General features: G+C 38.1%; 12 protein-coding genes, 3 long non-coding RNA genes and 1 pseudogene across 35 annotated transcripts in view; 7 read left to right on the plus strand and 9 right to left on the minus strand.

Annotated features, from left to right (window-relative positions):
- The window catches only part of LOC127946841 (plexin-B2), a 153,923-nt gene extending 144,282 nt beyond the window's left edge, over positions 1 to 9,641 (plus strand). For all 6 annotated transcript variants that reach the window (XM_052543657.1, XM_052543654.1, XM_052543655.1 and 3 more), the window contains 7 exons: positions 3 to 154; positions 2,847 to 3,007; positions 4,016 to 4,163; positions 4,258 to 4,322; positions 4,769 to 4,844; positions 5,268 to 5,342; positions 5,640 to 9,641. In XM_052543657.1, coding sequence (XP_052399617.1) covers positions 3 to 154; positions 2,847 to 3,007; positions 4,016 to 4,163; positions 4,258 to 4,322; positions 4,769 to 4,844; positions 5,268 to 5,342; positions 5,640 to 5,744 — 782 coding nt within the window. In that variant the 3' untranslated portion in view covers positions 5,745 to 9,641. The remainder of the gene's footprint in view (positions 1 to 2; positions 155 to 2,846; positions 3,008 to 4,015; positions 4,164 to 4,257; positions 4,323 to 4,768; positions 4,845 to 5,267; positions 5,343 to 5,639) is intronic.
- Positions 9,642 to 12,188: 2,547 nt separating this feature from the next.
- tubgcp6 (tubulin, gamma complex associated protein 6) lies at positions 12,189 to 32,850 on the plus strand. 9 transcript variants are annotated; one of them, XM_052543649.1, is made up of 28 exons: positions 12,211 to 12,356; positions 13,605 to 14,396; positions 14,482 to 14,645; positions 15,824 to 16,040; positions 16,160 to 16,321; positions 16,448 to 16,569; positions 17,735 to 17,798; positions 17,930 to 18,039; positions 18,616 to 18,707; positions 18,868 to 19,007; positions 20,695 to 20,844; positions 21,085 to 21,166; positions 22,354 to 22,442; positions 22,515 to 22,630; positions 23,206 to 23,344; positions 23,556 to 23,642; positions 23,734 to 25,197; positions 25,441 to 25,521; positions 25,603 to 25,683; positions 25,765 to 26,218; positions 27,254 to 27,412; positions 27,506 to 27,674; positions 28,738 to 28,879; positions 29,043 to 29,237; positions 29,317 to 29,449; positions 30,466 to 30,679; positions 30,771 to 30,964; positions 32,550 to 32,850. In XM_052543649.1, exons 2-28 carry the CDS (start codon positions 13,635 to 13,637, stop codon positions 32,639 to 32,641), a joined length of 5,874 nt encoding a protein of 1,957 aa, XP_052399609.1. In that variant the 5' UTR covers positions 12,211 to 12,356; positions 13,605 to 13,634; the 3' UTR covers positions 32,642 to 32,850. The 9 variants fall into 9 exon arrangements, with proteins under 9 accessions (XP_052399602.1, XP_052399609.1, XP_052399606.1 ...); XM_052543646.1 differs by having other exon boundaries at positions 23,734 to 25,521; XM_052543644.1 differs by having other exon boundaries at positions 23,734 to 25,683.
- On the minus strand, positions 31,837 to 41,448 carry LOC127946861 (uncharacterized). The gene is made up of 9 exons (XR_008151184.1): positions 41,367 to 41,448; positions 40,464 to 40,540; positions 39,596 to 39,637; positions 39,431 to 39,489; positions 37,528 to 37,699; positions 36,968 to 37,024; positions 36,356 to 36,436; positions 35,904 to 36,070; positions 31,837 to 33,926 (listed from the first exon to the last, which is right to left on the minus strand). It is a non-coding gene; the product is annotated as an uncharacterized LOC127946861 (long non-coding RNA).
- Positions 41,449 to 44,038: 2,590 nt separating this feature from the next.
- LOC127946860 (overexpressed in colon carcinoma 1 protein homolog) lies at positions 44,039 to 52,944 on the plus strand. Its single transcript, XM_052543683.1, has 5 exons — positions 44,039 to 44,186; positions 48,376 to 48,400; positions 49,842 to 49,877; positions 49,984 to 50,063; positions 52,243 to 52,944. The coding sequence occupies exons 1-5, from the start codon at positions 44,144 to 44,146 to the stop codon at positions 52,245 to 52,247; spliced, it is 189 nt and encodes a 62-aa protein (XP_052399643.1). The 5' UTR covers positions 44,039 to 44,143; the 3' UTR covers positions 52,248 to 52,944.
- A 2,515-nt stretch (positions 52,945 to 55,459) lies between these two features.
- On the minus strand, positions 55,460 to 75,908 carry LOC127946862 (uncharacterized). Its single transcript, XR_008151185.1, has 4 exons — positions 75,826 to 75,908; positions 74,742 to 74,874; positions 59,393 to 59,628; positions 55,460 to 55,650 (listed from the first exon to the last, which is right to left on the minus strand). It is a non-coding gene; the product is annotated as an uncharacterized LOC127946862 (long non-coding RNA).
- Positions 75,909 to 89,063: 13,155 nt separating this feature from the next.
- LOC127947423 (uncharacterized) lies at positions 89,064 to 92,165 on the plus strand. The gene is made up of 3 exons (XR_008151290.1): positions 89,064 to 89,177; positions 89,271 to 89,369; positions 89,887 to 92,165. It is a non-coding gene; the product is annotated as an uncharacterized LOC127947423 (long non-coding RNA).
- A 21,256-nt stretch (positions 92,166 to 113,421) lies between these two features.
- On the minus strand, positions 113,422 to 130,628 carry LOC127947304 (NUAK family SNF1-like kinase 1). The gene is made up of 7 exons (XM_052544314.1): positions 129,606 to 130,628; positions 123,145 to 123,265; positions 121,222 to 121,373; positions 119,989 to 120,054; positions 119,538 to 119,657; positions 117,628 to 117,760; positions 113,422 to 117,509 (listed from the first exon to the last, which is right to left on the minus strand). The coding sequence occupies exons 1-7, from the start codon at positions 129,813 to 129,815 to the stop codon at positions 116,470 to 116,472; spliced, it is 1,842 nt and encodes a 613-aa protein (XP_052400274.1). The 5' UTR covers positions 129,816 to 130,628; the 3' UTR covers positions 113,422 to 116,469.
- Positions 130,629 to 133,508: 2,880 nt separating this feature from the next.
- On the minus strand, positions 133,509 to 136,686 carry LOC127947339 (serine/threonine-protein kinase pim-2). The gene is made up of 7 exons (XM_052544409.1): positions 136,300 to 136,686; positions 135,764 to 136,024; positions 135,269 to 135,652; positions 134,967 to 135,115; positions 134,487 to 134,868; positions 134,226 to 134,402; positions 133,509 to 134,133 (listed from the first exon to the last, which is right to left on the minus strand). The coding sequence occupies exons 1-7, from the start codon at positions 136,424 to 136,426 to the stop codon at positions 134,039 to 134,041; spliced, it is 1,575 nt and encodes a 524-aa protein (XP_052400369.1). The 5' UTR covers positions 136,427 to 136,686; the 3' UTR covers positions 133,509 to 134,038.
- Positions 136,687 to 140,093: 3,407 nt separating this feature from the next.
- Positions 140,094 to 142,492, plus strand: LOC127947246 (peptidyl-prolyl cis-trans isomerase B). The gene is made up of 5 exons (XM_052544234.1): positions 140,094 to 140,460; positions 141,399 to 141,512; positions 141,592 to 141,685; positions 141,836 to 142,020; positions 142,111 to 142,492. The coding sequence occupies exons 1-5, from the start codon at positions 140,326 to 140,328 to the stop codon at positions 142,231 to 142,233; spliced, it is 651 nt and encodes a 216-aa protein (XP_052400194.1). The 5' UTR covers positions 140,094 to 140,325; the 3' UTR covers positions 142,234 to 142,492.
- A 385-nt stretch (positions 142,493 to 142,877) lies between these two features.
- Positions 142,878 to 151,294, minus strand: LOC127947245 (sorting nexin-24). The gene is made up of 6 exons (XM_052544233.1): positions 151,127 to 151,294; positions 147,576 to 147,764; positions 145,597 to 145,691; positions 145,386 to 145,424; positions 143,402 to 143,469; positions 142,878 to 143,305 (listed from the first exon to the last, which is right to left on the minus strand). Exons 1-6 carry the CDS (start codon positions 151,217 to 151,219, stop codon positions 143,112 to 143,114), a joined length of 678 nt encoding a protein of 225 aa, XP_052400193.1. The 5' UTR covers positions 151,220 to 151,294; the 3' UTR covers positions 142,878 to 143,111.
- A 5,900-nt stretch (positions 151,295 to 157,194) lies between these two features.
- On the minus strand, positions 157,195 to 171,023 carry LOC127946930 (sorting nexin-1). The gene is made up of 15 exons (XM_052543752.1): positions 170,827 to 171,023; positions 168,698 to 169,211; positions 167,485 to 167,618; positions 167,207 to 167,273; positions 165,802 to 165,845; positions 165,578 to 165,719; positions 165,410 to 165,488; positions 163,836 to 163,911; positions 163,536 to 163,649; positions 163,324 to 163,417; positions 162,308 to 162,513; positions 159,620 to 159,763; positions 159,452 to 159,532; positions 158,508 to 158,579; positions 157,195 to 158,431 (listed from the first exon to the last, which is right to left on the minus strand). The coding sequence occupies exons 1-15, from the start codon at positions 170,926 to 170,928 to the stop codon at positions 158,381 to 158,383; spliced, it is 1,920 nt and encodes a 639-aa protein (XP_052399712.1). The 5' UTR covers positions 170,929 to 171,023; the 3' UTR covers positions 157,195 to 158,380.
- A 266-nt stretch (positions 171,024 to 171,289) lies between these two features.
- LOC127946931 (synaptic vesicle glycoprotein 2B) lies at positions 171,290 to 176,023 on the plus strand. The gene is made up of 13 exons (XM_052543753.1): positions 171,290 to 171,458; positions 171,823 to 171,879; positions 171,991 to 172,152; positions 172,478 to 172,640; positions 172,735 to 172,856; positions 173,343 to 173,506; positions 173,683 to 173,763; positions 173,880 to 173,975; positions 174,073 to 174,161; positions 174,328 to 174,455; positions 174,623 to 174,718; positions 174,867 to 175,026; positions 175,502 to 176,023. Exons 1-13 carry the CDS (start codon positions 171,395 to 171,397, stop codon positions 175,683 to 175,685), a joined length of 1,566 nt encoding a protein of 521 aa, XP_052399713.1. The 5' UTR covers positions 171,290 to 171,394; the 3' UTR covers positions 175,686 to 176,023.
- LOC127946932 (cytoplasmic polyadenylation element-binding protein 1-like) lies at positions 176,018 to 185,572 on the minus strand. The gene is made up of 11 exons (XM_052543754.1): positions 185,400 to 185,572; positions 185,131 to 185,328; positions 183,294 to 183,496; positions 182,939 to 183,194; positions 181,713 to 181,826; positions 181,537 to 181,626; positions 180,368 to 180,504; positions 180,089 to 180,287; positions 179,094 to 179,188; positions 178,939 to 179,019; positions 176,018 to 177,072 (listed from the first exon to the last, which is right to left on the minus strand). The coding sequence occupies exons 1-11, from the start codon at positions 185,425 to 185,427 to the stop codon at positions 176,962 to 176,964; spliced, it is 1,512 nt and encodes a 503-aa protein (XP_052399714.1). The 5' UTR covers positions 185,428 to 185,572; the 3' UTR covers positions 176,018 to 176,961.
- A 3,292-nt stretch (positions 185,573 to 188,864) lies between these two features.
- On the minus strand, positions 188,865 to 230,524 carry LOC127947345 (AP-3 complex subunit beta-2). 7 transcript variants are annotated; one of them, XM_052544424.1, is made up of 28 exons: positions 230,358 to 230,524; positions 219,713 to 219,788; positions 217,476 to 217,550; positions 216,537 to 216,632; positions 215,097 to 215,257; positions 214,211 to 214,277; positions 213,946 to 214,128; positions 213,694 to 213,870; positions 212,572 to 212,669; positions 212,140 to 212,194; positions 211,623 to 211,694; positions 211,419 to 211,481; positions 208,756 to 208,888; positions 208,358 to 208,467; positions 208,105 to 208,281; positions 206,875 to 207,061; positions 206,600 to 206,718; positions 203,111 to 203,149; positions 202,458 to 202,572; positions 194,545 to 194,734; positions 194,275 to 194,446; positions 194,096 to 194,183; positions 193,907 to 194,016; positions 193,108 to 193,336; positions 192,930 to 193,014; positions 192,372 to 192,469; positions 190,829 to 190,967; positions 188,865 to 190,035 (listed from the first exon to the last, which is right to left on the minus strand). In XM_052544424.1, exons 1-28 carry the CDS (start codon positions 230,462 to 230,464, stop codon positions 189,885 to 189,887), a joined length of 3,372 nt encoding a protein of 1,123 aa, XP_052400384.1. In that variant the 5' UTR covers positions 230,465 to 230,524; the 3' UTR covers positions 188,865 to 189,884. The 7 variants fall into 7 exon arrangements, with proteins under 7 accessions (XP_052400384.1, XP_052400381.1, XP_052400379.1 ...); XM_052544421.1 differs by having other exon boundaries at positions 188,865 to 190,071; XM_052544419.1 differs by lacking the exon at positions 230,358 to 230,524 and adding an exon at positions 225,194 to 225,780.
- On the plus strand, positions 196,199 to 202,260 carry LOC127947347 (titin-like). 2 transcript variants are annotated; one of them, XM_052544426.1, is made up of 3 exons: positions 196,199 to 196,946; positions 197,385 to 197,852; positions 200,421 to 202,260. In XM_052544426.1, the coding sequence occupies exons 1-3, from the start codon at positions 196,239 to 196,241 to the stop codon at positions 201,513 to 201,515; spliced, it is 2,271 nt and encodes a 756-aa protein (XP_052400386.1). In that variant the 5' UTR covers positions 196,199 to 196,238; the 3' UTR covers positions 201,516 to 202,260. The 2 variants fall into 2 exon arrangements, with proteins under 2 accessions (XP_052400386.1, XP_052400387.1); XM_052544427.1 differs by lacking the exon at positions 197,385 to 197,852 and having other exon boundaries at positions 200,421 to 202,257.
- A 2,894-nt stretch (positions 230,525 to 233,418) lies between the features above and the next one.
- Positions 233,419 to 243,492, minus strand: LOC127947108 (RNA-binding protein, mRNA-processing factor 2a-like; annotated as a pseudogene).
- Between the last annotated feature and the right edge of the window lie 301 nt (positions 243,493 to 243,793).

Consider the following 243,793-nt stretch of genomic DNA (forward strand, 5'->3'; position numbering starts at 1 on the left):
AGGAAACGCCCTGCTGGAGGACGATAAAGTTTTTCACCTGGTGCGACCGGCCGATGAGCTGGACGAGATGAAGTCCAAGAGAGGCAGTATAAAGGACAAATCCATGACCAAAGCCATCACAGAGATCTATCTGACACGACTGCTCTCCGTCAAGGTACTGAGCTCCTCTTCTCACTAAAAGAGCTGCTCCTTTAGAAGAACATCATTTTTGAATTGCATCATTTGTTGGTAAATCATAAAGGGTGGGGCGTGATGTGTTACCTGAAACTAAATATGTCAATTGAAATAATAACTTAATATGAATTTATTATACTCATGGTATCGATTCTAATTTTGTTTAGTTTCATTTGTATTAAAATAACTCCATCTAAAGCAATAAATACAGATTAAATTAACTAAATAAACAAATTAAAACTAAAATTAAAAAATTAAGAAAAATACATAATAAAATGTCATTCGTAGTATTAGGAAAAATTAGTTTTAGCATATCAGTTATGCTAAAATAACGCTGGATTTGATCCAGATTTGTTTGGATCAAGGAGAAAATATGTTTTAGGGACAGTTATTATATAAATGAAATCTTTCAATTTGAAATATTAACACTGGGAAAGTATTTTAAAACAATAATAAAATGAATAGAAAATGCATGTCAAAAGCAACATTGCATAGACAACTGAGAGTGCCACTTTAAAAAATGAAGGAATAAATTATCAGTTTATTAATGATAATGAATTGCTCTTCAAATTGATAACTAAACAGACAACTTCTTTTTAAAATTGTTTATTGTTTATATTTTGGAATTAATATATTGTTACATTTATTATTTTTTAAGAACATATCATTTATATAAATATATTATTGTTACATTATTGAACAAACTTTCTTCACAAGTTTGTAAAAAGTTGGTAAAATTAATTTTCATTCTCTAAAAACATACATTTATCTTGTGTTATACATCATTTCAATAGATGACCTTTTTTTTTAAAGGTCAGTCCACTGATTAAGAAATTAATTTAGCTATGTACATGTTGATGGAAGATGAAAACGGTGCATAATCAGTTATGTTTTATGATTTTAATGTTACTGATGAACAGTCCCATTCTACAGCAGTGTTTAATGTGGGAAGCGTGTGGTATAATTAGTGTAACCACTGTAAACCTCTAGAACTCTTCTGAGTGCTGGCATGTTCTCTAACTCACAAGGTGTAAATCTGATTGTGTTTGATTGGTTCGTCACATGTCCTTGTGTTAGAGGCCGTTCGCTGTAAATTGGCCGATTAGAGAGGCTAATTACCTCACAAGTCTTTCACAGGTCTTGTACTGAAATGATTGTGTCAGTGCTGACAGAAACACAGCGTGGAGGAGATGAGGAGTGCTCAAGTGAGCGTGTAACTTCACCTGTCAGCGTGAAAACAGCCGCGTGTGACTGTCAGTGTCCCAGCAGGCTGACGTGTGAACAATCAGATGTTTCCTGCTGCTTCTTAAGATCTGTGTTATGTTTCAGGACACACACACTTTTTTGTAGTTGTAAGTAGTTTAATGTAAAATAATATCTTAATTGCTCTTCAATTTTTAACTTTTTATACTGAAAGTTAAGTCATATTAAGATATATTGGTTATATGAATTCCTTTCATTTTGCATTTATTTGATAAATATGCTATATTTCTCATTTATATTCTCTTTACAGGGTACAGGGTAAAAAGACATAAATAAAAATGTGCAAAAGTGTGTGTGTGTGTGTGTGTGTGTGTCTGAGTATGTGTGTCTGAGTATGTGTGTGTGTGTGTGTCTGTGTGTCTGAGTATGTATGTCTGAGTGTGTGTGTGTGTGTGTCTGAGTGTGTGTGTGTGTGTGTGTCTGAGTATGTGTGTGTGTGTCTGAGTGTGTGTGTGTGTGTGTGTCTGAGTATGTGTGTGTGTGTCTGAGTGTGTGTGTGTCTGAGTGTGTGTGTGTGTGTGTGTGTGTCTGAGTATGTGTGTGTGTGTGTCTGAGTATGTGTGTCTGAGTGTGTGTGTGTGTGTGTGTGTGTGTGTGTGTGTGTGTCTGAGTATGTATGTCTGAGTATGTGTGTGTGTCTGTGTCTGAGTATGTGTGTGTGTGTGTGTGTGTGTTTCTGAGTATGTGTGTGTGTGTGTCTGAGTATGTGTGTGTCTGTGTGTGTGTGTGTCTGTGAGAGTATGTGTGTGTGTGTGTGTGTGTGTGTGTGTGTGTGTGTGTCTGAGTACAGTATGTATATGTGTATGTGTGTGTCTGAGTACTGTATGTGTATGTGTGTGTCTGAGTACAGTATGTGTGTGTGTGTGTGTGTGTGTGTGTGTGTGCTCTTGTTTTTGTGATATATCAGGACACAACTCTGTATAATGACATGGGTATGACACAGGTATTAGAGGGTGACTTATGAGGACATAACCCATGTCCCCATTTTTCAAAACGCTTATAAATCATACAGAATGAGTTTTTTTTTTGTTGAGAAAGTAAAAATGCAAGTTTCCTGTGAGGGTTAGGGTTAGGTGTAGGGTTGGTGTAGGGCGATAGAATATACAGTTTGTACAGTATAAAAACATTACACCTATTACTTTTCACAAAAACAAACCTGTGTGTGTGTGTTTGTATATTAAACTGTCTGAAATTATTATAAAATATTACCAAAAAAAAAGAAGAAAATAATTAGAAATAAATACATTTTAAATAAAAAGAAATAAAATATTCAATAACCTAGGTTCATGGCATCAATTCTGATTAAATTTTTTCTCCCTCAAAAGCCCGGGGCAGTTAGAGTGAATTTTAGTGATAACTGTGAGTTAAACAACACTTTTAAAATTGTCTTTGTGTGTGTGTGTTTTCAGGGGACGCTGCAGCAGTTCGTGGATGATTTCTTTCGCAGTGTGCTCTGTTCTGGCATCAGCGTCCCACCGGCGGTGAAATACTTTTTCGACTTCCTAGATGAGCAAGCCCTTAGACACGAGAACGTAGATGAGGAAACCATACACATCTGGAAGACCAACAGGTGAGAGAGCGCGTGTGTGTATGTGTGTGTGTGTGTGTGTGTGTGTGTGTGTGTGTTGTGCTAGTCACAGCGGCGTCTCTGCTCTTCTCTCTCGAGACCGTTCTGCAAATGCTAATGCAGCGCCGCATTCATTTATTCCAGCTGATGTGCTGCCGCGGGTGCCGCGTGATTGACAGCTGCCGCTGAGATGTGAATAAATGTGTCGAGCAATATCATCACTCCAGCAACCCGCTCACAGCCAAACAAACACCTTAATTACATCCCTGCTTCATTTAACTCTTCTGTTATTATACACCTTTTGTTTTTTTCTCCCTCTCTACTGTTTCTCTGCAGAGATGCAACTAGCAATATATATTCCAGAATCAGAATCTCAATGAGGGTTTTTTTTTTAAACTGGCTCACAAGAAACAAAAGCCAGAGCTGTTTAATAACCTGTTTGAAATTCCAGATCCGTCTGTCCGTGTTCATGCTCCGATGGAGTGAGTATCGAGGGGCGGATTGAGTGAATTATTTGCTCTGTAAATTTGTAAATGTGAGTTTATGCGCCAACCGCAGGAAAGACTGAATGGACTAAATACATAATTAGCGGTGTTTGCTAAAGAGAGCGTCGCTGTTGCTCACCCCGAGGGTTAGAGATTTAAACAAACCTGTGATTATTATACATTTATACGTTTCACATAAACCGTTCCTTAAATCATACAGTTTTTTCAAGAGTGGTGTGCAGCAAAGGTGTGTCATGGGACTTCTGGTTTTTGACTAAAGGATGATAAAACACTGAAATAAACCGATAGGTTATTTTGATTTTTGACTTCATTGCAAAATATATTGTGTGTAAGCAGATATATTATGTACTTGACTTCAATTGAACATGAAAATTACTTTCTGAACCAAGGCTGTGGGAGTGTGAAACTAAAATGACTAAATGTTTTGTTGCTAGAAACCTTGACTATAAGAGTGAAGTATGTCATATTCACAGCTGCTTTAATACTCATCCGCCTCTCTCCGCAGTTTGCCGCTGCGTTTCTGGGTAAACATACTGAAGAACCCTCACTTCATTTTTGACGTGCATGTGAGCGAGGTCGTGGACGCCTCTTTGTCTGTCATCGCTCAGACCTTCATGGACGCGTGCACAAAAACAGAGCACAAACTCAGCCGGGTAAGTGTTTGAGAATCAGCCACAGACAAACAAACCCAGAAACACATCATTTATCGACTTGCTCTCTCTCTCTTTCGCTCTCTGTCGCCTGCAGGATTCTCCCAGCAACAAATTACTCTATGCAAAGGAGATCTCCACCTACAAAAGGATGGTAGACGAGTAAGTGCTCCAGTATTGCGCAGTCTCAGCCTCCAGCTGAACGCCCACAGATGGTTTACAGACTGTCTGATGCATGTTGCGCACAAAAATGTCGAGAAGTTTCTCAGCATGATCTGATTGACTGGGTTTATGCAATATCTGGGAGTCAGAGCGACAGGTTGTTATCAGTCCTCTGGGAAACTAAGTTGTGTTTATGTTCCCAGGCGGATACCTTGAGCATTTCTGAGGTAGAACTGGTCTGCTAAAGTTTAAAGGCATCTTTTAAAGTGATTCTTTAGTAAGGAAATAAGATATGCTTAGATACACAACAGTATATTCTGCTGGTTTTTATGTTTGTTTGTTTTGTTTTTTTATTTAAATGCAATTTATGAGACCTTCTGACTGATATGTGAAGCAGTTCAAAGTCTGTGTTTTTTAGCTGCAGTTTGGATTGTGTTTATGCACAGATACTATAAAGGAGTCCGGCAGATGGTGTCAGTCAGTGACCAGGAGATGAACACACATCTGGCTGAAGTGTCTCGGGTGAGTGAGTGTGTGATGGGCTTTCTGGGATTTTTAGGGAAATGAACAGATTGAGTCATGTTTTTTTTTTTTTTTGAAATAGTAATATAAAACAAAAAGCAGCTGTGCAAATTTAGAACCCAACCCTGGTAGACTTAAAAAATAATAATAATAATAATTAAAATAATAATTAAAAATTAAATGAAAAACATATATGTGTATACAAATTTAAAATAAATAAAATAAATAGTCAAAAATAAATATAAATGAATTAATAATAATAGATAAATAGCATTAACATATTTTTTGAACGATTTTACAAAAGCTGACACAACATTAAAGGCTGAATGCCAAGTTTTGACATTATATCCATGTAAACGAGAAGTTCATTGACATAATGTCCATGAAATACACAGTCCAGGTTTATTTATGTTTGTTTTCCAGGCACACACAGACAAACTGAACACACAAGTGGCTCTTCATCAGCTCTACCGGTACGCCAGCAAATACTACGATGGGGTGAGTGCACACACACACACACACACACACGGGGTTACTGACATGAAGAACTGACAGCAGTGACATATACAAGTATACAAGAACTTAAGCATTTTTTTATATATAATTAATATGCAAGTCATTTTACATTAATTGAGAGACTATATGGGGGGGGGATAATTTGTCACACAGCAGGACCATTAAAATAAACAGCTAAAAGATGATTGAAAATTGAGTGGGGGAGACATCAAATAGACAGCAGGATGGATGTATAACGTGTGTGTGGTGAAGGCTCATGGTGGTTGTCTGTCTCTGTAGATCATCATGTCTCTGGATGAAGATCCCGCTGCTCAGAGTAAACAGTTAACACTGAGACTGCAGCAGATCGCCGCAACGCTGGAGAACAAAGTGACCGACCTCTAACCCTGTCCCAACCAACGCTCTCAGTGTGTATTTAGCTCATCACTATAATCAGACGTTCAATTCCTTCCTGTGTAGAAACAAAAGGTTTTAAGAAACGTATTCTATATTTTTTTTAATGTGCAGTCTTTATGCAGAAAGCTTTATAAGAGGAAAATAACTTTTTAAATAGACGGCCTTGTTTCAGTTGTTTTTAAAGCTTCTGTGTGTGTGTGTGTGCGTGTGTGTGTGTAAAAGGATGCCTTTATTTTGACCAAAAGGGAGCTGACTTTGACCCTGCAGTGTGTGTGAGCAGGGGGCGTGTCTACGGTGAGGTCACATCTGGTCTCGTCCAATCAAAAGCAGCTGAAGGTGACAGCAGGATATGCATGGGATGTGTTCAGAGCAGCATACTAGCATGTTCCCCATACTATTTCTGCAGTATGTACTGTTATGTGCAGGGTCTGCGAATTTTCTGTATCTGTAACATTTGCCAAAACATGCAGCATAAAGCTGCAGTCACAGTTCCCACTGTTCAGTATGTTTTCACAGACAAACCTTAACACACACTGCACAAAGTACTATTATCCCACAATGCAACGCACTCATCTTGACCTCCCATTTCCAGCGTGATCTAATATCAGCTATCATTATTAACATGAACCAACAGTTGAGACACAAATTAGTGTGTGCTGCACTGCAGTATGCTAGTATGTTATTCCAAACATGTCTGTTTAGACGATCAAACGGCCGTCCATTTCATAACCACCTGTTTCCGTTCAGCCGTACGGACTGTCGATCCACAAATAATCAACACAGGCAATACGAGGTTGTCATGAGGCATTTCTCTTTTACCTGTGCAAAGCCTTTATTTCAGAAAACCGTTTTATTGTGAAAACTTTACTACTGACTGAAATTTATTACATAAAGCACAAACAGTCGATGTACAGGACAGATTTTTGGCCATTTCTGAAAAGAAAAAGAAATGCCCGAAACAGGCTATATGCAAGAGTATAGATGTTTTAGCTACGCAAACTCAGTTTCAGCTTGCAGAGACCGTGTTTCTGGCCTGAGATGGTTGAGCGAAGCTGAAAACTGTTTGCGGCTCTGTTGGAAAGGGTTTAGATGTGTGATCTGGATCATTAATGGCTTTATTTTGGCAGGGAGGATAATGACACACTCATTTGTTTGTTATTCGCCACTAAACAAGATGGCACTATAGCACTCAGCCAAAATCCTGTTTCCACAGAGGACAAAACCATTTACAGCTATGTGAGGTTTGCATTTGATTGAGTGTCTTAAAGACATCAAGAAGAGGCTCGAAGCTTTTCGTTTTGCATTTATATAATTGATAGTATTAGTTGGAGCAGATGAGAAACGGACTCATTTTAGAGAGCATTGTGGACAAAAGGACAATTTGTGCATATACACGACCATTCAGAAGTTTGCGGCTGGTAGGTTTCTTAAGCTCACTAAGACTGCATAATAACTGAAATATTGTGATATAATATTACGATTTAAAATAACTTTTTTCTATTTGAATATATTTAAAAAATGTAATGTATTCCTGTGATTTTCAGCATCATTACTTCAGATTTCAGTGTCACGTGATCCTTCAGAAATCGTTCTTATATGATTTGGTGCTCGAGAAACATTTCTTATTATTATTAATATTCAAAACGGTTGTGCTGCTTCTTGTTTTTTGTGGAAAGTGTGATACTCTTTTCTTTCTTTTTTGTGCTAAACTTAAAGTTCACTAGAACAGCATTGATTTGAACCATATTTTCTAACATTCTAAAGGTCTTTACTGTCACTTTTGATAAACTGAATGCATCCTTGCTGAATAAAAGTATTAAATTCTTTGAAGATAAAAATTGTAGCCTGCTCACCCCAAACCTTTGAACGGTTGTGTATATGATAAAACCGAGCAATAAGGCACTAGAATATAGTCAAGGCTAGAGGGTTTTGTTTGGCGTTGCAAAGCATGGCCACAATTGATTTCATTAAACTGTTTCTACAAAATAAAAAATGTTATATACTTTTTACCTTCTGGCAGAAAAAATATAACCACTGACATTTATAAAAAATGTATTTTTTTCAGCATTTAAAGGTACATCAGCATATAAATGGCATATGATTTCAAATCTACCCTTGCCCATTCATCTTTGATTTTAGAGGGATTGTTCACTCGTCATCATTTACTCACCCTTGTGTCGTTCCAAATGTCGAACACAAAAGAATAGGGCTGGGTTGAAAAAAATCCTAAATTTTCCTCAATCTTGATGCTTGAACAAAACTTCCCTGAACATTATTTGATCATTTGTAGCGTGCATTCTTTCCAGTAAGTCGCAGTTAGCTTACTGATTTGTTAAAGCTGCAGTAGGTAACTTTTGTAAAAATATATTTTCTACATATTTGTTAAACCTGTCATTATGTCCTGACAGTAGAATATGAGACAGATGATCTGTGTAAAAATCAAGCTCCTCTGGCTCCTCCCAGTGCTCCTATTGCCATTTGCAGAAATTCATCCGCTCCCAGTAAAAAATAACCAATCAGAGCTGCGGTCCGTAACTTTGTTTGTTTTCAAAATGTAGAAAAATGTATATAATAAGCGAGTACACCATGAATCCATTTTCCAAACCGTGTTTTTAGCTTGTCCTGAATCACTAGGGTACACCTATAATAAGTGTTTATATTGGGACTATTTTAGATTGCTTCGGGGGTACCGCGGCGGAGTAACCCAGTACCTTTGTGATTCTTCATAGACATAAACAGAGAGAAGTAGTTCCGGCTACGATGTTCTTCCGCAAGACGCAAGCAGTTCTGTTTATTAACCGCTAGAGCGTCAAAAGTTACCTACCGCAGCTTTAAATTTGATAAGAAATCAAGTATTAGCGGTCAGTTCTATTACGAAATAAAACATATCAAAATACAATAAGTCCTAAAAAATAATTTTCTGAAGAATCTTCGCTCGTTTCCTGCCATTAAAAAGACAAAAACAACACTTTTGAGGGTGTTCCACCCTCGTGTGGTTTTGTAACAACGTGATGGTGAGTAACCAGTTTTCATTTTTAGACTGAACTGTCCCTTTAAAGCAGCACAAGCACAGATGCAAGTCTTCGTAGTCGAGTGTAAAGCGCTTCTTTTAACGCCTTTCTGTAGCCAAATCGTGCCTTAAAATGTGTTTAAACGTGATGGTACGGTGTTGAGGACGTCAGGGTGGGTGGGGCTTGTAGAGGTCAGAGGTCGTGGTGTATGTGAAGTGTGGTGTTAGACATCAGTAAGTGCAGTATTCAGAGGCGTGCTGTAGCCAGAATATGCCAATATATTTGAACATGCTGTATGTATAGAGCTAAAGCGCCGTTTTTAATATCTTCTGGGTGTTTGTGGTGAGTGTGTGTGTTTTTTAGTTTACCGCATCGGGAAAAATGCTCGAGCTGAATAAATGTGTGGAGGTCAATGTCGAAACGTTTCTTCTGGACAGCTGCCATTACGTTTGGTTTTTATGCAAAACGAATTATCGATTAGCACAATTGTTTTTATTATCGCACCGACCCAAAATTGTGTTTCAATGGTGCGTATGAACAAACAATCTGTACACGACCTTTTCTTACTGCTGTGCAGTTAATATTTTATGTCCTAGAGAAAATATATGCCTTTGTATTAAAATGCTAATCTGTCTACACTGTTCTCCTGTGCGTTATGCTCTGAGAAAACTTTTTTGGTGTTGTCTGCATTTTTGTTTTTTCTTTTACTTGTGAGTGTGGCGAGACGAGAGCAAGGTGTTCTGGGATTGCAGAGGACTACGACTGCTCTTTCTGGACTCTCGGAGGACTGATGTCGTATGTGTGAACTGTGCCACCTTTGGTCCATCATGCCGTCTGATCCTTATATGAATAAATATACACATCCCTTTCTCAAGTGTTGGGCTTCGCCTCTTTTTCTGGCCCCTGATCTGGAGGGTCTCTAATGAATCAGGTGCTGCAAAGACCACATCTGACCTTTCATGATGAGATTTACAAGGTTTCAGTCATTTATCAGCAAAGTTAATGTCTTTAAAGGAGAACGAAGCACCACAAAGATGCTTCGAGAACCAGATTTTGTCTTTTATATTAAGAGAGGACATAATACACTTATAACTGAATTGTTATTCTTAACTAAAACTATAAAAAAATATATTTTCAGTAAATAAAATAAAATAAAATAGAAAACTTAAAAAAAAAAAAAGTACATTACATGAAAATAGAAATGTTGCCTTTGGCCATAACTGAAATAAGTTTAATTAGAAGTACTAAAATTAAACTGAAATAAAAAGATATGTAGTAATATTGGGATCCAAATGCAGACTTGTGTGACAAATATTTAAAAAATTATAATAATAAACATGACAGAAGCACATAACAAAATTATTAAAACACAAACACATAAATATAGGAAAATATAAAAATAGAAGCTAATTCAAAATATGTGTAAATACTATATAAAGAACACAAAAAATCACACATTAATGTATTCAAATGAATATAGGCCCAACAATATGCAGAACCAGTGGTTGTTAAGTTTCTAAATGTCTCTTAAATTGATTTTATGCTCACAAATTTAGCACACAAACCATCTTTATCCAGAATAAAAAATACAAAAACATTTTTACTTTTATCCGTTTTTATCTCACAATTAAGACTTTTTTTCTCAGAATTACACATTTCTGAATTGTGATAGGAAAAAAAAAATATTTATGAGAAGATTTCTTTTTTTTTATTATCTGTGGTGGAAATAAGATTTAATTTGACGTTAATATTAAAAGTACAGGTTTTAACCAGGATCCTATATAAATTTAGGCCATCAAAAATGATATTTTTCTTTTCTTGCTGTATATTTATAAGCAGATAACTATAAAACATAGTTATATAGTTGATGGTAGCCATTGTCTTCCATATTTCCATTTTTCACCATACTATGGAAGTCAATGCAAACTGTTTGGTCACCGAAATTCTTCAGAATATCTTCTTTGGTGCTCAACAGAAGAAAAAACAGCTCTGGAACAACTTGGGGGTGAGTAAATGATAATTTTCGGATGAACTTTCCATTAAAATATTACATATGCAAAAAATAAGAACATCATTCAACAAAGCATTTTTTGACAGAGCAGTGGAGGAAGATAGGGACAGTATCAAAACCAACTCACCTGACGTCCTGAGTCCACCTCAAATGGATCTGAAGTGTTGGTGTTGGTGTAAGATTTACATCACAAACCAAATCTAATTATACCTCTCTTTTATTAGATTTTAGATAAGATGAAGACAGTTTAAATACAAACCCTTCACCTTTTATGTCTCTTGAGTTATGTAAATGTATAAAGTCCAATTATATGAGTCTCTGTCTTTAGTTAAACACGCAAAAGAGCCGGTCTGGATGTGTGAGACTCTCTTTTTCATATAGCTTCTGCTCCTCATGATTCTACTGATTTAATCCGATCAGACTGTGCGGCCCCCCTGCATGGGCGCTGAATTAACTTAGTCACGATTCCATGTAACCAGGCTTCAGCCTCCAAAAAAAAAAAAAAAAAAAACGGCTCAGATTTTCCACATGCTGGGAAAATAAGAAGATCGGGCCCTTTCATTCTCGCTGTGAGGGCCATCACTCAAGGAAAGCCCGCTCTGGCAGGTGTTTGTGTTTGAATTCACCTGCAGTGGTGTCTCACCCTCAGATATTAATGAGATTTCTTCTGCTTTGCCTTAAGAGGGAGACACAGGCCCTCAAACCCGCACACACCTAAGGATACTCTCTCAGCTGCGGTCCAAGATAGCTCAGATACCGCAAAAAGGAGTGCTCATAATTAATAATGTAGTGCTTGACCAAAAACAGATGTAGCTTGTGGACATTTTGAAAGCATCTGTATCTCACAGGAGAGTTTGAACCTGAATGGGGCTGTTCTTCTCTAGCATGTTAGAAAGTACACTCTTTGCTGTTTTTCCATTTGGGGGTAAAAGAACCAGCCAATACATCTGCATGTAATATGAATATAAAAAAAATTATTACTGATGCATTCAGAGTCATTATCCAAAACAGTATTACAAGAATCTTAACTAATGACTTGGCTTGTAGCCTGTTTGGGGTGAATCAACAATTTAGTGTACTAGATCTGGTAAACATAAAGTCAAGTATGCACTGTCAGTAATATCTGGAGTGAATAAGTCTAATAAGAAATAAAATATGAATAGTTAAAGGATGTGTATCACGTACAGAAAAGAAAACGTATGAATGTAAACATATGGAGATCTTGTGCCCTCATATGAGAAAAAATGCATTAATCTCCGCGATGCCGCTAGTGGACGATTTTAGAATCCGGGGATGTGTACGTCATAATACAGCCTGGTGCATGTCAAGTTTGATCCAATGAAATGACTGAAAACGCGGACACGTGTCTCAGGTTGAACCAATGAATGTGAACTCTCTTACGTTTTATCCAATGATAGAACAGAGAGGGCGGGACTTCAGTGTGTAGCGCGGCGGTCAAGGAAGCTTAGCTTGTGTGTTTATGCGAAACAAATTCTTATGTTTTTATTACAAATAATATTATTTCACTGATGTGGAATAAACATTTGCAGCCCGGACAGCTTAAGCTCGAATACTAACGTGAGTAAAATATCTTAGACACGAATATGTGACCGTGATGGCGGGTGTACCGTGCAGTTGTGCTTGTTTACTGCCTTCAGTTTTAAATATAGCTAACGTTAATAATAATAATAATAAAAATCTGCTAAATAAACAAGTTATGAGTGCAATAAACTTTAAATATTCATATATAAGCATGTATTTCATCTGTTTGCTGTTGCTTTTGGGATTGGATCATGTATGTTACATTTTTTCAAACAGAAAGATATAGCAACATAATCGTAAATGCAAGATGTTAACATAATATTGAATATTTTAGACGTAAATATTTATTTGTAGAACTAGAAGATAAACCAAATATCATTCATACCTTTCCTAAGCTCAATTAGACTTTATTTATTTAACTGTCTGTTAATAAACGGTTAAACATTTTGTATGCTTTGGTCCACAGACTTAAGGTTGGTCTCTTATTAAAGCAGACACTTGGCAGATTATTGTAGAAGTGAAAAAAGTTATTAAGATTCTATAACAAAAAAGTAATGGAAGTTTATGAAAATATAAAATGTAATCATTTAAATATTTATATTTTATATAAAATATATATTTTACAAAACATGTTTTACTCTAAAACTGCTAGAAAATCAAATCCAAAATTCAGAACAAGTTATGTTCCAAATTTGAGGTTGATATATAAAAAAAAAAAGATCTTTCATTGAGATTTTGTTTGGGCGTTTTGGGACCATCAAATCCCAGTAGTAACAATTTTGTATGCAGTAGACGTCACAATCAGAAGAATTAAGGGTCAGTATGGCAGTATTTGATCTCAATTCAACCTAAAAAACACATAAAACTCATGCTACAAGATCCCTGGACTTGCGTTATAGTTCACAGTGCATCAAAAAAGGACAATCTATAGTTTTGTCTATATATTCAAAACACTTTCAGACCTTTTTTCCCCCAAAAATACAATGCATTTTATCTTTTGAACACTCTCCATGAATATGAATAAAGATTTTTCATGATTTCATATATGCATCACTATTTCAAATGCACTCTCTGACTCTGACGAGTGCTCTTCTTGCATATTAATAAATTACAGTTGCTCTGTAAAATATAAAAAAAAATCAGTCACCAAATATCAAAACTACAGTCTTTAAACTTTCCAATGATATATAGTTTGTCAGGATTACTTTAGGTTCAGGCTAAGATATTACTGTCGATACTGTGCATATCATGAGTTCATGACGTAGAAGTTTTTGTTTTGCACAGGTCTCTTATTGATCTCACGCTCTTGCTGAGATGTCTGGTTGCCAAGGCAACAGCGGCAGCATCACTGGGATGCTGAGTGCGCTCTGCGACTGCAGCCTTTCGGGGTTGTCATGGAAACGGCGCGCTCTGGGCGCAGCATCACGGGAGTCTGCGCGTCGTTCCCTGCGCAGGCGTGCGTACGGGGCGCTTCTCGCCGGACTCTTCCAGGACGGCTCACCCAAACCGCCGCCGAGCGCCCTGGCAAACACACCCGCCCATAATAAAATTCTGATGATCTCGTTCGACCTGCGCGTGTCTGGACACAATGAGGAGGCGGAGAGGCTGGAGGAGCTCCTGGGTCAGCTACGGGACGGGGCGGACTCTTCGGGACTCTCCGAACTTGACTCGGTCTTGGAGCTCCTTGTGCAGCTGGCCGGATCCGTGGCTCCGCCCCCTCAGTCTTTCAGTCACGACTATATGCGCCGGGAGCGTCCCGTGGAGCGCAGAGCACCATTGGGCGGGTACCTGAGTCGGGACATGCAGCGGCTGGAGGAGAGGGCGTGGTCTTTGATCTGTGGTGAGGAATGGGGTGTTTTTGGGGGCATCTGTAGGACCCTGAGCATCATGGATGCTCCACCGGGCACTGGGCTGCTCGGATTGGGACGCAGACAGGATAGCGAGGAGAGGTTTGAAAGAGAGACCCGCCTGTCGCTGTTTGGTGCCCTACAGCACTCCAGAACTGCAGATATGGACGTCCGACTGGACCTGCCGCCCGTTCCAAGCAACGCAGACCTCACTGGACTCAGTATACGGGTCAAGATACTCAATTAGTATCAATACTAGCATTTTCTCCTAAAAACGGTCCGCACTGGTAGCTTATATGCTCTTATATCTGCAGGTTCCTGTGTGTCTGGATCAGTCTGATGATGAAGGCTTCCAGTCCTCCTCTAATCTGACTCCAGATTCCCAATCCGAGACGAGTCCCAGCCCTGAGATCGACGTGTGGGAGGCCCTGCGGACATTCGTGCCCGGAAGACGACGCTGTTGGGAGAACATCGGCTGGTAAGAGAGATTCGAGGAGGCTAGAATATAAATATCTGCTGTGACTGACAGTGGTTTGATTTGATAATGATTTCTTTGCATTAAAGCACTTACACTGAATTGACCAAAGTTTGATTCAGAATTATTTTCAAAAATACATTATCGATCAAAATTTCATAAACACTTTGAATCAATGTATGCATGTCAAAAACCTGGTCTAAATGCTCATTCTTACATGTTTGAGATTAGTTTTGTACATAATATAGTTTCCTAAAACTGAAACTATTATAAAAATTTCACTTGCAGTGAAATAAATATTACAATAAAATAAAAATATAAATGAAAATGTAAAATCCAGTTAGATGCCAAGGTAATATTTCTTAATTTAATTTAATTTAACTTAATGTTAAAATGATTAAAACTGAAAGAGAAATTAATAAAAACTATATATATATATAACAATTTAAAACAAATGCACAACAAAATTAGTAAAATTCTAACTTAAGCTAAAATAGAAATGTCAAATCTAAAAATAAAAACAGTTTCAATATATTAATAACTATAATAGTATCTCAGTGATACGAAATAACACAGGTGCCCAAATTGCTTCACAAAACAAATATTTACATTTTCAGTTTATTTAATGTTATTTTTTATAAAATTGTCAAAAGGTTTGTTTTGGATAATAATTCAATTAAGAATAATAATAAATTATATAAAAAAATATTTTGTAATAATGAATACCTTGTATTCTAATTATCATAATCTATTAAAGGGATAGTTCACCCAGAAAGGTCAGTTCTGTCATCATTTCCTCATCCTAACGTTGTTAGACGTGACTGACTCTCTGCTGTGCGACACACAAGAAAAGTTACATTTTGTAGAATGCTGGTAATCACAATTTCCAGTTGGTTCCCATTGACTTCCATTATATTTTTTGATCATACAATTGGAAGCAACACTGTTTTGCTTACCAACATTCTTCATAATATACATATTTTTTTGCGTTTCTCAAGAGAAAAGAAAGTCATGCAGGATTAGAACCAAATGAGAGTGAGTAAATTATGACAGAAATTTCAGTTTTGGGTATATTATCCCTTTAAAAAATGCCAAATCAATGCATTAAATACCCTTTGCCAACTGGTTTCAGAGAGCTAGTTTGAAGACGGTCCACATTTGTCATCCTCTCTCTCCTTCAGCCCGCCGGGTCAGAAGGAGCCTCCGTACCTGACGGAGGCTGGCAGAGAGGCGTTTGATCAGCTGTACCGACTGTGGGAGGGAGAAATGAGGAACATCCTGTCCACACAGACACCATCACCGCTCCTGCCGCTGCCGCTGGACTGTCAGAGTCAGCTGGTCAAAGACGTGCTCAACGTGCTGATCGGGGTCTCCTCTGTCACCTTCCCACTCAACGAGGTAGCAGAATCAAATATACAACAACAAAAAAACACATTTGTGATGCATAACGGTATTTTATTATTAGGAAATCAAACAAGAAGGCCTTATTTAGTGACTTGCTTTATTCTTCTCTCAAGGCTAGTGTGCAGTTTGATGTGCGTCCGGATATATGTGTGTCCGGGACGTCCCCTGAGAGTGTGTCTCGTCTGCTGGGTGAGCTGGCGCAGTACGGCACACACTACCTGCGTCTGAGCCGCTTCTCCCTGAGCAGCACGAGTCAGAAGGGACTCGTCTTCCAGGTGATGCATGCTTTACTTTAGGACTGATCTAGGAACAGTATTTCCCATCCTGTATATTTTTGTCTTATAACAACATGTTACACAGATGCCTGTGTGTGTGTGTGTGTGTGTGTGTGTGTGTGTTAGGCCTTCACAGGTGGGCTGCGCCGTTACCTGCACTACTACAGAGCGTGTGTGCTGAGCACGCCAGCCTCTCTCAGTCTCCTGACTATCGCTTGTCATTTCCGCAAGCTGGGCCGTCAGCTCAGGTAAAACACAGTTACATGTAGTCCTGACAGCTGTGGTTTTGGATTGGCCATATGATGGAAGACAGGCACTTTGCTTTGTGTTTTTTAATAAAAGGGTCTAAACATTCAAATATTAACAATGCAAAACTCCTGCCCTATTCCACTGAGGACATTTTTGAAAAGTTTCAAAGATGTCAAAGTCATGATTTTCACACTAGCTTCAGACCAGTGTGTGTGGTGTGTGTGTGTGTGTGTGTGTGTGAAATGTATCATTTCATATATATATATATATATATATATATATATATATATATATATATATATATATATATATATATATATATATAGAATATATTATACATTTCTATAATTTAAATTATGTAACTCAAGTCATGTATTAAACTTTTAAAATCTAAATATTTTATACTTAAATTATAAATGTAAATATGAAATGCATATTTGATGTTTTTTATTTGATAAATTTTTGTATATATATATATATATATATATATATATATATGTATATATATATAATATAAACACAATATATATATATATAATATATAAACACAAAATATGAATATACACAAAATTAAATATATAAAAAAATGCAAAATTGAAATAAATTATATATGTGTATATATATATATATATATATATTTACATATGATATATAACACATGATATATAAATAAAATTGTATATTTAAATTAGGTACTATATTTTTAAAATGGAATGTTTCAAATTATCATTGTAATAATGATATAATAGAAATAATAATTTCTTAAAATATAAAAAAATGTATAATTTATGTTTGTAGATACGTTTATATATTTAATAATGTGTGTGTGTGTGTGTGTGTGTGTGTGTGTATATAGAGAGAGAGAGAGAGAGAGAGAGAGAGAGTCACACACAATATATAACTATATAAATACAAAAGTATAGATTTAAAATAAATATTATTTTATATAAATATTATTTAAAAAATGTAATTGTATAATTTTTTTTGTTGGGGCAAGTTGAAAAAAAAATCTTGTTGATGTTGTTGATGAGCCCTGGATGTTATTATTGTCAGATTCAAGAGAACTAACATAAATAGATGATGTAGTCTTTTCAGCAGCTCTTAATCATGGTCTTGTGTGTGTGTGTGTGTGTGTGTGTGTGTGTGTGTGTGTGTGTTGATCAGGTATCTGTCAGAGCTGTGTTGTGTGGATGGAATCGGAGGCGTGGGACGAGCAACGTTCCCCGTGGTAAGAAACACACACACACTCTTGTCACACACTTCTGTCGGAGACATCAGCTTTGAAGAGATTGGAGACATTGTTTCCAGCTCAGACGTGCTGCAGGTGTGTGTTATCGTCAGTGTGTTGTGTGTGTTCAGGGTGTAAAGCTGCTGTCGTGTCTGTATAATGAAGCTCAGAGTAACTGCAGTAATGAGAATCATCCGGTGCTGCTGTCGCTGCTGAAGAGCAGCTGTGAGCCCTACACACGGTGAGAAACTCATCTCCTACCTTCGCTTTTTATTTCTCCATCTATTATTCAACTCAGGAAGGTCACTTCAGAGCAGAGTGGGTTTTGACACCCTATATTTTCTGAGTGATTGAGACCATGAAATAAATGTTAGTGAGATACTGTAGTGTCTGAGTGGCATTTAAATGCACAACACAGATTGTCTGCTATTATTTACTCGCCTTCATGTTGTCAGCAAACCCGTGTGCTGTTATCTGTCTTGTGTGACGTGAATGGATGGAGAATCGTGATGTATAGAAGACATATCTGTCATGTACCAAGAACAAAATTGATAATCTCGCCTCTCGTTTAGAGAAATTACTTTTATTATTTTAATAATTAATTCATTTTAGCCTTCCTGTAGCTCAAAAAGTAGAGCATGTCGCTAACAATGCCGAGCTCATGGGTTTGATTCTAGAATAACGTAGCTTTCTATAATAACAGTGTTTGTCTGATAGCTAACTGTGTGTGTGTGTGTGTGTGTGTGTGTGTGTGTGTGTGTGTGTGTGTGTGTGTGTGTGTTTGTGTGTGTGTGTTTGTGTTTGTGTGTGTGTGTAGGTTTGTTTCAGACTGGGTGTACAGTGGCGTCTTTCGTGACGTATATAAAGAGTTTATGATCGAGGTCAATGAGGATTATTTGACCTACAGAGGTGAGCTTCTCAGTCTCATGCTTTAATTCTGTTAAATGATAACTCCATCTGATTTCTGCTGCATTATTATGGATGTCTTGTATTATCTTGATCGTGTGCTGTTAATCAATATGACATTCATGCTAAAGCCCTTTAAAAATGAATGCATCTGTTTCCTCAGATAAGAACTTCTGGACGCAGGGCTATACTCTGATTTCGTGTGATGCAGAGGACTGTGTGCCGGTGTTCCTCAAACACATCGCCAATGACGTCTACGTCTGCGGGAAAACTATCAACCTGCTGAAAATCTGCTGCCCACAGGTGCTCCTCCAACAATTTATATTTAGTCATTTAGCAGATGCTTTTATCCAAAGCAACTTAAAAATGAGGACAATGGAAGCGAACAAAAACAACAGAAGAGCAATGATATATAAGTGCTATAACAAGTCTCAGGTTAAACGCAAAACTTGTAGCAAGGGCTTTTAAATAATATAATAAAAAGAAAACATAATAGAAAAAAAATAGCACAAGCTGGTGTTAGAGGTCTTTTTTTATAATTGTATAATAAATGAAAAGAAAATATAATACAAAAAGATTTTATATATATATATATATATATATATATATATATATATATATATATATATATATATATATATATATATATATATATATATATATAATATATTTATTTTTAATAGTATAGAATAGGGCTGCAAGATGCGTTGTTTAAGCATTGATATCGCAATGTACGAATCCATGATAGTCACATCGCAGGAAGTGCATTCATTAACAGTATGGGCCAGAGAGAGCACGCGAGAGAGAGAGAGCGCAAGAGAGAGAGAGCGAGTGCAAGAGAGAGAGAGAGCAAGAGAGAGAGAGAGCGAGCGCGAGAGAGAGAGAGCGCGAGCACAGGAGAGAGAGCGCAAGAGAGAGAGAGCGAGTGCAAGAGAGAGAGAGAGCAAGAGAGAGAGAGAGCGAGCGCGAGAGAGAGAGAGCGCGAGCACAGGAGAGAGAGCGCAAGAGAGAGAGCGCAAGAGAGAGAGAGAGAGAGAGCGCAAGAGAGAGAGCGCAATAGAGAGAGAGAGCGCGAGAGCGAGCGCGTGAGAGAGAGAGAGCGCGAGAGCGAGAGAGAGAGAGCGCGAGAGAAAGAGAGAGCGAGCGAGCGTGCACCGGCAGCACGCTTAACGTCTTCAAACAACACGAGCGCTGTCTTGCTCTCTCTCTCCCTTGCGCATATTAATCAATTGAGACGATGGTTTCGATGTTTAAATCATTTAAAATGAGAATGTAAATGTGTTCACCCTATTTTTGTTTGTAAGAAAAAATTTGATTAGATTTCACATCGCAATATATATCGCAGAAAAATAAAAGATCGCAATGTAATTTTTTCCCAATATCGTGCAGCTCTAGTGTAGAATAGTGAGTGCTAAAGTGAGAGGGTCAAATAAAGATGGAAGAATGCTTTAGAATGCTTCATATACACTGCTGCTCAAAAGCTTTAGGTCTGTAAGATTTCTTTATATTTAAAGCAGCTTTCGTCTCATATGCTCATCAAGGCTGCATTTATCTAAAGAAAAATTCAATAAAAACTGTAATATAGTGCATCATTATTATTACATTTTAAAAGACCTGTTTTCTATTTTTATATATTTTAAAATGCAATTTATTCTTGTGATCGAAACTGAATTTTCAGCATCGTTACTCCAGTCTTCAGAGTCACATGATCTAATATAATCTAATATACTGATCAGATGTTAAAGAAACTTTTATCTTCATCAGTGTTGAAAACAGTTGGATATTTTAGTGGAAACTGTAATACACTATCCAGGATTCTTTGATTAATTGAAAAGCAGTACAGCTTTATAACATTATAAATGTCTTTACTGTCACTTCTGATCAATTTAATGTGTCCTTGCTGAAAGTAAATTTTTAAAATAAAGATACATTTTGCTGGGTATAATTACAACAATTGATTCCCGTCCGTCTCCATCTGTTCATTAAACAGCACTACATCTTCTGGTCGGATGTGCCAGTGCCCAGGATCGCTGTGACGTTTTCCCTGCAGGAAGTAGAGGAGATTGAGAGAGACTGTGCGGTGTATCGCGGACGGATGCAGACCATCGCTAGGCACAGCGCCATCAGCAGGGAGGAGAAGGTACTGCACCGGTCATCATGCTGATTGAATCATTTGTAGAGATGTTTTTGGAAATGTTGTAAACTATTGATGTTTTTTTTTTTTAGAATAGCTCATCCAGTATGAATTCAGAGCCACTAATGGTGGAGAGTCGAGCGATAGCTGGTTCATTTACCCAGTTTGATCAGGGCACTCTGACCTGGGATGAAATCTGCTTTATTGTTTTGTGTCTTCTTTCTTCTACAACTTGTGTTTTGTCAGGCTATGCGGACTGAACAGGCCCGACAGGAGCTCATTAACCAGGTCAGAGTGACAGCGGCCAAGACCCTGGAGAGAATCAGAGGTCAGAAATCTGTGCCTTCAAAACCCACACACACACACACACACGCGCGCCTGATGCTGTTAGCAGCTTCTGTTCGGCTACAATTAGTCTTGATAGTTCTCTGTCCCAAATAGCACCCTTCTAAATTATAAAATGAGAAATGTGACATTCTGTGGGCCTGCAGGTTCACGTTGAGTGAGCCATTTGGGAGTGAAACACATTGATTAGCCGTTCATATAGACAGGAACATCTGAAATATCTAACAGGGTTTTTATTGTTCTCTGTTGAAATATTAAATGAAATAAAACATTAACGCCCGGTTTCACAGACGAGGCTTAAGCCTAGTCCCAAACTAAAATGTAAGTCTGCACTTACTGATCTTAAAATATATCAGTGCCTTTGTCTTGTCTCAAGGTGCACACCAGAAATGTTTTCTAAGGCATGTTTATGAAAAATAACGTAAATGTCCTAGTTCAACTATGGCCTTATCCTGGCTTAGTTTAAGCCCTGTCTGTGTAACCAGGCCTAAATGTATTTTATTTCATGTAGTTGCCAAGGGATTTTTTACATTTGTAACTAAAACTAAATATACTGAAACCTAATAACAACTATATAGAAACGCTAGACAAAAAATAAAAATGATTACAAAAACACAATAAAATGACTACATTTATTAAAAATGACTAAAATACAAGTACTAAAATAAATAAAACTAATATGTAATAAAAAAAACTATACATAGTTTTGAAAAACAAATATAAATTTCAGAATGATCAAATTGCTTGAATTTCTTATGCACATTTAGATTAAGTACTAACTTAAATAATCTTAAAGTAAAACTCTATAGACATACTGAAAACAAATGACAAAAAATACATTAAAATTGCTTAAAGTACTGAAAAAAACTGAAACGTAATAAACTATATAGAGATTTTTTTTTAGGAAAAAAGGAAATGAAAAATATATTAAATGGCTTAGGTAATTTTTCGTTCTTGTTTAATTTAGTTGAAATACTAAAATAACACAAACTAACACTGAAATGTGTAGTAAACAGTGTTTTTATGTACGGAGGACACGCAGCTGTTCTCCTCGCAGAGGTCAAGTATTAATTATCAGGACGAATAAACGAGAGAGAATTCCTCCCCACTGAGACAGATGAATGGGGCTTCCAGCTGACACCCCACTGTTCTCGCTCTCGCCCCCTGCAGGTCACCAGGTGTCGCAGCGTCTGGCAGAGGAGGCCCAGAAGAGAGAGCGGTTTGAAGAGCTGAAGCAGCAGCTGGAGCTCGACCAGGAGGTGAGGAGCATATTAATAACCCTTCAGGAAAACCATCTTCAGCGGCTCTAACTTGTGTGGATGTGGTTTCAGTGGCGTAGTACTGTGAGACGGAAGCAGCAGGAAGACGATTTCAGCTACGCTCGAGAGCTCAGAGACCGAGAGCAGAGGCTGCAGGCCCTCGAGGAGCAGCTGGAGCGCCGGGCACGGTGGGCGGCATACACTAACCATCAGAAAAAAGAGTGATTGAAGCTGAGGCTGTAGGGCAGTGCAGCAGTGAACGCCCACAGGAAGTTTATTTCCCGTTCATGCATTTGAGCAATTTATTCAGTAAAGCATTCTGAGCCGTGAACCAAAACAAGCAGTTCTAAGATGAATCTTAACATTAAAATATTGTATTTAAACCAATGAAGTATTTAAAAAAAGACAAAGGTACAAGATTGTAGTAAGTAAGTAAATGAACTGCTCATCCTAGAGCACATTGCAAATAAACAACTTGATTGCATATCTCACTTTAAAATTGTTGGTATTACACCTAAAATTAGGCAAATAAAGACTTTTTTTTTATGTCGTGGAAATTGCACTGAGTTTTAGCTTCATATTCTGTTGTATCGCCCTCAGATCTCATGGTAGGTCTGTCTTGAAAAGTTCATATTATAAATAAAAATCTGTTTCACTGTGAAGAGAATGAATAGGATTTTTTGCACTGTTACACTTTATAAAAGGACTCAAATATCCAGAGAGATCAAAGCCATTTATTAAATGCTGTATTTTCTGTGTTCAGGATGGATCTGATCACTCAGTACAGTCAGTTATCAGAAGCTGCTGCGAGACGAGAGCTCAAAGCCATGTGGAAGGTGCAGAGGATGAAACTCGACGAGCGCAGAGTGAACTTCCTGCAGCAAGAACAACAGAATGTACAGGTCTGATATCATGCTTCAGAGATTTTTTTGTTTTGTTATATTTATATTTATAGATGTTATTTTTTTATTTATATTTTTTGCTTTTTATAGATTTTTAGTGCCCATTTAGTATCTTTCTTTGCTATTGTATTAGTGATTTTTAATTTTTACTATTTTGAAGTGATGGATAAGGGGAAGTCTTTAGCTCTGAGGTGCTATGATTTATGTTCAGGCTCTTCTGGAGAAGTTTCCTGTAGGTCAGGAGGGCCCCCCTCCAGAAATATCCCAAATGCTACAATCCGCACAACTACACTCTGAGGTCTGTGTGCTGTTCTTTAAATATACTCATCTATAACATAATAAATTCAACCTACTCCAATTCTGTTTTAATTGTTTTCATTTCACCTCAGCTCTCTGAGCAGCAGAATCCTCTCACAGAATCATTTGCTCCTCCCTGCTCTCCTGCCATTGGTGATAATCAAGCTCATAATTCAGAGGAAATTGACGTAGCTGACTTCCTCCCGAAGCCTCCATACGTCACTGATATTGGTGCCATGACCCAGGCCCTCCACAACATTGGATCCAACCTCCTGCAATCCCCTCAGAAACCCCACCCAGAGCAGCCACACCCATTGACCTCCCACATATGCATTGGTGAAAACGTTTCAGAATCCCTGGAGTCTGTCCCTGTTCCTAATATATATGCACAGGCATCCAAATCCAGCTTCCTATGGGGTCAGTTCACTCCAGAGGTGCCAGCAGGTCAGCCGAAGGCTAGTGTTCATGGACACCCTTCACAGAGCTCTGTGCAGCTGGGAGGCTCGTCTGCCTCAGGGCAGATCAAGGGCCCAATCCGCTCTGAGTCAAACACCCCTGCACAAACCACTCAGGAGCGAACATGTGAGGCAGAGAGCGATAGCCAGTGTACAGAAAAACAACCGACTGGAGATGAGACAGGAACAGAGCCTTCGGCGGCCAGCACAGGTTCAGAGCCAAAGCAAGCCACCCAAGAGCCAACAGAGGAAGCCAAGTCCTGTGAGAGTGTCAGCCAGCCCTCTCACTGTTCTCAGCCAGAGCAAGAACAATCTGTGTATCTTCTCAGAGGCTTCCATGAGTCAGAGTCCGATTCTGAAATGAGAAATAACAGCCGTGATCCTGATCCAACACTGATCTCATCTTTACCCTCGTCTGATGTCTCTGGTCACGCCTCTGATGCCCATATTAGAGTTGGCGAGCATGTTTCAGTGGTAACCCCTCCTCTTCCCACACCTAACATCCATGGCCACGCATCTGATGCCCATATAAGGGTTGGGGAGTATGTTTCAGAGGTAACCCCTCCTCTTTTCACACCTAACATCCATGGCCACGCCTCTGATGCCCATATAAGGGTTGGCGAGTATATTTCAGAGGTAACCACTCCTCTTCCCACACCTAACATCCATGGCCACGCCTCTGATGCCCATATAAGGGCTGGGGAGTATGTTTCAGAGGTAACCAGTCCTCTTCCCACACCTAACATCCATGGCCAGGCCTCTGATGCCCTTATAAGGATTGGCGAACATGTTTCTAAGGTTATCACTCCTATTCCCACACCTAACATCCATGGTCACGCATCTGATGCCCATATAGGTGTTGGTGAACATGTTTCTGAGGTGACCAATCCTCTTTCGACACCTAACATCCATGGCCACGCCTCTGACGCCCATATAAGGGTTGGTAAACATGTTTCCGAAGTGACCAATCCCGTTCACATCGCTAATATTCATGGCCACACCTCTGATGCCCATATAAGGGTTGGTGAACATGTTTCCGAAATGACTAATCCCATCCACACTGCTAATATTCATGGCCACGCCTCTGACGCCCATATAAGGGTTGGTGAACATGTTTCCGAAATGACTAATCCCATCCACACTGCTAATATTCATGGCCACGCCTCTGACGCCCATATAAGGGTTGGTGAAAATGTTTCCGAAGTGACTAATCCTGTTCACACCGCTAATATTCATGGCCACGCCTCTGATGCCCATATAAGGGTTGGTGAACATGTTTCCGAAGTGACCAATCCCGTTCACACCGCTAATATTCATGGCCACGCCTCTGACGCCCATATAAAGGTGGGTGAACATGTTTCAGAAGTGACCAATCCCGTCCACACTGCTAATATTCATGGCCATGCCTCTGACGCCCATATAAGGGTTGGTGAACATGTTTCAGAAGTGACCAATCCCATCCACACCGCTAATATTCATGGCCACGCCTCTGACGCCCATATAAAGGTGGGTGAACATGTTTCAGAAGTGACCAATCCCATCCACACTGCTAATATTCATGGCCATGCCTCTGACGCCCATATAAGGGTTGGTGAACATGTTTCAGAAGTGACTAATCCACTCCACACTGCTAATATTCATGGCCATGCCTCTGACGCCCATATAAAGGTGGGTGGATTTATGTCAGATGTTGCCTCCTCTCAGCCACGTTGGAGCAAATATGGTCATTCCTCTGACAGCACCCTTAAAGTGGGTTGTGCGATGCCCGATGCTGCCCCATTATACACTCCTCAATCTGGCAGCTCTTTCGGTCATGCATCTGACTCCACATTGACAGTCGGGTGTGTTGTCTCAGGCGTACATCCTCAACCGTCTCCATTACCTGGCAGTGCGTATGGACATTCCTCACAGTCCACCTTGGGTATCGGGTGTGTGGTTCGTGGGACCACTCGACCCAGTTCTCTTTACAGCGGTGGCTACGGGCATTCGTCAGACTCTGCTCTAGGTATGGGCTGCATGGTTGGCGGGGTGGTGCCAGGGAGTTTGTACGGTGGCAGACCACCATTCAATGCTGACCGAACATCAGAAGATGCAGAGAATCCAGCCAACCCAGACATCCAGGGTGAGACTGCTGCTGCAAATAAAAAAAAATACTTAACAGCAGGTGCTACGGAATAAATATTTAGCATCTTCAACTGCTTTTAAAAACCTTTAGAATTTAAGAATAACTTTGCAAACAAAAAAAAAACTATAGAAAGTGTTAAAAATTATAAGTTATTGACAAAAAAAACATGAAGGTATATTTTTAGCCTATTAACCTGTAGTACCTCTCTTTAAAAAAATTGTTTGTGTGTGTTTATTTATTTATATATATATATATATATATATATATATATATATATATATATATATTAGGTCACTTGATTAGGGATGTTAATTTCTGTTATTTTTCCTAACCGATGCTCGTTAACCGATTATTAACCCGTGAACCGACAAGATTATTTTGAATTAGAATTGAAATATATATTAAATCAAATAAATATTAAATTAAACAGAACATAAGGACTTACATGGTCTTCATATCACATATATATATATATATATGTGTGTGTGTGTGTGTGTGTGTGTAACAAATTAATAAAACTAATAAATAGGCCTATACTAGAAATATATTTTTACAAAATAAATTAAAAAAATTGTTTTAGCCTAAATGTATTCATTTTGGCTTGTCGTTTATATTGCTATAACTTCTTAAAGGCTTATTTTTTTTATTATTCTTTTTTTAAATAGTGTTTAATGAAAGGTAATGTGATGCGACCTTAAATAGCCTGTGTTTAAAGTTTATTATAATGTTTGTAAACATTTCAAGTCGGCATTAGGCATATTTCTGAATGAAATAATAAAATGCAATTTATTATACGCGACTTATATAATACGATTTTTTTAAAATATGTGTAGCAAATATATTAATATTTTTTTATTTTTTTGATAAATTAATGAAAATAAAAAAATGAATGACTTTTTAAACTGTTTAACTGATTCTATTAATTAAATGAATAAAATGAACATCCCTACTTTTGATGTCTGTTGGTCAAACACAAAGTGAATCCACTGTGGTTAATGGTTTCCTATCGTTTGTGTTTGTAATGTTGTAAAGCAGCGCCCCCTAGAGAGCTGTTCTCCCTGGATCAGGGACTGTCTGCCTGGGCTCTGGGACTGGGATTGTCCCCTAAAGAGAGTCCAGAGGATCGTTATCTTCTCAGCCTAGCCTCACAGTACCAAGTGGAGCAGTACCAGGACTCGTACGGCCTGATGAGTGAGTACTGGACCGTCTGCCTCCATCATGAACCACTAGAGCTTTCTTTCTTAGTCAGAAACTGAGAGGTTAGTGTTGTCGTTCCTGCTCTAGCTTCGGCTCCGGACTCCGAGCTGCTGCTGCAGGTGACACGGGGTCCGAACGGTCTTCCTATAGATCCGTCTCTGCACAGGGCCACTGACATCTCTGCTGTTCAGCTCAATGAGATGATGCCACTTCCTGTTCTCATGAAACACTCAGTTACAACACCACTGATTACACAGTATGTACATTTATTTTCTGATTTACCACATTCTGTATTTGAACTATGCAAATTTGCTTTTCAAATCTCAGCATTTCATATAAAGCATCCAACTAAATTTAATAAACACTTTATTTTATATATTTTAATTTATACCTTTGGGATGAAGGAGTCCTAGTTTGTTCAGTGCAAAACAAACAGAATGAATTTGTACAGTAAGATTCAAGGACAAATGATTTTTATGAGCCAGTTCTTTGAATTTGTGAGGCAAGTTATTGGTCTGAATCAGGGTTATTGTATTTAACTTAAAGTGAAACTAAGATTAAAACCATTTTTGTTACTTAAAATAAATGTGAACTTATAATATTGAAACAGCTTATTTCAGGTAGTTTCAAAGAGAGTATTTCTCTTTTTCATTTAGTTTAACAATGTACTAAAGTTGAAATACAAATGTAAAGAAAATATTATATAGACATTTAAAATAGTAAAAAAATAAAAAAACTATAAAATTTACTAAAACTTTTACTAAAAGTTTTATATACTATTTATATCTATCTTTATATCTATATTTCTATGTTCAAATCTGTACTTAAATATATAGTATTAATTTAATATATTTTTTAAGCTCTGTTATTAATGTATTCATTAAAAGGGGGGAAAAATCATATATTTTTTTTTTATTATTATTATTATTATTAAAAAAAAAAATCAAATAAAAAAAATTTAAATGAAAAAAAAATAGATATAATTGACCAATAAATAAAAAAATAAATGTAATGTTTAAAAAAAAATAGTTACATTGATAATTTGGGTCATAATGTACTCAGGGCTGTTTACATTGCAGCTGAAATGTGTTTTTTTTTTTTTATTCAAATCGAAATCCAAATTGAATTGTGAAATCAGTTCCTAATGCCTCAGACCTAATGTAAACTGTAAACAAAAGAGAAATCCCTTAATAAAAATAAAAAAACAAGAACAAATACATTTGAATCTCTTTCTCTCTCTCTCTCTCTCTCTCTCTCTCTCTCTCTCTCTCTGTCTCTCTCTCTCTCTCTCTCTCTCTCTCTCTCTCTCTCTCTCTCAGTGTGTCTATGGTAAACAAGGCCGTGGTGGATTATTTCTTCGTGGAGTTGGGTGTGGAGAAGCACTTTGAGACACTCAGGCATTTTCTGTTAATGGAGGATGGAGAGTTTGCCCTCTCTCTCAGCGATCAGCTCTTTGAGAAGGTCTGAACAGTTTTTCTACAAAACCTGATTAAAAATGACACATTAAACATTAGAAAGATAACCTGATGCCTCTTTCTGAACTAACTTTGCAGCATAATGAGGTCATGTGATGTATGTATAAAGATACTACTGCAATGCTTATGGTCGTGTGTTGTGTGTTCAGCTGGGCAGTGGTCAGACGCCCGGTGAGCTGCTGACCCCGCTGGTGTTGAACTCCATTCTCAACAAGGCCTTACAGTACAGCGTTCACGGCGACAGCGAGCTGGCGGCTCACTTCACATTCGCTCTGCGATACCTCCCGGAGATCTTCCATCCTCACGCACCAGACTCGCTGAACTGTCTGGAGCTCCGCTACAAGGTCAAGAGATGCCCACTGTGTTCATTTCTTCAGATCCTGATGTGATATTCTCGTCATCTCTCTCTCGTTCTGTCTGTAGGTGGACTGGCCGGTGAATATCGTCATCACAGACAGCTGTCTGAACAAATACAACAGACTCTTCTCCTTCCTGCTGCAGCTCAAACACATGGTGTGGTCCCTCCGAGACGTCTGGTTTCACCTCAAGAGGACGGGTGAGATGTCGCTCTTTTTTTCTGCCTCGCATTACACACTCAGTAAAACTATGAAAATCTCCGCACAAAGAAATGTTCGTTTTGTGTCCAATTCAGTCTTTAGTCTCATTTGCTGGTCATGAAAATACAGGTTCTGGTCGTATAATTAGAATATCATCATCGATTTATTTCACTAATTCCATTCAAAAAGTGAAACTTGTATTATATTCATTCATTACACACAGACTCTTTTAATTTTGATGATTATAACTGACAACTAAGGATAATCCTAAATTCAGTATCTCAGAAAATTAGAATATTGTGAAAAGGTTCAATATTGAAGACACCTGGTGTCACACTCTAATCAGTTAATTAACTCAAAACACCTGCAAAGGTCTTTAAATGGTCTCTCAGTCTGGTTCTGTGGGCTACACAATCATGGGGAAGACTGCTGACTTGACAGTTGTCCGAAAGACGACCATTGACACCTTGCACAAGGAGGGAAAGACACATAAAAAAGGGTTTTAAATCTGTCATAATGGTTTCATACAGATCAACATAGGCTTTAAGGCTTGTTCCAAACAGGAGGCAGCAGAGTTATAAATATTAAATATATATATATAATTTGTTTAGGAAAGTTGAAAGAAAATTTAAGGTTCCCTTCATGGGTAACACAATACCAGAATGCATTGCGATGAGCAAGTGGGAAGACTGCATTTGAAACCAAGTTGGTGGGAAGATTTTAATGAATTGTGGAGTTTAAGTATGTTTTCACTAACATTTTTATTAACATTACATTTATATATTTGGGGGGAAAATAAAATAAATAATAAAAAGCTTTAAAATAATATAGAAAAATAGTACTATATATAAAATAACTTGTACATCCAAAATAAATCACAAAAAAAAGAAAATACCTTAATTCAAAAATGACAATTAAAATTTTTGTATTTGTGCCTGGTTCAAATTAATTGTAAATGACACTGCCCTGGTTCTTGAACCGTTTTATATGGACGTGTCCTCCTCGTGTGTCTCAGCGCTGGTGAAAGGTGCCGGTCGCTCCGCTCAGTTTCATCAGCTGCAGCTCTACAGACACGAGATGCAGCACTTTGTGAAGGTGATCCAGGGCTACATCGCTAACCAGATCCTTCAGGTGTCCTGGAGCGAGTTCACACACAAACTGAGCAGCGCCAACGACCTGGACGCCATCCACCGCACACACGCCGAATACCTCAACAGAGCCATCTTCAGGTGAGGACACACTCATGACACATTCACTGTTCGTTTACAGATATCTGCAGCAGGAGATGAAGCTGGGATGGTTTTTTTTTTACTCTCTCAGAGGTTTGCTGACGGAGAAAGCTGCCCCGGTCATGAACATCATCCACAGCATCTTTAGTCTGATCCTGAAGTTTCGCGGCCAGCTGATCGCGCAGCCGTGGGAGCTCCAGCAGGGGGAGCCGGTGCATCCCAGTTTCATTGCCATGCAGCAGTCCTACAACACCTTCAAATACTACTCCCGCTTCCTGTTCAAAGGTGAGCTGCTCCTGACCCCAATGATCAGATTTCTGTGACTGAACGATAAGATAAGAGCGTCACACACCTGCCCGTCCAGATACTGACAGATGTGTGCCTATATAGTCACCACAACCTGATATCAACTATATACAGCAATATTTATACATATAATACATATAAATATAATAATACATATAATAATATTATACATTTTTCCTTTTTTTGTTGTTGTTGTACCAAGTAGATTTAAAAAGCAAAGGAAAATCTTTGAAAGCTCTATAGAAAAGAAAAAGTATTAAAATATATATTTTTATTTCTATTAAAATATTTATAGAAACATTTTCGTAACATTAAAAAATATATTTATATTTTATATATATATTTATATTACACACACACACACACACACACACATATTAGAGCTGTCAAATGATTAATCGCATCCAAAATAAAAGTTTTTTGTTTACATAATACATCATGTAATTAATATACACACATAAATTATGTATTACATATAATGCATATATAATTACAAACACAGGCATGTATATATTTAAGAAAATATGTTTTTTATATATTTAATATATAATATAAAATATAAGAATATAAATGTATATACATGTAAATAATTTCTAAATATATACTGTATGTGTATATTTATATACACATAATAAATAGGCAGTTAACATACATATTATGTAAACAACAACTTTTATTTTAAATGCAATTAATAGCGTTAATATATGCTTTATATATCGTTTATACATAGATAAACACATACACACTAAACATTTTTTTAACAGAACTTTTCTTAACATCAAAAATATGTTTTATATTTACTGATCGGTTTCTTTTACGGTTCCGTGAAAAAAAAAAGAAACTGTCAAAACTAATTTATTAGCATTTATTTTATTTATTAGCATGATCTGCAATTAATTCCTGGAAAATATACATGTCTATAACTGTAAATTCATACCCTTTTTCTTGAAAAGCCTGGCAATCTGTGCAGAACATTACAACAGATTTATCATGTTCAGCCCATCCACACTATTGAGCATCTCCTTTATAATTCAGACTTGTAAAATCAATTGGCATCTTTTTTTGTGGAGAATTAAACCACCAACCACATGACACTCTCTCTTTATTACTGCTGTCATATGCTCAATAAAAGGAGCCGCTGTGAAACTAACCAGATGGTGCGGTCTTTGAAAACCTGGCTAAATAAATACTGCATGGTTGCCAACAAAGTCATCACAAATGCAGCTTGTTCAGAGATTCATGCACGCCAAATGTAGCATCAGGATGCTCAGACCTGTAATGAAACGGCTCTAAAGGATCTATATCCTACTCCTCTGTAGTATTTGATCTGTTCTTGAACTCTTTTATTAATGTCAGTCAAGAGTTCTTGTATACAGCAACTTAATTTAACATCATCACTATGCAACAAGTCTGTAAATTTGATCAGTCATATTTTAAGAGTAGTTCAAATTAATGTTTATAAAGAGGCTGTTTTACAGTTTGAAAATCATTAAAATATATATATATATATTAGCATTAAAAAATAAATGTTGAATGACTGTATTTATGCTTGTATTTTCTGCAGTGGTGACCAAACTGGTGGATAAAGGTTATCAGCCCCATCTGGAGGACTTCCTGTTGCGGATCAACCTCAATAACTACTACAAAGACTCTTGAGTGACCTCTGACCTGCTGCTTTAGTGTCGTGTCAGTGTGTCTATAACCAAAGCCATCGACCACGATTGCTCGTAGCTGTTTTTCAGTGACAAACTCAAATCTGTTTTGCTCTGTAGTGATGCAGTGCAGTGTTTCCTGTCGTGATGTGTGCACAGACGCTTTTCTCCACGCAGGCTAGGAGATGTGTAAAATAAACTATTTAATTTTCAGATTTTGTTCTCAGGACTCATAAAGGAAGTTAGAAATGGTCACAAAGTAAACAAGATTTGTAAACAACTTTCAGGCACTTGGATTTCAACAGTTAAAACAACTGCAGATCCGTTCTGATAAAGAAACAAACTCATCTACATTTTGGATGTCCTGAAGGTGAACACATTTTCAGCAAATGTTCATTTCTTGGAAAACTATCCCTTAACATTTGTTTATACATTTGAAATTTTACCAAAAACGCCACAAAAGTATTTTCTGAAGCAGTATTAGCATTCATGAATGCATATTTTAAAACTGCATCCTAAATCATTGCTAGTATGCAAATTGGTTTTCACACAGGCTTTGCAAGATGTTATTATAAACAGCATCACAATGAAAGTGTCATGGCAGCTTGATGCTTATGAAAATCAGCATTTAACATTTCAGAGGCAACAGGAAGAAAGAAAGTGCAAATGTTCAGGTTTCATGGAGGTGATAACGAAGTGTGAGTTTTCTAAACCTTTCCTGTATCATAATCAACAGCATAAATTATCCTTTAAAAAGCTAAAACATCTGACATTAGGAAACAATTTTAAACTCTAATGAAGTGTAAATGACAATCACATTGCTAACTGAATCAATAAGACTTGCCTTAAAGTGACAGTACACCCAAAAAATGAACAACTTTTCCACACAATGAAACTGAAACAGTAATTTACTCTGTTGAACTGTGGACAGCACTCAAGCTCTATATTCAGAGTCATGCAGTACTCTTGACTGAGCATCTGTCATTCGCTGAGGAAACGGTAGAAAGGTTAATTTTTGGGTGAATTATTCCTTGAACTTGTAAAACCATGTCTAATGTGTTCAAACTGAAAGGTTACAAAAAAGACTTGATCCTTCATCAGAAGCATCTAAAATTAGGTAAGTGGTAAACGAATGAGCTTGTTCACTCGATCACCTGTTGTTTTTCCTTCAGTAGTCTGTCTGGAGCTGCGAGGAGTGAGTGTGTGTGTGTTGTTTTCAGATCAGGCCTCTGAGTCCAGCTCGTCTGGTCCGGCATCGACTTCAGGAGCTGAGCCAGAGCTTCAGGGTCCTGACCAAGAGTTGACGTTCAAGTCATGAAAATCACAAGGGGAAAATAAAATAATATTACATATTATTATACTAATTTATTCTTAATTTTTAATATAAATATATTAAAAATGTATTCTAAACATTTAAAACTTAAAAATTGTACATGTATAATATTTGTATTATTTAGTATAGTATGGCTAGTTATATGTTTGAATATTAATACATGTAATAAGATTACACTAATTTAATATTTTTGTTGATTTAAAGACTTTTATTACCTATTATAAAATGCACATTAAAACATTTAATATCCTCGTATCAATGTTTTTTTTTCCAAATCAATGGTATTTTAAAAGAATACCATGGTAAATGTCCTGTTAATGTTTGTTCAGTATTTGTTTTAACCGTGATATTTTATGTAAATATATAAGGACCTATCAAATGAATTAATGTTATCCAAAAGATATGTTTGTGTGTGATGAGCAGTCCCAGAGGAATTAACGTTGGCGTGGAAACCAATGTAGAACATCTGTAGGTCCTCATTATGGGCTGATCGGTCACACCTGCTCCCCATCAGCGTACACAGATTTAAGCTGCACTGAAACGAGCCACTTGTACGGAATGCGACGCTGAGGTAAGCGTATGTATGTATGTATGTATGTATGTATGTATGTATGTATGTATGTATGTATGTATGTATGTATGTATGTATGTATGTATGTATGTATGTATGTATGTATGTATGTATGTATGATACCCCAGACTCAAGACCATATCTGATTGGTCAAGGCAACATTTGAGGGGTGGCCGACAAGGAAGTTTAAATACATTGGACCCCATGAACTTCTGCTTTTAGTCTAGCATTGCTTGTGCTATCAGTCATGCTATTAGTCATGCCTGCTCTTAGCTTGTAGCATCTAGCCATGCGGTTAGTCATTGTTCTTTGAGCGCGGTTCCAGCGTGCCTGCCTGCTGCTACTATGCCACAATGCGAAGGAACACAACCTAGTCTCGTCAAACTTTATTTCTTTTCTTTTCCGTTTGAGAGTTTCGTGTTCTGAGTTAAGTTTTGTAACGTCGAGTCTCCGACGCCTGACCTCAGGTGCCCGTTCAACTTCAACCAGTGCACATGACTCTGCACCTTCAGCCAATGCCCAAGCACGGGCTTCCCAAGACGTCACTTCAGCCACTACTGAACTTCCAGCCAATCAGCGACACCGGGATACCCCTTTCAACGGGAGTCCCTTTCACAGCAAACGAAGGCAACGTATTCCCAGATATTTGTTGTGCTGGTGTATCTCATATAATTTTAACCCCATTGAGGAACTCAATGCGAGTGCTAATTACGTGATTGATGGTTGTTCATGTCTATGCAATTTAAGTTTTGCTGTAAACTTGGGATTCCATATTTCCATTCTCTTAAACTCACCTTTCCCTAACTTTCGACCTTCCTGCAACTTGTGGGAATGTGTGTGTGCGTGTGTTTATGTGTTAGATTAGTTTATATGTCTTAGATTTATCTAATAAAGCCTTATTCATATTGAAAAGAGAAGTATCTTGTGTTTTGTGCTTACAAGTTAATGTCTTAAACTGCCGATCTTGTTACTGCGCTAATTGATAGTGTTTTCACTATAGTTTGGATATTAGTATCCAGCGCAGATTTGATGTTAAACGGCTCGTTCACTGAACCGCAGGCGCGTCTCCGTGAACCGCCGTGAAACAGTGATTCTGTTCAAATTCCCTTTAAAATCTTAAATGATTCCCTTTGAGCTAAATTGACCTGTTTCCGTTACATATATATATAGATATATATAGATAGATATATATATACGAATGTATAGTACATAAAATAATTCAATCATTAAACATCATCTAATAATATATATATATATATATACTGTGTGTGTGTACTTATGTAAAATAAAAAAGCAGTACTTTTCTTTGCTAGTGATTTATTTACTTCCCCATTGTGTGGAGTTGAAACAGGCTCGTCTCACCATGTGTGTCTGAATCATCATCATCTTCCTCCATCTTCCTCACCAAAGGGGTTTGTGCGTCTGACAGAAAACAAATGTCAAACTGGATTGGTGTTCCCGGGACGATCAGATCCTCAGGCTCGAGGGGTTTCTGAGGCTCTCTGGAGGACACACCGCCTGGTGTCACTCTATGGAGGAGAAAAACAGTGGATTTTAAACAGTGGCTCAGAAAGATCTATTAAAACTTTTGAATAAACTATAGTGTTCCTGTGGCTCAGTGGTAGAGCATTGCATTGGCAGCACAAAAGGTCATGGGTTCAATTCCCTGGGAACACATATACTGATAATATCAAAAATATATATATGTATAGCCTGAATGCACTGTAAGTTGCTTTGGATAAAAGCGTCAGCTAAATGCATATCATATCAAATCAGAAATGCATGAATGTTTAATCATCATGAAATATTAGTACCAGTCGGTTTTAGGAGAACCCTCTGCTCGCTTCTCAAAGCTGGTGATGGGCGTCACAGCCTGCAGAGCCGTCTGATGCAACCTGAAGACACACACACACACACTTCAACTGACAGATACATGGATTCACTCAGTGCTCACATTAGGTGTCTGATACATGCAAAAATAAATAAATAATACATAAAAAAGTAAACTATAATTTTTTAAAGTTACATTTGTTTTTGCCTCTAATTAAATAAATAAATATATATATATATATATATATATATATATATGTGTGTGTGTGTGTGTGACAAAATAAATAGAGAATACCGTAATAATATTTATTGCATTAATTATTTTTTACATACATTTAGCCTTAATTTATTTAAAAAGTTATTAATAATTCATTCTAAATTATTATTTGCATATTCATTTACCTTCCAGTTGTTAGGATGTTGCCAAGTTATTCCCTCAGAGCTCACATTATGTACTGGATTATTATATATTTATAACAAATATATATTTATATATATATTTGTCACATATATATAAATATATAAGTTACCATGGTGTAATTGCTATAATCTGGGTAGATAATTGACAGACAAATAAAACAGACAGACAGACATACCTCAGGCTTGTCGGTTAGATAATTCTGTCTGGAAATGTTGTTGAGGGTGCAAATCCACTGTGGAGAAAAATTAAAGAAGTGCGCTGAAAGAATGTACAGCATAATGTAGTATAAATCAGTGTATAATCAAGAGTGTATTCTGCAAAGCATCCTTATATAAGAGTGTGAATACCTCTTCATATTCCTTCTTACTGAAGAATCAGAGAGCAATTCCTTTAATTCACAAAATGCAGCTTATTTAGGTAATTCTCACCATTATATATATATATATATATATATATATATATATATATATATATATATATATATATATATATATATGCCTTCTGTCACATATATATATACTATTAAATCATATAGAATTTTATATATAGGTTATTACATAAAAATAAATCTAATATTTAATAATATTTATTATTTAGTTTGTTTTTTAAAAGTTGCACTTAATATCTCTTGTTTGTTGCTCCCAATTGATCTCCAAGAACAGCCTGGGAGCGTCCTGAGCTGACAGATAAAGCCTGTTGAGACCACAAACACTCGTTTGACAGATTCAGACATACGTTCTGCCGTTGGGTGAAGTGATCTGGAAGCAGTAGCGGCGCTCCTCACACTCGATGGTCATGACAGAACAGTTGTCCATATCCAGGACCATCCCGCAGCTGACACATCAGGTTCCCCCCGAGCGTGAAGAAGAACAAGCGGTCCCACACCGTCATCACCAGACCCGTCTTACTGCAGGACACAGAGAGTTCAATGTTAAACTTGAGTAATGATTCATCAGATATAAAGGGAGCCGTACTTCCTGATGTTGAGGTAACCGGCTTTCTGGATGAGAGTGCCACACACACACACACACACACACACACACACACACACACACACACACACACGAGTCACTCACATCCAGTCCATATGCACACAAATAACACTAACATTGAAGCATAAAGTCATGAGAGGTCATGCATTAGTGATGTCGTGAGACAAGCTGCAAAGAAACACACTTGAACGTCTTATTGCTTTATTGCTTTTAAAAAGCAGCTGTAACAATGTGATATTAAGAATCCATATATATATATAACTATTATTCTAAAAGATACAAAGCAAATAAAATAGCATTTTAAAAAATAATAAAATTATATGAAATATAAATATGATGATTATTTTATTTCTAAAAATTTTATCTTTTTTTATTTGTCTGCTTACAATTTAATGACAAAAAACACACCAATGTTTAATAAATAACAATTAATATTAATATAAATAGCAGTATTAATATAAACAAAACAAGCACAAAATATTGTAATTGAAAATGTTTTGAGAGTAATATAAATAATATAATAATGTTATTGTTCGAAATAAAATAATTTATTTTTAAATTTGTCTACTTGAAATATAATATGCTTTTCAAAAAAATATCTGATTTTTTTTACTTTTATGTGTAAAGATTTGTATAAAGCAAATGAAATACATATTTTTAAGTGAAATTTTAATAAGCAATATAAATAATATACTAATTGTTGTCATAAAAAATACGATCTTTTTTACATTTGTCTACTGAGAAGGTAATATGATGAATAACTAACTGAACTTTAAATATAAATATTAATCTTAAAAAACAATCAAGCAACAAACTGAAAGTTTTTCCTGAAAGTGTAGTGTAAAATAAATAATAAATAATATTGGTTTAAGATAAATAGTATAATATCATTATTATTAAAACAAAATTATTTCAACTTTTTTAAGTATAATATGGTGTTTCAAAAATATCTGAATATTAAAATAAATACAAAAAACAATAATAATCATCATAAGTCAAATTAATAAAAATCCAAAAACACAACAAATAAAATTATAGTTTTTGCTTTATTATTTTAAAAATAAAATCATTTTATCATTAGAAATACAATAATTTATTTTTACATTTGTTTACTTTAAACAAGATTGAAACATACTAATATTCAATAAATAACTGGATTAATATCCAGTTTATATTAATAATATTCATATTAAAATGTATATAAATAATACTATTAACAATATTACTAAATGCCAAGCAAATAGTATTTTTGAAATGATTATTTCAATAATATTAAATATTTTTTAAATTAAATTAAATTAAATTAAATTAAATTATGAAGTATTTTGTCACTGACCAGTATTTTGGAGAATATGAACTACTTCTTCATATACAGCCCACCGCTAGACCACATGCATAAGCTGAAGTGTGTTCCCGAGTGTGCATCCAGTATATTATTTGATATTCACAAAAGCGTTCAAATGTAGCTGCTCTGTGAAAGAGTGAAGCAGTGATTGCGTCTCTCACCACCTCAGCTTTTATCTGTCCACACACACACACACACACACACACACACACACACACACACACATTTAACAGCTCACTGCTGGATTCTGATTGATGGGTTTCACAGAACATGCCAGCAGACAAATCTGATCAATATTTACCTTTTCATTTTCTCTCTTCTTAGGTAAACGACTATATTTCACCATGGCAGCTTCACGCTCTGGAGAGACACAGAGACACAGAAAGAGGTGAAAGTGGTTTTCATTTAGCACAGAACTGTTTTTCTTTCATCCATTATTAATAAAGAGATATTCTTAACCTCATACCATCTCTGGCGATGCCGAATATCTCCTTCAGTGTGCTGATCTCTGAAAACAAACGTCACAGCACTTTAAAATATCTGATTACCTGACACTCAGGGATCTTACCTTTGACAATCATAAAAAATGCATACATTCACTGTATAAAAAGCCTTAAAAGAATTTTTAAAAGAGCCTTAAAGGTACACAAGCATTTAAACAGAGATTGTGATTAAGAGTGATTTGAGGAATATAAAAATAACAATTCATTTTTCTATAAATATGAATATTAATCGAAAGGATAACAAAAAAAATGATTATTTTAATAAGTGATATAAATGTTAAAACTTTTTATTATTAAAAAAAGCAATTTGATCTGTCTACTTAGAATGTAATCAATGTTCAAGAAATTTAATTATGTAAATTAATTATATAATAGACAAAATATATTTATTATAATATAAATAAATATTATATATTTTATTATTATTAAAAAGTAATTTTTAACTGTCTGCTTGAAATGTAATATGATGTTAATTTTAACAAAGATAAATATAAAGCTATATACACAAGTTAATTAAATAGTTTATTATTATTATTATTTACACTTTTAAAAATCCATTAAAAAAAATTAACTAAATATTTATGTAAACATTCTAAAAAAGAATAAAACTAAAATTGAATGTAAGAATCTTGAAGGAACAGTAACAAACATTTAATCATCAGAGAGAATTACAAAAAAACTAACATTCTATAAATTCTATAAATTAATGAATAATAAAACAAAATGAAAGCAGATGACTGATAATTTGTGCACAACAAACTGAACATTTATTTAAAAATACAGACAACTTTACTGATGAAGTCAATGTGGAAATGTGTGTTGTGTGTGTACCTGTGCTGGAGCAGCTGGTCTGTGTAGTTAGTGAGTGTGCCTGCATCCTCTTCAGACACACTGAGTAAGGACCGCGTCTGCAAACACAAACGCCAATGAGCACAAGACGCACACAATTCTCCATACACACAGTGTCAGATGTGCTAAATGAACCCAACAAGCATTCGTGCAGAGTGAAGCATGCTGGGTGTGTTCTGTCAGCGATCAGGACAGACTTCTGGGTGTGTTTCCAATGCAAACAAAGTCAACGGCCAGGTGTGCATTGCATTATAGGGTATAACTGCATATAAAGTAAATCATTAAGCTATTAAATAACATGCAAATTACTAGGCCTAATTATGACTTATGCATGCAATCATGCAATGCATGAAACAATGTTTTTTTGTGTTTCACTTGATGCCTCAGACCTGTCAGTTGCAGAGTGGAAACTGAACAGCATTTGTTGTTGTTTCTGACCTGACGTTGATGTGATATTAATATCTGATTCATCTGGTCTAATGTATCAGTATCAGACGGATTGGACCACCTAAACAACACCTCATGAAGGCCCCTTCATTCACAACTCCACTACTAGCAACACATTTACAACCTTAAAGCGTAGTAGCATCAGATACACGTATGTTTGACGCGCGTCTCTCATATTTATAAACATATGATCAACAAATGTGCAGGATGCATCTCGTCTATGGCGCTTATCTGAGATTTAAAAAAAAATCTATTAAAATGAATCATACATGTAACATAAAACGATGTTTTATTTAGATAAGCTGGCACATAACGTTACGTGCTGTGACGCGTGTCGCGACGACCGCGTCATCAGTTTTGCAACGCTAAGCGCACAAAACCAAACATTTATTAGTACTAAAGCATTGAAACAAAAGTCCGGTAAAATTATTTTTTTACCTGCGGACTGTCTTGCAAAGCCTCCTCGAGTAATAATTTGTGGTGTACGGCCGGCATCTTTCGCGTCGGGGACGGCAGGAACGGAATACAAGGATGAGGACTACATTTCCCAGCATGCAGCTGCTCAGAGACAATCCGGAACTGCTTTTGTTGCATGCTGGGAAATGAAGTCCTATTTAGTTAGAATGTAACCTGCTGCAAAATACACATAAATAAAGCACCATAATTGATCCTTTAAAAAGCAGTTTGTCGTCAAAAAGGATGCGGAACTCAAATCATATATAATACCTCATAAGGAAAGATAAAGTGTTGTTTTGTCTTTGGTGTTGGAAAGCTTGCTAACTTCTATCCAACAATACCCTCTGCTGGACTACAATGGCAAATTGTTACCATTCAAAGTTTGCATGTTCATTCGTTGGCTAGTCTTATATAATAATTTGTATGTGTATATATAAGTATATATATATATATATATATATATATGTGTGTGTGTGTGTGTGTGTGTGTGTGTGTGTGTGTGTGTGTGTGTGTGTGTGGATCCATCTCTGCATCATGTGACACAGGGCATAAGGAAGTTCTGGAGACTCAAGTGGCCCCTGAGCAGCTCCTGAGAGTCTCCTGCTGCTGTCATAACAAATATCTCTTTGTTAACGCCTCAAGGTTGATCACTCGTGATCCCAGACAGTCAATGAAACTAAGAAACCAACATCTGTGCATCCTTCATTTGTCATCAGCCCGAACAATATCTAACTTGATCTATTAAAATCAGAAACAGACAGAGAGACAGGCAGATATACAGACAGACTTGAACTGGCCTTACTTTGTTCAGAGTCCTTGTGTTGATGTTGGTGAGTGTCTGTATTAAGTTTCTCTCCAGGGCTGAGCGGTTTTATGGATAAAACAGAGATATATTTTAGCAGAGACTGACTGATGTTTATTACCCAGAAAATAAAGTGCACTTGTGTGTAGGGACGCCTGTTTTTGCCATGACACTTGATTACTGAACTGCTTTTGGCATGTCATATTTTCAGGATTTCTGTGGTATTCAGGTCAGATTTTATGAGCCGGGCACATAGTATAAATATTGATGTATTTATTTATTTATTGTACTTGCTTTATTATAAAATAAAGAAATCATTTGAGAACATAGTTAGAATTGTCACCTTATGAAACTTCCTATCACAAAAACATCAAGTGATTTTGTACATCATATATTGTTTCGATGACAATATAACATGGCATATGTGTCATAGACTTATGTAAAGGAAAAATACTTAGGCATCTTAGATAAACCTTATTATTTTTTCAAATCCATTTTTATTGTTTTAGAATCCATTTTATTAACAAATAATTCATTATTTCTTGCTTGCTTTTCACTGTTTTTATATGTCCTATTTTACTTATTTGGTTAAATATTTTCATATTCTGACCTGTTAATATTTATTTATTAAATTATGAATTTAAATTATATTAAATACGTCTCTTGATTCACTGTATGTCATTTCTTTTTGTTTATATTAATCTAAATGTATTGCTTGGTTACTGTTTTTTTTTTTTTTTTTTTTTTTTATATATAAATTCAGATTCTGACCTGAAAAGATATTTATTTAATTGTTAATAATTACTTTAATTAAAAAAATATACATATAATTCTAAATATTATTAGGCTTTTTTGTTCATTGCAATACATTTTTATTAAGTGTGTTTTTATTTATTATGTTGTATCCATCTTAATCATATATATATCTTTTTTAAAGTAAATATTTCGTGTTTTATTTGCTGGTTTTATTTGTCCAATTTTTTATGTTTTTAAAATTCTGACGTGAACATATTTATTCATTTGTTTATAATGTTTTAATGAATTACAAATGTCAATTATTTCTATTAACTATAATTACACATCTGTCATTGTAAATTGTTATTCATTTTATTGTACATGAATTAGTATTTTATTATTATTTAACTGCTTGCTTTTTACTATTTTTATTAGTACTATTTTATATCGCTAGTTAACATATTATAATATATTATTCTGATCTGTGAAGACTTTTAATTTTTAATATTAATGTAAATTATAAATGTAAATTATTTGTTTAAAATATATTACATTTCTGACCTATGAATATATTTATTGAATTGTTTATCTTTTAAATAAATTATTAATTTCAATTGTACATTTATTTGCAATTTGTACATTATACATGTAAATTATTTATATTATTTACTTACTGATTATTTTTTATGTATTTATTAGTCCTGTTTTATTTAGTTAAAATATTCTAATACTCTGATTTTATAATTCTTTGTATGTTGATTATACCTGTAAATTCTATAAATATGTATTAAAAATATATTTGTTTTAAAAAAAAATTATAATGAATAAATTGTAAATGTAGCTATATTAATTTGTAAACTAAACATTAGAGATGAAAATGATTTGCATTAAATATATTGTTAATGTCTTGCTTTGACTGTTTTTATTTACCATGTAAAGTTTCCTGTAAAGTTAATTCCCATGTAAACCGGAGGCTGGCCCCACCCCCCCTTCTCCCCCCTCTGTTTCCACGGCAACCCTGTCTGGGTGGAGGAGAGGAGCGAATCATGCGAGGCTCGAGCATCTCTTTCTCTCTCTCTCTCTCTCTCTCTCTCTCTCTCTCTCTCTCTCTCTGCAGACTGACCGAGGCTGTGTTGGAAGGAGCTCGTGCATCACATCAGTCCTGTCCTTTACTCATTCGTCCTTCTCCAAAGCAGGCACGGAGAGCTGCGTTCATGCCAAAATGGGATGTGGAAATTCCTCCGCCACCAGCACGACAGCAGGAGGTGAGTGTTTCACCCACTAACTGCTTTTGATCAAAGGACGTGTCCTGCTCTCCGAGGTTTGACGGAGCGCTCTGTTTGTCCTCAAACACTTGATTAAGTGTGTGTAGGAGCTTGACAGAGTCTCGTTTCCTCGGTTTATCAGCAGAAGCTCCTCTCCGGACGAATGTAGAGGTATGTGGTGTTACTCAGACAGAGGTGAAGGATCTGATGCTTAATAAACCAGTCATGGGGATTTCGTCCCTCACGTATAATGTATTCAGGTCAAATCTGTTCTTATGGCTTAGTGAAGCGCACTGGAAAGAAAAAGGAGACAAACCATAATAAATGAGATCGCTTGAACATCAATGTTTCTCCCAGGCGACTGAGAGCCACTTCTGCTTCTTAAGAGAAGAAGAAAATCATACATTATGTTCACTAAAGGTTAAGGAAAGGGTGCTGGGATGCAACCAAGACACCAAAGTCTGAATCAGAAGTCAGAGATCTCAAATGTGAACTCAAATATTTCTCTGAGCTTCATGTTACAGCTTTGTAGTACTTAAAAATAATAATAATAAAGGTTCTTTTTTTTGGCATCAATTGTTCCATAAAGAACGTTTAACATCCTCGGAATGTTTCCATTTGATAAAAGGTACTTTACAGTGGAAAATGGATCTTTAGATTATTAAAATGTTGTTAAAAATTAATAAAATAACATTGTTCTTTTAAGAACTGTTCGCTGATTGTGGTTCTTTGCTGTGAAAACCCCTCCTTTGGAATATGTCACTTGATTCATTTTTGAACGTTTTTATTCCTCCATTTCAGGAGAAACAAAGTTCATGCTTAACTGAAACATATACCTGAGAACACTATTGTGTGTGCCGACTGCTGAGCTATAATAAATGTTTCCTTCACAAGCCTGGACATTGAAAATGGGATGTGAGAACAGCTGGAGATGACTCAACCATCACCTCCGAAGAAGCCAGCGGATGAATTTTAAAAGTGCATTTGATGATATAATGCTTCACGGGTAATCTCATTGAAATGCAGACTGGATACAAGAAAAGAGGCAAACAAAATCAACTTTGGTTAAAAACAGAATTAGCCTTGAGGGTCCTGAGAGAGAACGGTGAATGATTGGCAAGCGAGGCATCAAAGTGACGACATCCATCACTAAACTCCTAAACAGAGAGAGCGGAGCCTCAAAACTGAATTTATTGCTCAGACGATGTTCTTTTAGAGCTCAGGAGATTTGCTGAAATAGAAAGAGAAATAGAAATAGTCTTAACAGAGCACTTAGATGAATTCCTGGGTCTCGCCCACTAGACCACCTTCCAAGACCTCATTCCTGCGCACCAGCCTGGAAAACACGAGCACAGTTGTTCGGGAAGGGTCCTCGAGGGAGCTTCACTGCTTCTGTGGAATGGGTGATGAGCTCCTGCAGATCTGCCTTCACGTATGAAGACTCCAGCCCCACTCACAACCCAGACAGACCACCCCACTGTGAGGAGAGACGGAGCCTGAGCCCACCGCAGACGGAGAGAGCACCTCAGACATCGCTGGGAAGAGCGAACCTGACGCCATCAGCGAGCCAGAGAAGACACCGTCCCAACTGGTGCGCGTGCCGACTGTCCCATCCATCACAGAGGGAATGCCCATGGAATTCGATGGTGCAAGGATGCCACTGAGAGTGAGAGCATGCGTGTTGGACTTGGAGATTATTTTTCAGTTTGGAGAATTAGAGACTTTGCTTTCCTCTAAGCCTGCCTGAATCTGTCTGGTCTGACTAAAACTGACTTTTTGTTTTTGATCGAATTTTGTGCATTATTTTTGTGAATATCTTTAGTCTCCTCGGGCCTCATCCACTCCATCCAGTCTTCTTAATCCGCAGTCAGTTCCTCTGTTTCACCTCCTCTCAGTGGTGGGGCTCCATCTTGGGCCACCTCGTCCCCCCACCCAGACTCCTGCACCTGGACTCCTCCCACCATCGATTACAGTGGACCATTGGCCATTCAGCCTCGCCGGGTTCCCTCCGTCAGTCGGCTCCACCTGGATCGGACTTTGCCACACCCCCACTACTAACCCCCACTACCACCCCTTTGGCTATGGTCTGCTCCACCCTTCTTTAGGCTCCGCCTCCTTCCTTGGTCGCTCCTGCTCACCCTCTGGCCTCAGGATCACCAGCTACATCTCAAGACCATAATCGGCATACAGCTTCATCGTGGCCGCCTGGATCCTCAGCATCACTCCACCTCCTCAGCTCTCTGTCTGTGTATAGGGTTCCACCTCCATCGCTGTCGTCGCCTTCAGTCATCCCCATGGTGACGTCTTGGCTCCTCCCTCCTTTTGATGCTGCCATGGAGAGCCATTCAGGTTGTGGCCCGGGCACCTGCCATCAAGCCCCTGCTCAAAGCCTCTCCCTGGCTTACACCCCACCATCATCACCACACTGGACTTTGTTGTTCGTCGTCCTCCTCCATCCCAGACAGCAAAATAGTGTTTGCCCAGATCTGCCCCCCTTCTGACCCATGCTGGGCCAGATGTGGGCCGGATCTGGGCCGAAACTGCTTGCTGTCTGGGATCCCTCTTCCTGTGTGTGCCATCCCCTGTGCCACCTCCTCATCCTTTACGTTCCTCTTAACATAAAACATAGAAACAGTCCCAAATGAGTGTTGCTCTCGGATGAATGTGATGAGAAATGTTTGAGTTCATATTGAGATCATCTGAATCCAGACTTTGGTTTCTTGGAATCTTTTTCTAAGGAGAAACATCTGAGAAACAGGAGAGTTAATCAAAAGATTAATAGCATCTCATTATTATCCAAAAGGTTCTTTCTACTTGCTTCCTTTTCCTTTCTATGGTTCCATGAATCTTTCCATTCCACAAAAGGTTCTTTCGATTGTTAAAATGTTTTTCAAACTAATAAAAACCGGGTAAAAAGAGCAGTTCTTAAAACTCTAAAACGGTTCTTCTTTGGCATCACTGCAAAAAAACACTTTTGGGATGATCTTTTTTTTTAAGAGTGTGTACCTTCCAAGACGAAAGATTGCCTGGAAATGTTTCTTGACCCGGTAAAACTGACCTCTGTATCTTGAGGACAAGAAAACCCTCTTCAGTGAAAAGGTTTTGAGCATTAGTCTAACACAGATGGACGTTCTGTGTATTGACTGAATCCTTCAAAACAAAAGAGTCTAAACTCACTTAGGTCAAACTCATCCGTCGATTCTGTCAAGCAACGGCTCTATTCAAGTTTCACTTCAGGTTTATTTGTATAGTGCTTTTCGCGATACAAATCGTTGCAAAGCAGCTTTACATGAAATTACGTTTCTACAATATATTTAGTAGTAGCTTTTCAGTGGTGACTAAGTCAAATTAATTGCATATAGCAGAAACGTACGGTAAAACTCAGTTAATGAATAGGGACTGAAACTTGAATAAAGACTGTGTTTGAGAGAAAAGAGAGATCTCATTGAGAATAACCGCTGTGGTTTCTGTCTTTAAGGGTGAATTAAGAGTCACTGCACAAATGAATGTTTGTAATCAAAGAATTGAACCACAGACTGAATACTACTGAAATCAACACAGGCATAGAAAGAATCGAATTTGATTCACTAAACACGTCTGTGTCACTCTGAAGAGACAACCTTTTTGCACTCCTTAACACAAGGTTTCTTGTAAATTTGTTATTTTTAATTCTTAATTATTATAGTTTTATTAAACTAAAAAGAAGACTAGATGTTACATTTTTAAATATATAAAAATTGTTTATATATATGTATCGATATGGATACATGTTTCTATCTAATAAATATTGTGTTATTAAAATATTTTTCTATTTATTGTGTGTGTATACAAATGGGCTCCTGGGATATATATATATATATATATATATATATATATATATATATATATATATATATACAATTTATATAAAAATATATTAAAAATTATATAAATTTTATGTAATAAATGGCTGATAATCAATGTAGCACTATGGGTTTTTTTTTTTTTGTTTTTTTTATTTATTAAAACATATTACCAAGTAAAATGGGTGGCAAATGAATAGTATTAAAAGTTGATTTTACACTTAAATCCTTTAAAATATATATATATATATATATATATATATATATATATATATATATATATATATATATATATATATATATATATATATATATATTTAATTCTATTTTCTTTACGCTTTTTACAGGTCCAGCAGAAGCTGCCAAGGATGTGTGAGTAATTTAATTTATGACATATCCAAACATACCATATTCATGAACAGACAGAATGAATGTGATGACTGTAACGTCCCCCACTGACCCGAGAGAAGTTAATAACAGCATTGAGCACCAAATTGGTACATAACTGCTCACCACAGTGTAAATCCACCAAAATACACACACAGACTGAATCCTGGGGGGGTTCAATCAGCCTGTTCCAGCTAACCATTCAGCAGCTTTTGTGGCGCACATGGGCCCCTGAGGGTCCAAACACATGCTAACCAATCAGCAATCATTACCCATCCCCCCGCAATGCCTGACACCTCACAGTTTACTGTCAAAGACACCAGACGGCATCCGTCCCATCGGTGGAAAAACGCCCGAGTGTGTTTAGACAGCAGATTTCTGTTATGACATCAGCATGTGACTCCTGTTTGACACGGTTTTAACATTTAACATCTATAAAAAGATACAGAGGAGTTGAATAAATGCTCGCCGTCTGAAATATTTAACAGTTTTCCACTCTCGGATCAAGTTGTGATAAACATTTAGCTCAAGAGTGCATTCCGAAAATTAATATCCCATTCCAAATCTCCACTGCAAAATTGGAAATGGAATGAAAATGAAAAACAGCTCGATCAACTGAACTGTTGTTTTAATTGTTCAGCCAACAAAACATTGGCAATTTTAAGATGTGTTTTCAGTTGACAAAAATATGAATATGAAAATTAAATATGAAATGTATTCGTATATTTTAGCTTTTAATATATAAAATAAATAATTATATAATTTGCTATAAAAAAATAATATTATATAATTTTTTATTTTAATAGACAATAATAATACTATTAATATATATATTGCTCCAGATTCGTGCGACCTCTGACATATATAGCAATTATAAGTCGCTTTGGATAAAAAGCATCAGCTAAATGAATAATGTAATAAACACACATTTTTATATGAATTTCAAAATAATTTTAGCTTTTAGAGTGAATTCCTAGTTAAAATCCCATCCAAAATCTATACTGCAAAATCAGAAATGGCATTTTTTCTTTATGCAAATGAAAAATGAATTAGTGATGGATATAAATAATGCATGATCAGTTAGTTATACTGTTGTTTTCATTTTTAAGCTAACAAAATATTAGTCATTTTAAGGAAATATGCATTGTGGACATTAATGTAAACATTAAATATGAACTGAAACAGACTGTACTTCTATCCCATGAAATAAAATATAGACTCGGGTTCATCAACACAACACGCTCTTTCTGAAATTAAAATGTAGTATGAAGTGTTTCGATGCCAGTCAGTCTTGTGTAACAGATTATTTTAGCAAAGAGGACACTGATGGAGTACAGAACAAAAAAGTAGAGGAGCGAGCTTGAATTGCTGTAAGACAGAAGTGTCAGCCACAGAGACTGTCTTCATCTTTATTCTCTTGATGCAGGACAGAAGAACCATCACCAGATGATGAGAAGCGAAGGTTAGACGTTCTACTGCAATCATGCCAATCTATGCAAGGCCTCTGCTAAACATCATGAGACTGAATCGGGACAATAATAATGAATGTGTAACTGTGTGTTCTGCAGGAACTATGGAGGAGTGTATGTGGGTCTTCCTGCTGATCTGACCACAGTAGCTGCCAGCCAATCAAAGTCCACACGTAAAGGTGAGGAGCGCATTCACAGAACAACACAGGTTTGAAACAGTTAAAAGCAAACGAACAGTAACAACAGTATATTTTGCTCTTTTTTTTTTATAGATCAAATAACAGCCACAAGTTTCTTATAAAAAAAAAGCAAAGAAGTTGCTTGTTTTCCAGCTGTTTTATATTCACAGAAATCAATAGATTGAAATTACCCACAATTCATTTTGTGATTCCAGAAGTTTATTCGTTCTTCAATTAATACACATTTCTATATACACATTTAAAAAAAAGATATTATATATTATATATATTTCAGTTTACAAATTGTACATTCTTATGTGTAACTTAATTTGTGTTCTATTATATATATATATATATATATATATATATAAATCAGTCAATATGTTAAATATATTAATATATTTTTTGAAATGTAACCTACACAGCGTGTGTTCTTTGATAGATGTATATATAACATTTTAATATAACTTAAGCTTGTTCTTCAACAAAAGATTTTTATTACAAGTGTACATAATATATACACACAGTATATATATATATATATATATATATATATATGTATTTTTTTTTTTTTTTATACAATTTTATGTTATTATATGTGTTGTACATTCTAATTATACATATTTTATATAATTTTTTTATTGAAATAATTTCTCTAATAATAAATAGTCCCCTCACTAATTGACTACTTGAGTTGGATTAACCAGCTACACAACCATCGTGACCCATAATAAAAAAAATGCAGTACCACATGAAAAGAGTCCATGCTTTATATTTCCAGACTTCTAAAGCCTTTGTTTGATGAAGAGAGAGCAATTCAAATAGTAATTTCACACAACAGACATTTGTTTCTCTATAATGTGTCTGGCATTGTGCAGCCGTATACATTAACAGACAACATGATATACATACGAATGTATCTAAATTACCTTTAAGGTTATAATGAATGTTTTGTTTTTTTTAAAGCATGATGAAAGACCTCATGACAACACGGTCATGATGAAAGGCTATAATGGCTGGACTGATTACCCATAATAACCCTGTGTATGAGGAAGCAGTGTGTGAGAGGAACAGACTGCGGTATTACATTTAGATTACACAGCACAACATTACCGCACGGCTCCAGAGAGACTATGAACTGGATCACACGTCTTATTACATTACTGCTAAAAACCAAGCTTAATTTGTATCTGGAGAACAGACTCGCGACGTGTCTGTAAACTCAAGTCAGAGCGATTCAGTATTATTATCTTAACAACAGCAAATATGGCATACTGTCCATTACCACAGACTAACATGCAACCCATCTCTCAGTATGCAAACAACATGTGCACATTACTTAAAGAATGTCTTCAAATGCACAATTTTGGGCATAGTTTGAATGTAATGATAAACACTATAAGAATTAGTTCACCCAAACATGCAAATTTGCTGAAAATTTGCTCACCCTCGGGCATCCAAGATGTAGATGAGTTTGTTTCTTCATCAGAACAGATTTGGAAAAATTTATAATTGCATCACTTGTTCACCAGTGGATCCTCTGCAGTGAATGGGTGCCATCAGAATGAGTCCAAACAGCTGATAAAAACATCACAATAACCCACATCACTCCAGTCCATCAGTTAATGTCTTGTGAAGTGTAAAGCTGCTTGTTTGTAAGAAACAAATCCATCAAGATGTTTAAACTGTGGATTATTGTGATGTTATTATGCAATGCTATATTTCTCCAAATCTGTTCCAATATACTGGGTGGACTATTCCTTTATCACTCAGTGCTCCGATCACTTCCAGATCATTTAACATATCTGTAACTGAATCGGTTATTTTCTGTTGCAGTCAACAGATGCTATAGATGTTGTCTGTAGATATTAAGACAAAATAACCCAGAATATTTCTGAACGTCAGTTTGTTTTCAATGCTTTTGTGAACAGCAGGTGCCTGTCATGCTGATTCTCTGATCAGAGCTTGATAAGAGTCCCGACCGCTAAAAGTGTGTGGGTGTGTATTCATGACCCATCACCTTCTCTTTAATAACTTGGTTAAAGCTTTCCAGAGAAGACAGATTGGACACTTTAATGCATGAGTTTTCCAATTAGTGGCATCTGTTGAAGCTCAAATGAAATGTAATTGTCAGATCACTCGTCTTGTGATGTGAACTTGTTTTTTCCTTCTTCGTCAGACTGAAAGCAGATCACATGAACCGACAACGAACCCGAGCTCTGCAGTGGCTGATTTTACAATGGATATTGAGACGATATATTCGAGGATCAAGCTGTTTTCGGAACTGATTCCAGAAACGGTCGGCACTTCGGAATGACATCACTGTGACATCATACCGGCTGGCGTACAGAAGGGTTCTATTTGGAACACTGAGCGTTGTTGTGACTACGAATGTAGACTCTGTTGCCATGGTGACCGGCGACCCCCCCTCCCCTCTCCCTCCACCAGGAGGACATCCTGGTATTTCGGAGTCACCATGGAAGGGCATTTCCTGAGTCTGGAGACCCATCAGACCCAATCAACTGAAGGTCTCTGCAATAACAGACTTTACTGAATCTATTCTTTCACTCTTTATGAAATCTGAGATCCGAACAGGATGATGTAAATATTTTACACACAGTAAGCACGAAATATGTTTAGCACTAACATGACTAGAGCTGTTGACATGACTACTAATTCATATATAGACTGTAGTTTCTTTTACACTTTGATAGTCACCTCACTATTCAAATTAAGGCATATATTAACAGCATTTACTAATCGAAGAGTTCTATTTATTCTATTTCAGGCTATTTGACCTGTGATTGTACCATTAACATTTTTTCTGACTAATGTGAATTCTGTATATGATATTAAAACTATGAGATTTTAAGAAATGGAATCTGTGTCTGCATATGGAAAATGATCTATATCTGCATCTACTTTTGAAAAATAAAGATGTCAGGATGAACCCAGAAGCAGTTTTTGCCATGGAAGAACCTTTTCCTGCATGACTGTCAACAAAGAACCTTTATTTTAAAGAGTGTAAATGCTTCTTTACACTTTTCCAATCAAAGGTTTGGGATCAGTAAGTTTCTTTATTGCTTTCATTATTTATTAATTTTTTTAATGTATTATATTTCAGTAAGGATGCACTAAATTAATAAAAAAATGACAGTCAGGACATTTATTATTGCTAGAAATTTTTTCTACTTTAGATAAAAGTTCTTTTGAACTTTCTTGTTTTATAAAGGAATCCTGAAAACCAAAAATATATCAAGGTTTCCACAAAAAATATTAAGCAGTACAACTGTTTTAAACATTGATAATAAGAAGAAATGTTTCTTGAGCACTAAATCAGCATGAATTCTGAAGGATCGTGTGATACTGAAGACTGAAATAATGATGCTGAAAATTCAGCTTTGCCATCACAAAAATAAATTACATTTTAAAATATAATCAAAGAGAAAACAGCTGTTTTAAATGTTAAAAATATTTCACAATATTACGGCTCCTATACTGTATTTTAATTAAATAAATGCAGCCAAAGAGATGGCATTCAAAAACAATACAAAATCTTACCGACCCTAAATGTTTGAACAGTAGTACCAATGGTTTTTTGAAGATGAAAGGTTTTTGATGTTTCAGTATTGTTTCTCGATATCAATATTTAGATTTCTAGGATCTTCAAAACACCAGCATATGACGGTTTACCAAAAGACTAGACTAAAATGGCATCAGGGTGATGGCAGACAGAGATACTAATTATTGGACCAAAAAACACTACACAGAATCTTGTAGATTACAATCTGCAACTAGACGGATGTACTGTTACTTCCTCTACAGTCAGAAATCTGGGTGTTATATTAGACAGCAACTTGTCTTTTGAAAATCATAATTCCAATGTTACAAAAACTGCATTCTTCCATCTTAGAAACATTGCCAAGCTACAAAACATGTTATCTGTTTCTGATGCAGAAAAGCTAGTTCATGCATTCATGACCTCTAGACTGGACTATTGTAATGCACTTCTAGGTGGTTGTCCTGCTTCGTCAATAAACAAGCTACAGGTCGTCCAAAATGCAGCAGCTAGAGTCCTTACGAGGTCAAGAAGATATGATCATATTACCCCAATTTTACAGTCTCTGCACTGGCTACCTATTAAATTCTATATCAGTTACAAATTATCATTACTTACCTATAAGGCCCTAAATGGTTTAGCTCCTGTGTAACTAACTAGCCTTCTACCACGTTACAATCCATCAAGCTCCCTAAGGTCACAAAACGCTGGACTTTTGGTAGTTCCTAGGATAGCAAAGTCCACTAAAGGAGGTAGCGCTTTCTCACATTTGGCTCCCAAACTCTGGAATAGCCTTCCTGATAATGTTCGGGGTTCAGACACACTCTCTCTGTTTAAATCTAGATTAAAAACACATCTCTTTCGCCAAGCATTCGAATAATGTATCTTTTTAATTGTGAGTGTAGTTGCATCTGTTCAAAGGTGCTTTTTTATTCATTAGCTTGGGTTAAACTAATTTTACTTTGTTGGATCAGCAGCTATGCTAATGATGTCTGTATTTTGTTTCTATGTTTCGCCACGGGATTCACATCCTGTGGTAACTAGGATTTAAACAAGCTCCAGTCTGGATCCAGAACACCTGAGAAGAGATGATGCTGACCCTCAGAGGACCCCAGATGATGATAACCCTGAATCAACAAACAGAACTAACAATTATTGCTAAATGTGTGACTGAATCATATAATAACTTAATTAATAATATTGATAGTTCATCGTCTAGCTGACTACGTCTTGAATTATTATTATTATTTTTTCTAAAATCCTGTCAAATGTGCACAAACTACTAGCTACTACTAAATATTGTAGAAACATAATTTTCTGTAAAGTTGCTTTGTAACGATTTATTTTGTAAAAAGCGCTATACAAATAAACTTGAATGTATTTTAGGAATAAAGCAAACTACAAATTACAAAAACAATGGCATGTTTCTGAAATACAAAATGAGAAAATAAACCAAATTTAAGAAAAGCCATTCAGACTGTATGCATTCTGTCCTGAACTCCATGTAACTTTGTCCACGTGTTATGAAAGTCCTTGCAGAGCATCACACAGTTGCAGGGATGTCATTTATCATCTGACTGCTGCTCAAAAGAACCTTGGATACTCTCCCTGAACCACACGTCTTGACTAGTTTAACAATTCATGCTATTGTTTGATCTGTATGTCTTCAATTCAGTTCACCGTTTATGTAAAGCTCAATTAATTAATACGGTTTTGTTCTAAAGCTGCTTTACAGAGAATAACCCCATTTAAACTCCTCAGTGGTTAATCAAAGATGACAGTAACAACCTTGGGAGATTCAGCGGTTAAAGAAGGAAAAACTCTTCTCAAAAAGACACATGGTTAAAGGAATTGTGTTATTGTAAAGTTTGTTTAAAAGGAATTTGTCAAAAGCTTATTGCATTGAATCAGTGTTCGTACAGAGGAAGGTCTGCCTCCTCATCCTCACACTCCTCTCGCTGGATCACATCAGCACAGTGTCTGTGTGCTGTAACGAGATGTCCTGGGACAGAACCCAACATGCCCACACTGCCAGAGACAAACCAGGATGAGAACAGTGGAACTGTCAATGAAAATCTAGCACAATGACAAAAATATGCTTCCTATACCAGTGTTACTATAGGTAGCTTGAATTAATATCATAAAGATAAAATAATAATAAATAAACCTTACCTGCAATAACATTTATATATATGGCATGTAAACCTTCAACTATATATATATCAGTGGTGGACAATAACGGAGTAGCTTTACTTCGTTACTGTACTTAAGTACATTTTTCAAGTATCTGTACTTTACTGGAGTAGTTTTATTTTGAGTAACTTTTACTTTTACTTCACTACATTCCAAAGCATAAGATCGTACTTTTAACTTCACTACATTTCATAAAACATATAGTTACTCCCTATAATATATTACGTGCTCCGACACGCAGAAGCGGTGTCTGATTCATCATGAATGAACTGAGTCTTTTCAAAATAAACTTTACTCAGATCGCTTTTTTATCGGTTTACGAATTAGAATGATCCGATTGCAGCTGTTCTGGAGTCGACCACTCACTGATTCAAATGAACCGTTTAGTGTGAGTCTCCTGAAGTAAGAACAGGCAGATCTTGTGAGCGTGCGTGCGTCTGATGTTGCTAAAAGTAAGTTATTAATATCGAAATTTAGGATTAATTATTGTAACTGAAAATCATATTTAGGTCAAAATTGTCAGTTGTTTGGGAACTAAATCCGCTGTAAAGAGAGAACTATTTAAGCCCACTGAAATGCTCCAGTGCAAAGCAGACACATCTATCAGCGTCTCCGTGTATTAGGTTAAAAAATAAAATAAAATAACCTTAAACTAACACAGATTAAATAAAATAACTCATGCATGTCCAAATTCCCCGCAACCGTAATATTAAATGGAGTTATTTTTTACATTCTTTGGTCGAAGTTTTCAGATCGGCACTTCGGAGCCTGTTCGGTTGATTCAGATCGGCACTTCGGAGACTGTTCGCGACTCGGTTGATTCAGATCGGCGCTTCGGAGCCCGTTCGCGACTCGGTTGATTCAGATCGGCACTTCGGAGAATGTTCGCGACTCGGTTGATTCAGATCGGCACTTCGGAGAATGTTCGCGACTCGGTTGATTCAGATCGGCGCTTCGGAGCCTGTTCGCGACTCGGTTGATTCAGATCGGCACTTCGGAGACTGTTCGCGACTCGGTTGATTCAGATCGGCGCTTCGGAGCCTGTTCGCGACTCGGTTGATTCAGATCGGCGCTTCGGAGCCTGTTCGCGACTCGGTTGATTCAGATCGGCGCTTCGGAGCCTGTTCGCGACTCGGTTGATTCAGATCGGCTCTTCGGAGCCTGTTCGCGACTCGGTTGATTCAGAGCGCCACTTCGGAGCCTGTTCGCGACTCGGTTGATTCAGATCGGGAAATTGGAGCCTGTTCGCGACTCGGTTGATTCAGATCGGCACTTCGGAGCCTGTTCGCGACTCGGTTGATTCAGATCGGCACTTCGGAGCCTGTTCGCGACTCGGTTGATTCAGATCGGGAAATTGGAGCATGTTTGAGATTTTTTTAAATTCAGATCTGGACATCAAAGCAAGTTTGTCAAACAGTTAATTGGTGATAAATGAATATTGAGGCTTTTTTTTACCTGTCGATTCAGCATGTGCATGGACCCACACACAAAGGTGGACACACTCTAGACTTAATCATCAGTAAAGCTCTAAACTTTTCATCCATTGTTATTAAGGACGTTGTTCATAACCGCTCTGAAAATAAGTAGCCTAAATATTGTTAGCTGATGCTAACTGTCTAGCTAACAAGCTTGCTGGTGCTAACTTGAGGTAATTTTATAAATAATGTCCAAATATTTTTATTCAACCACCTATATATATATATATATATATATATATATATATATATATATATATATATATATATATATATATATATATAGATATAGATATAGATTACATCTAGGTACAAAAGAAAGGATGTGATGTTCAGAACATGGTTACTACAGTAATTATCAAAGAGGGGAAGAGATGCACCCAGTTTGGCCAGGGGTGTTTTTACACCCCAGACAAGGTTTGAGAAGGAAAAAATCATTATGAAAATTTAATTATGTAGGGGAATTTACAGTTAAAACCCAAGGACCAGATATGTCGCAATGAAGACCAGGACTCAGAGATGAGTTCAATTAATAATAATAATTTTACTTGAAGAAAATAGTTTGCAATTTCATCAGCAGAAGTCAGCTTCAACACTCTCAAAGGAGTTCGCAGGCCGCCCCCAGTACAATACAAAATCAACCACAGTTATACCCTGACAGAGGATACTAATTGCGTCAATACATGAGTCAACAAAATTCTGATTGGTTCCAAAACCTAGATAAAACTCTCCAAAGACGTATATCTGATATGCTGGACACTGGCAGTTGATCGTTTGTCCTGGGACTGTCTGAGCTTCTCCCTGTACAGACAGATACTAACACACATACACAGAGAACTTATCTAAAATTCAAGGCTTTCTAGCACTGGCGAGTGTCTTATCATTACGGTTGGATACACACACATAATATGTGGACATTAATCTTGAGGAAAAGAAATACAGCACACATAAGGTTACACATTTCACTCTTGCTATAACTTGATTAATAGTCAAACAAGAAATCATGTAATAAAATAATTAATATCAGTATGAAGGATATGGCAAATCGGCATCCACTCCTTCAATTATATTTTCCTTAAAATCTTCAGGCCTTATTATCATGTCATATATAACTGTGATGTTCTGTAAAACAACAAACTTTAAAATACTTTGTTCTTACTTGTGAAAATCAGATGGTCATCTCTGTTTTCTCTCAGGTACATCACAGTGTAAGCTTCACAGTGAACATTACTCTCGTAAGCGTAGTCCATATCAACAACAAAAATATATCTTCACTCCATATAGTGGTTATTTTGGAAAAAATCCCAGGTATTTTGAGCAGTAGGATTATTAAAAAAAAGTGCTAATATAAAATTAAATTAGCCTATATAAAATTGCAAACATCTATCTTTCAGTACTTTTTTACTTAAGTACATAAAAAATTGAGTACTTTTGTACTTTCACTTGAGTAAGATTGAAAAAGGAGTACTTTTACTTTTACTGGAGTAATATTTTATCATACGTATCTGTACTTTTACTCAAGTACTTGATTTGTGTACTTCGTCCACCACTGATATATATATATATATATAGTTAAACCATCAACTTATTTCATTTAGTTGCCAAGGCAATGATTTTTGTTTGGCACTAAAATAACAAACTAATAAACAAAAACTTAAATTGGATTTGATTCGATTCTATTATATTTATTTACAATTTAGCTGAAATTAAATTTTGTGTCAGATTTTTTTTTTTTATTTCAGCTAGTTTTTAAATAAAATAATTAAAACTAATAAATACATTTAAATTAGATTAGACCAAATATAAATTTAAGACATAAAAAATGACTAAAACGTTAAGTAAATTTAAAGTTAATATATATTTTACAAAATTATTCAAATGTAAAAATAGAAAATATATACTGAACTATAAAATTATACTAAAAAAGCACTGCTTCCTATGGAGGGTTTATATGGTCTAAAGTGAGTATTAGTACATTTTGGGCCAAAAACACATACATACATATATATATATATATAATAATAATAAAAAAAGAATACTATGAACAAATTTAACAACATTTTTGGTGAACACTACAGATATGTACTACAGATATTATTAACCTTCATGATTGCTGTAATTGCTTTTTTCATAGACTGCTGATATAAAGATGAAAATGGTGATGATCTTCAGTTTTGCAGTGAGCTCGGCGTTACGTGATCAGACTCATTACCCCTCTCTGCACCTGGCTGCCTGCTAGTCAACAGCTGTAATTGTCCCCTTCAGATCTCCATCCCAGATCAGAGTCTGCAGCACCAGTGGTGACAGATGAGCTGAATGTAGAAAACGCAGAAATAACCTGTGGAAACACATGTGGGGGGGAATAAGTTGCTTCATTTACGATGCCTAAAATAAATGCTTAAAAACATTAAAGAGTCTGCAACAATTCTCCTGATAGCAGCAAGTGAAGTAAGCATGTTGTTAGTTTTATAGCCACCAGATGTCACTGTTGCACAATAAATGCCTAACATGGACTTTACAATTACTAAATGCTTAAAAAAAAAATATATATATATATATATATATATAGCAAAAAATGGCATATGTCAGCATAAGAAGAATACATAAATGTTTAGCAACTTTAGCAGTTAATGTCGGGTGTAAACTACAAGGCTGCCTTCACTAATATTCTGCTGCTAATTGATAGACAGTTACATTATTTAATGTGCTGTGTGAGAAATGACTTTGGAATGATTTTAAGCCTAACTTTCAGTACAGGAAAACATAAGCAGCAGGTTAAAGGCTTGAAGTACTAGCTGGACTGACATGAGACACAATGCGTTTCCCGTAAGTCATTTCCAACAGCAAAAGACGGCTAAGTTTGTCACGTTTGAAAGGTTACAGATTTGTTCACAAGTTAACTATTTACATTCAACAAAATCACACAGGTTGACTCATCAATGTTGCTGAAGGAGGAACTATTTAAATCAACTTTTGTTTTTTCTGGTCTCATCTTGCTGGTCAGCCTGGGCTTTTCTGATAATCAACATACTGTATATTATTTTTTTTACTGTTTTAAAGCAGTTTTGGGCACCTGCTAGCTTGACATGTATCTAAAACACTTCTAAAACCTTCAGAGATGGACAGCCTGGTGAGTGAAAATCAGTTTGATGGCAGCAGGACCGGCCCTGACCAATTTGCTGCCCTAGGCAAGATTTTACCTGGTGCCCCATGCATCACAGCCCATTTCACCCTGTCATTGTGTTCATGATTTAGCATATATATACACACACACACACACACACACACACACACATTACAGAAGAACTGTTTCCAACACTCATAATAAATCATCATATTAGAATGATTTCTAAAGGATCATGTGATCGACTGATGTCACATGTGACACAGAAGACTGGAGTAATGATGCTGAAAATTCAGCTTTGCATCACAGAAATAAATGATAATTTAAAGTATAATAAATTGAAAACAAATTATTTTAAATTGTAATAATATATAACAATATTAAATTTTTTCTGTATTTTTGATCAAATAAATGCAGGCTTGATGAGCAGAAGAAACTTCTTTCAAAAACATTAAAAATAGTAATGTTTCCAAACTTTTGGCCTGTACTGTATCCCCCCAAAACTGCACAACTGTAGAGTAAAACATTAATAAAAAAGTGATAATAAAAAGTGCGTCTTAAAACTGACATGATTGTACAAAATCACAGTCTGGGAACTCAGAACAACTGCTAACATTAAGTTTAAGGTAAAAATAACTGCCATGAAATTATAGTATCTTACTCCTATGCAATAAATTGTTCTTTCACTACATCTCGTTACCTCTGTCTTTATCCTCTTCGGCACTGTATCTATCGCAGACTATGCTCATTTATAATGTGTCATGTAAATTCGGCCTTCCGTCACAATCAGGAAACTTTCACCGTGTCTGGAACTGGCGCGTACGGAAGTTCTAAGCGGCCATGCATTATAATTTTTTTTTCCTTTTTGTTTTCTCGTTATAACGACTTAATTTTCTCGTTATCTCGACAATGAAGTTCGTTTTCTCGTTATAACGACTTATTTTTCTCGTTATCTCGACATAACGAAAGTTTGTTTTCTCATTATAACGACATGACAGTTTTACTGTTGCTAGGCACTTTGACAGGCATCTGATGGACAACCATGCAGGGGCTATACTGTAGCCTATATTTCGCCTAGGTAATAACGTCTACAATACTGTATATAAATAAAGGCTGATCAATCACTGTTGATTTTTCCAGAGACAGTACAACGAACGTTTTGTTTTTGTAATTAACATGTTTAAATGGCAACACCGCGAAATTAGAGCTGCTTGGATTAAACTCACTTTTCATTTTCCCTTTATTTGAAATAAAATTATATATAATTAGTAATTTGTAGTAGTCATTATATGATGTGGCAGATATCATGTGTGTTACAAGCTTCTGTTTGAAAAGCGTCCATGTGTACATATAGTGTGTGTGTGTGTGTGTAGAAAAAAATGATTACAACATTATAGAACAAAACTGAATTAAATAAGCCTATGGATTTTACATATATATCACATTTCTCATTAATATGGTTAACAATAAAGATTAGTAATAAGGAAAAGAAGCACATCAGCCTACATCGTTAAATCCCGTCCTACTGTAGATAAACAGAATACAGTGACGTCAACCTTTGTTTTGATAAGCAGTTATTTTATGACACAAAACGCGTTGGTGAAACTCATGCATCTAGCAGGAACTTCATACACAAAATATTCATATTGATTCAAGCATATTTAACATTTATGAATTAATTAAATGTCAGTAATGAAGACTGCACAAATTATAGCGATCATGAGGAAGGTCCGCGTACAGTAAAGTGTATAGTGTACAACACCCCATCAGTTATATTCAGGTCTATAGTGCCACCTGCTGGCGCAGTTTTGTAACTTCTTAGAGAAAACTAGTTCGTTATAACGAGAAAACGAACTCCGTTATGTCGAGAAAACGAGAAAATGAAGTCGTTATAACGAGAAAACGAGAAGAAAAAATATTATAATGCATGGCCGCTTAGAACTTCCGTAGGCGCGAGCTGCCAGGCCCGTTTCTACGAGCTGTGTGTTAACAAAAGCAGTGCTGTCTATATTGGATGCGGCGTCGGGCACGCTACACAACAAATTAACAACAACTGATCGTGCGCGCGCTCTGTTTCTGATGCACTTCAAGCACTCGATGGGCGGGGGAAGACTGAAGAGCCGGGCTCTTTTTTTTTTTCTTGGTAGTATTTCGAATTAATGGTTTTTAAATAGTAGCCTATTATAAAAAAAAAAAAATGCATAAAAAAAAAAAAAAAAAAAAAAGAAATTCACTCGTTCACTCATTCTGGCGCCCCTATGGATGAGTGGCGCCCTTAGCATTTGCCTATACCGCCAATGGCGCGGGCCGGCCCTGGATGGCAGAAAAAATGGCAGAGAATCTGTTTTTGTTCACAAGTTGTTCACATAATCACAAAAGTTTCCTGGTCCAAGAAGAAAGTTCAACTTTTTGTGGTTTTCTGGTCTCAGCTTAATGACCAGCCTGGCCATTACTGATATTTAGCTAGTTTTTGCAAATTTTTGATGGTTTTAAAGTAGTTTTTGGCACTTTTTGCCTTCTAGTTAGTTAACAAGATGCCAAAATACTTACACCCTGATTAGTGAAATCAGTTTGATTGTCAGTGAAGACCAGAAAACTACACACAGCTAAGGTTAGTTTAATCAGTATTCTGTTCACCATTTCACATTGCTAGAAACAAACCATATTCATGTGGTTTTCTTGTCTCAGCTTATGTCTGATGGGCAGTTAAGACCAGCCAACTAGCTAAATGCCCCAATTTACTTGAAGCAAAATCAAAGAACTAACTGGTGTGACGCCAAGTTTGTTTTGGAAATTTAAAACAGCTTGACATAGCAACTTTCCAGAAAAGTTTGCTCCAGCTGGTAAACAGCTTTCATTGGTCCGTTGTGATGACATAATAGGTGGGTGTGGCTCTGTGGCTCCGCCTTCTTGACAATTAACTCTTCTTCAGTTAATTTCTTGTGGGTCAGACTATCACAAGTAAAAATATAAACACAATGGAAAGCTGCTTTAAAGTAGTAATTGAAGTAGTAGGGCGGCGTCTAGATGTTTGCTAATGGTAAACTGCTGCTCGGGTATTTAAAAAAGCTTTTTACCCCTAAGTGAAAAACAAAAATGAACATCACAATAAGTATATCAGAGCCTTATTGATGGTTTAATCTCCTTAAAAAAAACTCTTTACTGATAGGAAGTTACAAAAAATAAGCACTAGTCTGTAGTGTATTTTCTTTAGCAGTCAATTGTGGCTTCAAATCTTCTCATTTGGTTTGGTGCTTGTTTTCTGTCTTCAAGTCTGCAATCTGTTGGACTTAAAATTTAGCTTAATGGTGCCATTATCATGTCTGGCAAAAAAATCAAGTCATACTCCACATTCCATACCAGATGGGGGCAGTATGCCTTAATAAAGTGAATTGGTCTACTCTAGAGTGGTTATGTTGCCCGCATACCGCCTCCCATGGCTGAAACTAGTATTACGACACCTGTCGGGCTGTGGCTAGTAATGCTAATGCTAATTAAGGTTGATATCTCTGCAGCACTATAACTTGACATTTTTTAAATGACATCATCGCCCTTATTTCTTCTCATTCTTTTGATGCGTGTAGGTCATTTTTTGGATATTTTTACCTCAATTTTTACACATGGCACCTTTAAAGGGGTGGGATGACGTTGCTAAAAAGAACATTTTGTTGTGTATTTGGAGTAATGCAATGTGTTATTGCAGTCGAAGGTAAAAAATTAAATAAAAATCATTATTTTACACAATGTACATTATTGTTTCTGCTCTATGCCCCGCCTTTCTGAAACGTGTTAATTTTTACAAAGCTCATCGTTATGAAAAGCGAGGTGTGCTTTGATTGGACAGCTATCCAGTGCATTGTGATTGGCTGAATATCTCAAGCGTGTGACGGAAATCATACTCCCCTTACCATACTCTGATGCCGTCTCCCAGCACGACTACACAAAACCGATAAAACCCATTACAAACCAAGTATTTGTTGCATCCAGTGGGGACATGATTACTGATTATGAAATATACTGTGTTTTAACGAGTTGCGTTGCATATCATGCTGTGAACTCTTTATGTGTGCATTTGTGATCGGAGAAACAACAAACAAAAGGCGCTACTCTACGCTGCTTAAAACCCAAGTAATCATTTTACTGGCTGTGAGTCAGAAGCATCAGTCTGTCCTTGCAAAGTTGGAATTGCCCCACTTTATAGAAACAGCCTTTGTGCACAGACGGATTGTAGGCTACTTTTCCAGGTTTAAGAACCATAAAACGTGCTGCGCAGTGCGCACATATGAATATTTGGATGGAACTGTTCTGAAACAGTGTTGTAGAAAATCGTTCCACATCGTGACATAGACATGTGGAGGTGTGTTAGAATGAGTCATTTTAGGAGGGCGTGCACAAGTATTAACTTTTATAAAGAATCTCTCTTTGGGTTTGAGACTTTAGTCTTTGCAACTTTAGGGATCTTATCTATGCACAAACTGCTTGTAACACTCCAAAGAGAAAGGGATACTTGAAATTGCATCATATGACCCCTTTAAAAGGTCTCATCCCATTGAACTGTGCTAATCTCAAACCAGTGATAAAGAACAAGAAGGTCTTTTACACCAGGGAATCAACACCAGCATGCAGAAAATGTTCAGTTCTGAAACCAAGCGAAAAGTTCTTGAAAGCATCACTACAAAAAAAACATCAAACCAGCAAATCACCATAATCAGAGAACAAGCGATCAGATTCCTCTGTAACCCTACACGGACTTCACAGTAACTTGGGCTTGGTGATTGACTGGGTTTTGGATTTTGATGGGACTTCCTTTCATGGTACTGCCCCATAATTCACCTATGATTTGTGGTATTATCTCCATACACTGCCCTCGTCTTCATCCGAGTGTCACGTTTTGGTCTAATGGAAGCCCCTGCGGCTGTCTGTGGCTCCTTGTAACCCCCCAATATGCTTCCCATTAGGGTGAAAGAGCGTTGAGGCGGTCCCTCGCAACATGTGGTTCTATTTAGAGCAGGTGAAACAATGTAAGAAAATAGATCTGTCATACACTGCATTCCAGGGGTCAGGAGAGAGCAGCGTTAAATCATGGAAAGACTAATCCTGGAAAGATTGTGGTTGGACTTTACAGTGGAGCTCTGTAAAACTTTGCAGGGGTCTAAAAGTGCATCAGTGCCATTGCTCGCATGACTGTTATGGTGTTGGAGCTGTGCTATACGCTGTATGCCAAGGCCTTGAAACAAGCAGTCCACTCTCGTTTCATACACCGACCAGGTGTTTTCACTCAAACCTCTGAGGGACCGTCTTATTTCATTTGGAAAGTAAAGGGATGGGAGTGTTTTCTGGGCCTTTATGCAGAATTTAATCACTGCTAGTGATGTGTTTGACTGGCCCTTATTGAGGCCCCAAATTGGACTTTCATTGACTCTAGCTGAATGTAGCTAAAAAACTGAAATGTTATTTTTATTAATGTAATCCAAACTGTAAATCCAATATATATATACACACTGTAAATAACATTATTCAAATGATATATGTTTATATATATATATATATATATATATATATATATATATATATATATATATATATATATATTTATATATATATATATGTGTGTGTGAATGAAACACATTAAACATGTATACAGACACACACATACTGTACAGTTTATGAATTATATATTACATGAATTGTATAAATTATATATGAATATATATAAATTACTTTTTAATAAAGTAATGCAAACAATTTATATCATATATGTATTTATTAAACTATTAAATATATTATATATAATATACTAATGTACACACATTACATAATATTAGGGGTGTAATGGTTCACAAAATTCACGGTTCGGTTCGATACGATACACTGATGTCAGGGTTCGGTTCGGTTCGGTTCGATACGTTTTAGATACAGCAAAATGTAAAAACATCTCAACTTTTCAGAATGCCGCAAGCGCACCGCGGGTCATGTGACAAGAACCAACCAATCAGCTTCATCCTTTCCCGTAACAACGTTGAGAGCTCAGCCAAGATGAAGGAACAGCTGATCATAGTTGTATATGGATTGCAATTTTGAAATAAATTCAGTAGCAGAGCTACTGCAAGCGATTTTTAGAGCTGCAAATCCATTTATCCTTCGCTGAAATTTCCGCGTCTCATGGAGAGAGCACGTCATTGTTGCTTAGCAAAGACAGACGCCTCATGAGCGCTTCTGCCCGAGCGCTTTGGAAAGGAGGAGAAAGACGCGCTTAGCGTTTTCCATGCGTTTTTAGGCACGATATGTGAACGGCCCCTAAGGCGCTCGCTCACTCAGCACGCGCTGAAGGCTCGTTGCAAAATGTCTAATGCATTTAACAGACCAGAAATATAAGATCCTAAAATAACCAACAGGTCTGGTGTTTGGGTTGGATTCCCTGTAAGCTATAGTGTCTAAATGCTTCAGGGATAGTTTGCTGCGTGCATGTTTCTCCTTTTTTTCGTCTTTTCCCAGATAGTACTGACGCATATATCCCAGATATTCCCGCTGGTTTTTTTTTTTTTTTTTGTATTCCCGCTGGTGTACCCTGTCATGTTGCAGATGCGACATACCGTTGTTTATTTATCCACCACTCTCTTGCCATCACCATTATAGCTTAAAGGGAATCCAAAGTGCACCCAAACACCAGACCTGTTGGTTATTGGAGGATCTTCTCATTTCTAGTCTGTTAAACGCATTGGCTATTTTGCAACGAGCCTTCAGCGCGTACTGAGTGAGCGAGCGCCTGCTGAGTAGCCTAACATAAACATATAAGATGGTGTTTTTTTCTTCTTCGGGAGTGTCAGGGGCGTTGCCTGTTACGTTGTTTGGGTTATTGGGCTACCTTGTTGAACGCATATCATTATATTTCTTTCTCTCTCTTTTTTTTTTTTTTTCAAATATAATTAATTACTCCAACGAACCGTTCGGTATACATAATGCGTACCGCGTACCGAACCGAAAGCGTCGTACCGAACGGTTCAATACGAATACGCGTATCGTTACACCCCTACATAATATATTACATTTTTTAATAATTTAATGAATATATAAACTAGATAATATAAAATATACACTTTACAAAAAAAATACAAATTATATATATAATATTAAGAACATATCATTTGAAAAAAATTATTTACAGTAAATGTGTATATATATATATATATATATATATATATATATATATATATATATATATATATATATATATAAATATATATAAATATATATATATATATATATATAAATATATATATATATATATATATATATATATATATATATATATATATATATATATATATATATATATATATATATATAATCAATTGTATATATTTATTAATAAAACTATAAAAACTATGAAAATGTATCATATGTAATGTGCACATCTCTCTCTCTCTCTCTTTCTATATTTATAATAATTTTTATTTATTTTGTATGACATATTTGAATAGATTAAAATTATATAATTATTGACTAAAACTGACTAAATAAAAAGGCATAACAAACCCACCACAATACTGAAGCAGCAGAAGACTGAATGCTAATGCTGGATGAGGGTCCTTAACATTTGTAACTAGTGTTATATGAGGCTTCCAGAAGTAACTCCAATAAAGGTCATGTGTTCTGTGGCCTCACAGGTGTGTCGGCTATCACTCCACCAGAGACCCTGTAAACATTTTACGTGCACAGAGACCTGGAATAAAAGAGCTCAGCATTCCACCTCCAAGGTCTGCCTCCAGTTGGGTTTGCCGTTTACCTCTTGCTTGTGAATTCCACTCTAAAACCTGGACTGCATTCAGTTTTGGCTGTCAGAGTGATTAGCATTCTGCTAACAGGGTTTGAGCTGCTAACTTCTTCCATATGAGCAGCATAATGAGAAACACAAAGATCGTTTGGACGAGAGTGCTGCCAAAACCAACCCAAAGGTTTAAAATTGCGGCCGCTTGCTTTCCACCGAATTCTAAAAGCAGTCCTCCAAATTCCACGCTCCTTTTATAGAGAGTAGGAACTAATGCTAGCATTTGTTTTCTCTTTATGCTAACGGACAAGAAGAGTACCACGGTTTCCCTTCAAAAAACAGTGGTTCCACTTCTTTTTTTTTCATTAAGGAACACGGGCGAGGTACAAATGGAGAATGTGTTGAAGCTATTTTCAGAAAATGTGTTTTTCTAAGCTCATAAATGGCTGAGCACTTGACCGCTGATTGCAGTTGATATCAGGAAACAGACCATTAAAGGCCATTAAACTCGCATCCCGCGACTGATTACTCAAATGAGCGGCGCAGGCTATTTTACGGTTAAACATCTCTCTCTCGCTCGCTCTCCTCACTGTGTCGTCCTACATTATGTTTCACTGCATAGTGCACCAAGCCGCTCTTTAACCACATACACGCCTGGTCATCTCATCATCTAAATTCAACTGCTGCTGGCACAGCCGGCACCAAATGAGTTTTCGTTGGTACCAAAACTAAATTGTAGATGGCAGTGTTACTCAAAACAACTGACTAGCAACTAGCAAATATTTTACTCTTATAACCTATTGTTCTATCAACAGAATGCCACTGAAATTCCACAACTTCGATTTATTAACCAAGGTCACAGAGACGCCGGTCATCTTCAGATGATGGTTATTTAAAAAAATTGCACTGAAGAGGTGTTCACGTGATTCTTCGTTTCCTGCTGTTTAACGAGGCCTGCGGTTTGGATCGGAGCCAGTTCCGCTGATGGTTTACGCCTCTGCGGGGCAAGACCCATTAGAAAGCCAATGGTCTGCGTCCCTCAGGAAGGATAACTTGTATCTGCAATCAGGCCTGATTTTTATTCCCTGTGTTTAAAGAGTTAATTACATGTCCTGCATCAGCCGGGCTGCTGTGAGCCCTTCGGTTTGGCATTGATTAATGAGCGCCTTAAAATAAGGCTCCGGTTTCACCAGCAGCTAGTAATACAGTCCAGTTTAATTGGTTTGGTGAATTTACAGCAGGTTTCCTGCTAATTGCATTGCATTTAGTTCTGCTGCGGCTACAATATAAAAACAACACCAAGCATGCCATTTGTAAACTTCATCTCCTTTGGGAGCTCTTAAAGGTATGCCAAGGCCTGCTACAAATGCTAACAATATTTGACTAAAAATAGCGATGCTAGTAACTACAAGCTAATTTTTCCATCAAAATGCGGTGTAGTATTTCCTACTAAACAGGACGTTTGGTGAGGACATATCAAAGGCCTTGTCCACTTTTTTAAATAGCCAACAGCATACTTTTCCAGAATTTAGTTATACACATAATGAGTAGCTTTAAACTTGAAAAGCTTAAGTTTCAACGAAACTTCCCCTTTCTGTCGGAAGCTGTAAAGCTACTATGGTCAAACAACAACTTTTCTGGAATGTAACACTGATTTTCTACTCCATTACTCGGTTATACTATATGATTTTCCAGCAAATACTAGCCTTAGGGTTAGGATTAGTCAGGGTTATGGTTAGTTAGAGTTTTTGCTAGGTCAATTGAAATCAATTAAATCAATGAACTCACAATCAAAGGAATCTGAATTTAGGGCTAAAAATATGAGCGTAATCAACAAAAAAGTAATTCAGCATCTTGAATGCGTTTGACTCAGATTCAGATCAAACATTGATATCAGTAATCAGTGCATTAAACCATTAAGCATACAGATGTCAGTGAAATACGAGCATTCTGGGAACAATTAAATGCTACTGCAACAGAAGAGAATATCCCTTTTTTTTTGTTTTTTGGACCATCTTTGTTTCCGGACTTTGGCAGACGAGTTGGAAAACAGTCGATCTTTGTTTAATTAGTGCGTGTCACTTTCATGAGCAGTCACAAATCATCAAATGGAAATATTTTTACGAGCATCAAGCTAAGATCCTTTTTTGTGGCTTGTTGTAGGAAATGATTCCCAGAAGAAAAACGGACCCTCTAACATTGATTGATATATTGTGTTTTGCGATCGGTTTGTTGAAAAATCTGTGTATTCCTGTTTAAATTTTACACACATGCTTCAGGAAGTGAACTGTTCAAATGAGCACCATTCCACTACTATGATGCTTTCATCAAGACATCAAAAAAAAAGAAGAAAAAAAAGGGTTGGAGCTAAACTCTGCAACGCATTGGCCCTCCAGGGCAACATTTGAAGAACCCTGCCCAAGCATCTACCTAGAAATACCTAGTGACTGCTTAGTAAGAACTTAGCAACCTCTCATTATACTATAACAAATTCCTTGCTGATAACAACACCCTGGCAACAACCCACAAAACCCCAATGCGTCCAATATTTTGGATAATTTCCAACTCTGAAAAGGAAGATTTCACTCATTTAGCCTCAACATCTTCCAAACATAAAATCAGACATAGTAACAAACAGAAAACAGTGATTTATGGCCAGTACCAGAAGAGCAAGAGTAAATGGCTGTACTTGTGGCCAGCGCGGGCAGAGGAACAGTACTCATAGCTTCTCTAATTATTCTATTTTAAGTCCTGTAATGATTACGGTCTCTCACTCTCTCCCTCACACTGCCTTTTCACCATCCCTTTGACTGATATTGGGATATATCAAGACCTCAAAGCAATGATGCCCTAAAAACACCTGTGAATGTGTAAAATCCCATATTTACCAAAATCCAGTATCATTGTCTTCCACCCTTATAAACCGTTTTCATACTTGTCTTGACTTGCAGCCAATCAAAGGATGAGGGTGGAAAATTGAAAGCATGGAGAGGATCTGCCTTTTGTTCAGAGCTGATGCATGAAGAGATTGGAAGCCAAGATCAGAGGTGCCACATTGGCGCTCGTCTCGATGGATCAGTGCGACCGGCAGAAGGAGGGAGGGAGAGCAATATGTGTTTAAATGGATCACATAACAACAGCTTACACTGACAGGAGACAAGGTATACCACAGAACTGGATAGTTTAGTCCACAAGATTTACCTTAATGGATTTTTTGCTATGAACTAGGTGAGTAGAAACAAACTATGAATAAAGTTCTACAAAAATCTGGTAGTTGGTTTGAGTTCACAAGGTACAATTCATAAGTCATCCTGGGCAAGACATTTGACCCCGGGTCATTCCAGGAGGACTGTGCAAGTCGTTTTGGGTATAAAGCAAATGCTAAATGACTAGTTAAGCTGAATGAGAGGGTAGGTATTCCAGAGAACTGTTTGAAGTAGTATTTAAGACTTTCTGAATAGAAAGAATTGGTCCTTTCTTCACCTGGAGAACCTCCATGAGGATATGCCCCGACCACCAGACCCTTCAAAACGTGGACCCTAGAGTCTGCACTGTGGCAAATGCTGTTGATGGACACTCCTGATGCCATTGGCTCGCCACTTTGCAATTTCAGGGATACAAAGAGGACCAGCGCTGAGACACGGGCCCCAGGAGAATGACAGTATCTGGGCAGCAAGCAAGCATGATTGTGGCTGGCCCTAAAATAGCCTGCGGTGGGGCTGGTGTTTCAAAGCTATGGCTGGGACAGCACAGAAACCGCATGCCACTGCTTTCAACATGCATCTGACACCGCTGTACTGGAAATGGGGCAGACAAACCCAAATGCCCTCAGGAGATTGGCTCCAGTATAACTGTGGTGTGATTGTAGGGTGGCTTTGCATCCCATCAGGTTTTATAATGCACCTTGGTAAAGTTTAATTTTAAGTCTGAGGGTTGATTCAGTCACTCCAAATCATACAAAACAGGAAAATCACTTGTTAGTGTAAACAGTGATTTCAGGTGACACTCATGAAGTTGATGGTTTGATCACAGTTGTGTCTTGAGCAAGACACTTAACCCCAGACTGCTCGAGCGGAACTGTCGCTCATTATAATGCATTCAATGTCAGATACAGGATATTCCTACTCTGTTCCATTGCTTGGTGCCAGGAATACAAAAAAGCAGTGCTACCACTACCTTTGCAGCCAAGAAAGAACTCCAAATTGTGGAAAATAAAAAGCAATATGCAATGCAAGAAACTTACTTTGTTTCACACACAAGTCTCTGCAAACATTTGTTGAACAGATATTATGCTAGTATGAACTTTAACAGTGTGCATTTTAATGGAGGCTGCATTTGCATGTGATGTCATCCAGTCCATGAGCGGAATTGAAGGAGTTATAGATTTTTAAGTCAATGACATACACCTGCAGAACGGGGACTCCTGAAGAACACGGAATGATTCGGTGTTCTATTCTGCCAGTGATCACACAACTCATTTCCTATCATTATTTTGACTACTCACAGGCAGTGTTGGGCAGTAACACGTTTTAAGTAACGCACTACTGTAACTCAGTTGCTTTTGACAGTAACTAATACTGTAACACATTACTTTTTAAATAAATTAACTCTGTTAACGTTACCATATGGTGTATTGTCCGTTACTTTTTTAAAAATTAATAAATTTTGAATGAAGTGCAACCTAAACTGTTTGCAGCAGTGATGCATTGTAGGATTGGTGGATGCCAACCACTGTAAACACGAAGACGCACTGTGGGCGTGTTTCCGTTTATTCAAGTATTGTGCGGCAGTCATGGCGAGTCAAGGCAAGAGATAAATATGCTCATTATTTCACTTTACTTGAGCATAAAGACAAAAACCTTTTAGTCAAATGTAAGCTGTGTCTTTCTGGTTCGAATGTCCTTTCCTAGCACACGAATTTCCAATCCGTGCGCTCAGATTTTGTAAACCGTACCCTCGGTTTTTGAATCTGTACCCACGAATTCATAATCTGCGCGCACACTTTCGCAGTCCGTTCCCATGGATTTGTAAACTGTAGCCTACTCACGGATTCATGCAGCAAGCTCCTACGTGTTAACATACAGTTTTAATGAATATTATTATGTGGAATGGGTCTACAGCAAAGTGTCTTGAGTGATTCTCTGTATGTTTTTCTCATACAGGTGAAACATTGTTGAAAACATGCAGCCTGTCTCTACTGGCTTTCAGGCAGCTCCTTAGCATGATAATATAGATTTCATTTTTAAACAGCATTTATATATATAATATTGAATAATGACTGAATACATAAGTTTAAGCAACAAAATATTGTTTATTTTTGTTCAACCAAGTCTAGCCATAATATACTAAGTCCAATTCTCAATAACCTTGGCCAAAACAATAAAGAGTTCAACATAAAGTGCCAGTTGCACATACAAAATAATACATAGTTCAACATAAAGTGTAAAGTCTACGCTAGCTGCTATATGTTTTGCGTTGAGGTGATACTTGAGGCTCTGTGTGCTGCAGTGATATGCGAACGCTAGTTGGTGCTCCAGTATAATCGGTCCCGCCGAAACTCATCCAGTGAGAAACGTTCCGCAGTGCAAAAATAAGTTTTTCTGTAATTAATTAATCTTAATTAATGCATTATTTTTTGTGTAATTAATTAATCTCAATTAACGCGTTAAAGTCCCGGCCCTAGTATGTATATGTTTCTCAAAATTGATTCTGAGTAATTCAGATTGCTTTCATTTATTTATTTCAAAATGTTTTGTGTTGTCCATTGTTGATAGTTTTCATACTGAAGCTGTGAAAGGAACATTTTTAAGGGCTCAACACAACAGCTTTTATGATGCAGAAGCCACTTTAGTTTTTGATTCTGAATATATTATTCAGGTGTTTTGTTATTTATTTCAGAAATCCTTGTGATATACAATATTCAGTTTGTGCTGGTCTGACTTAATCAAAATAGTCTTTAAAAATTACTTTCTGTTTTACTTTGTGTTTGTATAGACCATAACGCATAAAAGCGCTTTAATGGGAACATTAAAGAAAGTTATTTAAAAAAGTAACTAAAAAGTTAATTTGAACACTAATGCATTACTTTTTGGTGTAAGTGATCAACAAAGTAATTGAGTTACTTTTTGAATTAAGTAACTAGTAACTGTAACTACTTACTATTTCTTAGTAACTAGCACAACACTGGTGTTGTCATAACGTTCACCTTGGAGATTGAAAATGTTTCTTTTTTTGAGACCCCACAATCCCAAATTCAGACCCAGAACAATAAAACCCACAGAAGAGGTGGGAGTTCAATTCAAATCAGATCAAGGAATCTTTATATTACCAAACTGCAGGGAGAGGAAGAGTAGATATAAATCATAATCTGTAAGATTAACCACAATCTGATGTGATCCAACCACCTCAGAGAAAACCAGTGTTGAGCTGCTGCAAGAGCTTTTGAAGCACAGCAGCTGTGTTCAAAGAGTTCTCGTGTGTTCTGATTGGTGGATGATGATGATGATGATGATTGGAGAAAGACTAGAGCAATCAAATAGTGAGAGAGTGATCTGCTCACCTGGTTAAGTTCGTGGACATTTTGACTTGGAAAGCAGTTCGGAATGGAAATATTGATATTTTATTTGTTAAAAATGTTACCGGCTCCAGACGTAGGGGAATCTGCGCCGGCACAAGCCAAATCACGCACTAAGCTGTGAATGATAAGGAGACGAACACGTTATTGCCATGCTCAAGTGCAGTTTTAATATGACTCAAAGATGATCACAGCTGAAAGATGGACATATCATACTTTGTCTACAAGCATCCCAAAATTCTCAATAAAATAGCATTCAAATGTCACTTTAACAATACTCATATGAATAAAATCAAGGCACTGCAATTAGTTCTCACATATTAATATTGGCATAACTGCATGAACAAAATAACCCAATAAAGATGAAAATACCTCTGTGTAATGTAGTATTGATAATACTTTGAGATATTGAATACAGCATTTAATCAAAGAAAAACATTTCTTCACCATAAATGATACTGACTTGTATAAATGCAACAATGATACCAATCACTCTGAAACAGTGTCACTTTCCCATATATTTATGAATAATTACATATATGCAATTAACTAAATTTCACTGTAACACCTTTAATAATCTTAAACGCATTAATATCCAAATTTCCAGTATCCCAATATCCAGTTTTGAACCATAAAACTAGTGTTAACACCTTAAACAATCCCCATCACATTTTGTTATTCAAATGAAATATCCCTCGTAATCAATATTATGCCTTCACATGCATTAACTAATAGAATAGCTGCAAAAATGCATACTATTTTTAATTAACATACACCGTAGATGAAAATGCATATAATCAGAATGATTGACAGACAAGTGTTTAGGAAACAATCCAATGTCTTACAGATTTCCACATACCTGAATCAAGACATTCTGTTTATGTCCCTTTGGTTAATCTATGCTAATTTTGCTAACCACGAGTTAGCAGATAACATTTAACATTTTCTCCAACCTAAATCTTGTCCTATTATCCTACTATCACATTCCCACATCATTTCCAACCATTTCTTCTTAGTTACAACGATGGATGATTAATACAAATCACTTTAAAAGAGTTATTACCCATACCTGTGAATAAGGAGACGAACACGTTATTGCCATGCTCAAGTGCAGTTTTAATATGACCCAGAACTCGAGCTGTCGGTCTCCTAATAACCCACTAAAGCGCCACACTGCCCTCTACAGGTTTAGTGGTGAAATACTTGAAATTTTAACTCTTAGTCCAATTCTTCTAAAAACAAAATAATAATAATAAAAAAAAATAAGTGGTGGGGTAACTTTTTTTCTTTTTTACCCATACAGCAGAATTATTTCCTCTACCCGTCACAAAAACATACTTTTCGTACATTAATTTCAGTAAATGTTATGAAATTAGAGAACTAAGCCAATAGTAGCGCTGATTTGATTGTGATTTGATCGGATTGTGATTCATTTGAGTCAGTTTGGGAGTTCAAAGGGGGTTTGCAAATAATTTGAGTCAGTTCGGGAGTTCGGAGCAGGTTCGCGAATCATTTGAGTCAGTTTGGAGATCGCGAATCATTTGAATCAGTTCGGGAGTTCGGCGCGGGATCGCGAATCATTTGAGTCAGTTCGGGAGTTTGAAGCGGGTTCGCGAATCATTTGACTCAGTTTGTGGATCGCGAATCATTTGAGTCAGTTCGGGAGTTCGGCGCGGGATCGCGAATCATTTGAGTCAGTTCGGGAGTTCGGAGCAGGTTCGCGAATCATTTGAGTCAGTTTGGGGATCGCGATTCATTTGAATCAGTTCGGGAGTTCGGCGCGGGATCGCGAATCATTTGAGTCAGTTCGGGAGTTCGGAGTGTGTTCGCGAATCATTTTGAGTCAGTTTGGGGATCGCGAATCATTTGAATCAGTTCGGGAGTTCGGCGCGGGATCGCGAATCATTTGAGTCAGTTCGGGAGTTCGGAGCAGGTTCGCGAATCATTTGAGTCAGTTTGGGGATCGCGAATCATTTGAATCAGTTTGGGAGTTCGGCGCGGGATCGCGAATCATTTGAGTCAGTTCGGGAGTTCGGAGCGTGTTCGCGAATCATTTTGAGTCAGTTTGGGGATCGCGAATCATTTGAATCAGTTCGGGAGTTCGGCGCGGGATCGCAAATCATTTGAGTCAGTTCGGGAGTTCGGAGCAGGTTCGCGAATCATTTGAGTCAGTTTGGGGATCGCGAATCATTTAAGGCAGTTTGGAGCGGGATCGCGAATCATTTGAATCAGTTCTGGAGTTCGGCGCGGGTTCGCAAATCATTTGAGTCATTTCGGGAGTTCGGAGCGTGAATCATTTGAGTCATTTCGGGAGTTCGGAGCAGAGGGCAGGGTTTCATATTTTTTGAAGCACCCCTGGGCGCAGCCATTGGATAACCACCTGCTGTTAGCATTCCATTGCCTCCCATTAATTTTGGCGTCACTTTGACAGTGAATAACTTTACATCGGAGGCGTTTACATTTTACTCCATTTGTCCATTAATTATTTCTAAAGAAACACGAAAATGTATAAAAGGCGATTGTGTCATAAAAAAAAACGATTGCGTCATAACCAGCGACTCTCTGTCGCACAGTAGAGAAATTACCATAGGGACAGGAGGAGAAGCTGCATTTATGAATGCATGTGAATGATCACAAAATTCAAGATATGGGGGTTAGAAAATGTATATATTTATATCATTTTATTCAGTTACTCAATATCACACGAAGAGTGCCATTTCAGTTTTTCTCCAAAAATCAGCAGGATTACAATGATATTAAGCTACTACAAACAATAATTTAATTACAAATACAAAATGTTGCAGAATAATGTAATACATGAATGAATAATAGCCTAAAGAACCTTTCTGCCAAAAGGGTTCTTTCTCGTCATAATAGAACCTTTTTAGCATAAAAGGTTCTTTGGAGTTGAATAAAGAACCCTATGTTTCTATATAGAACCCCAATGAAGCCTTTTTTCTAAGAGTGTTCACAGGTCACTATGAGAACATATGAGCCCTCTGGTGTCTTGTGCATCCACACCTGTTCCAAAATGAACATCCTTCATCCACAGCTGCAGGTCTACACGTGGGTTCACCTGAAGATGCTTTAAAAGGCTGCTAACACTCTTGTGTTTTGATGTTCAGAATATGTGAATCACTCTGTAAGAATGTGACCCCTCTTATGTAACAAAGGTTTACATGCTGAAAACATGTAATGAACACTCACTGCGTGCCTGGACATGTCCGGTTGTTCTCTTTAAGCCTCCTTTGTAAAATACAATAAAAGCATCCTAATCCCCAATGCCTGACCCCTGAGCTATGAGGACAAACACGTTCCTGTGAATGTCTGTCCTCCCTCACTAAATGCTGCACGGGGAGTGTTTATGTCATTGCACCTACATGTGGAGAGTCTGTTTTGCAGATCTCTACAATCTTTAGAGGCTGTTCCCGTGATGCATCATTCACTGGAAAGACAATAAGCGAGGAGGTACACACCAGTGTGAACAGGTTACACACTTCTGATGTGTTTTATTGGGAAGAACTGCAAGAGCTCATCTACTTTTATACTGCGAGTTCCGTATGTGGAACCAAGTCGTCATTACTGAGCTCATCTTGTTATTTTTACTACAAGTTCAAATTTACTAGTCTCCCAGAAAAGTAGTTAACAAGTTAGTTGGTCAATATTTACTACATGTGCTGTAAATGACTCACCATACATGATATAGGTTCAGGTCTAAGCATGTCTAGAGACTCAATGATGAATGAATTAAAGTCATATTCCAAAAAGAAAAGAAAAATCGTAAAAAAAAATTGGTCCCCAGGTTTGGAAAAGAGCAGTGTGAACATTCTACCTAATGTTTTTTTTTTTTTGTTCTGTGGGTGAAAAAAAGTCAAAGAAAGTCAAATGAATGTGAGGTGAATAAATGATGACAGAATATTAGTTTTAGGATGAACTACCCCTTAAAGACCTTGTTTGTCCAGCACAATGCTTTATCTGTGTCCAACATGTGCTCTTGAAGAACTCATCTATTTGTAGTGGACTTGAGAAGGGTCTGAACATTCACATAAAGCATGGCTCCCCTATCAGCAGGAAGATATTAATAATCCACAGACACTGAAACCACTGGATTCAGCAGCTCTACTCCACACCCCCTCCACGACTCTACAGTGCTTCATTCTTCCCTTACAGCCGTTGGCTGATTTATATCATTCTCTGCAGAGACAAAGGCGGCGCTGAGCACGAGAGGGGAAAGGAGAGCCCTGCACACGTCCAGGGAAAAATTCAGCCCCCCGGGCGCCTCTAATAACTCATATTCAACACTGGCAGAAAGTAGGTCAGTGAAAATCTTGGCAGTTACTGCGTCTGCAGGTACCACAGAGGCAAAAAAACAGCCTGAGCTTCCTGAGTGTGTGCCAGGCTTCGGTGCTGATGAATGGTGGTGTTCATTCTCACCTCAACGTCCTTTCTCACATGATGAAAGCACAGCTAGATTGGCATTCGGGAAAGAGGGGAATTAAACATGAGATGGAGGGACTGAAACAGAGAACATACAGTGTGCATTCCTCCTTAATGATGTCAGGCAGGAGCATCAGGCTCAAGCAGGGAGGAATGTCAATCCAAGACTCTCCAAAAGACCAAGAAGATGATAAAAATGGACTGGCTTTTATTTACAGACCGCGGGCCCCTCTTTTCCTCCTCCCACCTGGGCTGAGCTGTTTCGAATTAATGTCAGAGCACTTTTGGCCAAGATCTCAAACCCTTAAATAAACCTAATTTTAGATCAAACTCTGTCCCTGGGAGAGGAAAGAGGGAGAGAAATGCTTCCCTGAATTCCAGACTCAAAGTTCTTGTACAGTTCTTTGGAAGAAAGGTACAGTTTGACAAGCATAAAACAAAAACCTTGTCTCTCAAACATGTTTTACTTTTCTTTTTTTGTCTTGCATCAGTTTGTTTTGTTTAAAAAAACGATTCTCCATTATTAAGTGCACACAACAGATGAACACACTGTCCTTCAAACATCACAATGTTTTCCATCAGATCTTTGCCTTTGAATTAGAAAACAAGGCCATGTTGGTTTTAGCTGGTTAAGCTAGTTGGTAAGTAGTCCAAAATTAACTGAAGGGTGAAACCAAATCAGTCAGCTTTGAGACCAGTTGATTAATCATCTAGACCAGCTTGGATCTTTGGCTTATAATTGAAACTAGGTGGAAAAAAACTGTCTAAAAAGTGGTCAAACTGGTTTTGAGAACATATAGCTGGTTTGTTGCTAGTCCAAGGTGGTCTATAAATTCTAACCAATTTGACTAAGATGGTCTGCTGGGTGGAAACCAGTTGTAGTCCTACTGATAATCCCTCAAATCTGGACTAGCGAATGACCAGATATCACCAGCACAGATCATATTTGCCTGAAATTATATCTGTTACAATGGTCATGGTAACAGATATAATTTCATTATATCACAGATATAATTTCATCTCAGATATAAAATGGTTTACAGACCTTGAAAATCTGGTTTGTCGCTGGTGCAAGGTGGTCTACCAGGTCAACCAGCTGGTAGTCAAGCTGATCAATCATCAAGACCAGTTCGGACTAACTAATGCTATAAATTAGCAGCTAGAATCCATATAAACCACAATGTATCTCAAGAAGTAGTTTCTAGTTGGATTTCCCAACAGTGCATGTGACAAAATGGCAAAAAGTTTCCTGCTAACCAATGCATGTATGAATAAACACACTTCACCTCATTTCTGTCACCCATCTGTGCCTCATTCTCTCTAGAGAGTGAGGTCTAAATATCTCACTCAAACAACAGCACCTCAATCTCAGCGTGGGTCTGGGGAAGACTCTGGCGCTCTGTCAGGGTCAAGTTCACAACCAGGTCTGAGATTTTGGGTGGGCTGGAATGGAAGATCAGGACCGTCTGAGTTGCAGCATTTATTGTTGTTAGAAATGGAGAAGTTTGAAGCTGGTCAGTAGCGACGCAGGACAGAGGGAGGAGCAAAAAAAAAAAGAGAGAGAGCGTCTGGACTGCATTACAGCTCTGGCACTTTCTTTCCAAAAAAAGGTCTACACAAAGTCTCGTTTTGTCCTAGACCACAGCACACTGCCTGTTCTGTTTAAACCATCCATGGCTATTCAACTGATCTGTGGCAAACGTGCAAGTTTTAATTTAATTCATTTTAAACATCCAACGTGAAAAGTCATCCATTTATCGTTAAGAGTATTCCAAACAATCTAATCATCACTTTATAAAAGCCCAACCACGAATAATGCAAACAAAAAGAGACTGAGGAAAACCAGCAGTGCGAAACAACATTTACGAGGTGTGTACAGAGAAACAGTGTGGTAATTACAGCTGTCTACTTCATTTTGTGATGGGAAAATAGGCCTTTTAAATTTGATTAGTCCTCCATCTAAACAAGAGACCTCAAGATAATAAATATTTCAAGGGTGTTTTTGTTGTACTTGATGGTTTTGACTTGTTGAAGTTTGGTGTCTCCAATGCAGGCCGCTCAGGTCACTGTGGTTTGATTTTCTTTTGTTCAAGGATGTTATTTCTTAGAGTGATTCTTTGAATTATTTCTATGTGTTGATTCTTGAATTCCAGCACACCTGAGCACATCCCTGCGTGTGAATCTGTGTTTGTGAGGTGTGAAGTCGTGATAAAATCACAGAACACACACTTCTACTGTTGTTCACTCGTGCACATATTACAGCAGTTTCATAGATGTTAGTTAGAGGGTGCCATATTTAATATAAAGAAAAGACTGTGAGGAAACTGTTTGGTACCTGAAACTAATTTAACAAACTGTACTTTCACCCCTTACAGTCCTGTTTTATTTGCATTCAGTTTAAGGAATAGTCCAACCAAGAATGCAAAAAAAAACAAGATTACTCATTGACTTTCAGTTGTTTTTGCCTTGTTTTCAGTCCAACTAAATCGATGTAATTGAGAAGCAAGATGTGAAGGCTTGTTTTCAGAGAGATAGTGATGCACATGTAGTTTGTCGTACTGCACTAGTAGACCCTTTTCCTTTTTTTTTTAAGCATAAAAAAGTGAATCTGGAAAATAAGATGCATGTACTTTGCTCTTTCTGATGATGATTTATACTGCCAAGCTCCAAAAAAGACCATAAACATATCATAAAAGTACTCCATATGATTGTTTTGTGTGAAAAAAATTAAGCTCTAGTTAATAAAAATCCTCAAAAGCTCATTTGCACTTGTGTTCAATTATAAATGGTGCCTTTCAACACCTCAGTGACCCTAAAGACCAATGCATATGATATCTGAGGGCTAAAGCAAAGTGGAAGATTGTCAGTGAACAGCAACTTAATTTTTGGCCAGTTCCTCTTTAAAATCCAGCATATGGCTAAAGATGATTTTGAGTATAGTATATGAGATGTTTGGACTACTTTTATGGTGCTTTTTTGTTCTTTTGTGGAGCGACCACCATGCATTTCAGTTGTATGGCAAAGTACAGCTCATATATTCTGCCAAAACATTTCCTTGTGTTTTTAATTCCGTCATACAGGATTGGAACAACATAGGAGTGTGTAAATGATCAAAATGTTCCATTTATGGGTAAACTATTCCTTTAAATATGAAGTCTAGTCTAACGAAAGTCTTTTGGTGGTACCACTGTCTAACTGAATCACCCCATTCCTCTTTTTTGCTTTCTTGTTAGTTTTGGAAACTCTCAGATGTCTAATGCGGTCCAGTCCACCTCAGCCCCTGTAGGGCTCACGCGAGCGTAACCCGGCCCCTTTTGATCTCGGCTGTGAGTTTGGTGGGCTTTGATCTGCCGTGATGACTGCGTCTACATGTGGTCCTGATTCTGTGTTTCCTCCCTCGACCCTTTGCCTTCTTTCTGACTGGACACCTGTGAGGAGTTTCTGCCCCGTTCTTACCTGTTCATAAATGTGTCTCCTGATTGGATGGAAATGATAAACATACTTGGATTTATGTGGGTCTCGTAAATGAGAGTGAAGACGGAGATGTGAATTCCACCGCAACACCTGCAGGCAAACACTCAAATGAGAGTAAAACACACCTGGTGATGATTCAACAGAACATGTGATGCATTAAAGCGTTTTAAAATGGCATGCAAATCTTGCCTGAATCCACACATCAAGAATTCCTAGAAGACCCATTGTTTGATCGATCTGCCAGAAAGGTATTTAATTGAATTCAATGTTTTATTTATTGCTATACAAAAAAATAATAAAACATTTTTTTAACTGTAACAACATAAAAACAACTCCAAAACCAAAATGGTAAAACCATAGTGCCAAAAAAAAACCTTTCAGACAAAATTAGATTAAAAGTTATTTTCCAAGATTAAAAAATAAGGGACATATATTGAATTAATCAAGCAGATCAACCAAGTACAACACTTTTATTTTCATGTACTCCTGCATGTCCATCCAACCTCATTTTTATTTTGTAAAACATAAAAATAATGTTAGATAGAATATAGCTGTTTAAAACATTTTTGGAAAATTACCATAAAAGTAATCTATCCATTTCTATGTATATGTATTTAATATACCTAAATAATGAGGTCATGTGACAATAACACAAAATATCCATCATTGCATAGTGTACTTTTTTTTTTACATATACTTTTTTAAAACTACATTGCAAGCAAAGAAAAATCAGTTAACTCCTAGCTAACTCCTAACTCAAAATTGCAATTATGCAATCAAAAGTCAAGTTCAATCAAATGATCTGAGCTGCTATCCACATTGATTTGATAGTTATTTTACTATATATCAACATCGCCTCATTTGAACGTTTGAACTATTCCAAGGAATTTAAGGAGAAACATTTGAGACAACATTGATACTGTAAATAAATCATGACTGAAGTCTGGCGAGCTATAAAATAGCATCATATGAGCAATAAACTTGTTTTATATACATGTATTCAATTCCACACACATCCAAAAATAACATTTAGTCCATAATAGAGATGGAGTCTCATCTCATTAGTGAAACAGGAGCCGTCTGTAAGTGCATTCAGTTCACTTCACAATCACAGATTTACAAGCAATAAAAGCTCCGTTTATTTTGAATCAACAGCACCAATTTGTTTTATACCCGCTCAGGGACTATTTGATCTTAACGTACATTACAAAAACAATTTATGACCGTCCTTTAATGAATGGTAGCTTTAAAACATGTTTGCCATTTAAACCGCTACACACCACGAATAATGTCTGCTGTTTCACGTACTTTACGATGATGAAGTGTCATCTGACAACCAATACAGTATGTCTCTCGACTACAGTCGCTTGTCAAGTCGCAAGCAGACGATGAACTCTGTTGTGTTTACATTAATTGCATTGCAACCCTGCTCCATCACACATACAATGTAGTTTTCAATTAAGCCTGAAGGACTTGATTTGCTGGATCAGGTGTGTTTAACTCTAGGAATTGAGTTTAAATATGAAGAAGAGATTGATTTTAAGTATAAAAGCAAGATGTTAAAGTCGTGGTTGTTTGGGTGCCTTGTCCCATTAGATAAAATTATTATAAAAGGACATTTCTATAATAATGTAGACAACAATGTGTAAATTAACTTTATTGTGCCAAATCAAATCTTTTTAATACACAGTATATTGAAACATATGGTTTATATTTTTGCATTATATGCCTAAAAAGATTGTGACAGTACAAGATGCTTCTTAGAAAGGAAATTTAGTGCTAATCTTACGCTTATCTACAAATATCTCATATATCTATAATTTAAAAAATAAAGCTAAAATACAGAGAGTGCATTAAAATGGGCATATTTATTTAGTGTTAAAAAGTTGGAAACATTTAATGACACAAATAGCCAAACCAAAATTTCCCTGTCAGAGTAGTTATTTAATATACTATACAGAGTAATCATAAAACAATATTACATAATATGTCTTGCTTTGGCAGATGTCAGGGTAATGGTTAAATCAGACAGAATGTTAAAAGAGGGTTTGAAGTAATGTTAGGACCAAATCAGAGGATATGTTCAGAACAGCATAATTTACTGTTGTATTTATGCATATACAATGAGATTACTGTGTACAAAATGCAAATGTTGGCTTATAACACCCAAATACTGTACTTTTGCCAATGCAATAATCAGGTTAACATACCTGGAGTGAGCTATTAATTATCATCCCATTCATCCAAATACTGACTGATATACACGACCTGGATGCTCAATGTTCATGGACACTTTGCAAACATTTCCATTGTGGATTGAGCCAATCACCTGAGCTGCAGATGACATGTGACTGATCTAAAGAATTAGATTTGCCATAATATAATGATATTTTTGTGATTCATTTGGTGCCTGTGCCATGGTGTAATTTCAGCATGGGCTAACTTGGACTAACTAGCTAAAGCTTGAATGCATTGTTTTGAATTGAATACTAGCCAACTACTTCATGAATACTGAATCCAACTAGCTTTAAAAAAACAATTTAAATGAAAGATATTTTTTAATTGAAATCTGTGTAAAAATGCATTAGCATTTCACCGTCTAACCTTCATGAAATAATTAGACATTAAATAGAGCAAGTGATATATTTTTTTGGTTAATCCATGACACGAAACAAAAGGTCATGCTAAGTGCAATGCATTGTGGAATATAACATTCTACACACAACTATTAAACCAATTTTTTTAAATTGTTATATGCAGAAGTAGTATTTGTAATTACATCTTTTTCTGGATAATGTAACCTAAAGTGCAATGCATTGCATTTGACTTCACCTTCGATTTACAGTGTGATAAATGAACCACATTGTTTGGTATTTCATACAAACAATAATAAAAAAGAAATGTATAAACCACAATATCAGCTGTGATTTTTCACCTGCTATTCTTAAAGAATATGAGCTGGCAGATCACTGTACTATGTATTGTTTCAGATACTATTATTTTAGTAGGCTGGTATTACATTTAAAACATAATCAAAATTAATTCCTTCTGTATTAGAGGACATCATAATCGTAAATTACACATGAGATCAAGAAGCTGATGTGTTGTCGGGTGACCCAGTTTGAGTGGCCCGGTGGGGTCCAGCAGAGCCCATCTGGGAGTCATTAGAAACTGAAAGGCATGAGCCAACCGGCGATTCCTTTAAACCAGACCAGATTCAGTCCAAGAATCTCAGATACCTCAAATGTTTCAAATTCGGGAGACCGGCAAACCCTCCCTCCAGAGGCTTTTTAAAAATAAATCCCCAGTCAATTGGAAGAGGAGAATTCATAGTCGACACGGGGAAAAACTGTATACATATGGATGAGGACAATGTATTTATGAGAAAAACTCAATGAAGCTTCAAACTGAATAAAGTCCTTTACAATATGTCAAAAAGCAGATGGAAAAATGTGTGTGTGGGTGTGTGTGTGTGTGTGTGTGTGTGTACACACACACATAGACACTTGTAATACACATAAATATATAATATCAAAAAAAAATCATATGCATATAAAATACAATCTTGTATGTGGTGTCTTGGACCAGGCAGAAAACATGCAAAATATAACATTTTATATATACATACATATGTAAATATTATACAGTAAATGTACACATTTGCTGCACGATCATATTCAACATCCCTAGTCTACCCAATACCGAAACGTAACTACCGTACTATTAATAAGCAGCAAATTAGGAGTTTATTGAGGCAAAAGTCGTAGTTAATGGTTTAACGCTATTAATTGGACCTTAAAATAAAGTGTGACCATTAGAATTCTATATAAATATAACTTTGTGTCAGTTCCCGTTTTAATTATTATTTTTTTAGTTGCTACGTCAAGCAAACCCACACAGTACATGACAATAAAAACTCCAAAAAGCTTTTATTTTCCCATCACTAGCAAAGTATATGTTTGCCCATAGCAGAAGTGTGCAAATTGGTACGCAGCCATACTGTAAGAAACATTTGTCTTTGAAAATGACACATTCTTGGCAAGACTCAAACGTTGATGCAGAATGAATGATGGAGAAACAGATTGTGCCAAAGGATGTACTTGATGATTTGGCAGCAGATAAATGATTGAGCGATCATGAGTGTGTTTGAAACACTGTGGCTCAGGCTGTAGTTCACTAGCTTGGCTCCAGGCATTGATTTGACTTTAAAGCGGCTGACTGACATTCACAGTCTGAACAGTGAAGCACTGATAAGAAGAGACTTTAACTGTTTGCTCCGGACTGCCAAAATACCCACCTCGTTGTGTTGTGGAGATCCATCTCCCCCTGTATCTCGTGTGTTTTAGGGTTCTGGGGAAGCGATTGTGTCCTTCCTGACTCTGACTTGGTTCACTCATTGTGGTTTTCTGGCTGATATCGGTTGCGAGGTTGGACGCTTCACGTGATGAAGGACCCACCTGAGTAAACGGGTGTTAAGCGGTTTACCCGCCACCCAGATTTATGGTCCATTTCCCTCCACGGCTTCTATCAGCTGTTCTGGTCACGCATTTGTGTGTTTTTTAGGTGGGAATCAATGTGTCAATGTGACAACCATGTACATTAGAAAAGATAGGTTAGGTCAGGAGGTCAAATGACTGTTACACGCACACAAACAGACATGCAACATTAATCACTGTACATAATAAACTAACAGCCGGAAAAACTCTTTTACACATGCCACTATGACAGGAAACAAACCTGTTTGCAAAAACACATGCATCAGTTTACATTATTTCACACTAAAGGTAATTTGCAGACAGCAGCAGCATGTTAAAAAGCATTTGACTTCGATTGCACACTCCAAAACTACTTAAAATACATTAATGAAATCAATTGTCCATGCAATTGGAATTGGAAAAGGAATCCAATTAAGATTTTTTTTGTCTACTTTGTAGAGTAAATGAATTATTTTTATGAAAATATTAAGTGTGAATAAGGACCCCATGAATACGTTAATGCACCAAAACACTTAGATAAAAAATGGTTCATTATTTACTCACCATTATGTCGCTCCAAACTCGATTTTCATTCTTCTGTGGATAGCAAATATATATTATACAAGATCATCAATACTTTTGTTTACAATGAAATGCAGTGATCAGGTGATGTCAAGATATAAATGTACCATAAAACTACTCCATATCTTTCTATTCTGAGAAGTCTAAAGCTTTATAATAGCTTTGCGTGAGTAAAATAGTTAAATTTAAGTCCTTTTCCACCGTAAATCAAATCTCATTTGCATCAAGACCAAGAGAACCAATAGCATTTGACATCAGTGCAAAACATCTGCAACTCATGTTCATGCATACATTTGAATATATGGAAGAGAGAATACGAGACACATGCATGATTTTCAGTGAATAATATCTTAAAATTCATATATATAATGCAGAACATTTAAAGTTTGGGGTCTGTAAGAAATGTTTTAATGTTTTTGGGAAAAAAAAGTCTTATGTTAATTTATTGGATCATAATAACAGCAATATTGTGATATACTATTATAGTTTAAAATAACTGCTTTCTATTTGAATATATTTTAAAGTGTAATAATAAACCCCTGGGCGCAAAGCTGAATTTTCAGCATCATTACTTCAGTCTTCAGTGTCACATGATCCTTCAGAAATCAGCATAATTTGCTTCTCAAGAAATCTTTCTTATTATCATCAATGTTTAGTTTAGTTTAATATTTCTGTGGAAACGGTGATATAATTATCTTTTCAGGATTTTTTTTTCTTTTTTTTTTGATGATTAGAACGTTCCAAAAAGTAGCATTTATTTGAAATAGAAATCTTTTGTTACGTTCCAAATATCTCAACTGTCACTTTTTAACAGTTGAATCAATAATCTGTCCTTACTGAATAAAGTATAAAGTATATATGGACTAATTTTATGGTATTTTTTTGGAGAAAAGAACTGTAAATATTCTTCAAAACTCATTTTGTGCTCCACAAATGAAACAAAGACATACAACTTTGGAACAACATGAGAATGAGTAAATGTTTTCATAACTTTCATTTTTTGGATGAACTATTGCCTTAATAATGTCAAAAGAAAAACAGAAAGCTGGTGTCCTTCAGAAACTCTGCGGTGTGTCCCTGCCAAGAACACATCAGACTGCACGAACACGTCAAACTTTGTGTTTAAACGCTCCAAAACGGATCACAGTTGAACTGAACTCAATCTTCAAAATCCAAGCTCAGTTCTTCCCACTGAAACACACAGGGCTGTGTTCTGTGGACATCTTCTCATGTGTGTGCGAGACAAGACCTGGACGTGTGAGCGCGTAAATACCACGGTGGTTCAGGCACCTCTCCCTTTACCCAGAATTCCTCTGTCCCACTTCCCTTGACGTCACAGCTGGAGAAAGTGCGGCTTCTCGTGGTCACTGTGGAAGAGGAACTGCCCCGAAGCAGCTCGGGGGAATTTTAATGGTGGAGTTGGAGACCACTGCTGAGAGAGAACGACTTTAGGGTTTGGACAGCCTTGTCATAACTAAGCGATTTTTGTATGTATGTAAGTGTGAGGATCTTGAGAGTGTGTTTTTGTCTGTCTTTCTCTCTTTAGAGCTGATCTGATGCCAAATCTCTCCATCTGGAAGCATGATCATGGCATACAGCTGTTAACGAAGTCTTCAAAACATCCCAGAGAAATCAGTTTTTGCATGTAAGCGTATCAATTCACCGACTGTCTTTGGCCTCCTGTAGCTGGACTGATTTCTCTATATCCTCTCACAAAAGCAATCTCTTTTATGCTCAGTGTAAAATGGTATAAGGTGGGCACTTCTCAAATCATCTTGTCCTTTATAATTAATCCACATTTTTGACTGACAGACCTATGAAACTGTAGATTTGTAATGTGATTTAGCATTCATTTTATATATATTAAAAAAAGAACTACTAGTAATAGACTGTAATACACTAAAATTGTTTAGATATGATGTTTTGAAATTATATATATATAAGTCATTTGTTCACAAATCAGACTTAACTAGCTGTATGGTAAACGCTAATGGTTTAGAAACTCGCCTTTTTCTTTTACTAGAATGCCACTTAGAATAAAACATGCAAGCAAGATACATTTATTTTGGGGGCATTTTGTCATGTTTTTCTTCTTCAAAGGGAATTTATTTTTATAATCGTGTTGTTTTTCCATCAAGTTTATCTTTCATATTCCTATTCAGACTCACTACTGATGGCTGTCAGCTCTACTAATTCTCCGTCCTGACTGGGAAATGGATCTTGGCCCCAGTTTAAGTGGACGGCTGGTTTCTTTCATTACTCTGGGGGTTTGTTTGTCTTAACTGCCCGTTATTAGGACAGTGAACTTCCGAGCCCGTGCCGGAATGACTACCACATGTTTGTGCTTTGAAATTCCAGCCAAAACAAAAGAATAAAAATTCTCCACACAATTCCCATGAGGAGGACTGCGGAAATAACCAGGCGGTCTCACAGAGTATGGAAATCCATTCTTTTCTTAACCGCACCGCCCGAAGGGTTAAAAACCCATCCGGCACATTTACGGTATTCTGCACCCGTTTTCTCTAATTGTGCCTCCTGGAAACCTTTGGGAATAATGCAAACCTGGAAATGAAACCCTTTCCCTTTGGGGCCAACTGTACATGAACCTGAACGCAAAGAGGACTCACTACAAAGCAAAACTTTAGTCAGATCTCTATGAAGTGATAAAGTATCTCCTGGCAGAAATGCACCAATGTGAACTCCAGAAATCTGCTGGTATTTGGTCTTTCTTTGTTCTTCCTGGGGCATTGGGTTGGGTTGGATCCAATCTGACCATGTCTGGATGCAATGAATACCATTGATGCGGTGAAGAGGAGCGGAGATATAAAACACACACACACACACTTGAGATAAAAGGAGCAGCGAGCTGCGGCTTGAAGCGTCTCGCCGGGTGTGTCTGTGGACATGCCACTCATTCCTGGTTGCAATCAACAAAGTGAAACCAAATGAGGGTCTGTGTGTGGGTGGACTTGCGTGTGTGAATGTGTGTGTGTTTTATGATAAGGTCTGGTGGTGGTGAGTGATTGTATGATGGATTGGACAGGAGGCGCAACTGACATCTGCGCCGTAAACAAGAATGACTCAGAGAAACACAAATCAGTTTCATTAGTTCAGCAGATTCACCCATCAGAGACATTTAGTGTACAGCAAAAATAAATGTGCTTTTAAATGTTTACCTGCATAAAAATCTGGTCACCACTCATTTAGAAATGAAGGAATACACCATGAGAGCCCATGTGTTAAAACAAAATCTTAATAAAATCATAATATTATTAGTACCAAGCTAAATTATTAACAACTGCCTAGGCTAACATTGCTTAGCACTGATACAGAGGATTCATAAACATATGATTTTCCCATTTCTGTATAAACAGAATTACAGTCAAGGAGTTTGACTCTATAATATTTCATCGAAAGTAGTCTAAAGGTACACCTCATCACACACACAACCAGTTGATCTCCATTAGACCAATTTAAACCCAATTTAAGGCTTCGATTTCCTTCCTGGAATCAATCTGAATGAGTGTTTGTGCCATAAAGCCCAAAATGTAACCTGCTAACCTGTTGCTATAACTGTATAATTAATCATAATTTTTTACTGCAGTACTGTGTAAAAATCCATGAAATTTTAGAAGTCCAATCGAGAAGACATATCTTTATAGGATATTGAAAAAGAAATGTAATGCACTAGTGATCTTTTGAACCACATTGTTCATCTGCTTATAATTAATTTGATTTGAGATACTATAAAACATTTGAAAGCGTAAAGCCAACAGTATAACATATTTACATCCTTCAGTTCTTAGAATAAGTCGCCATTTCAACGTTTTTAATCGTTCAATATAAGAATCAGAAGGAACATTTTATTGTGTTTTATCAAGACAAACACTTTATTCCTTCAATGCTTTATCAAGGTCCTGATTTTTATTGTATTCTATGATTATTTATTTTTTTCCCACCTACCAGCTGTAACATCATGCAGATGGTAAGGATAGTATTTAGTGTTTAATACTCACAATCGTTTTTTTTTTAATAATAGATGTGTAATAAAGACAGGTGAAGTCAACAGAAAAAAAAAGGTGACAGAGACATCAAAAATAAATACATCACCATATGAACACTGGTTTAAAAGAAAGCATAAATTGATCACATTCCTAATGTATGTTTATTTTATGAACAAATGCATATTATTAAATATATATGACAAAGACAACACAGTCTGCTGTGAGCTTCAGTTCAGTATTCCATTTCACTCAAAGATAGAGCACAACAGGGGCGTAGATTACGCGGGGGACACTAGGGACGTGTCCCCCCCCACTTTTATCATCAAGGAACTTCATCCCCTGCACTTTTTCGGGCAAGTGTATTCGTATAGAGGTTTTCAAGAGCTGGTGTGAAGAAATATAGATTTAAACTCAAAGAGACAGGATAGTCTGCGCATGACCTGATGTTTTTTTCGGACCGAGAAGGCATGATGAACTTCACAGAGCGCTAAACTCTCATGCTGCGTGTTTCATTCATACTCGAAGCCAGAGGCCGCTCTCGCGCTGAAAGTCATAACAGGAAATTTCTAATATTGGGGCAACAGCGTCCAGCTATCAAGAGTTGTTTTCGGTTTAGTTTAGTTTTTTTTTAAGTCCAAAAAAATATCCAGCAGGTGATAAATAAAGTATATGTACAAATCAGTGCTAACTGACAGCATTTATTACAGTATAGAAACTATTCTGCCTTATTATGTGATAAAAAGTGTTTGTAGTATATAAACAAATCATTATTCTTTGTTATTGTCCAGCAGGTATAGATTTTTAGCCAATTAAAAGCAAGAAATTAGAGGAAAATTCAAGTTGCCTATAGTATCCACTACCAGTCAAATGTTTTTGAACAGTAAGCTTGTTAATTTTTTTTTTTTTTTAAAGAAGTCTCGCCTTCTTCTTGGGATTGGCGGTGAGCCCTGCCCGCCGAAGCACCCTCCGGAGCCGCTCCAGGTGGTCCTCCCAGGTCTCCGAGTGGATGACGACATCATCGATGTAGTCCGCTGCATAAGCCTGATGGGGTCTCAGCACGATGTCCATCATCCGTTGAAAGGTGGCTGGAGCCCCGTGCAGCCCGAAGGGGAGAACCCGCTACTGCCAGTGGCAGTGATGGAGTACTCGAGTCCTGGACTCGGACTCGAGTCCGACTCGAGTCACTATTCTTTGGACTCGAGTCCGACTCGAGACTCCATTCTCTGGACTCGTGACTCGACTTGGACTCGTGGACTGATGACTCGTACTTGGACTCGGACTCGAGGATATATAAAATCGGACTTGAGCATTCATCACGTTGTTTTTGATTAAAAATTTTATAAAAAAATGTTTCGTGCACAAGACCGGCCGGGATCTATTCTTTTTCCTCACAGACACTGCTACCGCTCGCTCTCTTTGCTTGACAACACACCCACTGATGTCACTCACTTTACTTTTTTTCCAAAGCGCTCGGGCACTTGCGGGAAAGGATGAAGCTGATTGGTTAGTTCTTGTCACGTGACCCGCGGTCCGCTTGCGGCATTCTGAAAAGTTGAATTGTTTTTAACTCGATGCGGTGCGGACGCGCCTGGATGCTTCCATTATGAGCGTGCATACCGCGCGCCTACATTGGAAATAACGAACTTGAGCATGCAAAAGACGCGATATTTGAACGGCCCTTATCGTTACACGCTGCTTTCTGACCAGGCGCGTGCCCTCAAACACACACATTCACTTGAACACATGCAAACCCACTCACGCTAAATCACTGGGTCACTCACACACGCTCTCTCTCTCTCTCTCTCTCTCACACACACACACACTCATTGTAATATGCACGTTTCTTTTTTTCGCCGAGTGTATTTCTGTAATACAGTGTTAAAGGATTAGTTCACACAAAAATGAAAATTTCCTAATCATTTACTCCTCCCAATGCCATCCAGGATATCTATGGCGTTTTTTCTTAAATTATATTTTTTAAGGAAAACATTTCAGCATGTTTTCTTCATATAATGGACTTCAATGCCTACCAACTCAGTTGGTTGCTATTGTTTCCTCAAAAAACTTCAATAAAACCTTCAAAAAAAAAATCCAATACGAGACTCGAGACTCGACTCGGAATCGAACTCTGGTAATGGTGACTCGACTTGGACTCGACTCGGACTCTTCTTTGGTGACTCGGACTTGGACTCGAACTCGAACACGGAGACTCGAGACTCGACTTGGACTCGACAGTTGGTGACTCGACTACAACACTGGCCAGTGGTCACTGGGGGTGGAGAAGGCGGTTTTTGCTTTGGTGGATTCTGTTAACGGCACCTGCCAGTAGCCTTTGGTGAAGTCGAGCGTGGAAATGAACCGGGCTTTCCCCAGCCGCTCCAGCAGCTCGTCGGCACGGGGCATCGGGTATCCATCGAACTCGGAGACCTCGTTGAGGCGGCGGAAGTCGTTACAGAACCGGAGGGTGCCGTCCGGTTTTGGGACCATGACTATGGGACTGGACCAGGGACTGCGGGAGGGCTCGATGACCCCCAACTTCAGCATCTCCTGAACCTCCCCTTTGACTGCGCGTTGCCAGGCCTCCGGGATTCGGTAGGGCCGCTGTCGCACGATGGTCCCTGGAGGTGTGCGTACATCATGCTGAAGTATGTATGTGGGTCCGCCCGGGACGTGGGGAGAACACATCAGAGAATTGACCGACCAGATGTTGGAGCTCCGTCCTCTGGGCGGCCGACAGTTGGGGGCTGATGTCAACAACCACGGGAGAAATGGCGGCGAGTGCGGCGACCTAAGTCCTCGTTCCCTCCCAGCGCTTCAGGAGATTAATGTGGTATAGTTGACTTTCCTTCCTTCGTCCAGGCTGGTGTACTCTGTAAGTCACGGGCCCCACTTTCTCCGTGACGATATATGGGCCTTGCCATTTAGCGAGGAATTTACATACTGTCGTTGGGACGAGGACTAAAACGTAATCCCCTGGCTGGAATTCCCGTGGTTGGGCCACACGGTTGTATCATCGACGTTGGGCTTCTTGGGCTGCTGTCAGGTGTTATGACGCGGGCATGACGCGGTCGATCCTTTCCCTCATCTCCCTCACGTGCTCGATCGTGGTCCGATGGGTGGTCGGCTGCTGCTCCCAGGCCTCTTTGGCGACATCGAGCAGGCCATGGGGCTGCCGCCCAAACAGAAGCTCAAACGGTGAAAATCCTGTGGAGGCCTGGGGGACTTCCCGGATGCCGAAGAGGACGTATGGCAGCATTTGGTCCCAATCCCGTCAGTCGTCTGCAGCCACGCGACGGAGCATCCGCTTCAACGTCTGACTGAACCTTTCGACCAGCCCATCGGTCTGAGGGTGGTAGACGGTGGTACGAAGCTGCTTTACCTTGAGCAGGCTGCAGAGGTCAGCCATCGTCCGGGACATGAAGGGGGTGCCCTGGTCAGTCAATATCTCTCGGGGGATGCCGACCCGGCTACACAGCAGGAAGAGCTCCAGGGCGATGGCCTTGGATGTAGCTTTGCGCAATGGAATGGCTTCGGGGTACCGGGTCGCATAGCCCACGATGACTAATATATGTTCGTTTCCCCGGGCGGACTTTGGCAGCGGCCCTACTAAATCCATTCCTATTCGCTCAAAGGGCACCTCGATGATGGGCAGTGGAATCAGCGGAGCTGGGGGAGGTGTATGTGGCGATGTCCGTTAGCAGTCCGGACAAGCCTGACAAAATCGTTTCATCTCCGCCTCCATGCCGGGCCAGTGGAATCTGTCTCGGATCCGTTGGGTAGTATTCTGCGCCCCCAGGTGGCCAGCCATCAGATGGGAATGAGCGAGCTCAATGACCATCTGTGTCCTTGTATGTGGGACTACCAGCAGTTTCACCTCCTCCTCTCTCCGCTGCGCGACACAGTACAGCAGGCAATTCTGGACCACGAAGAGTGGCTGTGCGCTGGGTGCCCTATAGCGTGCGTCGCTCCTAGTACACCCTCCGGGGAAATGGCGGTGCTCGCTCCCCAGCCTCTCAACGTAACGTCGCCTCTGCTAGTTCAACGGCCTCAACAAGATCTCCCACGGTCTGCGGGTTCCTCATTCCGGCTGCCTGCCGAAGGGGCCGTGGCAGGGCATGCAGATACCGGTCCATTACGACACGTTCGGCCACTTGGGCAGCGCTGGGGTCCCCGGTGAGCAACCAGTGATGGGCGAGGCGGTTGAGTTCGGTGACTTGGGCATGGGCTGGCAACCGACTGTTGTATTCCCATGTTTGGAACAATTGGGACGCGGCGATGGGAGACAGACCTAGGCAGACCAGGATTTCCTTCCGTAATTCGTCGTATGATTCTTTTTGGCTCGCTGGCATGGAGAAATAGTCCTGCTGGGTTCCCCTGTCAGCATTGGGGCCAGTATCCGTGCCCATCTCTCACGGGGCCAGTCCTCTCGAGTGGCAACGGACTCAAACATGCCCAGATAATGTTCCACGTCGTCGTGGACGGTCATCTTCGGCAAAAGCTGTGTGGCTTGAGTGCGGGGATCCGGCAGCAGGACCCACTGGGCAGCCGCGAAGCGGAGAGCGGCGACTTCACGCTCCGTCTCTCCCTGCCGAGTAGCCACATGTCCGACGATTTGTTGCTGTCGAATACTTATTTCCGTCAGGTGTTTGAGGAATTCTTCCATGGCTGGGGGAGGAGTCACCGCCTGATGAAACACAGAGAAGGGAGAAAAAGAAAACAAACAAACCGGTGGGTCGTGGTGCAGGTGATTCTTCAGCAGTTTGCCCGCATTCTCCACCAGTGTCGCGGGCTGAAGAATCACACGACAGGCTGCAGTGAAAGTATAAAGCCCCGGAGGGTGTATTTTATTAGTGGTTGTGACCGTGAGGGTGCCAGAGGTGTCTGGTGCTCGTCCTTGGTGCTGAGTGATCCTGTTCGCCGGCCGGCTGAGTGTAAGGGAAATCGGTGTCCGGTGCTCAGGTGGCGGCCTGGTCGGTCAGTCGCTTTCTGGAGAGACAAGAGACACAACATTAACTGGCTGTCTTCAGGAGAACTTTCTCACCCGTATCTTCTCAGGTGCAGCTTTTGTAGTCCTCTCTTCAGCGTCTTCAGCTGGGTTCGATCAGCCTGGTGATTGTGTGCAGGTGGATCTCTTCCGTTGCTGATAGGTGCCTGGGACACGGCTCACAATATATATATATATATATATATATATATATATATATATGTCTGTGTGTGTGTGTGTGTAATTTCCGTCCCCCTCACTTTTGAAAATATGGCTACGCCCCTTGAGCACAATCTTGAGATGCAAATGCCGCGTTTCCACCGAAATTACCCGGAACATTTGTACCAGGAACTTTTTTTCCCAGGAACTTTTTTCCCCCCAGACCCCTTGCTTTCTGCGTTTCCACCACGGTGTAAAGTACCGGGTAGATTAGGCAAATAGACTGGTGACGTAGGTCTGCGCGTTTCTCAATACAAAGTACCCCTGATTTAAAAAAAAAAAAAAAAAAAAAAAAGGTACGCTGATTTTGGACGTGCATCATTGGTAGTTAGTTCTGACTTTGTGCATTCGACTGGGGAGTGTGATGTCAGCGACTACGCGAATCCTGTAATTTTCCTCTCTGTATATTTACAATAAAACGAAATAGGATATAAAATACCACTGCCTCCTTTGGTTTCATTTAAGCATAATAACAGCTGCAGAAATGTACTTAGTTCAGGGATATGTACGTGTATATGCAGCCATTACAATGAAACGAAATATTATATTTATAATATTATATTATAATATTTTATTTTCATTTTAACATATAGATAAATTGAATACAGACCAAAGAAAACCTGTTAGATTTACCCCGCAGCTGAATTATGTTATGTTTAACCACTAAAGAGACATCAGAGCCAGCGGCACATATCAGAAGATCTGACCGAGATGAGGCTGCTCTCTGCGGATACATGAGGACTGAGCTTCCGCTGATCGAGTGGAGCTCACCGTCTACGAGATCGGCGAAATACATTTTTAAATAGGCGCTGTCTTTATAAATAAACCATAGATTTGAGTTTTAAACAACTACATTCTCGCCTGAAATACTTTTAAAATTACATTTCATGACACAATAACAGTAATATTTCAAAATGATCCAAATAAATGGTGTTTGAACTCAACCAATGCTGCGTGAACTCAGATCGCTTTGGCTACTGTTATTTTCCCCTCAGTATATTTACAATAAAACTAAATAGGATATAAAATACCACTGCCTCCTTTCGTTTTCATTTAAACATAATAACAGCTGCAGAAATGTACTTAGTTCAGGGATATGTGTAATGTTATATACAGCCATTGCAATGAAACGAAATATTATGTAGACTTGCCTTTTTTATTTTAATTTTAACATATAGATAAATTGAATACAGACCAAAGAAAACCTGTTAGGTTTACCACGCAGCTGAATTATATTTTATGTTTAACCACTAAAGAGACATCAAAGCCAGCGGCACATATCAGAAGATCTATCCGAGATGAGGCTGCTCTCTGCGGATACATGAGGACTGAGCTCCCGCTGATCGAGTGGAGCTTACCGTCTCTGAGATCGGCGAAACACATTTTTAAATAGGCACTGTCTTTATAAATAAACCACAGATTTGAGTTTTAAACAACTACATTCTCGCCTGAAATACTTTTAAAATAACATTTCATGACACAATAACAGTAATATTTAGAAAATGTTGATTCGAATAAATGGTGGTTGAACTCAACCAATGCTGCGTGAACTCAACCAATCAGAATGTTTAGCGCCAAAGTCCCGCCCCCGAAAGTTCCGGAACTTTGAAAAAGTACCACCTCGCCAGCAGGGACTTTCTGAGGGGCATTTTTTTACCCGGAACTTTATTTAGTTCCTGGTTCCTGCGGTGGAAACACACCGAGTACCAGGCCAAAGTCCCTAGTTCCTGGGGAAAGTTCCTGCGGTGGAAACGCGGCTAAAGTCACTCTGTTGATTATTGGACTGGCTTGGGCGATAAACAGTTCTGCCTTTATCATCAGATGTCTTAGATGAGCTCATCTGAGGATATTTGTGTCACGGTGTGGTGCATAAGTGAACACACGAATATAAAGAAGATCACAATATACAGTCTTTAATAATCCACATATGGTTAATCCATAACAAGAAGGCAGTAGACACAAGTATACATCTACGAGACCAGACAACCAAACACTGAACAGAATGCAACTTATCAACTTATATGTGGAATGTGAATGAGGATAATAGACAAGAAACACCTGAACATAAAGACACAAGCATTAGAAGACAGAAACTAGGTCAAAAAAAGAGGGAAAACATGAAAACAAACACAAAAGTCCATAGTGTAAAAATTTGACAGTTTTCCTGTAGAATGGTACTAACAATGGTTGTATGTTAATTTACTTTTGTGTTCCCAATGACATCAAAGTCTAAAACAGACATTTAACTCAACAGCACAAGACAAATGAAATATATTCTGGCCCATATACATACTTATTAGATGAAATGTTAGTATTTTTAAAAACAAACTGTCACTCTTAAATCTCTTATATTTAAATCGTTTTTTTTTTATAAAGTTAATATAAATCAAGCATTAGTTATACATGATCTATTTTTGTATTCTAAAATCTTTTGATATTAAAGAGCCAGTAAGATGAAAATTCTAAGCTTCCTATCACTGTTTATAAGTCCTGTACATTAGGTTTTTTAAATCCATCCAAGGTTAAAAAACATTGTCATTTTGTCAAAATATCATTTTAAAATTATCTAAATTCTCAGAGATCCCCAAACGGTTCCCACGAAGCTGTTCAAAAGATTCAGTTTCCTTAAACCCCACCTTTCGGTAGCATACTGTGTTCTGATTGGTCAACTAACATAACCAGTTTGGATTGGTTGTTCCGCACACACCTCCACGGTAAACTATGCATTAGCATCTGTTTGGGGTGAATTTTAAAATTGTCGGCCGATTTTCCAAATATGAGAGACCCCACACACAGCGATAAAAAATCACGGGTCTAACAGTTTTGGTCATTCCGTGTGTGGTGTGCAGCCACACGGCAATATCAACACATCACACACGAACCGATTTGACTCCCGAGCATTCCCAGGTCAGACGGGAAATCTCGCAAAATCCCTCGAGATCAAACGTGACTTCAGAGTAAACAATCATGGCGGACGAAGAGGATTCAGTGGCCATAGTTTGTTTTTAACGGAAAAAAAACATAAGAAAAACAAGAAAAGGCGATGGTCAAAGAGGTGGAGACAACGCGAGCATGGAATATACTTGCTATATCATAATATGGAGATAAGTTGTTGTTTTATCTCATAGAAATGTTGTTACGTACTACACAAATTAATAACCGTTGAAATAAACGTTCATATATTCGTTTCCATGTACTCTGGTGGACTACAGTTGTGGATGTAGTTATGCCCATCGACTTTATTTGTATTTGTTAATATTATATACGCTGGCTGTTTTGATTTTGTTTCCCGGTACTATCACTGCCTCGTCATCTCGCTTTCTGATTGGCTACACGCCACAGTCCACAGGCTGCGTGATTGTTTGTCCTCGGGGGACACCACACACGAGAAGAAATCGGGCCAAATAAATCCAACATGTTGGATATCCCCAATTTGAGATCGGAGAGGTCCCGACATTCTTCCGAGCAGAGGAGAGCAGTCTTAACACACCACACACGGCAGGAATATTTGATCAGATTATTTTACGATAATCGGAGCATCCTAAGATTGTCGGAAGGGGTGAATCGGGGCTAAAATCGGTCTAATTATCCTGCCGTGTGAACCAGCCTTAAGACACTCGGGAGAAAACAGACACATAACTTCATAATCATACTTCGCGTTGTGATTCGGAGATGCTCGTTGGTCTAAATAAAGTTGGTAATGAACCCTCTTTTATGGTCAAACGCTTTGAAAATCCCGCTGTACTCACCGAGATTAGAAAAGCAGTCATCAGTGAAATGTTGTGAACACAACAAAAGGGACTTGTTGTACTGCTCTGGTATTGTGGTAAAAATTAATTTTAGCCATTGGTTCTTCTGATTTTCATTCTTTGGCAGTGAAAATAAAACAAACTTGCCTTTACAATTAAAAACACACTGTCTCCTCGACATGATGCTATCACACCAACCAGAGCGTCTGTGTGTGGGGGATGGGGCAGGTCAGAGTTCCATTTCTCCTAAGTTGGTAGGCGGAGATTATTATGCAAAGTGTTCCTAGTGACGTACATAGAGATGGGCAAAAGATTTGAAATCTATAACGACTCGTTTCAGCGATTCAGAGTCGACTCCTTAAGGCTGGTTTACACGGCAGGATAATTAGGCCGATTTTAACCCCGATTCACCCCTTCCGACAATCTTAGGATGCTCCGATTATCGTAAAATAATCTGATCAAATATTCCTGCCGTGTGTGGTGTATTAAGACAAAATCAAAACAACCGGCGTATATAATATAACATAAAAAAACAAATACAAATAAAGTCGATGGGCATAACTACATCCACAACTGCAGTCCACCAGAGTACATGGAAACGAATATATGAACGTTTATTTCGACGGTAATTAATCTGTGTAGTACGTAACAACATTTCTATGAGATAAAACAACAATTTACCTCCATATCATGATGTAGCAAGTATAATCCATGCTCGCGTTGTCTCCACCTCTTTGACCATCGCCTTTTCTTGTTTTTTTTATGTTTTTTTTTCCGTTAAAAACAAAGCACAAACTATGGTCACTGCATCCTCTTCGTCCGCCATGATTGTTTACTCTGAAGTCACGTTTGATCTCAAGGGATTTTGCGAGATTTCCCGCCTGACCTGGGAATGCTCGGGAGTCAAATCGGTTCGTGTGTGATGTGTTGATATTGCCGTGTGGCTGCACACCACACACGGAACGACCAAAACTGTTAGACCCGTGATTTTTTATCGCCGTGTGTGGGGTCTCTCAGGTTTGGAAAATCGGCCGACAATTTTAAAATCGTCCCGTGTGAACCAGGCCTTACTTTAGAAGCCAATAACTTTATAAATCGTGTACTTTTTGGTTTAATTATTTGCACATTGTTTACACAGATGGACAGCTACATCATACACTTTAATACAGGTAATTTTTGATTTCCCATCTGGGTGGCTCTTTAAATAATCAAAATAAAAGTTATTTATTTTCTTTCCTGTTAATTCACCAGATGTGTAGTTTCTTCCATACTGATTTCCACACCTAAATTCAGAGAGAAAAACTAATCAATCAGAAAATGCTGTAACGCAATAACATAGTTCAAATGAGTTTAAATAAATTTTAGCAAACAAAGAAATAACAGAAAATTGTGTCACCTGTATCCTGTGGCGGGCTGCAAAAAGAGATCATAAATCAGTTGTTATATATATATATATATATAAATATATATATATATGTGTGTGTGTTTGTGTGTGTGTGTGTGTGTGTGTGTGTGTGTGTGTTTGTGTGTGTGTGTGTGTGTTTGTGAATATATTATATATTATTATTACAATTTTGTATTTAGAATATAAGAAATAAGATAAACTAAAGTAAATAATTAAATGTTAAATGAAATATAGCAGCTTACCTTTCTGGCATGGGCCCTGGTGAAAACTGCACAGAAGAAACATTTGCATTTAATACTTTTCAGAGATCAAGTACATACTCACTTATGAAAATGACAAAAAAATAAAAATAATTATAATGATTTGCCTACCCCTAGAACTCGAAGTGCAAAATGCAAACAGTTATTTGTTAAGAGATGATAGTCTCGATTATCATCCATTGCCAAAGAAATTCTCTGAGAGAGATCTTCGCGGGGGCCATTATTCAACCGATAAACGTGGAAGAGTTGGCCTGAAATGAATTTTTTCACACTTATTTTGTCCACAAGCCCCTGGTGATTTGTCAATAATTGACAACTTGAGCAGCTACAACTTGAGCTGCTAGAACTTGATGGTGATATTTGGGTTTGGTCTGGAGGCACTGAAAAACACAAAGTAGAATATAAAGATTTTGTGCAAGGCTTATAAAAACAGTATTTTTTTTTTATTACTATTTTAATTACTATTTATATACTGTTTACTTGCTATATACTATATTTATATACTATTTCATTGTTATTTATCCCTCTTTTATTTAGAAAAATATAAACAAAAATAACTAAAGTCATTCATTTGCTGAATTAAACAAAAACCCATTACCATGCAAGAGGATGTGGCTTCTTTGGAAAGCAAAACAACAAAAGAGTATCTGTGTGTGTGTGTGTGTGTGTGTGTGTGTGTGTGTGTGTGTGTGTGTGTGTGTGTGTGTGTGTGTGTGTGTGTGTGTGTAAAAACTTCCAGGCATGAATGGGAAGTGTTCTGAATTGTTTTATACACAGTACAAAAGTTTGGACAGATTTAACTAAGGATCTTTAAAACCATTAAGTCTAAATTACTTAGGTATAAAGACTTAAAATATAAATTGTTAATTAAAATAAATTATTAAGTTGATACAGACTGTGATGGAAAATAATAAACTAGTGTATGTTTAAAAGCAGTGTTTAAATTATTAAATTATTATCTATAAAATATTATAGAATGCACTTGATGAAGTTGACTAAGAGAACAAACAGAGCCAGAGTAGACAAAATACAAAAAATGTGTGAAAGTTTTCATTTGTGCCATTTTGATCAACACCAATCCCAACTTAACTATTGTTGGAAAGTCACAAGAATGTTCAGGTGAGTATATTTAATAAATCAAGTGAAAGATGTCTACCTGTACATGTAAACTGAATGACTTCATTTTTTCCACAGTAAATTCCAGCATGGAAAAACTTTTTACCCGGACCAAACGATTTCCTCAGAATAAGGTCTCCTTTCTGAAGCACTGAGAGGTTGAAGTTATCACCTGAAGATTTCAGTACATGTCTGAATCCATCACTGTTCTGAGCTATAGCCAACCTCATGACAGTAAAGTCCATTGTTATCTAAAAAAAAACAAAAAAAAAAAACAATAAACTTTATATTTACTTTAAAACTTTATAGTTACTTTATATTTTTATCCAAATAAAGGATATAACTAGAAAAAAATGGTTGGTGAAAACATATTCACAAACAAACCTTTTGTGAAGAGTTGCCCTCTAAGTGAAGTTCGGATGAGTGTATCTCACTTACAGAGTACTGAAGACTAAACACAGTCTCATCTCTCTGGGGCTTTCAGTGGGAGGATAAACCAGTTACACTTCCTGTTCTCTGCTTTACTTTCTGTTTTGTGAATGTGAAGTTGGAATATTATTTTTCGGTTAAAAAAGGTGTAGAGATAAAACCTGAATAAAACATAAAGGTAAACATGGAAGAATTGTTTTATTGTGTTCATTCGTTACCTAATAGCTATTATATTAGAATTTTAATTTCAAAAACATAATTCACATACAAAAAAAAAGAAAATATTTACTATATTTATTCATAATATTTCCTTTCTTTTGGTGACCTATTCAATTTATGTTTTTTTGAATAAGTCTATAAGTAGAGAAAAGAATCATAATAGAAACCTATGCATCATCATTTTTATTTTTATCACAATAAAAACAACAGCCTTTCCCAGACACAACCTTATTAACCCATTTTCTGATTTGGCTAGAATACGAAATAGTGTGGCATTATATTATATCTGTAAAGTAAGTACAAGTTGTTGTGAGAAAACGCTGATAATAAAATAAGAATATCGGAAAAATAAAAAAGAGACGGACATAAGTTCTGTACCTTGCAACATTTACATATTTAGTTTAAACCACATCCTGTATTCATGTAAATCATGTATAATGCAAATGGGACAGAAGCAACCTGAAGGAGAACCAGAGTTGGTACAAACAATATCTGTGTTTAAAGCTCAACAGAAGATGTTCTTGCAGTTGTTGCAGCAAGACAGTGGTTACACTGAATGCTTTGCAGAAAAAGCATCAGAATATAGTCTAATGACACATTTAGATTAGATTAGATTAGATTAGATTCAACTTTATTGTCATTATGCAGAGTACAAGTACAGAGCTAATGAAATGCAGTTAGGATCTAACCAGAAGTGCAAGAATATAGTGTTTTATATAAACATATAAGTGCAGCATAAGTGAAGCTATGATTTAAATAAATGTACAGTGGAGTTGCTTTATACAATATTAAGCAGAGTATGTACAGAATATAAATAGGAATGCAATGTAGGACTATATACATTGTGAAAAGCAGCAACGTTAGACTGTGGTAATAAATAGTTTATTTTTTTAACCTGACATGGAACATTAATATTTTTGTTTCTGCGCATATGCAGTACAGTGAATTCAATTCGCTAAACACATTCACACGTGCCAACTACAAGCTTAAAAAAATGGTCTTCTCCACATATTAAATGATTAGGTCAAATGTCTGCAGGAGGTTCTGCCTGCTATTTATAATGCTCATGTGAGCTCATCCAGGATCCCAGAACCTGCTTTCCAATGGCAGCATCTGAAATATTTCTGGTGTGAAGTTAATCTAAGTCCTTTGCCAATCGTTAAACACACATCAGTGTCCCACTAAAAGCGTTTTAATGGGACACTCAAAGTCAAAGTGATCACTGAAGAATGGATGTATAGGAAAAAGAAAATCAATGCAGAAAAATGGATAGATTAGATTAGCTAAAAACGTTGGGAAAATGTTATGTGGTTGTATGGTACAGTGATGTATGATACTGTCTTTGATATCATTCTGTCGGTACTGAGTGATTTGAAAAGTTTACTATTGTTACCCATTGAGTAACTATTTGATATTCTAACAAGCACACTGTTTTTAGGGGGGGTGGTGGTGTAATTGTGACCTTATGACCTCTCAGTCTGCGATCAGGACACTGAGAGAGAGCCACAGTGATGTGATTTTGTTTTGGTTTGGTAAAGTCTGAGGTGAAGTCAGCTGTAAGGAATGTGAGGCAGTGTGTTAAACTCTGACGCTCAGAACACTTGCAGGATTGTGATTACCGTGCGATTGATGGCTGCTTGGAGAGCGAGAAGCCCTTCATTACCCGCTTTGATCTTTTCACGACTAAAATGCTTAAACATTTAACGGCTCAAAGACTTAAAGAGGCAGAAAGCAGCCAGCAGGTGCTCGCAAAAAAACAAGCCCAAAAGCTCTCAGCACTCATGTTTTGATAGAGACCAACATAAATCAACTGAGAAGCAGAGCTGGCGGAGATCCACGCCTTCATTCAGTCCGTCTGCAGAGAACCAGCGCTTGAACCACTACAAGTCTCCAGCTGTAGAAATCAATAGGTTTTCAACTTTTCAATCAATGAAGAAAATTACAAGCCATAATGGCCTATGATTGTATTCATAACCCTAACCCTATATATATATATATAAAGGAATCACTATAGATAGATAGATAGATAGATAGATATTATAAAATGTCTTCCCGACCCTGTTCTCCACTCCTCAGGTTTTCCCGTGAGTTGCGTGCGATGGAAGCAGGGGAAGGAGGAGGGAATCTTTCATCATGCTTCAGGAGTGACGGGGGGTCAGACCGCTGAGAGACGGACTGCTTTTAAAAGAACTATCTCTTCATTTGTTTTCCCGGCAACATTTCACTTGCTGCTTTTCAGAGAAGAGTAAAGAGTAAAATCCCTCCCTTTTAAGAGGAAAAGGGGCCAGACGGCAATCCGTCATTTAGGGATATTTCAGAGAGGCCAATTTAGCTTTGATATCAGGAGTTTTCCTCCCTTCAGACAGCTAAGGAAGATGGTATCTTAAACATTCCCTCCCAAAATAGCTGTTCTCTCACGCTCAGACTAGAGGAAAATAGTTTGCTACGTTCCCCGAGTCAAACGATACCACTCCGTCTATGATATTAGGAAATGATCGTGAGTGAGTGATATTCCTTGTTAGCAACAGTTCCATAAACAAAGCATTAATAATGAGTAACTTACATTTTTTGACACAATTTTGCATGTTGTTTTGTTCATTTTTGCTCTGCACTTCTTCGAAACAAATCAAATCAGAATCAGGTGTTTTCATTTGAATCAGTGTTAAACTAATCAGTTGAATGAATGATTCAATGATTCATTCATAAAGACGGTCCCTTCCCTGAATGAACAGTGTTCGGTTGATGAATCAGCCAAATCTATAATCTTGTTACATCCTCCACATTTCATTTCATTTAAAGGGGGGGTGAAATGCTCGTTTTCACTCAATATCCTGTTAATCTTGAGTACCTATAGAGTAGTACTGCATCCTTCATAACTCCAAAAAGTCTTTAGTTTTATTATATTCATAAGAGAAAGATGGTCTGTACCGATTTTTCCTGGAAAAACACGACCGGCTGGAGGCGTGACGTGTGGGCGGAGCTAAAGAATCACGAGTGCCAGTAGGCTTTTGCGTTGAGAGCGTCTGGAAGCTGTGACATTACCGTGAGGAAAAAACCATCATCCAAAACAAACCATGACTAACAGTCAGATTCAGCGTATATTTATGATCCAGAATCAGATCCAGAGGCTGAAATTTAACAAGAGCAGCATCAGCAACGACGTCTCTATGTGGTATGTACTGAAACTGTATATATTTGCTTAGCGGTTTTGGAAAATGACTAAGTTCCACTTTATGTCGTCTTTTTTTTTTTTTTTTTTTTTTAAGCTGTACATGTGGAAAGTGCAGTTTGATGACAACATCGCATGTTGTTTACTTGATGTGCTTACACGCCGATAGCGGAGTTAACAACACAGAGATATTTGAAGCAGTTTTACTCACCGCCTGCGGTTCCAACACATGATCGTGACCCTTTTTCGTTGGGACTGCATTATCCTTAAGAAATAAACGATGTGCAAATCCGGCGTAAAACTGGACCTTGTTTGTAAAACAAGCATCTTCGAAATGCAGGGAACAAACAAAAACACTTGCACAACTCCGTTTTTGGTAATCTGTGCAGGGTTGTCTTGCCCTGGCAACCAAAAACACACTTCTTTTGTGACATTTCGTGACGCTCTCGCTCTGATCAGTGAATGTCTGTGCTCTGCTATACGGGAGCGCGCGCTCTTTCCTGCAGAAGTGCCTCAGGACCCATATAAGGAAATTCCGCTCCATCTAACGTCACACAGACCCATACTCGAAAAAAACTTTCCGAAACTTGTGACAAACCGGAAGGAGTATTTTTCGAACAAAAATACTCCTTCAAACATACAACTTAATTTTTGAAACTTTGTCCATGTTTAGCATGGGAATCCAACTCTTTAACAGTGTAAAAAACACAGTATGAATGAAATAGCATTTCACCCCCCCTTTAACTTCCTTATCGGGAGAAAAGAAGTAGCACGTTGTTCTGCCAGCTGCGGATCTATTTTTGGATAATGATGCCTTTATGGCCAAACAGATGATTCGAAAAGTTCACATTGTCGTTGCAGATCAAATACTGTAGAGCACAGATAACATAAAATCAATATTTTGACCAGGTTAAATGTTGATTATGAGTAACCCAAACCCTTTTATCTAAACCTCTCTATTTAACCCTCGGTCGCGCACATCCCACATATAGATTTTAACACTTTTTATTTGTGACCAATTTCAGTGTTTGCAAACAGTGATGACATTTTTGTGGGTGAATTGTGAGATAAAATAGGTAAATGTTATGTCAAATGTTATATGCTATTTCATGCTAGGGCTAATACAATATGTACCATATGTGAATATTATTTAGACCTATTGTTTAAATCAAATTTAAGCTTTAAATGTAAGATAATCATAGCAGGTTTCATCCATAGTTTGTCCATTTAAACATCTGCGTTTAGCTTCAAATAGCGTCTTTGATGACAATATTATGTCAAAATAATTTGAATTTGCGATTCTGACATCAATAAAGGCACAAAAATGTTTTTTTTTTCTTATTACATTGATTTTACCAGTTTCCCTCCGATTGTTCCCAGTGTTTTTCTGCCGGCAAGTGATGTAGCTGTGACTACTTTGGCACACGATTTAGCAAATAGAGGGAACGAGTTAGTTAATCGTGCACACAATTTATAAATTGAGGGAACGCATTAGTAATCATGTGCATGTTTTAGTAAATTGAGGGAACGAATTAGTAAGTCGTGCTCATGATTTAGCCTAATATTTTTTCCTGCATGTCATGTGTGGGGCTCCGTACTTTATCAATAAAAATATATAAAAAAAAAAAAATGTTTTTTTAAAACTTGATGTTTTGAATGTTGAGTGAAAGTTTATAAATGACATTTGAAGCTTAATTGAAATGTTAGCTTAAAATTCTTAAAAAAAATTTTGTTAGCTTAGATGATAAACGAGGGATGAAAAGAGAGACGTATGGGACATGTATAACTGCCTCAATCTGGATTTTAGTGTTAGAGGCTTTAGCGAGCCCTTAAAGAACTGAATCCTACACTTTTTTTACAGGACGAATCAGTCACGCATCCTATTTTCCTATGGCTAACTCGCTCTATTTCCCCGTTTATCATGGGCTGGGCTGAATTCAGGCCATGCTTGTAATCCCGCCTGAATGAGGGTTAACTAGAGTCTTCACATGCCAAACGCTCTCAGCTTCGGCTTTAAATCTACGGCATGCAGAATCCATCAGCAGTTTCTTTAGCGCTTTCCCACAAATAAAATCTCAAAGATTCCACTCACAGCCCTTTCCAAACGGCTCTCGGCATAAACGCTTTTCCTCTCTCAGATTCAGACCTTAAAGTTTATTTGAAGGAGGCTGAATAAGAGAAATCGAGAGGAATGGAAAGGGGGATAAAAGTAGCTTTATTCACAGAAAGCTGCTCTGAAAAATCTGAAAAAATGCAATCAGAAAAAAAGAGATGATCTACTTCATGTATTTTATAATAAAAATTCAGAAGTTGTATTTATGAACACATGGTATTAATATTTGTCTCAAGCAATCCAATCACAAGCAAACAGCACTAAACAGGTGCAAATAAGGTTTTGGAAATGCATTGAGATTTAATAATGGTTGTTGAAAACAATTTTCTTTTTAATAATTTGGTCGAAGCGATTCATAAATCTGTGTTGGATCTGCACAGCCATCTTTCTTCGTACTAAATCACTGACTCAAATAAAGCACAGCTGCAACCCCGGGTGTTTGCTTTAAAACTGTTTCCATTCCTTCTTAAAAAGAGGGCAGATGTTCCAAAAACTCTTTCTTCCTCCGCCACTGAGACACTTTATGCATCAGTGAGTGTTTCCTGCAGCTTTAAGTAGGCTATCAAAAGATGAGCGAAAACAGTCGGCCGGAGGAAATGAAGGCTTGCACAGAAACCAGCCAACATTCACAAAAGATCTGTCCTAACTTCCACAGAAGTTCTTAACACAACACTCGATGGGTGCTTAAACAGCCCCAGGAGGCGCAGAGGAAAGAGCTTCTGAGTTGATGGACGGGAGCTTTTCCTGGGATAGAGATGTCTTCCTGTGAATATGTTGGTGGTGTGATACTTCTCACTGAGAAATTACAGCACTGGTTAAAACACAGCTGGAGTTTAGAAACTGAATCACAGCCAGTCAGCCACATGCTGGAACTGACAATAAAGGTATTGTGGAAGTAGTGTGGTTTGTTGACTGTATCAGATGGTAACATCATAATAAATTAGTATACTTAAAAGAAGTGCCATGATGCACCATGATATTTTGGTAATGGTGTTCTTGAAAGAACCATGGAATACCATATAAAAACCATGGTACATTAATTATATTTAAAGGTCCCTTTCATTGTGTTTACAGTGTGCAATATAACATGTGTTCATGTTTCGCTTGTAAAAAAAAACACAGTATTTTTCACACAATTCACCTATCTTTATACCTCTGTTTTCACTGTCATAAAAACGGGGTGATGACTTCCTTGACTTCAGAAATACGTAACGAGTTCTGATTGGGCCAGCGGTTCCTGTGTTGTGATTCAACACCAGCTGAGCGCACGTGGCCCTCCTGCTAACATGATTGGGCTAGAATGCATGTGCTGGAGATGTTCTTATAATCACAGGAGGGTTTTTACTGACGAGATGCGCATGAAATCGCGTTAGTTTTTTTTGCACAGCCCTACCATCTAGTTAACAAAGCTAAACAGCGTTACCCTTTTGGTAATAAGTTACAGAAACTGTTAAATGCACCAACTTAAATAATAAAATACACTTACCAGTTGTGGTCCATAAACAACGCCTTCTCCAAAGAGGGAACTGCTCCATCTTTCAAGAATAATCTTTGTGCGAATCCGGCATTAAACTGATTGAGATTGAGGAAGTTGTCCTCAGCAAAATGTGCTGGACATAGTTTTACATGTGGATTATTTTCTTGAACCGAGTTAAAAATAAATTGTAACCATTAATCCTCAAAGTACAGCGTCCCTGGGAAGCCCAGACAAAGATGATTTGACTCCAAGATGAAAATAAGAGCGTTTCAACGACATGGCAAACACAAACACAAGCTCTTCCTTCTTCTCTGTCTGAGCGCAACAAGACCACGCCCCCTTTTTATGAATTCATGTGGGCGGAGGTTAGTCGAAAAACTGTTTTAGTGACGTCATTACTGCATGAACTAGACTAGAGGGATGTAGTCCAAACGAGTCGTTTTTGTAGGCGAATTCTGTTAAATAAAATATCTCGCTTGGCATTGAACTTTGAGCTTTAGCATTTTACAGATATTATTTATACTCTAACAACAACATTACACACTAACTAAAGTTTAAAACATGGGATCACGAAGAAGGGGACCTTTAAGTACCATAGCATTACCATCTGATACCATCATTGTACCATGGTACCATCACTGTACTTTTTGTTTTTTATTTTAATATTAACATGATGCCATGGTAATATTATGTTTTGTGCACATATATGTTGAATTAACATGTAAACTAACACTAACAAACGGTATTACCATTTTTGTTTGTTTTTTTGGGGGGGGGGGTATTCCATGGTATTACCATGATATTCTTAGAAGTGCAATCTAAATACCAAAGAACATAGTATTACTTTTCGTACCATTTTATCTTATAGCATGGTACTGTGACAGTATTTTTAAAATTTTTGGACATTTATTTTCCTTGGAGTAACATGTAAATACTTGATAATCATTCAGTATTACACTGACAAAAAGTAATGTACCATCATAGTACCATGCTATTTTTAAAAGTACCATAGAGTACTAAGTGAATGGTAATCACCTAGTATTATACTTACAGAAATGTATTAAAAAGTAAAATGTTTTTTGGACATGGTAGTCTTCCATAGAATGACATGTAAATACCATAGTATACGGTATTATTTCCAGTACCATGGTATATTTCAAAGTACAATAGTAGCCTATACGTCTTGGTTTCACCATGTTTTTTTTAATATTATGCACTATTTTTGTAAAAATGAATAGCTTGCCTTTTTAACTGGTACTTGGTGCTTTTCTCTTTATATGAATACTCATCATCATCATTAAATCATTTCGTACCATGGTACTGCCAGAGTATTTTTTTTGTAAGATTTCTTTCTTACTTCCATCAAATCCTCCTCATCTCTATTTTTAGCGTTGTCCTGCTATCCCGGAATTCATTGCTGACTGGCTGCTGCAGAGCGGAATCCTTTCAGGAATGTCTGGAACTTTCTCAAACCACTACAGAGAGAGAAAGTGAGTGAGAGGTTGATCCGTGGGGAGGGAGAGAGGAAAGGAGAAGGCAGATGTGTGTTTTTCTGTTGTGGACTACAGTAAGTCTGAATTTGTGCAAGTGCGAGTGCGATCAGAACTTCTCTATGAGCTTCGAAGTATCTTGAATTGATTAGCGCGTGTCGTGTGAGATGACTCGTCTTTCTGTGTGTGGTCCTTTTAGCAATAACAATCAGTCATAATCTCTCACAGTTCCCGGATCAGTATTACTGCTTCAAAGAACAAGTTCAGAGTGAAAGCCAGGCCTAACAGGCCACCTGCTGATCACAAAAGTACCGATCTGTCCTGTGTGGGTCAGGCTTTGCTTACATTGTAAAACTAAATGCATATAATTGTCAGTGATTGTAGTTTAAGAAAATGAATGCTTTTGTCAAGCTACATCTCCACTTTATAAGATTTAAGCAGATTTAAGATGTTGACATCTCCAGCAAGCGACTATAGTGAGTAGCTGATGCCCCAAAGTGCATTCTGGGAGTTTTTTCGGAGGGCAATTTTGACAGTGGGACTCCCTTGGAATTGTACAACAGCGGACTGAGACACACCTAAAGACTAAAAACAAGGACTGTAGCAGCACAACTGTATTTGGGTTGGCCTGCTTTGTGTAGCATGTCTGCTATATTTCTCTTTCTCTCTGGCACGCGGCTGAAACGCTCTCTTGTTCTGTTTCTGTGGGCCCTGGAGCTCTGGATCAAATTAAAGCTGGCAAAGACAGCAGCCTCTCCTTTATATATTTCTCCCTTCAGATCTTGTTTCTTGTTCATGCACACTTTGCTGTACTCTGGGCTTGTGTAAACCCTTTGGCCTGCTTAAAGGGATAGTTCACCCAAGAATTAGTATTCTGTCATCATTTACTCACCCTCATATTGTAAGAAACCCTACACAAAATGAGAATCAAATTAATCCAAACGGTCCACTGAAAGATCTGAGGTCTGCTAACTGAGAAATATTAGAGGTAGGATATTCTTTGACTTATGCATGCAGGAATAAAACATTAGTGCAGTCAAATAAAGTAGACACAGATATCACCTCCTTTGGAACGATTTGTTTATTGAGTTGGTTTTACACAGATTTGGTTTTGTGGTACACAACACTGCTGGTTAGTGAGATATCTCCACTTAACAACAACCAAAGCAGCTGAATACACAACCAAAGCTTTACAACACAACCACATGACCGCAATCTCTCTTATTTTGTTCTTCCAGTTGTCTTTCAGTGTTTGTTTGCACACTTTGTACGAGTGCTGTTAAATGAAATGGCTTCACCACTAATAAATATAGAATAAAAAATGCAATTGTAAAAATTGTATTATCAAAAAATTAAACCAAAATCATAAAAGATAGCAAAGGCACTGAACAAAAAAAATCCTTGGCAGTCCTTGTTTCTCAAACTGATACCAAACCCCCAAAAAAGATGATGGCATTGACCAACAAAAGTAATTAATTAAAATAAAATAATGCATAAATAACATAATAATACTACCATTTCAGTACTGTCAATAAACAATATCCAGTCAAGTTTTCCTCTATGCTGAATTTTGACTAATATGCACCAGGTATTTCCAGTTTGGCTGAAAGCATGTTTGAATTTGATTCGCGATGGCTGCCTCCATTAATCTCAGTTATGATAGCACTATGGTTAGCAATGGCACATTTGGGTGGTATTAAGACAAATGAGGTTGATAATGAATGTCGTGACACCAAATATTGGGTCAGATCTGTGAGGCGGCTTTTGGGATTTCTGACGCACATCAAATGACCCTGATGAAACTGCAGTAGTTGTGATTGATCGCCTGTTTATGCAAATGCTAGACATTAGCATTAGCACTGCATGTCTGCACTGAAAACCTGTAAAGCCCAGGGAAGATCGTTGATTATACACACAACGTTCTTCTGTAAGGTAAATCAATAATAATATTTTGGAGAATCAAAAACAGAAGCGCAATAACATAAAAATACTAACATAGTATAATTTGATCACTGAATCCAGTTGACAATACAATGCAATACAGAAATGCAGTACGATACGATACACATTAGGTGTGTCTTTAATATCTACCCAGGACCACCTTTGAACAAAATGCCTCCCATGATCTTGTTCGGTTGAACTTTTTGGTGCAAAATGATTTTTCTATTAACGCTAATAACCAATTAGCTAACTTAGTGTCTCTTTACTCATAAGCGCCTTCTTTGGTACAAAATACTTGCCTTATCCTTTCATCTACTTTCTTCATCTCACTATTTCTACACTTGCACTATTCTTTCTTTACATGCAGCAAAATACAAAGCTACATCATCCTTTCCAGTAAATAATTCTATGTGTCCCTCTTACTGGAAAAGCGTTTTCCATCCATCAATGCTTTCATGAACATACCTTGGTAAAAACCTCTCTTTCTACTACAGCTACTTCACACTTACCTTCTAAAAACATTTAGACAACAGCCTTTAAAAACTAAAAATTGCACTTGAAATTCTGCAGGTAGATAACAAACAAAGGACTAAAGATTCTGAAACAATGAAGCTTCTGTCCCATTAAACCTATGACACAGGAAGCTCACAAGATCTAGTCCAAACATGCCTTTGGAATGTGGCTTTTTTTTTTTTGGCCATCAAAGTTCAACAGAGAACCAATAATCCATTATTCTCAAAGCTAAGCGATTATAATCCCTAAGCATCAACACATAAACATCAGAAGAGACAATGTTCCTACAGTCCAAAACCTTTGGAAATAGTCAAACAAGCTTGTCTCAGCCTGAACATTCTTTGGAGCTGAGATTGTGTCTGACATTTCTACCTTGAGTTAAACCTTGTTAAGGTGAAGGTGTCCAGAACTCTAAACAGTCAGCTAACCCAATCAAGAAACCACATGAGTAACATTCTAGAGAAACACATGGTGCATGCACACATGTTCCTGTCAGGACTCAATCAGAAACAACCAAGCCAGCATGCTGGAACCTTGAATCACCCAGCGAGTTCTGAAAATAAACTCCCTTTCAAGATGGTCATGGACTGACTATTCTTCTTCTTGAATAATGCATTGTATAGCACTAGCCTCTTGGCAGAATTTGGGCAAATTTAACCTTGAAGTCAGGTAGTTCTGTAGGGTAGGCTTTGTGCTCAGAGGTCCTGGGGCTCTTCTAAGCATTCAATACCATCTAAAAAATAAAATAAAATAAAATAATAATAATAATATGCTGTTCGTCTGATGACAGCTTCCTCTGGGATCTCTCTCCACCTTAAGGAAATGACATACATAATTTAATATGAATTAAAAAAATGAAAAACAAACAAAAAAAGGCACTTCTATAAATCCATAGATATGCTTCGACTCATAGGATCGATACAAGTTTGATCATTACATATGCAGTTTAAATGTCATATTACAATAACCGAGAAAGAAAAATAACGATTATATATGTCAGTTCCAATCAAGGACAAGGAGAGATTTCAGTTTCTTATTCTTCCAGTACTGCCAGAACACACCAGTTTTGTACCACTAAATCTAAAAAATATATATATATATATATTAATAAATAATACACAACAACAGTTCGTTTGGAGCAAGACCCTGGTTTCTTTTTTTGGGGAGTAAAAATCACAAATGACATGTGCTCTGTTAGAGTTTTAAGGTGCTTGATAAACTCAACTCAGGTTGGCTCTTATTTTTGTTTCATCAAGGATGCTGTTACATGACGCCATACTGAGATGATAACTCACCTTATACTTAACAATATGTAAACATTTAATATCATTCCTTGCCAGTAGGGGGATAATGTCCCAGAGTACCAACTTAAATTTTACTTACTTCAAACCCTTAAATCCCCCTAGGTTTTAACATTTTAACTGTGTATAAGATAGGGGTTGGGTAAAGGTCAAGAAGGATAGGGTAGGATTAGGGTTAAGGGTTAGGAGTTAAGGTTAAGGTTTGGTTGTGTACAACTCCCACTACCATCCCATTAAAAAAGGACTCACATTCATGAAATCCCAGTTTTGCACTGGTCGTCAACAACATGCCAACAAACATCTTCCACTTGCTCCACCTTCTTTCTTTCTAGGCCCCTCTCAACTAGCCCCTATCGCTATGACAGGTTGTTGCTGATGTCCAGGGCTTGTTGGTACACCTGAGTCATATCATCAAGATCTCCTAGTAGAGAGAAGCTGCTGTTATCCCCCGGAGAGCCCTGCGTTCCTCGGCTGAATTTCCCACTGTGTAGGGGAGGAGCTGCCTGGAGACCTTTAAAGTTGGCCAGCTGGAGAAGGTTTTCTGCAGACACACAGCCTCTGATGTTTGGGCGGGCCCCGGGTGGGGGCCAGTCAGTGCTGCTGAAGGAACTGTTGGTGATGGTGTCGCTATCCTGCCTTACAATACTAGATGGGCGACTCTGACTGCGGGATAAACCAGAATCGCCAGGTGCTGGTTCCCCAAGGACAGTCAAAGGAGGAGCGCCACTGTATGTCGAATACTTCCCATTGCGCTTCAATATGCCCTTCCTACCAACTGCTCGCTTTGGTGGTGAGCTGGCGGCAAGCGGTGTAATGTAGCCACCTAGCAGATCAGAGGACTCACTGCGCTCTGGGGAAGAATAGTACCCTGATTCCCGTTGTTGGTTGTTTTTTAGGATTCCCTTCTTTGGAAGGATAGAGACCGCTTTGGTAGGAGAGTTGCCTGTTAGCCCCTGCTCCTCCTCGCCCTCTTCACCTTCAGGCCCAGATTCCTTCTCTGGGGTTCCCACACTGGATTCTATTTCTTCCGAACTTGGAGAGTGTTGCTCTTCAGAGGTTCTTGTCTTCAGGATGCCCTTTGGTCTCTTTAAGCCCAGACTGTCGTCTCCATTACAGTGAGACACACCATCATCATTCTCTTTCTTAGACTTTTTGGGCCGTTGGTGGACAAGCAGGAATGGCTCAGACCGGATGGCTTTAGTGGGCCGAGGCTCGGTCCGGTTCTGCCAGTCAATTAGACGAGCCAGCATGGGTGAGCCAGCATCCCTTTGCGATTCACAGTCACACACACTGGTTTTCCATCCCCAGTTTACCCACCAGTGATTTGCGATGTCTTCCACTGTGGCCCGCCGGTCAGGGTTGACCATCAGCATCCAGCGGATAAGACCACGAGCATCTAAACAAAAGACCAAGCAAGATTCTTATCAAGATCAAGAGAAACATTATCATCGGCACACATTTTTCTATACAAAAGGCATTCTGAACTTGTCTAAGAGTTCATGCAACACCAGTACCTGATGATTGGGATGGTTCTCGATACTCTCCATTGCTGATTTGCCAAATTAGATTTTTGTGGTCCCCTCCATCGAATGGCATGCTGCCATAGACCAGCGTATACAGCAACACCCCCAGAGCCCAGCTGTCCACCTGCAAATAATGGATGGCATTGACCTCAGCTTACTTTGAAAGAACATTGAGTTACTGCTTACTGTTAATAACACTCCAGATATTCTGTTTTATGGAGGTGGGATAGAAATCACATTACAAGACTTGGATGTTTAATGCCGGCTGTGCTTTCATGCGCAAATCTGTTGATGGCATGACTTTTTGGAAAAGACCAAGCAAGACCAAACAGCATCAGAAGGTACAAGTCTTCCAGTCTTTTTGGTTTCAGGCTGTTTTTAAGCTTCAACTCTATATGCAATCAATATGTTTTGAGACATTCTATTACACAACTTCTATTATGTAATTCCTGTAGAAGGTGGGTTGAAAGGGCAAGGTATGTAGGCCAGAAATCTCAAGATCGCCCCAGCAGACTGGATGGTTTTTCAGGTTCTTGAGTTGTCAGTTCACAGGACATTACTTATAGACTAGAGTAATTGTTTTGCATAAGGTGGTCACCAGGGTGAGAAGAAATTGAGACTTTCATTGCTTTCTTTGATTGAACTGCAACAAAGCCCTGAGCCTTAAAACTCTGTCTAGGGGTGTGCCGGTTTCAGAATTGGTGATGACGGTTATGACGTGAGTCAAATTTGACGGTTCATAACATAACCGTCGGGGGGGGTTAGTGGATCTGCCATAGAGTCAATTGGTTGTTCTTGGAGATAGCGGGTTAACTCCGTGTCAGCGCGCGCTCTGATCGGTAAAGGGGCAGAGATTTCAGACCTCCATTTATTAAGGAGATCGGTCACAAAACTCATCATCCGCGGCAACGTTTTTTGAGCAAATTTCAAAGCCGCACCCGCCCGCCATCCGCTGATTGTTTTGGGGTCTATGGCGATGCAATGCTTTGCTGATGCGAGCCGCAAAAAAAATGCCATTGTCTGTTCTAGAAAGGATGCAGCAAAGATATTTAATGCTAATGTATGAGGCATAGGCCTACGCTGAGTTTCATTTACGATGAGATGCGCTCTAGTTCACAGTGCAGTGCAAGTGAACGCGGCGCGCTGGTGCTTCCATGTCGGTTATCATTATCTGCTATATTTGCTTTTTATTTATTAAAATACATGCAATTGGTTGATGAAACATTTATTAAAATTAAGACAAAATTTGTACAAAACGAAATTCGTTTTTAAGAAAGGTTTTCTACAAAGCAAAATTTTATGAAGTGGTAAATATCATGTCTGACGATTTACAAAACTTCATTAAGTGGTAAAAACCATGTCTCCCGATATATTGCGCATCTTATGATCCTATCTAAAAAATGTTTGTAAAAAATATTTTAATGACACGGTTTTGGCGGTTATAGAGTTCTAATGACGGTGTTCAACTATAACCGCCGGTCTCACGGTTATATACGAACCGTCACACCCCTAACTCTGACCAAGGTTTGACATGTATAATCAGAGATACTTGGAGAAAGAAACTCCAGCTGCTCTCCATGTTCATTAAGGAAGTACACAGCGTGTGTTTGCCTGTTCCTAAGCATATGTGGAAGTATAATCCCATCAAAGAGCAGAATAAGGCTTCACTAACCACACAGAGATCTCTGATAGATCACAGCCACTCAGAGTGGATTTCACACGCTAACATAATGAAACTTTGGGGTGGTTCATTTACGATGATGCAAACCTCAAGGGTTTATGTCTGTGCATCACGTAATGCAGGCCTGTAGTAAACCATTCCAGCATGTTTTTATGATCCTGGAAAGAAGTTCAACATAAAGAGCCGCTTGTAAAGCTTTCTTTATTTGAGCATGCCTCACCTCTGGACCACGGTATGGTCTGCCGTTGACGATCTCTGGGGATGCGTACAGTGGACTACCACAAAAGGTCTGGAGGAGCTTGTCTTTATGATACAGGTTGGACAACCCAAAATCAGCAATCTGAATGAACAATAAATACATTTGGGTTTAGAGAAATAATCGTAAACAAAAACACTTTCTGGTTTACTTTTACTGAGTCAGTGTTTGCTTTTACAAAGAGTGATTTCTCAACATCCTGCTTGTTTTGTTTCATGAATGAAGCACACCATTTCTTAATTGTTAAGTTCACATGCTTGTATTTAAACACTACTGAGGTGGAGAAAATCTATTGGAAACAGTACACCCTCCTTTCCATATACTATTTTGTGGGTCCCACTAATCCTAATGTTGTATACTCTATAGTTCATGGATGTGAACTAGGATGTAGCAGCTGTTTCAGTAACATGCTTACTTTTATGTTACAGTTTTCATCCAGTAGCACATTTTCCAGTTTCAGGTCCCGGTGAACAACACCATTCTGTAAAGAAAACGTCAGAATGCACTTCAGAGTTCTGAGGGAATACTGTCATAACCAACAGAAACCTTATTAACTTCTGACATCTGTCGCACAAACACACTCTGTAATTACAGTCCTGTTCAGACACCAGTTTTTGATTGGAGCATGATTGTGCAGTTAGTCCTTGTGTTCCCTTTAAAGTAACACACAGCATTCGGGTTACAGCACGCCCAGAAACCCAGTTACAAGGGGTTTAGGATCTGAGGGAGTTTGTTACAGCTGTCTGATGACCATGAAAGATGCATGTGTTCAGCATGCACAGTGTTTAGCAGATGAACTATAAATCGACAGTTTGACTGGCTGCTTTCTTGAGTCATTGGGCCGACCCCACCCGAAAATCCCCTGCATTGTGGTTGCCCATGGCGATGATGACTCATTACCCTCCCCTCTGGTGTCTGGAAGATCCCCTGCCCTGATAATATAACATTACGTAATCTTCAGCTGCAAACCAGCCCATTCAGTGCAGGCCCACGGGGACCTTGATTGGCTCATTGGGGAATGGGACTGTCTTATCTCAAACCTAGTAATCATAACCTAGTAATCTGCCTGATTAGACCGTACTTTGATGCGCTGTTCGATAAGGTAGGGAGGTATCTGAATACATTCCCATAATGCACTGCAACAAGCTAAGTCACAAAAAAATCCACCCAAAAATGGTGGACAAAACAAAAGAACCATCATTTATAAATATAGAGTGAATTCAAGTACATTGGGACACTTTTGCCATTGAGATGACTGGGGAAATGTCTGAATTACGGTTTCAAACTCTATCGAAAAGTCTTGAAAACAATTCAATTGTAAGAAACTGGAAAAGCTCTTATACACATACACAATACTTCATGAAATTGTACAAATGGGTGGTTTATTACTCTATCAACAGCTCTGCTAAATGCCGAAATGTGCGACCCATGATGCAAAGCTGTTTCACATCAGTTGTCTATTCCAAGATTCCTCCCAATCTGACATGAGCCAAAGATAATAGACTCGCACCGCGCGGGCTGATTTCATCGAATAACTGCACGTGCAGCTCTGCGGGAAACCCTGATGAAACAAGAGGCTCTCTCAGAGAAGAGAAAGGGATTGAGAAAGAGAAAGAATGGAAAGGAGAGAGATAAGAGAGGTGTGTACCTTATGGCAGTAGTGCACAGCAGAGACGATCTGCCTGAAGAAGTGTCGGGTTTCTCTCTCAGTCAGGCGTCTGCGTTCGCTGATGTAGTCATAGAGTTCACCTTTACTGGCGTATTCCATGACAATCACTATCTTGTCCTTATTTTCAAACACTACAGAACAAAACAACATCATAAAAATCCAATCAGTTTATTTACACGTGTTTATTCGTGATGTTTTATTTATACATGTTCAGAATGTATTTTTAATGATGTGTATACCAGATTGAAATCAGTATAAAAATGTTTGTAGTCAGCCATATCATTCACAATAGTTACATTGTCCAGTATTGTTTTTTCCATAATGCAATTCCAAAAATTGAAAAGTGAAAGTAAGTCTCTACATAAAAGTTGTAAGAAACAGACAAGAAAAAAAAAATTTAGATAAAGTTGTAGGCCTAGGAAATTGACCAGTTGGATAACATGACCCATGTGTAGTTTACACAGGCCAAGGCTTCAACAGGGAGGCGTCCAGTCAAAAAATAAATGTTTCTGTGGCGCCTTGTTGGTCTTCAGAATGCAACCACAATGAAAAAGTACAAGTACAAAACTACTGGATGCATAAAAAACTTTGTTTTGTAGTGGCCAGTCCAGAAAGTTCAGCAGGTTACAGCGGAATCTGTTAACGACCAGGAGAAGCTGAAAAATCCAGAGGAACAAACACAGCAAATTACAGTCCGACGCAGCAGAAAGTGGCCGTTTCTGCAAAACCCCAAAAATCCTCATACACATCACCCCACCCAAGCGTTTGGCGCTGCCGCCGGCTCCTGTCACACGTCCAGAACCGCTTCTCATCTTTTTACAGAATCTCTCCTGTCCGCCATTGCTTTCCACAGAACAGCAGGGAATGCAAGCGCAAGGCCTTCTGGGATTGTGCAAATATAGTTTAGCAAGAGAGAGACGGGTAACAGAGTGAACGTAACACAGATATACTGTGTCAGAGAGAGTAAATCAGAGTCTTCTCACAGTGATGCTAAATATCGGAGCTCAGTGCTGAATTCAACAGTGATACACAGTCTGTGAGGATGGGAGATCCCAAATGTTTCTCCTAGATCACAGTGAGGTTAAATCCAGCTAAATGGAGACTTTGCTCAAGTCTCCTGCTTTTCAAATGTTTCTCCTGAAAAAAAAACCCCTCAAATGTCTCACACTGTACTCAGACTGTCTCATTTGTGAGGAATTTTAGGAGAAGCAATAGAGATATGTCTCGTGAGCAACCATTGAGTAATATAAATCTTCCTCTGGGAAAGTTCCCGCAGCTAAATGGGTACGCAAGCTATGAATTCCTCCATCCAAAAATTTCCACGACCAGCCCAAACCCACAAACATAATTTAACACTGCACGAAATTAAAAGAGAAAGACATTCTGACATTAGAGCAATGAAAGACAAAGCCAGACACGAGAAAAAAGACTCCGGAGACTCGTTTAAAGAGGTGTTCTCCCCTCTTTGAGTCGGGCCAACCACAACACAGGCGGAGTCGTGACACAGAACAAAGATGAATACGGCAACTCCTCAAAAATAAACTGCCCTATAAACCCAGACGGACTTTGAGCGGAAAAACGTCGAGTCAGCGCACCGAGAGCTCGCCAGGCACAGAATCAGCAGAACGAACCAGACGGCTGCAAAAAATTTTCTTTAGAAATGATCGACACAGACTTTCACCGGAGAGCTTAACCGCTGAAACACATGCTGGTCAGGAATGACTAGCTTCATATTCACTGAGACTTTAATATGAGCATTATTACATCAATAGAACAAACGCATTTTACTGTCCTTCACAACATAAGTCTACCAATAGATAATGAAAGATTATTCATTAGAATTGTATGTTTTATTTATTGCTGAGTTTGGATAGATAGATGGATGGATGGATAGATAGATACCTTCATATATAGAGATGATATGCGGGTGGCGAAGAGACGACATGATCTCGATTTCTCGCCGAATGTGAACCATGTCCTGTTCATCTTTAATCTTCTCCTTCCTGATAGACTTGATGGCAACCTGAAGAGAAGAAAGAATTTCAATCTTGTCAAAAAACAATACAAATGTATAACAGAGTATTTGTAAAAGATGCATATTTTGGACGATTTGGGACTAAATCAAATATTAATCTCAGTAATTTTAGGCCACTTTTTTACGACAGGAAATGACTCAAGTTAGCATGAGTCTCACATTGCCAGGATTAGCACCAAAGCTTAGCACTTGACAAAAACATTCTATTTCGGAATGTTAAAAAAAAACACCTGAGTAGATTCTTCAGACAGAGGTGTAATCATCCCATCACACACACACACACCCACAGAATTATCCCATAAACACATCACGCCTGAGCATATTTTCAGTCTCCTGCTATGTCATTTTCCTGATGTTTTTTTATGGAAAATGAGGGAGCAGTGTTTGGAAGCAGGAATGAAGGCTATCCCATGGGCCTGAAGACACTGCACTGATGTCTCTATGTGATCACATGATGACCTGAACAGGCTCCAGTATGCCACTGAATAAAAATTAAAAGGCTAACTGAAACGTTTAATCTCACAGTTCTGACTTTTTTCTTGCAGTTGCAAATTTACATTTCACAATTGTGACTTTTTTTTCCCACAATTGTGAGTCTACATGTCATAATTCTGATTTAATTGTAATCAGAATTGAAAGTGAAACTGAAAGTGAAACTGATGTGTAGCCAATAATGGTGTTATACTCTATTTATACTGGTATCTGTGCTCTTGCTTTAATCCATCCAAGTGGAAACACCCACCGGGAACACACACCTGGAGCAGCAATTCTAACTTTACAACTCACAATTGCAAGTTTATATATCAGAATTGCGAGTTTATGTCACGCAATTCTGAGAATAAAGTCAGAATTGCGAGATTTGCACTCGTAATTACGAGAAAAATGTTAGAATTGTGAGATAAAAAGTTTTTATCACTCACATTAATAAATTCATGGAAATAATCAAACAATACACTTCTGTATCGTTTGAATAGAAATCATTCTTCAACCATTCTTGAACTGGAGATGATGTGGGCAAATAGGAGATGCCCTATTGACTGACTGATGGATGATGTCATGGGGAGGAAAGAGGAAATGATATCTGGGTAGTGATTTCCTGTCTATTTCTGTCCTATCGTCCCTCCCAGGCATGCATTTCCATTTAAAGAACAAATGGAACAATGAGTGAGCTGATGACAAACCTTAGCTGGAAGAGAGGAAGCCCTTTGTCAATTCCGTTTGTTTTGTGATGTTATACGCACAACGGTTGTCCCTAAAACATGTCTATCTGATCCTGCTTATAAATTCTCATCATCGCCGCAGTTCTCAGAACAGCCCGTGTCTTCACATTAACGGCGAGCGAGCAGGCGGACGCCGCTTTTCTCCGAGAAACCAAAACCACATGTTTGAGAAGGAGCTGAAGGTAAATCATTGACTACATCCATAAAAGGAAAGTCCTAGCAGAATGCTTCAAAACTGATCATGTGGAATAAAAAGACATAAACAAATCCAGAAACCAGGGCCGTTCTCTAAATGCCGAATGGGCAAAACCTTCTCTTTATTGTAAAGCCATCAGCGAGTGTTTTCCATGAGCTCATGAATTAATGTGCAGCTGAAGGTATTCACCTCCCGCCAGGTCGGCTGGAGACGGCATGAATACTAATGCTGCAGTTTGTTCGAACGCAGCAGGAGCGAGAGTTTCAAATAATCTCCAGGAAGAAAGCTAAAATCACAGCTTTCCCACAGAGGTAGAAACAGGATTCTGACCAGCGGAGCTTTTTATTTGCTTATATGCGAGCGAGCCAAATGAACAAAATACATCATCACTAAAAATTGCAGACGGGTTTTTGTATTTCCTCAATGGTGTTTGCAAAGAGAGGGATTTGAACTTTGTCACGTAACATGATTGATATCTCAAAACTAGTGTAGAGATATGCTACTTTTTTATTACATGTAATAAAAAAATGGGGGAGGGCATGCTTTTTTGACACCATGTGCTTTTTTTGACCATGTAGCAATCTCCCCTGGCAACATAGCAATTACCCCACACATCTTTGCAAGCAACTCAAACGCCCTAGCAACTACCTAAAACATCCTACCTAGCAACCACCTCAAATTATCTAGCATCACCCTAAATGCCCTAACAACCATCCTTGTAAATACCTAGAAACCACCCCAAATACCCTAGCTACCATCTAGCAATCGCCCCGTATATCCTAGAAACCACCTACAACACCCTTGCAATTATGTGGAATGCCTTAGCAACAACCCCAAAAACCCGGACTACTACCCTGGTAACCATATAAGACCCAAACACCCTAGCAACCTCCTAGCAGCTTATCAATCATCCTGAATGCCATTAAAACTACACAAAACCCTAAAAACCACTATAGGTGTGCGATAATGACAGAAAATGATATATCGATATTTTCAAAAATTTTGTCGATAATGATAATTAGACAACATTTTTCTGTGCATGTTATTGTGCTTGTGCTATCATGTTAATAAGTTTTTGATGGTGATTAGTTTGCAGGAGGAACAGGAATTATCTTTTCCAACAAATTATTGCTTTTTACTATTATAGGGCTGTAACAAATCAGTTAAAGCTGCGGTAGGTAACTTTTGACGCTCTAACAGTTAATAAACAGAACTGCTTGCGTCTTGCGGAAGAACATCGTAGCCGGAACTACTTCTCTCTGTTTATGTCTATGAAGAATCACAAAGGTACTGGGTTACTCCGCCGCGGTATCCCCGAAGCTATCTAAAATAGTCAGAATATAAACACTTATTATAGGTGCACCCTAGTGATTCAGGACAAGCTAAAAACATGGTTTGGAAAATGGATTCATGGTGTACTCGCTTATTATATACATTTTTCTACATTTTGAACACAAAAAAAGTTACGGACCGCAGCTCTGATTGGTTATTTTTTACCGGGAACGATGGATTTCTGCAAATGGCAATAGGACCACTGGGAGGAGCCAGAGGAGCTTGATTTTTTCACAGATCATCTGTCTCATATTCTACTGTCAAGACATAATGACAGGTTTAACAAATATGTAAAAAATATTTTTTTACAAAAGTTATCTACTGCAGCTTCAATACAAATCAAACATTACCAACAAAATTTGTGTTTGCAATGCAGAATCTGCATCTGTGGCATTTAGAACACAACACTATCATGTGTTGCTCAGAGACGCAACAGAGTTCTGCTGTAGCTTTGTTTCAAACTATTTCTAGCAACCACTTATCAATAAATCAAACCTAGCAACCATCCAGCAATTACCCCAAAACATGCTATCCATCCGAAACCTTAGCATTCACCCCAGTAACCACCCAGCAACCCTAGCAACCAACCCAAACATCCTAGCAGGCCCCTAGCATCTTAGTAATGACCTTGAAACCACCCATTGCCTGCTCAAGATGGTCTTTCAAGTGTCTGTTTCGCATTGTCACAGTGACCTTTTCACACACAGATGGACAAGTGTGTACAAACACACACTTACACAAGCTCATACGTGCAATAGCTCACACACACATGCTATCTGTCTGTCTGCTAGGGTCATTATAGTGAATTTGAGGCTGGTAAAGTCATAAAGAAGAATATGTTACACAATTTCTTCGGTTATCTGTGCCTTAGGGGTAGAGGTCAGGAATACGGACTGTAGCAATAGTCAGAATCTTCTGTTTTTCTGTATACGTGATAACAAACAGTAAAGATTTATCACGACAGAATGAACCTTTCGTTCAGCAACAGAGTTTGTTTGTTTAGTAAGAGACATCTTTTATATCTCAGGAAATTTAATGGAGCTTACAGTTATGTTGGATTTAGCTATCAACTTTGTCTCCTAAAATGATTTGGGGATATAAAAAGAGACACAATGATGACATACTGAAAGGCCTAAAATAAAATCTATGCAAATATGTGAACTTTTTAGGTGTGAAAGATTTGTGTGTGTGTGTGTGTGCATATTTTGCGAAGTTTCAACTCATTTTTTAACACAATGCAAGTATGCAGGTATGTAAAGGCAACTTTCAAAACGCTATTAACATTACTAAGCAGAAAAATAACATAAATGTTTGTAGGTATGGAAGCTTAATTAAGTGTGTTATTGAATTATTCAGAGCTATTCATAACACAATCCAAGTATGCAAACACTTCTAGATTCATATTCATGATGGAATGCAAGTATGCAAAAACAAATGTTTCTGGCAATACAAATCCTATTTCAGATATTGTTAAGCAAGAAAATGAGAATGCAATTAATAACTCATTGCAAGTTCGTAAATATAACGACCCTTAGATGAGCAAAGTCAATTTAATGCAGCTTTGCATTTGAAGTTGTTTCAAAATGCAATTCATTACAATACAATTGTATGAATGCAAATGCTTCTAGGTATGCAAGCCCATTTTAAAACGTGTTGCAAAATGTGTAATGCAATTATGTTAATGCTTCTAAGTGTAAAGTCACACTAAAATGTGTCAGAATGCAATTTCTGTAATTACTGTATAACCCAATGTGAGTACACTGCATTCTCAGCGATGCCACAAAGGGGCACTAATGCTTATTCTGTGTTTCACAGAAAAAAAGTAAGTCATAGAGGTTTGAAACAACATGAGCATGATGAAATGCTTTCAAAATTTAGATTTTTGAGTCCTCCTCTTCGAGATTATATCACATATAGGAGAAAAAACTGCAGTGTTGTATGCGTGTAGTTGTGTTTTAAGACTCTGTGATGTCTAATGTTTAGTCTCTATGTCGGTTACCAGTGGTTTCTACGTCTGTTATCTATATGTATGAGCTATAACTCTTTACAGGCAGCATGTCCGGCCAGTGAAAAGTTTTTCGGACTAATTCCTGCTAGGCACACTAAACCCGTGCCAGAAAACAACACCATATATCTCCCTGAGTGACTTTATGTTTATTGGCCTAGAAACACGCATGACAAATTATGTTTTACCATGCATCTGAGTTTGAGGTAAAAACGAAAAAACATGGATGTGTAGTGTGTGCACCACTTTATTTTTAGGTCTGTTAGCATGTGCTCATACTTTCTTCAACAGCCTGCCAACACTCTGATGGCACACTGCCCACCGATATACTCAGACCTGTGTGTGTGTGTGTGTTTATATGACTGTATGAGTTGTGAAATAGCCTGGATTTTAAATTAATTATTAAACTAAAAGAAGGCTATACTGTGTATCTGCTTCCATCCCATAACAGCCACAGACAACAGTGTTTCCATGGAAACATACATGACTGGAGGGCCTGCTAGAATGGGTTGCAGATATTTTCTTCAAGTAAAAAACAAAGCTAAAAGCTAATAACAAAACAACATTTGTGTCTTTAAAAGCTGTACATCCTATCAAATTATACTGTATTTTGATGCAAGACAAGTTCATCAATCACTTGGTACAATGAATCTAGTCAAACTAGCTATTTTAATCAAAACTGCACCCCACTGACTTTCAGAAAATGGACCAAAATCACCGAGACGTTTTTTTTTTAACAGATATCTTTTTTTTTGCTACTCTAGAAAAAAGAATTGGACTGACATGAAGGTGTATAAATGACCAAATGTTCATTCTCGGCGGCAGAACAGAAAGATTTCTTTCTCATAGCAGCTGTTCCAGGTTCTGTGGTGACGGAGACGTTTAGAGGACAATGTTAAACAGCAACCAAAGCCACGTGCCGAAGTGTGCCCGAACGAATCCGGTATGTATGTGTGATTAATGAACAAACAGACACTAAAGTCCTGCCTGACCTAGATGCCCACAGTATAAATTCTAGGTCAGAGTTCATTAGTGACCCGAGGGTCAGAACTGAAGGTCTGACTGCAGCATTATTTACGGCAAGTGGTCAGCAGTGACCTTTGAACCGAACTGCAACCAAGATGAACAATTGGTTAAAGCATGATGCGTTATATTGGGGGCCATTAGAGCAAATTTACCAGAGATTTAAAACATCTGCTCCTGCACAAGCAAACGCGTGCGGCACACACACGCGTGGGCTGGAATTCCCAAGAGATGGACCGAAATGAGCCAAACACAACAACAGATTATTATAGCAGAGCTGACACTGTAAAACGACAAACTGCAGCCGGCCCAAGATCCAGGCCAGTTCTTTATTCATTTACAAAATGATTCAGAAGTTCAATCACTAGTATACTTCTATGTATCATGGCATTTCCTTTAGATGTTACCATAGTACTATGGTACCACTACAGTCATTTTCAACTAAAGGTGAAGTATCTTGTAGGGATTGAACCTACAACCTTCTGTAAAGCAGTTCTGATATATAACCACTACATTAGATTGATTTCTTGAACAGATGCTTGAAGCTCTTACCTCTCTTCCTGAATGGCGCTCGATGGCCTTCTTCACTTTGCCATAGGTTCCTCTCCCCAGGGTCTCCAGCAGCTCGTAGCGATGCTTCAGGTTGTGTTTGTGATGATGTTTCTTCACACCAGAGTTGCTGCGTTTGACCTCACAGGGGCCCTCAGGGGCCTCCATCACCACTGAGGGGCCCGGCGGATCACCTGGCCTTTGTGTCTCCATCACACGGGAGGATGATATTTTACACCTCCCTCTACGTTTAAATATCTTGACTAAATGCTTTGAAATATTAATAATATAAATCTAATCAATATAGCTAATTAGCATATAAATAAATGACAATGCAAATGTTTATTATGTTAGCATATAAACTAATTTATGATTGTCAAAAATGACTCATATATTTAAATGAGGTGTCTATTTATTCTACCTTTAACTGGATATAGTAGGCTATCTAAAAGAAAATAATAATCCCAGTCTAATTATGAACGATAAAACAGAGCTATGAGCGGACTAAAAAGGCATATTATTAAAAAGAAACGAATAAACACCTGACATGTGGTTTTATGGCACTTATAAACTGCAACAATGTATCATTCACAATTAGAACGACAATGTATCTATTGTGCATTAATCTATTATGACGCGTTCTATAACATTATGACGTATCCTACTCCGTTATGACGTGTTCTCTTTCCCGTGGCGCGTTCGATCATGATTTCTCCGTTATTCCTTTGTATCAATCTACCGCAGAAAATCTCAGTCGAGAAAGCAGCGACCACGCCGGCGTTCTGGACGTAAATCACCCTCATTCTGGCCGCGGATCCGCCGTGGGGTCAGTCAGCTCGGTTCTGGTGCCGGTGATCCGTGATATGAGGCTGGGAGCGCGGGGATCGGACGGAAGGATGTGCTGCGGTCTCGGGTCTGCTGTGGCCATGGTGCGGTGTGTTCGGCCCGTCTCTCCTCCTGGTGTCCTGATCTGTGATTCTTTCTCTCTGTCCTCCTTCAGATTGAGGAACACTGAATAAAGATAAAGGGGGCGGAGTCACGCCGGCGTGTGTGTCTCGCACTCTCAGTCGCTCTCGCTCTCTCTGTGTCATGTGTCATGATTTTCAGATTCTGTTTTAATAGAGTGAAAGCAGAAAGGTATATTATTTAGATTAATAAACTGAGACCTTTTGTAGAAAATACACACATAATAAAAAAAATATTCGAGCTATACTTTAACTTCATTTTACCTATTCTTTATTTTTTTATTATAATTAAAGCCCCATTTACTTTAAGTCAGTCCTTAATTTATTTTAAAATAAACATTTAAGTCATTAAAAACAAAAGATTTAAAGATTATTTCACCGTTTTATTTCTACTCAATTATTTCAAGTCACTTTAAGTCAAGCAAAAGCTGTATTTATCCATTTTAAATAAATAAAAACGATGTTATTTATTATTTTTATTTTTTGCCACTTTATTTTTCTGCAGTTTTTAAATTTTTATTTCTCAGCATTATATAGCCTACGTATTCACTTATTTATTTAATAAGTGGATCAACATGCCTGAAGCACTTTTTGCTCTGATGCAAAATCAGCCATAATTTGCATAGAAACTGTTGTGCTGTTTGTTCAGCATGAAATCAGATTCATTTGAATAAGCGTTCAAAGGTCTAAAAGCAAAGGTCTATTGTATTTCATGACCTAAAGCGGCAAACATGCCTCCAGCTTTGGCCCTCATAAATAAACCAGTAAACTTTGGCCTGAAATGACCAAACCGAGATGTACAGATTAAACTCTTCTGATGCGGCGGAGTTGTTCTCCTGACTGCAGAATGCATCACCTGCAGCTCAGACGCAGTCAGACATGCCTGGAACCTCACCCTGCACAATCAGCTTTGGTTTCTTTTGTTTGCTTCTGTTTGGATCCTGCACGGTGTAATTTAGCCACTGATTGGGGAAGTTGGAGTCAAACAGACTCCAGTCTGAGCTGTTTGTCTTTGTTTGATCTGGAGAGCTCTGGACGGTCCTGTGTTGCGGTGAGCATTCGGGCAGCGGACATCAGACTCGAACAGTAACTGTGTGCATGTGTGTTGCTCCAAGATTTGCATCTCAGATGAAATCTGGCCTCAGATGCACCCTGGAATCAGGTATCATGGGATACAAACTGCCCCCTAGTGGTGTGTAGATGTAAATTCATGTGTAGGTCACAGCAGCATGTTAATATATTACAAACTAATTCATAATAAATGTTAGAATCATCAATATTTAAATCAGAATTTGTTTCTTTGATTCTCAGAATGTTCTAATTCAGACATTTTGAAAGTTTTTTTTTTTTATATGTGTGCAAAATAATGATCTCATAGAATGTATTTGATTACAATTCTACTAGATTTCCTCTCTGACCTGTACTGTGTTATGAACAGTACTGAAAAAGTTATGTAACAAAGATTTCAAACAAAATGCTAGCATTTCCCTGGCCCTTAGACATGTTATGATTTTAATTTTCTCTGACACAAACAAAGATTTATTTTAAGAGGTTTCATTCAGGTATTTGCAGCCCCTCGGGCATCTGGCAGAGTTTTTTTTACCAGAAACATTCCCTATACCCTCAACAAATTAAAAACAGCAGGAACCACAAAGGACAAAGAAAGATGTGGTTTGTGTGCGTTTGTGAGAGAGAGAAAGCTATTGAAGTGACCACAGAGAAACGCAGATAACAGAATGGTATATTACCAGCGTTTGATCATAGGTCAGCCGGCTGCGTTCTTCAGCGAGAGTGGCCTTCTGTGTGAGCCTGAAAAAGTGACACACAAACACATCCCTCAGTTCAAATGATGACACAAGAGATCAATCTACATCAGATACAGAAAACAGAAACAGCTGCCAAGAAGAGAGCACAGAAATAAACCTACAAACACTAGACAGACAGATAGATACTGTACATAATCATAGTATAGATGGGGTTGCATTGAGGGATACAGTAACCACTATATTATGCTATAGTTGTATACTACACATTTAATTTAATTCTAAATAATCGGCACAATTTCCGCAATATTTAAACTGTATACTCAAGATACAGATATAGTAGACAGTACGATGGTGTGCTGTTCCAGATGTAACCTCATTCACTTAAACAGGCTTTGCTGTCATCTAGTGTCGTATTTGGGTATTGTGAAGCAAGATTTGCAGAAACTCGGATTTAACAGGGATTAACTGTAAAATGAACCTTCTATCAACACAGAAGATACAGTGAGAAATGTCTCAGATATAAAGAGCTCGTCCTGTGTTCAGGAAAGACTTCTGAAGAGCCTGAGACTTCTGCAGCTGTTATTAAAGAGGTGTCCGATCAAGTCGCCGTCCACACACACACATACTTCAGATTTAGATCAAAGTCCTGCTGCAAGATTAGCTGATGCTTCCAAACAAAACATGTCTGGAACACGCTACTTTTTGTTTAACTGTTTAGGACCATCTTTCTGTTTTTGAGAAATTTACTTTTGAAAATGAGTGTCCTATTCTGTCTTTTCCTCAAAGCATGGTAAGATTTGTCTGCAAGTTTGTTTTGGCATTTTTGTATATCTTTTTAAGCTCTACAATTTTAACTTGTGATAAAATCTTACACTTAAGTGGTTAAGTATGTTACAAAATTTCTGCCTATATGCAGCCATCGAGTACTAAAGCCATTTAGCGGCTATTGATTTATTTAATATTTTTATGTTTTATACTATCAGATGTGACTAAAGTCATCTGAAAAAATAATTTTAAGTTCGGGCTGTCTGATTCTGAACTTAAAATGTTTTTTTTTTTTGTGTGTGTTTTTTTTTCCCAAGCAAAGTAAATATAAAATATAAAATAAAAAAGGCATATTTTACATTACATGGTACTTTTAGAGATTAAAAAAAGTCACCAAAACTCGTAAAAAGTAAAAATGCATAAATGTATCGTTTTTTATTTTATCGAAGATATGACATTAATTAAAAAACTAATTGGGATCACACATTAGACCTTAGTAATTACATTTTTCCACAAAGGTCCAGTAAAGGGATGCTATTTGAAGGATGCATGAGGGTTAAATTAAGCAGTTTCACAGACAACTCTTAAGCCTGGACCCAGACTAAAATGTAAGTCTGAGCTGTTTCAGCTGAAAAGTAAACTTGAAATTAATTAATTAAACTTAAAATATATCAATGCCCTTGTTTTGTCTCATGATGGACATTAGTAATGTTTAAGGCAATCATAAATCAAACAGAACAGAACTATTTCCTACACCCACAAACCGTGTGTCTGTTCAGATGGATGCACTTCATTGTGATGAGTGTAATGCAATGAGAAAGACTCGTTCATCACTTTGACTTCCTGCACTGGCAATTAAATGATCACTGGTTTGATTCAAAATATTTTTAATAAATAAAGCACTGTCTGATCCAGATCAGGATCCCTGCCTTCTTCCAATCTAGGTTTTCATCCAGCGGTGCTCTTCCAGCTGCTGGAGCGTCAGCCGGTGAGCTGGATTACGGCTCAAGCAGTGGAAGATCAGGTCACAGCACGCTGGGAAGAGTTCAGAGAGAGCGCGGTTAGTCTCCACATATCAAACAAGCACATTAAACCTCATTATCATGTGAAGCTGTTTGTGTGTTCACCTGTGGATAAGGTGGGATCCATCCTGAGGTAGCCGTGCAGAATGGCATCAAAGCTTTCGAAGGGCAGATATCTGTGAATAATCTCGAAGAGGAGGACAGCTAGCACCCAGACGTCTGCTGCTGCGGCGTGGAACATGGACAGGCCGAGGACCTCAGGAGGGGTGTATGCGTCTGATCCTGTGAGAGACACACACAGCTTCAGTGCTTCTGTACGCTTCACCATCAACGACACAACATCACGTGATCATCAGCGAGACTCACCTTGGTATTGGCTGCTGTCAAAGCCCTCGCTGTTGATAAGACGAGCGCAGCGGAAGTCGAAGAGCTTAAGCTCCAGACTGTAGAGAGTCACCAGGATGTTCCTCGAGCGGATATCACCATGATAAACTCCACGCTCATGGCAGTGTTTGACTGCTTTAAGCACCTGAAGCATAAACAAGTGTGCTTGTGCCTCACTAACGGGGCCGGAGAACAAGATGTAATCCTCCAAGGTCCTGCAGGGTTCAGGGTACTCCAAGATGAGAGTGAAGCTGCTCTCGTCCTCCAGCCACTGGTGTAGCTCCAAGATGTTGAGGCACGATGGAGCTTCTCCCAGCCGCAGCATCAGAGCCACTTCAGCGAGCAAAGGCTTGGAGTGACCAGGCTGAGAAGAGACAAACACAAAAAACGTTAGTTTGCTGTCTTCTGTTCCAGCTGCAGGTTATAAAAACACCAAATATTCTTCACGTTTAGCCAACTTACAACATCAAGATAGCGGTCTGCTCGGCGCTTGGGGATACACTTCAGAGCAACCTTCACTTTGTCGCTGAATGCGTGTGTTCCCTCATAGACTTTGCTGAAGTTCCCTGATGCGATCAGATGTCCCACTTCGAACAAAGACACAAAGGATCCTGAAAAACACACAGAAACACAAGAGGGACTTGTTGAGACTGCAAGCAGAGCTGAAGGACCATCAAGAGTCTTGAAGACTTTCTTTAGTTCAAATGCACTGCAGATCAATATAACAATATATAGGATAATAACACAAAGCAGAAATGACTCGCCTTGAGCTAGCTCGATTTCCGGATCAGGCAACACTGTGTCCATTTCTGACACGATTGACACTGAACCTGTTTCTGACACGATCGACCATGAACCGGTCACTGGACCGGACTCTGAACCAGACTCTGAACCTGACTCTGGACCGGACAGATCTTCATCCTGGGCCTGGATCTCAGAGGGACCTTCGTCCTCAGGAGATGACTGGAGGTCTGCAGAGTCCTGGTCCTGCTCTGGCAGAACGAGCTGGGATGGGTCCAGATCAGGCTCTGCTTTAGGAGGCTGGACTCTTTCCGAGTCGCAGCAAGAGAAGAGCTGCTTCACAGCCTTGCATGCTCTCCGGAAGAATGCACGGACCGCTTTCCTCCTCCTTCCTTTCTTAGCTTCTTCTAAAACCAATGAAGAGCGACCCATTAAAACATTTCTAACTTTACATGTCAACCAGCAATTAAACATAGAAACACTACCGTTATTATTGAACTAAAGTGATAATGACTTACTGTGACAGAGACTGAGAGCAAATGGATCTGGATGAAGCTTTGGCTCTCTGATCCCAGAGGAGTGCTCCGGATCTGCACACACCTGACCCGGCAGACACAGCAGATCAGGAATGGTCGAAGGACCCGGGACAGCCATCACCTCAGGGTCGTCCAGATGAGCGTCCGTCTGTGCTGGGAGATGCAGCACTCTGTCTGGACGCTTCACAGACGCGCACAGCTTATGGAAGAAGACATGTACCGCTTTCCCCTTCTTCCCTTTGTCTGGAATAAAGAAGATCTAAGTATTAGAGACTAACACTAACTCTGACTGCAGATCAGAAACATATTCCATTTCTAACAAATTTCTTGACAGACTGTCAATGACAGTTCAGTAGATCATGGAAACAGACTCAATATTAATTAATGCAAGTATTGCTGTATCTAAATTGATATTGCTGCAAAGCTTGATGTTCTTGTCAAAGAGGTCAAACACTGAGGTCAGACCGAGAGAAGCTAAATAACACAACAGAAATGACGGCTGTTGATTTCCATCCCACCTGCTGGGCTGTTGTCATTCTTTTCTTTGCTCTTATCGATTCTTTCGAAGCTCGATGCTTTCGAAGCCCAGGCCGCTCGCGCGACAGGCACGCTCTCAGAGTCACTGCGCTCAGTTGTTGTAGACATTGATTAATATTACAACAAAAATTATATAAGATTAATTTTAATTTAAATATTAGGTTAAATTGATAATTATGGACACAATGTGTGTACACTGAGAATAGTCTAAAAAGACTGTGTGTAAAGCGTAAATCTAAAGAGTTTTAGTCAGTGGAATCAGTCGCTGCTTCCTAACACTAACTCAACCAGATCCGCATCTGCCGAAAACGCTTGAGCAGGGCTTTATATAGGGGGAGCGATGTGACGTCACACTCGAGCTGCTCGCGCTTACGCGTTATTCTATTTTTTTTTTTTTTTTTAGAACAGTGCGCATTTCCGCTCTGTTTTGTAGTTGTTTTGTTTTAAAATTAATACCAACACCATTTTCAAAAGTGTCAGGAGTTTTTATTGTTAATATTTTAAATATGAACTTGGTTCACCCGCAAGTACATCCTTACGTAAAATGTAAACACAGCCAGATATCGGGTGTCGCGCGAGGTTGAGGGAAACATACCGTTAATGACTCGAATTAACTTTATTTTTTTTTTTTTTATTATTTTTATTTTTTAAAGCGACTTTACCGAAGCGATGTGCCTAAAACAAGGGTGAGTACGTTATTTCTATATTATAACGTTGTTTGTTTTTGAACAAATTGAAAAATTATACCTCATCTTAAAGTAAAACGGAAATATTCATTCACTTTTAAACTTCACTTTTAAATAAGCTTTTATCGACGTTTTATAAAATACCTTGGTAATACGAGTATTAATTACCAAACACAAATTGTGTTGTGGTGTTTGCAGTGTGTTTATTTGACGATATCTGAATCATAGCATTATTATCTAGTATAGCTCTAATAACAGTAGTCATAGAAAGAGGCATGATTTGACAGAAATTACATGCAAGGACTAACATTAATCTAGTAACTTACAGTAGTTTGATCCAGTGTGTGCCTACAGTAAGTTAAATATAACTCAGTTTTATTGAAACTACAGATTCATTCGTTATTCGTGAATTACAGGTCGCTGTATTGTAATTCAAATGTTCAAATGTATCCTTATCACTCATCATTTATATACTTAATTAATTCAATGATTCGTATTTGTTGTTTGTAAATGTTTCAGTTGTGTCTGTTTGCTCAGATGCATCACTGCAAATTTTTTAAACAGTCAGTAAGTCAAGCAAAATTATGATTTATATATTTGTCAGTATTGTTCTATTAAGAAACATTGGTTTGTTCTGCTGAAATCAAGAGTAAGCAATTCTCCAAAAGCATTCATGAAAGTAAGATTGGATTTCATTGTCACAGATGAAAAATTAGAAAAGTAATTAAGGAATTAGTCAACATTATTCAAAACATTTTCTGTTGTTTTCCACAGAAGAAAGTCGTACAGTGGCATGTGGAAGTTTAGGAACCCCTTGCAGAATCTGTGAAAATGTGAATAATAATAAAAAAAATTAAAAAAAGAGAGATCATACTAAATGCATGTTTATTTTATTTTATTTTTTTGTACTGTCCTGAGTAAGATATTTTACATAAAAGATGTTTGCATATAGTCCACAAGACAAAAAAAAAAGAAAGAAAAGAAAATGCTGAAATTATTAAATAAGCCCATTCAAAAGTTTGGGAACCCTTGGTTCTTACTACATTTGTGCGGTTACCTGGATGATCCACAACTGTCTTTCTGTTTTGTGATGGTTGTGCATGAGTCCCTTGTTTGTTCTGAACAGTTAAACTGAGCAGCGTTCTTCAGAAAAATCTTTCAGGTCCTGCAGGTTCTTCCGTTTTCCAGAATCTTTGCATATTTTAACCCTTTCCAGCAGAATGATTCGTTCGCGAACCGGATATCACAAACTGCTTTTGTGTGTTTTGAACTGTCTTACAACAGACACTGAAGAGAAGACAATGCTGAATAAAGTCGTAGTTTTTGCTATTTTTGGACCAAAATGTATTTTTGATGCTTCAGAAAAATCTAACGGACCCTCTGATGTCACATGGACTACTTTGATGATGTTTTTCTTACCTTTCTGGACATGGACAGTATACCGTACACACAGCTTCAATGGAGGGACTGAGAGCTCTCGGACTAAATCTAAAATATCTTAAACTGTGTTCCAAAGATAAACGGAGATCTCACGGGTTTGGAACAACATGAGGGTATAAGTTATTAATGACATAAATTTGATAATTGTGAACTAACCCTTTAATATTGCAGACACTAGTCCATATCGAGATTTGATTAAATGCTCTACTTTTTATTTATTCATTCAAAAATCTCAAAGTCTGTGCTTTCATTAAAGCTTCATTTATTGATAGATAATACATTTTTTGAGTCTCAGGAGGATTCAGAATCTCTGAATCGTGCCTGACGCGGCGCTGCTGCTGCTGTAGGTGACATAGAGGGAAGCTGCTGACAAACCAGGATCTTGTCTTCATGACAACAATATCTGTACTTCATGTTGAGCATAAATATAAAGCCTACTGATAAAGGACACCGTCAACAGTATTGACGGCAAAATAGACTGTTTGAATGTTTGACAGGTGCAATATTTGAAAATCAAAAATGATTAATTTATTTTTTAATTTACATTTATATCTGAAAATATGTCACAGTTCGGAGCGGGTTCGCAAATCATTTGAGTCAGTTCGGGAGTTCGGAGCGGGATCGCGAATCATTTGAGTCAGTTTGGGGATCGCGAATCATTTGAATCAGCTCGGGAGTTCGTAGCGGGATCGCGAATCATTTGAGTCAGTAATGGGGATCACGAATCATTTGAGTCAGTTTGGGAGTTAGGAGCGGGATCGCAAATCATTTGAGTCAGTTCGGGAGTTCGGAGCGGGATCGCGAATCATTTGAGTCAGTTTGGGGATCGCGAATCATTTGAATCAGTTCGGGAGTTCGTAGCGGGATCGCGAATCATTTGAGTCAGTAATGGGGATCACGAATCATTTGAGTCAGTAATGGGGATCACGAATCATTTGAGTCAGTTTGGGAGTTCGGAGCGGGATCGCAAATCATTTGAGTCAGTTCGGGAGTTCGGATCGTTTTCGCGAATCATTTGAGTCAGTTTGGGGATCGCAAATCATTTGAATCAGTTCGGGAGTTCGGAGCGGCTTCGCGGATCATTTGAATCAATTCGAGAGTTCGTAGCGGGTTCGCGAATCATTTGAGTCAGTTCGGGAGTTCAAAGCGGGTTCGCGAATCATTTGAATCAGTTTGGGGATCGCAAATCATTTGAATTATTTCGGGAGTTCAGAGTGGGATCACGAATCATTTGAGTCAGTTCGGGAGTTCGGAGCGGCTTCGGTGTGGCAGCAGGGTAGATCCGCCTCTGCTTACTTTACTTAATAATGTTTTGAAACTCTTTCTGTTCGTCCTTGCAAACACTAAAACTCACGAAATGGTGACTATTAAATGGTTTTAACGATCTCTCTGGTCAGCTTTATAATGTAGATTTAGTTTTAATCATTTTTAACAGACATGTTTTTGATAGTTTTTAATTGTTCTAGATAGCTATGTTCTGCCTAAAAACAAAAAAAACGTCCTGTGCCTTTAATATTGATGCATCTCGAGAAGCCGCTGTGGCTCCGTCCATTCTTTACGCGTTTCAATTCCTGATTGGCTCTTCGCTCCTTGACAGACAAAATTTCGTCCAATCAGCGTCTGATGAGTCGGGATACGTCAAATAGAGCGGAGTGCTCTTCCAGCGCCTGTTCTCAGATCAGTTGGTCGTGCGCAGTGCGCACAGCGTCGAATGTTCCTACATCGAGTAGATGTACTTAACTGTTCCTGGATCAGCTCTAGGGCTCAACTCTCGCCCCGGGGTTGAGCGTGAATTCCGGGCGCAGCTCAAATCTCCTCCCCGGATGCCGCAGAATCCCTAAAACACAGTCATTGCCACACACTCATTTTTTCGGGTTGTTCATGGTGCGGATCTGTGAGAGGAGGATGAAGTTTTTGTTGGCTGTCACATTGATCGTTGGCTCGGTGATTTTCCTGCTTTTCCCGAGCGGATCGGAGGCGGATGAAAAGAAAAAGGGACCCAAAGTCACGGCCAAGGTACAAAAACCCTGCGCTGCGCTCCGCTGCATTCACTGCAAACCCGTATCTGGCCTATCGCAAACAGAAGAGATCAGTTCTATCTAATGTTACGTTTATACTTACATTCAGCGAGCCAGATTTGCGTAAACTATTTCTTTTTGCTTGAAAACCATCTGTATGTTTTGGTTATTTTTTTTTATCCATTTGCATTTACTGACTTTAATTGGTTTTGTGCAAAATACACTATTATAATAAGGCCTGTGACAAGGGCTCGAATTGTGGGGAGATGCTCGTGAAAAGAAAGACAAAAAACATCCCCCTGTGAAACCACCATCCCATTTAGATGAATAATGTTGAGTTTTATGTAAAATGTATCGTGCAAATTAAATGTTAAAATTATCTATGTGATAATTCACGAAGTTATCCTTATTTTTCGTGCAAAATGGTTTGCAACTTTTAAAGTTCTTTAAAAAAAAAAAAAAAGATATTGACAACACGCTTTCAATGCACGATGAAGCCTGTTAGAATACAGTTAGAATGCCCTCATATTTCAAGCAAAGAAAGAAAAAATACCCATGTATGAGTTTTTTTTTTTTATTCATTGCACAAGCAATGTACTTTTATGGCTATTGGTTGTGCAATTAATATAAAAACTCATACATGGGTATTTTTTCTTTCATTGCTTGAATCGAACGAATCGCTTGATTTGAATGGTTCAATAAATCATTTATTAAAACAGGGACTTTCTGCCACCTATGGGTGGTTTTTTGTCATTTAATATTTATCCATGACAGTCCTAAACCAGGTGAAGGTGCCAGCACAACACCACATTCAGCAAAGTATTGTTTAATGAAGTCTATTGATAAATCTGTGTTTTATAGCCACTTGTGGAATCACCATGATGAACTGATGTTTGATGTTCAGGTGTGACTCTGAATATGAATATGCTTTCACAGGTGTACTTTGACATCAGGATCGGCGATGAGGATGTAGGACGGATTGTCATTGGACTCTTTGGAAAAACTGTCCCTAAAACGACAGAAAATTTTCTCCAGCTGGCCACTGGCGAGGTGAGTTTCAATCCATCGCTGGTCAGGATTCATGATTCATAGTAAAGTGAGTCTAAATGAATGCAATTCTGATTTCCAGAAAGGATTTGGTTACAAGAGCAGCAAGTTCCACCGTGTGATCAAAGACTTCATGATCCAGGGAGGAGATTTCACTAGAGGAGACGGAACCGGAGGTATCACGTTTTATTATTATTTTAATGTTCACATAAAATCAGAACTCATTAAGATCATCAACCTGTGACTTAAGTTATTTTTTTGAGGTCTCAGATGCCAAACAAAACAGTTTATTAGTTCAAGGGTTATTAAAAGATCTCTTGATGTAGGTAAAAGCATCTATGGAGACCGTTTCCCTGATGAGAACTTCAAGCTGAAGCATTATGGTCCTGGTTGGCTCAGCATGGCCAATGCCGGCAAAGACACCAACGGCTCCCAGTTCTTCATCACCACGGTCCAAACGCCATGGCTGGACGGCAAACATGTTGTGTTCGGCAAAATCCTGGAAGGCATGGTGAGTATCTCCACCGTTCTTCCAAACACATAGAAGTGCATTTACTCCAGTGGTTGTGCTAAATTTGTGGCTTTTCCTTCTGTCTTGAAGGATGTGGTGAAAAAGATTGAGAGCACACAGACAGATGGGCGAGATAAGCCCCTCAAGGACGTCATTATCCACGACTCTGGCAAGATCGAGGTGGAAAAGCCTTTTGCAGTGGCTAAAGAGTAATTTAAGTGTGGGGGAACAACAGGACTCTGGGTTTAGGGGATTGGATTTGGTGCCACTGGAGTTCTAGTGGAAAGAGAGAGTGTGTGTGTGTGCTCATTGTAGCTCCGCCCCCTCGCGGGACCGACACACACCAGTCCTGATCCACAGAGAGGCACATCCTGGGTCCAGTTCAAACCGGCATTCCACACGGTCAGATTCCTGACCCACTTCAACCTGCTTTTGTAAACTAATCTTCAATAAAGGATCCAGGTTTTCTTAATTGTGTTTTTTCTTGCTTAAATAAATGCCTTTTTGTTTTGTGTTTTTCTTGACCCTGACCAAATCAGACACGCTCTTCATGTCATAGAAATAATTTTAATTAAAGTGTTAAAGTTTTTGATAATACAGAAAAATGTCTTGGCAAAGGTAGGCAAACCCCGAATGTGAATTTCATGAAGTTTATGTTTTACATTGAATTTTAAAAGACAAAATATATGCATAATTATGAAAATTAAACAAAACTACATTTTAATACAATGTGGGGAAAAACTAAAATACAGCAATGACATATAACATGCATATGCTCTTAAAACATTTACATTTAAATCTATTATGCAATTAAAATTATGCACAAAAACTAGATTTTAATCTTTTTAAAAATAGCATAAATTAAATTTAGTACCACGTATTGAAATGCTGTATAATTGCAGATGCACTTTAGATTTAAATCTATTTTGTGCACAATAATACAGTCGGCACAGTTCTTTATTAGACTATTTTTTTGCTTTTGAAATGAAAATAACCGAGACACACAATAAAATATGACAATCCTAAAGATTAAAGATTTTTTCTAAACATGCAAAGGCACGTTTAAAGCAGATGGAGTTGCTGGACAACACTCATCTTCTCGGTGACTCTGGCAGTGAGCTGATATTACTTCTGTGTATGGTAATATTGGGGATTCTGGGATGCACGGGCAGCTCTGGTGCACGGGTGAGGCCTCTGGGTTTAGCACAGCTCTTTTTGAAACTCACTTTGACGTCTCTGGGGTAAAAACCCTGCAGGACGCCGGCCGCCACGATATCAGGGAGACCTGGGGGGGATATGACCACAACAGACTGGATGTTTCTCTTGGATGTAAACAACAGATTTCTGAAAGGACACAATCACAGAAATCGAACAGCTTTACCTGATCTGGACTCAAGCTGGTAAGGGTCAGCCGAAAAACCAACAACTCGCTGATGGAATAACTGGAATCTACAGGAAGACAATGTTTAGAACAGTAGTGTAGCCAGAAAAGAGACTCTGGGTGTGCATATGAAAATCTGGGTGTGCCACATTTATTGTCAGATTACTGTGCAAAATTATGGGATAGTATTTTTGTCACACTGCTTCCGTCCAACCATACTCCTAGTGTGAATTTTGTTTATTTTTCATTACAATTTATTCACTTTAAATAAATTATAATACATAATTATAGGATTAAAATGAATTGTAGTTGCTCAATATAGATCTTTTTTGTCATGTTTTTGTAATGTCTGGGAAGCCAGAACATTTATTAGCTGAACCCTGTTTTTTTTTACCTGCCATTTATAGCAAGACATATTACAGATGATATTGCAGATGCTTTGTCAGATTTAAGTTGAAGCTGGTTTTGGTTTTTTTAATTTCAGCGAACCGTGCCATTCCTATTACCTCAATAATCAATCAATTACAGGCCTAAAAGAATAATGCCCGAGCAGACGGATATTAGTACATCTCATCACACCGGCACCCGCGTCTAAATCAGTTGCATGGTCTGGTTTTCAGTCTAAAACAATTGTGTCAAGTATAAATGTCTCGTCTGTTTCGGGAGGTGCCCGCGCAGTCAGCGGAGGCACCTTTTTTTCTCAGATTTTGAAAAATCTTTGCGATCGACTTAAAATGCTTCCAAGATCGACTTGTCGATCACGATCGATGGGTTGGTGACTACAGATATAGCGACCAACTTTTTTTGAGCAAGCATTGATTATGCGTGACACAGTCTCAATTTGTGGGAGGCATGTATTGGGCTCAAACGCTGTGCGCGCGCGCGCACGCGCTACGCGGGACGGGTGGTCACCCTACCTGGCACACCCGTCTAGAGTGTGTCCACCTTTGTGTGTGGGTCCATGTACATGCTAAATCGACAGGTTAAAAAAAAGCCTCAAGTCCAAATATTCATTTATCACCAATTAACTGTTTGACAAACACTTCCTGCTTCGATGTCCAGATCTGAATTTAAAAAAATATCAAACATGCTCCGAAGTCCCGATCTGAATCAACCGAGTCGCGAACATGCTCCGAATTGCCGATCTGAATCAACCGAGTCGCGAACAGGCTCCGAAGTGCCGATCTGAATCAACCGAGTCGCGAACAGGCTCCGAAGTGCCGATCTGAATCAACCGAGTCGCGAACAGGCTCCGAAGTGCCGATCTGAATCAACCGAGTCGCGAACATGCTCCGAAGTCCCGATCTGAATCAACCGAGTCGCGAACATGCTCCGAAGTGCCGATCTGAATCAACCGAGTCGAGAACATGCTCCGAAGTGCCGATCTGAATCAACCGAGTCGCGAACATGCTCCGAATTGCCGATCTGAATCAACCGAGTCGCGAACATGCTCCGAAGTGCCGATCTGAATCAACCGAGTCGCGAACAGGCTCCGAAGTGCCGATCTGAATCAACCGAGTCGCGAACAGGCTCCGAAGTGCCGATCTGAATCAACCGAGTCGCGAACATGCTCCGAAGTGCCGATCTGAATCAACCGAGTCGCGAACAGGCTCCGAAGTGCCAATCTGAATCAACCGAGTCGCGAACATGCTCCGAAGTGCCGATCTGAATCAACCGAGTCGCGAACATGCTCCGAAGTGCCTATCTGAATCAACCGAGTCGCGAACATGCTCCGAAGTCCCGATCTGAATCAACCGAGTCGCGAACAGGCTCCGAAGTGCCGATCTGAATCAACCGAGTCGCGAACAAAAAAAAATATATATATATATTCTAAGTAAACAACAATAGCCCAAGTTTAGTAAACATTTTTTATTGAGACTATAAAAAATTATTCTGCATCTATTTTTGGGGTTTTAGAATCAATCGATCGAAATCTGATTCCAAACGAGGGATGAGTTTATTAAAGAAATGAGGATGAACATACCTGTATCCCTGCCCTTGACACTCATCTGACTGGTTTTGACTGAAATATAGACAATTAGGAATGATGAAACAGAAAGCAGAGTTAATAGAATTATTAGTTTACTTCTTGTTACTACTTGAACACTTTAGCATTGCTGTAAAAGTTGCCTAAATATGGAATGCTAACAGGATAACTGAATTTTCCAGTGAAGTGATCTGCTGTAAATACATACTCAGAGCTGCAGGTCTTGCTCGCCGAATGAAAATGTTTGACCTGGAGGAAGTCCAGGAGCTCTTGAGGAACAACATCATTTTGATACAGAATCACCTGTAATCGGCAGCCAGTGAACAAAACTATTATGTTACAATGTTGATGCATTACAATCTTTTTAAGATATTATGATACTTTATATACCCTGCAGTTCAAAATTATAATGTAATTTATTCCTGTGAGGCGCAGCTGTATTTTCAGCATCATTCCTCCAGTCTTCAGTGTCACATGATCTTCAGAAATCATGATAATATGCTGATTTACTGCTCAAGAAACATTTCTGATTATTATCAGTGTTGAAAACAGTTGTGCTGCTTTATTTGTTTGTGGAAATGGTAATATCTTCTCAGGACTCTTTGATGAATAGGAAGTTCAATAGAACAGCGTTTATTTGAAATAAATAAATATTATCAAAGTCTTTTTGACCAATTTAATGCATCCATGCTGGATGAAAATATTCATTTCCTTATTAAAAATAAACGAATAAATAAAAAGTAACATTTCTGAGGGGTTTGATGAGGGATGAGTAGCATATATTACTATTATTTATTTTTGCAGTATGTTGTATAGACTGTGCTTATGTGATTTTTATTCTTTTTTGGTATATTGTATATTTTGATTTCCAAACACATTTGCCCTTTTAGAACATATGTCACGTAAAGGTAAACTTTAACCAAAATGTGCTTTTTACAACCTGAATGTGTGCAATACATATAATCCACTATTGTGTCAAATGAGCATTATTTAAAATATATTGTTGTGTTGTACATATGCTTAATAAACTATTATACCAGTGTTGTTATGTCTAAGAAAAACTATTAAAACTGTATTTTGGTAATTTAAATAATAAACTTCAAAAGTGAGAAATACTGCTTTGGCAAGTAAAACGACTACAACTGAAAAATAAAAATTAAAGCTAAATCTTTTAATATTAAAAAGACAACAAAAAATAATCATAATTCAAAATATGAACAACATCATAAAATGGGCATAAGAAATACATAGCATCAAACAATAAAATATACCGTAAAACTTCAAATAATAGCCCGGGCTTCTATTTACCCAAACCGCCGAACTGCACCGGCTTGTATTTGAGACCGGCGTCTATAAGAGACAGGCCTTTAATTTAGTGTTGAGATGTTCAAGCATGACAGCAGGAGGTTACCACATTATACTACGTTTTATTTATAATTCATTTTAATGTGTTTAACAAATCATTTAATGTAAGAAATGTCTTTGGCTATTGGCAGCATAAAAAAATATATAAAAAACGAAACGATGTGACAGCAATGGGCAGAACAATAGAAGTTACCGCTAAAATCCATTGAGCATATGAACTTGTTGCCCGAAACATATCAACAAGAAAGAATGATGGCTACCCTGTAAAACAACTGCAATCATGTGATAGAAAATTACTCTATTCATCACTATCATCATCCCCGCGATCCTCAATTACAAGTTCATTGGCGAATTCCTCCTCCACATCGCTCTCTCCTCCACTTCTCCCTCTCCAGCCTCCGCTAACTCTGCCTTGCTTGCACTAACAGCTCTCGCACAGTTGCGCACGGCTCTCCCTCTTTGAAACAATGGTGATCCTCACTTCCATCAGAAGCTACTGTCAGGCCACATACCTAAGGATAACATCCTTAAGTCAATGAAATATATTATCTCCTCTTTCTCCCTCGCGCGCACACACACGCGCGCGCAAGCATACCTTAAAGGAATTTTTCAGCCGCTCCGTATCCAGCTTTTCCCACGCTTGAAACAGACCAGGCCTCTATTTGAGACCGGCCTTTATTTACCCAAACCTCTCGTCACACCAGGCGTTTAAAAGAGACAGGCGTCTATTTGGGACTCGGCTATTATTTGAAGTTTTACGGTATACATATTTAAATAATAAAACAGCAGCATAATATAATAACATAAGATAACTATATTTACCTGCATGTAGTCCTCGAGTTCCAGCCGTCTTTGCTCCAGTGGTTTGGTTCTCAGGTGCTGATTTCTCTTACTGGGGAAATCGGGAGCGTGCAGAACTTTCCTCAGCTTCCGGTGAAGTGTCTGAAATTCATGATGTCTCCGCAAAACAAAGTGCTTCCTTCCATTGAAGAGAATCTCCAACCTGAAGAGCTGAAATACAAGAAAATATAAATAAAAATTCTTTATTATAGATCATTGATGATAACAACGCATTAATCACACACATATATATATATATATACACGCATTAATCATATATATATACATATATACACACACACACACATACATACACACATTTTATCAGAGGTGCCACTTTTCGCCAGCAGGAGGCGCCAGTGCGCGTTTTTATATATATATAAATGTGTGTGTGTGTATAAACACATGTATATATAGTATATATATATGTATATATAGTTACGTTTATTTATACACTTATAATTATTTTAAATTTATTTAAAAATACATTTACTATAAGTATGTTCAAGAGCCTATTTCATTGTATGGAAAAGAGCTTTAATATATTATTATATAATAGATTTAATAGATTTATTTAAATTATTTTGAATTCATTTAAAATGTATTTTATTAAGATTTATTTACATGTTTATTTTATAATATAAATGTATATGCAAATTAAATTGTATATATTAACGAATGAATATACATATTTGTGATTGACAACCCATCCACTTTTATTGTGTGGAAAAGAGCATTAATATTTTAATAGAGTGTATTTAATATATTTAGTTACATTTATTTACACATTCATATTTTTAATGATTGAATTTATGAGTAAGTGTATATTTATATAAATGCATGTGGTGTCCGACTGCCTTTTATTGTATGGAAAAGAGCAGTGTGAACATTGTGTCTAACATCATCTTGTGTTTAATGAAAGAACAAACATTATACATGAGGGTGAGTAGATGATTTAGGATTGGGTGAACTGTCCCTTTTAGTTCTTGAATAGCTTTTTATTGATTATTTTTGTACGAAACACCGCATTGATCGTTCCCATTACCACGCTGAGCATGATTGAGCACCAACTTGCCCAAACCTGCTTGAGACACAATCATTTTTATTTCCTTCTCCCTCAGCTTCTGATTTAGCGAGAAAAATATTTAAGGTATTGAGAAGCGAAAGATTGAGCTCATAGTGAGAAATGTTTGGTGGAACTGAATGTCCTGTGTCCTTTAGTTATGGATGGGAAATGGGAAACTGCTAATTCTCAGATCAGCTCACAAACGTGGCCTAAACACCCCCCGACACACACACACACACACCAGTGTTACACTGACACCTCACTGCATACTGTGTAGTATACACTTAATTCTGCATACTAAGTTTTAAAAATAGTCACATGACCTCATGTCAAAAGTATTTATTTTTATATAGGTGTTCCACATTTTTAACATCTCTGATGTCAGTCTGGTCAAATTAAAAGTCAAGTAAATGAATGAATGCAAGGCGTTCAAACATATTGCACAGTTTCTTTTCAAATGAATCAGTATGCCATTCGAAATAAACATTATGATTTATCATTCCTTATGACTTCTGACTTTACGTGAAGTGGAGCTCAGTGGCTTGAAGTAAAACACTGTTGTTCTGTCAGGATCTAGGCTTTAGATAAATCATGTTGACATTTCTTTGTGTGGTGGAGTCTTTATAAAGAGTCTCTCAGTGCTGCAGGGTGTGATCTTACCTGAAAAACCACCACACCTGTGTCGACTTCACCTGTGTAAACTCACATGACCTATATTAAGACTAAACCTTCTACAGTCACATCTGTGCGGGCTTGATGAGGTCATTCACTGTGTATAGTCTTTGGTTTTTCTAAATTATTTTTTTTATGGAAAGCAAAATTTGAGTTGAAAGTCCATATAATCAAAAACGATCATAGGTAAAAGATTCACATGGCACAATATGAGGGTGAGTAAATAGAATTTAACTTTTTAGTTTAACTCTCCCTTGAAATCAGTGAATTCTACACAAGCTTTAGGAGTGAAGTGAGCATTCCTGGTTAACAGTGAAGACACGTCGTGTTTATCAGGGTCACAAGGACTCATTTAAACCAGGCTTCTCCCTCTCTCGATCTTATAGAGCTCTCATTGTTGCTGAAGTTCAGGGCCAGATATTTCTGTTCTCTTTCTCTATTCATCTCCAGTACAGTAAAATTCATCTCTCTCAACTGTGACCTCCGACCTCCATTCCTCCGAAGTTCTCTGGCTCTCAGTGTTCAGAGATGTGTTCATGGCCTGAGTGTGTGTCTGGCATTTCAGCTTTGACTGACATCAGCAACGGACCACAACAACTCCTCATACAGCCCCATGTTATCCATTTCTGATAATAAACTGGTCAGATCATATAGAAACGATGTGAGAAAAATGTAGACACCTGACTGCACAAAAGTCTGAATTGTGAGATGTTAACTTGCGATTGCAAGACATGAACTCGTCAATTTGAGAAAAAGTCAGAATTGGGAGATGCAAACTCGCAGTTCTGAGAAAAAAGTTAGAACTGTGAAAAGCAAACTCAGACTACTGTGATCATTTCTGAATTGTGAGATGTAAACCTGCAACTAAAAAATATAACGAGTCTAATTATAAGAAAAGTCAGAATTGCAAGATGTAAACAAAGAATTCTGCAAGAAAAAAAAAGTCAAAACTGTGAGATGTAAACTCGCAATTCTGAGAAAAAAAGTATTTTGACTGAGTGACCTTATACATTTTTTTATTGCATGGTGAAATTATGCTGCCGTACTCATCAGACTTCCTAGCATCCTAGTAAACAGGACACTGACAAAATGCAAACAAACCGTCTAACAACGTTGTGACAACATGCTGAAATTTTAGGTGCACAATAAATTACCCATTCCTAGTTGGAAGGTCATCTAAATGTAGTGCAATAAGCTTGCTACAGCTCTCTTGCATATAACATTTCTGCATTGTTACAACAAACGTTGCAATAGTGCAAAAAAAAATATTTTGCCACAACATATAAGGTTTGTTATGTTTTCTGGTAAATTAATACACTTTCTAACTTTTGTCATGCATTTATTTAAAATAAAATATTTATTATAAGGACAAATACGTTTCATTCAAGCAATAATTTTGTATTCACGGTTGCATGCAATCAGACAACATTTGACCATGAATCCTTTTAGAACTCAAACATGAGTAGTACATCATCTAAAATACAAGTAACTTTGCAATAATTTACCATGTTAACCATATTTCTCTCCAGTGTACGGTCACTATAGGTCAAAAATTAAACAAGATTACAGAAATACATATTATTATATCACATAAATATACTATAGTTTTACAGTATGGAATTTTAATTGCACCTGTGGTAACCATGGTACATTTATTTAAGACCGACTAATACATTATTCTTAACTTTCAAAACAAATGACAACTACAAAAGCACGTGCAAAACGCCAAACGCTCTATAATAAATCACTCTTGTGGAACCACAGATATAAAACACAGAGTTACTGTATGACTTACTTTGCGCAACTTTCCCGTCTCGTCCACTTCCCTCATGAGAGACGGAATAAAGACCTCGATGACCGGAGACACACACGGATGATGATCCAGCATCTCCAACACAAGATCACAGATCACAGACTGAACTGAAGATCAGCCTCGCGTGCTCTCATCTGATCCTGAATGATCACAATCAGGCGTGGATCTCTAGAGCTCCTCCTCCAAACACACGCACAGAGAGTGAGAGAGAGAGAGAGAGAGAGAGAGAGAGAGAGATCTTAGTATGTTTGTGTATTTCTATGTAAGTTTAAGAGTGTGGAATCAAACGTTCATACAAATGTTATAATTTGCTAGTTTAATATTATAAGATGTTATTATAATCAGTTCCATTACTGTGATGTCCATTTTTTTGTTATAATTTATTTTATTTCTTCTATATATGTACACTAAGCTTTGGCAATATTGTATAATTTACATTCATGCCAATAAAGCAATACTGAATTGAATTGAGAGAGAGAGAGAGAGAGAGAGAGAGAGAGAGAGAGAGAGAGAGAGAGAGTCAACATGACGTCACAGAACGTTGACCATGAATCCTTTTAGAATTCAGAGAGAGAGAGAGAGAGAGAGACATTCAAACAGAACACACATTAACTAATAGCGTTAATTTATTAATGAATGAAATAGCATACGTCAGCAAGCTGTATCTTAAAAAACTTTGCTTCATCTGGAAAGCATCCAGTGTGATGCCAACTTAGCAATTTTGTTGCTAAATTTAGCAACTTGTAAAACTACTCTATCAACTTTTTCTTCCAAAAGCACCTCGCAACAAATTTTTCAAAATTGGTTTGACTGCTTTTAGCAACATTTGGTAAGTGACACGAACGATAAAAAGGCACACATTTTCCATCTTAATTACACTAAAAGAAGAAACCAAAGATGCCTAGCAGTACACACATCATATGTGAATGAAGTTAGCTGCTATTTGCAATTGTTCTATTTAAACATACTAATTGAAAAAATATATATAATTGTTGCATAAGTGTTTATGATGCACTTTGTTAGTAGCTTGATTATTGATCATTTAGTAAACTGTAAGAAAACTATCTAAAAAAGAAAAATTGAAAAGGTACTAGTAATTTTCCAGGTCATTATCCATTATCTGTTGTAACCCTGAAACCCCAAAACACAAAATGCAATGCATAATTTAAAATGCAGGTTAAAAACCTGTAAAAAACCAATACAGAAAATACTTCAATGTTAACACAGTAGACTACTTTTTGCAGACTTTTTACTAATACACTGCTTCAAACTATAATTGTTCAGAAATTGTAATTTTACTAACTTATTAGAAGAAAACGTATTGTAATCAATCAAAAGTGTTCAGTAATTCAATGTTGAATCTAAAAATAAAGTTATTTATATTGGAATATTATATTGTGCATTCATACTATTAATTAACGAACGAATTTGATTTTTGATTTTTTTGGTGAGGTTTGATGTGGTGACAATTTTGTGCCATGATTACGTAATGAAGTCATCACACGATGATATCACAGCATCATTTAGCAATTTTTAGCTACAAATCGACCTTCCTTTTGCAACTTCCCCTGAAATTGAATCGGCAACACTGAAAGCATCTGCTCTGTACAAACATCTGATAGACATCTTTAAGATGTCATTTCCTAAATCATAAACATCTTAAAGACATCTTGTAATCATCTATTTGACATCTGATAGGAAACGTCCTGTAGATGTTTTACAGTTGAGCAAACACTTATATATAAATACTAATAAATACTTCTTTTAAAATAGAAAAATGTCCCCATTTGGACCTAATTGGTCAAACAATTTATGGTCCTACGCCTTTCACAGATAACATTAACATAAATATAAATACATTTACAAATAAACCATATAAAAATACATAAATGTATGAATAAACCACTTAACTAAGTGATTGCTATTGGGATGTGAAGAGAATTTCAACCAGCATAACAAAAAAAAATATATATATTTTTGAACCAAATCACATACCCTGCCTGTGACACATTGGATGTCTCACTATTGATTTATTTTAATATTATTTTTATTATTTTACTTGAGAGAGAGAGGGAAAGAACTGCATGTTTTTCTGGAGATTATACCATTCAAAGTTCTTCAGACCAGTGTTTTCTGAACATCTTTTTTATTTGAGGGATAAATATAAAGAGGCCAGTGTCTGTCATTTACTCATGAGTCTGTCATGAGATCTCTCATTCACAAACACTTATCATTCTTTACAAACTCGGTAATAGACTTATGAGAAGTTATGTAAAGGATATTTGTGTAACTTATCTATGCAGAGTACAAAAGTAACAATTATTTGTGCGTTTAAATATTTTAGTTAATGATATTGAACGAATCATTTAAGTATTTTTGTAAGGTCAGTAGTTAACACTGCATCAGCACTAAACCTGATGTCCTCCTTTCTTCTGTCTGAATGGAGAATAAATGAGAATCACATGATTTCCCTTGACACACAACCACCCATGCATTTACTGCTGACTAAACACACTCTGAAGATAACCCACACTCCTGATGCTCAAGTGTTATCCCAGCATTCCCACTTCATCCTGTTCTGTTTAATTCATCCAAAAAGAGCAACTGATCATGAACGCTGGACATTGTTTTGAGCTACAAATTGCTGGGAAATATACAAGTTGAAAAGTTTCATGATTCATGAATTTATACTTCAAAGGCTTTTGATATATGATAATGTCACATCAGATTTCAGAGAAACAGCCATTTACGATAAGAGTATTAAATGAGCTGGTGCTCAACACAGAACAAATACTAAAAGAGGGAAGGCCTAAAAGAGGATCACTTCCTTCTTTAGTCCACTGTGTGGATGTGGATCTCTCAGTTCAAGATTTCAGAAATGACAAATATTTAGAAGCATTTTATGCATCCAGTTATGATCAGTGTTGTTATCATTAACTAAAAATATAAAATTTTATCATTGTTATTATTATTAACTGAAATAAAAATAATAGGAGAAAATAAAAATGCAAAGATTAAAAAAAAGAAATCAAATGTTTAAAATACTAAAATCTGTGAAAATAAAATAAAGAAAGGGAAACTTAAAATATTAATGAAAAATGCAAATAGAAATTACTAAAAATTAATTTAATATAATTTTAAATATGAACTGAAAATATAAAGCAAAAGCTCATTTAAATATTGATTAATACTATAACAGGATATAAATAACACTAAAAAAGGATAAAAACACACATATACAGTATTGTTCAAAATAATAGCAGTACAATGTGACTAACCAGAATAGTCAAGGTTTTTCATATATTTTTTTATTGCTATGTGGCAAACAAGTTACCAGTAGGTTCAGTAGATTCTCAGAAAACAAATGAGACCCAGCATTCATGATATGCACGCTCTTAAGGCTGTGCAATTGGGCAATTAGTTGAATTAGTTGAAAGGGATGTGTTCAAAAAAATAGCAGTGTGGCATTCAATCACTGAGGTCATCAATTTTGTGAAGAAACAGATGTGAATCAGGTGGCCCCTATTTAAGGATGAAGCCAACACTTGTTGAACATGCATTTGAAAGCTGAGGAAAATGGGTCGTTCAAGACATTGTTCAGAAGAACAGCGTACTTTGATTAAAAAGTTGATTAGAGAGGGGAAAACCTATAAAGAGGTGCAAAAAATGATAGGCTGTTCAGCTAAAATGATCTCCAATGCCTTAAAATGGAGAGCAAAACCAGAGAGACGTGGAAGAAAACGGAAGACAACCATCAAAATGGATAGAAGAATAACCAGAATGGCAAAGGCTCAGCCAATGATCACCTCCAGGATGATCAAAGACAGTCTGGAGTTACCTGTAAGTACTGTGACAGTTAGAAGACGTCTGTGTGAAGCTAATCTATTTTCAAGAATCCCCCGCAAAGTCCCTCTGTTAAAAAAAAGGCATGTGCAGAAGAGGTTACAATTTGCCAAAGAACACATCAACTGGCCTAAAGAGAAATGGAGGAACATTTTGTGGACTGATGAGAGTAAAATTGTTCTTTTTGGGTCCAAGGGCCACAGGCAGTTTGTGAGACGACCCCCAAACTCTGAATTCAAGCCACAGTACACAGTGAAGACAGTGAAGCATGGAGGTGCAAGCATCATGATATGGGCATGTTTCTCCTACTATGGTGTTGGGCCTATTTATCGCATACCAGGGATCATGGATCAGTTTGCATATGTTAAAATACTTGAAGAGGTCATGTTGCCCTATGCTGAAGAGGACATGCCCTTGAAATGGTTGTTTCAACAAGACAATGACCCAAAACACACTAGTAAACATGCAAAGTCTTGGTTCCAAACCAACAAAATTAATGTTATGGAGTGGCCAGCCCAATCTCCAGACATTAATCCAATTGAGAACTTGTGGGGTGATAGTAAAAAAGAAATGGAATAATTACAATTCTCATAAACTTATATTTTATTCACAATAGAATATAGATAACATATCAAACGACATTTTGAAATGTCGTGCCAAATATTGGCTTATTTTGGATTTCATGAGAGCTACCCACTCCTAAAAAGTTGGGACAGGTAGCAATAAGAGGCCGGAAAAGTTAAATGTACATATAAGGAACAGCTGGAGGACCAATTTGCAACTTATTAGGTCAATTGGTAACATGATTGGGTATAAAAAGAGCCTCTCAGAGGGAGAGTGTCTCTCAGAAGTCAAGATGGGCAGAGGATCACCAATTCCCCCAATGCTGCGGCGAAAAATAGTGGAGCAATATCAGAAAGGAAAGGAGTTTCTCAGAGAAAAATAGCAAAGAGTTTGAAGTTATCATCATCTACAGTGCATAATATCATCCAAAGATTCAGAGAATCTGGAACAATCTCTGTGCGTAAGGGTCAAGGCCGGAAAACCACACTGGATGCCCGTGATCTTCGGGTCCTTAGACGGCACTGCATCACATACAGGAATGATACTGTAACGGAAATCACAACATGGGCTCAGGAATACTTCCAGAAAACATTGTGAACACAATCCAGCGTGCCATTCTCCATTGCCTGCTAAAACTCTATACTGTCGGTCAAAAATAAAACCATTTCTAAACATGATCCAGAAGTGCAGGTGTTTTCTCTGGGCCAAGGCTCATTTAAAACGGACTGTGGCAAAGTGGAAAACTGTTCTGTGGTCAGATGAATCAAAATTTGAAGTTCTTTTTGGACGACGTCATGTGATCCGGAATAAAGAGGACAAGGACATCCCAAGTTGTTATCAGCGCTCCGTTTAGAAGCCTGCATCTCTGATGGTTTGGGGTTACATGAGTGTGTGTGACATGGGCAGTTTACACATCTGGGAAGGCACCATCAATGCTGAAAGAAGTTCTAGAACAACATATGCTCCCATCCAGACATCGTCTCTTTCAGGGAAGACCTTGCATTTTCCATCATGACAATACCAGACCACATACTGCATCAATTACAAAAAAAATGACTGAAATGGTCAGCCTGCAGTCCAGATCTTTCACACATAGAAAACATTTGGCGCATCATAGAGGAAGATGCAACAAAGAAGACCTAAGACAGTTGAGCAACTAGAAGCCTGTATTAGACAAGAATGGGACAAAATTCCTGTTCCTAAACTTGAGCAGCTTGTCCCCTCAGTCCCCAGATGTTTGCAGACTGTTATAAAAAGAAGAGGAGATGCCACACAGTGGTACACATGGCCTTGTCCCAACTTTTTTTGAGATGTATTGATGCCATGAAATGTAAAATCAACTTATTTTTCCATTAAAATAATCAATTTTCTCAGTTTAAACATTTGATATGTCATCTATGTTGTATTCTGAATAAGATATTGACATTTGAAACTTACACGTCATTGCATTGTTTTTATTCACAATTTGTAGTGTCCCAAATGTTTTGGAATTGGGTTTGTATCTACAGTATCTATCCATCCGTCTGTCTGTCTAGCTTTATACTGTATAACTAGAGCCTATAATTGCAATATCCATCCATCTATCTATGTATGTATCTACACACACACACACACAAACAACAAAAAACGATTAAATCAAAAGCTTGATATTTGTAGTTAAATCTTTATTGTTTTTCTCAAAAGAAGTGTCCATAGTGAAAAAAATATCTGCCCCCATTTTTCTAATAAACAAACTTTTGATTATTATGGCACCTAAAGGTGAAGTTGAACCTGTTGATGTGTTCAAAGTGTCATTACAGCAGGGCCCAAAATATCACTCATGAAGCAAATAAAAACACAATGAATCGAACACAGCCTAACAAACTCTGACAGCAGCAAAATCTGTATTAAAAAACACAAAATCTGATGTAGAAACAAGTTCATCATTATTAGTGGCGTAGCAAAAGTTGATTCATTATTATAACATGCCAGATTGCAGAGTGGATAACAAAAAATATGATTTGACACAAAATAACAACATGTTGGCATAAATGTCAAAAAATGAAGAGAAAAGGAATGAAATAATGAACACAGAAAACCAACTTTAAGACTGAAATGCTTTGGGCTTCCTGTTTTACCAGGCTAAAACTGATATAAAACACATCAGGAGTGTGTTTTTAAATGCTAAACATGATCCGAAATCTATGGAAGATTCGTGATTCATGAAATGAGCCTTTGAATAAAAAGCAACAACTCAGTAAAAGAAAAAAAAAAAGGGAAAAAAAAAGGCTGATCAATATCCTTTCCACTGCATCCAGCCAGTTTCAGTCTTTTTATTTAAATTGTCACTAATAACTGTATTACAGCCTCTTTTACTGCAAAATACAATATCATCATGGTGTTTACAGGTGTATAAACCAATACTCCGGACGTCTAAAACAGACTAGGTCACTATTTGTCTCTGAAAACCCTCCTTAATTAGTACAGACTCCTTGACAGGTCCCACAAGTGGCCTGATGGGAAGTGTCTTACAGCGTGAGTGTATGTTTGAGGGGCGAGCGCCCTCTAGTGAAAACCATTGACCAATAACAGAGGTGTGGTTGCATACAGACGAGGAAAACACCCAGCCACCACATGCATTCACATCCAAAACAATAAAGATACAAAGTAAGAAAATAAAGATGACGATTACACAGAAAATATACAAGTTACTAATTCAATCAGAGTAACGAGCATCCGGACAGATGATTTCCCTTTGCAGCACGGTTTCTCTTGGTTTATAGGCGAGAGGTAAAGAGTGTAGAAAGGCCTCAGTTAGCGGGGAGTTTGTGTTTGCGCGCGGACGCCGCGTCACGCGATCGCTTTCGCCTCGGGCAGAAACGCCTCCCAGTATTTGATCATCTAGAGGAGAGAGTGAAATATGAATGTGTTTTCAACATGATTCAGTCAAATAAAATGATTAAAAAGGTTTCTGTACCTGTTGTTGTGAGTGCAGCACGGACTCCAGATATTTGATGATTTGTCTCTTAAAATCTCGAGCTTTCTCTTTCTGTTAGCAAAGAACATTTAACTGAAAAGTCAGTCTTTTTGAAGAGAAGAAGGTTTTATTGTTTTAATTTGCTGAAAATGTGCTCACCCTCAGGCCATCCTAGATGTAGATGAGCTTGTTTCTTCATGAGAACAGATTTGGAGAAATGTAGCATTGCATCATTTGATCCTCTGCAGTGAATGGGTGCCGTCAGAATGAGAGTCCAAACAGCTGATAAAAACATCACAGTAATCCACATCACTCCAGTCCATCAGTTAATGTCTTGTGAAGCTAAAAACTGCATGTTTGTAAGAAAACAAATCCATCATCAAGATGTTTTCAACTTCAAACTGTTGCTACTAGCTAAACTATGATTATCATTATCCATAATATTGCTTATTCCAGTGAAAAATCCATCTCCTGTTGTCATCTCTCACATCAAAATCCACCTATATATTTGTTTTAGACTGTTTTTCACTTTTAAATGGTGCTGATCTTTGCCAATGTCTCTCCAGATTCAGATGAGATGACTTTTTCAATAAAGAAAGCAATATTATGGACTTTTAGCCGGAAGCAACAGTTTGAAGTCGAAAACCCCCCTAATGATACATTTGTGTCTTATAAACAAGCTGGTTGCTTCACAAGACATTAACTGATGGACTGGACTGGTGTGGATTACTGTGATGTTTTTATCAGCTGTTAGGACTCTCATTCTGACGGCACCCATTCACTGCAGAGCAAGTGATGCAATGCTACATTTCTCCAAATCTGCTCTGATGAAGAAACAAACTCATCGACATCTTATTTTCAGCACATTTTCATCTTATTATAATTTGTGGGTGTACTATTCCTTTAATGCTGATATTTAAATTAACATGGTAATCGTCTCTCACATCAAATCGGATGACTTCTTTCCGTACGGTGGCAGAGATTCTCTCAAACTCTCTCTCGTACTGCGTGACTTTTGCTTCCCACTGGAGGATAAGAATAAGAGACAGTCCTAATGAAGCGGAGTAGTTAAGGTCACAGATGTTATAGTTTATCTGTATAGCAGCAGTAACCTCAGCGATCTCATCCTTGGCCTGCTGGAGTTTGTCAGGTTTGTTGGCCCACAGGAGCTTGGCCTCGGCCTCTCTTTTCTTCTGCAGCATGTTCTCAGCGTCCTGCCAGCGCTGCCACGCTTTCATCCTCTGATCAAAACAGCCCTGACAAACACATTATTAAGAAGTTAGATTAAGAGGTGGATGGTTGGCATGATTGAAATCTTATGGTATTACAACAGTAACAAGATTAATAACTAGATACAGCTTTTTTATAATACTTTATTTTAAATAATTTCTAAAATCATATTTTATTCTATTATTGTAGATATATTATTACAAGACTAAACATTTTAGAATCATATGCATATATGCATTTACATAGTTGTTTATATTATAAATTATTATTATAATAAAATGTAATAATAGTAAAGATATAAACGAATTAATATTGCATTGCTAAAAATGTTATTTTTTATTTATATTACAAAAAATAAATGTATTATCAATATATATAAACACACACACACACATATATATATATACACACACACACACACACACACACACACACATACAGTTTTGTTCAAAATAATAGCAGTACAATGTGACTAACCAGAATAATCAAGGTTTTTAGTATATTTTTTATTGCTACGTGGCAAACAAGTTACCAGTAGGTTCAGTAGATTGTCAGAAAACAAACAAGACCCAGCATTCATGATATGCACGCTCTTAAGGCTGTGCAATTGGGCAATTAGTTGAAAAGGGTGTGTTCAAAAAAATAGCAGTGTCTACCTTTGACTGTACAAACTCAAAACTATTTTGTACAAACATTTTTTTTTTTCTGGGATTTAGCAATCCTGTGAATCACTAAACTAATATTTAGTTGTATGACCACAGTTTTTTAAAACTGCTTGACATCTGTGTGGCATGGAGTCAACCAACTTGTGGCACCTCTCAGCTGTTATTCCACTCCATGATTCTTTAACAACATTCCACAATTCATTCACATTTCTTGGTTTTGCTTCAGAAACAGCATTTTTGATATCACCCCACAAGTTCTCAATTGGATTAAGGTCTGGAGATTGGGCTGGCCACTCCATAACATTAATTTTGTTGGTTTGGAACCAAGACTTTGCCCGTTTACTAGTGTGTTTTGGGTCATTGTCTTGTTGAAACAACCATTTCAAGGGCATGTCCTCTTCAGCATAGGGCAACATGACCTCTTCAAGTATTTTAACATATGCAAACTGATCCATGATCCCTGGTATGCGATAAATAGGCCCAACACCATAGTAGGAGAAACATGCCCATATCATGATGCTTGCACCTCCATGCTTCACTGTCTTCACTGTGTACTGTGGCTTGAATTCAGAGTTTGGGGGTCGTCTCACAAACTGCCTGTGGCCCTTGGACCCAAAAAGAACAATTTTACTCTCATCAGTCCACAAAATGTTCCTCCATTTCTCTTTAGGCCAGTTGATGTGTTCTTTGGCAAATTGTAACCTCTTCTGCACATGCCTTTTTTTTAACAGAGGGACTTTGCGGGGGATTCTTGAAAATAGATTAGCTTCACACAGACGTCTTCTAACTGTCACAGTACTTACAGGTAACTCCAGACTGTCTTTGATCATCTTGGAGGTGATCATTGGCTGAGCCTTTGCCATTCTGGTTATTCTTCTATCCATTTTGATGGTTGTCTTCCGTTTTCTTCCACGTCTCTCTGGTTTTGCTCTCCATTTTAAGGCATTGGAGATCATTTTAGCTGAACAGCCTATCATTTTTTGCACCTCTTTATAGGTTTTCCCCTCTCTAATCAACTTTTTAATCAAAGTACGCTGTTCTTCTGAACAATGTCTTGAACGACCCATTTTCCTCAGCTTTCAAATGCATGTTCAACAAGTGTTGGCTTCATCCTTAAATAGGGGCCACCTGATTCACACCTGTTTCTTCACAAAATTGATGACCTCAGTGATTGAATGCCACACTGCTATTTTTTTGAACACACCCCTTTCAACTAATTCAACTAATTGCCCAATTGCACAGCCTTAAGAGCGTGCATATCATGAATGCTGGGTCTCATTTGTTTTCTGAGAATCTACTGAACCTACTGGTAACTTGTTTGCCACGTAGCAATAAAAAAATATACGAAAAACCTTGATTATTCTGGTTAGTCACATTGTACTGCTATTATTTTGAACAATACTGTATATATACATATATATATGTGTGTGTGTGTGTGTGTGTTTATTTATATTTATATAATACATATATATATATGTGTGTGTGTGTGTGTGTTTATTTATATAAAGATAATACATATATGTGTGTGTGTTTATTTATATAAAGATACTACACATATATATATATATATATGTGTGTGTGTGTGTGTGTTTATTTATATATTGATAATTCATATATATATATATATATATATATGTGTGTGTGTGTGTGTGTGTGTTTATTTATATATAGATAATACATACATATATATATATATATATATATATATATATATATGTGTGTGTGTGTGTGTGTGTGTGTGTGTGTGTGTGTTTATTTATATATATATTGATAATACATATATATGTGTGTGTGTGTGTGCGCGTGTGCATGTATTAAAAAAATATGGACAATTCCGTTCATTCTTAATTATAAACATTATAAACAAACGTGTGTGTGTGTGTGTGTGTGTGTGTGTCTGTGTACCCTGACAGCTCCCAACAGACGTATATAATCGGCCAGCAGCTCGGAGAAGGTGAAGAAGTCGTTGGAGGCCTGCTCCTGCTGGAGCTGCTCGATTCGATCTTCCACCTCGGCCAGCTGAGACAGAGCTCGCGACAGAGCCGTGTTGTCCTCCGAGCTGCCCAACATCGCCACGCTCTTCGCAAACAACGCTGTGTTCCCAGATAACTCTGAAAATACAAACCATACCATCAAACCAGCAGTCGGCTGACAGGATCACATACTTTCATCATCCAATCAATTTAAGGTGGATAAAATCTTAATTTGTCAATGAATATTCATTCAACTACGATGGCATTTTAGTGCCACTTAAAAAAAAAAAAAAAAGAACAATCTAAGATTATGAGATTAAAGTCGAAATACTTCAAGAATAAAGTCGAAATATTACGAGAACAAAGTTGAAATATTACGAGAATAAAGTTTAAATAAATTCATATCTTCCATTAAATTCGTTATTTGTAGTGCGCCAGCCACCCAATAGTAATAAGATTCATGCTTTTGATAGACCTACTTTTAATGTCTGAGATTTCAAAATCAGTTATATAGCGAAACACAAATTAAGTCTTACAATAATATGTTTTTCAACCTCTTTAGTGATCAGATCGCTGTATTTATGTGAAACAATTCATTAAATTAAATTTTTCTTTGTGAAAAATTCCAAATAGGCTATGTGAAAATGTATTCATGAAATATTCCGACTTTATTCGCAAAATATTCCGACTTTATTCACTAAATTCCGACTTTATTCGCTAAATATTCCGACTTTATTCTCGTAATATTATGAGATTAAAGTCGAAATATTAGGACTTTAATCTTGTAATCTCTTTTCAACATGGCACTAAAACGCCATCGTACTCAACAGATGTCACATTACACAAATAAAATCGGTTGCGTTTTTTCTTTTTAAAAATAAATATCTGCATTTAAATTCAAATTTCAGCTAATTTGAAAATGTGAGACTGATCGTTTGCACTTCTGACCTTTTCTGTGATTGACGAGTGACTCCACCATGACGTGAAGTTTCCTCAAATGCTGCTCTTCATTTTCTACATCCTGGATCTTCTCGTCAAACCACTGAAACCGACACAAACACACCGTTTTATACTCCATGTCCTTTCTAGGTTGTTTTTGAGCCTTGACCTCAGTAAAGAGGAGTTCAGTGTGGGTAGGACCTGCATGCTCTTCCACTCACCACATCCTGTTCGTTCATCTTGATGGTCATCTTACTCACAGCATCCGTGGCTTTGTTCAGCATTTTAAGGAAGCCGGCTCCACTCAAAGTCTGTGTGCTGACCGCTCTGGGTAACTAACACACACGAACAGAGCATTGAATTGTCATTACAAACAACAAAGCTGATGTTTCTGCATGTGAGGAACAGACAGATAAACATCTGCAAGTCACTGATCTTGGGAAAGCTTTATGCTAATGTTATATTGTGCAGATTGATGTGCTAAATATGTTCATGTTAATATCACTAAACAGATTTTTTACCTCCTCTTTCTCCAAAAACTCTCTCACATCAGGGTCCTGCAGCAGAGACGGGTGAGACACAACCCTCTGAAGATACCTGCAACAACACAAACAATCTCACATTGGCATTTTAATATAGTGACAGATGTACAATTATAATTACTACTAACATTTATATTACAGTAGAAAAAAAAATGCGATTCTGGAGCACAAAAGGAGTCTTAAGTCTCTGGGGTTTATTTGTAGCAATATCCCAAAAAAAACATAGTATGGGTCAAAATTATTGATTTTTCTTTTATGCCAAAATCATTAGGATATTAAGTAAAGATCATGTTCCATGAAGATATTTTGTAAATTTCCTACTGTAAATATATAAAAACTTAATTTTTAATTCGTAATATGCATTGCTAAGAACTTTATTTGGACAACTTTAAAGATGATTTTCTCAATTTAGATTATATAGATATATTTTTGCCCCCTCAGATTCCAGATTTTCAAATAGTATCTCAGCCAAATATTGTCCCATACATCACTGGAAAGCTTATTTATTCAGCTTTCAGATGATGCATAAATCTAAATTTAGAAAAAATTTACCCTTATGGCTGGTTTTGTGTTCCTGGGTCATATATATATTAATATTAATTACTACTAATATTATATTATTCAAGCGTAAAGTAATTTTTCTACATTCATTACAAATAAAATATATATTAATTACTACTAACGTCATATTATATTATATTATCCAATCTAAACAATCAATAACATCAGATTGGATAATAGAAAAAAATGTGATATAATATAATAAACTGTAATTAATATTGTATTGTATAAAGCACTATAAAAAAAGTGACTTGATATAACATAATACAGACACAAATACATAAAATAGAGACGGACAAAATACACAATTTATTAAGCAATCTAAATATTTATAATAATACAATGTATATGTAAATATGTTAAGATTAGTTAGCACTAACATTACATTTGTACACATTCGAATTAAAATTTGTAGTAATTATAACTATCATTATATTATATCTACATCATTTTCTGTCTATATTTTATATATACAATATTTTTACTACCATCACTATCACTACTAATTTATGCCATTTTTAAGTAATTAAAGTGTAAGAAATCATTTATTAGTATTAATTACTATTATCGTGATATTATTCGATCTTAGTATTTTTTCTTGATTAATGCGCAAAAACTGTAAGTAGTAATCAATATTAATATTCTATTATCCAGTATTTTTTTCTGTCCTCATGAATTAAAATATAAACGGTACATTAATATAAATTACTCTACAATAGTATTTTTATATTGTATTGTATTATATTATTTTATATTATCCAGTCTAAGTCACTTTTCAATCCTCATTTAAATGCAAATAAAATTTGGGATTTTAGACGGATGAGACTTCATTGGAGGCAGGGAATATAGAAATGTAATAAGAAGAGAAACCAAATGAGTTCAGTCATGCCACACCGTTGATAGCTGTGGCTGGTCAAGACACAACGTCAGAGAGGAATAGTGATCCATTGCTTTAGTTAAGTGCACCTAGATAAGAAACAATGTTGACGGACCTCTCAAGAGCGGCTCTCCTCCGCTCCACAAACTCTGCTGACGATGGGTCCTCCTTCCCGACTTTGACTTTTGTCATACCTGGCAAATCCACACACATTTATTCAGAGTCAGCCACTTCAATCCACAATCAGACCAGATGTGACGCACGGACAGAAGCGAGTTCCTACCCAGGATGCTCTTCTCCGGCGCTGGAGGTACTATGTATCCATTCTGTGAGTGTTTCTCCGAGAGCTTTTCGAACAATCCCAGGAAATCACTAAATCGTCTGCGAACGGTAAACGTCTTGCTACGGAACATGGTTAAAGACGTCTGGGAGAGAGCAGTGAGATTCAGACGGTGGGTTACTTTGTGTGTTAATGTGAAGAGGACGAGTAAAGAGACCGAAAATCACCTGTGTTGAAACTTTGTAGGCCATATAAGCGTTCATACCATCACCTGTGAGAAGAAGAGAGAGAAAGAGATAATCTCTTATTATAGGATCTAAACAGACATAACGCTTATACCTGTGCCGTTATTCGGTAATGCAATATATCACGGTAATGAATATGCACATTCACTCTCTGACAGCAGATGGCGCTAAACTGCAGAAAATGTCCTTAACCTGGAAACCCCTTAAATAAAGCAGCTGGACTACTTTCTGAAACATATTTAAATAATTTTAAATAGCCAATCAGATTTGTGTATTTGCTATGATGTTCATCACAGTGCCAAATACTTAAGTATTAAGAATTAACAGGTTATTTTAATCTGGACTACAACGTGCCATAGATATTTTTTTAGTTAATTCACACTTTACATCAGGACTTCATTTTTAACATTAGTTAATTCATTGGTTAACATAAACTGCCAATGACAAATTCTTCTGAAAATTCATTAATGTTAGGTATTCCGATAATTAATAACACATTGTTAAAATGTAAAGTTGCAACTGTATTATTTAATGAGCTAACATGAACTATGACTTGTATTTTAATTTATTTTTTTAACAAAGATTAATAACTTCTGTAGCAAATGTAGCTATTGTGAATGTTAATGGTTAACTAATGAGATTGTAAAGTGATACCTATGGGTCTTTATAGTTCTTTTGCAATTTAATCTGTGCAAAACTTTTAACTTTATATATATTTTTTTATTGTTTTATTTTATTTAAATGTTCAGTTATTTTAGTTATTATAAAAAAGTTATTTAACCTATTATATTATATTATATTATACTATATTTTAAGCACTTTTTAAAATTTCAATCCCGTGATAATACCGTTTACCGTGATAAAAGCGTGAGCAATTATTCGCAACGGGAAAATTTGATACCGGCATATCCTTAATTACACTATACTGTTATTCTCAAGATCCTCCACAACAAATGTATTTCTGCAATACTGTAACTTGATAATCAGCACCTGCGAAATCACAAACAACCAAAACTCCTTCTGTAACGGTCTATAAACCACAATCCCATACACAGTCAAGCGGGAAACTGAAACATTACACATCTTCCCTAAAACGTTTACTGCTGATTTTAGACATTAAAGTAACACCAAACCTTTAAAAAAGAGAAGGACAGGAAATGAAAAATAGCTGACACTGGGCAAAAAGAGGAAGTTCCAGACAGATTCAGATCCTTAATTAGAACAATTTCACCTCATAAGATAATCAGCTTCCTGTTTTCTGCAGCTGTGTTCGAATGTGCTTTTACACTAATGTGTTACGTGTGCAGTATTAATCCTCAAAAGCCTGAAAAAAAAAGAGACTTAATTAGAAATTAAGCGCAGCTGTCATAGCGGAGGATGATCTTACCGACTTTCTCTGGATTCGTGACAGAAATGTTGAGATCAAACTTGTCCTCGCTCTCCTCTTCCTCAAGCTTTATGTGGGAAAAAATGAAAGGAAGAGGGAAATTGACTGAGAAATTGCTCTGGAGTGGAGTGTGGTGTGTATGACTTTAAGATTCATTCAAAAGAATCAGCTCATAAGAGTCATTTGCATGCGAAGTGGATCATTAAAGGAATCACACAATATTCGGTTTCAGTATTTTTTGTTAATTTGTATTGTTTGGGGTTTATGGAGTGTTGTACCTCCTCCAGGGTTTTGGACGGAGCTCTGCTGGAGCTGCTGGCTTCAGGGGCGGCAGGAGCAGATACTGACGGTTTCACAGCGTCTTTCTTGCGGTCATTACGAGGACTGTCCAGAGACAACTCCACTGTAGCCTCTGAGTAAAATCATGAGAGAAAGAGTGTTATATGTATTCAGTAAAACTGAAAAGATGTTGCAACACACGCACAGACAGCCAAACACATTCCATCTGCAACATAGCACAAGGTGAGAGGGCAAAGGTCAAGGAGAAATTCCTTTTCCTCTTCCTGAGTCAACGCTGAGAAAGCAAATTCATCATCCATCGCTAACATTTGATGTGCATGCATTCCTGCATTCCAGTAGACAACAGCAGAGAGAAATAAAAAAATAAACCTAAAGCAAGTCAATTCGGTGTTGTTTCCGTATTATTTATATTCTATGACAGCTTTTAGTATTATTTTGAATCTGCTATTATTTCTATATTTTCAGTTTTCATGTTTAGTGTCAGACTTAGTAATTATATCTGCTTTTGATATTTTCATTAGTCTGTTTATTTAAATATTTAGTTTTCATTAATTTTTATTTCAGTTTAAACTTAAGCCAGCTAGTTACCAGAACAAGAAGTTTAAGTTTTTCGTTTAATGATGACTTTTTATTTCAGATTTATTTTAATCAACAATAACAACATAAACTACAAGTTAACAGTAAAAGCACTGCTTCAAACTGTGTCTCACAAGGTACTAAGACAGGAATCGAGGATCAAATACTCCTGTGAAGGCCCAATAGTTGTCTGGAAACATGAATCATACAGTTAAATGGATATGTGATGTTCAAATGTTTGGGAAGGCAGCTCTTGGTTTCGAAACACACATTTTCAAATGCAAAATATACAAGCGCACGTATGATGCCCAGAACTGTCATGTGGAAGAGTCCACTAGGTTTTGAAAGAAAATGATTAGGTGAATGTACAATGCTCAAAAAATTTGTATAGGAAGGTAGCTAGGTTTTGAAACGCAAACTGAACTTTCTCAAAAATGCAAGTTTATGTACATATGATGCCAAAAAATGCTCTTTAAGAAGATGGTTTGAATGCACTTGTGATAAATCGACTCTCACACCTGAAATGCCCAGAAACTGCTGTCCATGTATGCAGTTCATTAGGATTAAGAAGGGCCTACAGTTATGATCTGGTGTCACAGGTGAAATGTGTCCTACCTGAGAAGAGATCCTGTTCCTCGGAGTGAACCCCGTTGGTCCTGGAGCTGCTGCTGCTGCTGGCGGAGGGTTTGGGGACAGGTGGCTTGACCTTCACCTCTGTGAAAACATCAACAGCTGGCCCCGAGGGCTGAGGCTTCTTCGTCACAACTTTTGGCGGCTCCTTAAACAGATCCTCCTCGTCATCGTCGTCACCGAACATCTCGGCACTCGCCGCCTTCTTGACTGAAGAGCTTTTGTGCACAGGCGGTTCACCGAGGACACCAGACTTCGGAGCTTCTACAGGCTCGTTCAAGAGATCTGGCAAGGGATTCTGGACCTCAGGTGAACTCATTACTTTGCTATCATCGTCCAGCGGCTCGCTGAACAGGTCGGCTTCATCGCTGCTAGGAGAAGGGATCTTGGCATCTACTTTCTTCTGGGGATCAGAGTTAATGTTGCTGAGAGGATCGCTGGAGATGTCTTCTGGTGGCTCGCTGAAGATGTCTTTAGGAGAATCCATCTGTGAGATTGACTAGGAACAGCACAGCAATAATACAAAACATATTTATTAGGAGCTGAAACAAGATTAGATTGCGTTTAACGGCCTGTGCAATTAAATTTTATTAAATACAGTAAACATTTTCGGGGTAGAATCTCACATAATCTGCCTGGTTAAAGCTCTCCACTAAATAAATAAATAAAATAATTTATTTTTATTTTGCGTTGAAAAGCAAGCATATGTCCCACCCAAATTCTTATTACTGTAACAGCAATTATATATTTATTAAGTTAGTATTTGTTATTTTATATGTATTTCTATAATTGATTATTTAAAATAAATAAACAATTTAATGTTTTTTAATGCTATTTAAAGCTTTCATTATTCATTGTGACAGTAATTACACAGCCTATTAAAAAAAAGTTAAAAATTTATTATATTACATTTTTACAACCAAATTCTCATTATTATAACAGCTTTACATAGTATTTAAAATGTAAATATTGTTATAAATACTATGTAATTACTGTTATAATAATGAGAATTTGGTTGGAAAAAATTAATGTTAAATTTTGCTATTTTTATGTAATTGTGCATTTGTACATTTGGAGATTTAAGATCAAATAAAGCAAGCAAGCCTATTTTAATATATTTTCTGCATATAAAATTAAGCACATTTTCCAACCAAAATTATATAGTATTTAAGCTGTAAAATATTTATCATTTTAGTTTTATGTATTCCAGCATTTTTACAAATGGTGATTTGAAGTATATCAATATAATTGATCTCCAAGAAGGTGGTTTTCATTACAGTCACATTATTTAAAGATAGAATAAATAAAAGTGTCCCTAACAATGCTTCTAAAACTAACTACTTTTTAATCATGTTAAATAAACTGCATATTACCATTTTTGATTTTAGGGTAAAACATTACTTATATGCTATAATATTTGCACATTTCTCATGTGATTGACAAGGCGTTAAAAGCTTGGCATGGGAATAAAAGTAATTTATATGTCTGAGACTCACATGATCACACCATCAGTTCTTTGACCTGAAAAGACTGGAATAATTACACTAAGTAAATACTGACTGCTGGACACCAGCTCATTCATTAGAGACCTGCCTTCTAATACATGCATGCATGCATATACATATTTAATATGTATATAATATCTTAACTAAGTTACAGTGTGTTGGGTGGTTTTGCATAAACAAGTTCATGAATTTTCACACTTCCCATATTAGACATAGCACGTTTATTTCACACACACACGTCAGTTTTTGAAAACTTGTTCTTGTTCTTTGAAAACTTGTTTGAATACCTTGGGGTATTTCTAAAGTTACTCAACTACAAGAGAAGAGTCCTCCAAGAACTTCAGTATGTCACGCGCAGGCCTAAACTCAGATCTATTTAATCTTGCGGAAGGACCAGATATGAGGTGACGATGAAAATAAGATTTCTTTATTCAATTATCACGCATATGTGATCGCAGCAAACTCTGTGTGAACCAGCAGAGCTGAAGAGCTAACTTAAGAAGAAGAACGGACAGATCTGAAGGTGTCAGAGAAGTGAAAGCGATCGGTCTGTGTGTAGGAAGTATACAGCTAATTAGCTTTGCAGCTCCGTTTAGTTTTGTGTCTTACCGTGCCCGTGAACGCATCTGCCCCATCGTCGCTGTCCTCCAGCAGCTCGGGCTCCTCTGAGTCCGGGAAAGGCGGAGGACTGCGCTCCGAGCTAGCCGCCATCTTCAACTCCACACACACACACACGGAAAAACTTTATTACAAGCGAGAGATAAAAACGACAGAGTGACATTGAACTTAAACGGGGGGGAAGAGAGAGAGAGAGAGTGGGAAACAGCGACGCCTAGTGGTCAACAGGGGCGGGGTTTGCTCGGTTGCGTCACGCTCACAAGACCACTCCCAAAGTAATACAATATAAAATATTATTTATACACTGCAAATTGTTTTTTAAATAATAACAGCTTGGGTGGAGTTGTTATTGATTTCTATATTTTTAAATGGAAAAAATATGATAAAAAAGATATCACTTCATTTCAGGAAGCGCGCGTGAGAGGGCGGGACTTTATGTTACGTTACTCAAACCACGCCCACAAACGCTTCTGTTTACAGAAGTACAGGATCGAATTGAATGTTTTGACCGGCGATCATGCAGTTTATACTCATAAATAGTTTCATCTGAAATATTATTATGCCTCGACGGGCTCATGAGGACACAGAACCCCTGCTTTCATCCACTCATATCGACGAAGACGGTAAAAATGCCTTACTATCAAATGTGTTTAATATTACTCGATCTTACTTATCTTACTCGATCTTAACGTTACTTATGTATTACTCAAGTGTTGTTGAAGAGAACCAGATGATATATAGACGATTAAATCTGGATCCAGCACGAAAACATGTTTATTTGAACACAGAAAAGTACTGAAGTGCCATGGTACATCGATGGTCGTACTTTGATATAGATCCAAAGTACTGTGTGTGTGTGTGTGTGTGTGTTCGTTCGTGTTTAATAATAATATATATATATATATACACACACACACACACAAATGCCTCGTCATGTATGTACTGTATATGTATGATCATTTTAGTGATATGTAATGTTTCCATTAGATGACCAGGCATCCAGCAGAAAGAAACTTTCATATGAGGAGGCTGTTGAGAAAGCAGGTTAAAATCACCTTTATGTATTTAATATGGAGAATAATTAGTCCTAGATGTAGTTTGTTATGTCCAGATGCAGCGGTCAGCGGTCATCCTCATGTCTGTGTGTGTCTGCAGGGTTCGGGCTCTTCCACTGGCTGCTGTTGGTGGTCTGCGGCTGGGCGAACGCTAGCGATGCGGTGGAGATCCTGTGTGTTTCGTTCCTCTTGCCCACGGCACGCTGTGACCTCCATCTCACCTCGGCCCACATGGGGCTCCTCACCGCCAGCATATTCCTTGGTTATTATCTTTGCTGATTTCTTTTTTATTTGATGTTCTAATCATGTTACATTTTAGGTATTTGTAATTCATTCATGGTGAGAAAACTAAAGGTCAAATCGAACTTTTTATCAAAAAAGTCAGTCGGGTCAAAAATGCAGTTTGTTCCCTATTTGGGTGAACTTTTGTTGACTTCACACGAGTCTGAAAATTGCAGAGTCATGCTCATATTATTATTATTTTTTTTAAACATAACTGAGCCAGTAATTAAAACTGCTGACATAGCCATGTGATTTGAGTTTCATGCTTCTCAGTAACGTGTCAACTCGACTGCTTCCTTTGACAGGGATGATGGTGGGCGGTTATGTTTGGGGGTATCTGGCTGATCGCAGAGGACGCCGGAGCATTCTGGTCATTTCTCTGGCAGTGAATGGTGTTTTTGGGGCGGTGGCCAGCTTGGCCCCGAGGTTCTGGCTCTTTTTGCTCCTGCGGTTCTTCAGTGGAGTCGGGTAATGACATGCCAAGAGTCTTGACCTCCACAGACACATTCTGAAGGTTTAGATTGAATCAGATGAATGCATTTGTGTCTTGTGTCTCTCCCAGGGTCGGCGGCTCCATTCCTGTCATCTTCTCCTATTTTTCAGAGTTTCAGCCACGTTTGAGGAGGGGGGCTATGATCAGCGCTCTAGCCACCTTCTGGATGGCCGGAAATATTTTAGCGGCAGGTAAAACCATCATCCTCTGAGCTGAGAGAGGAGTCTCTAAAATACTGCCTAGAAAGGTTGTATCATTTTTTATGTTCCGATTTAGTTTTAATATTGAAACATGAGCAGTAAAGTACAAAACCTGAAGATCTAGAGCTATGCTCAAATATAAATATTAATAAAAAAGAAAAGACTATCTAAACAATAATGCATATGAATACAAATATAAAAGATATTCATATAAACATTAAAAAAATGCATAAGACAAAAGTAAACAACCAAAAATGTATTCATTTAATAAATAAAAATATAAAAGACATCTAAATTAACAAAATAACAATGCATATGGCAAAATTAAAAAAATATACAAATATATCATGTTCCACTTTTTAGAAGAAAAGAGTCTAAATAATAAGCTAATAAGTAGGCTGTACTTATTTATTGTCATTAGTGCAAAACATTGAAGCATGAATATTGATTTGAATACACATTCGGTGTTTTTTCCAGGTGTGGCGTGGTTGGTGATTCCCAGAACATCTTTGAATGCTCATTGGGGCTGGTTGAATTTTCAGAGTTGGCGTCTTTTTGTGGTCCTCTGCTCCATCCCCAGTCTGTCATCAGCACTGATTTTCAGACTGTTCATGCCAGAGAGCCCCAAGTTCCTCATGGAGGTGTGTATAAAAGTTCAATTAACAGGCTGTGAATTCTAGAACTTGTGTCGTGTGTCTGAACAAGTTACAGTTCTAGAATTCAGTAGAGCTGCACATATGGCATGTACTGTATTAAGGTCTATTACAGGCTGCATGTTTGGTGGCATGCTATTACACGATGTGTTTCTCTTCCACAGGCCGGACGTGAGGCAGAGGCTTTGTCTGTGTTCCAGACGATGTTCAAACTGAACAACAGATGGGCCACAAAACCATTTCCTGTCTGTACCACCTCAGTGATCTTTGCTTTCAATTCTAAGCCAAACCTTCCCACTTTTCATAAAGGAAAGTACACTAACTGTTGTGTCAGTTAATAAAACAGTGTTTCTCTTAACAGGTACCAGGTCTTGTGATCAGATCCAGAGATAATGAAGTAAAAAACAGACCCACTAGCGGCTCAAGATATCAGCAGTTCACCCACCAACTCAGACAGGTTCAGCGCTTTTTTTTGATACATTCTTTTCTGCTTTCTTAGAAGCTATTAATGCTAACATGAAGTCTCTTTATGGCCCCTGCTGGTTCTTCTACAGGTTCTGGACCCCATGAAACAGCTGTTTGTTGGACCCTTGGCTTCCAGAAGTGTCTCTCTGCTGATTATATTTTTCTGCATCTCGTTTGGGTACTTAACATAAATTATAAGCTCTGTTCTGATTGGCTGAACACGACCGGTTGGTTTTGCTACCTTTAAGATTGAAATCTGTGATTATTAGTTAACTTCGTTTAAAATGGTTAAGTTACTCAGATTATGAGTAAGTGTGTTCAATGTTGTAATCCTCTCTGTGCAGGTATTATGGGTTATGGATGTGGTTTCCGGAGCTTTTTAAGAGAACCGAGGATGGAGGGTCTCCATGTGCCAACGTGTCTCGATTCCAAAACTCAGTAAATGAAAGCTGCTATCCAGTCAAAACTGCAGGTTAATTTTACTAAAAGCTGACTGAATGAGATTACTCAATTACTCAATATTTTTCTAATCAGCAAAAGCATAAAAAAATGTGAAATTTGTCAGGAAGTGCATTGCATTTTGTTGTCATGATATTCAAGTATCTTTTATCAAGGCTTTGTGTTGATGTGTTTTTATAGTGTACATGGAGGGTTTTATAACAGCTGCTTCAAACTTGCCGGGAAACATCTTCACTATCCTGCTCATGGACAGAATTGGCGGGAAAATCCTGCTGTGTTAGTACAACAGGTTTTGTCTTCCAGTGTTTGAATGGCAGCTCAACATATTTAATTACTACATTAAACAATAAATTAAAGAACTAATAAAGCGCTATAATTATTCTTGCATTATATTTTTATAATGATGCCGATTTTTCTCTGATAGGCGTCAGTTTGTTGGCGTCCAGCATGAGCGTGTTCATCATCTATGTGGTGAAGACCAAAGCTCAGAGTCTGATCATGTCCTGCATGTTCAGTGGCGTCTCGGTCATCTCCTGGAACGCTCTAGACGTGTTGGGAACTGAACTTTACCCCACACAACTACGGTAAAGCCCAATATTCATTTGTAATGAAGTTATATTGGAACTGATTTCACATGCAATCAAAACAGACATCATTTACTCTACTGGTCAAAAGGGATAATTACGATTTTATTTGGCTATGTTTCTACAGTAAACTACATTAAAGACAGTAATATTAGGAATATATATATGCTCAATTATTAGTAGTATGCTATTATTAATAATGACACTTCTCAACAGTGTTGAAACTAGTTTTTGCTGCCTATTAATTTTGGAAAGTAGTATCATGTGACACTTAAACTGAGTAATGATGCTGTAAATTTTGCATCCCAGGAATAATTTACAATTGAACATGTATTCTAATAGAAAATAGTCATTTTCTATTGTAATAATATCACAATTTTACTGTATTTGTGATCAAATAAATGCAGCCTTGGTGAGCAGAGGAATTGTGAGAATTGAAAGAATGACCGTATTAATTCCAGTTTGTGTTGTGTAGCTCGTCAGCTCTGGGGGTTTTCACTGGAGTGGGTCGTGTGGCAGCCATCATGGGAAATGTAGTGTTTGGGCAGCTGGTGGACTCAAACTGTGCCATACCTCTGCTGATGGTGTCTGCGCTCCTGCTGGCAGGAGGACTGGCGGCTCTACGCCTGCCTCAAACTAAACAGACTGAACTCACATGACGCACATACACACACACACACACACACACACACTCGATTGCCATCATCTGGCAATCCTGTCATTCTGGGACCAAACAGTAAACCAAAAAATACATAACACAAAAATGATAGCATTATTGCATACTGAATTATAGTCATATTATTTTTTGTTTATTCCAATAATTTTTTGGGGGGTGGTATTTGATTTTTATATGATACGCATTTTTTTTTAAATTGAAAATAATTTATAAATGAAATCACAGGATATTAAATTAACTTAAATGTTTCTTTTTTTAGATATTTTTTTGTTCTAACTCTTTCTTGTATGAACCTAGAAATAAAACCGTGCATCAAATGTTTCAGTGCTTCAACAACTTTATTCTGTCCAGTCTGAACGTTTGTATATAACCATGGCAATACTTGCAGAGCAATGAGGTAGAAACTTTGAGATTCTAAAAAGCGGCTGCAAAAGGCAACGAGGAAGAGATTATACGCTTTGGCACAGCTTCAGCGAGAAACCAGAGCGGCTAACTACGGTTAGGAGGGTTTAACACTAAACACCGAATTCAGCGGGAGTGTTCCACCTCTTATCTGCTCAAACAAACGATTGTAAACCACTGGCAAACATTTCCCTAGTGCTACGTTAAAAAAAGTGCTATTATTTGATAAAAACTATATACAGCACAGAACAATCCAGAGTTGCTAACGTGTATCCGATCTGATGGATGATTGATGCGGGGTGTTTGCTAAGCAACAGCATCAGCCAGCTGTGATGTCACTTCCTAGAACATTTCACAAGCCAACATGCTCATCAACCATTTAATAGAGCGTTAAAAAGGTAAAATAAAAAAGGCAGGAAAAGACCTTTGAGGCATGCAAACTTAAAAAATCTGTTTCAAATACTATGACCTAAACCAGCAGTAAAAAAGCAGATAAAACCATCTAAAAAATCACTAAAATAAACCAAAATAATGGTCTTAAAACACTGGTAACAAAAGAGAAGCAGAAGGCACCGACTGGCTTTTGCCTGCATCAGAGGGTCAAACCTGCGAGACAAACTAATAATCTGTGCATGCAAAATCTAAAACACCACTCTTAAAATCAGATGGCTGTCTGGTTAACTGTGCAAACGGGTCACCATCAAAGAACCCTTTAGTGTGCATAGAGCCTTAATGAACGAGAGCAGTGCAATAAAACGCAGTGATTCCTCAAGTGAGTCGCCCTTGACTCACGCTAACAACCTTCCCCAAAACAGTGAACTCAGTCCGGACTCTTCCCCACGCCGGCAGCAGTGGGTTTATTTGGGGTTCAGGCCCTTCTGGTTGCGCATTAGAGGCTGATGGCTGCTCAACACGTCCAGAGAATGCTGCCAATGCCAGCATGACCGACAGTAGTATTTAAAACAGGCCTGAAGAGTTGAAAAAACAACAACATGAGTTTAGTTTGGTAGGTGGGTGCAGTTTACTGTAAGTTTTAATCAATAAATTGCTATTAATCACTTATAGGTGGTGTATAATTTGTATGCATGTCACAGGATCATCATTTTCAACAGTACTGGAAAAGAATTTGACACATACTTAAGACATGACTTAAAACTTATTTAAATTCATATAACCAATATAATTCTATATAGATACTATATATATATATATATATATCTGTGTATGTGTGTGTGTGTGTGTGTGTATAAAAGAAATTGTAATTCTTGTTTTATAGTTAAATAAATATTCACATGAAATAAAAAAAATGATTAAATCCTGTGTGTGTGTGTGTATATACTTCATTTAAAATGCTAACTAAAAATCTAATGAATCAAGACTATACCAAATTGAAATCAAATCTAGTTAATTGATAATGAAATGTAATCATAAAGAGTAAATTACTTTTTTTTAAAAATTATTTTTCTGACTTAGGACAACAATATTTCCGAGTAATAGTTCGGAGTGGGATCGCAAATCATTTGAAACAGTTGGGGTGTTGCGGGTTCGCTCATCAGTTTGGGGATCGCGAATCATTTGAGTCAGTTCGGGAGTTCAAAGCGGGTTCGCGAATCATTTGAATCAGTTCGGTAGTTCAAAGCGGGATCGCGAATCATTTGAGTCAGTTTGGGGATCGCGAATCATTTGAGTCAGATTGGGGATCGCGAATCATTTGCATCAGTTCGGGAGTTCAAAGCGGGTTCGCGAATCATTTGAGTCAGTTCGGGAGTTCAAAGCGGGTTCGCGAATCATTTGTGTCAGTTTGGGGATCGCGAATCATTTGAATCAGTTCGGAAGTTCAACGCGGGTTCGCGAATCATTTGAGTCATTTCGGGAATTCGTAGCGGGATCGCGTATCATTTGAGTCAGGGGATCGTGAATCATTTGAATTAGTTCGGGAGTTCGTAGCGGGTTCGCGAATCATTTGAGTCAGATCGGGAGTTCGTAGCGGGATCGTGAATCATTTGAATCAGTTCGGGAGTTAAAAGCGGGTTCGCGAATCATTTGAGTCAGTTTGGGGATCGCGAATCATTTAAATTAGTTCGGGAGTTTGTATCGGGTTTGCGAATCAGTTCGGGAGTTTTGCACGTTTGCATTTTGAGTGCGTTTTCACTGCATTATTCGGTGTATTCAAATGCATTTATGAATGCATGTGAACGATCACAAAATTCAAGATATGGGGGTTAGAAAATGTATATATTTATATCATTTTATGTAGTTAATCAGTTTCACACAAAGAGTGCCATTTCAGTTTTTCTCCAAAAATCTGCATGATCAAAATGTGATATTAAGTTACTACAAACAATAATTTAATTACAAATACAAAATATTGCAGAATAAATGTTTGAAATATATGAATGAATAATAGCCTAAAGAACCTTTGTGCCAAAAGGGTTCTTTCTTGTCATTATAGAACCTTTTTAGCATAAAAGGTTCTGTGGAGTTGAGTAAAGAACCCTATGGTTCTATATAGAACCCCAATGAACCCTTTTTCCTAAGAGTGTAGTTTGACTTTGAGAGAGACTTTATCTATCAATTTGTCTTATAAAGAAATTGGAAATCTTGCTTTTGAATTGAATCAAAACCCGGTGAATCGGTGATCAAAAATTTGCTGTCAACCCAAAGATTCACAGCCATACTTGTAAGAAATATTTTCCACAATAGAAAATAAAATAAAATGTTCATTGCTTAAAAATGGTTGTTCAAAAGCCAAATTACTCAGTGTGAAAGAGACCAAAGAATCAGGAACTGAGCTGTAACGCTCGGTATTATGCTGTGCAGAATCTGTTTCCTACCTGAGCTCTACAGAAGAACGGGCCGGGCTGACTGTTACATATTTGGCACATGGAGTCATCCAGATACGGGTCAATCTGGACCTACAGAGGGAACAGGAAGAGAGTGAGGGCTGATCCCACAGCACATGGTATATCTGAGTTCTGCTCTAATTCACCTTCTTGGTAAACTTGCAGGTTTTTATCTGCACAAACGCTGCAGTCACGGCTTTCAAATAGCTCCTCTGACTTCTGAACGTCACTCTGCCAGAGCCTAGATGAACAAACACAACATTCACTCTATGGCTGAAGAAACAGTAAGTTAAGAATAATATATATATATATATATATATATGGAATAATTACGAATTTAAATGGCTTTGAAAGATCTTATGCTCACCAAGGCTGCATTTATTTGATTAAAAATACAGTAAAAACAGTAATATTGTGAGATATTTACATTAACCATTTTCTATGCAAATATATTTTTAGCTGTAATTAATTATGTGATCAAAGCTGAAGTGTCACACGATCCATCGGAATTCATTTTAATATGCTGATTTGCTGCTCATTATTATTGGTGCTCAGTTTTTAATATTGGTTATTATTATTATCAATGCTGAAAATATTGACTTTTCTGTGGAAACAAAAATATATTTTTTCACGCTTCTAAATAGATCAAAAGAACAAAATTAATTCGAAACGGATTTGTATAACAAATATCTGTTATCACTACACAATTATAAAAGTTATTACTGTCATTTCCGATCAGTTTAATGTATCCTTGCTGGATAAAAGTATTGATTTCTTTTTTTTTTTCTTTTTTTATCATACACGTTTTTGAATGGTAGTGCATCACATTTTCTATTAGGATATTATAATATTATGAATTATTAACGGTGTTCACCATTGATGATAATACTAAATGTTTCTTAAGCATCATATCAGCAGAACAGAATGATTTCTGAAGCATCATATGACACTGAAGACTTCAGCTTTGCATCACAGAAACATTATTACAGTATCTTCAAACAGAAAACTTTAAATTCTAATAATATTTCACAATATTTCAGTTCCAAGCATTATAATTATTCCCGTTATGCCAAATTTATGGCTGCCAGTATAAAATCGACACTTATTTTTTTCACTGTAGATGAGAGGGGAATGCACAGACCTATGGGATATTTGTGCTTGTCCGTGTCGATGCCTGCATACATGACCCCTCCGAAGAGCTCGTCCATGATGTGGGCCAGACCCTCTGCGTTCAGCATCCCGTGCAGAGCTCCAACAAACACCGTCTTACTGCGGCACAGACGCTGCGCGGGACAGCGGATGAAATTGCTGTCTGAGATCACCCACGGGATGACCTGCACCTGCAGTACAGCGAGTGAGAGAGCAGGGTCAGAGGTCAAGGCTCGGTGACGGTGTACGGTTAAGTGCATGTTATTCTCACATCTTTGCTGTGGATCCGCCTGCTGGACAGTTTATAGTAAAACTCGAGATAATCGTCAGACTGCAGACGAAGCTGAGCACAGGCCTGCAGGAGCATCTTCACTGACTTCTCCCAGTCAAACAGCAGATACACATAACCTATGCCAAGACATACAAGACGTGAAAACAAAGCACTATACATATATATATATATATATATATATATATATATATATATATATATATATATATATATATATAATCTTTTATTTATTTATAATGTATTTTCTGTACATACTGTGTGTGTATATTTTTTATGGGTTTTTTATTGATGTATTTTTACAATCTCTGAGGAATTTCTATGAATTAAAAAAAATTTAATTAAAATTAAAGGGACTTCTCGTTTAGATTCTTGGTAATCAAAAACAGAGTTTCAATGCCACCAAATAAACTAGGTAAAATAAGATTAAAATAAATATATTATAAATATAAAATGCACAAATATATCAATATAAAGTATGCATAAATTAAATTATTAAAAATAATGAAAAATACTAATCAAATCTAATTTTAATAATTATGAAGCAGTCCACATGTATATGGTTTGAAGATCATTTTACTGTGATCATGAAAGGCATTTTAAGTAGGTTTATTATTGTTATCTAAAACTATTAAAGACGTTTTAAATTAATTTAAATTAAATCAATTAAACTGAAGTTAAATTACCAAACCTTGAAATTAAATTACTAACTGGAAAGAAATAAAAAGTTAAAATGAATTAATAATAAAAATAATAATAATAATGACAACAGCACATAACAAAATTACAAAAAAAGCTAATTCAAAATATTTATAAAATCTATAATAATATAAAAAGAATAACAAAAAAAAAGTTTAAAGGTACTAAATATTGATTCTGAAATGGTAACAAAATAAAAGTTATACTTGCTGTTATTTTATCAAATTCAGCCACGATTTCCCAGCAAAAAGATGTTTGAAACAAATCCTGATAATTGGGAAATGATTTTAAAAGCCATCTATTTCCTGAAAAGCATGAATAATTCACCAGGGGATGATATGTGAAGCTTTCTATGGTTAAACATCAAATATGTTTCTATATTGGTCCTTTATACACAGCCTACTTTGTGTAAGATATTGTTGAATTATTGATGAGATAAATTCTGCTGTTACCTTGTGGAGGACAGCGTGGATGTTTTCCATCTTTACCAGGCCACTCCACTTTCAATGGACCAAAAACACTAAATGTGTTCAACAGACTCGCTAGAGAGACAGAACAGTTGTTTGTGTTCAGAACCATAATACAGAATAAAAGCTCCATCTCAAATGAGTGTCAGTCAGCAGCACACCCTCTGTGATGTCCCACGGCACTCCTCCCAGAAACACTTTACAGGAGTAAACAGGGCTTTTGTAGTGGCGCGGAGGAAGACGTCCTTCCCAGGTGCAAGTGGGTTCATTCACGGCTGGGAGAAACAGACAGTCATAAAATCATCACAACAATATTAATAACAGCTGTAGACAGAACACAAGGCTTTTAAAATGTGTTTATCAAATGTTCAACCATTTTTAAAGCCTGTAAATTAAATAACAGTCATAATATATATATATATATATATATATATATATATATATATATATATATATATATATATATATATATATATATATATATATATCTATATATATATATCTATATATATATAAATTATAAAATAATATATATTATTATTATTATTCAGAAATGGAACGGTTTTGTTAAATTTTTTTACAAAATATAAAAGCAATGTGTAAAAAAAAAAAGAAAGTAAAAAAATTTTGTTGTACATTTATATGGCTAAAATAAATATCATTTTTCACGCTACGTTTCCAAATAATATGTTTTAATAAAATCACATTAAATGCTTCGTTTTATGATCAAAGATTTTTTCTATGGGTGTAAAAGAATACAATGCAATGAAATATATGTTGACGATTGAGATGAACAAATAGACATCGCATCTAATGGATCATATTTGATACATTTTAATATGGTATTTCTAAAAAAATGTATGCATGGATAATCAAGTAAACCTAAGTTGTTTCAGTCCAGCAAGTGTTCATCTTAAAATATTACTAATAATATTAGAATTATTCTTGTTTACTACATAAAAATCTGTAATGAACCACCACCTAATATAATAAATGTTTAGCTCATACTTACAGGCCTTTTACTTGTTTAAAAGGTAAAATATCAATCAGATGTCAGAAGACATGTTTTTTCAGCAAAGTTTTGATCATGTTAATAATTTAGAGGCATTCAAAATGATGATGCATACGATACAGTAGGCTTTACAGCATTGACTTGACACCGCGTTTTATAAATATGACAGTCCAGATGTGAAATACTGAAAACCAGCAGCTAGCCATCTGCATTCACACTGTGAGCATCACATGTCATGTCAAGTTAAAAATAGCTCAACTTCCAAAAATACTTTGCTGCTTTGAGTTTCTCTGAGCTCTGACTAGCAGTTTTTAGTGAATCTAAGAGTAATGCTGCCTCCTGTTCTGTTAAGCAGGGTGGCTAATGTCACTGTACCTGCAGCTTGTTTATGCAGTTTTGCCTCTCTCTCGATGCAGAACGTGGGCTTGTTCAAGCCCAAAGTGTCCCAGCCGGGCCAGACAGGACCTGTGGACCAGCACCCATCCACTGACCCCTCGGCCTGAGCACTGGACGCATTCATGAAGGTGTTCAGGGGGCTCTGCTTCAAGCAGGCATCTGTGTCCAGTTTCACACCCTCTGCCTGCAGTCTGGGCAGCATCAGGGGCAACGGAGGAGAAACTCTGAGAGAGACCTAAAAGAGACGGATGCAGATACAACTTTAACTATGGAAACAGAATCTTCTAAAGCTTCCACTGCACTCTTTAGGGTTTTGGGTATGATTGTTGCTCACCAGGTGGTCAGATCCTGATGAGATCGCGCTGTTTTCTGAGTTGACGGGGCTGCTGGATCCCGAGTGTAGCAGAGAGTGAGGTTCGAGCGCCGCCATCAGGCTGGAGAAGTGCTCCAGTGGATTTCTAGATGCAGACTCCAGGACCTGGAGAGCGTGCTGCTGACCCGAATCACCGCCTTTTGAGGCACCCAAGAGACCCAACGCTGCAGGAGAGAATCAGTGCGACTTTTATGAGATGTGCTAGTTACTGACTGAGCAAATTTGATCCTTAAATGGCATATTTTAGTGAAAACATAACTGCAGAATGTGAAGAAGGTGTTTCAAAAATTATCATACAAACATAAAAATACATAACTTTCATCAAATAACCCTGAGAGTAAATGTACCACAGTTTACATAACAATATTAGGCAGCACAAATGTTTTAAACATATATAATAATCAGAAATGCTTCTTGAGCAGCACATCAGCAGATTAGAATGATTTCTAAAGATCATGTGACGCTGAAGACTGGAGGAATGATGCTGAAAATACAGCACTGCATCACAGAAATAAATTCCTTTTTAAAATATATTAAAATAGACAACAGTTATTTTAAATTGTAAAATTATTTTTACAATAATACTGTTTTTACTGTATTTTTTTATTAAATAAATGCAGCCATGATGAACAAAAGAAACTTCTTTCAAAAATATAAAAAATTACCAAGCCAGTAGTTTTAAAATGTAGCATGTTTAAACCAATAAATAATACAAAAACATTTATGAAATATATTTTCTTTTTATGAGAATGAGTATTAGCTTATTTTTCTGGCTCACCAGTGCAGTGAATCTGGTGGCATGTTTATCATTTGTGTATATCTGTCTGAAATTAACACTTTTCCTGTGAAAACACTGAATGAACGAGAGAAGAGCTGGATGAGACAGCAGAAACCAGCTTGGTCTGTCTGAATGCGTGTGTGTGTGTGTGTGTGTGTGTATCCCTCTATTACTGGATTTGGGTCAGAACAAACCTTAGGCACATCATGGCTTTCATTTAAAACATGGATGGACATGCATTTATGCTTGTAATCTGAGATAGGGAAGCTAAAGGGGAAAGTCAAAATGAAATGCAAGCCAACGCTGATGAATCCAGCATTCTGTCCTCTGTGAAAGGTGTGAAAATGATTAGTCATGAGTGAGAAATCAAGATATGAGACATCACCACAGTTCAGACCTTCCAGAACAATCCATCAAAACGGCTCTAGAAAGGTCTGAACCAAATACAAAAACACTTTCTTTATCGTCTTCCCCTCTGCTTTTCTTTGTTTTCCCATATATATAACAACACCATCTCAGGTTTATGTTTATAATAAAAAAATCTTTTAAATACAGACAAACACTGTATATAGGTACAGGAATAAGTATTTACACATAAGAGTTTAAATTTCAATGAAGAATATTCAATTTACTGTACATTATGATTTTTACAGTAAATATACAAATCATATAAACAAATTAAAAGTACATTCTATAACATATTTTATAAATTATATAAAAAATACATTGATTGTGAAGTGCATATACATTAACAATATAAACAATATTTCAAGTCAATTATTATTTTTCTTCTCTACAAATTTTTTTCAACTCAAGTAAATGTATCTTGTTTAAAGGGATGTTTATATATTTTATCTTACATGTTTTAATTTGCAGTATAAAATATTCAATTTATTATTCATATATTCCTAGATAATCGAGACAAAAACACTGATAAAGTGTCTGAAAGTAGCTTGAACAGACAGACAGGAGTGGCCATTCAACATTTAAACATCACGCTGGTCATACAGGTTCACTCACCGGGCGTTTGGGAGCAGGGCTGGGTCGACCGCTGGGACTCTGGGTGGCTCCAGGGCTGCTGGTTCCAGCAAGGGAAGCTCAGAGACAGCAGGCCCAGACTGAGCTCATCAACGCTGGGCACGGCAGCCAGAGGATCCTGCTGCTCTGGAGCAAACAGCATTCTGCTAACCAGCGGAGAGCAGGCTGTGCCCGAACCATCTATAAGAGAGAGAGAGAGAGAGTTACAGAGGCACAAAGACACACAGCCGAACCTGGTTTCCTATACCGACCTGCCGTGGGTCCAGTGGAGGTCATCATACTGCTGTGTGTTCATCACTGACCTGTTAAACATGTGACCGGCCCGTTCAAACCTCACACAATGCTGCTAGTGCTAAAGCCATGCTCACTCCATCACACGCACACTCTGTCTGCTAGAACAGCCTCACCACCTCCCGTCCCTGTGTGTGTGTGTGTGTGTGTGTGTGTGTGTGTGTGTGTGTGTGTGTGTGTGTGTGTGTGAATCACGTGTACTGTCTGTCTCTCTGGCCCGTCTCCCGTTCATGGCCTGACTCAGCAGAGAGACAGACAGAAGCGGGCAGGGCTCCAGTGATCACTATGATTCAGCTCATTTGATTCGCACACACACACACACACAGTCTCTCTCTGTTGAACCCAGGCTGTACCAAACACACCCCAGTGTCGGACTACAGCAAGGTGACAGGGGTGTGTCCAAAAGTATGCAACATTATTGGGGCGTGTCCAACAACATTGGACGTGATGAGGGCGTCAAGTAATAAAGTCCAAAAGTAGCCTTTTTATATAAAAAAAACTAAAGCCCATGCAGGCCAGAGGAGAAAAAGTAACACAAAAGTAAAATAATGCATAACTTTCCATAAAAAGTAACTAATTAACTCAATTTGTTTATTTTTTAGGGATTAATGCAATATTGTAATGCATTATTTTTAAAGTTTTTTTTCCCTAGACTGGCAACATGATTGGGGTATGTCCAAAAGTATTAAACGTGATAGGGACGTGTCTGGATTTATGCATTGTCAAGTTGTAAGTAATAATATTGAAAATACTGTTTCAGTCTTTCTGCTTCAAAATGTCATGTTTAATTAAATGTTACTTGCTGTTTCTTTGTAATAATTTGTGAAAATTCTGAGTGAAAATATAATGTTTTACTTAAATTGTGTACTTTGGACAAGCCCACATTTAAATATCCAATAAAAACTTTGAAGATAGAATAAAATTTCTCTGACAAATTATGATTCAAATTCTAAAATATTATGTTCTCCAAGGAAAGATAATGTGCCCCCCTCCATATAGAGTATAATATTTTTGCTATTTCTGCTGTAATTATGACACTTAGGGTATATATACATACTGAACAAAATTATAAACGCAACACTTTTGTTTTTGCACCCATTTTCCATGAGCTGAACTCAAAGATCTAAGACTTTTTCTTTGTACACAAAAGGCCTATTTTTCTCAAATGTTCTTCACAAATCTGTCTAAATCTGTGTTTGTAAGCACTTCTCCTTTGCTGAGATTGCTCCTTTGCCGATTATTGCCGTGCAATAATCATGCTGTCTAATCAGCATCTTGATATGCCACACCTGTGAGGTGGATAAATTATCTCGTGCTCACTAACACAGATTTAGACAGATTTGTGAACAATATTTGAGAGAAATCTGCCTTTTGTGTATGTAGTTTAGCTCATGCATTTATAATTTTGTTCAGTATATATATATATATATATATATATATATATATATATATATATATATATATATATATATATGCATACAAATTTTTTTTTGGTTCTTTTAGATGTTTTTTAAAATGTCAATTGCCATTCGAAACTAATTTTTCATTTGTAATACAACATATTTCTGAGTGAAAGTTGAATTGTGTCACATAATGAGAAGAAAACATAGATCGGCTCCTGATTTTAACCAAAAGGATAATGAATAGTGTGCGTTACATACCAGTATTTGCAGGTATGCTAAAGAAATGCTTAAATATCTATTTACTGACTGGTTAACATTATGCAATATCCACTGGTCTGTGTGGCCTCAGTGACATCCACAGGAGAGGAAAGCATCAGACTACCAGAGCTTCAGAGTATGTTATTACCGTACAGTAACAACACTTTACAATAAAGCATTTATTAATGTTATGTCATGTTAATTTCAACATTAACTTATTATTCAACTATTCAGTATTATTTAATGGACCCGAGCTAACATGAACAAACTATGTACAATTTCTATTTTTATTAAATAATTAAAAAAGATTAATACATACCATAACAATGTTTGCTCATTGTTAGTTAATGTTAATGGGACCTAACATTTTGATTAAAGATGATGATGAAGGAATAACTGGCAGTGATGAACTGTTCACAATAAATCCAGAAACATATATTAATTAGGTAATTATGGCCTGTTTCAGTGTCACATTCCCTTGATGGTATCGGTGTGTGTGTGGATCTCACCTGAGATGTGTTTCCAATCGTTTTGCGGTTTGTCTCCTGAAATTGGCCCAAAGGCCCTGTGAGCTCCAGGATCTCCATCAGTGGCCTTGCAGTGTTTTCTCTCTCTCTGTTAAAAGAAACAGTATGGCAAATGCACAAGAGGGTGACTATATTGCCATATTAGTTAGTCTACTTGCAACTAGTAAACTGAAGGGCAACATTACTAGTACTTGACTTTTTACACATATATATTCAGCTTGCTAGGATGTGTGGCTATACCTCAAAATTACGAATAAGCACTTTTGAGACAACCTACCAAACTATGAAAAAACTCCACTTGGTGTTAAGTGACCCTGTCTTAAAACCTAGTCACCTCTCTATTTAGACGGTAATTATACTCCTTCTTTTGTTTATTAAATACTTAATGCTCATCATCTTGTTTATATTCTTCAGCAAACTGTCTTTTGTTGTTTGTCTCGGTTTGTGTAGGCCTAAATTGTGTTTGCACTATTTTCATCATACACTGCTAAAAACTGCGCCGTTAAAAAACGATAACTGAAAGTGTGTGTATGAGCTCTTTCACACACACATAGACCAGGCCGTCTCTTACCCTGCAGAAATCCATTAGAGCGTCTATATGCAGCTAAAAAAGACAAAAACAGGTCAATTTTAACTGCTCCAAGACACAAGACAGAACACGTTTCAGTCATTTTTTGGATTAAACAGGTGCATGACTCCAGCATTAGCAAATAACGTTCACGGTCACGCGCACAGACCAAATAATATATATACAGTGGAGGCTGGGGCTAGTTGTCACACGGGAAGTTGTCACGAGGGTTATTTTTCAATAATTAAAAACATGGATACATTAAACATACGAAGAAAAATAATTACATTTATTTCTGTATATAATGTTTGTAACGTGTGATCAGAAATTTAGAAGAAGAAAAAAGTATTTTGACTTTATAGTTTTACAATTTAAATCAAGATTAAAAAGCGAAGTCTTTGCTACTTTGCAACCGCTATTGGGGCATGTTGTCACAACGGTTAACGCATGTTGTTCAGTGAATTTTATTTGAGTAAAATAACGACGAAATCGATCAGTTAGCTTTTTTAGACAAGGCATTAAGCTAAGCGAGTTTAAATAAAGAAAATGCATTTCATAAATAAACCAACTGGAATAAAATGTGACAACTTGCCCCGGTCACACCTATCTGTATAAATATCAAACCATGTAAACACATCAGAGTTAAATAAAAAATAGATGACATCTTCATTTGAGTGTGCGTTCTCTTTTATTGACATTTAAAACTCTTTATAATAAATAGAGATATAATATTTAAACAACACATGATTTCCCACAGTCACACAGTAAAGCTATGAGAGGGAGAAGGAAGATCTGGTTTATGCCATCAAGCACATCATCAAAACAAAAAAGGGTTAAAACTAACAGTGTCTTCACTAGGATGAACGGCTCCAGACTGCATTAAAATATCTAAAATAACTGGATTGTGATATACTGTATTCTTCTGAGAGCTTCACAAGAACAAGAAGCTGGTGAATGTTGGGAGATACACCCGTCCATAAGCCTAATTCAGTAGTTACACATTCGCAATTACAGAAAAGACACATTTCCTGTTGAGAGAGATGTTGCTACAACATGAAGGCAGTGAATTCATACCGATGTTTTTGGAGCTTGTGATTTTTGCTAAACCAACAGAAAGTGACTGTGTTATGAAACGAATAAGAAAACGTTTAGAAGAGTTCAACAAAGTTCATGTTTTCTAAACCAGTTTGAAGCGGTTTCTGGAAACAAATCTACTGTCGTCATGTGGATGTGGTCTGGCATCAGATGTAAGACATTGCATTCAGTAAATGTGAAAGATAAACACTGCACAGAGTTTCTATTGATTTCAGGAAGATCACAAAGGCAGCATATGAATCACTCAGATGATTATTAGTCTTAGGAATAAGGATTTATTAACTGGTTAGAGACTCATGGATTACAAGGTGGTTTCCAAAACTGTCAAGCATGTACTGTTGCGTCTAAATTGAAACTGATGCAGGTTTGTGCAGTAGTTCAGGTGAGTTTATGGTGTGAAGAGTGTCTTTGATGCCATGCAACGTTCAGCAGAAGAACATAAGAGGAACACACTGGGCCGTGAATGTTACTTTAGCTGTTCTGACATCAGTTCTAAGTATATTTTTGATGCTACAAGCCAGTCCACATGGGCGAAATATCTGCAACTCAATGTGGTAAGCAGCAGTAGGAGGGTGTTGGCTGTAGGGGATGCCATCACTGCGACAGGGCTAGCACGAGGTCTTTAACCAGCATCGTGCCGATCACCATCTTCTCACAGTTCACCGTCAGCTGAGCTCCGCCGCCTTCCTTCGTGGTTACGGAGACTAGCACTAGACAGCCGCTGCTGACTGTTTTACCTGCGAATCTGTAAACAGGAACGGAAGGAGGAGGAGGAGGTGTACTGAGGTTTCAAAAGATCACAGGCCAGAAATAAAGGCAGAAAAGTGAAGAATGAAAGAGTTTAACATACTCAAATAAGGGTACCTTTAATCAAACCTACATTAAATATACATGAACATACAAATGCCTCTTAAATATAACTAATACCAGTCCCTCCACGGAATTTCAGCGATTCGGTGATCACTGAATCCAATGCTAAATCAAAACATTTAGCATTTTTTTTGCGATCCTGCATTATCACAAAAAATAAGGTCTCACAAAAAAATTATTATCCATAAGTTGCAATGCATTATTTTCAAAATACAGATACGTGCATCTGATATCAGTGAATGGTGTGTCTGAAACAACGATAGCCAAAGTGAAACTTTCTCCGAGGAGTCTCGCATAACTGCCATGGAAAGGCAAAGCAATTTCCTGATGCAAATGCAGTTATTAACACATTACAGTGATCAAGAAACAGGATGAATGACAAAATAAAAAGCATTGCATGTGTGAATGTAATAAAAAAGAGTTATGGTAAATGTACTATCATAATTTTTTTTTTTTTAAACCTCGCAAATTTTGTGCAAATTCATGCAAATTATCACCACAAAATGGTCAATGGGATTATTTTATCATGAAAAGTCCTACAAAAAAAGTATTACAGTCCTGGAGGCCTGATTTTTACAAATGTATCAATATAGCAATCATACTTGGTGTAAACGGGCCTTTAGAGACCCCATCCCAAATGACCCACCCCCTTCACGTGTGTGTGTTACCTGCACTCTTTATCTGAACCGCATGGTACTCTGCTTAAGTTGGCGGTGGCCGTGACCCTCTCAACGATGACATGTTCGTTCACACATTTCTCTCCCAGCGTCAGCTTCTCCAAGATTTCATTCATTCCCATCAGTTTACCTGTGAAAAGAGACAGACAGCATCTCTTCGTCAGATCAATGCCCCCGTCAAACTTGTCTGAGACATTTGATGGAGCCCCAGAGATGCCCAGAGTACATTTCGTCAAACCCCAACTTGGAATTGTCCACCTAGATTGTGAACAGTGTTGGAAAAATTCTACAAGTAAACAGAAACTAGTTCCATGTAATTAATTACATTGTTAGCTTAGCATCATGCTTATTTCAGACTATAGGACTCAACAGTGAACGTCTGTCTGGTTTCATGTGCATTAACAGAGTTTCAGCACACGAAGAGTGTTACTTAAAAGCTCAAAAGTCATTAACAATGGCACCTTGGTAGGTAGCTGACTATGTAGACAGTACACAACAAGGTTTTGTGAGCTGTGCTGAGCGTGCTGGTCTCACAAGTGTCGTGATGGTTCAGGGTCACTCGGACAGGTTCAGTGTTTCGTAGCCACATTCCTAGATGCAGCATAATGTTACCTTGACATGGTGTGAGGAAATGCACAGTCATGGTAACAGTCGCCAAGGCAATATCTGGAGACTGGTAAGAGGGAGGGGCAGCTGGAAGCAAAATCATTTCCAGAATAACATGAAGAGGGTGTGCAGCTGACAAAAATATGTTCTAAGAACGTTTTGATAACATTCAGATTAAGTTATGGAAACGTCACAATGAGGAAAAATCTGTCAATGTTCTCAGAATTTTCAAAATGTTTAAAAAAAAAAAAGATTCGTTATGCGAACATTCCATTTTTATTATTTTGCAAACGTTATGGGAACGTTACTCATGAATGTTGTCTGAACATTCTTAAACGAGTAGTTATCAAACTTGTTAGAAATTTTTTGTCAGACTGAAATGTTTCACAAAAAATGAATTCCATGTAGGATGGCCATGTAGGATGCTTTAGTGTTTTAGTAACGTTTCTGGAAGAAAATTACTTCATAACTTTGAGAGAACCTTGCCAGAACACTTTAACCAAAGTTCTGAGAACGTTCCCTGTGAGCTGGTTGTGTGCATCTGTGAAAACAAATCAGGAAATATAGAGGAAGTGGAGGACTGGAAGTGATATGCTAATCAGCTACCTCAGAAAAACTTACCATTCAAAAGATTCTCTAACGAACAGCAGAAAACGAACCCACGGAAGAGGAAAACATGAGTTTGTCAAACAAAAACATCGGGTTACAAAAGTACGTCGTTTTAGTACACAATAGAAGAAATCAGTTAGGAAAAGCCATGAAACATTAAATTAATATTTCATGAGAAATGAAAGAGAGACATACAAACTTTCTCTTGAAAATGAATCTCAGAGAGACACTGCTGCATATGACAGATGTTTTGATGAAAAGGAGCAATCAGAAGGGCAACTGTGAGTGTTAAAGCGAGAATGGGCTGATGTTCTCTCACCTTGCTCCTTCTTGAAGTCGTTTTCTGTCAGAAATGCGGGTGTCATTAGCTCCCCGACGGGCGGCTGGATGGAAGCGAAGAACTTGCGGGTGTGAGTACTGAAAAACGTGAACAACGATGCTTGGAATTGGAGTCAAGAAAATGCTATTTGACTTATATGTATAGGGGTGAGCCAATCATGATGGACAGGTATGTGATTTACATAAAGAAACATGCAGCCCGTTTCATTCTAACGGTGAAGAATGGCCATAAAAAGCAACAAAAATAAGTTCTAAGGTACTTCTACCGTTCCCATTACATTATGCAAATGTCATTTCTGAATGTTCTCCGATTGTTCAAAATGTGCAGTTTTTAAATGATTTTAGAACTTTTTAAGTTATGCAGATTTTAACAACTCATTCATTTGATTATTTTGCAAACATTATTGGATTGTTACTTTGGAATGCTCTGTGAAAGTTCCGAAAAATGTAGCAACAAGTAAAAAACATCCTGTTAGCTGGGTAACAAGTGGACATCAGGAAATAGAAGTTTATAATTGAGCTTCTTTTTAACACTCACCACAGCTGGAAGTTTGCTGCTTGCGTGGAATCACAGAAATCTATGCCCATCATCACGGTAACCGAATCACCTACTGCTAACATTTCTGAAAGAACAATGCAAACAGAACAGAAATAAACCTGAAGTAGTTGTAGATAAAGCTGCTGTGGAAGATCTCATACTGCGCTGGGTTGCAGACCTATCTCAGTGAACTCTCGGATCCTCCTCCCGGACTGCAGCCTGGGATCTTCGATGTGCAGGTTTTTGATCTCAGAGTTTGTGTTGTTGGTAAATTGGATCTGGACGGCCACCATATTTGGGTCTGGACTGAAGGGCTGCCGGCTGAAGCAATAGTCAACCGCAAGACCCTCACCTTTTATACGATGCAGGAGCTCATACATCTTTATCGCACCAGAAGGTGCAATGGTCTGTGAGAAAACAGAAGTGATTTTATTCATATCAAATGTATAAAAAATTATTATACACTACTGTTCAAAAGTCTGGGGTCAGTAAAAAAATATTTCTTGGAAAGGAATGAATGCTTTTATTCAGCAAGGACACATTAAAACGATCAAACGTTATTTTGAACTTTTTATTTAAAATGTAAAACTCACATTTCTGTCTTTTTTTCCTTACAATTTTGAGTTTATATTTCACAGTTCTGAGTGAATGTGGTATTTAAAATGTAAATAATATTACATTTTAAATTTCAGCGCAATCCCACAAAAAGTTTATGCTTAAAACAAGAGAGAGAGAGAGAGAGAGAGAAGAAAAAAAAATCCAATTGGAAAAATATTATTTTATTTATACATTTTTTGAATCTTGCATTGCATATGATTTTCTTTTTTTTAAATCTGAAAATAATAAAAAGATGTGCATAAAAAAATTAAGAAAAAATGAATTGAATTCAAAGGGAAAATGAATTATATTGATAAACTTAGATTATGACAATATTTCTGCTGTATTTATTGCAATTTAAAATTTGGCTTAAAACTCACTGTAGGTCCAAGAATAGCGTCGGTCAGTGACAAACCCTCCAGATCAGATACCAGACTACTGGACAGGAAGTTAACCGGAGTCACTGAAGCCGATGCTGGAGCTGGTTCAACTGGAAGAGAGAAAAAAAGACAAATGAGGTGCTTTTACATTCAAGTATTTGTCTTTAATCTTGTATGTGTTTTACTCACAGTCATCCAGATCCAGCAAAGACATTTCCTGCGTCTCCTTCTTGCTCTCTTTTTTGGATTGTTTGGGAGGCTGTTTTGATACAGGCATCTGAGCGAAACAAGAAAAGGTCTATCATTAACTCTTTATGCACAGTATTCACGAAGTAGTCAGCTGGTATTCTACTCCAATCTATCCCGACCTTCTTCTTCCTGATGTTGGATGTGTCAGACTCAGACTCCTCCTCTGACTCCTCCTCCGACTCATCCTCTGATTCGCTGCTCTCTGATTCGCTCTCTGATTCTGAAGCACTTTTCTGATTCTTCACTGTCTTCCTGACACTCTTCCTGTCCTCTGCACTGCTGCTCTGTTCGCTGTGGGAATGATGGAGCAGAACATGAGACATTTGGTGAAACAAGCTGATCTGAACTTACAATTGACACTGGTTTGGTGTGATGTGTGGATGGCGCACCTCTCTGCACTCTCCTCTGCTGGCTTCTTTGCTTTGGTTTTGTCCAGCTTCTTCCTTTTCTTCTTTTCTTCCTCCTCATCATCCTCTTCCTCCTCAGACTCGGTCTCTTCTCCGCTCTCTTCACTCTCTGAACCGGAACCGCTTTCATCACTGCCGCTAGCGCTCGCTGAACCGCTGCCCGAGTCTGATTCTACCAGAAGATTGAGTAAAATCATGATGAAAAATTTTTGATCAAATTGTGATGAAAAATTTGTAATGAAATTTGTGATGGAAAAACTTGTGATGAAATCGTCATGAAAAATGTATGATGAAATTATGATGAAAAATGTATGATGAAATTGTGATGAATAATTTGTGATGGAATTGTGATGAAAAAACAAACAAACAATTTTTTTTTAAATTGAACAGGTTTCAGTGCTGAATCACATGAAAATGAACTATTCCCAGAATATTTGCAAGTACTATACATTTTTTGTAATACAGGTTTGAAGACATTAACTTAGAGATATATTTACATCAGAATTCATATTTTTTACATTAAAAATGGTGATGAATACTTATTCATAAAATGCATTATTCATGAATGAAAAGAACTATAGGGAATTTAATCAAAATGAGTATTTTCTATCTGTATTTTTTGTGCTGATTAGCATAAAGTCGTTAGCTTAGCAACAAACTAATGTCCGACAGTAATCAGTGTTGAATCTCATGTGAATTAACTTATTTTTCATTATTTGCATGTACTAAGCATTTCTTGTTATAAACGTAATTAACTTAGCAACATGCCTTCATCTTTCTGTTACAGCTAAGTGACTGCTACCACAGTTGTTGCCATATAGACCATATTATGATATATTTTGGCTAGCATGCTGAAATTGTCACAGTGTCTGGGTTGTTGTTCCCCGGGGTTCCACTAGATGTCCTCCTTCTCACGGTGCCTGTCCCAGATCACTTCCTGTTCCCTTATATGGTCACCTTCCTCCTTGTTACCTGATTGATTGTTCACCCCACCTGTCTCCTGTTTCCCAATTATCCTTCTGTGTATAAATACCCAGTCTGTCTTAGTCTATGTCACGGAGTCCTTGTCTGATGTCATTGTGTTTCAGGTCCATCAGTCTTGCTTTGTCTTACCCTATGTGTCTCATTCTCTCGTTCCACCAGACTTCCTCTACCTTTCCGCTCTTCCGAGTTCCCCGTTTCATCCGGTTCCCTTTTTGTTTGATTTGTCTCTCATGACTGTTTATTTTGTATTTACCCCTCTGTTTAAATAAAACCCTTACCTGCATTTGGATCTACCCTCTCTTTGTGTTTTTCCCCAATACCTATCGTGACAGAAGGACTCCGTCATGCCTAGATCCAGCGGTGTGGGATTTCGAATCGGTTCCCCAGCCACCATGGAGGAACGGAGGGGGAGATACCAGAACTTAATCACCCTTCATCAAGAGGGAAGTGAGGTGGGTGGCCTGGCGCAATTGTTTTGGACTATGGCGGTCGGGCTAGGTTACAATGATGCAGCACTAAAGGATTTATTTAATAATTGCCTGGATGATCCTTTACCTTCATGGGAGATGAAGGGGTTAGAGATACTAGACTTTTGGGGGTTTACCAATTACCTGCACCATCGTGCCCAGTGGGATGCAACAACCATACCAGAGTGTCCAGACAAGGCTGCCAGCTCAGCCCCACAGCACAAGATGGGCGCCAGCCCAACCCCACAGCACAGGATGGCCGCCAACCCAGCCCCACAACCCAAGATGGCCACCAGCCCAGCCCCACAGCCCAAGATGGCCGCCAACCTAGCGTCACAGCCCAAGATGGCCGCCAGCCCAGCACCACAGCACAAGATGGCCGACTCAACGCCACCGACTCCCCATCGTAGAGGGCGGAGGAGGAGACAGGCAGCTGCTGTTCCCGAGGCGGTGCCCGAGGCTGTTCCCGAGGCGGTGCCCGAGGCTGTTCCCGAGGCGGTGCCCGATGCAGTTCCCGAGGCGGTGCCCGATGCAGTTCCCGAGGCGGTGCCCGATGCAGTTCCCGAGGCGGTGCCCGATGCAGTTCCCGAGGCGGTGCCCGATGCAGTTCCCGAGGCGGTGCCCGATGCTGTTTCCGAGGCGGTGCCCGATGCAGTTCCCGAGGCGGAGCCCGATGCAGTTCCCGAGGCGGTGCTCGATGCAGTTCCCGAGGCGGTGCTCGATGCAGTTCCCGAGGCGGTGCTCGATGCAGTTTCCGAGGCGGTGCTCGATGCAGTTCCCGAGGCGGTGCCCGATGCAGTTCCCGAGGCGGTGCCCGATGCAGTTCCCGAGGCGGTGCCCGATGCTGTTCCCGAGGCGGAGCCCGATGCTGTTCCCGAGGCGGAGCCCGATGCAGTTCCCGAGGCGGTGCCCGATGCTGTTCCCGAGGCCGAGGTCGTTCCCGAGGTGGTGCCCGATGCTGTTCCCGAGGCGAAGCCCGATGCAGTTCCCGAGGCGGTGCCCGATGCTGTTCCCGAGGCGGTGCCCGATGCTGTTTCCGAGGCGGTGCCCGATGCAGTTCCCGAGGCGGAGCCCGATGCAGTTCCCGAGGCGGAGCCCGATGCAGTTCCCGAGGCGGAGCCCGATGCTGTTTCCGAGGCGGTGCCCGATGCAGTTCCCGAGGCGGAGCCCGATGCAGTTCCCGAGGCGGTGCCCGATGCAGTTCCCGAGGCGAAGCCCGATGCAGTTCCCGATGCTGTTTCCGAGGCGGTGCCCGATGCAGTTCCCGAGGCGGTGCCCGATGCTGTTTCCGAGGCGGTGCCCGATGCTGTTCCCGAGGCGGTGCCCGATGCTGTTCCCGAGGCCGAGGCCGATGCTGTTCCCGAGGCCGAGGCCGAGGCAGTTCCCGAGGCGGAGCCCGATGCAGTTCCCGAGGCGGAGCCCGATGCAGTTCCCGAGGCGAAGCCCGATGCAGTTCCCGATGCTGTTTCCGAGGCGGTGCCCGATGCAGTTCCCGAGGCGGTGCCCGATGCTGTTTCCGAGGCGGTGCCCGATGCAGTTCCCGAGGCGGTGCCCGATGCAGTTCCCGAGGCGGTGCCCGATGCAGTTCCCGAGGCGGTGCCCGATGCAGTTCCCGAGGCGGTGCCCGATGCTGTTTCCGAGGCGGTGCCCGATGCAGTTCCCGAGGCGGTGCTCGATGCAGTTCCCGAGGCGGTGCTCGATGCAGTTCCCGAGGCGGAGCCCGATGCAGTTCCCGAGGCGGAGCCCGATGCTGTTCCCGAGGCGGAGCCCGATGCAGTTCCCGAGGCGGAGCCCGATGCAGTTCCCGAGGCGGTGCCCGATGCTGTTCCCGAGGCCGAGGTCGTTCCCGAGGCGGTGCCCGATGCAGTTCCCGAGGCGGAGCCCGATGCAGTTCCCGAGGCGGAGCCCGATGCAGTTCCCGAGGCGGTGCCCGATGCTGTTTCCGAGGCGGTGCCCGATGCAGTTCCCGAGGCGGAGCCCGATGCAGTTCCCGAGGCGGTGCCCGATGCAGTTCCCGAGGCGGTGCCCGATGCTGTTCCCGAGGCTGAGGTCGTTCCCGAGGCGGTGCCCGATGCAGTTCCCGAGGCGGAGCCCGATGCAGTTCCCGAGGCCGAGGTCGTTCCCGAGGCGGTGCCCGATGCAGTTCCCGAGGCGGAGCCCGATGCAGTTCCCGAGGCGGAGCCCGATGCAGTTCCCGAGGCGGTGCCCGATGCTGTTTCCGAGGCGGTGCCCGATGCAGTTCCCGAGGCGGAGCCCGATGCAGTTCCCGAGGCGGTGCCCGATGCAGTTCCCGAGGCGAAGCCCGATGCAGTTCCCGATGCAGTTCCCGAGGCGGTGCCCGATGCTGTTTCCGAGGCGGTGCCCTATGCAGTTCCCGAGGCGGAGCCCGATGCAGTTCCCGAGGCGGTGCTCGATGCAGTTCCCGAGGCGGTGCTCGATGCAGTTCCCGAGGCGGTGCCCGATGCAGTTTCCGAGGCGGTGCCCGATGCAGTTCCCGAGGCGGTGCCCGATGCTGTTCCCGAGGCGGAGCCCGATGCTGTTCCCGAGGCGGTGCCCGATGCTGTTCCCGAGGCCGAGGCAGTTCCCGATGCAGTTCCCGAGGCGGTGCCCGATGCTGTTTCCGAGGCGGTGCCCTATGCAGTTCCCGAGGCGGAGCCCGATGCAGTTCCCGAGGCGGTGCTCGATGCAGTTCCCGAGGCGGTGCTCGATGCAGTTCCCGAGGCGGTGCCCGATGCAGTTTCCGAGGCGGTGCCCGATGCAGTTCCCGAGGCGGTGCCCGATGCTGTTCCCGAGGCGGAGCCCGATGCTGTTCCCGAGGCGGAGCCCGATGCTGTTCCCGAGGCGGTGCCCGATGCTGTTCCCGAGGCCGAGGCAGTTCCCGATGCAGTTCCCGAGGCGGTGCCCGATGCTGTTTCCGAGGCGGTGCCCTATGCAGTTCCCGAGGCGGAGCCCGATGCAGTTCCCGAGGCGGTGCCCTATGCAGTTCCCGAGGCGGTGCCCTATGCAGTTCCCGAGGCGGAGCCCGATGCAGTTCCCGAGGCGGTGCTCGATGCAGTTCCCGAGGCGGAGCCCGATGCAGTTCCCGAGGCGAAGCCCGATGCAGTTCCCGAGGCGAAGCCCGATGCAGTTCCCGATGCTGTTTCCGAGGCGGTGCCCGATGCAGTTCCCGAGGCGGAGCCCGATGCAGTTCCCGAGGCGGAGCCCGATGCAGTTCCCGAGGCGAAGCCCGATGCAGTTCCCGAGGCGAAGCCCGATGCAGTTCCCGATGCTGTTTCCGAGGCGGTGCCCGATGCAGTTCCCGAGGCGGAGCCCGATGCAGTTCCCGAGGCGGTGCCCGATGCAGTTCCCGAGGCGAAGCCCGATGCAGTTCCCGATGCAGTTCCCGAGGCGGTGCCCGATGCTGTTTCCGAGGCGGTGCCCTATGCAGTTCCCGAGGCGGAGCCCGATGCAGTTCCCGAGGCGGTGCTCGATGCAGTTCCCGAGGCGGTGCCCGATGCAGTTTCCGAGGCGGTGCCCGATGCAGTTCCCGAGGCGGTGCCCGATGCTGTTCCCGAGGCCGAGGCAGTTCCCGAGGCGGAGCCCGATGCAGTTCCCGAGGCGAAGCCCGATGCAGTTCCCGAGGCGAAGCCCGATGCAGTTCCCGATGCTGTTTCCGAGGCGGTGCCCGATGCAGTTCCCGAGGCGGAGCCCGATGCAGTTCCCGAGGCGAAGCCCGATGCAGTTCCCGATGCAGTTCCCGAGGCGGTGCCCGATGCTGTTTCCGAGGCGGTGCCCTATGCAGTTCCCGAGGCGGAGCCCGATGCAGTTCCCGAGGCGGTGCTCGATGCAGTTCCCGAGGCGGTGCTCGATGCAGTTCCCGAGGCGGTGCCCGATGCAGTTTCCGAGGCGGTGCCCGATGCAGTTCCCGAGGCGGTGCCCGATGCTGTTCCCGAGGCGGAGCCCGATGCTGTTCCCGAGGCGGAGCCCGATGCTGTTCCCGAGGCGGTGCCCGATGCTGTTCCCGAGGCCGAGGCAGTTCCCGATGCAGTTCCCGAGGCGGTGCCCGATGCTGTTTCCGAGGCGGTGCCCTATGCAGTTCCCGAGGCGGAGCCCGATGCAGTTCCCGAGGCGAAGCCCGATGCAGTTCCCGATGCTGTTTCCGAGGCGGTGCCCGATGCAGTTCCCGAGGCGGAGCCCGATGCAGTTCCCGAGGCGGTGCCCGATGCTGTTTCCGAGGCGGTGCCCTATGCAGTTCCCGAGGCGGAGCCCGATGCAGTTCCCGAGGCGGTGCTCGATGCAGTTCCCGAGGCGGTGCTCGATGCAGTTCCCGAGGCGGTGCTCGATGCTGTTCCCGAGGCGGAGCCCGATGCTGTTCCCGAGGCGGAGCCCGATGCTGTTCCCGAGGCGGTGCCCGATGCTGTTCCCGAGGCCGAGGCAGTTCCCGAGGCGGAGCCCGATGCAGTTCCCGAGGCGAAGCCCGATGCAGTTCCCGAGGCGAAGCCCGATGCAGTTCCCGATGCTGTTTCCGAGGCGGTGCCCGATGCAGTTCCCGAGGCGGAGCCCGATGCAGTTCCCGAGGCGGTGCCCGATGCAGTTCCCGAGGCGGTGCCCGATACTGTTCCCGAGGCGGTGCCCGATGCAGTTCCCGAGGCGGTGCCCGATGCAGTTCCCGAGGCGAAGCCTGATGCAGTTCCCGATGCAGTTCCCGAGGCGGAGCCCGATGCAGTTCCCGAGGCGGTGCTCGATGCAGTTCCCGAGGCGGTGCCCGAGGCGGAGCCCGATGCAGTTCCCGAGGCGGAGCCCGATGCAGTTCCCGAGGCGGTGCCCGATGCAGTTCCCGAGGCGGTGCCCGATGCAGTTCCCGAGGCGGAGCCCGATGCAGTTCCCGAGGCGGAGCCCGATGCAGTTCCCGAGGCGGTGCCCGATGCAGTTCCCGAGGCGGTGCCCGATGCAGTTCCCGAGGCGGTGCCCGATGCAGTTCCCGAGGCGGTGCCCGATGCAGTTCCCGAGGCGGAGCCCGATGCTGTTCCCGAGGCGGAGCCCGATGCTGTTCCCGAGGCGGAGCCCGATGCTGTTCCCGAGGCGGAGCCCGATGCTGTTCCCGAGGCGGAGCCCGATGCTGTTCCCGAGGCGGAGCCCGATGCTGTTCCCGAGGCGGAGCCCGATGCTGTTCCCGAGGCGGTGCCCGATGCAGTTCCCGAGGCGGTGTCCGTTACAGTTCCCGAGGCGGTGACCACAAGGCCGTGGTGGTCTTCGGCTCCGCCCTGGGAGACTCTGGCGGTGACCACGAGGACGTGGTGGTCATCCGCTCCGCCCTGGGGGACTCTGGCGGTGACCACGAGGACGTGGTGGTCGTCCGCTCCACCCTGGGGGACTCTGGTGATGACCATGAGGACGTGGTGGTCTTCTGCTCCGACCTGGTGGACTCCGGCCTCGACCACAGAGACGTGGTGGTCTTCCGCTCCGCCCTGGAGGGCTCTGGCCTTGACCACACGGCTGTGGTGGTCATCTGCTCCGTCCTAGTGGACGCCTCAACATGTCCTTCATGGACTTATGTTTTGTGTTTTTTGAGTTCTGTTTCTGTCTGTTCTCTTTAGTTTAGTCTGGCCCTCCGTCCCTCCCCCTGTACCTCCTCCGGTCCTCCTCCCTCCTGATCTCCCGGTTTTATGTATCATTTCTGGTGTTTGTCCTCCATGTGTTCCTTTTCTGGCCCTCCGTCCCTCCCCCTGAGCCTTCACCTGTCCGCCTCCCTCCTGGTCTCTGTGTCATGTTTTGTCTTTAAGCGTCTGGTAGCCGCTCCGTAGAGGGGGGGTACTGTCACAGTGTCTGGGTTGTTGTTCCCCGGGGTTCCACTAGATGTCCTCCTTCTCACGGTGCCTGTCCCAGATCACTTCCTGTTCCCTTATATGGTCACCTTCCTCCTTGTTACCTGATTGATTGTTCACCCCACCTGTCTCCTGTTTCCCAATTATCCTTCTGTGTATAAATACCCAGTCTGTCTTAGTCTATGTCACGGAGTCCTTGTCTGATGTCATTGTGTTTCAGGTCCATCAGTCTTGCTTTGTCTTACCCTATGTGTCTCATTCTCTCGTTCCACCAGACTTCCTCTACCTTTCCGCTCTTCCGAGTTCCCCGTTTCATCCGGTTCCCTTTTTGTTTGATTTGTCTCTCATGACTGTTTATTTTGTATTTACCCCTCTGTTTAAATAAAACCCTTACCTGCATTTGGATCTACCCTCTCTTTGTGTTTTTCCCCAATACCTATCGTGACAGAAATGTTATTTAAGTATTATTTTTTATATTTTTATAGTTTTTAATGATATTTTATCTTTGTTTTATCTTAATTGCTTATGTTTGCTATATTCAAATTAGTTTTTGTTTTTTTAAATCATTATTATTCAGTTGTTCATATAAAGATTTTGGATGTGGACAACATGGACAGTTTTCTACATTGGCCACAGTTACCGCTATCTGCTGATTCAGTTGGACCTGATTCTCCTTCGGAGTCGGAGTAAAAAGGTTTCTCTACTTTCTTCTCCTTACGATCCTTCCGGCTCGAGCATTTGCTCCAATCTGGAATCTGCAAAGGATCACGAAACAGCATCAAAACAAGCTCAAGTACATCTGAAGGACCTAGTCAGAGAAAGAGGTTCAAATAACGGCCATGAATGCCTCTTAATATGCAGCAAACATCTCTGTTTACACTTATACATCAATATAACTTCGGTTCTAGAGACTTGTGTCTCTCTTTGCTCAGTGTTTGATGTCTACAGCAGGGAAGGTTGTGCATTCATGGCTTTTATTCTCATTGTGTACATTTAAACATATAATTAAAGAAATCACATCCTAAAAAAAAATACCCCAAAAGACCTCCAGCACTGAATCAATTCAACCCAAGATTAATTCAACTTTACGTTGTTGAACTAAATTAGCAATTAGCAACTAGCACAAGTGAGTGCTGTAGGCAATTTCCGGGGTGTTTTTTGAGGTTTCTGGTCTTTAATCGTAGAGCAAAGGCTGAGGAAAGGGAAAGGCTGATCTAGCACAGTACAGACGCTAGGCTAGGCTTGTGGCAAAAGCTCTTTGGGTCTGACGCTAAGGGTGACTAACAGACTCACGCTGGTTAAAGTGGTGACTCTTTCAAGCAGCGTAATAACCTGGCAAACAGGAAAGAATAAAAAGAAACGCAAGAATGATGCTGTGAGATGGCCAGAAGAAGAGAAAAGAAAAGAACAGAACAGAAAAAAACATTTTAAAGTACACACAAGGATTCAGGTTGCACTTGTCCACAGATTAGCACGTATTTGGATACGTTTTATGTCCATATTTCGCAAACAGCTTCAGTCAAAGCAACTGAAAGTGTTACATTCATACCAAAGACGATAACTTTATAAAGAGAATCAATTAGAACTAAACAAGAAAAGCAACTTCCACACCACAGGTATAACGATAACAACACAGAAGAATTATATTATTGAAGTTTTTTCGAACTGCTGAACAACAACAAAAAAATGACAGCCAATCAGAATGCATTCTACTTTAAAGAGAGTGAGCATTTAAAGCGTCAATCAACAAAAATGTAGTGCACGGTTATAATAAACATAACGTTATCGCCTGTTGGTGTGGGATCTAATAGTTATTGTTATCGTTCTTGGTGTGAACGGGTCATTAAGGGGGAAATTCACTCAGAATGAATAGCATTATTTACATCCGTACATCCTTAAGTGTTCAATTTAATAAATTCACCCAAATTAGCACTCATAATTTTTAATGCAAATTATGCAAATTGGGTAACTGCATAAACACTGCAACATATTTAATGCTTAAATAATTCTGCACTGCACAACTCACAATCTTTTCGGTCGTTATTAAGTACTGAGTTGTTACCCAACAGAGAACATTCTCAGAACTTTGGCTAGCGTTCTGGCAAAGTTTTGAACAAACGTTCTTCCAGTAAATTTAATAGAATGTCTGTTTAAAGTTATCTGGTCTTTAGTAATTTTCTCAAAACGTTAGAACAAAAATGTTATTTATACATCATTAATGAAACATTTTTTTTCTTAAATGTTTAAGTTGGATGTTCGTGTAGTTACAGTTTTTAAAATGTTACTACATGTACAACAAAATTTGTATAACCATGAAAAAAAGTAACAACATTTAAAAAAACTGGACGTTTTGAATTTTCGGAGAACATCAGAAATAAATGTTCATAAATAAATAAATTGATACATTAGAAAATTGTTCATAGAGCATATTTTTGATAGCTGGGTAAGAAATGCGGCAGATTAACACAGTTTGACATACTTTACTACCGTACCGTACTACAGCTGTTGTTCAGGCAACTAAAATAGCTCTTTAAACTGAAAAAGTCACGTATATTACGCTTTTTCTTTTAATAAAAACATATATTTAATTCTATTTACTACCTGCTGTCTTGGACAAACCATCAGAGATTGTGGCTGATTAAATTTGCATGTGTTTAGTTAACATTTAAATGTTGTACGCAAGAGTTTCTGTTTAGTGAATTCCCCCCTTAGTTTAGAGCTTTCAGAAGGTCTCTCAACGTGACAATAACAAATCTGTATTATTAGGATGATGTTTTAATGCTTTGTTGAGAATTTGGTGTCACAGTAATGGAAGTGCAACGTTAATATGAAGGTTTTGCAATGTTGTGGTTTGCTTGGCAGGAAATTAAGTCAGCAGATTTCAGACTGAGACACGAAAACACACACTTTAGTAAGGTTGAGCCAGAGGGCTCGACTACATAAAGGACAGAGAGAAAAGCCACAGCACTCTGGTGGGCACCTCTCTCCAGTCTCCCAAGAGACCCATTCGGCCCCCACTGGTGTCTATGACCTCCTCTTGCTGCTTAATATGGTGGGCGGGAACATAAAGAGACAGACAGACTGTCAGAAAGGGGATGTGGATGAACATCGGATGGGATAAAACTGATAACTCCCAGAAATCTGCTGTGAATGTGAATGATGATGAACTAACAAACATGATTCTGCAGACAAAAACCTGGCTGGACTCAAGACCCTGAGCGATCAGTGTGTGGTACAGACCTCATGCATATGCAGATTTGATCATGGAATATTAATCAGGAAGGAGTGGCATGTGTGAATGTGTGCGGGTGTGTCTGTCTAGTTAGTTCTAGAACTCTCAGTGATTTTAAAACAATTCTAGAACCACAGAAAAACATCTACTATTTGGACAAATAATTTTTGAATTTGTTTGTAAATCATTTTAAAGGAATGTTCAGTGTTAAACTCATTAATGACACGCTGTTAATAGAGTGCAACTATCTTTGATTTACAGCAAAATGTTTATATATTTTATAAATATATATATAAATAAAGCAATATAATTTAAATTTTCTATGCCATTTGCAGTGTTTCATGCTTAAGAGTTCTCATTGCATAATTTGCTCGTCGCGGTTCTCTGATTGGTCGAGATTCTCAGCTAAATTTCATGGTTAAACGTGATTATTTAAAAGTTGAAATAATGATAGCTGATTACTTCAACAAAAGCATACAGACTCGATTAACAACCTCGTAGCTCACAACAGGTGTGTCTTTAAAGTTTTCATTAAAAATAAGTTCTGCTATTAAGAAAATGAATGGAAATTTTACTTCCAGAATCCGAATGTTGCACTCTATTACCAAGGGAAATCATTTTGACACATCGACCAATAGGGCTGCAGGATGAGTAGCTACCACCCCGCTGAAATCCAGAGTGTGTGATTTATGTGTTATGAGGGTGGAGTTATGATAATGAGCGAGGAGAGTGAGTGATATAAAAGCATAGACAGTAAAAGAAATGGACACAGCGACCCCATTGGAACTCAATTGAGACAAATGAAGCCCAGTTTTAGCGTTTTTTAGCACTTCCGTTTCTGACGCGCAGACTCAAATGAAGCTTGACGACGTCAGCAACCTGTCTGACAGATGTAAATCTTCTAGTAGCTGTGCGTGCAAACTGCCATCGTTAATCTTGCAGAGACGGCGAGCTTGAGCGGGGAGTTCTTTGGCGTGAGTGAGCAGGAGTAAGTATTCTGATTGATTATTTTGTATAGTATTTTAAAATGTAACGCCAGTACGCCATATTAAGTTAATTGCCTGCGAGCTTCTCCTCCTGTCTGTACGGTAATGCGACAGCGAGCCGAGTGGTTATGACGCAATCGTTAGCCTATTTTTTACAAAAACTGTTTATACGGGGCCATGATGTAACATAGAAGGTAATGGAGCCCTTTATACATTGTTGTGTATCTTTAGAAATAAATAATGGACAAACAGAGTCTTTAAACGCCTCAGATGTAAAGTTATTCGCTGTCAAAGTGACGCCAAAATGAATGGGAGTCAATGGGAATGCTAACGCAAGTGAAGTTCTGCTAAAAGATGGCAGCCCCCACCCGACTTCAACTTCCGGTCGAGTTCCTTGCCCCTTGTATAAAAGTGATTGGTAGTGTGTTTTTTTGTCAGTGCTTTGGGGCGTTTCTTTGGGAGATCTTGCATGTTGGAGCTCCCTCTTGTGGTCTGTAGGAGAAGCACCCCTGCACCCTCTGGCCCTGTCAGAACTGTTCGCTCTGCACACACACAATCCTTCACCTCCACGTTGCGCACGGATGGGTCAGGTGCCGATTCAGGCCAGTTGGGCAGCTCCTGGTATCCTCCGGCTTTAGCGTTCAGCAGATGGGACAGTGACCCCAGCTGGAAGTGATCTCGGTCTGCAAAGAATTGAAGAAAATCACAATGAGATCTCTAATGTCTCAATCATGCCCACCGATTTTTCTAAAGGTCCCAGTAATCTCAAGATGTAAAAATATGCTCGGATTTGCATACAATTCAGGATCTAAACCTATAACTGAAACTAAAATGAAAACCTTTAAATGGAGACTCCAGGACGGGGGCAGGCTTGAGTGCCAGGAAAAGCTTCTTGGCGTATTTGTTAAGAGCGCCGCTTTTATCGGTGGGCACAATGAGTTGGCGGATAAAGCGGGCTCGATCTCTGATGTCATAGTTTTGATCATATTTTGCCAGGTTCAGTACATACTGCGTCAACAGTTTAGTCTGAAAGACAGAAAAGAGAAGAAAAACACAAAGGAATTGAACTCTCAGGAGTCTCAAGGGTTTCAGTCAACGTAGTTGAGTGCATCTAAATGATATGACATGCAGACAAAAATTGTATTGCTTGATTAAATAATGATTTATGAGTTACTCCCAAAAAATCTTGCATGAAAAGAAAAAGTTAAGATAAATAAAATTATATAATTTATTTTCCTGCCAAAGCAACATTTCTCATTTTTATGTAGTTTAACTTGATGCACAAAAATGATTAAAACTCAAATAAAATGTACAAATAATTATTAAAATAAAAGAAAATAAATGCATGAGTATGCAGGGAAATTTCAGTACATTTCAGTTGTGTCCCCATGTTTTCACTCCTATATTGTCCTGTCTTTCAGCTGTTTTAACATCATTTCAGAGGTTTTCAGAAAGCTCCAGTTATATTCAGCCATCATTTATAAAAATACTGCACAACATCAGATTACCTTAAACATCTTAAACTGGCTTTTCATGCATTTGTAATGTGAAAACCTCAATGTTCAATCAACATTACGACCTTTTACTATTCTTGTTTGCTTTCATTTATGAGTTTCGTCATGTTGCATAATGCAAGGGAGCTTGCTTACTGCTAATGTGCTCTGCATTATTTATCCTCATAGCATGCAAACAATCATGCATCTCACTTCTGTGCAGGGTTATCAATATTTAAAACTATTCAAATATTTTCAGTAATTGAAATAAAGCTCAAATAAAATATGAAATATTAGAAAGGAAAACTAAGCGAAATGTGCCTCGGTCATTACCGGAATTAAGATGAAGTTAAAGTACTAAAATTACTAAATGGAAATTAATAACTTAAACTGAAATAAAAATCAATCTAACTTTTAATATAAAATAAAAGACAAAAGCACACAAAAGAACTACAATTAAAATAAAAAGTGAAAATATAAAAATAAAAGCTAAAAAAATTCACAACATGAATAGTTTATGAAAAATACTATTAAAAATTACTATTAATAAGCATTACTATTAATAATTCCCCTCACCTGTTTTGAGTTAGTTAGGTACAGTTTGGCAGCCAGATTGATGATCTGCAGCTTGACAATGTCTTCCTCGTTGTTGAAGCTTTTGGCCATCTTTCTCAGGACGTCGGGGGCGATTTTGGGGACGTGTTCGCAGTATTCTCCGATCAGCCACAGGATGCTCGCTCGGGCCATGGGCACCTGACGTCACACACACTATCAGGACTAGGGAGTGCGTTTAAATGAGAAAAAAGGGTAGTTTAGATCCCAACTCTACCTGGATGTTGTCGATGAGTTTGGCCATGTGTTTGATGATGTCACTATGCTGTTCAGGCTGCATCTGCAGAAGCTTTTTAATCACCACCACTGATTCAGCCACAACCAACTCTGAAAACACACACCTAAGATTACCCAGAATTACCTGACAGACGTCTTTGGCCATTGCACTGTGGCTTGCTGTTTTATTCAGCATGCGATGGACCAATTTCAAGTGTATTTCAAGAGTATTTACAGGAAAATAGGCTCATATTTTTCTTCTTTTGCAACATAAGAACCTCATCTGACATCGAGCAAAGAACTTTTGATGTCTTCTTAAGTGGTTCTCACTTTATGGATAATTAATGGACATTAAAAACATTCTGTTGCATTCCCTTGCCCCCAAACACACACTCTCACCGTCTCTGTTGGACAGCAGCTGGACGAGGCCGTTCAGACAGGTGTCTCTGACTTCACCGATGTTTGTAGCACAGCGACCTATGGCCTGAATGCTGGCTGCCACGAAATCCTTATCCATGCTCTTAATATATGTCTTGAACACAGATAGAGAAACATATGAGCCCTAATTATACCATTATAGAATATACTACTGTTAACACTGTTATCTATAATCTTACCATGGGTGGTTGACAAAATGACATGAACTTATTTTCAGTGGTGGACGAAGTACACAAATCAAGTACTTGAGTAAAAGTACAGATACGTATAATAAAATATTACTCCAGTAAAAGTAAAAGTACTCCTTTTTCAATTTTACTCAAGTGAAAGTTCAAAAGTACTAAATTTTTTATGTACTTAAGTAAAAAAGTACTGAAAGATAGATGTTTGCAATTTTATATAGGCTAATTTAATTTTATATTAGCACTTTTTTTTTTATAATCCTACTGATCAAAATACCTGGGATTTTTTCCAAAATAACCACTATATGGAGTGAAGATTTATTTTTGTTGTTGATATGGACTACGTTGATATTGACTACGCCACCTACATATAGGTGGTTGAATAAAAATATTTGGACATTGTTTATAAAAATTACCTCAAGTTAGCACCAGCAAGCTTGTTAGCTAGACAGTTAGCATCAGCTAACAATATTTGTTTATTTTCAGTGCGGTTATGAATAACGTCCTTAATAACAATTGATGAAAAAGTTAGAGCTTTACTGATGATTAACGTTAAGTCTAGAGTGTGTCCACCTTTGTGTGTGGGTCCATGTACATGCTGAATCGACAGGTAAAAAAAGCCTCAAGTCCAAATATCCATCACCAATTAACCGTTTCACAAACTTGCTTCGATGTCCAGATCTGAATAAAAAAAAATCTCAAACATGCTCCGAAATCCCGATCAGAATCAACCGAGTCGCGAACAGGCTCTGAAGTGGCGCTCTGAATCAACCGAGTCGCGAACAGGCTCCGAAGTCCCGATCTGAATCAACCGAGTCGCGATTCGCGAACAGGCTCCGAAGTGCCGATCTGAATCAACCGAGTCGCGAACAGGCTCCGAAGTCCCGATCTGAATCAACCGAGTCGCGAACAGGCTCCGAAGTGCCGATCTGAATCAACCGAGTCGCGAACAGGCTCCGAAGTCCCGATCTGAATCAACCGAGTCGCGAACAGGCTCCGAAGTCCCGATCTGAATCAACCGAGTCGCGAACAGGCTCCGAATTGCCGATCTGAATCAACCGAGTCGCGAACAGGCTCCGAATTGCCGATCTGAAAACTTCGACCAAAGAATGTAAAAAATAACTCCATTTAATATTACGGTTGCGGGGAATTTGAACAAGCATGAGTTATTTTATTTAATCTGTGTTAGTTTAAGGTTATTTTATTTTATTTTTTAACCTAATACACGGAGACGCTGATAGATGTGTCTGCTTTGCACTGGAGCATTTCAGTGGGCTTTAATAGTTCTCTATCTACAGCAGATTTAGTTCCCAAACAACTGACAATTTTGACCTAAATATGATTTTCAGTTACAATAATTAATCCTAAATTTCAACATTAATAACTTACTTTTAGCAACATCAGACGCACGCACACTCACAAGATCTGCCTGTTCTTACTTCAGGAGACTCACACTAAACGGTTCATTTGAATCAGTGAGTGGTCGACTCCAGAACAGCTGCAATCGGATCATTCTAATTCGTAAACGAATCGTTTAGTGCGATTCGCGATCTGAGTAAAGTTTATTTTGAAAAGACTCAGTTCATTCATGATGAATCAGACACCGCTTCTGCGTGTCGGAGCACGTGATATATTATAGGGAGTAACGATATGTTTTATGAAATGTAGTGAAGTTAAAAGTACGATCTTATGCTTTGGAATGTAGTGAAGTAAAAGTAAAAGTTACTCAAAATAAAACTACTCCAGTAAAGTTTCTTTGTTCATAATTTTTATCAACCTTTTAGTTTGCAGTTCACTTAATTAGTCGTGGTGAGACAAATAAATCATGCAAATATTTCATGTAGTCTCCTAAAAAAATATATAATCCTAAAAACATAACATAATATTAGTTTATAATGTGTACAACTGTTCAAAAGTATGGGGTAGTTTCTTTTTTTTTTTTAACAAGAATGCATTTAATTGATCTATAGTCACAGAAAAGACATTTAAAATTTTGTTCTTTCAAACTTATTTTTGAATATATTAAGCATTGAGCAGCACAACCGGTATTAATTTTGTTGTTTGTTTTTGTGAGCAGCAATTTAGCATATAAAAAAAAAAATTCTGAAATATATATATATAGATAGATAGATAGATAGATACATGTAAATATTTTCAAAATATATACTGTATGTGTGTATTTATATATACATAATTAATATTCACAGTACACACACCCACATATATTATGTAAACAAAAACTTTTATTTTGGATGTGATTTATTGCGATTAATCGTTGCCCAACACTAATATATTCTAAAAATATTAGCGTTTTAACTGTATTTTTTGTCAAATAAATAAAGCAAAATAAATGCATTGGTAAGCATAAAAGTCTTCTTTCAAAAGCTTAAATTTTTTTTATTTTATTACACCATAAAATAAAAGCAGTATATAAAACGGTACCTGAAATTCTCTCAGGATGGTGGAGATGTTCGTCTCATTAGCCAAATTAGTCAAAACCTCCAGCTGTGTTCATAAGAGAAGATAAAATCATCAGTCCAACTTTAAAACTCTCAAACTATATGAATCAACACTCTCGAGTGAAACCATGTAATGGCATAATATCTCAGCATAGAGATTGGTGTGTTTCAGAGCGTGTCTGTTCACCTTGAGGATTTTGATCTGCGTCGGGTCTGTGGAGCGGATATAAAAACTTTTCAGATACGGCTCAAACATTCCCTGAAAGACAAAAAACATCAGAGCATTCATGAAAACAGATGAAAACCTAACATTTTTCAATAGTGATTGAATGTTTCTGTTCTATTATGCCTTTACAGAAAGGCTTCTCAAAGTCTGAAATCTCTCAAGGACAAACCAATAAATGGATGAAAGCAAAACCACAAGGAACCTTTTAGGTTAAATATTGAATCGTGAAATATTAAGCCCTTTTATACAGTTTGCAGCAACGCTCCTCAATGCATTGAACTATATGAAGTAAAACATCAAGCTCCAGCGTTCAGATCAAGCGTTGTTTGTTGACCTTTCCAATCACACTTGATGCATAAAATCCTCATATTATGTAAGTACATGGTCAAATTGTCCTATGACTCAGTGATCTCCAGTGCTTTTCAAGAGGAAGTCAAAGTGACGCATGTGCTTTTACACTTTTCTGTGAATCACTCACTCGTCTCTTGATGGTCATCGTGGCGACGTTCTGAAGCACGACGTACTGCACTTCACTACAGAGACACAAAACACACATCAACATCAGTGACACAACAACGTCAAGACGTTCAGAATTCAAAACCCTTGAAAAGTGTTTGAGATGAGAAGTAATATTTTTAAAGAAGAGGCTTATAAACGGAGCGATGCATGTGAATAATGGATGAGGTTTACGGTCTGAGTATATCTCTATCTGCGGCTAATGCCAAATTCTGTCATCATCCAGTGCCATTTCTCCTGCGTTGACTAATGATGTTATCAGCTGACGTCATAGCTTACATCATTAAACCGAGAGACTTCACGCTGTGTCAGAGTTTGAGGGACAAAAGTGTGTTTGTTTCTGATCTGCGTGTGAGTGTGTTAATGTTCCGTTAGTAAGTGACTGATTACTCACCTGTGGCTGCGCATCAACCTGACCAACGCTTTAGCAATGATGCCCACCTCTGCTTTCGGAGCCAAATGGAAGTACAACTGAGCTACTGCCATCACCACCTGCACAGACAGAGAGAGGGGCTCATTATGAGACAGTTCCGGCTAAATCAACACCATTTCTCTATTTAGAGGTCATGTGTGAACGGATCCAATTATCATAATGCTGGCAAAACAGCTTTAGCACTTTGTCAACTTAAATACTGATGCAATGTGTGAACAACAGTAAAAAAATAAATAAATAAATAAATAAATAAATAATAATATATATATATATATATATATATATATATATGTATGTATAATAAAAAAATGACACTAAACTAAAATATATTTTATATATTTTATAAATATATTTAAATGTAAATTAATATTAAGAAAAACTGGGGGGGGGGGGGGTAACATTAAATAATATTTATAATAATAAAATAAATATAAAATAAAAAACCATGCATTTAATAATAATAAAAATAATAATAACAACAACAATAAATTAAATTAAAAAGTATACGATTAAAAAAAATACAAGAAAATAAAATAAAATAAAAATAACTAACTTTTTTTTTTAAACTAACCGAACAATTGGAAAAAACTGACACTAATTTACTGAAACTAAAACTAAAATACATTAATAATACATAAATAATAAAACAAATGTCCCATAAATTTAACAATAAAAAACACTAACAATATCAAACAAAAAAGACTTTAAAAGGCCAAAATTATACAATTTAAAACAATTAAATACATTTATAAATAATTAGAATAATTATTAAACACCAGTCGAGTAATTGGAAAGACTGACATTGAACTAAAGTAAATTAAAATAGTAACATTTATACATTTGGCATGCACTTTAAAAGAAATGACTGGACTAAAGACATTCCAATTCAGTTTCCTGCAGCATGTGGGCAATTCAATCCAAATTCAGTTCGCTCTTAAAATCAGAATGTTCCTAAATATAATTATTGAAATATTCTAGATAATTGTTTAATATATAAAAAATAAATAATACTGTTTCTAATTAATAATTAACTTGTAGTGAAGCAAAAGCAGAACTGAGTGTGTGTGTGTGTGTGTGACTCACAGCAGCGTTGCGGCTCTGCAGCAGGGGTTTGGTGTTCCTCAGTAGGAGTCTATGATCGGGGTCCATCACATATGGCTTCCTCTTCACTACAGTGGCTGCCTCGGCTTTCTTATCTTCATCTTCCTCATCATCAGAGGCGTAGAAGGCCTTCTCGCTGTTCTCCTCCAACAGAGACTCCTGCGTATACACACACCTGTTACCAGTGGACACATCTTCCTGCGATACACACTCACACACGTGTGAGATACTCACATTGACGTTGGGGTTGAGGAACTGTGTTCTGGCGTAGCGTGTGAGCATGTTGATGATGACCACCTGACCCCACTCCTCCACGTCAATCAGCAGGTTACACAGCTTACGGTAGTTCTTATGGATCAGATCAATGCGGTCCGGACACACTTCCTCAAACGCCATCACCACACTGCCGGCTACCAGCTTCACACACACACACACACACGCGCGCGTCAGGAATGAGGATCATATCTCAGGACTGACCTGAAATGATTCTGTCACTCACTGTGGTTTTATCAGAGAGCAGCTTCTCGATGACTTCAATCAACTGATCTTTCTGTTCTGGGTCCAGACTGAAAGAAAGAAAGAAAGAAAGAAAGAAAGAAAGAAAGAAAGAATATTGTTACATATTGAGCAATTAACTGCTACATAAGTCACCATTTTTCCTAGTTTGATATCACTCACATAATTCCATGCTTTTTCATACTTAAATTATTTCATTACGAATTAATATTTAATATCTACTTCATTATTTATTGTTTTGCTAGTGGGATATTTAAGGATACACAAGGTTCATTATCACCCTCTTGAGACTGACTTGAAAAAATGACTAAACCTTATTTTTATTTATTCTTAGCTATATATGTAAGATTAACAAATAAATGTTTACAAATACCTAGAAATCGAATAATACATAGACATTTTTATATAAAATATATATTCATTACACAATATATTACATAAAATGTATTTTATTATATAATTCTTATGATAAATATATCTGTATTTTTAAATAAGGAGACTTTTTTATATACACACTACCTTTCAGAAGTTTATAAGACTTTTATAAAAATGAAATTAATACTTTTACTCAGCAAAGATGCATTAAATTGTTTCTTTTCATCAGACAATCCTGAAATTAATATTAATTATAATAATAATAATAATATTTTTTTCAAAAGGATCATGTGACAGTGAAGACTGGAGTAATGGCTGTTGTAAATTCAGCTTTGCATCAAAGAAATAAATTAATTTTTTAAAATATATGCAAACAGAAAACATTTACTTTAAATTGGAATAATATGTAAAATTACTACTGTTTTTACTGAATTTTTAAATCAAATAAATGCAGCACTAAATGAACAGTTACTTCAGACCATGTTTTACTGTACCTGTGTAGTTTGGGTATGGCATGAGCTGCGGTCTTGCGGACGTATGGAGACATGTCAGACGCTGCCTCTTTGATGGCTAACATCATGATGGGCACGATGATGGTCACTCTGATGCTGGACAGCACACGCAGGGCACTCGCACGGATCAGCTGGTTGGGGTCCTGAATCAGGGGTCACAACTATTTAATTAGAAACAGATGTGACTTCACACAGCAGAATCAAAGGGTGTGACGGGTATTTCCTCTATCTGAACACTAGAGGGCATTTTTTGTCCCATACGACACACTTTTGTAACATCTTGTGTGCATCATATACTATTAGCATGTTCTCCATACTATATAATATGTGCTGTGAGTTTATATTTTCAGCGCCTCTCCAGTTATAAAACACTGGAAACAGTATGACAAAGGCACATGGATGGTATACTATTTCCACATTCTGGCAATATGTAATTGATTTATGGTTTAGTATTTCCTCAAACCTCTTGCACTGTGGAACAGGTTTGCAACAGTTCTCTAATTTAAGTAGAAAAATAAGAAAACCACAGAAGCTTTATATATATGAAGCTAAAATTAATAATGAATTGTAAGATGAGGAATTTAGATAGAAGCTAACGCTAAAATGCTAAAGCAAACAGTATGCAAGATATGTGGTATCAAAGCACAACTTTTACAACTTTATGATTTAATAATTGTACTATATACTCATAAGTAGAGTAACACTTTACATCACCAGCAAAGCAGAGTACTTTATTAACTATTAACATTTTTCTTAATTGAAATGAAGCTATATATATATATATATAGTATATTAGTTATATTTTTTATATTATATAATATAAATATCAGATGAGACATTTTGTTTGGCAACTAACTGAAATAAGTTTAATATGAAGCAGTAAAATTAATTGGATGTAAATAAAACAAAAACTAAAAATCTAAATAGTAATATTAAAAAAAAACATATATAATAATAATACAAAACCACATAACAAACTTGCTAAATAATAAAAACCTAATTCAAAATATGAATACATTTGTACTACCTTGATCTTGGGGTTTATTTTGCAATAAACTAGCCTGAAAACTGACTGTACATTATCTTTAACATAACTATATTCAACAAGCATAAACATTATATAAAGGTTTTTATATATTACAATAATTTATATATATTTATATAACATATTCAAATATATATACAAATATTTTTTACATAACTGAATTTGAAACATTGCAATAAAAAGCAGCTTTAACTAAATAAGCAGTAGTCTTACAACACACTCAAAAGTGCATTATGCACTTTCAATACAAAGCATGCAAACTGGAGTGTAGCATTTTCTTATGTTATGGATGTTGTGAAAGATGGTGAGGGAAGATTTTGTCGGGATGAAGCAGTATATTTAGAGCCTGAATAATGTGTTTGTGTGTGTTTTAGGACCTTCAGTCCTCTCTGGAAGGTGGAAATGGACAGCAAAGCGAGATCCTGCTGTTCTTCAGCGTACCGCACGAGATACACGTACACCAGCTTCTTCACCTGAGAGAGAAAACACATGTCACTGCGAACTCACAAAGCACACATACACTCCAGAGGTGTAAAGAATATCTGTAATCGAGTAAAAGTACCTCACACTGAAAATGAATCCAACTCACCAATTTCAAAACAGCTCGAGTAAAAGTATTTTACTCATACTACTATAAATATAGGCTCAAAGTTGCACTAGTCAGAGACGTGCCAGTGAAAAACAAGTTTATTTTCTAAAACTTACACCTCAAAACTGCACAAAAAAACTATATCCTTCAAAAAGGTCTCTTCAATATAACAGATCAATTAAATTTTGTTAAGTTAAATTAAAGTCAAAGCCTTCTTGCACTGATGTGCTGGTTTCGGCCTCATCGCCGGGTGGGGTCATGTCCCCATCTCACACTTGTGATTCACAGCTACTTGCTAAGTAACTCACATTCACATCAAGTATCCTTGTTGACAAGTTTGGGTGAGTAAGGGCACAACGCACAAGATTCAGTATTTTCAGTGCCCTGTAGTTGAAATGTCACTTTTATTTGTAGCAGAAGTAAACTGCTGCAGAAAAACCTAGGTGCCGTGCAACTGCAACACTCATTACTAATGTAGTGGAGTAAAGAGAACAGATCCTTATTCAAAAATGTAGTGAAGTAGAGAGTAAAAGTTGCTAATAACTTTGATACTCAGTAAAACTGATCTAATGTTAAATGCATTTTTTGTGAGTCAGCACTTGAGCTTAAAGTGACTCATAAACAGAATCAAGCTGCCTTTGCAAACTAACACAAGATTAAAGTTTAACACCAGCCTGAAAAGCTGACATCCTGTAAGCTCTGAGCTGCTCCTCGGCGTTTCACTCACCTCGATGTTCTTACAGGCCACGTTCTTCACCACTGCAGGGAAGAGATCTGAAGTGTTCTTCCCCCGGGCGATCATCTGTGGGAAACACATTCTGATGTAAAATATATAGTGTGATTCATTTATTCTGTGACCCTAAAAAGACTCATCCAGAAATGAAAATTCTGTCTATAACAAATGACAGAATTGTAGTTTTTGGGTGCATCATGCTAAACACTGTGTCCAAACCAGACGTAACATGACACTGCGACACATGACAAAAGATAACTTTGCCATATTAAAGATAATATCAAATAATAAAAAAAATAGAAATAAAAATTTCACAGTATTAATGTCTTTTCAGATTTTTTGTCAAAAACGTATTTAAAAAACAAACAAACAAACAAAAAAAATTACTGAGCCCACACTATTGTCTCCAAATGTGTCTAAGGATATACAGGTGCTGGTCATAAAATTAGAATATCATCAAAAAGTTTAGCTTGACACAAGGAATGCGAAGCTGAAACCCATGTCTTGCATACGTCTGTGTGAAGTGGTTCTTGAAGCACTGGCTCCAGCTGCAGTCCACTCTTTGTGGATCTCCCCCACATTTTTGTATGGGTTTTGTTTCTCAATCCTCTCCAGGTTGCGGTTATCCCTGTTGCTTGTACACTTTTTTTCTACCACATCTTTTCCTTTCCTTCAGCTCTCTATTAATGTGCTTGGACACAGAACTCCGAACAGCCAGCCGCTTTTGCAATGACCTTTTGTGTATTTCCCTCCTTGTGCAAGGTGTCAATGGTCGTCTTTTGGACAACTGTCAAGTCAGCAGTCTTCCCCATGATTGTGTAGCCTACAGAACTAGACTGAGAGACCATTTAAAGGCTTTGCAGGTGTTTTGAGTTAATTAACTGATTAGAGTGTGACACCAGGTGTCTTCAATATTGAACCTTTTCACAATATTCACATTTTCTGAGATACTGCATTTGGGATTTTTAATAATCTAAATTAAAACATATAAACATTTGAAATATATCAGTCTGTGTGTAATGAATAAATATAATACACAAGTATCACTTTTTGAACGGAATTAGTGAAATCAACTTTTTGATGATATTCTAATTAGATGACCAGCGCCTGTATACAAATAACAAATAATCTCGTTTAATTTAAAGTTCCCCATTTGAAAAGTTTGCCAACTACAATTAGCAAGTTAAAGTCACAATTTATTTTAAATATTAATATTGAATCTAAATATATGGTCTACTTTTGATATGCAATCAGTGTTATCTAGTACAGAAACAACAAGGATAGTCTTAAACTTCAATAATAAAATGTGCTATAAGCGCTACATATGAAAGACGACAGTGGGTTTTATTATTGCATCAGTTTGCAATAATATTACAACCAAGTAAATTTGTTGCACTATATTCACTGGACATATTTGCTTGCTACTAGAAGAAAAAAAAAAGGTTTTATAATATGCAGTGATGAATCATTCACAGGAAGATAACAATAAATAGGGTGACATTTGGCTTGTTTCTGAAGGAATCGTGTATCTGCTGCCGGTGCCACCTGTGCTCTGTGAATGGAAACAGTATCAGGTGGCTGTTTGTGGCTTCTGAGCTCTCAATGATAAATATTTCATTCTTGATCTGATCCTTCACAATACAGACAGTAAAAAAGCTCATGAATGTTAAATGCATTTCCAAAGCGCTCGCTGAAATCGCTCATCTCGCGATAGAAACAGATCTGATGCAACAGTTACGAACCGTCGAGAGCCCGGACTTCACAAAGCACACAGTGACAGCGGTATTTACTGCCCTCTATATCAGCCTTCTGTCTATTTACACAGTCGCATAATTACTGACATGAAACCAAATGTCTCTTCCTGAAACACAAAACAATCAGCTTTTTTATTTGACTTAGATTTCTGTGTAAATATCTGGTTCTGTTCATCAATACAGCTATAAAACCGAATCTGCTGGGACTTTATTACTGATGATCCATGAAAACTGTGCATCACACAACGAGACAATGCAATTGACGCTTGAGAGAACTGCATTGTGGGACACCTTACGCATTTTATAATGCACATTTTGGCATGTCATTTAATGCGTTCAGAAAATGTGCATGCTATACACATACTGAATACTTCAGAAATAGTATGCACAAAAAAAAAGACTTAATATCGTATGTCAAATAACTGTATGTTGAAGTAAGACTTGAAAACAAAACAAAAATGTGTTTGGTTTACTCACCGCAACAATACGCTTCATGGCCTCCAGCTTCAAGGAGTCTTTATTACTGTCCAGCATTTCCTTCAGGTCATCGTGTCTGAAGATGTAAAACAAAAAAGACTGTTCTTGTTCTCTCTCTATTAAAAATCTCACAAAGGTGACCATTAAAAGAAGACTCAGAGAGACTCGTTTCAGCTCTTTAAGAGCCCTGCAGACATTCACGAGTTCAGAAGAACCAACCAGAGCAAATGAAATTAAACCTTGCATTAAGAATTCACACAAATTTGACATACAGAGAATCAAAGCAGACAAACACACCCAGAAACACCATCACAGCACGATCTGGTTTTCATAAGCACCAGATACTAACACGGGGGAAGCCACAAACCTCTTCGCTTCTCATTTGGATCGCAATTGCTTCTCCAAGAAATCAGTGATTTGTTGTTCTGACATGCTTCTCTTGAGAAGAAGACTCTCAAATGCATCTTTTACAACGAAGTCTCAAACTGTGATACCAGAAGATATTGCAAAGTTAGAGATCTCAGTATGAACTCGAACATTTCTCATCAGATGACTTGAGCAATACCGTACACATTCATTCATCTTTATAGATGCCAAAAACTGCCTTGTTTATGATGAATTATAGGAAAACCATCTAGGAAAAGTTGATATTCAAATGTAAATGAAATCTCCATTAAATCTCCCCTAAAAGGGCAACTTCTGAGCATTGGTGTTCACTAGAAAAAATTCTATGGGTATAAATCTAAATTATTGGCAATGTTAATGATCCTCCAGACATCTGGAAAAACTATTAATATTAAAATAAATGAATTAATACCAGCTCAAATGACAAAAGATATAATGTCGAGCCAAACTCTTTCTGAATGGCCAGTCTTTAGCTAAGACCCACATCTGATCCTGGGTCAGTTAAACTCGTCGCAGATGAGACTGTCTGACATCCTGTGCAAGAAATACCTGTCTATAAACACACATTACTATAGCAACCACATCCTAATGTTAGCCATCTTGTTTTAGAGAGAAGTCATGAAGTCTCGTTTTATGGCTCTCTCTCTCTTGCCATTAATCACACTGGCTGGGTTTAAATCAACAGTGACATCTGCTCACACATTCACACACAAACAAACTCAATGAACATTATCTAGCATCAATTCCCACTTACTAGTGTGCAGTCTTGCCTCAGCCATGCACAGATGTTAATGTATTTAAAAAATATAATATTTATGTTTGCTTGTTCTTTGATGATGATTCATACACAGCAGGAAATAGTAATTGAGTTCAAAACCATATTTAAAAATGCCTCAATTGAGTGTCAAACATTAAAGGGGGGGTGAAATGCTATTTCATGCACACTGAGTTTTTTACACTGTTAAAGAGTTGGATTCCCATGCTAAACATGGACAAAGTTTCAAAAATTAAGTTGTACGTTTGAAGGAGTATTTCTGTTCCAAAAATACTCCTTCCGGTTTGTCACAAGTTTGGGAAAGTTTTTTTCGAGTATGGCTCTGTGTGACGTTAGATGGAGCGGAATTTCCTTATATGGGTCCTGAGGCAGTTCTGCCGGAAGAGCGCGCGCTCCCGTATAGCGAGGCTGAGCAGCAAAGACAGTTCACTAATCAGAGCGATTCACTGATCAGAGCGAGAGCGTCGTGAAAAGTCACAAAAGAAGTGTGTTTTTGGTTGCCAGGGCAAGACAACCCTGCACAGATTACCAAAGAAAAACAGCATTAAGGGACCAGTGGATGGAGTTTATTTTAACAGAGCATCGACGGAGTTGTGCAAGTGTTTGTGTTTGTTCCCTGCATTTCGAAGATGCTTGTTTTACAAACAAGGCCCAGTTTGACGACGGATTTGCACATCGTTTATTTCTTAAGGATAATGCAATCCCAAGGAAAAAGGGTCACGATCGTGTGTTGGAACCGCAGGCGGTGAATAAAACTGCTTCAAATATCTCTGCCTCCTTGTTAGTGCGTCCGCCTGCCATCGGAGACACGGGTTCGAGCCTCGCTCGGAGCGAGTCGTTGCTGATGCTGCTCTCGTTCAGTTTCAGCCTCTGGATCTGATTCTGGATCATAAATAAACTGCTGAATCTGACTGTTAGCCATGGTTTATTTTGAATGATGATTTTTTCCTCACGGTAATGTCACAGCTTCCAAACACTCTCAACGCAAAAGCCTACTGGCGCTCCGCCCACACGTCACGCCTCCAGCCGGTCGTGTTTTTCCGGGAAAAATCGGTACAGACTATCTTTCTCTTATGAATATAATAAAACTAAAGACTTTTTGGAGTTATGAAGGATGCAGTACTACTCTATAGGTACTCAAGATTAACAGGATATTGAGTGAAAACGAGCATTTCACCCCCCCCCCCTTTAATGACCCACTACAACATCAAAATAGAGCCTTTGTTGCATTTAAGAAAATCAGGCGTAGTAAGATTTTATTATTATTATTTTAAAGAAATTAATACTTTTATTGAGCAACAATGCATGAAATTGATCCAAAGTGGCAGTAAAATCATTTAGGCCTATATAATGTTACAACCCTTAAGAAAGGAAAATATATTTACCAATATATTTCTTAAAATATATTGTGATATATTGTAATATATTATTTTCCCTTTTTATTTTCTAATATATTATATATTTGAATACATTGAATAATATATTGATGATACATATATTATATGATATATTGCAAAATATAAAAATGATTGTCGCATTCAATATATTGCAATATATTGGAAACAATTAATATTAAATCCCATATATAAGAATATATGCCTAATATATTACATGATATTTTCCAATATCCTGCAATTTATTTTTGTTTAATAAGGGAATACATATATATTTCATATAAATGCTGTTCTTTTGAATTTTCTCTTCATCAAATTAAAAACAAAAATAAAAAATAAAAAAAGACTAAAGATTAAAGATGCTAAAAAAATTCAGCTTTGCATCACAGAAATAATTTTCATAAAAAAAGTTATTTTAAATTGTAATAACATTTCCCTATTTTACTGTATCTCAGCCTTGGTAAGCATAAGAGACGTCTTTCAAAATGAATTGTAGTGTATAAAGGTCTGTGCTGTAATAGTCAAATGCCAATCATTTAATATATTCAAATGTATGCAGATTCCAAATGAGTTATGGGCAAATGCAGTACTATAATAAAGTAACAGTCTACAGTGATGCAACACTGGATTTCCACTGATGTCATCACAGATCAGAACCCTGTCAATATCAATAAAAACATGTCAAGCATTATGACGCTCCTAATAATGTCGCAGCGGGCTCAGAACAAGCCAATCAGAGCGAGTGTGTGCCCTCAAAGCTGTTGCGTGAAAACATTGTGAACGGGTCGAGATAACACAATTGGCTAATTAAAAACATTCCCCCGGTGGCTGTCATGCCACTGTCGCTGGAATTAAACGACTATGATATCTCGCAAACACACCCAGGTCCTGCTCTCTGGTTTCCACAGCAACAAAGAGAGCAATAAACTCCAGCGAATAGATTTGTCTCCCACCCAATACGACCATCTATCGCTCCTGAAAAAAGATTCCCTCGGTGGCCTTCATTAGCTGGAAGGGTGCGTGGAGATTCACGCCGTATAAGCACCGTCAAATATTAGTGTGTGTGAGAAGGTGGGGGTGGTGTTTCCTTTCATGCATCAGAGTGTGTGTCCTGTCTTGATGGCTGTGCTAGTCGTGTGTGGATGCGCTCTGTCCGCTCCAGTTACCTCACACACACAGACGCGCGTGCACACGGTGGGTCGTGATCAGAGGATGAACACAGGCTCGGTGATTCAGCAGACATGCTACAGTCAAATACATCATCTCCACATCATGGCAGATTATTATGTCATATTCCAGAGAGCTGTGCATGAACTGAATGCACTGTAAGTCGTTTTAGATCATAAATGTAGTGGATAAACAGTGTCACACATCAGAGATGAGCAAGGGGAAGTCTCTGAATCACAGTATGAACGGCTGCATGCAGAGGGAATACAAACCTGTAATCACTCCTGACCTGCAGTGACTGAGCACCAATGCTTTGATTTACATACTGGAGCTTTTAGCAAATTAATTAGTCCTGACGAAAGGTCTGATTCTGGGTATACTTACACAGTATATTTTTCGCCAAATAGAAAACTATTAGGCCTAAAACACAGTCTAACATATGTATATATATATATATATATATATATATGAATGCATTAAATATATTTATTTAGGCATCAAGCTTGCACAGCAATATATATTATATATAATATATATCATTTTTAACAGGAGTGTTTGCAAAAAGCTTATAGCAAATATAAAAATATATTTATTTTATATTTATTATTTTTATATATTATATTATAACATTTAAGCTTGATGCACACTGTAAAAATATTACTCAAGATAATGTAATAGTAAAAAAAATATGTTCGAAATAGACTGTAACATCAACATTTTATTTAGCTGTTGATAAAGCTGATAGTAAAATTAATGATTGTTGTTGTGTATAGTTGTAAAACATCTAGTAATTTGAAGGAACTCCAGAGCACTTGTTACAGTCACAGTAACAACACAAGAACATCTCAATATGTTAAACAGCACAAAGTAATAGCATTGCATTGTCCCAGCAGCTGCATTTGCATGAGAATAATATTTAACTAGTGTAAAACTGTTTTATAGCATATTGTAACAACCAAATAATTATGTAACATAAGCTCCCTGCAGAGAATCTTATTTGCAATATATCTATATCTATTTTCTTCAAACATGAGACACTTTGAGCTCCATATTATTAAAGTTATTCATAATTCAACACTCCACAGGGCTATTCCTCTCTCTAATGACCTGTTGAGGAGCACAACTATCCGCTCTGGACACCAACTCTGAGACAGTGATGCTCTTAGAGTCTCTGCCAACATTTCTGAAGATCTATATGACTGTACGAACAGGTGCACAGGTGACTATTACACCAACCAGAGCTGACAACTAACAAACCCTCTGCTCAAGAGGTACAACAAGACCAGATCCACTAGGGAAGAGAAAGCAGTAATGAGAGTTTCTCCTAGACAGCAATGGCTCTTAAAGAGCTTCAGAAGTGACCAGATTATAAGAGTTATACCAATTACACACACACACATATACATTCATTGATTGTAATATATAATTGAAAAAAATATATATAATTTATGTAAAAAAAAATATAAATAAATAAAAAAAAAATAATAATAATATATATATATATATATATATATATATATATATATAATTATAATTTTTAATATGTATACATTTCAAAAAATTATTAATATGTATACATTACAAAAAATTATACATTTAGAGTGAATTTTGAATTTAAAAAAATTATCGTTTTTTTCATATGTGCCTATTTTTTTTTCAGAGAAACAACAGAGGCAAAGTGGCTTAAATTGTGCGTTGAAAGAGCATCATTCACACAGCCAATCATGAGAGTTAGCGTACCGTAAAGGTTGCGTTTGAACGCTGCTAAGCCCCTCCTCCAGCGCAGATCGATCTTCTGACCCCTCCCCACCTCCACCCCCACCCCCCGTCCCCCCAGATCTCAGGTGTCGGAGTTCTTCGGGCTGGACGGCGCTGTACCAGTTTTGTGGGCCACTGTCGGGCGTCAGCACCGGACTGAGAGCTTCCTCCTGGCCCTGAGCGACTCCCTGCACACCCTTCACCATGTTCACTGCGTTCACAGGCAGCTGGAGCAACTTCTGCATGGTAGTCATCGTCAAGCTAGTCTGAAAACTTTTGCACCTGTTTAGATCCCCCTGAGACAGGTAAACACACCCGAAGATGATTCTTGAAGAGCCAAGCGTTCACACACACACCTGTAGAATCAGATTCAAAAGCAAGCAGACCGTAAACTCCAAAGCATGAAACAGCCTCTTGTGCTAAATCCTCAGGTCTGGTCTTCAGCTGTCGACACAATGCAGATATCCAGGCTTCAAAGCGCTCTACGTCCTTTCCTTCTTTCACACGAGGCGACTCTGAGAGGTGAGGAGACGAGAAGGGAGGTGAGAGTAAAAGCTGTTCTCATCCTGCTCAGATCTGACTGATGGTGAACACACTGCTCTGATCGCTAAACAAAGCTAAGCCCCGCCTACCAGCACCAGACCCCACCCCTCGTGAAACACACACTTGGTCTCTCCCTCTCCTTCATTCACACCATCACTCTTTACCAGTCCCTGGCACATTTTTCTGTCCCTCGTCCTCTTTTGCTTTGTATTTTCTGCAACGGTCGATTGCCTCTCCCTCTCTCTGATATGACTCAGCTAGAAACGCTGCTCTGAAAAAAGGATTTCACAGGAAAACCCCTAAGTTGGGATGTCGGCAAGCACAAGCTCTGCATTATTATTCGCTTTGAATACTACATAAAAATTCAAAAACACAGCGCAGATATTCTTGCGTGAGTCATACATGTTGTCTTGAGTGTGCGCGCATATTGCACCCTTCACAATTGGCTTCTGTTTCTTGACTCATTATTTGATTCATTTGAAAAAGGTTCAAATATTTCTTACACAAAATTGGCTTTAAAATGTGAAATAACAGGGGTTTTTTTTTTTTGCATCAGTTGCATGCAAAACAGTGTTTGTCTAGCTCAAACTTGTTTTAAAACTGAGTGAAACTGAATCAGACTGATTCACTGATTTTATTTACTTCCATTCTGACTAATACAGTTTAATTCAGTTATTTTCAGTCTGTCCAATTCGGTTTGATTAAAATGATTTTGTTGATACAGTTCGATTCATTTAAATCAGTGTGATTCAGTTCCATTTACTATCATTCTGTCTGATCCAGTTTGTATAAATTTGAATCAATCTGCTTCGATTCGATTCACTTTCATTCTGTCCCATATGGTTTGATCAAAACAATCGAGTCAGTGTCATTCTGTCCAGTTCAGTCTGATTGATCTCAATTTAGTTTTTTTTTCTGTCCAATTACAATTTAAAAATCTGTTTAATTCTATACAGTTTGATTTATTTGAGTAATTACTATTTAGTTTGATTCATTGTAATCTTGTTCAACACAGAATGATTAAATTTGAATCAGTCTGATTTAGTTTGATTCAATTTCATCCTGTTTAATCCAGTTTGAGTAAAATGCTTCAGTTTCATTCTGTATGACATTTTCATTCAAATGAATCAGTAAATTTTTTATTTATTTTTTATTCTCGTTCATTCTTTCCAGTACAGCTTGATTCATTTGAATCCTCCATTCCAGTCAAATTTAGTCTGATTAAAATTATTCGGTTTTATTCTGTCTGATACAGTTTGTTTCATTTGAATCATTATGACTCAGTTAACTGTTATTTTGTCAGATACAGTTTGGTATAATCTTTATAGAAACCAAACTGAATACTTTAATCAGTCTGATCCTTTATGTTTGACACAGCTTGATCAAAAGGATTCACAGTCATTTTGTTTACTACAGTTTGATTCATCCGTCAGCATGTGACGTGGCGTTTCTGAGCCCAGAATAACATGGAGAAGGGGAACAGCCGAATTCACGGACAGATGCAGAACTCACACTGCAGTGCTAAAAGCCACTGACCTCTAAAAAGACATTCTCCTGCGTCAGAAACCCCCAAATCTCTCTAAACACACATACAGAGTCTGTCTGACTGATCTCCATGAGGGTGATTCTCTACAGCTACTCTGTGTATTTAGCTGTTAACGCAGCAGAGATGGAGAGCCTTACAGTAGCAGATCAGAGGGGCGGGTTGCCAAGGCAACAGTATGTGAGAATCGCTTTTCTTCATGTTCACCATGGAACCAGTGGAGCTGCCACGACACACACACACACACACACACACACACACACACACACACATCCTGCAGCTCAACAGTGTCAGATCTCTGTGACAGCAGAGCAGAAATTTGAAAGTGATGATTATGATGATGTGATGATTAAAATATTTATGTTAGCCTCTGTCACATTTATGCCTCATTCACAATAACAACAGCACGAAACGCATTCACAATGCATCTCATTTCCATAACATGACATATTTCTAAGAAAAACAGAATATTAAGTGGGAAATAATTGAGGACAGGGAGTGTAAAATATGTTGGGCTATAATATAATTGGTTATTATTATGTTGATTATGATTATTATTATTGATTATTATTTTTCAGAAGAACAGGAAAGTTGCTTCAGAAGTTATTCTGATAAACATATACATATGTATATATATATGTATATATAAAATAGCGTGGACTGATGAAGGAACTTAAAACTAAATAAAGCTTGGGCTTGGTGTTATTGATTTTTTTTTCATCCTGAAAAAAAATATCACAGTTTTTTTTTTAAATTATGAAGCAACACAACTGTTGTCAACATTGATAATATTAAGAGATGTTTCTTGAGCAGCATGATTTCTGAAGATCATGTGACACTGAAGACTGAAGCAATGATGCTGGAAATTCAGCTTTGATCACAAGAATAAATAACATTTTTAAATGAATACAAATCTACAACAGCTATTTTAAATTGCATTAACATTTCACAATATTACTCTTTTCACTGTATTTTTTATCAAATAAATGCAGCCTTGGTGAGCATTAGAAAGCTTCTGAACAGTAGTGTAGCTGTTACACAAATAACCCTCCACCACAGAAGCTCATTGTAGATCAGTACACATGATATATCAGTGTTTCTATCACCATTAAATAATATAAAAAAAGAATAGTGAGCATCGTCAAGAAGTAAAGCAGAAGTAAAGTCGGGTTTGTTGACTAGTCTCCATGTTCAAATGACACCCTGACAAAAGCAATGATGGGAATAAATGTGCATCTGGCTCCCTCTACCGTCTGAGAGAGAGATGGCGTGAAATAAATGATGGCCAGTGAAAGAACAGATTTATCCAAGCAGTTTTATTTCAGCATTGTTTATATACTATTATAGCATTTATTTATTAATATTGAATAACTTTGTCATGTGCTTCTGCCATTTTCATTTAAATTTAATTTGTTTTAAATTTAGTTTATCATTAATTTATTATTTATTTGCATTCTCTGTTTTAGTTTTAGCACTGGATTCAACAAGCATCAAAAACACAACTGATAAATGATAAAATAGATATTTCATGTAAACAATATTAGCAAATGAACACTGCATCCATCAGCTACAGGATGAGCATGACCTCAGCAGAAACAGACCAGAGCCTTGATATTCTCCACACACCAGACTGAAGCACCTGCCTCAGACGGAGAAAGAGTCTGCCAACACTGATTATCAATCTCAGTTAAAGATCTAACCTCCAGAATCATCACATCTTCACAAGAGACAGAGGTAGAATAGAGGACGAGGAAGAGGAAGATGCCAGCTTCAATGTAAAGATGTAAAATCCTGGGTTAAGGTCACATTTAACCCCGTTTTATTTGTAAGTTTTGGTACCCAGAAAAAGAAGGGGGAAAAGCTTAATTTCCTTCACTAATTATTTTACTAATTTTAGTATTATTTACTACCACAGTATTTTTTATATTTTGAATTAGCTTTTATTTTTATATTTACACTTTTCATTTTCATTTTATTTTTAGTGATTTTGTTCTATGTTTTTGTCATTATTATTATTATTATTATAAATATTTTAATTTAGTTTGATTGCTAAATTGAATTATTTTTTACATTTGTAATTTTGTTATTCCAATTGTGGTGCCAAATATAAAAAGTGTGAATTAAAATCCCAGAGTAAAGTGGAAAACATGGACAAAACTAACTCTGCCTTATATATATATATATATATATATATATATATATATATATATATATATATATATATATATATATATATAGCATTTTTATACTTTTTTATAGTAATATGTTGAATAAGCTTTTATTTTTTTTATATTTGCAGTTTTTTTATCTTAGTTGTGTGAAGCAGTGTGAAGTAAAAACCCAGACTAAAGCATAACTATGTGAAACATGGACAACAACATCCAAGAATTTTTTGTTTTCCAGTCGTTTCTGGGAAGGTTAACTACTGATAATAAAAATAAAACGTAGAAATGTCATCTAGAAAACGTTTTGTATACATGCTATCTTAAGGTTATTACAAAAAGAAAATAATAATCTCTGTCGTTCACCCACAAAATAAGCAATATTGTGTGTTTGTTGAGATGCTGATCTAGAGTTATACTCAACAGAGACGACGGTAGCTGTTCTGGTCACGTGATGCTAGCGACGCTAAGACTACAGGATAGCGAGAGATACAGATTACATGGCTATATTTACACTGTAAAACCAACGATATATCACTGCCATACAAATATTAACCACATAAACCAAACGCTTCACCAAATAAACCCCTAAAACATTCAGAGTGAGGTGTAAAACAGCACAGAAGTCATCATGTGGGACCTAAGCGCTGTCCACCGACTGGTGCTGAAACACAAACACGCGAAGCACACACACACACACACACACACACACACACACACACACCCACGTACACACTCCATTCAGGCCAGTTTATCAAGATGTTTATCATGTCCTTGTTTTTCCATGGAATTCTTTCGTTTATCCGCGCATGCGCACCTCGCCCCGTCTGAGATTTTCTTTGAGGTAAAGGCTCCGGTGGGCCGCCCTCGGGTTACGAGGGTTCACCGAGCGTCTCACCTCTTGTAGTCGGAGGAGAAGATGCCGCCGCTGGCCGGGTCGTGTCCGTACTCGGGCTCGCTGGCGGAGCCGCCTTTCTCATCGCTGAACGCGGAGCTCGCGGACATCCCTGCTGCTGCTGCTGCTGCTGATGAAGATGATGCGGAGCGGCTGAGAGCGGAGACTGAGTCACGTGACCAATTACGCGGTGCTGAAGCGGACAGAGCCGGAGGAGCGCGCATGCGTACGTGAGCACCTCCACCTTTATCCCTGTTCATATCTGTTCCCATTTTATTTTATTTTATTTTCAATACTGTAGTGACATCATATGATATAAACGTTTTATTTTACATTAGATTTTATCTGTACTGTTGTGAGATATGCAAAAAAAAAAAAAAAAAAAAATCGAAAATATAATTTAATTCAGCATCTTATTTTTAGTGAGAGAGATTTCTTGAGAAATCACTTTGAATTGTGATTAGAATACAACAATTCACTTTGAGTTGTATTTTATTTTATGTCCACAATTTAGTATGAAGTATTCCAAAATAGGACAAAAACTGAATATTTTTAAATAATTGTATTTTACTGTACTGTACAATGTACCCAAACACACACACGAAAAATACAGAAACAATAAACAGCATTATATAAAATATTAAAGTGTATTGATTAAGTAATTTATGTATTTATTTATTGTCAGGTTTGCTTTCTATTTTATTTTCATTTATTCTGTACAATATAAATAACCAACAAACGCACATACTCACAATATAGAAACAAGCAATAAGCAATATTTTATAAAATACTAAAATGTATTATTATTACCAGAAGGATTATTTAATTTGGTTAGGTTTTCTTTCTAACCACCAGATGGCGGCAGAGCTTCATCATACAGCTGCTCCTGCTCGCAGAGGTTTGCTCACACTGTCTGTATTAATTGCATAGATTATAACATATGATGAAGAGGCAAGGACTGAAAATATCAACATGACATCATTCTACAATGAAGGTAATAGCAACAGTCCAATAAGAAATTACTTTGGGCAGAGTCTGCTCTGTGGGTGTTTCGGTTTTCAGTTCTCAGGCCCAAAGTTGAAATCAGCCTGCCTGACTAAACATAAAACTTCTCATTGTTCATTCATCTTATAAAATTCTTTAAAGTGAGGCATTTATGCTATTTCTTTAAAGTGAAGCGCAACATGCCAGTAGACGTTTTATGCTCTAATGACAGCTGAAAGAGGCTGTAGTCATCCTAGATAGATAGACTTTCTGTTCTTTGAGGGAACACTTGAGAAATTTTCTTGGATTCAGGAAATCCCTCTTAAAATTTCTTCTCTGTCAACACACGACTTCAATGTAAGAAATATGTGTTTATCTGCCTTATTTTGCAGCTTGTTTTAATGTGAGTGACTTATCTAAATTAGCAGGGGTCTCTAAACTCAGTCCTGAGTTTAACTCCAATTTGCCTCGACACACCTGCCTGGAAGTGTATGGTATGTGAAGTTAGAGCTGGTTCAGGTGTGTTGAATTAGGGTTGGAATTAAACCTTCAAATAGTTTTCTATTTAAATATTTTAAAATGCATTCATGTGAGGCAAAGCTGAATTTTCAGCATCATTACTCCAGTCGTCATCGTCACATGATCTTCAGAAATCATTCTTATAGATTGATTTGCTGCTACTTTTTAAATATAAAGTTCAAAACAGCAGCATTTATTTGAAATGTAAATATTTTAACATTTGTAATCTCTTAATGAGTCCTTGCAGAATAAGAACGTTTTAAAATCCTACTCAAACTTTTGGAAATCAACTTTTCAGGAGTACACAAACAAAAAAGAAACCAACAGTAAGCCACAAGAGCCAAGTTCTGACTTTTGGGATCTTTAAATGTGTGCCAGATGAGGAGGATTTCCCTTGTGGAGTCTTGGTTCCTTTGTAAGGTTTCTTTGTCTGTTTAAACATCCAAGGGGGTTTTCCTCTGCTTGCTCACTTGGGAGTTAGCAAGGTACTATTTTTGGGAAAGCTGACTGGAACGGTGTATTCTGAGAGAACCATTCAAATGATTTGAACTCCTCACTGATATTCTTTCATTAGACCTTCAGACATAGTTTGAAAACAATAGCACAGTTCAAATAAACTGCCTCTCACAGACCAGATCTAATGTTGTGCTGTGATTAGAAGTTCTGTTCTTCAGCTGGTAACAGCTGCTAAGAAAATGATGCCTTAAAAGGAAAACCATGAAACGAAACCTCATGATATCTGCAGCAGTAATATGAGGGGTATAGAAACATGTCCAATCCATATAAGGAAATTGAGTATTTTGCCTTTAACAAAAGAAAGTAATATTTTGCAGAGAGCACTAATTATAAACACAGCATTTAATTAAAATTAACAGACATTAACTGATGGACTGGAGTGGTGTGGATTACTTTGTATTTTTTTTTTTTTTAAACCGTTGTTTGGACTAAATCTGTTTGGTTAAAGCTGCAGTCGGTAACTTTTGACGATCTAGCCGTTAATAAACAGAACTGCTTGCGTCTTGCGGAAGAACATCGTAGCCGGAACTACTTCTGTTTAGGTCTATGAAGAATCACAAAGGTACTGGGTTACTCCGCCGCGGTACCCCCGAAGCAATCTAAAATAGTCCGAATATAAACACTTATAGGTGCACCCTAGTGATTCAGGACAAGCTAAAAACACGGTTTGGAAAATGGATTCATGGTGTACTCCATTATATACATTTTGAACACAAAGTTACGGGCCGCAGCTCTGATTGGTTATTTTTTACCGGGAGCGATGTATTTCTGCAAATGGCAATAGGAGCACTGGGAGGAGCCAGATTTTTACACAGATTATCTGTCTCCTATTCTACTGTCAGGACATAATGACAGATTTAACATTTAAAAAATATATTTTTACAAAAGTTACCTACTGCAGCTTTAATGAGCAAGTGAAGGAATGATACCCTTGATGTACCCAATTCTCTTCCCTTGAAAAATTAAAAAATTTGATGACCTTAAGAGTAGGTTTTCAAAAAAAAAAAAAAAAAAAAAAAAAAAAAAAACTCCAAACACTCAAAGATCCTCAGATTCCCTTTTATTCTCCAGTTTCACATTCTGAAAAAGAAACAGCATTTACTTTTTTTCTTCATATAATACAGCAATCTCATGTTAGCAGTCCGTTTAAACTCTGCCACAGTCTGGACACTTCAGTATGTAACAGCAAAAAAAAAAAAAAAAAAAAAAACAAAAAGGAAAAGAAATCAAGATTGCACTTATTTACTCCAAACAGGTTATAGACTGAATTAACCACCAACTAAAACACAAAGATACAAGGGAACACTAAACTACTCCTACATATATACTTATTTAATTGCACAAAACAAATGCATAAATATTCATTACACTAATGTACAAAAATACTAGTACATTTCTTCTTTTTTTTGTTCAAATATTCTCCAAGCAGACACCGATAGCGGAGGACTGGGGATTTCAGGGCAGAGGAAGATGCAAAGGTCTGGATGAGACATGAACTCAAATCTGCTCGGTTCACATCAAGATCACAAACAAATACCCAGTGCATATGTCATCAGTTCTTAAAAATAGAAAACAATTACACAGACTGGATAAAAAAAAAAAAAAAAAAAAAAGAAAACTCTGGGTAAGCTGGGATGAAAAAAAATAAAGGTTTAGATTTTGAAACTCATGCCTTATCGCATGCAGAATTACGACCTCAAAAGCATGCATCTACCAGAGCAGCTAGACATGTTGAACGCCTGCACAATTGGCTCGTCATGCGTGGCTTTTGAAATGGAGACAGTACCGTGAGGTTTGTCAGAGTCCTCAGCATCTCAGAGTGCTTTGTAGAAGACTTCCTCCAGGAAAACAATCCTTCATGTTTAAATTGTCCGTTAAATAAACCTGATTAAATTAGATGCTGCACCCAGTTGGCCTTCATTTAAACAGGAGGGAGAAAGAAAAAAGAAAAAAAACATCTGGTACAGAATGGCATCTGTGGAGATGAGAACAGCCCGTCAACTTACGGTCATCTATGATCAGAGACAGTGATCACATGCAGAGAGTGATACTCACAGATTCTTTAACAGAACTGGCGTGACTTCCATCCCGGCTGAGAACTTTCAGAGGGAGAAGGGTACCAGCGCATCTACAGACAAGATGAAGAAAAGTTTCAATGAGCGGTTTGAGATTTCAAAAGCTTCTCCTCAACCAACAGTGTAAATTAAAACTTTATTTGTGGTCCATTACATTATCTACATGTTCTACTAAATTAAACGCTGCATCATTTATTTGCATCGTTTCATATAAAAGGAAAAATTATATACACTATTACTAAGTTTTAATTTTTAATCATACGTCACCTGAAAATATATTCTAGAATTAAAAAAAAAAAAAAAAAAAAAAAAATTAAGTTACTTTCATACTTTATTTAAAACACATTGTTTTAAAATAAAATACTGAAGTATAAATCTTATAAAACCATGCATTACGACATTTGCATAAATGTAAAATAACTTCTATAATAAAAATATTAAATAAAAGCCTAATTATATGCATTTTAAATTATGAATTTTTACAGTTTCAAATTTCACAAAACTTTCTATTAAACTATTAGGACTTAATACTATTAATATTCATACTCCGTAAACACACAGGAGCTTAACATTAAGAACAATTTAAATCTCCCAAAACCCATATAGCCAACTAAAACAACTGTAAATCAACTACAACTGCAAAGAGCCATTTAATTACCACTTTGAAACCTTTCAGACGTTGTAAAAAGTCTTTAAAATGAAGAGGGCAATAACAGACAAACAAAACTAGAAAGAGAGAGGAATTTCTACAACACCAAGCAGTTTAAGCTGTGCTAATGACCTGATGCAAGCATGAACTCCCTGACTGAACTGGAAACTTATCGGTGCATCTATAAACTCTCAGCAAGATGACATTAACTCCTTTCCCGTCCTGCCCAAAACACTCCCTTCCCCAGCCAAGGGCAAGAGAACCACAATCAGCCTGGCATGTCCGTTTCAGCCCTTTGCCGACTCTCACTCCGAGCTTCCCACGTTCGTTACGAGGGGTCGGAATGTTTGAAGACACAGCGCACACAAACACCGAGCGCAGGTCACCGCTGCAGAGAGCGAGACGATCTTCCTCTGCAGGTGTGTGCTGGAGAGGGAGGAGTAAGAGAAAGCCAAGGGCTCGGTTCTTCCAGCAGTTTAACGAGACTTCGTTGCGTCATCCCGACTACATGTAAACATGCCAGAAGGAATTCCACTTCCATTTTCCTTGAGCCAAATCAAGCAGGACTGCTATATGGCCCTTTGGGGTAAACTTTTGAATGTCTAATATTTAACTACTATTGATCCAGCAATAAAAGAAAAAAAAAAATTTTTGCACAATTGTGTAAAAAATATTTTACCATAAAATACATATGAACCACCACAAACTAAAATTAGTTTACACACAACCCATATAAAAATGTAGAAATTATACATGTACACAGTGTTGATTATGTTTATATACATTTTGCACAATGTTGTTTATATAATATATAATTACTTCGTATACACACACACACACACACACACAGATCTCTCTGAAGACCCTCAGAGTGACATTGTGCAGAGAAGGTGTTAGCGTGTGGATCCATTAGCACACTCGCTCTCTCTCTCACCCAGAGGATGAAACCTTTTACAACCCCTTTGAGATCCTGACAAAACATCCTACACTTTAGCAAGTTCTTCCCAACATGATTGGAAAAGGTTTTTTTGGGATAAAATCTTAAAACACTTTAATAAAAAATAACTATTACATTTGTCCCGTTCTCTTTACGGCTTGAGGAACCTGTGAGCGTACAGTACGACTCAAGAGACTGAAGTAAAACCTCTTCATCTGTGACCTTTAGCTCTCACTGGGTTTCCATGACAACCACAAAGTCTAGCCATCCAATCAATAAACTTGATCAGTCAGCACAGAGTCTTCAAAACCAATCACATTTCATTAAACTGAAGTAAACCAAGAATGATTGATCATAAATCATGTCATTATTGCCCGAGTAGCAGCAGGCACTTTAATTTTTTACCCGTTTAAACCTACACTGCAAAGTGTTTGCAGGGGAGAATTTTAACATGTGCTGCTTTTAATGGATCATAAAATTCTCGAACACCGTTTTTTTTGGCTAAACTTTAACCGGCACCTCCCTGGGCACAGATTCACTCAACGACTCTGTTATAATCCAACTTCTGAGATGCAATTAAAAACAGCTTTTCTCTGATGTGATCTCTTAGCAACACTAGCAGGCCAAGGAATGCTGTTCTGAGGGATTGTGGGTAATATTCAGAGAGGACCCCTGACACCTCAGGTTTAGACGCAGCACGTCAGCCCAGGGTCAGTGTCCACCAGAGCTCGAGTCAGGGCATTATGGGAAAGGTACTACAAGCCAAAGAATTGAAGGCTAATGCGATTTGTAGAATTGTGCAGTACATGACAAAGCTTACGGTGTAGAGTTGCATATCCAATAATGCAAAAAAAAAAAAAAAAAAAATATTTTTCATATTTAAAAAAAAAAAAAAAAAAAGTTCAAGAGATTCAGTTAAACATCTAAAAATACAAATAAAATAAATCTAAAAGTAAACCTATTTAAAAGGGTATTTATTATATGTATGCGTGTTGCGCATGAATTTTTAAAATATTTTCTATATGAATGCCTTTGTATATTTAAATGTTTTGTTTGTTTTTGAATTTTTGTATAAGAAAAAAAAGCCAAGAGAGTGAGAGAAAAAAAAAAACAAAAAAAACAAGTATACCAACTTAAAGCCTACAAAAAGATTCAGATTACAAATGAATATACAAAGCCAGAAAGATTCAAAATTAAAATAAGATTAAAACTCAATTTAAAATAGTGTATGCTAAACACGAATTAGTAAATCCTTAAAACTTGGCCTTGGGACACATGTAGCATATGAACATGACAAGTTCACAAGCACAGCATGTACTTCCTACACAAACTAACAGAAGTGATGTTCAGAATGCTTCGTCATCACAGCCATAAAAACAGCCAGAATCAGAGAGACAGTGATGGAGTGAAGGAAAAGAGGACACACCGGTTGGTCGCTCACCTGGGCGTGCAGGGCGGGCGGCGGCGGCAGCAGCGGCGGGGTACGTGAAGGCGGCGTGAGGCAGGCCTGGGGTCAGTTCAGTGGTGTAGAGAGGATACGGAGCCCACGCCTCAGGAGACGCAGGGATCAGTGCTGCCCCCGTCAGGTCATCTACAGAAATCACATCTGAGAGTCACACACGGAACCAAACACTAGGAAACAGAATCACCACTTAAAGCGAATCGATCATTTTATAGCGTTTATATAATAGAGATGGTCTCAAAGCAGCTTCACAGAAATAAACCGGAAAGTAACACTCAATACAAACATTCAAATAATACAATCAAATTTTGCTATAAATCACCATAGTGTCATTATTCAGCATTGAATCGGATCAAAAAATGTGTAGTTTATCGATTACGACACCAGTTAAATTCAGCTATAAGCAGCTAAACAGATGAAAATGGTCTATTTAGTTTAATTCAAATGTCGATTCAATTCGGGTCAATAACAGTATTGATGTTGCAAAAATTTCATCAGATATATACAAATTTGATTCGGTTATAAAGCAGCTACAAAACCGCCAACTAATCCAGCCAAAAGGAAACCGCATCCAACATACACACACTTCGAATATTTCCACAAAAATATGAAGTCCTGTGACACTGAAAAATGGAGTAGCGGCTGCTAAAAACTCAGCATTGCATCAGAAAAACGTGCAACTAATAATATTCCACAACATTGTTTCTGTGTTTGATTCAAACTAGTGCAATCCTTGGTGAACAGACTTAAGTTATATACATTAGCAAATCCCATTTCCGCCACCCATACATCTTACAAACACCAAATCTCAAATTAAAAAGCTACATTCAAACAATGGGAATAATAAAAGCATTCAAAATTATATCAGGGTGTTTATAAGAATGCACTAGAAAATCGAAAAAAACTTTTCATTGCTTTTCTAAGGTTTTGTGTACAGATGACAACATTATAAAATATATATATATATATAGAGAGAGAGGAGAGAGAGAGAGAGAGAGAGAGAGAGAAGAGAGAGAGGAGAGAGAGAGAGAGGAGAGAGGAGAGGAGAGAGAGAGGAGAGAGAGAGAGGAGATGAGAGAGAGTAGAGAGAGAGAGAGGAGAAGGAGGAGAGAGGAGGGGGAAGGAGAGGAGGAGAGAGGAGAGAGAGGAGGAGAGAGAGGAGAGAGAGGAGAGGAGGAGAGAGAGAGAGAGAGAGAAGAGAGAGAGAGAGAGAGAGAGAGAGAGAGAGAGAGAGAGAGGAGAGAGAGAGGAGAGAGAGAGAGAGAGAGAGAGAGAGATCTACGAAAATGACTAAAACTGCTGTATTATACATGCCAGGCCCGTAGGTGGCATTTACAGAATAAACTCGTAATACACATGCACAGTTTTCACAAGTTCACATTTATGAAGTTTACAAGGAGACAAAAGGTCTTCAAAACGGTTTTCAAACGTTTGCATTTCCCTCAAAACAGCATTGTAGAGTAAATAAATCAAAATGCATGAAGTATTGTTTCTGGTTGAAAACAAGTGCAATATTGACTGTACTGGTGGCTTATCGCAAATGAACTCCTGTTTTTGCGGTGTGGGGGGGGGGGGCGGGGGGGGGGGCATAAGCCCAAGGTTTTACTCACATGGGTCTCGAGCGATGAGTGCGCACCCAGAGCTGGGGTGCAGGTTGGAAGGGTTTGGCGTGGCCATCAGTTTACTCTTTGCCATCTTTGTGTTGGCTTTAGCAAACTCAAGACGCAGCGTTTGAGGGCTCTCTGGGTCAAAGCGGATACCCTGAGAAGGAGATGAAATCGGGTGTTGGGTCTAATTATTCTTCATGCAATGCACAAATCAATCAGCAGTCCATAAACAGAACAGCAGCACAAGTGCACGGATTCCCAAAGTATCCTACATCCCACTGAAAAAAGCATGACGTCATGGAACATTTCTTAGAGACGAAGTGAAACTTCCCCCTCAGAGAGGAGAGCAACATCTGAGTCAGACTTAAGAGCGAAGTTTGGGGGACATAAAGCACAGACAGCCTTATAAATCATTAAAAGCTGCCATCACTTCAGCTTACTGACGGACCAGCGGTTACTTACGTTCAACGCATTCTTGGCTGCTTCAGCCCCAGACCGGCTGTCAAACGTGACAAACCCCACAGGCTAGAGAATGGAAAGAAAACAGAGACAAAAATGTAGATTTTCCCAATCTACTAAAAAGCAGAAAACAAATCTTTTAAGAATTGCATCATTTGACCCTCACACAAAAAACTTTCAAAATTAAGATGAATAAGTTAAACTTTTTTTTAATGTGATAAAGCCTGAACCTATAAAAGTAGTGAGTTCAAAATACATTTTCTCATTATATATGGGTTCAAGGGTCTACTGCATGTGACAAATCTTTATATGTAAAAAAATTAAGATGTTGTCACATGCATATTACAGGTGATAAAATCTTAACCATCTCTTACATACAGAACACATTTAGGAAAAACAACTAATTTGGAATTATTATAATAATAATCCCACTGAAGGCAAATAAGTTTCCACTTTACCTGTTTTGAGGTAAGTTTTATGAGAGATCCTTCATATCCCTGTTTAATAAAATGACAAAATTAATCAAATCTGAGGACAATTTAAATGTCGATTCTTAAAATAAAACCACATCCAGAAAAAGGTGGACTAATAAAACAACCCCCTCTTACCTTGAAGGGTCTGAACAGCAGGTAAAGCTCACGTGGTTTGATGTCAACAGGCAGCCCGCTGACAAATAGCGTTCGTACCTAGAACAGGGAAAAGCCTAAATGACATCAGCACACAAACTATTGACAGAGGGCAAAAATGCAGTGACCTCTGACATATGAGTGCCATGTATGGTCTTATAAAAGTGCACCTGAAAAGAATAGGAATCATTTAGAACTACCTTTGATCGGGTCTGTCCCTTCCTATCGTGTCAGAATCTCCCCGTTTGTCTGCAGAATTTGCTATTGGAGACTGAATGTGTTCAGATCAAATCATGAGATCGTGTTAGTTTCGTGAGCAGAAGTGTGTGCGTGGTGATCAGGTGTGTGTGTGTGTGTGACCCTGAGCATGGATGCGGAAACCTCTGCAGGGAGCGGACAGCATTATTGCTCCAATGTGAGTGGAAGGTAAACCTGGTTTAACTCGACAAATTAACAGGATGGATCGAATTATATTACAGTGGACAGAGAAAGAAAGCAAATGGCGATCAAATAAATAAAGTAAAAAAAGAAACTAGCACTTGACCTCAGAATTCCACATTTTATCCAACAAATTAAGAGCGAGTATTACGGATTCTAAAGTTACTCAAAAAGCAGCGAGCATTTAAAAACAGATGTAGCAACTCTATACAGATCTAGTGGGGAGAAGAGAAAGACTGGAGGACACTGTGTGCTATGACCTTTTACGGAGAAGAGGGAGAGAAAGAACTTCAGTTCAGCCTGACCCATCACATTCTCCCAGCTCACATTTTACCAGAGAACCAGATGAAACCAATTTTTTTTTTATTGCATTAAAATAAAGACAATTGTCAAATTGTTTGAAGTTTTCCCTTTCATTCTGCAACATTTTCAAAACAATCTCAGTGAACTCAATTATAGCAATATCTCCCTTAGAGTTAGTGCATATTAAAATTATAACATTTTCTCCTTTTTAACACTGATTACATAAGATCAGATTGTCATTGAAAATGTTTGTCTGACAGAGTAAAAAAAAAAAAAAAAGGCAAAGTAGCATCTATAATATTTAATAGCCCTGCATGATTTAATTCCAATTATTCTCAATTACAAACTGTTAATTAAACAGTATTTTTCCCCTGTAGGGATAATGAAAATGCAAAAAAAAAAAAAAAAAAAAAAAAAAAAAAAAAAACGACCAAGCAAAATATACAAATATACATTTTATTAGTATAGTTAACCATTTGATTTTAATTCTGCACTAACAAAGATATCAAAATATTTATTGTTTTTATTTTGGGGGGGGGGGGGGGGGGGGGTATGAAATCTACTGTAGCTTGATAGCACCATGGTATTCTTTTAAATATAATGCCATGATTGAACACCATTGTATATAAAATATATGGTAAAAAATATAAAAATCCTAAAAACAGTGTGAGGTCATCATAATGCTAAAAGAGCAAATCAGAATGTGTACCCGACATGTCCTGAGCAGTCTCAGAGTTCAGACGGACTCATGTCAGGCTAAAAGCCCCCAGAAGAAACTTTCAGATTATCCTCAATGTTCCTGAAACACGAAACATGAGTGCAGTGCTCAAGTGCTGCCAGCAGCTGAGAGGGCAAACAAACAGGAATTTAATCAAAAAGGAATAAACGCAGTCCACAAGCACAAATAATGGACAACGTGCCACTTAATAACCTAAATAAACAGTTGATTCTGTCTGCGGTCAGAAAAATGGGATGCAGGTTTCGCAGAACAGAAACAAAGGGCATGTACGGGGATGCGAGAGACCGGTTCGAGGCACAGAGGGAGGAAACCCCTGTCCTAATTACTGCAGGTTGAACACAATGAACAATCTGAACACACCACACGCTCTGACCCAGTGCTGCCCAGTAACAATGACAGGACACAACTCCCACCCAAACACTCAACCAGAGTCCAACTCAAACTACACCATTTACACAGAGACCCTCACTAACTTCTCACTTTAACAAGAAACTACCCAGGACTGATGCGTTCTGACAGGGAGTGTTTGCAAATTGCCTTGTAAGGTCTTAAGCCAGTAAAATAATACACCAAGCAGCCGGAAATGCCTCTACAAGAGGTCAGAGGTGACATCGACACTCAAGAGCATAGAATGGAACTAAAAATAAGACTTTATAAGAATTCTATATGCGTCACTCAATTTACAGCAATTGCTGAAATATCTACATTAAATGAAAAGGCTAAATAAAGGTATAATGATAATTTTAACTATTTTAAAATAATTTTATTTAAACAATTAAAATAGAATGTCTTTTGGGGTCTTAAATTAAAATTAAGTTCTAATTTAAAATAATGCCTCCGTTAGAAATCAGAGACTACATCAACAAATTCATGCAAATTAAGATGTTTGGGAATTTAATAAAAAAATAAAATAAAATAAAAAACACTTTTGACCCACATTCAATTAAGACAGTCCCACCTAAAAAGCACTAAAATTAATAAAGTGGTATTAATTGTATTATTCATTTATTTTATTTTTTAAATGTCATTATCTCTGGCAGACCCACGTTCAGTGCGTCACTGTTTGCACGGTTTGAGAATGACGGGAGGAAAACAGAAAAAAACAAACAGAAAAACTTCAGAAGAGCCACCGAAACAGTTGCTTGTTAAATCTGCCTTTAAACTTTATGCACAGTCACACGAGTGTGTCTCTCATCAGGTGAGTCTCATATTTCAATGGCAACTTTAAGATTAATCATCAACAGACTCCGCATTCCTCTCAAGCTTCTCCACAGCAAACGCTTCTCCTCAAACGTCAAGTCAAACGCCAGAACGGTTTTCCACAGTCATCCGCCGCCAGAGACTTGAACTTCCCTAAATGAAGTTTATATTGACCAAAAGAGTTTATGTCTCTTACCTCCTCCTCTAATGAAACACTGGTGTTCGTCTCTGAATCTGACTTCAGACTCATTGTGTAACTTTAACGCTTCTTTGTGCCAGAAAAATAAAAAGTTTCCCTGTCGGTGATTTTGTCCCTGGTGTGCGTTAAAGTTGCAGAAGGATCTCGTGTCGTTTGTGCCCAGTGAAGCCGTGAGTTAAAGCCACAATCCGAAAGTAAAGGTGAGAGGTGCTCTGTGAGGGTGACAGAAGGGAAAGGAGGTGATTTTTGGAGTTTTTTCCCCCCTCGCTCACATCAAGCTCGTTTGAGTTGAAATGGAAAGAAAGGAGGAAAGAGGAACCGTGGGTAGGTTTAAAGCTGAAGTTGTGCGTCTGCTCTTCTGTCCCATTAGCGGATCAATCATGTTAAATGCGCGCACCCGAGTTTCAGATGGGACTCAGCTGCGCGAGGCCCGGCCCACTTTACCACCATCATCACCATGTCTAACCCCTCCTCTACAACCATGCCTGCCTCCATCTAACCCTGCATGGCTGGGTCTGAGACCAAGGAGGTCTACAGAATGTCTTCCAATGTCTACTATTCATGCCAAATATGCCAATCTGTCATTTTTGCTCATTGGCGTTGAGTTTCCTAGCATGGTTGTTTTGAACCAATCACTTGAGACACATATGTCACGTGACTACGCACTCTGGAGCCAAAAGGAAATAATTTTAATTGACTGGCTTATGCCAACAGAAAAAGGGGCCC

This window comes from Carassius gibelio, chromosome A25, assembly GCF_023724105.1.
Source record: "Carassius gibelio isolate Cgi1373 ecotype wild population from Czech Republic chromosome A25, carGib1.2-hapl.c, whole genome shotgun sequence".
Taxonomy (NCBI): domain Eukaryota; kingdom Metazoa; phylum Chordata; class Actinopteri; order Cypriniformes; family Cyprinidae; genus Carassius; species Carassius gibelio.

What these genes read in the sequence shown, in the direction of transcription:
- LOC127947347 (XM_052544426.1), top strand. Translation starts at nt 196,239, where the DNA reads ATGGGCGCCAGCCCAACCCCACAGCACAGGATGGCCGCCAACCCAGCC. An exon ending in ATGCTGTTCCCGAGGCCGAG is followed by an intron (nt 196,947 to 197,384) that starts GTCGTTCCCGAG and finishes CCCGAGGCCGAG; the next exon opens with GCCGAGGCAGTTCCCGAGGC. An exon ending in ATGCTGTTCCCGAGGCCGAG is followed by an intron (nt 197,853 to 200,420) that starts GTCGTTCCCGAG and finishes GCTGTTCCCGAG; the next exon opens with GCCGAGGCAGTTCCCGAGGC.
- LOC127947345 (XM_052544418.1), bottom strand. Translation starts at nt 225,465, where the DNA reads ATGACTACCATGCAGAAGTTGCTCCAGCTGCCTGTGAACGCAGTGAAC. An exon ending in CCAACATCAGGAAGAAGAAG is followed by an intron (nt 194,184 to 194,274) that starts GTCGGGATAGAT and finishes TGTTTCGCTCAG; the next exon opens with ATGCCTGTATCAAAACAGCC. An exon ending in GCAGCAAACTTCCAGCTGTG is followed by an intron (nt 192,470 to 192,929) that starts GTGAGTGTTAAA and finishes CACGTTTTTCAG; the next exon opens with TACTCACACCCGCAAGTTCT.
- LOC127947245 (XM_052544233.1), bottom strand. Translation starts at nt 151,219, where the DNA reads ATGCTGGATCATCATCCGTGTGTGTCTCCGGTCATCGAGGTCTTTATT. An exon ending in AACTCGAGGACTACATGCAG is followed by an intron (nt 145,692 to 147,575) that starts GTAAATATAGTT and finishes TGCCGATTACAG; the next exon opens with GTGATTCTGTATCAAAATGA. An exon ending in TGTCAAGGGCAGGGATACAG is followed by an intron (nt 143,470 to 145,385) that starts GTATGTTCATCC and finishes GTCTTCCTGTAG; the next exon opens with ATTCCAGTTATTCCATCAGC.
- LOC127947304 (XM_052544314.1), bottom strand. Translation starts at nt 129,815, where the DNA reads ATGGAGACACAAAGGCCAGGTGATCCGCCGGGCCCCTCAGTGGTGATG. An exon ending in AGCGCCATTCAGGAAGAGAG is followed by an intron (nt 123,266 to 129,605) that starts GTAAGAGCTTCA and finishes TCTTCTCTTCAG; the next exon opens with GTTGCCATCAAGTCTATCAG. An exon ending in GACCATACCGTGGTCCAGAG is followed by an intron (nt 117,761 to 119,537) that starts GTGAGGCATGCT and finishes CATTATTTGCAG; the next exon opens with GTGGACAGCTGGGCTCTGGG.
- LOC127946931 (XM_052543753.1), top strand. Translation starts at nt 171,395, where the DNA reads ATGCCTCGACGGGCTCATGAGGACACAGAACCCCTGCTTTCATCCACT. An exon ending in CACCGCCAGCATATTCCTTG is followed by an intron (nt 172,153 to 172,477) that starts GTTATTATCTTT and finishes TTCCTTTGACAG; the next exon opens with GGATGATGGTGGGCGGTTAT. An exon ending in CTATCCAGTCAAAACTGCAG is followed by an intron (nt 174,456 to 174,622) that starts GTTAATTTTACT and finishes GTGTTTTTATAG; the next exon opens with TGTACATGGAGGGTTTTATA.
- LOC127946932 (XM_052543754.1), bottom strand. Translation starts at nt 185,427, where the DNA reads ATGATGACCTCCACTGGACCCACGGCAG. An exon ending in CATCAGGATCTGACCACCTG is followed by an intron (nt 183,195 to 183,293) that starts GTGAGCAACAAT and finishes CGTCTCTTTTAG; the next exon opens with GTCTCTCTCAGAGTTTCTCC. An exon ending in CGTTCTTCTGTAGAGCTCAG is followed by an intron (nt 177,073 to 178,938) that starts GTAGGAAACAGA and finishes TCAACTCTTCAG; the next exon opens with GCCTGTTTTAAATACTACTG.
- LOC127946860 (XM_052543683.1), top strand. Translation starts at nt 44,144, where the DNA reads ATGGGATGTGGAAATTCCTCCGCCACCAGCACGACAGCAGGAG. An exon ending in CACCAGCACGACAGCAGGAG is followed by an intron (nt 44,187 to 48,375) that starts GTGAGTGTTTCA and finishes CGCTTTTTACAG; the next exon opens with GTCCAGCAGAAGCTGCCAAG. An exon ending in GCAGAAGCTGCCAAGGATGT is followed by an intron (nt 48,401 to 49,841) that starts GTGAGTAATTTA and finishes CTCTTGATGCAG; the next exon opens with GACAGAAGAACCATCACCAG.
- LOC127947339 (XM_052544409.1), bottom strand. Translation starts at nt 136,426, where the DNA reads ATGTCTACAACAACTGAGCGCAGTGACTCTGAGAGCGTGCCTGTCGCG. An exon ending in GAATGACAACAGCCCAGCAG is followed by an intron (nt 136,025 to 136,299) that starts GTGGGATGGAAA and finishes TCTTTATTCCAG; the next exon opens with ACAAAGGGAAGAAGGGGAAA. An exon ending in TGCTCTCAGTCTCTGTCACA is followed by an intron (nt 135,653 to 135,763) that starts GTAAGTCATTAT and finishes CATTGGTTTTAG; the next exon opens with AAGAAGCTAAGAAAGGAAGG.
- LOC127947246 (XM_052544234.1), top strand. Translation starts at nt 140,326, where the DNA reads ATGGTGCGGATCTGTGAGAGGAGGATGAAGTTTTTGTTGGCTGTCACA. An exon ending in TCCAGCTGGCCACTGGCGAG is followed by an intron (nt 141,513 to 141,591) that starts GTGAGTTTCAAT and finishes TCTGATTTCCAG; the next exon opens with AAAGGATTTGGTTACAAGAG. An exon ending in TAGAGGAGACGGAACCGGAG is followed by an intron (nt 141,686 to 141,835) that starts GTATCACGTTTT and finishes CTCTTGATGTAG; the next exon opens with GTAAAAGCATCTATGGAGAC.
- tubgcp6 (XM_052543642.1), top strand. Translation starts at nt 13,635, where the DNA reads ATGTCTGGTTGCCAAGGCAACAGCGGCAGCATCACTGGGATGCTGAGT. An exon ending in TGAAAATCTGCTGCCCACAG is followed by an intron (nt 19,008 to 20,694) that starts GTGCTCCTCCAA and finishes TTCATTAAACAG; the next exon opens with CACTACATCTTCTGGTCGGA. An exon ending in CCGCACAACTACACTCTGAG is followed by an intron (nt 23,643 to 23,733) that starts GTCTGTGTGCTG and finishes ATTTCACCTCAG; the next exon opens with CTCTCTGAGCAGCAGAATCC.
- LOC127946930 (XM_052543752.1), bottom strand. Translation starts at nt 170,928, where the DNA reads ATGGCGGCTAGCTCGGAGCGCAGTCCTCCGCCTTTCCCGGACTCAGAG. An exon ending in GGAACAGGATCTCTTCTCAG is followed by an intron (nt 167,619 to 168,697) that starts GTAGGACACATT and finishes GATTTTACTCAG; the next exon opens with AGGCTACAGTGGAGTTGTCT. An exon ending in GTCTGTTGGGAGCTGTCAGG is followed by an intron (nt 159,764 to 162,307) that starts GTACACAGACAC and finishes TGTGTTTGTCAG; the next exon opens with GGCTGTTTTGATCAGAGGAT.